This window comes from Oryctolagus cuniculus, chromosome 2, assembly GCF_051225735.1.
Source record: "Oryctolagus cuniculus isolate XC-2025 breed Fujian yellow rabbit chromosome 2, ASM5122573v1, whole genome shotgun sequence".
NCBI classification, from domain to species: Eukaryota; Metazoa; Chordata; class Mammalia; order Lagomorpha; family Leporidae; genus Oryctolagus; species Oryctolagus cuniculus.
This window is the reverse complement of record NC_142868.1, coordinates 186381737-186670094: the sequence shown is the minus strand read 5'-3', so window position 1 is coordinate 186670094 and position 288358 is coordinate 186381737. Positions and strand designations below refer to the sequence as shown.

Below are 288358 nucleotides of genomic sequence, written 5' to 3'. Positions count from 1 at the left end.
TCTCCCAAATACATAAGATAAAAACAGAATAAAATAACCCTTCCAGCTTAAATGCCATGCTTCCTGCCCCTCCTTGGGCTCATATGAACCTTTATTTTCGTTCTGTATGAATTCATCCTTTATAACACAGGCCCATCTCATCTCAGGCATGACTTTCCTGGGAAGTCATGCTCATTCACCCAAGCTGGCTCCCATAAGCCCCCCAGAGCTCTGGATTTGGATATTTTCTTTTGTACCATAACTAGCTGTTTACTTCACTACTCTGGGAGCTTCCTATGGCTTGGTCTGTGCTTTATCTTTCTCTATTTCACCAACATTCACCTGAGGACATACCATATAATATATTACAAGATGAAATTCCTCTGTAATATCAGTTCTCCAATTTTTTGACCTCAGGAGCCTTTTACACACTTAAAAATTGTTGAAGACCCTGAAACATTTTGTTTATGTTGTTCATAGCTTCTAATATTTCTCATAATAGAAACTTACTGAGAAATTTAAAAGTATTTGTCAACTCATTAAAAATACCAACTGCAATCAAATTATATGTTAATAAAAATAACATGCCTCAGTGACAAATAATTCACCTTTCTAGTGAGAAAGTTATCATTGCTTTATATTTTTAAAGTCTCCTCATTTAAAGTAAAATTATGTCTTTGCAAAAACTGATGACAAGAGGGGAAGGTGAGAGGGATATCTGAGGGGGAACAGGGGAAAGAGGGAAGTGTGGTTGTCTTCTTGGAACTGAACTATGGAATGCATGAAATCATTCTCTTTATATTAAAGTATAATTTAATAGAAGATTGCTCATTTGTCCAGTCTTCTACATTACATTGCTAAGATAGGTTATAGTTGGTTGAAGTCAGTGAAGAAAATTCAGCCTTACACAATCCTATAGTTGGAAAAGGGAGTATTTTATTAGTCTTTTCAGATAGCATGGACATTTTTCTGTGATTCTGCATCAAACTCAACCAGTACCCAAAAGTGGGTTAAAATATGGAATTTGAAATCACCTTAATGAACATTTTATACTTTTTTACACCAAAATCAATTGGTCTATCTTGCCCTTTGAATAGAAATTTTACCCATGTTTGATTTTTGTGACATACTACCTCTATCATTTTGAAAATACTGGTTCACTGTGTTATACAGATCTTCCTTATGTTGAGGGGGACATTTCATTAAACAACATAGAACAGAGCCACATTCATCAATATTGCCACTCATCTTTATGGAAAAGTGTGTAAGTATTGGGAAGCCATCAAGGTGATAGTGGTAGATAGAAGTGTCCCAACTTTCTATTTTCCATCTGAAAGTTTGAATTTTACTATTAGCAACAAAAACTGTCACCTTGCATGACAGGCTCCCTTCATTCATTTTCAAGAGCATGTCTGCCAAATGCCTTAGTCTGAATATCTGTAGTCAGTGTTTCTGTCAAGAAAAGAAAAACAGAAGACTTGTAAGCTTACAACTCAAAGGTGCAAGCACTCTTCTTGAGCCAATCATGGTAATGTGGGCATGACAAAAGTGCTGGAGGAATACCTCCTGTCTCAGCACGTGGAATAATGAAAAGATGGTCTTTAGGAACAGGTGTTTGGCACAATGGTTAAGACGTTTCTTAGGATGCAAGAGTTTGAGTGTAGGCTTTCCTCCTGATTCCAGCTTCCTGTTAACATGTACCCTTGGAGGCAGCAGGTACTTACATTCCTGCTACCCACATGGGAGACCCAGATTGAGTTCTGGTCTCCTGGCTTTAGCCTGGCCCCGCCCTGGCTGTTATAGGCATTTGGGAAGTGACCCAGCAGATAAGAGACCTGTCTCTTCTCTCTCTCTGACTATCAAATAAATAAATAAATGGATTTTTTTTTTAAAAGAAAAGATCAGTTTTAACAAAATAAGTGTTATAGGTTGGTCAAGAACATTCTTTTAAAATAATTTATTTAGCTTAGAATATTCAAAATAGGATTCAACATATAATTTATATAAAAATAGTTATTAATGAGATGTCTTACATTAGTTTCTAACATTCACTCTCTGCAATCTAGTGTATACTTAATATTCATAGCACTTGTCAATGCAGGCCAGATACATCGGGCTAGATAACACAGGAATAGTATTTTTCCAGAACATTCTTTTTCAAAATCATTTATTTATTTACCTGAGAGGCAGAGTTACAGAGAGAGAGGGAGAGACACACAGAGAGAGAGATCTTCCATCTGTTGGTTCACTCCCCAAACAGCCCAATGGCCAGAGCTGGGCTGATCCGAAGCCAGGAGCCAGGAGTTTCTTCTGGGTCTCCCAGGTGGATGCAGAGACTCAAGCACTTGGGCCATCCTCCACTGCTCTCCCAGGCCATTAACAGGGAGCTGGATTGGAAGTGGAGCAGCTGGGACTTGGACTGGTGCCCATATGGGATGCCCACGCTGCAAGTGGAGGTTTAACATACTATGTCACAGTACTGCCTCCCACCTGCCCCCAAACATTATTAATCAAAGCTTTCTTTGCTCTTCATTTTTCAGTTTCCTGCAGATGCATGGAGGTGAATAATGCAGTAACATCCCATACATTTTGTCCCCATTGCCTGTACCCATTATGTTTCCATTGCCTGCTGCCATTATTACTGTAGCTCCCGTTACTATTGAACCACTAATTCAAAAGCTAACAGAAAAGGGAAAACAATGTCTTGGTGTTATTATGAAAATAGCCTTGACCTTATGGATTTCCTCATGGGGACTGGCATCCTCAGGCTCCAGACTACACTTTGGAAGCCACTGGACTAGAATTAACTAGGATCACACAATAGTGCCTTGACTTTGGTATTTTGCTGCCTATGTAGAAGACACACAATCAGAAACTGCATTTTTTTCAAGAATAAATATACACATCCATTCATTTTAGACACCTCTAAGTATGAGTTATAGCCATGACCTATAAGGGAAAAAAATGAACTAGGTCACTTCCAGAGAGCAGCCTCTGAGAGTTGATTTCAAAGCCGGTTTTGTTTGATGGTGTACCCTAACTGCACATGTGCCAAAGGGAAACACACAGAGCTGGTTGAGTGGCTCAGGAAATGATTAGGAGCACTTCTGTGGCTTCCACTTCAAAGCAGGAAGAAGCAGAATGTCTGTCAGCACTATTGCCAAGGTGATCAGCCAATAGGGTGTGGGTCATCTGTGGGAAATGTGGGCCTCCTGCGTAGGGCAGAGTGGCTGCAGTAGGCCAAAAGTTGGAGGTGGATCTCTGGCTTTTGTCTGTCAATGCAGAACTGGCATCCTTTTTAGCCACTTAGTCCTTGCCTCCTTTTCTAGGAAAATCCAACACAGGAAAGGTTGTTATTGCTTTCTTTCTTTTTTTTTTTTTTTTTTTTGACAGGCAGAGTGGACAGTGAGAGAGACAGAGAGAAAGGTCTTCCTTTGCCGTTGGTTCACCCTCCAATGGCCGCCGCGGCCGCGCTGCGGCCGGCGCACCGCACTGATCCGATGGCAGGAGCCAGGAGCTAGGTGCTTTTCCTGGTCTCCCATGGGGTGCAGGGCCCAAGCACCTGGGCCATCCTCCACTGCACTCCCTGGCCACAGCAGAGGGCTGGCCTGGAAGAGGGGCAACCGGGACAGAATCCGGCGCCCCGACCGGGACTAGAACCCGGTGTGCCGGCGCCGCAAGGCGGAGGATTAGCCTACTGAGCCACGGCGCCGGCCGTGTTATTGCTTTCTTTACTGCATTTGCCCAGCATTTTGTGTTTCCAGGTTCTTTCTCATCCACTATCCTGCAGTGTTCACCTAATTATGAGAGCCCAGCAATGCAAATGGCATTCTCATTTGCCAGGACTCAGAGGCTCAGGAGAGCAGTGCCTTGGCCAAGGCCACCTAGAGTTCTTATAATGACTTGCTGAAGGGCACAGACAGCTGTGGATGTAGTAGTAGAATTTAGACTTCTTCCAAAGACTCTCTCCATTCTACCAGGTGTGCATGCTCTAGGGTTTCTCTAAGCTTCTGTTATGTTAGAGAGTGTGTGTGTGTGTATGAGAGAGAGAGAGAGAGAGAGAGAGAGAGAGAGAGAGAGAGAAGAGGAAAAATGGAAAAACTCTTTCAGGTCTGTCCAGGAAGATCCTTTGGGGCTTTAGGGGCCTCCAGGCCAGGAAACTCCTTGCCATGTCTGGAAGAGGAAGGGTGGAGACAAGGCCTCTCTCAATAAAGAAGAGGCTTTGATTTGGGGGTACTGGATCTGCAGGTGTAACAGCTGGGATTCGGAGGGCAACGTGACAGCTCCGATGACCCCTAACCCCCAGTGGTGCAGGCTGGGGTGAATTATCTGCAGTTGCTGTTCTCAGCCTTGTCCTTGAAGTTTCTAGTCTTGACGTCTAGGAGCTTCCTGATAACAACCTGCCTCATTATATTTTATTAGGTGCCCAGGTCTTCGTGTCACCCCCTGTGGATGCTGAGAGGTACCTCTACTATTTTTCCAGGGAAAAAGTGTCTGAGTGACAGAGAAAACGATTCTTAACTGTGCTGTAGGCCTCAGGGGACTCTGCTCCAGGCCAGCACCGTCCGCTGTGCTCTCTCACACAGCCCAGCCTGCCTTACCACCCAATCGGCTTAGCTCAGCCATTAAACTCCGTTTGAAGTTTTATTTCCTTCTCTTCTCACTATCTCAACGGGCAATCGCTCCCAGGACATTTTGTAACAAATAGCAGTTTCTGTTCTGCTGAAAACAGACCCTTGGCCTGCAGCCTGGTTGTGTTTGAGAGCCTAGCCCATCCCTTCCCCCAGTGTCAGCCTCATTCTTTCACTCTTTCTTTTGTAAAAAATGTTATGATCCACTTCCGAGGGCCTCTAGGGTACAGAACGGAGGTCCATGTCATACTGACATTAAGACCTGTCCATCTCTATCCAATCTCTTCCTCCATTGGAACCTACTGGTGTTGAGTTCTGACATTTCCACGCGCTGTGCATTGACATTTTCTGCCCCAGAGGCTTAGCTGTGAATCCCTTTGCTGGCAAGGGGAGCTCCCAGCAGGGAAGGCTTCCTACCCCTTAGGAGCTGGACCAGCAGCTCCTTGCCTGCTCCTCAATCTAGCAGGTTTCATCCCCTGCAGCCCATACACTCCCTGTGGGAGACCGAGCCCCCATCCTCCTTTCACTACAGAGCCTGCTCCTGCGGTCCCTTCTGGCTGTCTGCACTCCTGGATGCCAGCCTGGGTGGCCCTTCATAGTATACATAGCATCCTCTCCCAGGATGTGTGGACCTGTGACTAATAAATTGTTGTTTGTGTCTTCTGTCCAATGTCAGGGGACCCCTCCTTCACCATGGGACTGGACAGTAGGTGATCAAAACAGCTCTTCAGTGTGTTAGTGCATGTTCCCATCCATCTTGCATACTTTTATCCTGACATGTGCATAACCTTGAAAATGCAGTGTGGGCTTCTGCTTTGCAGGAGGTATTCTACTGTCAATCTCACTGCTTCTTCCCAGAGCACTGCTGTCAGTGCCTGGTCCCTGTCCCTTTATCACTTACTGTTCCCAGATATGCCAGTGGCTTTTCACTGCGTGCTCCTGGAACATTTAAATATATATATATATATATATATATTTTATATATATATTTGAATATATATACATTTAATTTGAAAAGCAGAATTAGAGGAAGAGAAGAAGGGAGGGAGGGAGGGTGGGAGAGAGAGATCTTCTATCTGCTGGTTCACTCCCCAGTTGGATACTGTTAACAGCCTGATCTGGGCCAGGCTGAAGCCAGGATCCTGGAACTCCATCCAGGTCTCCCACATGGGCTCAGTGGCTCAAACACTTGGGCCACCGTCTGTTGCTTTCCCAGGTGGTTTAGCAGGGAGCTGGGTCAGAAGCAGAGGAGCTGGGTCAAAAGCGGAGCGGCTGGTACTTGAAGTGCCACTCATATGGGATGCTGGCATCACACCAGTGGCTTAACCCACTGTGCCATGTCACTGGCCCCTCCTGGGGCTTTTTGAGGCTTTTCTCAAGAATGGGGCAGCTGGCAGTGCAGGGCACTTACCATCCCCACCCTGGTACCTGCAAGGCGACTGTAACAGCAGCTTCCTCATGACTCTGAGGCCTGCTCTCAGTGGTGCCTTGTGGGCCTGCTGCAGGACAGATCCTGGTTGTTCCCAGAGGCGCCCAGTTCATTGACCACCTCTCACCTTCCCTGCTGGATCTCACTTGCCTGCCTTCCTGAGATCACTGCCTGAGTGCTCACAGCCTTGTCTTGGTGTCTGCTTTAGTCTCCCCTGCAAATTGCACTGGAGAAGTCCACAATGTGCAATCGGTACATTTCGGTCTGTCTGTCCTTTGTGTGGAATCCGATGTGTGCTCACCATTACAAGTTACACATCCACCTGCCTGGGCACAGACAATGAGGCTTCCTGTAACACACCTGCTGCAAGAACCATGCTGGACCCGCTTGCCCGGCTGCCTCTGCCTGTGGGCGAATGCCTTGGGTGAGCCTGGTGCTCAGTGGTACACACCCAGGGGTGGGTTGTTGGGGTTAGGGAGTATGCAACTTTATCTCCCTGAGTGTTGTCTGACTTCTCTCCAAAGTAGCCATACCAGTTTATACTCCCACCAGCAATGGGTGAGAGTTGACTTTCTCTGGGTCCCAGGCTGGGTTCTCCAAAAACAAACACTGATAGGGTGTTTGATGAGCAAAATGGGAGGGACAAGCACCCACAAAGAGAAGGGGAGGAGGGAAGATGGGGTAGAGGAAGAAGGTAAACTGTGATACAGGCTCCATCATGCCTGCCTGGCTGACCTGTAAGTGTTGCCCGTGGTGTCACTGAGTCCTGCAGGGAGGGGCTGGAATTCCCACCTTTCCCAGGATGGATGGGCTGACCTCTGACCAGGTGGTCGCTGACGGGCATTTCTGCACTTCCTTTCTTGGCTGGGCGTGCAGCTCATGTCTCCCTGCCAGTCTGATGCACGAATGTGGGATTTCATTGTTGTTTTCATCTGCATTTCCTCTGTCCCTGGTGAGTATCAATGTCTCTTTATGAGCTCCTTAGCAAACCTGATATTCAGCCAGGAGGCACCAGTTGTTCCAATTGCCACTGCCTGAGCCCTAAATGCTCCTCCCCCCTGGCCTGGCCCACCCAGCCTCTCCACTGGGATCTCCTGGTGCTCTCTATGATCCATGATCTGCAAGGGGTGCCTGGCATCGCAGGGCACTGTCAGCAGCGAGACCCTCCGCAACCATTCAATTCAGCTCTGTTCTGATGGGTCAGTGCCTGCATTATGTCTCGGAACAGCAACGTGAATTTTAGCCATTTGCAGCTTCCTGCTGTGAATTGCCTTTCTATGGAGTTCCTAAACTTCACCCTGAATTCAACCAGGTAGGTGCTGTTTTAGATTTCAAGGCTTTGGTGGTGATGAGTGGGTGGGGGAGGGTCTGCTGGTACCTCTCAAGGCTAGACTCCCAGCAGATTTTCAGGATTGGGGCTGAAAAGCCCCAGGGCCTTGGGAGAGTCAGGCTGAAGCACCTGCAACCTTGGGCACAGCACAGCAGGGCCCTGTGTCTGCGATTTGTGGGAGCCTGGGTGATCAGCACCACACCTGACAGTGCTACTAAAGGCCTCCTGTGTGCTGTCCTGGGTGGGCAGGAAGAGGCTGCCCTGTTTCAGCCCCTGTGCAGGCTCAAACTCCTGCTCACCTGCTCTCCTGCGCCGCTGCCCCCCCACCGTCCCTCTGCCCACTCCCAGCTCTTCTGCAGGCATCTGTTCTTTCCTCTGAATCCCCATGGCCTTCATATTCAAATCTGAACACATACCTCAAATTCTTAACACCTCCCCTGAACTCCTCAGTGCCTATAGCATGAGATCTCTTAGCCCAGGAAGCAGGGTCCTCCCTCATCTGGTCCCAGACTCTCGGTCCTTCTGCCTCTCCCCTACCTCTACCTTGTGTCCCTTCCCTGTCACTGGAATAGCTCTAGACTTCCACAGCCCTGTGGCTTTGCTGCTGCCTTCAGTTCTTCCCTTCCAGGGCAACCTGTGCCACCTCCTGGGTGAGGTTTCCCTGACTCCTAGTGGTCAAAACGAGTGGCTCTCTCCATGGGGCTTTCCTAACAGGTGAGCCCTGAGATCCAAGCTAAGCAATAAACCTGGTGAAGAAAAGGGAGCATCGAGAGTGGTATTGCAGGTGACGGAACGGTACAGGCAAAGCCTGGCGTGGGGGCGAATGAGGAAGACTCACTCCCTGGCAGGCAGTGTACTGTTTAGGAGGGCTGGCATCTGTTAGGGGATCAGGTGGGTCAGCCAGACGTGAAATCGAAGAGCTAGGCAGAAGCCTGGCAGCTGAAGTGTGTCTTGCCTTCTGGCAATGGGGAGCCACCAAGTGAGTTCAGCAGGTGACAACCTCATAGTTGGGTTTATCAGCCTCGTTGTAGGGGCTAGCCATGCTCAGCAGGTCCCGTAACTGGAGCCTTTCTCCAGAATCTTCTGTTGTAGTCAACCCCCACTGACACTGGGCAGAGGTACTGGTCTTTCTCAGCTCCTGGCAACAGGCTGTTTTGCTAACACTTTTTTGTTTTATTTTTATAGATTTCATTTATTTATCTGAGAGGGAGAATTACATACAGAAGGACAGAAAGGTCTTCCATCCACTGGTTCACTTCCTAAATGGCCGGAATGGCCAGAGCTGGGCCAACCCAAAGCCAGGAGCCAGGAGCTTCTTCTGGATCTCCCTTGTGGGTGCAGGGGCCCAAGGACTTGAGCCATCTTCTACTGCTTTCCCAGGCCATAGCAAAGAGCTGGATTGGAAGAGGAGCAGCTGGGACTAGAACCAGCACCTATATGGGATGCTGGTGCCACAGGCAGAGGATTAACCTACTGAGACACAGCACTGGCCCCTTGCTAATACTTTTGCTCCAAGAATCCTGGAGTCTCCCAGGTTGAAGGATAGCTGGACACAGGTAGACCGTGGACTTCCTCCTGCGGCTTTGACCCTCATCACCACTGCCCATCATCAGAGTGGCATGATCTCTGAAGGGCAGGGATGGTCCTGGAAGCCTTTGGCCAGGGTGAGGTCATTGTGAAGTTGAGACCCAGTGGTCTTTTGTGTTTTTACCAAGTGCACCATCAGCCTCTTAGGAGTTTTGAAATTCAGGCTGTAACCTAGAGGCTGTGGGTCCATGGGGGTAGAAGCAAAAGGTAGTGCCCCCACCTGAGCCCAGAGAGCCCTGGGGGGAGGAGCTGGTGCCATGGGGGCCCCGCAGAAGCCTGTGTTTTCATTACTAAGCAACTTTAGGAGAAGTGTGTGTGGGGGGAAAAAATAGACAGAGGGGTAATAAGTCTGTAATAATGGGTGCCATGTGGAGTGAAGGCAATGTTACCCAGCGAAGAAACAGAAAACATGGTTTATATTTTCAACAGTTGGAGAAAGAAATGAAAACTGAATATTTGCTGCACCTGTGAAAACATATTTGATCATGGTGGCAAGTCCAGCATTCTTAGTGAGGGATTCATATTTCATAACTCGTGTTCAAACAAGAAAAATGATTATAATGTTAAGTATTTCCTGAGTTTATTTTGATGGATGACAGAATAAGTACTGTATCTTTCACTCATTAAAATACAGATTGGTGTAATTTAATAAATGAACTTAATACACAGATGTTCCAGGCTGTTTTAGCAGGGTGTATATTAATCAACTTCTTTATATATGATCCTCTTTTATATTTTTTAAAGAAACTTGCAGGAGCCAAGAATTTATTAGATTTGCATGCTATAAGACGGGTATCAGATGTCAGGTACACGCAGGAGCGTATTAAGATGAAACAGAGCCAGAGTCTGCAGCGCGGGCAGGCCCCCACGAGGGTCGTCCCTGGGCTCCTGCCAGGTCTCTGGGTTGACTTGGAGCCCCCATCTTGTGCCAGGTCACAAGTTCCTGCTGAACTTGCTATTGCCACTGCCTCAGGACAGTCAGAGGTGCCCCTGAAGTCCCAGGTGGGAGGTGGCAGTAACCTTGGGCACTTTGTATTTTGTGGCCCAGACAGGACAATGGTCCTGCCTTGGGAAGAGGCCGACAGTTCAGGGGTGGGGTGGGGGGTGGAAGGGGTGCTCAAAGGCCTTTGCCATGTTCCCGCCTCTCCCAAAGGCCTCTCAACCCAAGGCCACTGTCCCCTTCCTCCCTCCCTGTGGGCAGCACATCTGGGACTGGTACTTTGTTCTTAAGCTTGTTTCCTGTGAGCAGGGCTTGTCTGAATAACAAGACCACAAATGTCCCAGGCAGGGGCTGGGCCTTCTCCATCCTCCACCATCCCCCACTCCCTGAATTCACTGGGTCTGCCCCAACCCCTGTGGCAGAGGGGCAGGGCTTGTCTCTCAATGGACCTGTCTGGAAGCAGAGACTGAAGGTCCCATTTGGCTGACCTAGAGGGTGCAGGTTGGGAGGGGTCGACAGCTTGAGGGCATGGTGCCAACTTACCCCCTGACTGAGGATTGGCCCTGTGAAGGAGAGAGCAAGTACGAGTAAGGACTTCACTTCAGCATGCCCTCATCTCTGCTTTGTGAGCCCTAGTGACAGTGATGCGGGTCCAGGGACACCATCTCCGTTGGCAATGGGTGTGGAGAAGACCTGGGAGTGTCCTGAGCCAGGTGTGCAGCTTTGCAGCCTGGTCTGCCCACCCAGAGCACCAGGCGCACTCCTCGTAGTTGCAAAATGGCAGTTAACTACCTGATTGCTGCACTGGACAGTGACACCTGCAGGGTTCACCTCCTCATTTCGGCACCTCTCTCCTCATTGGGTTCCTGCACCCTCCCCCGTCACCCAAGTGGCTAGCTGGTGCAGGTTGGTTGGTAGGGCATTCTTGAGATAAGCTGCTGCCCAGAACATGGGCACTGGGTTCCTCCAGCTCTCACCAAGCATGGGTGCTCACCGGCATCTGCAGCCTGAGCTGGCCTGTTCCTCCTGCAGCCCCCTGCACCCCTCGGGGGCTCATCAATCACATGGGCAGGTCCTGCGGGTGGGTAGTGGCTCTGCTGTCACATGCCTGTTAGCAATAAGCTCTGGCCATAATCATTAATCATTCATTGAGGCTGTGGTTAGCGGCCCTCAGTCAAGTGGATGGTTTCAGGTTTTCCGGGCTAAGTGCCTCTCCAGCAAGCATCGTCCTCGGCCCTTTCATGTCCAGTCATTTAATGTTCTGTGCATGCCGAGCCAGCCACCAGGCCAGGCTTTGTTCTGGACGGCTGCTTGAATGCTCCCCTCGGGGCCAGGGGAAGAGAGGTCTGGGCCCAGGCTCCACATCTGCATGGGAGAAAGAGCGTTTGGAGCAGGAGTCTCCTTGGAGTTCGGCCCCAGTGCTCAATGTTCAGTGCTCTGCCGTGCATTGGGAGCTGCAAAGAGAAGGGACTCCCTCTGTCCCCTGTCCTCTTTATGGGGACAGAGCTCCTGCAAAACAGCTGGCCAGTTAGACAGGTGGAAAAGGGAGAGAAAATGGAGGGGATCGGGTTCACTTGCTTAATCCTCCGCCCGCAGTGGCGGCATCCCATATGGGTGCCGGCTTCCAGTCCTGGTTGCTCCTCTTCCAGTCCAGCTCTCTGCTGTGGCCAGGGAAGGCAGTGGAGGATGGCCCAAGTGCTTGGGCCCTGTACCCGCATGGAAGACCAGGAGGAGGCACCTGGCTTCGGATCGGCATAGCTCTGGCTGTAGTGGCCATTTTGGGGGTGAACCAATGGAAGGAAGACCTTTCTCTCTGTCTTTCTTTCTCATTGTCTAACTCTGTCCAAAAAAAAAAAAGAAAGAAAGAAAGAAAAGAAAATGGAAAATGGAGGGGATCGCTGGAACAGAGGCCACAGGTGAGGGCAGCCTGGGTGTGCGGTGCTGCCCTGTGGCCCTGTGGTGTGGTCTGAGCTGAGCTTTGAATGCAGATGGAAGCCACTGGATAATGGCCTGGAAGTGGATGGCATGAGAATCGTTTTCCCTGAGAGGAATGTAAGAAAACCAACTTTATGCTTAAATGAAGACGGCGGTGTTTTGTGCAAGTTATAACTACAGTCATAGGCAGATGTTCTTAAGTTACTTGGATAGATGAATAATACTTAGGAGTGGGATGGTACTAGGAAAGCTGGGAGCTGGGCTCATTTAGTGAACACACATTTCCCAGGCACATCCTTCATGCTATGACCTCTGCCACTGGGAAAGGAAATATACTCAAAATGCAGAGACAGGAGGGTGGGAGCATGCTACACCCAGGACCCTGCCCGGCTCCAGAGATTAGGGCCAGGACAGAGGTTAGAGTTGGTGTGTTGCTCTTGAAATGCCCACAGGACTGGGAAGTTGGCAAAGAGATGTTACCGAGACTTATGCCCTAGGCTTCGTTTCAGTATCTTTCTCCAAGAATATTTCTTGCAAAGACAGCCTACTCCCTGCATGCTCATCCACTGAGACCCTACGTGGAACCCAGGAAAAGCACTGTGGGTGTCCAGAGGCCAGGGAGGCTGTGTCTGGTTGAGGAGGATCAAGCGTGTGTGGTTGGATGTAGAATGGGGACCTGGAGTTAATATCCACAAAATTTAAAGAACCCAAACAATTGGATGGGCTGGAAGGCCAGCAGATACTTCCTGGGAGAAAGGCAGCCTGGAAGAGCTCTCCAAGGGGACAGGGTAGTGGGCACAAAGGCACAGAGGATAGTCTGAGTCTGAGTCCCTGTCTGTGTACCCACCTTGATGTCCACTTCTGTGGGAGAGGAAAATACTGCTGGCTCCAGGGTCCTTGGGGGAGGGAGATGGGACTTGGGGCAGAGGGATGGCAGATGTGGCTGGGAGGGCAGGATGGAACGCCAGGCTGAGTGTCTGGCACTGGGAACCCCTGCTCCCATTTGAGATTACCACCCTACGAGGTTCGTCTCTGTTTCCCACCCCCACTACTCAGTCTTGCCACACGGATGTTTCTCTGCCTCCTGAACAGCCATTCTCTTCAAACATTTCTCTCTGCTTTTCTCGCATCGTCTCCTCTACCTGGGAAAGTTTTCTCTCCTTATCTCCAGGAGAATTTCTCCTCTTCCTTCGTGATCCTGCTCAGTTGCCAGCTCCTCCCTGCAGCCTTCCCTGGCTGCTGTAGTCTGCACCGACTACCCCTCCCTCTGGACCCTACACTGGAAGGCTGGGCATGCTGCCCTGCCCTGCTACCTGGGAAGAAGGCGAGAACCTGGGACCTGTTTCTGCCCCTCCCTGCCTGTGTACCCACCTTGATGTCCACTTCTGTGGGAGGACAAAAATACCGCAAAGATTTCTGAGCGGCAGTCAATAGAAGAAGTGAACCAGTGTGGCAGAGACTGCCGCAGAGTGTGTGCTCAGACACAGGCACCCTCCGTTGGCTGTCCACTCTCTGCCTGTCACTGTGAGCACGGTGGAGCCCGTGCTTCTGCATCCGGCACAGTAACTGGCGTGGAGCCCAGGCTCATCCCTCCAGGACCACCTTGAAACCTGTCTTGGCAGAAGCCCTTCACCAAGGAGGAGGATCAAAGCTGTCCAGGGCAACGTGTAGATGTAGGAATGAAGTTTGTTTGTTTGTTTTGCTCATGAACGCTCTGATTAAACCAGAAACTTCCTGAAGGCATATGATTCTCCTATCCCTAGAGAAGGATTTGAATATCATGTCCTCTTGCTGGAAGGAAGATTAGAGATAATTAGTTCAGTGGTTTCAAACTTTGTAAAGAACTGGAGCCATTTTTTCAAATGAAATTTTATATGAAACCTTAAGCTAAGAAAGCAGACAAGCATTATTTTGTGAATATGCAAGTCTATGGATTCGTTACTGATTAGTAATAAATTAATTAAATCATGGTGACATGTATTTATTTTATAGTTTCAAGCTTATAACAGACAAATAAAATGAATCCCCTGGACAAATGTTTTTACTTATTGTCTTAAGCTTTTTTATGCATTTGTTTTGTACTCTCAAGCTTGTAAAAATAAAAAAGCACAGTGAGTCTGTTTTGGTCAGCTTCAGAATTAAGAAAAATGGGGATTGCTGTGATTTTCGTCTTGTTTCACTTTCAGAACGAATTCACTTCGTGCTGTAGTTTGTTTTTACTGTCTGGAGAAGACCATGATTTACCCTGTGGAGTGAATGCGCAGGATTGTTGTTTTGTGACAGGTCACCTTGTGATCTAAGTGCCCTTCAATTAATCAGACAGGTGGCAGAAGGAGCTCTCTGTTGAGACATCCCCAAAAAGAGCAGGCCCTGGTCATGTAGGTTGCTGTAAGTCTGCACGGTGTTAGAGAAGGATCCTTTATCTGCTGTGTTTTTAAATCACAGTGTTATCAATAACTTAAAATAGTTTTTAAATATATGCTTTCAAAAACAGAATGTTTCAGAAACTCCTAAAGTAACTTCTTAGGTGTGTCTTCTAGGGTGCAGAACATATGATGTAAAACCACCAGTTGAGGTGCTGGTGTCATGGTGGGGCCAGTAAAGACACCACCTGAGATGCCAGCATCCCATAGGGGAACTGGTTTGAGTCTCAGCTGCTCCACTTTTGATCTAGCTCCCTGGAAAAACAGTGGAAGTGCCTGGGAAAACAGTGGAAGATGGCCCAAGTGCTTGGGTCCTTGCCACCCACAAGGGAGGCCTAGAAGTTCCTGCCTTCTGGCTTTGGATTGGCCCAGTTCTGGCCTTTGCAGCCATTTGGGAAGTGAAACAGAACCTCTCTTTATCTCTCTCTTTCTCTCGCTCTCTCTCTCTCTCTCTCTGTGTAAATTCTGCCTTTCAAATAAATAATTTTTTTTAAAAACTCACCAGTTGAATCCAATCCTGTACATCATAGATGAAAAGTGAGGACTGGAATGTGACAAGAACATATCAAGGTCACACAGAGAACTGGGGAGGGGCTGGAATGAGAACTTTCGGCTTTTGCATGCTATTTCAAGCCTCTTTCAACTGTAATCATCCTTTGGTATTTACAGGGGATTGGTTTCAGGACCCCGTTCAGGTACTGACATCCACAGATACTCAAGTTCCTTTTATTAAATGGCAATGTATTTGCATGTAGCACACCCTCTCATATACTTTAAATCATCTCTAGGTTACTTACAACGTAAATAGTAAATGCAATGTAAATAGTTACTATGCTGTTGCTTGGGGAAATCATGGCAAGAACAAAGTCTTTATCAGTTTAGTACAGAGGCATTTTTCCCCCAAATATTTTCTATTTGTGCTTGGTTAAATCTGCAGACAGGAATGCATGGATATGGAAGGTTGACTGAATTCTTTCTTTTTCCTAATTCCTACTAGGGAAAATGTTTTTATTTTGTTTTAAGTTAAGTTAGACACCCCAAATCTACAGTTTGGTTGATATTTGAGGTCGTCTTATGTTCCAGGGATGAGCTTGAGACAGGCTGTTTACCAGAATGAACAGAACAACCCGGAAATCTTCATCAGTCTCTTCCCATCTCACCAAGAGAATTCTGTCCTGGTGATGGATAATTGAAACGGATTTGGCCAGAAGGGCCTATTTAGCAATGATGATTTTATGTTTGTTCATCTGTCAGGAAAGTCAAAAGCAAAGCCGGTCATTTGTGTTAACTAAGCACCCTCATTATAGGAACTCCAGGGAAAGGGTGGGGAACAGCACAGCTGCCCAGGATCCTGAGGATGATTTGTGTCGTTAAGGAGAAATTCTAATGATGTCGAGCGTATGGAAAAGTTTAAGGCAAAGATGATGGGTCATTTTCCAAGTGTTCGGGTTGAATATCAAGAGCTGTGCGGCTTCCTTTCCCAAACTCCTGCTTTTTCCTGGCTGGGACATCTCATGTAGTACCTGCTGCAGACTGTAGAAGTAACATCCATGAAACTCAAATGTACAGATGGCACCTCCCCTGTGGGCCGCAACTAGGGAGTGAGTGTCACACGAGGAATCAGAATTGCCACACTTCACCCAAGAAGGCCAGGCAAGGTCTTGACCTTGAGAGTGTTAGGTACTCCCAGCTGCTACAGTCTTTTCTTCAACATTTCACTCCTGACTGCATATTCTGGCTGTTAGATGCTCAGCAAACAATTCCAGGCAGTATTTTAAGGGTGACCCCTTGTTTCTTAGGGGCAGCTCTTCCTGGGGGGCGCCTTACCTATAGGAATAACAGGCTAATAGTCCTCATCAGAATCCTTTCTTCTCAAGCATTCTTTCTCCACCTGCTCATCCAGGAAGACTTGAATCCTCTTCTCAAGAGACAGACCTATCTTGTCCCAGCTGGACCAAAGAGGTAGCTAAGGGTCTGCCTGTCATATCTGGGAAAGTGGCTGGCATTTCACCTCCCTGAGATAAACATTTCTACCAGACAGAAACATGAGGGCCTGGGAAGCCAGGCCTGGAGGACGGGACCCCTGAGAGGAGAGAAGAGGAAGCGGCACAGAGGCGTCTGATGGATCCCCAGGCCATCTGACCTATTTTGCCCTAAGAAAAAGGTGAAGAAAGAGCCCAACCCCATGTGGCATTTTGACTCCCCTCGGACAAAGAAAGTCCCTTTTCTGACCATCCTGAACTTGTACAGGTGATGGTAATTCTGCCATGTGCAGCAGAGATCCTCTCTACTACAAAGGGTCAGAGCTGAGCTTTCTTAGAACCAATTTCAAATAGCATTTGACTCACATACTCAAAAAGTGACTTACCCCCACACTTCCAAGAGCTCACCCGTCATGGAGAGCAAAATTCTAATTGTCCCTCAAAGATAATCAAACAAACGCAAAGAGATGATTTTTTTCTCTGTTATAGGCTGATATTCTTGCCATATAAATAATCTGCTGATTCTGAATGATGCTGTATTGGTCTTACAGATACAGGGACCTGTAAAGTAAGTGGGAGAGAGGAACCTGAGTTTGTTGGACTTCAACTCAGAATGCTCCCATGTGGCCTTGAATTTTGGCTGGGCCGGTATGGCAAAAGCATCCCTGCCCATTGATGGACTGGAATCAACTTAAAGGGAAACGTTATCCTTCAAGACCAACATGGGCATCATCACAGCTGCTCCTGACCACAGCTGTAGCTGATGGGCCTCCTCCCTCACCCCCACTCAATTTTCCTGGCTAATCACGAACACCCTCCCAATATGGCCAAGTCTCCCAGGCATTGGAACCTGAGGGTACCACTGAATGCCTCTCCCTTCATTGCATGTAGAACGTCTTTCAAAGGAGGCTACACACAAAGTTAAAGGAAAGCCGGGCAAAATAAACAGAGATAGAAGTGTTTGCCAATGAGTCTTCTCCAGAAATATCCCTCTTTCTCTTGGAGCCTTGATCGACCTTTATTGTGTGAGGGGGTGGAAATCTCAAAAGCCTCAGAAAATGTTGTTGACAAACTTCCAGGAAACTGGTGCTTTGTGCAGTCAGAGAGTAACAGATGTACATTTTCATACTGCAGAAAGATGAGTATAATCTGAAAAAAGCAATTTTCTTACTTTTCGGGGCAACCATTTTTTCAGTGGTGGCATTACAAGACTAGGCTGAGGTGTTACAGGGCACTACAGTAGGGTCCTGGTGTGTTTGCGGTTTTAAAGACATTATAAAGAACAGTCACCCAGAGGCAGGAGCCTTGTTTGTCCAGGCAGATCACCTGGGGTCACACCCATGGTTCTGTCACTTTAAGTCAAGGTCATGAAAAAGCCTGATCTGCATCAACAAGCCCTTGTGAAAACTGGATAGGGCACTGGAGAGTTTAATACACTTTGCAGGCAAATAGAAGACTGCAGTTTCTCAGCACCAGGGTCCCAGGAGGGCAGGTGGGAGGGGGTGCATCAGTTCAAGGCTAGGTCTGAGAGAAGTGAGTACAGGAAAAGTGGAGTTAACTCCAGAGAGAAGGACATTTTCTCTGTCTCCACAGAAGTAGATGTCTTCACTTGGAGATCCATGCTGCCTTTCCATTACAGTGTTAGAAACTTTTGGTCCAGTAGGAATGAACTGTAGCTGCTGAGAGACTAACCCAGCATGTTAATTTCAAGGTTCTGTGAGTATATGAATAGAGGCAAGAATGGGAAAGGCACTGCTGCCTTGTGCATGCAGAGATCAGCTTAGACCTCTGCCTCCCTGAAGTCCACGCTGCTCAGTTCCTCCAGTGGTATGGGGCAGATGAAACTGGAAATTCTACAGCACAGCTGGACTCCACCACACATAGCACAAGTGGCAGGAGTGAGGAAGGGTGGGGTAAATTCCCAAAGTGGCTGAAGTTTTGAAAGCTGATGAACCCTATCAAGTCTAGGCACAGAACACTGGGAGAGCACAAGTCCTCATACTCAAACTGGCTTGGTTGTGACTTGGGCTCATAACCACCAGTCTCTCATGGACCATCCAAGTGGAGGCAATGGAGCCCTTGAAAGAAACGTCTGGACCAACATCAGGGTCATTAGTATTTTTAAAATCCCTGAAGTTTGAAGTTGGGTATCTGGCTAGTGGAGGGGACCTCATCAACCTTTTCTGTTTTACCTCTCCTTGGACTCTCCTAGAAGAATTCAGGGTCTAGTCCAGTTACCTCCCCAACAGAGGTCAGAGATGGAGCTCTCCAAGGTGCTGATGGCCCTAGCCAACTCCCCCAGAGGGCACATTGCACCACAAATGTGCCTTAAAGCCCATCCAGGCCACCTGGGGGACTTTTTGGGGTCTTCATTCTGATGTTAATAGAAGATGCTTATGGGATTGAATAGAAGAGATATAGCTTTGGCTCCCCATGCTGGCATGGGAAGGGTAACCAATGTTTCAAGCAGACCTGAGAATATAAGGATGAGACTTCCCTATGATGTCTTGAGACTCCTGGCTCAAGAAAAGTATTATAAGTAGTGCCATAGAGTCAGATATGTCCATGCCAGTCCTACTATATGCCAGTCCTACTATACTATATGTCCATGAATGTCCTACTTCTTCTAAGAAGTAGGAAAATGATATTTTTAGCAAGAGTGTATACATTGGCCTGGGGTAGGGGTTACATGGATCTCTCTCTCTCTCTCTCTCTCTCTCTCTCTCTCTCTCTCTCTGTCTCTCTCTCTGCCTTTTAATCAGAGTCAACAATTTGAAAAATAAAAAAATAAGAAAGACATTTCACCAGAGAAATGCATACCTGACGCTATGGGAATTCAAAGGAGCCCATGGAGATCATAGAGAGCTTTCTGTAGGAATACAAGCTTTGAAGAAAGGCTCAGTTAGCCAAGCATGCAGGTATGAATGGGGGACATGGAAAAATCAAGACCATGAAGTCCTGGAGGGACTAAGAAGAGGATCAATCAAGACTACTGATATGGGATATCTTTGAAAAGAAGAAATGAGGTCATTTCCATGGAGATTAAAAGGAGGAAGATGAAAATGAGTGTAAATTTGGTATATTTGTATCCATAAGCATAGATGTAAGAAGTTGTTGGTGTGGCTCTATCCTAGAAGCTGGGATTCTGTGAACATGAATATCAGCCCTGAACTCATGTGTCCAGGCATGCCAGGACCAGTTAGGAGAACTAATGTTCTACTGCAATAGAACAAAGAATATCCATGGTAAGAAAATATTAAATAGAAATGGAAAGGACTGTCCCTAGAGGCAGGGAGCACCTCATTTCTTACTGTATCTAAGCATGGCCACTGCTGAGGGCCTGGGCCTTGGAGAGGGCATTCTAGTCCCTTTATTTAGGCCCTTCCTAGCATTGATGTTCCTTCATTCTTCTAATAGGAGAGGTTCAGTACAGTGAGGTTGTCACTGTAAGGTGTGTGTCAGCCAGAGTTCTCCGTAGGAAAAGAACCAGCAAAATAAATAAATATCCAGATGGATGTGGAGACAGAGAGAAAGGGAGAGAGAGATAGACATAGACATGAGAGAGGGAGAGGAGAGTCTCTCTAATGTCTACCTCTGTCTCTTCGTATCTCCCTCCTCTCTCTGTCTCTCTGTCTGCAGTCTATCTAGTGAATGTTTATTTATTTTAAGGAATTGTCGCATGTGATCACAGAGGCTGGCAAGCCCAATATTTGCAGAGTGACTGATGGCTGGAGACCTAGGGAAGGGTAGATTGTGCAGTTGAGCCTGAAGATTACATGAGGCAGAACTTCTGCTTCCTCAAGAGCTGCCAGTAATTTTTTCCCCTTAAAGTTTTTAATTTATTGGATGAGATGACTCACCCACATTTTGGAGGGTCATCTGCTTTACTCAGAGTCGACTGGCCTAAATTTTACTTACACCTAAAACTTACCTTTACTCCACAACCAGTAAAGACTAGTGGATACCATGGCTAGTGAAGTTGAAACATAAAATTAGCCATCACAAAGTGGGATCTGTGTGGGTGCCTGTTTACACCTAGTTCAGCTGTGGCGAGTAATTCTCTTTCCCTTCACTGTGGCTTTAATGGCCCAGATACCTCCCCTTCTCACCTAGCTTACCACAAGCACTCATTCAGGGATGGAAGATCATGGGGTGCTGATGTCCTTCTTAGAAATTTGCCTGCATCCAAGCATATTTGTTCATTCCAACTTGGCCTTCCCAGATTCTCCAACCTAATTCTCACTTCTTGCTCCTTTCCTTTGACATCCAGCTTCAGACATGCCTTGTTCTCTGTCTAGGACTTCTCCCTCATTTGATTCTGGCATTGGGCACATTGCACCTTCTGACAGGTGCTTTGTCCATCCAGCTTCACAGGTATGGGAACGTTGTAAGAGGGAAAAGGTTCTTATTTCCATTTCAAAGTTTTGAAAATGCCAGAAGAGAAGAAATTAAATTACTTGTCCCAAAGATCTTCCAGAAAATGTCTAGTGCTGCCAACAATGGGGTTTTCTGCATAGCCACACCATTTCCCATCTGTGTCAGAATCCTCAGTGCATTTTTCAAGCTTAGTGTCTAAGACATCTCCAGCCTAATAAGAATTAGGTGCCCCGAGTTGTTTCCCAGCCAGAAAGGGAATGAGCAGACACACATTCCTTTGAAACCAGTTTCAGATTTTGGAATGCTTTACTGCAAACCACACAATCTCAAGAGAGATTCATCACCTCCTGAGGCTGCCTTTGGACTAGGTCAGGACAGGGGTCCTGGGCCCCTGAATGAGACAGTGTCTGTGCTGATTAGTGGCTTCCTGTATGGTGGCTATAGGATTTATTCAGAGCTGACCTGGGTATATCTGGCTGAAATTCATAGTGAAATCCTCACCCCATCCCTGTCTTCTACATCCATCCTCTTTCCTCATCCCCATTCTTTTTTTTTTAGAGGTAAATTATACTATTGTTTCTTTTTTTAAGATTTATTTATTTTTACGTGAAAGTCAGAGTTACACAGAAAGAGGCAGAGAGAGAGAGAGAGAGAGAGAGAAAGAGAGAGAGAGAGAAAGAGGTCTTCCATCCGATGGTTCATTCCCCAGTTGGCCACAGTGGCCGGAGCTGTGCCAATACAAAGCCAGAAGCCAGGAGCTTCCTCTGGGTCTCCCACGTGGGTGCAGGGGCCCAAAGACTTTGGCCATCTTCCACTGCTTTCCCAGGCCATAGCAGAGAGCTGGATCGGAAGTGGGGCAGCCTGGACTTGAACCGGTGTCCATATGGGATGCCAGCACTGCAGACAGTGGCTTTACCCGCTATGCCACAGTGCCAGCCCCTTCTCATCCACATTCTTTGAATCTTACATATGCTTGACCAAGATCTGCTTCCAGGACAAAGCTGGGCTCTCAGTCCTTGAATACTGGGACAGAAGCCCTAGAGCCGGAGACACAAGTGGAGAAACTCTTCTGGGTGTGGAGCTAAAGAAATTCTCCCATCCAGTAAATAGAGTTTGACTGCCATATTGTATGTTGTGGCAGAGGTGTTCTGGGCAGGTAGCTGTGCAGGCAGTCACGTGAGCACTGGGGAGTCAGGTACCCTGAGATTATGTCCTGATTCTGCCATTGTTCTCTTCCTGGTAAACTCTTTCTGGTGATGCCAGATGTGCCCCTGGGGATCATCTTTTAATTTCTCCCTCATGAGAATTGGGGAGGCTCCAAGAAATCATTGCATTGACTTACAGTTCCAGAATGAAGTGGTGTCAGAACCAGAACTAGAAATCATGTGTGCTGGCTGAGTCAATTGCTGTCATTGCCTCCATCTGTCTTTGATGTCTCAGGACCTCAGATTTCCTCACTGTCAACTGAGGGTCTGTAAAATCTACTTTTCAGGACCATTGTAAAAACAAAGACAATTGTTTACAGAATAGGCCCTCAAAATGTGCAAGTGTTGGGTTCTCATGGGACTCTTGCATCCTGGGAGTGGTACCTGCTTACATTGTCTTGACCTGGCAGCAGCTGAAGATTTCAGCCCCGTGTTTGATTCAGCCCAGCAAGGATGGAGGTTCTACTTATGGATATGTCCTTATATGTTAAAATACTGAAACTCTTGCTTTTGCTAACTCTCTGAATGCCCATATGTTGCCTTATCCTCTACCCTGGTAATTGCTGGGCCTCTCCATGGTCCAGAAATTAAAAGAGAAATATCAGGCATGGAAGAAGGTCTCCAAGGTCCCTGTTCCAGCCCTACTACAAAATAGCAACCATTCTGATCGATAGTGCCCATACTATGCATTATTTTTTGACTATCACTATTTCGGTTTTCTCTTGATATGCAGCAAAGTACTCTGAAACTATTGTTTTCCAAAAGTCCTGACCAGGCACAGCTGGATGGTTCTACATAGGGATTTCTTGTCTGGGTACAGTCACGTGGTTGGTGGTTGGGGCTGAAGTTATCTCAGGTTCAACAGGGATAGACATCCAAGATGGCTCATTGGCCAGCAGTGGATGCTGGCCATCACCTAGGAGCTCAGTGTAGCTGCCAAATAGAGAACACACAATTGGCCTCTCCTCATAGCTTAGAAGTAGCACGATGGATGGCTGATTTCCCAGCTGTAGCATCACAACAATCAGCAGACCAAAGCAGGAAGCAGATCTGGCCTTGTGCACCTCTACTGTATTCTTATTGTTAAAGATTTATTTATTTATTTGAAAGTCAGAGTCACACAGAGTGAGAAGGAGAGACAGAGAGGTCTTTCATCCACTGGTTCACTCTCCAACTGACTGCAATGGCTGGAGCTACACTGATCCAAAGCCAGGAGTCAGGAGCTTCTTCCTGGTCTCTCACGTGGGTACAGGGGCCCAAGGACCTGGGCCACCCTCCTCCGCCTTCCCAGGCCATAGCAGAGAGCTGGATCAGAAGTGGAACAACCAGGACCCAAACCGGCACCCATATGGGATACCACCACCTCAGGCGGTGGCCCTACCTGCTGTGCACAGTGCCAGCCCCACCTCTAGTGTATTCTACCTATTAAAGAAGACAAGGGCTCGCCTAGATTCAAGGGGGTGGGTGAGAGCCAAGATCACACTGCAAAAGAGAAGATGCAAAGGAAGACATTTATCTTTGGAAAATCCACCTACTCGAATCCACGTGGGAGAAGTTTATAGACAGGCACTCAATCTGTCTGAAGTCCCCTCTGCTCATTGTTTTATAACTCTCTCTCCTTCCCAGGCAGGTCTCCCTCAGCAAGGATGCAAGAATCCTTTCGTCTCCCTGGGAGCTCTCTTTTCTCCATTCTCACCTCTCCATCCAAGGAAATAACTGGCAATTCCTCACACTTTTACCCCAAAGACCTCCTCAGATGCTTTTGACCAGACTTGCATCATCAACAACATAGTGCTCCCTTTCCTAGCCAAATCAGAGAGTGATATTAATGATGGGAGTGTGCAAGAGCCAATGGGCAGTTTCTTCCTCTGTGTGTGCTGGTGAAGATGAGGGGTGGTGGGCAGAAAGCAGTGCTGTCTGTGATCTTTGGGAAAAGTTTGGTCCCAGTCATAGAACTTAATTTTGTGATAATGACTGACTATATTGTGTGTCAGCAATGAGCTGTCTGAAATGGTTTGCTTTCTCTAACCAAGTCAAAGTAGTCAAAGTTTCATGTCTTTGACATTGAATCTCATCCATATATGCAGGCCTCTGGCTACCTAAGTTGCATTGTAAGTGTGTCTGGACAGTTCCTGTTGCTTCTGAGAAAGGCTGTGCCTTCACGTTCCATGGCCAGGGCAGGGCTGGGGCTACCTTCAAACATAATTGATACCCAGAGCTGTTCTATGTGCCTCATTTCCCCTCTCCTGGTGTGAAGTGTGGATTCATGTGCAATCTGTTTCCTTGCCATGTACTTCCCTAGCACCTCTCCCTGTTGAACTCTTGCCAAACTGTCTTAGGAAGAATTTGTATGCTCTTCTGTTCAACTAAGGAAAAAGTAAGTGACTCTTGGTCTCTCTCCCATGTAACCCACCCCCAGTGTTCTTTATAGCTGAGGGGAAAGTCTGTTATTCATAAAGAAAAACAAAGGATGATAAATTATAGGACCTTGTAAAATACATTAACATGAATCCACACTTTCTTCTGGATAATTGAATTTAAAGTGACATCGGCCAGAATCTGCTGCTTATGCAGGAATGCCAGCCTCCCTCAGTTGTTTTTCATTCTTTGAGTGTGATCCCACTTAGCCTGGCTAAGTCCAAGGGCCTCCATTGTCTCCAGGCCAGCCAGTGTTGTAATCTTGTCCATAATTTCATTACTTGGTTCAAGTTAGGAGCTTCATTAAAATGATATGTCTCTTTCTGAGTTGTAAATGACAAGCGACCTTCCAACAAAATGTGGCCTCATTAGATGACAGGAAAGAATTAAATGTCATGGTGTAGGATGGTAAGATTTGATATTTATGAAGGTCAAATCAAGGGTGAGTAATGTGGCAGAGTACTCCACTTAAAGTCAGACCAGTTTCCAGGGACAACAGTAAGAAATGGGTTTTCTGTGGACTTTGCTTGTATCGCAAGGTTGAGGACTCTTTATGAAAGCACTGCCATATTTTAATTATAATTGGATGAATGGTTGGGGAACAAAACTGGAAAATGTCCAGAAATAACTCATTTCTGCCAACTGTCTTAATCTTCCACTCCAACCAATTATTCATCGGTCAACTGGCATGTTGCCAAAGATTGACCTCAGGAGACAGGCGGATTTGCTCATCTGAGAATCCTTGTGATTTAACTCTGTTGGGCTTTCTATCTTTCCAGACCTTGTCTTTATCTCTTCAAATAGCAGAAGAAATTTGGTTTTAAAAGCCAAGCTCAGGGCAATTCACTGGCTTAGTGCTACTCAGTGGAACAAGAAAAACGTCTTGGGTTTATGAGAGTTGGGCATGACACTCATGATCTGGAGGCTGTTGGAACAAAAGGCAAGAAGGAATGGGGGAGTAAAAGATGCAGGGAATGACTGGGGGAAGCCCAAGAAGTTTGTCTCTTTAGGTCCCCAGCATCTGGAGGATTCTTGGCAGGGCTACCATGTAGGATTTTCAGGTCATACACAGGATACTCAGTCCAAGGGATGGGTGGTGGTTAATTTTTCACCTGTGATGTATTTGCTGAGGTCCGGTGCAAGGCTGCATCCATCCAGAGCTGGGGTTGGTAAACCATGGCCCATGAGTACAATTGGATACACCACCTAGTTTTATAAATAAAAATATTTTGAAACACAGCCATGCCCATTTGTTGATGCGTTGCCTATGGCTATTTTTGTGTTACAATAGCACAGTTGAGTAGATGTGAAAGAGACCCAGAGCCTCACATAGTTGCCATTTGACCCTTGCTAGCAAAAGCTTGTGGATAAGTGATCTAGAGGTAGGGGCACCTTTTTCTAATTTGCAGAAGGCTCTGTCCTCCTGCCAAGTTGGAATTGTGTTTTCGAGATAGGGCTGTCTTTTTCTAGTTTGCACAAAGGTGCCTTATGCACTAACAAGGCACTAAGGAGCAGATCCCAGTGGTGACTTTGGGGGTGGAAGCCTAAGGGGATCCTGGGCTCCTGCGACCTCACCCCAGGCCACCACAGGCTGCTGCTGGGCTCCAGAGCCAGTTCCAAGCAGCAGAAGAGCCACAGCCTTGTTGCTCAGGCTGTTCGGGGAGCCAGGGTCTGGTTGTAGCAGCTCCCAGAGGTAAAACAAATGCTTTCCTTGTTCCTTTTCCAAATAACCGTAAAAGAGAAGGTTTGTTTTTGGATCTTTGTCACTGGCCACTCCATAAAGAAATGCAAACTGTCTCATGACTTATCATCAATCACTTGTTTACACAGCAGGGCTGATTGACACGGTTTATTTTTCTGTGGTTTTTCTTCTAATCTAAAGTGAAACATGAACTAGTGAATTCATGGCGTTCCTTTCACCTTTTGCAACCCAGAACCTGCCAGTGAGGTGCTGCTGGTCCTTTTCGTTGCCTGGTGAGTGTTTTCACATCTGTGAATAGTATATGTACTACTTAGATCTGGACGCACCCATTATAAGGTATGGTCAGCTGTACCTGTCAACCTGCAAGAGACTTCATCCTTTCCAGGGAACTGATGCACACAGCAATTTGGAGAGCATGAGGCTGGAAGGGAATAGAGAGTCTCGTCTATTGAAAGCTCTGAGAATCCTTCACAGAGCAGATGGGAATCAGCCCCAGGGAGGTAGAGGGGCTTTCACAATGCCTCAGAGTACTTGAAGCTACCTTCTCTGGTCAACATCCTGAGAATAGTATTTGAAGTCCTGGCAGGAAATAGTGCCCAGTAATGGTCTACATGGCATGGAGTGGGGCCTGGTGGGGACACTCAAGTCAGCAATTGTGGCAAGCCCAGAACTGATCCTGTACAAAGCTACAATTCACTCCTCATTCACAATCCTGCTTGTTCCTTTCCATGTGCTTCTGAGGTGATGGTCTTTCCCCATCTTCCATTAACTGTTGTGTGTCATTTAGAGATTGTCTAAAAAAAATCTGGATGGGCTGCAATGATACGTTTCATGGCTTGTACATTAAGGGACAATCCAATGGTGTTTCCTACTTATTTTTTTTTTTGAAAAAAGGAAACAAACAAACAAACAAAAACCCTCTGGCCTTGATAACCATGCATATATGCAGAGGTGTCATATTTACATTTTGATGATAGCCATTGGTGGATGCACATTTCTTTTGGCTATACATTAAGTAAGTGAATGCAAACATGCCTTCTTGCTAATATTTCTATAATACCAATTTTATCATGAATTCTCTTAGAAACAGTACACTCAGTATGCACCATTGCTGTCTGTGTGTGTTACTTTAAATCAGTCAGTAAGGGAATCCAAGTCTTAATTGTAACTCAGCCAAAACTTGTATTTAGAGACCTGTTGCTATTTTTATCTTTTACAATTTTTTTGTCCCCAGTAAAATCAGAATTGCATTTTTTCCTAACAGACTGATATGGTGTAGTGTATTCTTAGTTATCAAAATACTCATAGCTTTGGGATTTTGAATTTGTAAATATTCATGAAGTATAAAAAGCACAATCCATACATTCTGTATGGTCTCAGTCACTTAAAAGTGGATGATGTGGGTGCACTCATGGTACCTAGAAGGTCATGTTGAACTCAACTGCTTGTGATTGTGGATGATTTTGTTCTTTGCTCCTTGTGTTTATCAAGTTCCTGTAATGCACTTATTAGCTTTGAGAAAATAAAGGTTACTTTTGAATACACAAAGGCAGGACAAGAATGGCCTGGGTAAAGAAAAGATCACAGAGACACCAGTCTCTGTTCCTCCTAGCACTGTCAGGCCAATTCTAGGAGCCACACCACCCTTAGCCCACAAGAAGCCACATTCCTCCCTGATCTTGTGCTGCTAACCTTTTGCTTACATACTTTGGGAGGCTGTCAGCCTCTTGCCTTTTCCCCACAACTTAGCTGGGTGTGCTATGCAGGACACATGCCACTCCAACAGCTGTTTGGAACCTGCTTTCCTCAAGACTTCATACTGTGTTAGAACTCTGTCCCCATATGTCCACCTCCCCCTCCATACACATATGCACATGATATTTCTCAAGGAGACTCTGCATTGGCTACTGGAATCTTTTGTAGAAGGATTGGCTCTTTTTCATTTAGTGTCCTCCTCAGAGGTCAGATACATCAGTTAGCCTGATTCAGCAAGTAGGTTAACTTCTCCCAGGTGAGTTAGGGGAGTCTTGTTCATCTTAGGAAACACTGAGCTGAGTGCTCATGCACACGTGTGTGACTCCTCTCGAGAATCTTGTTGGCTATCTCTTCTTCACTTCGTGGACATGCACGCAGTCAACTGCATGGGACATTTTGGTTGACAGGAAGGAGGTCTGAGGTCCTCAGGGAGTGAGGACGTTGGCACCTCTTGCTGGAAGCAGTCTCTTCTGTGAGTCCCAGCTTTGGCAATGGCCCTCATTTGTCTGGGGAAGCTTGGTTGGGCTCCTTCCCCAGTGGTGGGTGGAGGATGTGACTGTTAATAACAGTTTGTTCCTGCTCAACAGTCTGTGATTTAGGCCCAGATGGAGAAGAACAAAAGTCCCTTACATCCAGGTTGTTCCTGTAATCAGTGATCAGAGGAGACGAAACTGTGTCTACAGCAGTTCTTCTCAGGTCCATACCTCCAATCAGAAGCAATTCTGGAAGGAAGATTTGCTTTGCAAGGCGAGCAATGGATTAGCCTCTTGATCGCCCCTTCACAACATGCCCCTGCCTCTCTTCCTGAGAGTTGAAAATCATCTGATTTGGTGAACACCACTTTAGTCAAGAACCCAAGAGACAAGAGCCATAGTCTCTGGCGTCCACGAGACAGAATGCTTGTTTTGTTCCCTCTTAGAAGAAAGAAACACAGGCTCTGGGCTGTATCTGTTGGAAGAAGGGGCCTCCCTGGATTCATGTCACCTGAAGTTGGAGCCAAGCATTCTGGCAGTGCTGCTGTGTGCTGGAGGGGCCTGATATGAGGTTCAGAATCCAGCCTTTCAGAGCAGGGCATGGGTATTTCCTCCATTGGAAGTTAGCCTCACCTTGGAAGGCATAAATGTTCACAAGTACCAAATCTTTCTGAGTCAAAATTTTATAAACAAACTTGTGCTTTCCTCCTTCTACAACTATACTGCTGACAGAGGAGTAGAGTCTTCTCCCATTCCCATTTCTTAGGCACTGCCTCTTTATCCTGCCTCCTTTCTCAGTCTTCTCTGTACCTTTACAGTTATAATCCTAATCTGTCTGAAAGTCCAATGGGTTGCTGGTCTTTGCCTGGGGTACCTGATTCAAGGATGACCAGCATGAGAAATATCCCAGCTTTGCTTCCAAAATTTTCCTAACAGAAGGTATCCTCTCTCCTAAATAGTTGTAATCTATAAGCTTAGTCAATTTGGGGGAAACAGAGAACTTAACTTCAGGAGTTTATTCAGGTAGGTGGAGGCAGATGCAGGTGGGAGTGTTATAAATTAGAACATCTTCTCAGGACTGCCACACAGACATGACCCACTGACTGGCCAAAAGTGTGGTGTGATCCAGATTCGGATCCTTGGTAGATGAGTCTCTGTTCTTCCCAACTTCCCAGGACCTTGTCTTGCCATGCATATCATGGAAAGCCTTCGATGCCAGGACAACATCACTGCAAAAATCATTAGTATGAGGGCACTTCAAAAAGTTTAGGGAAATAGAATTAAAAGATGTTTGTTTTGTTACAAAAGCATTTTTAAATCCACATATATGAGGGATCTTCAAAAATTCATGAAAGAATTATGCATGTGTTTCATTTGTATGTGTGTGTCAAAATAAGCCTATTGTTTTAAATCTATTTCATGAACTTTTTGAGTTGTCATTGGATTTTAAAGAGATTACTTGTATCAACAACTGATCCTCTCTCCCTTGAGTGATAGCTATAACCATAGTTGCCAATACTCCCGATTCCCTTTGGCCTCTAGGACTGGCTAGGGTTTCTTGAGACCTAGAAAACCTTTGAGCAATGAAGACAAAGCAAAAAGGTGGGGAGGTTATGGAGAATATGGGAGGCAGGGGACAGAGCATGGCATTTGTCTCCAAAATCTACATGAATGGTTTTTCATGTATGAGCCCTGGGTTAAGTCCTGTGTTATTGGGCATCACCAAATAGCTTTAAGAGCAACAGCAAGAGCAAGAACAAGGCAAATGCAGATCTCTTGCTGTCTGGTGAGAAGGTTTCGTCTCTTCTTTCTTTGGTTTTAGTATCTTCTGTTTCCCATAACATCTGTGTGATTGAAAGACATCTGAATGATAAAAAATATTTCTCCCTGGAGCCCAGAGGCAGGAGCTCCAAGATTATCTTTGCCAAGAGCACATAACTGCTTAATGGCTGGCATGTTTGACACGCGCTTTAGTAGTCTTATTGAAGAAAAGCCCATCGGTTCCAGGAAGATGAAAGACGCTTAACTTGGCAAACACTCATTTGGGTTCTCGCTCAGAGCGTGGGAGGGCACCAGGATACATTTTGCCTAGGGCAAGAAGGATTCTGGGACACTAATATTGGCCCTCAAATCTCTCATGGGGATGAGAGGAAATAGACTATGGAGCTCCAGAAGGCAGGGATAGGACTGGTATGAGAGAGCAAGATCTGAGGTCAATAGAAGGCAGAACTTTCTGTCAAAGGCAACGTTGCCTCCAATCCAGGGGGAAGATAACACAGGCTGGGAGGAATTCTCATCCATAATATTACAAAAGAGGTTTCCTATAATGCATGTGACCTAAGTGGCCAAAAAATCCATCTCGTGCCCATGGTAAAACACACACACACACACACACACACACACGTCCTTGATAAAAACCTGGCCTTAAAATTTTAATGGTATTGTTCATCTTTAGTCCAGAAACAGTGAAGCAGGAGGATAGAGGAAAGAATGGTACAAATTTAGAAATTTACAAGGCATTTGATTATCATACATCTTGTAAAACAAGCAGAGATGGTTCTTCCAAATACTGGCAAGCATGGTCAGAATCTGAGCCTCTATTTCAGCTTAAAAGAGAAAAGCTCCTGCTTGAACAACATCAAGCCAGTCCTGAGATGAGATACTGAAGGGAAGGGCCCACAGGACAGGTCCCTTCGGGAGACAAAGGAGGGCTGGTTCAGAACGCCTCTGTACCTGCCATCCACACAAGGCCTGCTCCAAATACAAAGATCACAACTGACAAAAGGGAGCTCCCAAGGGCCCCACTGCAAGGAGAACCTCAAAGGCCACCAGACAGCCCCCACCAGTCCCCACGCCTACCCCCATCATGTGAGATAATGCTGGTGGCTGTCCCACCCTTTCGCTGCTGTACAAAGGGCACACTCCGGCAAACCAACAATAAAAACAACTCGAAGGGAGACCAGCTGTACTTATAAATAAGCATCCCAAGCACATTAATCTGTTGAAGGCTTTTATGAGGGGAAGCATAAAATTTCAAATAAAGGGCTAATGGGAAATATGTCCAAAATGTTGGAATTAGTAGATGCTCTACAGTAGGGAACTGCCCAGCTAGATCCATAAAAACAAAATGTAACTAACAACTGATGCAGTTTTAAGACCTCTGGACCTTTCACTCCCACACCTGAGTTGTATATTTTATCTGAAGGGCTGTTTCATGTCCCAGAATCAGCTCTGTTTGCAAGCGAGTTGTCACGGTTTTATGGCCTCAACTTTAAAGAGCAGGACATTTCTTTCCTGGAGAAGAAGGCTAATAGGAGGTAAAATGCAGGGATTATGGGCTCTCCCACAAATCCAGGCGAGCAGATGCGCCTCTTTCTGTAATCAAAATGAATGTTTTCTTTGGACCCAGCTAGGAAGGCCCCTCTAAAACATCCCCAGGAACAGGAGACATGTGCCAGGCCAGAGAGCAGATGGGAAGCAGACGGTGGGGAAAGCAGGTGTCTAGCTCTTTGGAGTACCTGCTCGGTCCCTGCTTCAGGACAGGTCATGTTAAACAATGCCAGGCTGGTTTTGTTTGGAGAGAAAGATGGAGCTGGCATGTGGTCAGCCTTGCTCCCTGTCCTGCCCTTCACCTCTCTTGACAGTCTGCCTTCTTCCTCCTTCTGGGGCAGGGCTGAGCTCTGTTTCACATTCTTTTCTTCCTCCGCTTTGTACCAGACCAGTCCAGGCTGAAGCAAAGTACATCTTCTTTATCCACGGGCTGCCCCTGCACCCATATAAGAGCTTTGGGGGCAGGGGAAGATTTTGGATTGGGAAATGAGAAGGGGTTCACTTGCTTACTCTCTTTTTCACCAGTTTTGTGTGGTCTCAGCCAAGTCACTTAGTTTCCCTTTTCTCATGAAGAGAAAGGGGAAAAGACACACGCCAACATCTCCTTCTCATGATGGGCATAACACGAAGTGGCCCTGGCGAAAGCAGGGTCACAGTGCAGAATTCATAGCCCTGGGTCTGTCACATAATGGTGGATCCAAAATAAACATGGTCCCCTCTCTGAGCCGCAGTTTCATCATCTGTAAAACAGAGATGGTAGTCCCTCAAAAGGTTATTCAGAAGAGTCAAAGAAATATGCACAGAAGGGTTTAGCAGAGTGCCTGTCACACAGTGGGCACTCAGTGGAGTTTTCCTACTATTTTCATAATTTAAGCAGAGATCAGGCTGTTTTGTAGCCAGTCTGGTTTACCCAAACACCAGCTGGCTAAATTCCAATAAAGCCCAAGCCAGGTACTCCATACCCTTTTTGTTTGCTCATGAAGGTGTCGCTCCCCCTCTTCGTGGAGGAATGACACAGGACCCTGCGCTGTTCTTTCATCTGCTCGGCCCTCCCCGGGTTTGCTGCTGGTTCTTCCCGGATTGGCTACTGTCCCTTCCACCTCCGTGGAAGGGCAGTTCCCCCTGGCCACATTCCCCACTTCCGCAGGGGAGCGGCACTCCGCCGGCCGGCTCTCTCGGGGGCTGCACAGGTGTTCCCTCAGATGTTCCCCTTAGATGTTCCCGGTGCATGCCGTCTCTCTCCTCCTTTATAGTCCTCCTCCGCCAATCCGTGCTCGGCTGCCCACACGCCGAGTACGCTGCTCTCCTCCAATCAGGAGCAGGTCCTACAGTTTATTGGCTGAACTGGGGGCAGCTGTGTAGAAACTGTTTTCTTCTCTCCCAGCGCCATATTGTGGGAGAGCAGATGCATAGAATAAGTCTTAATTCCAGTAACTTAGTCTAGTCCGAATTGCTCCCCACAGAAGGGGCCCTTGTTTAATTCCAGCTCCAACTTTGATTTGTCACTCACCTTCTGACCTACTTACATCTTTGGGCTCATCACATGAGCTTCATTTACCAAGTCCATGCAACTTTCAATACCACTGAAGATTGAGAGAGCATTCTCTCATGGCTGTGTTGGCCTGTGGATGCCTGAGACGGAATCTCCTGTGCTGGCTCTATGCCAGCATCCTGAAAACCAGCTGTAGTCTGCTCAGCCACCCTCAGGTAGGTCGACTTCAACCCATTATGGGGACAATAATTCTTTTTTTTTTTTTTTTTTTTGACAGGCAGAGTTAGACAGTGAGAGAGAGAGACAGAGAGAAAGGTCTTCCTTTCATTGGTTCAACTCCGAAATGGCTGCTATGGCCAGCGTGCTGCACGGATCCAAAGCCAGGAGCCAGGTGCTTCCTCCTGGTCTCCCATGCGGGTGCAGGGCCAAACACTTAGGCCATCCTCCACTGCCTTCCCGGGCCACAGCAGAGAGCTGGACTGGAAGAGGGGCAACTGGGACAGATTCAGCACCTCAACTGGGACTAGAACCCGGAGTGCCAGTGCCGCAGGCGGAGGACTAGCCTAGTGAGCCGCGGCGCCAGCCAGGAACGATAATTCATTCAAGTGGGGAGAGGGGAGTGAGTTCATCCTGGAGCCTTTCCTTCTCTCATTCTGAAGTCTAAACATTTTCATCACCTGCTCCACTCACTCCAGTTTGACATCAAGAAACAAGGCTAATGCACTTGCAACATCAGTGGGAAGAATGACAGTGCCAAAGCAAGTGCCCATGGGGTCAAGTTTATGTCCTACTCCCAGCATGTTGTCCTGGAGGATCACCCCTCCTCCATGCTGAGATCAACCTCATCCTCTTTGCCTCACGCTAATCCTATGGTTCTTCAGTTTTTCTTGATCTGAGGGCACCGCCTCTGGAGAGAGACTGACTAGGTTGAGGGAGGATGCCATTAACCTTCACTTCCTCTTTCCCCTCGTATTTTCCATCACAGAGCAGGACCTTAATAATGACTAAAGGAAGGAGGCTTGCTGGAGGCTCTCAGACCAAGAGCCACAGTGCAGGTCTGCCACTAGACCTGGGAGTGAGGGGGACTTTGGGACATCTGCCCCAGCCACTGCCTGACCAACTGCCTGAGGGACCTGCATGAGCAATTACAGTAAGTGCTCGTTGTGTAGTCCCAGCAGGCTGGGACGCCGGTTGAGAAGAAATAGATACTGGGATCACTAATCACCTAAACAGCTCTTAGGCAATTGCTGCATCATGATAGCCACAAAGTACCAAGGAGGGAGTGTGGCCGCCAGTGGGTGGTGGTGGTGGGAGGTGACTCCAGTCTGCAGCAACACTTGTGCTCTGACCTTGGGCTGCAGGATGTCTTCAGCTGGACCCTTGGCTTGAGACGGGGAGGGACGCTGGCTGCCTGGCCCTTGGGGAGTGGCCCATCCTTCCTTCTCCGGCAGAGCTGGGAAGATGTCCAGGGCCAGCTGTGTGACTTGGAAAGCTGCTTCTCTGGTTCCCCAGCTCTCTCCCTGATGCAGGAGCATAGGATTAACCTCCAGTTTCACACCCTGGAACTCCAAGGACCATGCAGGGTTCAGTGTTTTTCAGGTGCAAGTTCTTTATTTGGCTTTTAGCAAACGAGTACAATAACAAGCTGGAGTACGCAGGTCCTCAGGGGGTGAATCTGGGAACCACAGGAGTAGAGGGGTTTCCAGTTACCCTCTGGCTGGTGCTCAAAGTCCTCACTCTCCCTGAAGAATGGGTGTGAAGGCTCAGGCTACGCAATGGTCTGGGAATGGAGACTTGGAAGACAGGACTAAGGTTCACCGGAATCACAATACATGCCTGTAGCCAGCAAGCAGGTGGTCAGACAGAAAGGGAGGGAGGGGAGTGCTGTGCCGAGGGCCTCTGATAAGCACAGTGTGTGCCTTCAAGATGCGTTGTTTAGCAGCCGCTGGGCTGCACTCTTCTTTCAACCCTGCTGAAGCCTGAGTATTTGTGTCCTCCCCAAATCCACAAGTTGAGGCCCTAACCTCCAGTGTGTTGTTGTTTTCAGGTGGGACCTTTGGGAGGTAATTAGGTTCAGATGTGCTCATGAGGGTGGAGGCCCCATGACCAGATTAGTGTCCTTCCAAGAAGAGACCAGAGTATGTATTCCCTCTCTCTCTCCCTCCCCCCTTCCCTCCCATGTTAGGACACATCAAGAAGGCAGCCACTTGTTAGCCAGGACACCAGATAGGCTGGCACTTTGATCTTGAACTTCCCAGCCTCAGCACTGTGATACATAAATGCTTGCTTTTTAAACTTCTTCAGTGGATGCATTTTGTTCCAACAGCCCAAGTGGACTGAGTCGAACCCCGAGAGTCTGCCTCTACTCTGTGGTGAGAGCCTGGAAGAACACAAGTGATTATCTTCTCCAGCCTGATCCTTTCAGTGGCAACCCTCCTGGCTTGGGAACCCACCCCAGCCACACAGCTGGTAGGGGGCAGAACTCCCTACAATGCATGTGACCCGCCGAGGTAAAACCTTGTTTTCAAATCAGGAAGATATTAGCTCTTACAGGCCGCTATGTACACCTACATAGAGGAGAAAATTACCCAGCAAGTCCACCAAGCCTCAAGGAGGAAAAAAGAATTTCTTGGCAGGGATTTGTTTATTCTTCATAGGGACTGGAGGTCTCTGAATATGTGCTTGGGATTCCAGGCCACTCCGTGGGGGCGGAGGCAGAGACAGGAATAATTGTGCCCCTGTATGGAAGAGCCTGGTTCCCTTGTGGCGTTTGAATCTCCAAGAGGCCCAGTTTTAGCAGCTTTGCAGACAGACTGCTGAAACTCAACTTCTGATTCTGTCCTGCTAGCTGTGTGACTTTGTGCAAGCTACTTAACACCTCTGTGCTTCAGTTTCCTCACCTGTAACATCCCCTGTGGGATTGGTATGAGGATTTTCTTCTCCTAGATAAGAGCCAGGTTATTAATTGCCATGCTGTTGTTTCTATTATTTTCGTGTAGCTTGTGGGAGGTACGCATGATTATTTTGAGAGTGTGATGTTGAAGAACACAAATCCAAATCTGAGTATGTTTGGTGAGGCACACATTCTTCAGTTTGCCATAGCCCCCTGATTCTTACACTTCAGACATTTACACGACAAGCCAGGGCCCTGTAGGCCCCTCTGGTAGGCCCCTTTGTAACTTCTGATCCATTAGAGAGATAAATTGGACCACAGAGGGCATAGTATTCATGGGTGCAAGGATCTCTGATAAGGAAGGTGATGCCTGAAGTCAGTGGAGCCATCTTTGGAGTGCACATGGTAAGGGTGAAGCCACCTCCCTCTTCTTGTACATCCACACCCATGCCCATAGAAGACATGATGGAAGCCAGACTGCCTGTGTGCAGACCCTCACATGTGTGTGCCTACACATGCACATGCATACTCCAATGCCCACATGGATACAGCGCAGTTCAAAGGCAGGCCGCACCAGCTTCATGGCCACTGCCCGCTGTGTGACTTACGTGGTGATGGATGTCCCGGCTCCTGCCAGCAACTCGCATCATGGCACTTGCTCCCCTGGGGCAGTTATCAGCTCCAGGCATGGGGCTCTGGGACTGAAGCCTCCCCCTGATGAGTGGGCACCGTGAGCAACCCCTCTTTGTTGCGGTTTCTGCAGAGGATGATTTTCTCCAGATTTCACTAGGGTGGAAGGACCATTTCAGCACTTGCTGCCATAGCTGGTAAGTGAGCAGTCAGGAGGCTGCCAGTTTAAAGGCCGTTTGCTTTTCTTCCTAGCTTTGAAACATGTGTTCTGAGCAGCAGAGCATACCCTGCCCTTTGCTCAGACATGTCTGTCTCTACTTTTAAGAATTCAGCAGGCCTAGCATTTTAGCTGCCAAGGCTCCTCATGGTCTTGGACGTCTTTTTAGCACTCGTCTTTCTCATGTATTTATGTAGGCCTCTGGCTACTCAGACCCACCACCCTGGTGGCCAAGTCTTGCTCTCTTCCATCAGGTGCCTCAGCTCCAAAAGTAGCCTTCCCAAAGCAGCCTGCACATTCTCCATTCCTTCAGGGCAACAGATCCCAGCTAGGCATCTGGCAAAGAAATTCACACTAAGTGGGTGAGGATGGGAAGCCTACCTCACACCTCCTAAGTAACGGTCCTTGTGATCTTTAGAGATACTGGCAAATAGAATGGATTTCTAACTGGGAGATTTTTGGTGGTAGAAACAAGTAAAAAGAGGAAGTACAGGCAGAGTAGATGGGGAAAGGAGTGGGTGGAGGTCATCATTATGACTTGACTTTCTGTGACACTTTCTAGAACCTTCTAGAACTCAAAGGTCACTCACACGTAATCAAGCTTTGCTCTAATTCTCTCTGCCCTTATGGCTCCTTTGACAAAGCCTGGGCTGTTCGCAGGGGAGAAAACCAGTTGCCCTCACTTTGGCTTGATAGTTTATGTTACTGGAGACACAAGCCATGGGCAAACATCCCTGTTTCATGGGGGCTGCAGGATCTTTCTCCCATCCCCTTCACCTATCCAGGGCAGACAAGGTCCTCTGAAGACAAAGATGTTCTTCATTCAATCTGGGGGCTTTTGGATTTAAGCTAAGAAGGCTGAGGAAGGAAGTTGTGGATGGTCTTGGTCTTACCTGGAATGAAATGTAATCCTGTCTTCAGGATTCTCAATTCTATATGACAAAGTCATCATTAGACATCTTCTACTCATACTTGCATATTTTTGATAACATATATACATGAAATAAAACTCAAACGGCACAAAATGGATGCCCTTTCTCTCACATTCTTTTTCTAAAGGCAACCAGTGTTACAAGTTTCTCATGGGATACAGTCTATTTTTTATATATATATATATATATTTTTTTTTTTTTTTAAATCAAATGGTAGCCTCAAGCTGACTTGCCTCAAATGGTGGAGTTAGAAATGTGCCAGGGGATTCCAGTATAATCCCATCAAGATTGCATGTACCAATGCCATCTCACTAGTCCAAGTGATCAATTTTAGTTCACAATTGATCACACCGATAGGTCTAAGATTCAAAGGGATCACACAAACAAGACTAGTGTCTACTAATACTAACTGATAGAATAAAAAAGGGAGAGAACAATCCAACATGGGAAGCGGGATACTCAGTAGACTCATAGAATGGCAGATGTCCTAAATAGCACTCTGGCCTCAGAATCAGCCCTTAAGGCATTCAGATCTGGCTGAAGAGCCCATGAGAGTATTTTAGGCATGGAAAGCCAAGACACTCTGGAAAAAAACCAAAAAACAAAACACCTAAATGAGAGATCTCTGCTAGTGAGATCCCAGTAGAAAGAATGGGCCATCAAAGAAGGAGGTACCTTTCTCTGAAGGGAGGAGAGAACTTCCACTTTGACTATGACCTTGTCTAAATAAGATCGAAGTCAGCTTACTCAAGAGGCTTCCATAGCCTTGGCAACTCATGACTAGAGCCTAGGGAAATTACTGACGCCATAAACAAAAGTGTCAAATTGTTAAGTCAACAACAGGAGTCACTGTGTACTTACACCTCATGTGGGATCTCTGTCCTTAATGTGTTGTCCAATGTGAAGTAATGCTATAACTAGTACTGAAACAGTATTTTACACTTTGTGTTTCTGTGTGGGTGCAAACTGATGAAATCTTTACTTAATATATACTGAATTGATCTTCTGTATATAAAGATAATTGAATGAATCTTGATGTGAATAGAATGGGAGAGGGAGTGGAAGATGGGAGGGGTGTGAGTGGGAGGGAAGTTATGGGGGGTTATGTAATCCATAAACTGTACTTTGGAAATTTATATTTACTAAATAAAAGTTTAAAAAAAACTAAAAAAAAATCAAATGGTAGCATTCTATAGAAACATTCAGTATCTGCATTTTATGTTAATATTTTGGAGATTATTTCATGTAAGGACATACAATACTCCCTAAATATTGTAATATTTAATTGTATTGATACACTAATTAATTCTGTATTAATTCTGTGTATTTGGGTTGATTGCAATCTTTTGCTTTTATAAGAAAAATGTGGTAATGAATATTACATATCACAAACCTGTGGGATAAATGCCTAGAAGTGGATTGGATGGGTCAAAAGTTACCATGCACTTGGCATTTTGATACCTATTTCTTCATTGTTCTCCATATAAGTCATGCCATCTCCACAGTAACACATGAAAATGCCTATTGCTCATGTGTCAGCACAGTGTAGTGATAGGCTTTCTGAGTTTGTCAATCTGAAAATTATAATGCTATTTAATTGTCCTGAAATGAGTATACTTTTGGATTCTCCTGAGTCCTGTGGGTGCCTGAATTTACTGTTCTTTGCATTGTTTGTATTCCTTTTGTATTCCCTACTGTACTGTTCTTCTTTTTCGACTTATTTTTGGGGTCTTATAGGAACACGCCTCCTATTTCCTATCAGAAGGGCATCAGCAAATGTGACTCTTGCCTTCATTCTGGCCCCTTCCCCGTACTCACTCCAACTCAGAGTAAATTATCTGATGAATAAGCTTGAGAAGAGGGAGTATGTGTGCCTAGCTCCGCCCTTCTCCTATCTCTCCCTGTGCTTTGGGATCTGCCGGGGGAAAATGTGTGCTTTTGATGGCTCTTGGCTCTGTCCTAAGCTTAGCAGCAAAGGCCTCACTCCTGCCAAGTAGCTATGACTTGGTGGGTAGTTCCTCTTCGTTCTGGGATCCACACCTAAGTCACATTCGCCAATGGCTCCATCAGTAATAAGCTGATTTTGGATCCAGATTTGCCTACTTCTTTATTGTTGAGAATTTTTCAAGGAAAAGGGATGCTATTTATTAGACTTCACAAACTCCAAATGAGCTTTCTAAGTATTAGGGAAATGAATCTTTTCATCTGAGATATAAATTCCACATTTTCCCCAGGTTGTCACTTTTTTGGTGTTTTTCTTTTTATACGGAAATCTAGTCAAATTTGCCAATGTCATATTTTATGGATATGGAGGCTTTGTGTCATGCTTAAAGAGATCTTTCCCCATCTCTGACTGAAATCCAAAGTGCCTGTATTCAAAGTCCCAGCTCCACTCTTGACCCTGGCTTTCTGCTAATATAGACCCTGGGAGGTGGTAGTTGGGTCTCTGCCACTCACATGGGAGATCTGGATTAGGTTTGCAGCTCTTGGCCTACAGCCTTGCCTAATCCTAGCCCAGTCCTGGCCATTACAGGCATCTGAGGAGTGAACCATTGGATAAGAGCTCTCTGTCTATCTGTGCTTCCCTGTCTCTCTCTGCCATATAAATAAATAAATGATAAAAATTAAAAACATCTTTCCTATTGATTAGCAGATAAATGAGGGGTCTTCAAAATGAATGTTATTAAAAAAAACTAGGCATGGATTTCAAAACTTTTGCAACAGAATAAACACATTTTTAAATTCTATTTTTCACAAAGCTTTGGAAGCCCCCTAATGTTTCCCTCAAGTAAGTACCTTATTCATTTTTCATTCTTTTTTTTTTAACTTTTATTTAATGAATATAAATTTCCAAAGTACAGCTTATGGATTACAATGGCTTCCCCCCCATAACGTCCCTCCCACCTGCAACCCTCCCCTTTCCCACTCCCTCTCCCCTTCCATTCACATCAAGATTCATTTTCGATTCTCTTTGTATACAGAAGATCAGTTTAGCATACATTAAGTAAAGATTTCAACAGTTTGCTCCCACACAGAAACATAAAGTGAAAAATACTGTTTGCGTACTAGTTATAGCATTAAATCTCAATGTACAGCACACTAAGGACAAAGATCCTACATGAGGAATAAGTGCACAGTGACTCCTGTTGTTGACTTAACAAATTGACACTCTTGTTTATGGCATCAGTAATCACCCTAGGCTCTTGTCATGAGCTGCCAAGGCTATGGAAGCCCCCTGAGTTCACTGACTCTGATCATTTTTAGACAAGGTCATAGTCAAAGTGGAAGTTCTCTCCTCCCTTCAGAGAAAGGTACCTCCTTCTTTGATGGCCCGTTCTTTCCACTGGGATCTCACTCATGGAGATCTTTCATTTTTCATTCTTAAATTATTGTGAGGTCCTTTCTCCCATGGCAGCTCTGTGGAGCCTGGGTTGACCCTTTGGGAATGGGGCTGTGGGAGGTGGTAAAGAAGGAGGGCTGCGGAAACTTGGGGCCACATGTCTGGGACTATGCAGTTACAGGTCCAGGCACAGGCCTCTGGAGTTGGCGGTGTGCTTCCGTGGCCATGGCAGGGCAGGAGGAGGAGCTGGAGGAATCACCTTCCAGGCCCAGAAAGGGAAGGGCTGGCAGCCCAGTCTGTGAGTCAGGTGCAGTAGGAATGGAGCACAGGTCTCCTAGAGGTAAGCCCAGGGCTTGTTTTGGGATTGATGCAGTCCAAGACTCACTTGGTTCCAGCTGACCCAGTGAGTTCAGGAGACAACATGCGCAGCTGTGAAATGGATGGGCACCCACTGTAGGTCCTAGAAGGCCTTGCTGTGTGGCCTGAGCCTGCCTGAGCTGGGACTCCTGCTGTGGATGCCAACTCTGTTGGGATGAACCACAAAACCAAGGCAGGGCTGCAACCACAGCCTCCCAGAGAAAACCAGTGACAAATTGCCCCTCTCTTCTGACTGAAATCAGCAGCAGGCTGGCAGCATGGGATTACTTGGACATCAGCGTCTCCCTGCACCAGGTGCTTGTTACGCTGTAAAGTCCTGTCACATGATATGAAGGAACAGGGGAGTAGGGCGGGCTGTGTGCTTCTCTCCTCCCAACGTTCAGTGGCTCAGCAGGCTGAAGACCAGATCCATGAGCAGCTCAGTTTCCTACCACCTGTCCACTGCAGCCCCGCCTTCTCCCCACAGCCCATCAAATAATACAGCAGCCCCTCACATCCTATATAAAATAAGCATTGTTAGCACTGAGAAATTCTTTGATCCGTCTCTGATTCTTTCTAGAGGAACTAGTGTGGGTCTGGATGAATGTAAGGATGAATTATTACAGGTGTTTGTGTGCTCTGTGTATATTTGAATTTTATGTATTAAATCTATTCTAATTTTCCAAGTACTGTGATCCATTATCTATGATCTTTGGTTGTTGTTTCTTCCCACACCTCTTTCGTGCCTGCTCAGATAGCCATGAACACACTCTACCAAGGCCTCCACATAGTTGCACGGATTGTGCACTGCAAACCCAGGGGGTATCACTGATTTTATAAGCTATAGGCTGAAAGGTACCCCAGGACTATGGCAGCCCTGCCTCCATCCATCTTTGTGGTCACAATTACATTGGCGATTCCAATTTCTTTGAATAATCAATGACTCACATGTTATATCCCAGAGCCACATGGAAATACTTTCCGGGTTACCTGCTGTTCTGTATTATCCATGCTTAACTCTTGCGCTAATGCATGTGATTAAGAGTTACTCCCACTCTCAGTTGAACTGAATCAAGGGGATAAGAAGAAGATGTTGGATTCAACTGATCTAAACTAAGGCATGAGTGACTAATCTACCACCCAAGCCTTGGAGAGAGGGGGAGGGTGCTCTGTTTCAAAAGGGCTCTCATTGGCTGGAAAGAATATTTCCACTGTAGCACTACAACTACGTGGACAGAAGAAGCGGGGGGCCAGTTTTTGTTCTGGTGAGAGAAAGAGTTCATTGTGGGGCTTTTAAGGTCCTCATTTTCTTGTGTCAGCCTATGACCAATCAGCTCTGCAGCCAACAAGTTTGAGTCTTTCTGCAGTGGACCTTTTAAGTATTTTGTCAGTTGTGAAATTCATGCATAGATGAGCCTTCTACCTCCTGCTACAGCAGCAGCAAGGGGCAGGGAATTTTTCTTATGACCCCAGGCTGAAAGTTGCAACACAGGACATGGAGTCAGTCAATCAAATGCATCTCTCAGGGTGGGAGTGAGGGAGGCCAAGAAGCAGGAACACTTAGAATGCTCCATGGCAAAAGGGGACATGCCCAAGGCCCAGAGCCAGTGGCAGTGGGGACTGAGGCGAGTGTCCAGCAGTGTGGCGTGATTGGCAGTGTCCCGCCTCGCTATCCTGGACTCCAGCCTGTTTCCTGGTCCTCATTGTGCAGATCTCCTGTGGATTCTGTAAATAACTCCGCTGATTGTCCTCCTCACAATGCGTTCTACACTGAGGATCATCAGAGTTGCCTTCTGTTTTTTATAGCCAGGAGCTCTGAGAGGACTCCCTTCTGCGCATTAACACCCAAGGCCATGTGCAAGTCAGAGGGATTCTCTGGCAAGCAGTGGTATGCTGAAAACAATCTCTCTAAGGAACAGCAACAAAATGAAAGTCTTAAATTGTGGCATTTGGCATTTGCCAATAACCCTGGTGTAAATACTTCCACCAAGGTCAATTTCAAAACAGTGGTTGACCCTTCATACTGTGGGTCAACCAACTGTGGGTTGAAAATATTTGCAAAAAAAATGCATCTATACTGAACATGTCCAGACTTTTTCCTTGTCACAAGTTCTCTAAATAATAGAAAAGAACACACTATAACAACAAATTATATAGCACTTACATTGTATTTGGTATTATCAGTAACCTAGAGATGATATAAACTATATGGGAGGGTGTGTATGGGTTATATGCCAATACAATACTATTTCATATGAGAGTTGTGAACATCCACTGAGTTTGGTATCCATTGGGTTCCTGGAGCCAATCTTCTATGGATATAGAGGGACAACTGTACCAAATTTTGAATGTTTGCTCAACAAAATTGCTGAATACTCATATTTAATAACTGGCTTCCAGAAGCTACCATAGGCCTACTTCTGCTCAGCGTTGCTAAATCTCAGAACCAGATGGCTGAACAGGGAGCAAGAACGGTGCCTTTAGAATGTGGCTTTGTTGAACTCTCTGCAAGATGTGAGGAAAGCACTGGGGAATAGCGGAGTATTGGTAAACTGGAGTATTAGAGTCTAGGCAAGGCCCAGACTGTTGAGTAACCCCTTAATCCTGGAAGAGCCCCTAACACGATTCTGTGACCTTGGTCTAATGGTTTCTTCCATCTAGGCCTCAGTTTCTCCAGACCAAAGATGGAGTGGCACCAGATCTTTTGTGCTGAGGCCAGGGTGAGCCAGCTCTGCAGGGAGAGCTTAAGACTTCTGGGCTGGGTCCTGGGGGAGCCTGCTGGCTGTGCAAGTTTGTGGCATCTGCATGACGCATGCCTGGTGTGTCTGTGTCTTGTACATGGTGTGGAACCAGGCCCTGGGGATATCCAGCCCTTTGTGGCTCTAGGCATGTGTCTTGGATTACTGGTCCTCAGCGGGTGAGCAGACGACAGAATCCTGTTTTAGAGGACATGGAGAGGATTTGAGTGTTTAATAAGAAAAGGATGGATAAAACATCCTACAAGAAATCCACAAAATGTCACTGGCATCGGCTGGCCTGCTCCCTCGGGCATGTGTTGACAGGGCTTTGTAAATAGTCTGATTAATCCATGTCCTCTTGTGACCTAGAAACTCACAATTAGGTTTCAGGTTTGTTCCTGGGACTTATTGTGGTGCCAGCTGCCGAGAGAAGCAAAAGGGGCACTGGCTGATTTCCTGGCCTCACATCAGAAGAGGCCTGCACAGAGTTCATTGACCTCCAAGAGCCACTGGCCTGCACGCACTAGCAAGATCTGCCCTCCTTGGAGGTCCAATTATGCCCCACGGGAGCCCAGCAACCTTTGTTGAACAGCCCACAATTAGGACAAAGGCCACATGTGATGCTGCCTTCCCCAGGATTCAGAGGTGCTCCTCAAAAGTCTGTCCCCTTCTCTGCTTCTCAGCATCATTCTCTCAACATTAAACCCTAAAACACATGCAGGTCCCCAGAAGCAGCAATTTTTAAGTTTATGAACCACCTTAACCCCACACTCTATTCCCTACCTACTGTTTTCCAAAAATGCTGCAGTGTAGCTCATGTTTGCTGGTGTCACCAGGTAGCTCTGGCTCTCCTGGTTCTGGCATCCTCCTCCACCCTTCACCCCAGCATCTACCAGACCTCAAAGCTGAAAGGGAGTTGCGGTGCTGCCTGAAGGGTTAAACAGTCAGCTGTCACTGTCTCCAGTGAACCCAGAGAGCAGCGGGACACCCAAAGGTGAGGACTCCTCAGTAGCCAAACTTTCCCAGAGCCCCAAGCCGTGATCACCCTAGAGAGATGCCAGCTCTCTGAAACACAGGCCCATTCGCCTCCTGTTTCACCACCTGCTTCTCCCAGCCCTGAGCTTTCTGCTAAGACCGAGGGCCTCTGCATTCTGAGGGGAGCTAAAAGGAGGTCCTCTAACCTATTACCATGGTTTGGGAAGAAATGGGCATGATTCCATTTTAGTTATATAACTGAGAAAGAAGACACACATTCTGAGGGAAGGGAATTTTCCCAAATCATTCATTTTTTTTCTCATAAAAAGCATGCTAAAGCTATACACTTAGCCTTGAGTTAATGTGACATCATACCAAATTACTATTAGTCTGAGATTACAACTTTCAAGGCCTACAAAAATAATCCCCTTTCCCCCAAAATAAACATTACACACACCCAGTGACAACAGTACAGGATTATAGAATTTGGGGACCGGAAGGCATCTTGGAGTTTATTTTACCGATGAGGAAACCAAAGGCCCAGGAGGCTGCTCCTTGGCTGCAGCCAGGATGAAAACTCAGGATCGGGGACCCCCAGGGCGTCGAGTCACTGTTGTTGCCATTTTCCCCCCAAGCCCAGAGAGAAGATGGGGCCCACCAGGAAGGAAAAGCTTTGTAAATCTCCGCTGTTTGGGGCTTCGCAGGGGAACCTCAGCAGATGTCAGTGACCCGCCGAGCAGGCAAGGTGCCTGGGCATGAAGTGTTAGGCAGTTCCTGGGATCTGGGAGTCTGCTCAGGAATGGCCCAAACAGCCAGGCAAGACAGGAAAGCCTGGTAACGGGAGAGGGGAGGGGCCTTCCTCCGCCCAGGCCAGACCAGCCTGAGCAGGCATGCGTGTGTTTGGACAGGGCAAGAAGATTTCCCTTGGCCATGCTGGCCATGTGACATTTTGGTGGGACCATTGTGACACAGAGACATGTTGAAGTGACATAAAAAGCACACCAGGAGAGGCACGGCCTTTTCACTTTCTGTTTACTTTAATGATTAAGTCCTGTGTATAAAAGGGCTCACCTGCACCCGGGATTCACAATCAGCTTTGGGGATCCACTCCTAGAGGCCACAGCTCTGCAACCCTCTTGGCCTTTTACTAATTAATAGCCAGGTGCCAGCTGCCCCAGGACTCTCCCCTCCCCTCCCACACACAGCCCCCACTCAGGCCTCTGTGCCCACCCCCCCAGCCCCTCTTCTGCAGGGCTCCTGCTCTGAGTGGCTTTTTCACTGGGGATGCAAGGGTGGTTGGGACTCTGGACAGGCAGTGGGGGCGGGGGACTTTGGACATCTTGAATGGAAAAGGGCTGGTGACTCCAGCAGAGGGCTGGATTCCAGCCAGCTGTCAGTGCTCATCAGGCTGTCTGCCTCTGGAGGCCATGTCTGCTCCAGCAGTCCATTGGCCTCAAGACTTTGCAACTCCAGGGCAAGAGTTTTAAAGATTGCTCTTCTGTTCAAAAAATTTTGCTGGATGTTCTGTAGGACATTTGTCACATGAGATGTTCCTTAAACGTTGGCTTCAGTGGAGCGGCTCTGCTTCTCTTTTGAGGACGCACATCACGTGGTAGCATGCTTAAGGGCTCTGAGAAGTCTGCAGGTAGAAACTGGCTTCCCAGGCTTAAGCAGGGAATGCCAGTCTCCTATTTTCTATTCACGTGATAGCTGTTAGCTGCTCGCAGAGTAGGGAGCATAGACTGGTAACACTAACCTACAGCATGAGTGTCCAGCACATTAGTTTTTTTTTTATATTTATTTTATTTGATAGGCAGAGTTACAGAGAGAGGTAGAGACAGAGAGAGAGGTCTTCCATCCACTGGTTGGAACAGATGGCCCAGGTGGCCGCAATGGCCGAAGCTGCACCGATCCGAAGCCAGGAGCCAGGAGCTTCCTCCAGGTCTCCTGTGCAGGTGCAGGGGCCCAAGGACTTGGGCCATCTTCTACTGCTATCCCAGGCCATAGCAGAGAGCTGGATTGGAAGAGGCACAGCAGGGACTAGAACTGGCGCCCATATGGGATGCTGGCGCTTCAGGCCAGGGCGTTAACCCACTGTGCCACAGCGCTGGCCCCAAGCACAGTAGTTTTGTACTCAGTAGATTCTCCCTGTCTCACCACCCCTTACTCCTCCTCCTCATATCTGTGGAGTCTGCTTCCTTGGGCAGGTCCTGTGCTAGGGATTGTATCGTGTGCCCTCAGATGTCTCTGTTGCAGTCTCAACCTCCAGGACCTCGGATCCTGACTATATTTGGAGGTAGGGCATTCAAAGAGGAGATTAAGTTAAGATGAGGCTGTTAGGGTGGCTGTAATTTAGCCTGACTGATGTCCTTAGAAGATTAGGACACAGAGACATCAGAGGTCCGTGCACACAGAGGGAAAGCCATCTGCAAGCCAAGGAGGGAGGCCCCAGAAGGAACTTCCAGCACCTTGGTCTTGGACTTCTAGGCTTCAAAACTGTAAAAAACCAAATTTCTGCTGCTTACGCTGCCAGTCTGCACTGCGCCGCAACGGCAGAGCCACTGTAACTCCAAGGCTCCTGACTACTCCCCAGCATGTCCTGGGGCTTACGGTGCTCCCTGCACTCACGCCCCTTCCTCCTGGGATACCAGGTGCTGCTCTATAGTTCTTTCTTCAAAAAAAACAAACAAAATCAACATAAAGTGAAATACAGTTGTGCCTGCCCTTTAAGGTTTTACTCAGAAGTCCCTCTGTCCCATATATCACCCTGATCCATTTGGCTGAAATGAGTCCTTGTCACACCTGGGGCTGTGCGAGAGTCCATTCAGTGTTTCTCTCCCTGCCTTCTCCTGGGCGAGTCACGCAGGTTTATCCCCCACCACACTGTAGGGTCTCTGGGGCAGAAACTTATCCTCTGTCCCACATCTAGCATGGTGCCTGGCACTTAAGGGGTACCCCGTGTTATTTGCTGGCTGGAGTGGAAACTGTCTCTGCATCACCAAATCAACAGGCATATGGAGGACCTGATGATGCCTGCCTGGTATCTGGGACAACCGTCATCGCGACTATAGTTTCTTGTGGTCCTAGGAGGATCCTATGCAGGAGATGGACCTTGCAGGATGTACAGGAGGTGAACTGAGTCATGCCTCAGCGAGGGTGAACAGAGAGCTGCTTTTCCTGAGTCTGCAACTAGTTGTGCATGTGTCTGATTTGAACACACAAGAGCTCTGGGCTGTGCGTGCATAGAAGAATCAGTAACCACATGACAGGGACACTATGGGGTGGGGTGGGGGCAGTGACACTCCAACTCACCTGGCTGTTGGTTCTGCTCCCTGGGGGAAGTCCCTTCCAGTGACTCAGAGGACAGAGCTGATTGGGCAGCTGTCCATGCTGGGACCTCCTCTGGCAGGCCTGGATGGGTTGTTGTGAGTGCTGGACCACCAGCGCCCAAATTGCTGGCCCTCGTGTGTGGTTTGCCAAGTATGACAGAACCGCTCCTGTCCACATGCCCACAGCCTCGGAGAGACGGGCTCCGTGGAAGGAAGGGGAGTTTGACACCCTCCACTCTAATCTGAACACAGGTTTTTAATTTCCCAGTAATTTGCCCCCTCTCCCTCTCCCCGGTTGTCTTCCCTGTCACTTCATTTCCTGCCGCGTTCTCATCTTACAGCGAAGGTGAGGAGCCTTGACCTCTCCTTGCCCCAAAGTGGAGTAAAATACAGAACAGATTTTTTTCTGGATAAAAATAGGCTTGAATACCACCAGCCTGCCACTTTGGGCTCCACTCAGCCCATCTGGCCTAGTGAGCTCGCTCCCACCCCACCAGCCCACAAGGCAGAGCTGCAGAGGGAGGCTGCAGCCCCTGGGGGAGGCAGCAGGCAGGGGCTGATACTCTCATGGCAAAGGCAGGACAGAGCCACGGTGAGGCTGGGCCAGGCAGGGATGAGGGCTTCTGGACACCTCTATCCTCTTACATGGGGGACAGCTGTGAGCATGGGGTCCTCCTCCCACGGAGCAAAGATTGCAACATCAACCCCTAGAGAGAAAGAAATTTCAGGCTGAAACATTTGAGAAAATTCCCCGAGGGATGCAACTAGAGGCCCACACCCTTTCTGTATAGGAGAAGCAACTGTGGTTGTGGAGCCAGACAGACCTTAGGTTTGGTCCTTGCGTTTTTGTGGTTGGCTGTGTTACCTTAGGCAAGGGAGCTCAGTTTCCTCCTCTGTAAATGGAGCTAATGATGTAGTTTCTGTAGGTGGGCTGTGAGGAGCAAACAGGATAATGCATGAAACTTCTTAGTACATGATCTGTCTGCATGTCCTTGTCTTTCAGTATCAGTTTAAACGTCACTGGGACTGTTGGGATCACCCATCAGCAGGTGCTATGTCAATTCTATGCCTATCTGCACTGGAGGGTCTTCTCTTATTTCTTCATTTATGAGTGTGATCTGCTTCCAGCCCCTGGCCTGGTGCTCACACAGTGTCCCAGTGCCTGAACGTGGTCATGGAGCGAGCACTGAGTGACCGTACATCAGAGTGGATGCGGAAGTGATGGCTATTTTTTTTTTTTTATTGTAACTTTTTCACTCATTTACCCCTCCTTGATTTTCCCAGATTTCCATCCACTTTAAAACAGTTAGAAGACGCTGGGCTTCTTTGATGCAAGGGAGATTTGTGGTGAGGCTAAAAGCACAGGTTGCCTCTGACACACATTCCCTCCTGCACGTTAGGTCCATGTTAGAAGCCATTGAGATCATGCTAGATAATGTTTGAAGACAGAGAAACAGAGGGCAGGAGAGAGGGGAGAGAGACACGGATACATAGGTGATAGACAGATAATATTGATCGATTGATTCTAGAGTAGCATGAGTAAAGAGGGCCCCATCAGCTGCTCCCCCATCACTAAAGAGTGATGTCCAGGGAGGGTGTGGGGCAGGAGGGTTCTGTGAACAGCAGTAGTCTTCACACACTTCCTGGGTACCTCCTCCCAAGTCAGCATTTAGTGGAGGTGGCACTAGGGCCCGGGTCCCTGGGGATGGGAATGCCATCAGAGCAGCAGAGTGGACAGGAATAATAGGTGTCCTGGCACAGCCAGCAAGGGCTAGTGACCAAGGGCCACGGGTCCTCCCTGGTGCCCTGATGTTACTTACAAGTCTGGAGAGGGCACAGATCTCAGAAGGACTGAAGTTAAATGGGATGAGGGCTCAGTCAGACCTCAGCTGTTCACCCCTCGTCACATTATTCATTCCCTGAGTCCTTGGATAGGACTGACAGCGCATTCTGGGTTTGCCTTTGGAGAAAGGCCTGGGGTGTGTGTGTGGAGGGTGTGGGCAGTGTCTTTGCACGTCCTGGATCCTAAAGAAGGGCGATGTCCCTGCCTTTGTGTCACTCCTGGTCTCTGCCTGGCTTTTCTCAGCCCAGGGCGGCTCACCTGTGGAGACTGGAGAGTTTCTGTATTAGGTGTGCGTTTTTCCATATGCAATAAAAGTCATAATTCTTTATTTTTCTATACCGTGACTGGTTCTAAGAGAGGGTCCCCTTGCACTGTAGCTGAGTTCAGTGCCCTTGCCGCCTCTCTACGTCCTCCCAGAACCTCAGTGAAGCGAACTTGGTGCCCCTGGATCTTCTCAAGACACCCCTGAAACTCAAAAGCCCCCTCTTTGCTTTGCCTTGCATTCCTAGAAAACTTCCCCACTTATTCTGCAATAGGTTTCAGCCGTAAAAGGCTTTACCAAATCACTATTTCTTTACCAATTTTTATAGCCTTCACCACCTACCAGGTAAAAACCGCTTTCCGACTGCAGACGGAGCAGCTGAGTTGCGCATGCGTAAGAAGGGGGACACGCTGAACTCGCGCGGACTCGCGGAACCAACGTTGCGCACCTACCAAAGATTGGAGGATGAGCGGAGGCAGACGAGCGGGACAGCTTTAGGAAGCAGGAGGCACGGAGATTACGTCGTCCGCTGACTGAGCTTCCTGGGCCCTGCCGTGGCTCCACCCTTCAGAAATTCCCTTCTGCGTGTGGCCACGTACCCGTTTTCCCTAGGTCCCCAGGATGGGGGCCGGAGCGGGAGTCGGATTGGGGTTTTTCTCGCCGCCATGCTGGCTGGCCACATATCGAAAGCCTTTCTTAAGAGACCAGTGCCACAGATTGGGTTCTGCAAGCATCGAGCGTTGAATGTGTCTCGTTGGATAACAAGAACTTCACGATGCAGGCGACTGTGTGGGACAGCCCAGGCCCTTAGACGTGAACGGTGTTGGGCTGTGGCTCCTGACTGGGCCGTGTTGCACCCCGGCTCTGCCAGGCTGCCCCTGGGAGCTGGCGGGTAGGCTCCGGGCCCACAGCTCCATGGGCGCCCACAACAGGCCCTGCTGCTTCCTGGGTCTTATGTAGGGGTGGGGATGGTGGTTGTGCAGGTCAGAGAGAGACCCCTCCCCTCCCCCAACCTCAAGGTTGCACTCCAACTGGGCAGGCACTTCCCTTGTCTTTCAAAGAACCAACTTCTAAAGCCTGCCCCAAATGATTCTCCCTGTGGAACTGACTTTACAAGGGAGGGTCACCTTCGTTTCGCCTACTGATGTTTCCTCTCACTGCTGAAGCAAAGATTCGAGAGGACTTGCCCCCGAGGAAGTGGCCAACATGTGTCTCAGCTTCCCATCACTGCTGTGCTAAATCACCACGACTAGGTGGCTTAGAGCAACACAGATTTATTATCTTACAATTCTGAGGAAGATTGACATGGGCTTCACTGGGCTCAAAGGAAGGTGTTGGCTGTGTTCCTTTCCGGAAGCTCCAGGGATGAATCCATTCCCTGGCTCTTCCCACTTTCTCCAGACTGCTCTCATTCCTTGGCTCCTGGCCCCGTCCTCCGATTTCAAAGCTAGAAGCAGGACAGCATCTCTGCAACCTGCTAACCAGGAAGTGACGTTTTGTTAGAATAGCAGCCAGGTAAGCCAACAAATGCAATCTTAGGTGGCAAGTGAAGGGTGGGCTCAGGGAGGGAGCATGGTTGAAAAAGAATTCAGTGCCCTGGGAGAGGCAGGAACGGCTTCGCCCAGGGATGTTACTCAAGCCAATACTTGTCTTAACTCCTCTGGTAGACTGGAAGAACTAGAAGGCAGGGTCTGGGCATCTCATCTGCTTTTCCTTTAATGCCGAGTTCACTGCTTTGCATCCTGTAGACACCCAATAAATATCATTTGCAAGGAACTGGTTCAGCTCTCTTGTGGAGTCATTTTTCTTTGAGGCTACGATTGCCAATAGGAGATCAGAGACTGGTGCTGAGTTGTGGGGCTGAGCCAGCATCCTTAGGGCAGATCCCTAGCTCAAGGTCTCAGGGCTTGGACATTTTTCCTGTATTGTTACTCCTTTCCCCTCCCTACCCACCACCAGAGACAAATACTAGAATTGAAGTAGAGGCTCTCGGTGCAATTGTGGGACTGTACCAGGAATTCACCCCAGACTTCCGGGAATTAGATTTAGCAACTTGCCCTTAGGTTTAAGCTGGACTGTAAGATCATTTGAGGTTGATCAGTGATAGATGTCTCCTCCTTTGAGTTTCTTCATAAAGTAACATGCTGAGAGAAAGGGGATGAAATTGAGCAAGTGAAATACTTGGCAGTGTCTCAGGAAAGACGTCCTGGGCAGATCTATTAGCTGTGCCCCAGGGGTGGAAGCTGCGGCCGGAGTGGGGAGGTGCCTGGGGTGCCTGCAGGAGGGGGTGGGTCAGGGGGACTCTGCATCTGGGCCCAGGCTCTGAGTTGCTGGCCTGTGGTCAAAAATTCCCCTGAGAAAGCGCCAGAGCTGTGAGGCTTATCTGGCCCTCTGGTCTCAGACTGCTCCCCTTCCTTCTCATCGTTTCCTTCACATAGTGCTTCTGGATCAAGACCCACACTGGTCCTGGGAACCACAGGCTGCTCAGAGAAGGTCTGAAGACAGAGGTTACTTCCTGGTGGGGGCCACCTAAACACAAGGCTCAGTTCTTAGGAGTGAGTTTGTGCTTGCTGAGAGAATGAGTGGAGAAAGGGCACGGACAAGATGAAACCAAATGGTTAAGTAAGGGTTTCTCTGGGTCATTGTCTGTCTTATACTGAAGAAGCTCAGCTTCCTAATACCCTCCCTAAACTCTTCCAAAACCAGGATCTACAGGTATGACAGAGCAGTAGACTGGAGCATTCTACTTTCCTTGGAGGGCCACTCTTCAGGCCACCCTTAAAATAGGACTGGAGACTAATTAGTGGGTTGTGGAATCAAGGTAGTGGATAGAAAAGGAAAAATGGCATATAATTGAGTAACAAGGGTATTGCTTTGTGAAAATGCATTTTAGTTTTGTGTATGATAAAAATTACACTATATGTGGCTGCAGTGCGAAATGTATTTCCTATGCTGGGTTAAGGCCAAAAGGTTAGAGCTCCTGGAATTGCTGGGAGATCCCATGCTCCCTGGGAGTAGATGTTGAGCTCTGACTAGGCAGCTTCTTCAGTTGTAAAATAAAAACAGATAAACCATCGATGATGTCCTTTTCCTGAGTCCTGGAGGCAAGTGGAGGAGCTCTAGCTGGGAGTCCAGGCCAGGGTTCTGAGCCTAGATATATTGTATACTGTGTGAGCCTTGGGCATTGCTAACCCCTCTGCTCACTTCAGTTTTCTGCATCGTGTCCGTGTGCATTGGTGCCCTCTGGTGGTGAACTCGCTAATTTGTTGCAGCCATGCTAGCTTGGGTTTGTTGGTTGCATCTGATTGTCCAGATTCTCTGGTCTGGTTATGAGAAGGAGCATAGGGAGCGTCACTCCTAGATGGAGTGTAGAGCACCACACATGTGTGTTGTGAGTTCTTTGCAAAGTCCCCCTTCTGCTAAAGTCCCATTGAGATATAGAGATATACTTGTATGTGACAAAGCAGAGGAAAGGGCCCTGCTAACAGAGACCTAGTTTGTAGCCAAAGGTTTGATGAGATCTATCTGCCTGTGGTTCTTACCTGAATGCCAGGTACTCTGGATGCAGCTGATGGGTCCGAGCTGCTCAGGGAGTGGGATCAGATGTTTAGAAAATGGAGGTTATCTTGTTACTTTCCTTATCTGCTTCCATTTTTTTTTTTTAATAATAGCATTTATTTGAACCTCCTATTAAGGTTGCAATTGAATTCCTATCAGTCTTTGAAAACCTCTCTCATTAGGAATTTTTTTTAAAAGAATTCTTACTTAAGCATCATGCTCAAGTATCCTGAGGTAAATTTCCAGCAAATTAAAGGGGGACTGAATGTCCCCTGGCATTATCCCTGGACTGAAAAACGTCTGCAGAAGTCTGGACATGAGGTGTCTCCCTGGTGAGGAGTTCATATTCAGGACCAATGCGTCTTCAAATCCCCCGATGCAAATACCTTGTGTTATTGCATTCAATATATGTTTAGTAGTTGTATGTCAAAAAATTGAATGGATGAATGAATGAGTGGGTAGAGTCTCATCAGTGATACTTCAGATGCAATTTCGGAGCTATGCTGTCACAGTGCACAAAGTAGACAGATGGACCCTACTGTTACGTGTCAGGGTAGGTCAGCCCAGAGCCACGTCAGGGTATTTAACTCATGGGCTGAAAGGCCCAAGTAAACGCTTGGCAGAACTAGAGACTAAGCACTTTTCATGAAACTTACCTAGTGGGGGTAAGGGGCTTGAGATGGGAAGTTTTATTTTTAAACGATTAACTTCTTCTCTGACTTAAGGAATCCCCACGGTAGTTTGGTTTTGAGGACAATTTCCAGTCAACCACAGCAAAGAAGTGATTAGCAAAAGCCTGCTCTATAGACATGGGTCTGACTTCTGGCTTGTGTTCAAAGCAGAGTTCTTAAACAGTAATATAGGGTTAGCATTTCTTTAAAGCTTTCTGTGTTGGAACCATTTTGAAAAAATCAGAAATATTCGTGGAAGTTGGGGGCACCATTGAAGAAATGGAGAAAACACTGAGATCATATTTAGTTTCTTTCCCCCATGCTCCCATAATGAGTTGTGAAGGGTTGCCTTGATGGGAAATGGTCATTGGTTCTAACAGGGCAGAACAAAGCCTGAATTTTAATTCCTCCAAGCACCAATCCAGGTGGTATAGTTTATTCCATTGCTTGTGGAACTGTAGAGAAAGAATGTTACAGATTGGCATGCTTTTTAGATTTGGAAGAAACACAAGAGTTTTTAAATGTTAATTTCCATTATATTTGAAAGGGAGATAGAGCGAAACAGAGATGAGGGAGAGAGAGAGAGAGAGAGAGAGAGAGAGAGAGAGAGCGCTGTCTTATCCACTGGTTCATTTATTCCCCCAATGTCTGCAATAATCAGGGCTGGGGCAGGTCAAAGCCAGGAGCACAAAACTCAATCTGGATCTCCCACATGGGTGGATAGGACCCAAGTACTTGAGCTACCACCTGTTGCCTCTCAGGGTACATATTAGCAAGAAGCTGAGTCAAAAGCGGACACGCCAGGGTGTCAACCAGGCACTCCAGTGTAGAATGTGGGCCTCTAACCACTGAGCCACTGCCTCCCCCCACAAAAAACACGACACACTAGAATTCTACAAAATAATTTAGAGCAGTATTTCCTGAAGCTGTGGGCAGGTACTGCTGGTCGCATGTGAGATGATCTTAGCCCCAAAACATGGATATTTAAATGGTTGTATATTTTATTTTAAAAGATTTATTTATTTATTTGAAAGTCAGAGTTACACAGAGAGAGGAGAGGCAGTGAGAGAGAGAGAGGTCTTCCATCTGCTGGTTCACTCCCCAGGAAGCCGCAACAGCCAGAGCTGTGCCGATCCGAAGCCAGGAGCCAGGAGCTTCCACCAGGTCTCCCACTTGGGTATAGGGGCCCAAGGACTTGGGCCATCTTCTACTGCTATCCCAGGCCATAGCAGAGAGCTGGATTGGAAGTGGAGCACCTGGGACTTGAACCGGTGCCCATATAGGATGTCAGCACTTCAGGCCAGGACGTTAGCCTGCTGCGCCACAGCGCCTGCCCCGGTTGTATATTTTAACACATATTAAAAAGGTTTATAATTAACACACCTTACCTGTGATTTCATGAATAGTTTTGCTTAGGGAAAGACTAAAGGACCTTTCTAAGTAAAAACAAAGAAATAAAAGAAAGAAGAGAGAAAGTATGTTAATTTAAATAAAGTTAGTAATGATGCATAGTGAAAATTGTCAGACTCATACAAGGTGATGAAGTTTAGGAGACAGATTCAAGCTGTTAGGGACAATTTTGTAGTGTGATTCTACAGTGCCATTTGAAACCAATACTCGGAAACCAGCGTCTACTTGGGGGAAGGTTCAGGTACTGTGGTCGTGTTTGGAGGAAGCCGTGGGAGCATGGCCACTTCTATTGTGAGGAACTTTATGACTACTCAGGCTTTCTAGGGTCTAGTCTCTGGGGTTCTATCATTGAAGACCTCCAGCACACAATGAGTTCTTTGCTCGGAACCTCAGCTCAGGAAATGTACCTTCCTCCATTCTCAAGTCCAGCAAGCTTTGGAGGGAAGCAGGCAGCTCTAGAGCCTTCCCCTCTGCCCACCATTTGGAGTACTACTTCTCTCACCAGCACCACCAAACGCCACGTGCATCAGAGCAGAGGCCAAGCTAAGAAGCAATTTTCCCATGAACTCAAAACTCTTCTACCACCCAGAGATGGAGCAGGCGCATGAACTCCCACTGCATCTCCTATGAGACAAGGATAAGGAACCCCCAACTCTCCAGCTTCCCTTTCTGTGGATCATCAAGAGCTATCTGGACTAGGATCTACTCCTAAGCCAGGCCTTGTACTGGGCTCGTTGGGGCAAGGAGGGGCCATGGAATGTTGGCACTAGGGGATGCAACTGGACGTCTCACCTTGCTTAGTCTGCTCCCAGAGAAGGGACTCAAAAACTGCCCAGAGCTGGTGCTAGGGATGCCATTTGGTGGTCTGGGAGTTGCTGATTGCTTTCTCTGTCGCAGAGCCTTTGATTTCCACCGACTCATGTGTACACATGTGGGTATTCTTGGTGGCCTGACCATTGAGCATAATTAAAAGAAATGATTGGCTTTCTCTTGATGCAAACATCTGGTTTTACTTGAAACAAGATGACTTAGCTGTTTCAGAAACATTCTTGTAACCCTGGATTCACATTTTCTTCTTAAAATATATATTTTCTCTGTTCGGGCAGCATGTTAATGTAAACACTCCATGTAACTGACAACCGACAGTTTCAGAAGTATGTGGGGCTCCAAGCACCGGAGGAACCGCAAGAATGATTGCGTTTTTGATTTGATCACTGGAAATCTGTTTCAACAGTCACTCTGATTTAAACAATTACTCTGATTTATACTCCAAACGCTGTAATTTGCAGAAAATGTAACCATGTGAGGACATTTTTGGAGAGTATGCCTTGGCAACTTTATTTTGTTGTGATGTCATTCCCTTCAGCTTCAAGGAAGCACAGAGGGAATAGAAAAAGGAAAGCAGGGTCCTTCTTTTTGATGTGCTTTCCTGACTGCCAGAGAAAATGTTCTCAAGTCTTCTTGGCTTACCATTCCTTACTGCTGTCCGCCCCAAGGCCAACTCCACAGGGCTATGGATGACATCCAGGAGAGAAGTGAGACCCCAAATGTCCTGAAGATCAAAGAATTAAGTCTAGGAGTAGGGGTGGGAGTGCCTGGTTTTGTTGTGTGTCTGCCATCTCTGCAGTTAAGGCAGGAAAGGTGGGATGCTTCCACTTGTACCATCTCATTCTTTGAAGGCCAGATGAGCACACTGTATAGTATCTTCACTACCCAGAGGAAGATTCAGCTAGGTTAAAGGACACTGCCAGGTTCCAGAGCAAACTAATGTGAGAGTGAAGGAAAGAACCAGGTATCCACATTTCAGATTCATTGCAAGATTGTAAATGTAGGCATATAATTGAAGATTGGTCCTGTTTTATACCCAGAGAACATAGGAACGGGCTTCAAAAAGTTCATGAAAAATGGAATTAAAACACAGATTTATTTTGGTCCAAAATTTTTTGAAATCCATGCATATTAGAAGTCTTCAAAAACATTCATGGAACATGTGTGCTTGAAAAAACTGCACGGATTAAAATAGTTTTTGTACCAAAATCAGTTTATCTCAATTTCATTTCCCACAAAATTTATGAAGTACACTTGTATCTCATTAAAGTGAGAATACAAAGTCGTAATTCAAAAATTTAGGTGATTTGTGTTTTGTAGGGTGCAGCTTAAGGAAGCATACTAGCTCTGAACCCTTCCTCTTCCAACTTTCCAAGATGGACCACCGCTGCTGGGGGAAGAGCAGGGAGGGCAGAGAACATGTGGAGAGGGTAGCGTGGCCCAAGCTGGCCATGGATGCCTGCCCTCTGAGACCTCATCTCCTGGACCTTCTGTCTCCAACCTCATCCCAGCCCAAGATACCCACAAGATGGTTCTATCTAAGGTTTATTTCCTTGAAGCTGTGTGCTCGGTTATTTTTCAGCAACTCCTTAAAGTCTACTTCTATGCCTCCCACTCCTGAGATCCAGCGCATCATTTTGAGTGTCAGCTCCACCACTGATTTGATTTGTGACTGAGAAGGAGTCCGGTCTCTTTGCTGTGCCTCAGTGCCCTCGTTAGTCAAGTGAGGGATCAAGCCAATGTGCTGAGGTCTCTCCATTTCACCACTCTTTGAATCTGTGACCCTATCATTTTGTTTTTAGCTTCTCTTATTTAAAAATGATAGAGGTTCAGGGTGAATATCTTTGTTTCTTTTTTGTTACTATAACAAAGTAGCTGAGGCCAGGTGCTTTATAAAGAATAGAAGTTTGTTTAGCTCATGGTTCTGGAGGCTGAGTAGTCCAATACCACAGCACTAGCATCTGCTCACATCTGGTGGGGGCCTTTTTGTTGCCTAATAACATGGTGGATGGCATCACGTAATGGGAACAAGCAAGTGTCTTCTGGAGTCCTTCTTCCTCTTTTTAAAAAAATAAGATTATGTATTTTAAAGGCAGAATTTATAGAGAGATAGGGGGAGAGACAAAGACAAAGAATGAAATCTTGGTGGTTCACTCCCCAAATGATTATAACAGCTGGAGTGGGACTGGTCCAAAGCCAGGAGCCAGGAGCTTTTCTGGGTTTCATACATGAGTGGCAAAGGCTTAAGGACTTGGACCATCTTCCGCTGCTTTCCGAGGCATGTGGTATTTGGATGTGTGAGCAGGGAAGAACATGTTCCTAGACCCTTGGGGGCACTGGTGATCCTTTGCTTTCTGAGGCAGAGTCTCTCTGGTCACTTCATGCCCTGCTGGCTTTGGTGGCTGAGTTCAGCAGCTGGCAAAGCATGTGGTTTTTCCTGCTGTGGTCTTGGTTGACCTCCCTGACTCAGTGACTGGTGAATTCCATGTCTATCCCTGATCTAGAGTTTACTCACAGTGTTCACATAGGACTACTATGCCACTTGCCATGGTGGCTCACGTGGAGCCTCTGGCTTCCAATTCAGTGGCCATACAGGTCCCCTAGGAGAGCCTGTGGGAGTGTCTGTGTCCTGAAAACATACTAAGGGAACAGAGTAACTTATTTCTCTCAGCTCCAGCCAGTACAGAATTAGATTCACTTTGGTGTGTTTGCCGCCATGTTGGCTCAAGTGTAGACTGTAGGGACCAAGGCAAAAGTCTCCTTTTCCTAATTTCTCCCTCCAAAATTCTAAAATGATTGAACTCACATTTCTCACTCTTGGGTTTTTTGTCAATTCCTCTTTTCTTCCCTACTCTCTCAGGATAGGGAGAGTGGATTTCTGGGCTTTTCTTTTCTCTAAATATACCTTTCCTGATTGGAGCACCAAGTCTCATGACATGTGTACTATAGACAACATTGCAGGATCTGAATTTCTCCAACTGAATGTGGAACACTCTCAAATTTATATTTATCTCCTCCTTGGACCTCTCCTCCAAACCCCAGATTGGGATATCTAATTGCCTTCTCAGCTTTTCCATTTGGAGACCTAATAGGAATTTCAGCCCTAACAGCAAACCAGACTGTTTCTCTGCCTTCATCTCCAATCTTCCTTCTACTCTAATTATTTTCAACCTAGTCACCATGATCAAAAACTTATCATGGACATTCCTCTTTTTCTTTCACATCTCATCTCCAGTTCATCAGCAAATCCCATTGATTCTGGCTTAAAAATATATATTGGACCCCAAACATTTCTAACCATAGCCTCAGTTACCATCTTATTCTAAGCTAACATCTCTTTTCACTTGGTCTACAGCCACTTACCTGAGGTTCCTACTTCTACTTTTGTCCCAGTAGAACAGGGATTGTCAGCCAGAAGTGTGATTTCAGCCCCTCCCTGGGGACCTTTGGCACTATGTGGAAACACTGTTGTCTGTCACTGCTGGGGGTGAGGGGTGGGATGCATCTAGTGGGCAGAAGCCAGGTATGCTGCTAAAAATTTACTACAGTGCACAGGTTAATGCCTACAAGAGTTGCTGGCCCAAAATGTCAGTAGTGCTGAAGTTGAGAAACCCCATCATGGGATTTATTTCCCCAAAACAGTAGCCAAGGTGATCTTTTAAAGTATAAATTAGATCATGTCACTTCCATGCTTCTACCAAGAAAATTTTCCATTGCAATGGGAGTAAAATATAAATTGTTTACCAGTCTACAAGTCTACCAGTAGGATTCATCTCCTTGAACCTCTTTTGATTCTGCTTCTGTGCTTTGTCCATTTATAGTACTCCAGCAGCATGTATCCTCTGCTTCCTCTCTGATTTTCTAAATGTGTCTTGAGGACTTTGTACTTGCTGTTATTTCTGTTAGGAACACTATTCTATAGGTCTTTGCTTGGCTAATATATTGGAACTCAGATCTCAGGTCAAATATCACCTCCTCAGTGAATCTTTCCTGACCTTCCTATGTTTAAATAGGCTCTTCTGCCCACCCATGAAACACATACACTCTACACTACCCAATTTTATCTTCTTCATAGCACTTTTCAATACCTAAAGGTATCCTTTTTTTCTGGTTTGTCTCCTGTAAGTTTCTAGAGAATAAGACATTTTTTCTGGAATAGATTAAGAAGAGGATCAATAAATATTGCTGACTGCTCAGCTGATTAATTGGTAATATTTTGAATAGAAGCACACCTTTTCTCTCATCAGTGCCTTGCTTGCAAACCTGTTGTGCTATTGTAAAATTTTTTGTTTCAAGAATATGAGCTGAGGCCAGCGCTGCGGCTCAATAGGCTAATCCTCCGCCTGCAGCGCCGGCACACCGGGTTCTGTCCCGGTTGCTCCTCTTTCAGTCCAGCTCTCTGCTGTGGCCCGGAAGTGCAGTGGAGGATGGCCCAAGTGCTTGGGCCCTGCACCCACATGGGAGACCAAGAGAAGCACTTGGCTCCTGGCTTCGGATCAGTGTGGTGCGCCAGCCACAGCGGCCATTGAGGGGTGAGCCAATGGGAAAAGGAAGACCTTTCTCTCTGTCTCTCTCTCTCACTGTCCACTCTGCCTGTTAAAAAAAGAAATAATATGAGCTGAGCTCTCTGCTGTGGTCTGGGAAGGCAGTGTAGGATGGCCCAAGTGCTTGGGCCCCGCAACCACATGGGAGACCAAGAGGAAGCACCTGGCTCCTGGCTTTGGATTGGCACAGCAGCACGCCGACCGTGGCGACCATCTGAACCAACGGAAGGAAGACCTTTCTCTCTGTCTCTCTCACTGTCCACTCTGCCTGTTAAAAAAAAAAAAAGGTTTTGAGCTGAGTATTAACTCTATACATTCCTGCAGTAACAATACAGGACACTCCATGCCTTGGTTTGCTAAGAAACAGGTTAAATACAGGGAAATGCAAAAGAAAAAAATAGGTTTTTCAGATTGTTTTCATTTTTCAAAATAGTATTCTATTACAAATGGAAATGCAATCTTTTTTACCTTTTGTCTATTAAAACTAATGCCTGTCTCTCCCTTCCCTTTGCACTGGGCAAGAGGACTTGCCTTCATTGTTGGCCTGTTTGCTCTGGCTTCAGTGAGGGAACATTGGTCATCTGCGCCTGCAGCACAGCTGTTAACTACAAGTATTTCTACATAGGTGAGAGGATTTGTTTTCTTGAATAATAGCAGAGAAGGCTGTTTCTCAGGATCCATTCCGAGTAGCAGGCTACACATTGCCAGTGTAAAAAGCAGCTTGAGGTTTTACAGTGTAGATGAGGCAGTGTGAGTGTGCTTTGGGTGGATGAGTGTGTATCGTGGTGAGTGTGTGCACAGGTCTGCATGTGTGCATCAGTTGTATATCTGTACCCACGCTTATACCCCATAGGCCAAAGATTGAAAATAGGAAAGGCCGTGTTGTGCATCAACCCAGCGAAGGGTGGTGAGCGAGGCATATTCATTTCACAGGGCTAATGTTGGTCACCTGAACTAGTAGCATTTGTATAGGAGGCAGCCATTTGTAGATTTTTAAAATTTATTTGTGAATTACCTAGCTTCAAATATACTCTTAGCTTGTTTTAGAAAAGTACCTACTTTTTCCGAGCCTCCATTTCCTGATCTGAAAATTATCACAGGTAATTCTTTCATGTTATTCCTCTATGTATCAAAAGTCCAGTATCCAGAACAACAAGACACTTCCCCCTGCCCTCCCTTTGCTGTTGAAGACAAGTCCTTGTCTGGCCTTTTTGGAGTCTTTATTCCCCTGATCAGGGATCATGGGTGAAGGGAAAACATGGAGGCTTAGAGAGGTTCTGTTGCAATGGCAGGGTTTTCTGGCTGAAGAATAGAGCAGAGCCAGAAGGGGAAGAGAGAGGAGATGGACAAGAGCAGGTTTAGTGGTGAGCAGTTGTCTTATCCGTTAAGGATGAGAGAAGAGAGGGGACCTGAGGGTGTCTGCCAAGCATGCATAGGGGGAGGGAAGGTCAGGTGATCAGGTTATTTGTGTGCTTGGATGGCAACGCCACTGCAGCCTTTCCTTGAGGGACGCTGGTGCTAATGGGTCCTGTTCTGTCACTTTGATGGCTGGACCAAGATTTCTTTTCTGAGACAGGCCTCTTAAGAGAGGGAGCAGAAAACTGGATCTTATTCAAGTTAGAACACATTTGTGCTGTTGATGAGAGGTAAACCTTCAGCATAGGATCTGGTAAACATAAACACTAAAAAAAATGTATATATGTATAATACAAAGCTACAATTAGGATGTTGTCACTGTCTTGTCTCTTTTTTTTTTTTTTTTTTTTTTTTTTTTTTTTGACAGGCAGAGTGGACAGTGAGAGAGAGAGACAGAGAGAAAGGTCTTCCTTTGCCGTTGGTTCACCCTCCAATGGCCGCCGCGGCCGGCGCGCTGCGGCCGGCGCACCGCACCGATCCGATGGCAGGAGCCAGGAGCCAGGTGCTTCTCCTGGTCTCCCATGGGGTGCAGGGCCCAAGCACCTGGGCCATCCTCCACTGCACTCCCGGGCCACAGCAGAGGGCTGGCCTGGAAGAGGGGCAACCGGGACAGAATCCGGAGCCCCTACCGGGACTAGAACCCGGTGTGCCGGCGCCGCTAGGCGGAGGATTAGCCTAGTGAGCCGCAGCGCCGGCCTTGTCTTGTCTCTTAAAACACTGACTCGACTTTCAAGGGTTTGCAATCTCATTTACTTAGCTCTTCCTGTGTGCTTTTTACTGATGTGGATCTTCCCTACCCAGTCCTGTTGGCTTAGCTGCTCATGAATCTAAGAGCAGCTTTTCAAGGGAAGTGGACAGGTCAGTTGGGTGTCCATTGTGCAGCCTGGTGGAAGTTCACAAAACGCTCACCCAGCCCTGTTCTCTCTGACCAACCTGCCTGGCTCCTCTCCCATACTGGACTCCCATAAACCCTAAATTTGCTCTGTGTTTCTGGGAGGGGTGATTTAGTTCTTCACATTCTGACAAGCTTGGAGTAACTCTGTCATCACATTCTGCCTGATGTATCAGGACGAGGCATGATCCCAGCATGGAATCTGGGACTTTTAAAGAGAAATCATAACACCCCAAGGTATAGCTAGTGCCTGGCCAGCAGGAAGACTTCCTCCAACCATCTGTTTTGTGTTCACTACAACTATCTCTCTCTGTATTCTCTCCTCTTATTCCTTGTGTCCAGGAGGACCGGAGCTCTGTCTTTTTCTGGGGAGGGGGAGGAGGACACACAGAGACACAATTGCCTGATACCTGGGGTTGAATTTCAGCCATACCACTTAGCAGCTGGTAACTCTGAACCAGTTATTGGAACTTTTGCATACTTCAACATCCTCATCTGTGAAATGCGGATCTTGATAATAATGGTCTTATAGAGTTGCTATGAGATTAAATGAGTTGATATTTACTTCCGCCTGGCACATAGTATCATTCTGCCAGTGTTTGTGGAGATGATGATGATGATGATGACGACGACGACAGTTCTCTTCCCTTGTGTCAAACATAATCCAGCATGGATTTGGAAAGAGTAGCTTGGTCCCACAAAATCTGTTGCTTGTCACAGCCTCGAACCAAGTAGGCTCTGAGATACTTGTGGGAAGAGGCAGCATTCTCTGTGCTGGCTCCTTCTTGCCAATAGTCATGGGTCATCTTTGGGAAGAAAAAGTAGAGAAAGAGTTTATGCTTGTGTCACAGTGAGCAGAACCTGGTGGAATTGACTGGGGCCCGAGGGGCCGCTGAGAGTCCCCACACAGTGTGAACTGGCTCACATAGTAACAATTCCCCATGACACAAAGGACTCTTTTCTTTTGGCCGTGAACTCTCATTCTTTCCTGGGAGGAGGCTGCCTGTGTTATTGTGAGAATAACTAAAATATCTCATAATCCAAATATTTGGAAATTGTTGGCCAGGCAGTCAATGGGCTGGGCAAGAAAGTTACTTCCCTCTGTCAGGCTCTGTGTCCTGAGAATGGTGGCCAGGGGCAGCAAACCAGGTGTTCCCTTAGGGAGAGGGATAAAAAACAAACACACACACACAAACAAGAAAAGCTTCATTTTTCCTGCATCAGGAGGCCAGGGCCTGTTTGGGGTGGCTGGGTGGGACAAAGTGAGCAAGGAGCGCACAGAGGGTTGTTGGCCCACAGGGCTATTCGGGTCCTGTTCTAAGCAAATGTCATGTAAATCCTCATTTGTTTCTTCAGCATACTATTTCTAGATGTTGTGGCTTCTTGGCTCAAGGATTTACTTCATGGACAATGACCTTGCGGGAGAAAAGTGAGCATTTGGAACAGCTAGCGAGGGTCTTGATTAGGACCTGGGCTGGAGGCTAAGAATTGCAGTGTGAGGCTGGGCCTCTTCGCAGGAAGGCACCTGCTGGTTCTCCCACTCCCAGCAGCTTGTTGTAGAGATGGTCTCGCTCCATGAGCAATATGGACAGTGGACTCTCCTAACACATACATTTCTTACTAATGCTGTTCTGATTTGATTAAAAGATTTAAGTTTATTGTGTTGACTTTGGCTCTCTCCAGGGACCCAAAATCCTTTCTATGGTCAGGTGACCCCAGATTTTTTGCTCATAATTGCAAGAGACGTAAACTTCCATGGAAAGAGGAGCTCAGTGTACTGAGGATGGCTGGGTTCGGATACAATCTTAGGCAACATGGGCAGAAAAGGAAATCCCAGTGAGAGGGACGAGGAAAAAAAAGCAGACTCATATCCAGAGGAGAGGCAGGGGCAGAAATGTGGGAGCCCAGAGTGGAGGAGCAGCATGGAGGATTCATTCAAGTAGTGGCTCTAGTGTGTCTGGCTCGAATGCAGCTTTGATCTTGTGAACAGGCAGGAGATGCCCATTGCGTATTAGGTGCAGTGACTCCAATCACCTTGTTCTAAGATCTTGAGTGCTCTTGCTTGAGATTGTAGAGGCTTTGCCTTGGGGAGATCATTGTCAGCCAGGCTCAAGTGTATAAGGGGACTTTGAAAAGTTTTTGGAAAAAAGGAATTAGAGATAAGTTTGGCAAAAAAAAAAAAAAAATCTTAGAACTCATGCATAATTTTTTTACCATATTCATTTTTAATGAAGATTTTTAAGGCTTCTCTTACCATAGCGATAGCTGCTTTCTAGGGATCTGCAGAGCTGTTGGGGGTATGTTTGAGAATAAGTATCATTTTGCAGTCAGCTTGCTTGAGAAGTTTCTTGTGGCGGCAGCTAGATGTGGATACAAAGAGGGGTGGTCACACATTTGCAGGGGAGACATATAGGCAAAAGTGTATCAGAGGTTCCCAAAGTTTTCAGGTGTAAGGACACTTCTTTTTTAATATAACTTGGTACAATAATTATGAAGTCAGCAATTTGGACTGGGAATATCTGGGCAGGGCTTGGCTTGGCTGCTTTTCCATGGGCTCCATCATGTGAGCAGCTGTTGGGTTTGCTGAAGACTGGTTGGCCTAAAGCAGTTCAGTGGGATGGCCCATCTCAGTTCCATGAGATCTCTCATCTTTCATTAGGCAAATTGAGACTTTATTATGTGATGGTGGTGCCAGGGTCCCAAGAGAATGCATAGCAACCTGCAAAGACTCTTGGGCCCAGCCTTGGGTCTTACATAACGTCATGCCCTCTGCATTCTATTACCCAAACCAAACCACAAGGTCAAGAAAAAGATTCTACTTCTTGATGGGAGAAGCTGCAAAGAATTGTGGCAATTTTTGCAATTGACCACAGGTGTCTTCTGTACTTTTGTTAGCTTTAAGGATTTGCTTCCAGCCCTTTGAAGTCCATCAAATCATTCATGAAAGAGAAATTTGAGAAGAACCCCAGCATTTGAGAGATTATAAGAATTCCTTCTTAATGTCAAACAATTTCCAAAACCCACAAAAGAGCTTATGGACTTTCACAATCTAGTGTTTGAAAAATTACTTAATAAGTAAGTTATTATAAATTTGAGAAAGTTTTAAAATAAATTTGTATCATAGCAGATTTGGTATACATTAAACGTAGCTGATCATTGAACTCAGGTACTCTAATGTGGGACATGGATGTCCTTATCAATGTCTTAACTGCTAGGCTAAGCGCCTGCCCCAAACTTATCTTTTAATTCCATTTCCCATAAATGTTCTGACGTGTCCTTATTTATACTTACCCTTTCTTGAGAAACTGTACTAGAAACTGCCCTGGGTTCTTTATATTCACCCCAACCCCCAAACCATCTGTTCCTGAAGCCAATCAGGGAGAGCTGAAATTCCACCAAGGAAACATCACCAAGTTTGTGATTTTCTGCATCAAAATGCAATTCTCCTGGGAGTGGGGATACAGACTGAGGCTCCCATGGGTGGCTTCCTCTGCAGCTCCTGCCAGAGGTGTGGTAGGTGGGAGTGGGCCTGTGAAGCCACTGAAAAATGTGCAAGGACACTGCTAATTCTCTCCTCTCTTCTGGAATTCTGATTTCTTCTCAAAGGAAATCTGCATTGAAGAGACCCTTTAGGAAGGTCAGGACTTAAATGGGTAGCAAGGAGAAGGTGTGTTTTCCAGGGCAGACACCAATAAGCCGTTTCTTAGCTCTTTCTCTCTTATATTTGTGTTTGTTCTCATTGACCTATCCCTCCCTCTGAGATAGAACCTGATCTCCTAGTCAGTTGGAAAGACCTTGGCTTTGAGAGGCAGGGTCTTTACTGGTGGGCACTTTCCTGCTTTATGTTTGTAACTTTGGAAATTGGCTTCCTATACTGGGAACCTGTAGCCATAGTTCAGGGCATCCTCATGATGCCCAAGCATTAGTCACTCTGAGCACACAGCCTCCTCAGGTGTTCAGGGGCAAGTAGAGGCAAAAACCATGAAAAGTGAGTAAGGAGAAGCGCAGAGTCAGGTCTTGGCCTCCGGGTTGTCCTCCTTCCTATTTGGGTTTCTTGGAGGCCTGCCTGTACTTCTTCCCTTGATACCACAAGATACTTTATCACCTTCCAATGCACCTCCCTTTCGACTTTGCAAGGTTAAATGGGACTCTTTTACTTACTTTTTTTTAAAAATTATTTTATATATTTGAAAGGCAGAGTTATGGAGAGAGAGGAAGAGGAGAGATAGAGAGGGATCTTCCATCCACTGGTTCATTCCCTAAATGGCTTCAATGGCCAGGGGTGTGCCAGGCTGAAGCCAGGTCTCACACGTGGATGTTGGAGCCCAAGCACTTGGGCCATCTTACTGCTGATTTCCCAGGTATATTAGCAGGGAGCTGGATTGGAAGTGGAGCAGCCAGGACTCAAACTAGCACCCATAGGAGATGCTGGCATTGCAGGTGGCCACGTAACCTGTTATGCCACAATGTGGCCCTACTCACAATCTTGATAGCATTCACCAAGACACATTCTTTTAACATGTTAAATTTGTCAGATGTTCATTTGACACTTCTCTGCACTGAACTCTAGCAGCTGAGTTTTAAGTCATGAACTCTGCTCTCTTGACATAAAGTCAAGTACAGCAGACAGACACATAAACAGATAATTTTAATGTAGTGGGACAAGTGCCACCTAAAAATATGTGTATGGAAGCACATTAATGTTACTAACATACATTAATGATGAGAAGGGCAAAAGGAGATGCCACTGAAGCTGGGATTTGAATAATTGCTAGCTGTTCAGTGAGAGCAGTAGACCCCTACCTGGAGATGTGAGAGAGGGTGTTATCAGGACTGAAGGATGGGAACTTGGCACTGCTCTTGCGTAGGATGGGGGTACTGTGGGACCAAGGCCAGGCACTCAGATCTAGGCTTTGTGGGGCTGCTTTCAACTTGCTGCATGACTCATGGCTGTCGAATTATGGAAATTTAGACAGGTGTAATGACATTTCCTGTATTTTCTGCAAAGACCTAGAATTGAACAGTGTTGTAATCTACCTGATGAAAGACGATCACCAATTTATAAAACAGAATCATTTAAAACATTGCCATCAAATGTTCTCAACATTGAGCCGGAAGATTTCAGAATCAAGGCTAGGTGGGAAGAGGTTTGTTTAGTAATTAGTTTCCGGCCGGTGCCGCGGCTCAATAGGCTAATCCTCCGCCTTGCAGTGCCGGCACACCGGGTTCTAGTCCCGGTCGGGGCACCGGATTCTGACCCGGTTGCCCCTCTTCCAGGCCAGCTCTCTGCTGTGGCCAGGGAGTGCAGTGGAGGATGGCCCAAGTGCTTGGGCCCTGAACCCCATGGGAGACCAGGATAAGCACCTGGCTCCTGCCATCGGATCAGCGCCGCGTGCCGGCCACAGCAGCCATTGGAGGGTGAACCAACGGCAAAGGAAGACCTTCTCTCTGTCTCTCTCTCTCACTCTCCACTCTGCCTGCCAAAAAAAAAAAAAAAATTAGTTTCCATCCCTACCCTCTCTCCCTCACTAACCACAAATATCTCAGGCTTTATAGATGTTTGAAAACAAGGATGGGAAATGGTGCAGATTCCTGTATTCAGATACCATTATCATCCCACTGTGTGGCTCATCTGCCCTGCTCTCAGGTGTTTAGGGTAGCAGCAGGGTTATGTGCGGGGCTCTGCAAAAGGGATCTCTCCAGACATGAATCACACTTTCAAAGTGCACTAAGCTATGAAGACTCACACAGGGAAAGGGATCTCACCCAGCCCTCCTCAGGGTCCCACTTCTACTGTCACCACTGTTAGCCAAAGTCTTGTGAGCATTGCAGTATCAAATGTGGAGCAGCCTGGAGCTTTCATTTTTTCCCTTTCAACTAGGATATTGAAAGAAGCTTTAACATTTCCGCCAAAAATGTATTTCAGAGTTCACATTTCCTCCCAAGGGTCTGCTTTGGATGTGGACTCCTCGTTTCAAGCCTGATTTAATCCAGGAAGTGCCTGGAAATCAGGCAACGCCAGTAACAACGAGTGAGCCAAAAACCTGCCCTAAATGGTTTGCCTGCTGCTGCCCTTGTGCACTTCAGACAGGAGGTCAGTCTGCAGGTCAGTGACTAAATGTTTACCTCTGCCAGCACCTGTATAACCACTGTTCCTGCCGCTAACACCACCTGTGTCACCATCCCCATCATTGCTCAGTGTCACCATCTTGGTGGGTTTTTACCACCAGACTCGCTGGTCCCCTCTATGGGGCTGGCTTCCTCAAAGGAGGGTTGATTATGTTATGGGCACACTACCTGCAGGTCTGCCATCTCTCTGCAGCCTCTCATCATCCTGCAGAAATGTAAGCATGACAGGTTGGTCTGGTGACTTCCTGTGATATTGGATAGATGAGCTTCCAGAACTTGCCCTCTGGGAAGAGGAGGCAGGTCAGGAAGCAATAGGGTTCATCTACAAATAGGAGAGACTGGCCAGCATGATGAACCCTCGAATTCAGCAGGGACTGGGAGTGTCATGGGCGCAGGAGCCATCTTTCCTGGGTTAAAAATGGAGCAGCACATGTGTGTTGAAGGTGCCAATGGCATATGGCTTTTCAATTTGTTTTCTTGGAAACTCTAGGGTGTCAGGATATCAAAGAGAAGGCCAGGGAGAGTGAGTTCTGCCTCCAAGAAGACCATGTGGCTTCTTCAGCCTTTGGGTCTGGATAGGTAATTGGCAGCAAAATGTTATGGCATGATGTTTGTGCCCTTCCAAAATGCATGTGTTGAACCCTAGTCCCCAAGGTGATGTTATCAGGGGGTGGGCCTTGGGAGGTGAATAGGTTGAAAGGGTGGAGCAATCATGAATGGGATTCATGCCCTTAAAAATGAGACCTGAAGGAGTTTGTTCACACCCACAACCGCATGAGGAGACATGGAAGGCACCATCCATGAGGAAGGGGTCCTTACCGACCCAGAACATGCTAGTGCCTTAGTCTTTGCCTTCCCTGCCCCCAGCAGGGGCATCTCCATTGTTTTGTAAGTGACCTATGCTGAGGTGTCCTGCTTTTGCAGCTCCAGAAACTACCAGAGAAGGCGCCTGGGATGACTCCCTGTGTCCTGTCAGAAATGGAACTGTTCACCCATAGACACTAAGTCCCGTTCAGGGAAGTGGTGAGCTGGTGTCCCTCTGAACAGGAGCTCCCCACCAGCAGGATTTTGCTCTCCAGAAGACATTCGGCAGTATGTGGAGACATTTTTGATCATTACTGCTGGGAGGGAGGTGCTGCTGGCATCAAGTGGGTGGAGACTGGAGATGCTGATACATATGCTAGAATGACTGGACAAATGCCCATAACACCAGTGTTGAAAAACCTTGTCTTAGAGAAAGGTCTAGGCAAACTGCAGTGACCATGACCTGTGCTCAATGAAAAATAACTCCAGAGGAGGGAGGCTAGGGCAGAACGATGCTTCCACAGCTATGGGCCTTTACCACACTCAGCTTTGGAAATTGGAAGGAATTTTCACAGAAATGAGCCTGATGAAGAGGTTATGACAGAAGCTTGATTTGTGTTTGTAAGATCCTGTCTTCCCATGTACTGCCCCAGGGAAGAGAAGCTGCAAGAGATTAGACCTGGTCACGCTAGGGCATCCACAGGGCATGAGTGTAGTCAGCTTCCACTGCCAATTTTGTGACTATGAAAGTTAGCTTCAAGAATAGCTTTCTGCTCATTAGAAAATTGGCTGTAGGAGATGGCCTCTGGCCCTACCCTGCAAGAAGCTGGTTATTTTCAGTACGTGGTGTGGGGTGGAGATTTGGGGATTTGGATCTGCGGGCATGAGTGAGATACTGGTTCTGCAGCCTGTGGTCCCAGAAGATGAACACAGTCCCTGAGGCAGTTACTGGCCTGGACGGTGTAGCTGGTGTCCTCCTTATCCACACATACCAAGTGAGGGATTATAAAGGGCAAATGCCCCTTTGGGCTTGGCCTTCTACCTGAACACTGTCACATGGCTCTGTCCCCACTCTTGCCCTTTCCCCTGCTTCCTGAGAGCCCCTCTGCTAGTCTGGGAAGGGTCAATGTCAGCAACTTCTCCCTTCTCAATTTCTGGCTATGTCTCTTGGGAGAGATTGGGCACATGAACCATGAGGGATGTTGTGTGGGCTCAGATTATGAGCTTCATGGGTACAGGACAGGGACTCAATGCTATTTAGTTCTATATTCCCAATCCTAGTGAGTGAGGAATGGTGTTGTCTCTAGACAGTGTAGGTAGATCCCACAGATAAGTCAGTGGATGGGTGGATTTATGTATCTTTAATGGGAGAATAAACAATTTTTGCAGAGCACTTGCTGACTGTCTGCAGGATATGAGTTTTCACTGATGTGTCTCATCCCAGTAATGTAGGAGTGTGGGTTGGTGTCAGGAAGAAGGTGAAATAAAAACAGAAGGAGTACAGTTAGGGGGCAAAGGACTATCCTGGGCCAATATTCCATTACTGTTGTAGCCATGGATATATCTGAAGAAGTGAAAGTTTTCTTGGAGAATTGTGACACTACTGACAGATGCTTCTTTGGGTGCCCAGGCCTGGCGATGGTTAGAGGAGACTAGGATGAGTGGGACATGGAACCTTCCTTCTGGAAGTTTCAGTCTCATTGTAGAGTCAGGTCGTGAACATGTAAAGAATTCAGTAGTCAGTGCGCTTTTTTCTTCACTGAGGATTATTCAAATACAAGAAAAATCTACTCACATGAGGTAAAGCAAAAATAAGGGAATAACAGTAAGACTAGAGTTGCTAGATGCACTGCCAAGTCCAAGGGGATCTGACAAGTTGTCAGGAGGCACTTGCCAACCCTTTTCTCCCCAGGATGGCATCATCGCTCTCTGCTTCTCTCGGCTCTGGGCTCCTTCGCTGGAGCTTTCTGTACATGGACTTTCTTTTCTTTGCCCTTAGAAGTTCAGCTTTTCCAAGGCTTTGAGTTATCCTGACACCTATTCTGGCTCCAAATCTGCATGATCTTTTTATGTCAGTGCTCCAACTTTTTGTACTATAGTTCATGCATCTCTCTGTTCAAATTCCAGAGAGGTTAGGGAAAAAAAGAGAGAAAAATAACATTGGTTTAGCCTGGAACAAATTTCCTCTCCCCAATCCAAGTCACCCAGACTCACAGCTGGGGCTGTATCTAAACTCATATGGAAGTGGAATGAGCAGTGGGGATATTTCAGCAAAGAGATGCAAGAAACACTGCAAAGGTGTGTTGAGTGGATGAGGCGGTACCCAGGAGTTTTGACTGACTCCTGTCATGTGGGAAGTCATCAGTGTACCAAATTCAGGAGGTGGGGAGTATGGAGAAAGTGGGAAGGTCACTAGCTTGGTGTTTAGAGTTCAGCTGATAAAGGGAAAATCAATTTAGAGTCGCTGAATTTGACACATCCTTGAAATAGGTGGGACAGAGGAATTCATAGGCATGCAGGAGCTGCATGTTTGCACCTCTGGGGGACCCTGGGATATAAGATTACAGGATCCAGGGACAGAGAGGCTGCTGGCTTACAGAGAAGACAGCTCTTCAGGGAAGATGTGAGACCAAGATCACTCCTGGGAGTGAGGAGAAAGCATGCAGGGTTTCCTCTAATCCTGCCCCAGGAAACTTGTTGCCAGTTCCTTAAAATAAGAGACGTCTGAAATAGAAAGAGGCAGTTTGCTTTGGAAGCCCCCAGAAGAGCTCCACTTGTTGAGGTAATCTGAAGTTTGGCTGGAAGCTGAGCTAGCAGTTGGGAAGGCCCTAGCTTCCAGGCCAATTCAGAGGCAAGAAGGTAACCACAGTGAAGAGGACTGTGAAGCAGAGAGAGAGAAAGGGGGGAATGACTGCCGGACAAGAGCTACAGTTGTAAAAGAGAGCATGTCTCCAAGCAAGAGGGCATAATCCTGGGGTCTTGAAGTCCAGTGACTTTCCAGGATGGAAACCCGGGGTGTGGGGTACTGGATTGTTTTCTAAAGTCTGGGTGGTCCAGGAGGAAGTTTGCCCCTCACCCAAGGAATCCAGTTGAACTCAGAAAACGATGTCAGGGCTAACCTGGTACCTGAAAGAGAAGAGGTTCTTCCTTCTACAACTCCACAGTGGCACACAGAGAAGTTGCCTGTCCCCAGGAAGAGCTGTCCTGTTCAGGCGACAGTAGCGAGGAGGACAGGAGGTGGCAGGTGTTCCCTTAGTCCAGCAGTTCTTGGGCATCCAGTTCAGAAGCACCTGCACAGACAAAGGCCCCATTTCCTCCCAGGTTTGGCCCCTGCCTGAGATATAGAGGAAGCTGGAAGGAAATTCTAGCCAGGAATGCCTGTTGGTGGTAATGGATCTATCTGGAGGGTGACAGTGAGTCGTTAACTGAGACCCTTGACAAATTTCTATGTGTTATTATCTTATATTTGTATTTGAGAGCCACCATCTTGAGCTGTGACAACATAGAATGTCTGCTTTGCCTGAAAAACTAGCTGTTGGCTGTAAAAGTGACATATTGTCAATTTTCTGTGTTTTAGCCTTCACCTTGCATTTCCTTCTCTGCTCTGAGGCAGTAACTAGCCACACAGCCCCTCCTCAGCCTGCTCCGTGCTGATCAAACCATCCCTGTTCCTTTACCAGAGCTGTGACAGTTCTGTCGGGCAGAGGCCTGTCAGTCAAACTCTTGTTTTCCTGCTTAGGCAGAGGACTCCACTTGTGGGATGCAATCCCAGAACTTCCTGGGAGAAGGGCAAAAACCAGTTCTGATTTACTGAGCATCTTAGAATTGCTGTGGTCCAGAAAAATACTTATGGTTGTGGCGACAAGCTTAAGCCAGGAGCCTTGGGGCTTGGGATGGACATCAGAGAGGTGGATGGAGCCTGTAGCAATTGAGACTACAGACTGTGGGGTCACACTTGGATTCAAATCCCTGCTTCACCAGTTACGAGCTGTGTGCCTTTGGGCGTTTTGCTTACCCTCATTGACACTTGTTTTTCTCACTTATAAAATGGGCATCACAATACCAAATCCAGAGGGTTGTAGTAAGGATCAAATGGAAAAATACTTCTGTCCATGGCTTTCTTAGGGTCAGCATTTCTAGGGCTATATTGACTCTCTGCCCGATTTCTAATCTGGTGGAGGCAGTGTCTAGGGTCAGGGAAAGTTAGCTGCTTGCTTGAAATAGCATCCTGGAGAAATCTGTCGCGTCTTCAGTCCAGCCTAGCACCATGCTTGCCCAGCTACAGAGCGTAGCTCATTTATCTGAGGCGAAGTCACCCCAGTCTCATTTTTCATCTTTACTTCCCAAGAAGTACAGCCAGAGGAGGAAATTAAGTTGCAGCTTGGTTGTAGCTCAAGATGCAGACCTTCTCCTTTCTGTAGGCACATCCGCCCTCCCAGTGGCCCTGCGAAACGTGCAGGAACTGAGAATCACTTAGGGTCATTGCAGGAATTGATTCCCTTTGAAAGAGGGGTGAGAATAATGCAACTGTCCTGCGATGGCTGCTCTGCACAGATAGGAACAAACCAATTAACTAATGGAATGTGGAGCATCTAGTGGAACTGCAGGGGCGCTGAAAGGCCAAGAAACACAGCAGAGTTATGTGGAGAGGGATCGGCTGCTGGCGCTGCATTTCGCCAGAACTGAAGCGTTGGTGGTTTCAGCTGGCTCTGGATCATTCTTTCAAATTCTCCTTATTTTATTCCTAGTGCCCTAGAGGGCCCACCTCTCTGTGCACAGGTCTCTATACCAGAGACAAGCACCAAGCCCAACTCCTGTCTTTCTGGAATCTCGAGTCCTTACTTGCTGCTGGCTGTGCTTTTATGCTGCCTTCTGGTAAGCCTGGATCTGCTGCCGCACTGAACTCTTTAAGATGAGGATGCCAAGTCTTACCCAGATTTGAGTCCCTGAGACAGGAGTAGATTTTCAGTGACTGCCTGATGCACCACATGAAGGGTCTCTGTGCACATGTGCAGTTAGCAGTTTGCCATGTCTGCTGGTGACAGGGACATACACAACATAGGCCAATCAGGAGCTGGTGTACAGTGAGTGATTTAGAAATGTTTGCAGAGCAGCCACATGAATAATGAATACATGAGACAGGTGAGGTGGCTTGCTGGAATACACACAGGTAGTTTGCTATAGAGTGTGGACTAGAAAGCTGTATTTTGATTGATAGCTCTGAATTCTTCCTTCTTTATATGACTTGCTATTGCCCTTGGCTGGCTGAAAGCATAGGGGCTGTGGGAAATCACCAACAAAAGAGAGAGAGAGACTCTGACAAAGGCCAAAGTTCTTTCTCCAGCTCCTGTTTGACCTGGTCAGAGACAGATGCCTCTGGACCTTAACTTGGGTCAGAAACCTACTAAAAGGAGAGACTAGGCCCAGCTCCTTACCACCCTAACAGGATCTGATGTAAGTTTCAACCTGAGATTGCTGGTCACATATACTCTCCATCTACAAGTCATTTGTTAATCAATGAATGCACTCTTTTTGGTATGCTGATTCACATCTGGAAATGATCTGTCCCCATAAATTGATGCTCAGGAAGATGATTAAAAAATTCTGATTGTGCCCAAATGGAAATGTTTAATAAGGAGCTGGGTCTTGGGATGCCTGTGAGGCACATTCTTGAATCCTCATCCTCGGGGCCTAGACTCTACTTTGGGCAGAAGGGACCACGTGAAGGATAAGGGAGGTACTGTTCAGTCCCTGTTTCCCCTTCTGATGTTGTTGGGGCAAGAGCTTACTGCTCCCCTGCTCACCTCTCTCCCGTCTTTCCAGGGCTTTAGTTTCTATTGCTGCTTCTCCAGGGTGGAAGGAATGTAGGGAGGAGAACCTTGTAGTTTGTCACAGTGTAGGTATCTTGGAAAAACAGCACGAGGATCCTGAGACATGGGGGCTGTGATCCCTCTTGACCCTCAGAGAGGTTAAGGGTGACCTGAAGTCTCATGGCTGTGACATGTACAAGGTCATATAACAAGCCAGGGTCTGATTACTGAACTCCTAGTGCAGTACTGTGCTCCTAGGACTATTTGGTCTCCTGAGTGGGTCTTTGGAGTAGCTCTTACTATTATGGGACAAACTGTAGAAATTTGGAAGAAGAACCTGCACCTATTGTTCCATGACCTGTGGACAGTGGTTGAGGAGGGAACGGTATCTTATCCCATGCTTCCAAACACACAAAAAAATGTCCAGAATGAGGCTATCCTGGAAATTAAGGGTGAATGTCATTTCTTTTTCTAGCCATTGAGTGGGTGGTATCCTTATGCAGGGACTTACTATCTCCCCTTCTCATCAATGACTTGGGAGGACCCAGGGTCTATTCCTCAGGGTCCTAATTGTATTAAGGATGGTCATTGTTTGCTGGCCCAGGCCAAAGCCAGGACCCAGGAGCTTCTTCCAGGTCTCCAGTGTGGCTGGCAGGGTCCCAAGCACTTAGGCCAGACCTTGTCACTTTTGCAGGTGCATTAGCAGAGAGCTGGATCAGAAGTGGAACAGCTGGGACTTGAACCAACACCCATATGGGATGCCAACAGTGTAGGCAGCAGTGTAAGCCACTACACCACCATGTTGGCCCCTGAAGTCCTTCTTTTACAGGTGAATTCACTGAAGCTCAGAGGCTTAGTCAGCTCCTGAAGTAACAAAGGCAGCTGAGGGCTGACACTGGGACACTGATTCCAGAGCCCACAGGTTTGGTAACAGCAGCATCATGTTCTGAGGCCTCTCACAGAAGCCCTTGCCCTGCCCTATCTCAGAAGAGGAACAGATGGAGGGAGCACCCAAGGACATTTCTGCAACTCATTGTTTAAATATTTTCCCAATTGGCCCCACAGTGAACAAGGGATGAATCTCAAATATTCCAGACCTTGGTAGCCTGCCTTGCTGCCCTGTCTCTTCTTGACTTTGAAGAGAAAGACAAATGGAAACTACCTGGGAGAGTTTGAGCTCAGGGCTGCTGTGCTGCTGCACACTTTGTCCCCAGTCAGAGAGGTGAAGTGAGTCTGACCTGTATATCCCCATTATAGGGAGGTCCCGGGACCCTGGGGAAGAAACCTTTTCTTGCAGAGCACCAGGAGGGCATAAGGAATGGGGAGGGTCGAGGACCAGTCCTGGGGATTCCAGGGCCCTGGGGCCTGGGGATTTGATGATCGTCTTCCAGGTACAGGCCTTGAGCTTTGAGGTCTGTTGGAGAGAGTCCTTGATCTGGACAAGGTTTTAAGGGTGGATTTGAGTCCCTCCACATTCGCCTGCTCAAGTCTAATTTCTTGTACCTGTGAATGGGATGCTATTTTGAAGCAGGGTCTTTGCACATGTGATTAGTTAAGGTGAGGTTGCTGTGTGTTGGGGGTTGGTTTCCAATCCAGTATAGTGTCCTTGTAGAAAGGAGGAATTTGGGAAGATAGGGAGAATGTCATGTGAAGATGAAGGCAGAGATGGCCATGCAGTTTCCACACACCAAGGCAGGCCAGAGCTTGTCAGAATCTGGGGGCCAGGCCTGGGTCGTTTCTTCCTTACAGCCCTCAGAAGGAACCAGCCCTTCCCATATCTTGATCTTGGGTGTCTGGCTTTCAGAACCAAGTCAGTAACTTTGTGTTGCTTAAGGCACCCAGTCTGTGGTACTTTGTTGTGGTGTTGGAGGTACACAAGGTGCATCCAAGGAGGCAGTAGGAGAATCTAAGGCCTGCTTAAATGCTCATGAAACAGGCACTGTGTTCTCAAGCTGTGGATCAACATCGTCCATGACCACAGCAAGCCAAACCTCCTCCTCAGGACAGTTTTGCAATTGCTGATTGAGTGAGTGAGTGTGGAGATTATATAGCCTGCGAAGATAAAGGCAAACTTGGGGAATCTGCCTTCATGCCCACTGATCTAAATGACTTAGACCTGCTGCTGTTGGTGGCAGAGGGTGCTGAGGACATTCCCCAGGAGGCCGGAGGTTAGGAGGATGCTGATGCTGATAAGGGTCCCATCCTTGGAAAAGCAAACATGGAAGTCAGGAGGGCAAGAGGAAGCAACGAGGGCCATCTGCATGGCTTTCCTCACATCCAGCCTGAAAAGCAGAAGAGGGCTGCAGTCTGAGGACTGGCCCTGCTCTAAGACTTGGTGTCCTGTGCGGCCAAAGGAGCTATTCAGGTTCCTGCTACACACACACCACCGTCAGGGAAGGTGGCCTTCACCCACGCCTTGTGCCTCAGCAGCTGTCAAAGAGGAGCTACATTGTTGGGTAGAGAGCTCTTAGCCCACCAGGCCTGGTAGATAGACTTGGGGCAGGCACATGTGGGCTAGAGTGATGCTGCTCAGCTACCTCCGGCAGGTGGCTGGACCTCTGCCTGGGAGAGGCCTGTACCAAGTCAACCAGGCCACCTCTACCAAGCCTGTTCACTGAGGTATGACATGTGAGTGGAGAGAGAGAGGACCCGCAGGCAGCTCGAGTGCTGCCCTGGGAACTTTGCTATGTGCAGTGACTTAGGAAGTCTGCATGCACCCCAGAGTTGGGTAAAGAGTGTCTGGTGGGCTCACTTACTTCACACTGGCATATGTCTAAGGAAGCCAAGAAGGAGGGTCCCGGCATCACCCCTTAGCCGGAGCAGTGGCCTCTCACAGGACTCTGCTTCAGCATCTTCCAGGTAGGCAGCTCTAGACCTCGAAGTGTTCTTTGCCCTGGGGCCTCTCTTTGATGAAACAAAGAAAGTGAAGACCAGAGGAGGAGCAGGCTTTCCAGGATTTCATAGGGTGTTGGCTGTAGAACCGGGGCTAGGAAAAGAAATCCTATCTATACCCACTTTTATTATTCCCAGTTCCTGCTGATTTGCTGGATGCTGGGTAGAAATTTTTCTTTCTTTATTTCCTTTTTTAAAAAAATATTTATTTATTTATTTATTTGAGAGGCAGAGTTAGAGAGAGAGGGAGAGACAGAGAGCAAGGTCTTCCATCCACTGGTTCATTTCCCAAATGGCCACAATGAGCAGAGCTGGGCTGATCCAATGCCAGTAGCCTGGAGCTTCTTCCTGGACTCTCACATGGTTGCAGGGCCCCAAGCACTTGGGCCTTCCTCTACTGCTTTGCCAGACCATTATCAGAGAGCTGGATTGGAAGTGGAGCATCTGGGGTTTGAACCAGAGCCCATATGGAATGCTGGCACTGCAGATGGAGGTTTAACCTACCATGCCACAGCACTGGCCCCATGGTTGGGCATTTTTCTTAAGCCACCAAATGTGGTAACTTGGTGATGTGATGACTTTTGCACCTCCCACGAAATTATTGCACAGGCATTGGAGGGCACAGTGGGATGCAAAGCTGGAAACAGGCTTCGCCTGACATATACAGAGCCAAGGCCCAGAAATAGTTGGTGCCACTAGCTTTCTGGAGAGAAGGTGGCAGTGTTCACTGCTGTCAGGAGGCTGTGAGGCACTAGGCATTCAGCTCCATTTCTTCCTGAATAGTTCTTAGGAAGCCTTCATACTTTTTTTTTTTTAAGATTTATTTTTATTTGAAAGTCAGAGTTACAGAGAGAGAGAAGGAGAGACAGAGAAAAAGGGGTCTTCCATCTGTTGGCTCACTTCCCAGATGGCTGCAACAGCTGGGGCTGGGGCAAGTAAAAGCCAGGAGCCAGGAGATTCTTCTGGGTCTCCTACATGGGTAGCAGGGGTCCAAGCACTTGGGCCAACCTCCATTGCTTTATCAGGCCCATTAGCAGGGAGCTGGATCAGAAGTGGAGCGTCTGGGACTCAAACCAGCACCCAAATGGGATGCCAGCATTAGAAGCTGTGGCTTAATCTGTTATGCCACAATGTCTGTCCCAAGCCTACACATTTTCACCAGCTCCATTGATGCATGTCTTTTTGGCTGGACTGGAGGTTTGGAGCTTTCTTTGCATGCTATGAACATAAACAGGATGAAAGCCTTAAGAAGAGAGATGTACAAAACCAAAAGAACAAACCAAAGACAAACCCAAAATAACCCAAACCAACTGGCCCCCTGCCTCTCATCATGGAATGCTAGGATGAGGCTTGCGATTGTCACAGAGGTTGATGATGCTGGCGCACCGTGCTAATCCAAAGTCAGGAGCCAGGTGCTTCTCCTGGTTTCCCATGCGGGTGCAGGGCCCAAGGACTTGGGCCATCCTCCACTGCCTTCCCGGGCCACAGCAGAGAGCTGGACTAGAAGAGGAGCAACCGGGACAGAATCCAGTCCACCCACCTGCCGGCAGCATGAGAAGAGCCCTGTAACCCTGCCTGCGTGTAGGGTTGTGTCTCACAGCATCTACACACCCAGCAGAGCCAGGCAGGGAGGAAAGGATTCCACAAATATACTGATTTGGGTGGTCCCAGAAGAATAAGCTCAGCAAGCAGGGTCTCTGTGTCATACCTTTCCTGATCACCCTCACTAGGTGTCATGAAACACCCCATGGGAGCCAAAGGCCAGATGAGGAACACTCTGATCCTAGCACCAGGGCTGGTGCCAAGCTGGGTTCACCTGGTGCTGCAGAAACCAAGCTTCCTCATCTCCTTTGGGACAAGCGGCTTCCTAGGAGCTCAGCACCCACTAGCAGTTGCATCTGCCTGATTGCCACTGGGCGTTCTCTCTGCCACCTGAAGTAATATCTGCCAAGCAGCGCACCAGAGTGTGGCAGCCCTGAGCAGAGACCCCAGGCCAGGATGACCCTTTCTCTCAGGGACCATCTGACCATTGTCACTGAAGTCCTCTGTTTCCGGGTATCAGATAGCACAGCCCTTGGTTTCACAGGAGCATCTAAGAGGGAGCCAGGGAGCAGGAGAGAGGATTTCAAGAGCAGGGGCTGACAGTGAGTCTGGAATAAGGTGTTTCTGGCAGGGAGGCACCATGAGGTGAAGATGAGCTGGGAGTAGGTATGTGTGTGGATGACCTACTTATTTGTATGTACATTGCATATATATATGCAGATGTGTGCATCTGTGTGTGTGTGTGTGTGTGTGTGTATGTGTTCATGAGCCTGTGTCTGTATGTAGGCATTCCTGGATTCCTGTGTTCCAGGTCTGCCTGTATAGGACCAGATGTCAATGTCATGTGTGCTACTTATCCCTGTATATGCTTAGGTTACCATCAGCAAAGGGCAGTACTCAGAATGTTTAATGCCAGCCTTCCACAGGCAATGACCAATCAAAATGGACATTGTTCATAATTCAGCACTGACTGGAGTCATGGGAGACCCAAAGGGTCCCCTAGAAGAGGCCAAGAGTGACCAGGATGGGAGGGCATTTGGGGAGTTGGGACAGTAGCTATCTACCAAATTCAGTATTTTAATAGTTGGTGTGGTCTTCCTTGTGCTAATGGGAAGAACATCAGTTCTGCTGTCACCAAAGATAAACTTGGGTGAGTAATTGGGAAAATATGTTCTAGTTAAGATGAGTTTTATTTTCAACAAAATGAGTGACAGAATTGGATTTATCTATAAAAGTGCTCTGTTGGCTCGAGACAACTTATTTAATTCCCCCTATAAACTGGGATAACCATACCCACGCTGTGTAAGGTAGATGTAAGATGAAGTCAGGGGACTGGCACTGTGGCTCAGCCAGTTAAGCTGCCACTTGGGACACCCTCATCCCATATTGGAGTACTGGTTTGAGTCCCAGGTCCTCTGTTCCCAGTCCAGCTTCCTGCTAATACACCTGGGAGGCAGTAAATGATGGCCTAAGTACTTGGGTTCCCATCACCCATGTGGGAGTCTTGATGGAGTTCCTAGCTCCTGGCCTTGGCCTGGCTCAACCCTGACAGCTGTGTGCATTTGGGGAGAAACCAGAAGATAGAAGAGTTCTTTCTATCTCTCCTACCCATCCCATCACTTTACCTTTCAAACAAATGAAAAAGTTAATCTTAAAAAAAAAGGTGAAGTGAAGTAATAGCCGTGCACTGTGCCTTGGTGTATGGAAGTTGTTAATAGCACTGATGACATTTTTGTTATGACAATGGTATGGTTTTAGAACTCACACAGAACTGGTTTTTAAACTTACAGTTAACTGGTTTTATGTCATAACTGTGAAGCTACTTAACCTTGCTGAGCCTCAGTTTCCTATGGGTCTGGTGAGTGGCCTCCTTGGGGGCTAAGACCAGAGGGGCCCACTGAGGCATGGGAAGCCTCCATGTAGGCTTGGCTATCCCTGTTTTGCTGAGACCTGGGATCCACAGCTGACATCAGGCCTTTGTGAGACCCTGCTGCTGGCTCCAGCTCTCCTTGCTTCTGGTGAGCTTGTGTATTGTTATTTACCGCCGATAGCTCTCTATGGCTGATGGCCTCCCGTGGAGCCTGGCTCCTAGCACTGTGGGGAGAGAGAAGGAGCAGTGGCTTGGCTGGCTGTGTAGGTGGATCAGCTGTGCTTTCCCCAGCACATGAGAAGTCCCCTTTCCATATCGTGAGGCCAGTGTAGTTGCTGCATTTAAGTTAGTGGCAGAGGCAGAGCCTTGAGACAGAGCACTTCAGGTTCCAAACAGGGCAGACACCTGTTGCTACCTCTGGGAATGGCTAGGAGGTACAGGCCAACTGAGGTGCTTGATTAGTACACAGGCAGTGGTGGGATTCTGGGATTGGATAGTCAGAAAATAAAAATAGCAAGCACTTATGCACATTCCCATTGTGTCAGTTCTATTGCATGCACTTTACACATAGGAACTTTCACAATCTTCACAAGGAGCCTCTGAGGCTGGTACAGCTCCCACTGTGTATGTGTAGAAATGCGACTGCAAAACAGCCCGGGAAGCTGCCCACAGTTACCCCTGTACCCAGGGGAGCTGACATTAGAACTTAGGCTTCAGGGCCCTGATATCTGCTCCTTCTGAATTATTGGTTGGAGGATGGGGCAGAAGGAAAGAGCCTCCTCTTTCTCGTCGTTGAGATTTGGGTTGAGAGCTGAGAAACTGTGGGTCTGGGCATTTCTTCATAGAAGCCCAGGGCTTTAGAAGGGGTTGGTGGGTGCTGCATTCCATGGGGCCACGTGCAGTTGCCAGAGAGCCTTTGGGGACTGCTAGCAGCTTCCTTAGTCATGGAGGGCGGATCTCGAAGGGAATTCACCTCTCCTCTTTCACTTTCTGATTTCTCTCCAAGAAAGGGGCCACTGGAATGGGGCACAGCCTTCCCTGGAAGGGTGGGCACCTGGAACCCTTGAAGGCTTGTGGTTTGGACCAACCCTGCCCCAGAGCTCATGGACAGGGCACTACCTATGGCCATAGTGGGGATGAGACCTGTGAAGCCCAGCCTAGCCAGGCTAGTGTAGGGTCTGTGTGACTGGAGAGAAGGCTGATGACTCATGGAAGACGAGGGCCGTGTGGGTTGGATGGGGTGATAGAAGTTTCTTAGAGGAGGGGGACCCTAGCAGTGGTGGGTGAGGAGGTAGAGTTTCACTGGGGGAGGGGGCAGGACAGGAGCTGCTGGCAAAGCTCCCGGGTTGCCTTTGTGAGCCCTTTCCTCAAGTATCAGGAGGGCTGGGGGCTCCTCCTGGTGCCACCTGCAGAGCCCTCTCATGCAGGTTTGCGTCACCCAGCCCCTCTGTGTGCCCCATGGGAAGGTCCACGGCACATGGTAGGCACTTGAGATAATCTATGCATTAAAGAATCAAAAGGATGACCAGACATTTCCCCACGCTGACCTCAGAGCCTGCCTGGAGCCAAAGGCCAGACAGACTTGTAGCAGTTAGGGGTGGCCTTTCCCCAGCCCTCCCACTTCTCTGGATTCCAGTCTGGGGCGTGGGCCGATCTGTTGGTGGAGCCTACCTGTAGCCCAGGGGTCCACTCTGGGGCCCCGGGAGAGCCCCCAAACACTCTTTGACTTTCTCTTACCAGGTAGGACATGGGGAGTTGCAGAGATGTGTCAGGAGGAATGCTCAGCTCTGACGGGCACTCCTCACTCTCAGTCTCTGGGGATGAATGCCTAGATGGAACAACACAGTGGAGTTTCCAAAGGGCCGCCCATGGACAGACAAAGGGAGGGGCACAGAAAATTCACTGTCACCTCATTCCCTTTCCTCTCCAGAGGCTTTGAGTCTTTGGAGGCTCAACAGGGTTTGTACCCTCAGCTGAAGTTTAAGTTTGGTTTTCTGTGTGTGGGTAGCTGGAAAGCCCATGATGGCTCCCATACTCTTGGGAATGGACTCCTTCCTCCTGCCCTGAGCAGGCCCAGCCCCAGCCAGGATGGTGAGAGTGTGGGGGGGTGGTGGTGGCTGGATTCTCAGAGGTCTCTAGGGCTGGGAACTTAGCCTCTCCTGGGGCTGTCTCACAGTCTTACCTCCTACTTTGTGTTTTGTTCAGAACCACTCACATTGTACTTTAACACTTAACTGCTTTTGCAAATATGCTTTTTTTGTGTGCGTGGTTTTTTTTTTCATCTTTTTGACCTAAGATCATATTGGTGCCAATTTCTCTGAAAATAATTCATTACCTGTGGGCCACTGGCGAGCAATCCCAGCGGTAGCCCCCGCCGACCCTCCCTCTGTAATTCCACGACCTCCCCTCCCTTATACTCCCCTCGGGGATCCTTGGCCTCTGTGTTTATACACTAATGTTTTTTCTCACACATTCATTGTGTGGCTTTCCTTAATTTGGTGTCCCGCCGGGCACCAGCGGGAGGCCACTCAAACATTATGTCAGTGATCTCAAAATTGAACCTCAGGGCTTTCTTCTACCAGCGGCCTGAGCAGATGTGTGGCACACTTTATTAACTCAAGTACTCACGAGTTGAAAATTTCATTAGTTTGAGGGGAGGGCTAAGACCCATCAAGAGACCTGGTCTGGACAGGTTCTTTGTGTCAACCTGACCCCTAGCAAAATGGATTATTGTTCTAAGTGAGACAAGTGACCTAATGTTCTGCCTGTTATGCACACATGGTCTGTAACCTTTTAAAATACGAGTGTGGGAAAACAGCACATTCTGCCATATCCCTGGCCACAGATTCCTGACAGGTGGCAGCCGGCCTCTTAGCAACGCCCCAAGAAGTCTGGAATTAGCCAGGGGCCACAGTGGTCCCCTTAGGCCAGGTATGGGGTGGGGTCAGGAGAATGCTGGCTGGGAAGGAATGAACATGAAGGCAGACTCAGCCCCCAGTGCCACCCTGTGACAGGTGAAGGGATAGCCTCAGTGTGTTGGTCAACTGTGCATCTGCAGCTGGCCTCCTGTGGCCCCTAGCATGGGTCTGGGGCTTTCTAGCAGGCCCTGGAGATTCAAGACAGACACGAATTTACCAAGGCTCCATACTGGGGGTGGGAATACCTTGCATAGACCCCTACCCTGTGTCCCCTCCATCCCCCTCATTCGCAGTGGTTGAGTGTTCACTTGTGAGGCCCACATGGTCAGTGACCTTTTAATATACAAGTGTAGGACAACAGCAGTTTCTGCCCCATCTGCACACCAATTCCTGACAGGTAACAGTGGACTCTGCAAGGAAAAGAAAGGACTTGCTCAGTTGTATGCCACATCTCCCAAGGCCTCCCTAGCAAGGTCCGGAGCTGACCTTTGCAGGAGACAGGTGCCCCAGCTGTGCCCCATGTATACAGAGGTTAGGGGTGAGAAGGTAACGTAGCGAAGGGGCTGGGCATGGAGGTCCAGTCTCCATCAGGGCAGTGGATGGAGGGACTTGCTCCTGGGGTAGGAAGGCTGGAGAAAGGCTTAAACAGGACCGAGGATGGCATGAGGAGGGGCTCTAGGAAGAAGGTATGGGAATCGAGTAAAGTTTCTGCAATTGCTAAGAAGTGGCTGTGGCTGTTAGAGCATATATGTTCTGGACAGTGTGTGGGGCTCAGTCACAGGGTGGTTCCCAGGCTGAAGGACTCCTGCCAGAGAGGAAGGTGCCGGCAACATTTCTGGTGGCCCCCTTCTGTTGCCCTTCTACCATGGTGCCTGTTGGGACCTAGCCTTGGACACACCCAATGCTTGCAAGGTGGACAAGGAGGCCTGGAGAACCAGTGTGGCCATAAGAGCTGGGCCTGGCTCTCCCGTGTCCCAGAGAGTGGAGGGACACTCTCTGGGTTGCATTGGCTCCTACCTCTGACAGACACAAAGCAGAGATGCTGTAAAAACTTCATGAAATGAAATATTTTAACAAGGAATTCCAAGAACGGAATGCCCTGCTCGTAAGCGAGCCAGCAGAGAAATAAAGCTGATGGGAAGCGGGTGTTTTGTCGGGCCAGACCAAGTTTCTGTAAGAAACGAGAAAGTGCTGGGAGCCTGGCCTATGCTGAACATGAGGGCACCAGTCTGGTGCCTGGAGTCAGAGCCCAGCAGGGCAGGGTCCCTGCCCTGGGGCTGCCACTACTCAGTGACAGCATGGACTTGTGACCATAATCTGTGCATTCAAGCCACTTCTGTTTACTTCTAAGCAAAGTGCAAGGCCAGGGTGTAAGATGCCCTTGGAGTGTGCCAGGTGCTCCTGAGGTGGGAAGGGAGCTAATGGTAGGTACTACTTAGGCAGAACTGGGACTAGGCCCTAGGTCACAGATACTGTAGAAGAGGAAGCCCTTGGAGGCTGAACAACATGGACACAGTCAAGCAGACACATTCATTAACACATTCGTTGAGGCTTATATTTCTTCTTTTGCTTTCAAAGATTTCTTTAACAGGCAGGGTGACAGAAAGAGAGGGACACACACACACACACACACACACTGAGAGAGGGAGGGAGGGATGGAAGGAAGGAGGGAGAGAGACGGAGAGGAAAGGAGAGGAGAGGCGAGGCGAGGCGAGGCAAGGCGAGGCGAGGAGAGGCGAGGTGAGAGGGAATGAATCTTCCATGCATTAGCTTACTCCCTAAATGGCTGCAACAACCAGCACTGGGCCAAGCTGATATCCGGAACCCAGAACTCCATCCAGGTCTTCCATTTGGGTGGCAGGGACCCAGTACATGAGCCCTGACCTGCTGCCTCCAGGGTGTGCATTAGCAGGAAGCTGGATTGGAAATGGAGCAGCTGGAACTCAAACTGGCTCTCTGATTTTCTGCACCACAATGCCAGCCCCAAGGCTTATATTTCTGTGTATATTGTATTTGCTTAAAGTAGAGCATGCTGCGTTGAGTCAATCTGCCGGCTGTCAGTGGTGGGAAGACCATAAAGTTAGACACTCAGAGTAGGGGTAGTAACCCCCCAAGCTGAAGTCAGTCACAGCAGCAGCAGAGATGGGCAGAACCCAGTCCTCCTGACTCCTGTGGAGGAGCTCTTCCCAGCAGAGGCCCCATCTGGAAATAGCTGACAGCTCCACTTAGGAGTCCAGATTTCCCCTGGGGCCCAAGAGAGCCTGGAGAGGCTTGCTAGCTCTTGGAAGAGGAGAGGGGAGTTAAAGGTCGGTGACTCCTGTATTCTTGGCCTCTGCTGTTACGGGGAGTTGGTTCTGTGTGTGGATTCTATCATTGCACCATGGCTTTCTCCATACACAGGGCTGGAGGAGGATCCTGTACCCCCAGGTATACCAAGCCAGTTTGTATCTCTGTTATGGACAAAGAGACCACCCGGTGTGTCCCATGGGAATGGGGAGACAAGGTGCTGGGCATGGGGATGGATGGGTAGGATTAACATACTGGATCTGGCATGGGAATCAGGACCAGGGGGCAGGGCAGAAGGAGTGGCAAGGGTTCCAGGCCTTAGTCAGTGAAGAGGGGCTGCTGTTGTCAGTTACCATGGTGTTAAGACCCCTGTTGGAGGTCAAGGGTATAATTGTAATTGCACAGTAGTTATTTTGATTTCTGTGAACCTAACACAACTATTTTACCCATTCTCTGTGTGCCAGGCTTGTTATGTTATCTCATATGTTCTTTATGACAACAGTAAAATGTAAGAGGGAACTACTTTCTATTCCCACTCAGGGTGACTCAGTTCTTTCATTATTTCCATTTTATTTTTATTAAAGTTTATTTATTTATTTTTATTTATTTGAATGAAAGAGTGACCAAGAGGGACAGAGAGAAAAAGAGATGTCCCATCTGCTCGTTCACATCCCAAATGCCAGCACCAGCTGGGACAGGAACTCAGTTAAGGTCTCCCATTTGGGTTGAAGGGACCCAAATACTTAAGCCATCATCTATTACCTTCCAAGGTGTGCATTAGCAGGTAGTTGGATCTGAAGAGGGGCGGGTCTTCAACCCAAGCACTCTTATATAGGATGCAGGTGTCCCAAGCCCTGGCATAATTCACTGTGCCACACCTGCCCCCATGATCTTTATTTTAAAGGTGATATAAAGGTTAGAAAATTAAGTATGTAATCTCTTTTGAGGTTACATAACTCATGAAAAATATATATTGAATTTGGCTCCAGAGCTGGGGCTTTCTTTTGAGAGGATGGGAGTACTGGTCACCTGGTCTTCCCTAACATTGTTTGGTAGAGCTACAGGGTAGTACTCTGCCCTCCCTTGACTGTTTATTTTCTATTATCTTCCAGTGCATTGTGTAATTACAGAATTGTTTGGATGGCCCCAGCTTCAGTCCAGCTAGCCCAGCCCCAGTACAGTGGCCTTTGGTTTCCTGGAATTGTTCTGGGTTTCACTTTTCTATAAGGACCTTGGTATCAGCCTGCATGGGCCCCAGTTAATGGGCGAGAAAAGGGGAGGCTGGGAGGCATGGTGGAGCTGGCTGTTGACTGGGCTGCCTTCTCCTCATGCCATTGTTTAGTGCAGAGTGTAAATCCAGGATTCCTCTGCAGTGTGGCTTGGTGTCCATGATGCACTGCTGACAACCAGAGCCATAGTTGACAAACAACGGTGGGGACATGGGTATGCAGCTCATGGGCCAGGCCATCTCCAAGGCCTGAGTCATCTTGCCCACCCCTCAGCTGGACTTGGGGATGCCAGTCTAAGGGAAAAATTGACACAGAGTTCAGGACTTGGTGCTGAGTACCAGGGGTACCACTACCCTGAGCACTGTTCAGCGCTGTGGGAGGCCTGAGCCAGTCTGTGCAGGAGGAGAAGGCAGGGCCCTCTCTTAGAGGAAGCATGCGTACCTATTCTACCAACTTTTAGGAGGCCCTGGTGACCACCCAACCATCCCACCAACAAATAGAGTACCCTAAAGGGAGTTGTAGCTGACTTCTTAATGCAAAACAGCATACAAGGAGATGAGCTAAGAGGTAGGGTCTGTTTCCACACATTTATCTCTGGTTATTAGACACTTTTAGAGGGAACATCTGTTTGTCCATTCTGGCTCCCATATTGCAGGCCCTATTTGAAGGCCAGCTTGGCCCCTTCTCTGACTGAATGGGGACTAAGCCATAAATTAGAGCCAGAAGGGAGACTTAGAATAGGAAGTCAGAGGGGACTTTGCCCATTTCACCAAAAGGGAGGAGCTGGGCTCTTCAACTGACCAGTCATCAAGTGAGAAGAGGTAAAAAACAGAGGGAGTCCCAAAGTCACCTGATGGTGCCCATGCCAAATGTATGCATTCGTCACAGGGTTTATCCTGTGGACAGCACCACTAGTTTTAGTGGGACCTGAGTGTCAAACCAAAGCCCATAGACTGATCATGCTTCCAAAGATCCAGGGACCTAGGCTAGACTCCATTATTTGTTTTTTCTTTTGTTTTAAACTTTGGGTATTTGTTTTATAGGAGGAATACCTGTGTTTATGAAAGGATTTTCCACATCATCTCACAGTATGTTCTTAGGAGATGCACTGTTGATTCACTCCTCAGAATAGGCTAACTAATTAAGCAAGAGAAAAATCTGTTTTCTTGTTAAGTTTCTAAAGATACTTATGAGGACATAAAATTAGTACAAGAGTAGGTTAAAGTTAAAATTCTCCTTTGTTCTTTTTTTTTTTTTTTTTTTTGACAGGCAGAGTGGACAGTGAGAGAGAGAGACAGAGAGAAAGGTCTTCCTTTTGCTGTTGGTTCACCCTCCAATGGCCGCCGCGGCCAGCGCACCGCGCTGATCCGATGGTAGGAGCCAGGTGCTTCTCCTGGTCTCCCATGGGGTTCAGGGCCCAAGTACTTGGGCCATCCTCCACTGCACTCCCTGGCCACAGCAGAGAGCTGGCCTGGAAGAGGGGCAACCGGGTCAGAATCCGGCGCCCCGACCGGGACTAGAACCTGGTGTGCCGGCGCCGCTAGGCGGAGGATTAGCCTAGTGAGCCGCAGCGCCGGCCTCCTTTGTTCTTATTCCGTTGGATATTGTTTATCTAGCCCATATCTTCAGTTTGCCTATAAGACATTTCTGGTTGGATCCAGTACCATAAATCGAAATCCATGTGATCCCAAGTCCCATTCCAGTGGGAATAGTCTATGAGTCCATGCCTTACCTCACCAATGCCTTTCTAAACACATTCAGATTCTTATTTATCCCTTACAATTCTTTAGGTTACACCAGTTCAAAATGTCAGAATTTTAGAGTCTGCTTTACTCATTGCCCTGGCTTAAATGTGCCACAAAGTTCATGTCATAGAAATCAGTCCACGGTACAACAGCATCAAGAGGCTGTGCCTTTAAGAGGTGATTATTGAGGGGCAGGTGTTGTGGTGCAGCAGGTTAAGCCATGGTTCAGGATGCTGACATCCCATATCAGGTGTAGGTTTGAGTCTTGGTTTCTCTGCTTCTGGTAAACTTCCTGCTAATACACCTGGGAGGCAACAGATGATGGCTCAAGTGTTTGGGCTCCTGCCACCCGTGAGAGGCCAGATGGAGTTCCTAGATCCTGACTTTGGCTTGGCCTAGCCCTAGCTTTTCAGGTTCATTTGGGAGTGAATCAGTGGCTGGAAGATCTGTCTCTTTGATTTCAAGTAAATGAAAATAAGTAAACATTTAAAAAGGTGATTCTATCATTAAGCCCTTTTGAATGATTAAGACTGTTATGTTATGGAGTGGGTTAGCTATTAATAGGGGTAGTTTGGCTCGAGTACCTTTGTCTGTCTTGTCTATTCATTTGTCCTTCTGCCATGTTATGGTGCAATATGAAGGCACTTGCAAGATGGCAGTACCATGCTGTTAGATTTTCCCACCTCAGAACTGTGAAAAGTAAACTTGTTTTCCTTATAAATTATCCCACTGGTGATATTCTGATGTAGCAGCAGCAAATAAAGAATGAACCATTCATCTTCCTTCTTATTCCTGGCTTTCCCACAACCACTCCAGTTGCTGCTGGCTCCAGTGACTTACCAAGGCATCTCCATTTTTAGAAATTTTTGTATCCATCCTTTGTATTATAATTCATAAACTGATTTAACCAATTCTGCCCTCTTGATTCTATGTCTATTCTACCCTTCCTCACCATTCCCAACCTCTATGGCTTGGACCAAGGCAAATCTTATATCCAGGAACATCCCATTAGAATTCATTATGCTTGTTTCCCTATTGGTTTTCTGAAGTCACAACTCATATCACCTTCCTGCTCAAAAACTTTTACCAGATGCTCTTCCTAAGCAAAGAGAACATTACCTTTTCATTTTGATGGTCAAGCCCTCTGCAGTACAGTCCATCCTTTCCAATCCTGTATACCTTTTACTATTCCATCCTTCTTTACTCACGTTTATCCTCTTCCTAGATTGTCCTTTTCCCCTTATTTGCTTATTAAAAATCTATGTATCTTCAAGATTCACCTCTACCCTTTCCCATAAAATCTTCCAGATTCATAACTTTTCCTTTTTAAGGCCTCATAGTACTTGGATTATGCCCATGATGAGGCAATGCATCCCACTCTTGGTAGATGGACACACAGGCCTCCAGGAACCACATCTTACTATGGTCCTCTGTCTCTTCTACAGAGCCATTGCACAGTGCAGCATACAGAGGCATTTCATGACTGCTTATTGAACTGTATTAGTCTCTCTGCCTTCATTATCTCTCCTTGCTGTAAATTCATTTAAATAATTACCTATTAATAATAGCACTTTTTTTTACATGGTATTGGAAGGTACAAAGCTCTTTTACATGTATTATTTCTGATGTCCATGAATAGTCCTGCAAGGCAGGCAGGAGAGATATTATCCCCATTACGTAAGTTAGGGGACTGAGGTTCATAGAAGGGAAAAGAGTTGCCTAAACTGTAAGCACTGAAAGGAACCCAGCTGTTAATTCAACTCAGAGAAGTATCCACGGTAAAAGACCAAAGAAGTGAGCAAGAAAGTCCAAGCCCTCTCAGGGACCCCTTCTTCTGCTTTATTTAGCATGAGAGAAACCTTCAAGTCCAGTCAGGGGCACTTCGTATGAGAATGAGGAGTATTGGCCTGGGATCTGGGCTGGAGCCACTGTGCTATTGCCTGGTCATTTTGAATTTGTGGTGGTTTTTTCCTCCTTTCAGTCTTAGATACAGATACTACCACACCATGAACCTTAAAGTCTTTTTTCCCCTCCAAATTAAGCCATAATTCCAGACCTTCTTCATTTTTAAATACTCACTGGATTCACGTTGCTCTTAGATCACCAGAGAAATTCTTCGAGAATACCTGGAGCAACTCACATGGTACCTAGGGCCTGGGCCTAACTTTTCCTCATCTCTCATCCTCAGAACTGATCTCACATTTTCCTGTTAATCTGTCCATCTGTCCATCCATCCATCCATCCATCCATCATACAGTAGACCACCTGAATACCAAATCCACATACTACCACATCATTTTTTTTTTTTTTTGACAGGCAGAGTAGACAATGAGAGAGAGAGACAGAGAGAAAGGTCTTCCTTTGCCGTTGGTTCACCCTCCAATGGCTGCCGTGGCCGGCGCGCTGCGGCTGGCACACTGCTCTGATCCGATGGCAGGAGCCAGGTGCTTATCCTGGTCTCCCATGGGGTGCAGGGCCCAAGCACTTGGGCCATCCTCCACTGCACTCCCTGGCCACAGCAGAGAGCTGGCCTGGAAGAGGGGCAACCGGGACAGAATCCGGTGCCCCGATCGGGACTAGAACCCGGTGTGCCGGCACCGCTAGGTGGAGGATTAGCCTAGTGAGCCGCGGCGCTGGCCAACTACCACATCTTGCACTTCTCTAGACTCTTTGTGGCTCCTCAGTTTCAGACAGAAGAATCCTCCTGAGGTAACAGCAGGCTGTGTCTCCTTTTCCAGGTAGTGCTTGTACATTTTAACAGTGGGACTCACCATGAAAATGTGAAGGCTTTATGAAACAATGGTGGAGGTTGAAGGTCATTCCAGATAAAAATGTATCTTTCTCAAACATACCTCTGTAGCCCTTGGGGGAGGGTAGTAACATCCAGCTCTTTTTCTCCAGAGGTCACACATGTCCTTTGTAAGAGGAATATGCTGATTAATAGCTGTACTTTCCAATGATACTGGGTAAAATTGTGTTGCACAGCCTCTTTACAGCTTTCCCTTGGAAAGGGAGCTCAGCTTGTAGGCTCTGACTGGATGTTGCCAATGTTTAAAATCAGAGTTTGAAGTAAGTGCATGTGGAAGAAGAAATCCTTGGGTTTTCATTACACTTGGAATTGTCAGATATTACATTTGGGAAAATAAGAAAATTCAGCAGCTTAATTGCATGCATGACTACAGAAATGTTAGGAATTCATGTTCCCATCTCTCTGCTTTGCTTTGAGTGGGTCCTGTTTGAGCTGCAGGGAAACTTCTGGGGTCATTATTGTTGTGAATTTCTTGGGACTAGGACTCCCTAGCCATTCCTTCTCCACTGCTGGCAGACTGAGTGACTTAGAGGACCTGTTGGCTTATCTCAAGTCCTAACAGAGAGCCTTGCCTGGCACAGGCAGATTGATAGGTGAGGAAGATTTTGTGCAACACTTGAAGGCAAATAAGATGCTTCCTGGGATCAAATTACATGAAAGCCTTTATGAATACCTTCTCCTTCTCACTTGGAAAACCCAATCCCGGAGATAATGACCTCTGTGTCTTTTTATGTAGCAAAATATTTCTCTCCAAAATTCTGCCTTTCCCCTTTTATTCTATATCCTAAATCACAATGTGTGTTCTACTAGAGGTTTTGAAATGCCAGAACATTTGAATCTATACCCGAATTTTACTGCCTTTTAATAAAATGAGCCATATTGAGTGGTATGATACACAATAAAGAATCCATTTATTTGTTCTCCTTTCCCCCAAGTTTAACAAAATAATCCAGACCCTTATTTTTGTTAACTTGCACGAAACAGATCTCCCCCCAGAGTTCAGAGGTCTTTGGAGCTTCAGTGCCAACCTCAGTGAGGGTCCTGTCCACATGTGCTTTTGCTTGTAGTCAGCGGCATACTGCAGGACTGGCCCACTGTATGGTTTTATCAATCCTTACAATTTAAATTCCCCCCTACTAAGTGAAAGTTTAATTGGAACAGAAGCATAGATGAGGCTTTCTTTAAACATGGAAGGTGATAGTGAGTTCTCCTGGAGTAAGCTTTATGTGGGGGCTCATGTCATTGACTGCAGCTAATTGCAGCTCCTTCAGTAACTCAGTGACGTATCTCAAAAACATGTGGTAGCTTTGAATGGACAGGTCAATCAATCTTTTTGACTCAGCAACTAATTTTTCAGGATAATCACAGAGTTGGTCTGATAAATCCTGTAGTTTATATCTGAACTGCTGGTGGTAATCAGAAATGATTTCCTTCATTGCAGTGGCCCAGCTTTTAGTTATTTCCTGAGCACTGGTAGCAAGCTCTGCAATCTTCTCTTTCCCTTTCCCGTCTGCATCAGTAAGGATGCTAAGATATTCCTGGATATCTTTGCACACAATTTGCTCAACTTGACTTGAGAGTTGGGAAGCAAAGCCAGCAGCACCGGCAGTAAATTTGGAATACAAGTCCTTAAGGGCAGCTACTAGGTGGTGGATCACGTTGATGATCTTCTCTTCAAGTTCATAAGATTTCACTCTCCAGCCAACTACACTTGGATCAAAATACTCCTTGCGAAGAGCCTTTATGTGCTGTTGGATCTGCTGCAACTCTTGAGAAGCTGCCTTAAGTTTGTTCTGAACAAACTCATTGAACTTACCAAGGTTAAAGTACAGGTTTTCTTTCATGTGTCTAACAATATATGCAATATAGTCTTGGACTGTGTTGATGACATTTTGGATATCATTAATGGCATAAATAAGCTTTATCTCCTTTAAGTGTTTAATTTCTCCTTCTACCCTTAGGAAGAAGCATTCTAAAATTTCCTGAAGATCATTTAGTATCTCTGTTAGCTTGATAGACTGGAGTTTATTAAATGCGTCCTGGATTTCTTGTGATAAAAGTTCCACCATTTTTATACATTCCAGGATTATTTCTGTTGGTTTATAGCTCTTTGATTTGAAGGGATGTTTAATAATTAGGTCCTTCATTAATTCGGATTTCTCCACTAGGTCTTGCATATAGGACAGCGAGATTTCTAACCCATTATGGATACTGGAATGCACCTGGGACAGTGCCTTTCCTACTTCCCTCATGACCATAGTACAGAGTTCATCTCTGCTATACAGCCTGGCTTTCCCTGGGAGCTGGAATCTGGGGAACTTCAGGAAATCAATGAATGAATCAATCAGACGCTTGACTGCCATGTGGTATTCCTGTAAAACCCACACTAAACTGTCAATCACCTTATCCTTGAGCCTCTGGGAAGTGGCTTGGTCTTTCTGAGCCAGGAGTTCCTGGTACAGAGTCTGAGCCTGGTCCTTCCACCCCTGGTAGGTTCTTGTGGTGCCGCTGGCTGCTCTCTGCAGCCTCACATCCATCTCATCAATTTGCCTCATGGCCTCCTGATAGGCCTGCTCAGCGCTGTTCTGAAGACTTCTCTGTAGTTTTGAAGAAGCTGCCTTCAGGTTGAGTCCCGTGTGCTCCCGGTGGTACTTGTTGATGTAGTTGTAAAGGGTCCCCATGGCCTTGGGCATGTTGTCTTTTAGAGAGCTTACCAATCTGGAAGCTGCCTCTTCTTCCCAGTTAACTTCGATCTGTGCTTCCTGCTCAGATTCTTTGTACCTGAACTCAGTTTTTAATATGTTGAGTTTTTTATCTGGAGAAGACTAAAACCAGCAAAGGAAAAAAAGATGAAAAGAAAAGAACATGTTTTCAATTATCCTGATTACATAATATACTACACTAAAACTTCATTAGCAGTTAAAAATAAAGATCAGAGGGTCTTTCATAGTCTGAAGGGGATTTATCTTTCATATGTCAGTTCATGTGTTTATTTCATGGTTAAATAAGTCCACTGCTGTTATTTCCCCTTTATCACATACTGCAAAAAGGATAAAATATGCTTCACATTTACTCAATGACACTTAGCATTAAGACCTTCTTGGGCCTGACAGTCGAAGTGGAGAAAAGGAAAAGGAGAAAGGGAAGAGAGAAATAAAAAAGAAAAGGCAAATTCAGAGAAAGAAGTAGTAAAAAAGGAAAAGACCAAGAGTCTTTTCAGCAGGGAGGTAGAACACCAATATCAGTGCTCATTCTTCAAACCTATGACAAACTTTAGTAATAGAACCAGGTTAGGTCTCCTGTTCTGGTGATGGTATCTTTTGTTTATTCCTGACAGAACTTGTAAACTATGTGAGAAGAGTTTCATGTGTATTTATTGTAAAGAAAAATTTTGGATGCCTCAAGTACTCCAGAAGCCACTATCTGAAAAGTGTACTCTGCATATGGCAGTATTTGTTCATAATTTTGGTGATTGAGGCATAACCCTCATCTTTCTGAATTTGCCCAGGAGTAATACAGTAGTAGTGCTAATATGAGGTCATGTGTGTTTGTGTGTGTGTCTAATAATTCTGTTCAATAAAGGGCTCCTTGTAATACTTTCTAGAGAACAGATCCTCAGAGAAGTTCTTGCTAACAGCGTTTCAGCTGGTCTGCAGAAGTTCTGACTCCGTCATGAGTGAAATGTATCCATCCCAATTCTCTACTTGCTCTTAGCAGTGTGTAACCCATTAGATGGAACTTACCTGAGGGTAGAGGTAGAGGCTCCACATTAAAATGTCTTCTTGGTCTTCCAAGTCCATTCCCACGGTGCCTATGGCTGGAGAGGCTGCCCAGAAGGAGAGCGTTTTCTCGTCTTCTTGGTAGTGCATATGGAAATCAGTGAACACTGGGCTGGTGATGTCAAGGCGAGCCTCTCCTTCCCAGACCCTGGAAACAGAGAAGAAGGTGAGCCATCCAGAAATGGGTATGGAGATGGTAAAAATTAGTGACTTTTCAAAAGAGGTGAAGTCTCAGTAGAAGTGCCATACTGAAGTCCTTTATATTTGCTGTCTTCCTTGTACTCTGCACTGAAGTCACGATGTGCAAATGTTCCTCTGGTCTTACAGATGAACATGCCATCTTCAATTTTGTGCGTTCCCACAACTGTATAGGAGAGATTTTGTATTTTATTAGGTTAATAACCACACGATGCAGACATTTTCATTGTGAAAACTGAGAGAATTCTATCTTAACTAAATGCCTTATGTTTTAAAACATGCAATGTGCAGTCCATATTGTGTCTAATGAACAGAAGACATTATTTGTCATAAAGTCATTGCAAAAATCTCTTCAAACATTTCATGGAAAATATGTATCACAGAAAGAGCTGTTCACAGATTTCATTTTTTGTACCAAAATATACTCATCTTTTAACTCCATTTCCAAGAATGTTTTGATATACTTTTGTATATGTTTTTGTCTCTTATTTTACATATCACTATAGAGAGTAATTTTGCCTCTGGTCATAACTAATTACTCATATATAATTATTTACTCACAACTCATTAGAAACATGTAATATGTAGGAGAGGAAGCAGGGTATTTCCTTACCATTTAGGTCATATTCCAGGAACTGGATAGTTGAGCTGCATGTGGAATCCAGGAATGTTTCAATATGATCTTCTTTGTTTTTCAAACCAGCACTCCAAGTGACATTATACAGGGGAGAGGCCAACCCAAATTGTGCAGTCAGGGTGCCAAAGAAAGGAATGAAAATTCCAGTAGGTACAGAGAACTTAGTGGAAGGAATCTCAATAGTCTGCTCAGGCACAATGGTGGAAGGCAACTCAAAGTCTGCAATCTTGTTGGCAACATCATTTAGATTCAAAACAGTGCTACCAACTGAAATACTTTTTGGAAGGGTGAATTGGGACACAGTTACCTGAGCTTCAGGTATAGTTATCTCAAAAAATGGAACTGAGTAGTCTTGCAATTCAGAATATTTTGTTAGCACATCAACTTTGGGGAATTTTACATTGGGTAGTATTGATAGGTTGAGAGCAAATGGTGAAGTACTAAGCTTCTTATAGATTTTTATCTCACTGAAGTCAAGTTTGTAGGATGGAACCAGAAGATTTACAAATGGGACTTGGAATGTAGGTGTGACAAGAACTAAGTCTAGATCATTTAGTTTCAGCCCAGGGATGATAAATTTATCTGCCAATTCTTGGACGGGAAGAGAGAAAGCATAGCCATTGGGGTTCTTGGTATATACAAGGGCAGTTGAGGCACGAAGATACTGTCTTCTGCTGGTGCTGGTGGTGACATCCAGCTTCAGGAGGTCCCATGCACTCTTGTCATAAACTGGTATGATGATATTTTTGAGGAATGACAGGTGTCCTTCTAAGGATCCTGCAATGTCAAGACGTGTCTCTCTTGGGTCGTTGGAAAGCTGCACGTTGTTCTGAAGAGAGCTCAAATTAAACTGGACCTCACTTTTCCAGATGACCTTCTGGTTCTTAGTATTGGCATTCAGGGCCACTTCCTGGTCAAGGTAAGTGGTATCAAGGAGACAGTTGGGCTGACTTGCATGGATCTGGACAAGAGCTGACATTGTCCATGGGGAGAGTTCCAAGGTGGCTTTGCTTGCTTGTTCTCCATGTGTGTGAAAGAAATGTTCTATCTGTAAGCTGTTTTTTGCATTGTGCTCCCAAATGGCATAGATACGTTGGAGAGTGGCTTCTCCAGCAAAATTCTCTTTTACTTCAAGGTTCCAGATATCATGTAATTTGGAAGCCCCTTGAAGCTTCACTGAAGACCGAGTGCCCTTGGAATTCAAATAAGTGCTGGCCTCACTGGCAATAGCTCCTGAGTATTCTTGTGAAAGGAATGAACCCTTGATGTCTCCTTTGGAAGATGACTCAATGGAAAAGTAAGAAGTGAGGCTTTCTAAGCTAAGTTTGTGTTTAACTTCCCCTTTAGCAGTAGAGCTGAGTTTTGGAAAATTGAAGTCATACTTTAATTCAATGGATGAAGAGATGGTAGGTTTTGACTTGGTATTTCCATTAAATTCTTGCTTGAAATTGGTTCTCAAAATTGGAGTTTGGACGTCTGCAGTTGTTGTCGATGAGGCTTCCATGTTTTTCTTGGTTAAGCTAATGGTACTGTCATGAGTGCCTCCCAGAAATTTGTTATTCAGAGACAGAGTTGTGGCTAACTTCAACCCTCTTTTCCTCGTCAAACTTGAGGTGCCCTCTAATTTGTACTGTAGTGCATCAATGACAGATGAAGAGGAAGAAAGGATATGGGCAACAATGTCTGATTGGTTATAAAGTCCAGCATTGGTATTCAGTGTAATGATCGTTGATTTGAAGGAAAATTCATAGGTAATGTTGCCCATGGCTGGAATAAAAATATTGTTAATGGTTTTCAATTCCTTGAAATCTGGAAGAGAGACCTTGAGTAGATTCCTGGGGACATGGAAGACTGGCAGCTCTAGGGATGGCAGAGCCAATGTATATGAAGGCACATAGAAGCTTGAATCCAGGATGGTGACATTGGGGGTGCTTATTGATTTTGGGATCACATGACTGAATGCTGACGTCTCTATTGTGAGTGGAGATACTTCAATATTGAAAATTGGAATAATGTATCCAGGAGTCTGAAAGGTCCTGGGGAGCCTGTTGAGCGATTTTTCAACTTTGTACTTATCAAACTTAATTTTTGCTTCATTATAAGATTTAGTGAGAAAATCCAATGCGTTGTCTCCGATGTTCTGTAAATGTCCACTGAAGGAGTTGATGTTCTGACTGATAAACTTGTAAAATGCACCCAAAGGAATTGCGATGGAGTGCTTCTCTTTGTTTTTCTTATATTTAGCATTTATGTTTAAGTCAAATGATTGCTTTGTTGTCTTCAAGAATTCCTTCAAGCCTGTTTTTTCCCATAAGGAGAAATCTTTCAGTGGTGGAGTGGTGAGCGTTGTGTAAGGGAGATTTATTTCAGGAATTGTTAAAGGAATGTTTAAGAAATCCAGATTGGCCTCTCCATTTATTCCCATGTGCGCCTCAATGCTGTTCTCATCGTTTCCAACAGAGAAATTTTGATTGTATTTATACTGGTTGAACCTGGCATTTGCCTGCCAGTTTGCTTGCTGGGCACTAGGATTCAGAAACAGTGCATAGTTATTCAGGAAGTTTATCTTACCTGTTAATTTTAATGGAAAACTAACTTTCAAATTCCCTTCATTATTTGTGGATGCAACAATCTCAAATGGCTGTGCTGAAATGGAAAGAGAATTTTTCAAAGTTCCAGTAACTTTTCCATTTAAAAGAGCAACATGGTTGCCAGTCACCTCTGCCTTCCCTTCTCCAAGCAGCGCTGTGCCTTTAGCACTTAGAATGCTGTGGCCCATATGCTGAGATTCAATGTGTGACTGAATTTCAAATTTAGAAAAGTTGAAGAAGTCAGAATGGTAAGCCAAATTTTGGTTTACTCTTAGGTGTTTGCTGTTGATGTTATTGGACAATCCAAAAGAAGTGATGGGTCCTTTTACAGTGAAGCCAATTTGTGACTCATGTGTTCCCTCATCTGAAAATTTGGGGCAGGCCCATTTCCATGTCCCTGTTCCAGAAGAAGTCCAGGTCACATGTCCCGCTTCCAATAGTGTCTTGATCTCATTATGCAGGTCAGCCTGACTGGAAATGTCCAGACTGGGGACGTTCAGTATGTGGGAGTAGTTTGTGGTGCTCTCCAGAGTAAGCTGATTGTTTATCTTGAAAATCACAGAATTATTAAGCTTCACTGTATTTTTTTCTGTGTGTAAACTTGCCACTGTGTCAGACTTTCCCTCAATAGCATTTCTGAAAAATAGAAGTTCACTCTCATGCTCTGTGCTTAGGTACTTGCTGGAGAACTTCATGGATTCCTTGAGAAACGGTGGATTAATCTTAGAGTTTGAGAGTTGTGCATCTGCTTGAAAAGCAAAATTGAGAACTTCTAATTTAGACTGTCCTTTGGCAGCAATGGAAGCTGCAATCTCTACTTTCTCTACTGAAGTAGTTTTATTCTTTATGTCGGCATTTGCATCTAATGTGAAAAGGGGAGACTGGATTTTCAAAACACTATACAGTTTGCCAAGAGTAGGTACTTGGACAGTGTGTGAGATGTGGGGAAGCTGGAATTCTGGTATGTGAAGGTCAGGAACTTGAAGATCTTTAAGGCTGAGATTTGGGAGTATGAATTCTGGAATTGTGATTTCTGGTACACGGAAGTTCGGCAGGGTGATTCTAGCAAGAAGGGTATCCACCTTCAGATCCTTCAGATACACTTCTGGAATTGGCCATTGCAGCTCACTGTTCAGCATTTGGTCAATGGTCCTGATGAACCTCACTTTTATTTCTACTAAGTCAATTGTAAAGGAAGGGATGTGGAAGGTGCCGAGGATTGTAAATTCTGGTGTAGAAAACCTGGATGGGATTTTTATGTCTTTCAACTCTTTGAAATTTATTTGAACTGATGGAATCCTCAAATCTGTGAAGGGGACTGTGAAGTCAGGAGTCTGGAAGGTAGCTTTCCGAAGAGCATGGAGGCTGACTTCAAAGGCAGGCATGGTCCCAATGATGGTCTGGATTTCAGGAACAGTAAATCCTTGTTCTACCAATGCTTTCAGGTTTTCAGCCCAGTCTTGGATGGAATACTGCTCTGCAAAGTCAGTAAGGTTCTTAGCAGCAAGACTCCACCAATCAGAAATGTAGGTGACAAGAGTGCTGTAAACTTGGCCTACCAGAGACAAATATCGTGCCAATTCCCGCTGAATGTCCATTTGATAAACTCTGTCTCGTATATCTTCTAGAGTCTCTAGGAATTTGGCTTTCATGTGAATCAAAGATATGGAATTTAAAGCCTCTTGTAACCCATCGATGAATAAGGTTACTTTAGTGTCCCTTAGTCTTTCCAGACAGTCCAAGACCATGGCCTTGATGTCCTCGACAAACAGTTTTAGTGCTTCAGCTTTCTGTGATATTTCCAGAGCCTGTATTTCACCATTGATCATCTGAGTCAGCTCACGGATTTTGCTGTTGGTTTCATCTACAAACTGGTGGTAATCAAATGATTTTAATTTCCTCACCAACATGTCAATGAATCTGTTTACTTCTTCAATTAATTTTTCAAAAGACAATGCTTTAAGCTGCTTGACAGCATCATCTACAAACCCAACTAACTTCTCAAAGTAATCTTGTATCTCAACTCGTTGCAGGACATTGCTTAATTTCTGAACAGTATCCTTCAGCTTGTATTGTTGGGCCAAGTCTACCAGTCTATCCACTATGTTCTGGATTTGTTGGTCTACTTCATATTTCTTAATTAATTCATGAGCTGTGGCTCTAAAAGTATTGATTTTGTCAATTACTTCAAAATTTTCAATAATATTTATAACAAAGTATTTGAAATGTTCAATAATGTCCTTTATTATACGAAATGGAATTGTAGTTCTCAATTGATCTAAAAGCACTCTGACATCAATAGCCTCAATCTGTTGTTTCAGTTTTTCAGCCAGGTATGGGATGTTTGTATTCTGAATCTGTGTCTTAAACTGTTGCAATATTTCTTGTATCCAGATTCTGACTTGATACTTGGTATCCACATTTTGAATCCAAGATGCAGTACTACTTCCAATTTTGTTAAAATCAATAGCTTCAATAAACAAATATAAATTATGGATTGATTTAATTAAATGTGCACGGATATGATAACGTTCATCAAGAATTTTTAATTTTTCCATGATTTGATCTATAATACTAGCTATAGCTATTTTAAAATCATGTAGATCAAAATTATCTTTAATATACTGATCAAATTGTATCACATATGTCTGAAGTTGAGACAGTTTTTCATTTAAGTTGATTTTGGCATTATCCAATGCAGTTTGTATATCATTCTCTGTAATTTTATAATTTTTTGTGAAAGTAGTTAGTTTCTCCTTGGCACTGGAAACTTGTCTCTCCCAATTGAATGTACTCAGATAATCATTAACTTGCTGTGGGAGTTTTCCCAGGGTTGTTCTGTATCTCCTTAGAAACGGATCAATATTGATGCGTTTCAATTCTCTTTGTATGGTTTCCAGTACAGTTATAATTACCATGCGATTCTTCTCAAAGTATTTTGGCAGGCTATTAAGGAATGGGAGGTTGATAGTATGAACATCTTGGTTCTTATCATACTTTACAAAAGAAACAATTGTGAATTCTTGGGGCTTGTCAATAGCATCTTTCATCTTTAAGGCATCGATGATATTGATGGGCTCACTGAGTAAAAGTGGCACTTTAATCGGGGTGTCTAGCATCGTCAGATCAGCTAGAACTCGTCCACTAAGCTCCACTCCGATTTTGTCTTTAGTGTTGTAGGCATCAAAGTCCTGGCTGTACTCATTGTTGTTGATTTGGGTCTTGAGTTTCCAGGTCCCTCTCTGCTCAGCCGGGGTAAGCAGGGCACTGACTTTGTGATCAAGGGTTGTACTGACACTTCCCCTGGTCAAGAGATGGTGCCTTATAGATCCTTGGTAGTCATGAGAGAAAGTAAAGGCCAAAGGTTCTGCTTTCAACAGGAACTTGCTGTACAGCTTCCCAGTGTGTTCTCCCCAAAGAACCAATTTCCCATTGCCATTTGTAAGTGTATCGATGGTCAGGGTGAATGGGGCCAGTACAGAGTGGAAAACGTTGTTGAAGTGCAGGGAGTCTGAATTGTAATTTGTACTGACATCAACAGATGAAGCCAATCCTGCAATGTCTGTGTTGATCCGATGGTTAAATCTCATATCCTGGACTTTAGCCACTGTTTCTGCTTTATAACTTGCGGATAAGTCAGCATAAGAAATGATGTAGCTGTGTTTTATTTCATCATTTTGGTAGGCTCCTTTTAGGTCACCAGCCATGTTCAGCTTCAGGGGTTCTAGCCGTAATTTCCCACTGCTGGTCAGACCAAAAGTACTGTATTTTAGGTCATTGTTTACGGTAGTTACAAGAGAATAGGGCTGTAGCTGTAAATTGAAATTTTGCTTATAAAACTTGTCTGAACTGTAAATGTTGTCAAGTTTTGAAGATAACTCCAAGGATAAGCCTACGATGTTCAGATTGTTTGTGTAGTCAAATTTCATTCCAGCATAGGCACCCATCATGTCATTTGAAAGCTTTAGTCCCTCTTTGCTGATCTTGAAGTTGAAAATGTTCTTGCTGTCAGCACCCAGAATCATGGCCTGGTAAGCGCTTCCCAGGGATAACTCTGTGAGGGTAGCTTTCCCATCTAGGCTGAATTTTGCATTGTGTTCCTTGAAGCGGCCATTTGTTGCTAATTTCATAGATGCCCCAGAAAGGGCAAGCTCTGCGTTCAGCTCATTCTCCAGCATCAGGGGACTGTACCTCAAGCTGGTTGTTGCACTGGTAGATACTCCATTTTGGCCAATTCTTAGAGTTGCCTTGTGAGCAGCAGTATTCATTTTGTCAGTGCCCAAGATGTCAGCATTTAATTCAAGACCATGGGTATTCAACAACCCAGAAAGCAGGGTGAAGAACCTCAGTGACTTGTAATCAGCCTGATACTCAGCACGTAGCAATGCATTTTGCTTGGAGAAGGTAAGATCCACTTTGTTTGAAGTGGCAAACTCCTCATACTTGCCATTGGTATCCGATTTCAGAGTCAGCTCATAGTTCTCATACTTCAGGGAAGCAGTATTTTTGAAGATGCCTCCCTGGAGATCAGAGGTGGAGGCAAGGGAGAGGGTTCCATCTTGATACCTTCCAGTAATCTGGTTGGTGCCCTGGAAATAGGAGGAGTTGAACTTCAGATTGGACTCTCCACTTAGCCAGCCTGTGGTCAGATCTCTCTGACAAGACAGACCATATGTGCCTTTAGCATAGAACGAAGAGGCTCTGAACTGCCCATCCATCTTGACTTCCTTGACATACAATTGCTGTTTCTTCTTTGAGTCCAATTGGACTGAGGCAGACATTTGTGGTCCCCAGGTACTGGATGCATCAAATGTTAGTAAACCTTTTGAGGCTGGGTTGCTTCCTACTTTCTCTACATGACTGAATTTAATATTGGAATGTAGAAATTTGTGGTGTAGAGCTCCATCACATGATAATGTGAATGTATTCCTGTGGTCATACGTTGTTTCTCCAGATCCTAATAAAAAAAGTCAAAGATACAGTGGTTAACATATGTAAGAAATCCCCAGAACTATCTATATCTTGAAAACATTTCAATAACAAAGTCCTGTTTATCTGCGTCAGTCATGCGACAGACTCCTTTGTCTGTAATGGTAACTGTAAAATTTGATAAAAGGCATTCCTCTAGGAAGACTTCCCTGTCTACAGTGGGTCTTGTTGGGCTCCCTTATCAAATTTTCCCATGTGCCTTACACTTGTATGCTAGATCATAGCATTTTTCATACTGAACCATGATTGATTGTTTATCTGTCTTCCTTCCTTATTTTTTGAAAAAAAATGTACATTTACTTAAAAATGAGCAGATGCACAAAAGTTTTATGTGATGTTTTGATACATGTATACATTGTATTATGTCTAATAGAATAGATATTTCTCCTCAAAAATTTAACATTTCTTTATGGTGAAAACTTTGTTGTTTCTGCCTAGTATTTAATGTATATTGTATACTTAATAAGATGCTCTGTTAGTCGAATGAATCAGAAGATCCCCAAGTACCAGGGACACTACCAGCAAGAAAGCCACGTTTTTTCCTCTCTAGAGGAGGCACTTCCATCAGAGGCTGCAGTGCATCATCCCTGTGCCCCTTTGAGCATGGCTCACCTTGCACACTGTAGGAAAGCAGATCAACCACGGAGTCAGCCTTCACATGGTATCGAGCTCGAAGAATAAATTGGTCTGCGCTGGTGTTGCCACCAGTGTAGGAGGCAGACCAGTTGTACAGATTGCTGTAGATATTTGTGGAGAGGTCTAGAATACCCAGGAGAGGTACTCGCAGTTGATACAACTTGGGAATGGTAAAAGTGGGGACTTGGAACTCTTGAGGTGGAATGTAGAATCCCACAGAATGGAAGTTGAGTGCTGGTGTCCTAATAGTCTTCAACATCTTTAGATCTTTGAAAGATTTGCCACCAAAAGGCAAAGGAATCTCAATTTTCACAGTGTTCTTGTTCAAGGTGTATTTGACCCGGCCATCACTGAAATGAACAACAAAAGACAGTGTCCTCAATCAGACATCAAGAACTCAAAAGTGCTCTGTCATCTGGTTTTATGAGCAGTACTGTGACTAGCCCATTCCAGAAGCCAACCTGCACGCATCCTCTTGGTTCTTAAACCTGGGTCCCTTTGCTTTTACCTCTACTTTCAAGCACTCAAATCCTTTCAAAACCCTTCCCAAAGCCATTCCTTATCATGAACTTCCCACATCAGTCCTGCCAATTTCTCTCATTCTTAGAGTATTGATACAGTCCTTTGCATCTATCTCAAAGAGCATGTCATCATTCTGCTTATGTGATTAGTTATTTGTTCATTTGTTGATGTCTTGGCACAGAGGGGAAGCTTGATACATGTCTGCTAAACTGAAATGAGATCGCATGAAATGTGGAAAGCACACAGGTGTGAGAGTCAGTAAACTTGGTTTATAGTTTTTGCTTCTACTGATTGGTGGTGTTATCTTAGTGAACTGCTCTGCGTCTCACTGATGTTATCTGACATGGTGGTGTTAATAGTGCCCTCTTCCTGAACTCAGAGATGGCCTTGGATATCAAATGGGGGGGAAAAAAAAAACCAAACAGCTCAGAGCATGTTGCAGTCTTCTCAATACTGTGCATAATAGACTATTATGATAACTTCTAAAAATAAAGTTGGTAAGCAGGGTTTAAATGTGATAAGCAAATGAACTGGCCATTGTGTACTCCAAAAGTGGATGACAGCTGCCTACCCAGAATCCTCTTAGTAAGAGGAGGAGGATGGAGAGCCACTATGCTCCCTTCAGTGTTTAGGTTCTAGAGGTCAAGGAAGCATCCTGGGTCCTCTGAAGCTGTCAGCTTTTTCTCTTAGTGTCACTAGACTTTGTCCACACCAGCGTTTAGACATTCATCAGCCTTTGAAATGTTGCTGTCCAGACATTGACTATAGAGAGCCCGTGTGACACAGGCCACTTGTTTCCTTAACCGTGAGGATAACACTGAGAACAGTCAGTCTGGAAAAGGCGATCATCTTTTGAGCTAATGCTTGGGGTTTTTATTTTCATGAAATAAAGCAATCAAAGCATTAGCTGTATTTTTGTAAATATAGAAACGGACCAGGCAGTTTGAAATCTGTCTTCCCTGTAAGGATTCAACTGCATTGCTCAGCTGAAACACCCTCTCAGAATGCTGCCTTTATTCAGCGCTCAGGGGCTGTTGTGATCCTCCATAACTCAACAGCAAGGCACCAGGCAGCAGTCCTCCAGCTCCCCTCAAATCCTTCCCAAACGAGTCTACCCCAGACTGGAAAATGGGGGTGTTTGTTTACAATGGAAGAAGGTTGAACAACTTTCAAACTAAGGTTGTCGTACCCAAATCCCCCAGTTACTTTTGTACAGTCTTCCTGACCTGGTTCTTGTTCACTCTCTGACCTCACATTTAATAATGCAAAAATGCCACAGTGCTTAGGTCATGGCTATTCATCTCCTTAAAGTGCTTAAACTATTTCTCTCAAAAATTTAAATGAAACAAAGTTTAAACACAGGAGGTGAAATCCTCATTTACTTTGCATGGCTCAAGGATCTCTGGTTTCTTCTTTTACCTTTTTAAGAAGAGGTTTTCTGGGATGTGGAAATCTGGCAATCCCATTTTCTGGAGGTTCAACTCTTGGAGGCCACTGAGGTGATCTTGCAGAGTCTGGGCATAAGGAAGACTCCTGGATGCCTTTTGAAGCCACGAGTTTGTTGCCTGCAAAATGATAAAATGTTTTCAGTAACTAGCATAGATTAACCTCAAAGTACAATTAACATTAGGTGTTAATCCAGCTTTGACAAATCAGTCACTTAGTGCATCTTTGAATGCGTCCCTGAACTTGATTCAGAGTTGAGGATGTAATGAGCACTCATAACCATGCATTTATCTTGCTGGCTTATTTATACTTACAACTATTAATTTGGAACCCATGTGCCGGAAGGTCATGTCTGTTTGAGGAACTCTGTAATCCAAAAGATTATTGGCATACGCATGAAAGCTGCGAGGATAATCAGACAGATCTACAGGGAAATTGGAAGCCATTTTTTTGGTATCCACATTGGTGCCTGTGTTCCATTCAAATTCAATCTTCTCATCATCTGAAAATAAACATGTGAAATAGTTGTCAGTGATCCTCGCTCATTTCATGACCATGGCTATCACCGACTCAGAGTGCCCTTGGGACCATTCACGTGGAGGGAGAGGCACATACCATAACGCCATGCCACCCTCTTGGAAAGTGTTGAGCCGTAAGCAGTAGCAGATGAGTCCATTTGGAGGAGCAGTTTTGCAGGGGACCAGTGGGTGAGGATCTCACTTCTGGCCTCCGCTTGTAGACGGGGTATGGAAATAACACCTTTGATTTTCCCTTCTCCCTTCATGTCACAGCTATTGAAAAGAAAATTAAGTGACATCAATGATTTTTTTTTCATCCCAAGGAGATACACATCCCAAGGAGATACACAGATACTAACAACAGTTAGTAGTTCCATTTGTGGTGACAAAAATCAGATGCATTAATGGACCCAAGAAACAACCATAGATAGATCAAACTTATTAGCTTCCACAGCCAACTTTCAGCACAAGTTTATGACTCTGCCGGGAGATATATGGGGAAAGAGATGCTTTTTGATAGTTTTTTGAATGCTGCTCTGCCATTTACTAGCCGTGTGGCCTTGGTCAAATGATTTAACCATTCTGAGCTGTCGTTTCCTTGTACATAAAACAGAGAAATTCATACCTGCCTTGCAGCTTATTGGGAAGACTGAGATAATTTCTTTGAAGCACTCAGCACAGAGCTTGATACATGAATAATAAGTGCCTAATAAATTGTAGAAGATTCAACTGGACATGTGCAGAGGTTCAAGATGTTGACAGCTGCACTCGGGTTGTGGACCAAGGGCATACCTGGCTTGGTCACCTTGAAGGCTGAAGAGGGAGAAGGGACAGTACCACCAGATCCTGCAGCTCAGGAGAGCTCAGGTCACAGCATCCTGTGCCTTCCTTACCTTATGTGGCCCATGAGGGTGACCTCAGTGATTTTCTTGTTCTGAATGTCCAGGGTGAGCTTGTAGGCCTTTTTGTCCTTCTCAGATTCATCATTAAGTCTGAGGATTGTGCCAAAGTCAACGTCAAAATCTGGAATTTGGATGTCACTGGACAAAGTCCTACTCTGCCGATTGTATTTGAACATCATGGTAGCCTCACTCTGCTTCACACCTGAAAGAGTGTACAAGAGAATAAAGGAATATGTGCAGAAGTCACGCTTAGGAGGCACAGAGGGAAAGAGGCTGAACAGCCATAAGTCCTCAATGTGCTCAAACAAGGGCACAGTTCAGGACTTTACCTGACATTTTTAGCTAGTGGTGTTCATATACTCATGCAATCTGCAGGTATTTGTTGATGACCTATAAAGTGCTGGGCACTGTTCCTTGCCCTCATGGACCTTGCCTTCTGGTGGGGGTATATGCACAGTAATCAAATAAACTATTTATGTCTGATGGTGATAGGTGTTCATGAGGATGAAGGATGTTCATGAGGATGACCACCACATGTGGTGGTCAGAGAAGTTCTTGCCACTAAGAGGATTTGTGGGCAGAGACCAGAATACAAAGAAAGGCTAGAGACTGGCATTGTGGCATAGTGGTAAAGCCACTGCTTGTGACACTGGCATCCTAAATGGGCATTGATTCAGGTCCTAGCTGCTCCACTTCCATTCCAGCTCCCCGCTAATGGCTTAAGACAAGCAGTGGAATATGGCCCAAATGTTTGGGCCTTGCTACCCTTATGGGAGACCAGGATGAAGCTCCTGGCTCTGGCTTTGGCCTGGCCTGGCACTGGCTGTTGTAGCTATTTGGAGAAGTGAACCCATACATGGAAGATCTCTCTCTCCCTCTCTTTTCCTGTTCTCTCTGTAACTCTGACTTTCAAAATAAGTAAATATTTTTTTTAAAGAAAGGCTGAGCTATACTGAGTTCTTAGGGGAGAGCATTTCAGACAAAGAATCAGAAATGCAGAGGCCCTGAGGCTAGGAATACTTGGTAAATTTGGGGAACAGTGAGGGCTTCTGGGTCAGGCAGACATGACAACTCTGTTGTCCTACCTCCAAGATGCCTGTTCTGGTTCTTGCCCTACACGGGGCTCCCGCTTCCCCAGCTCATCCTTTCTTTGTAACAAGATACCCAGGCTTCTTGCCCTTCACAGGTTTGCTCCGTTCATACCTTTGCTATATCGCTTTTACACAAGGATGTTTTCCTAGTATGTGCTCTTACCCTCTCGTGCTTATTCCTGTGAGTGTTGCCCTCTAGTTTTATTTTGTGATATAGTATCCCTGCATAAAAAGAAAACTTCCAAAGCCTCCACCCAAATGTACTGCATCCCCTAAAACATGTTTATCCGATAACCCTTTTCCAACCCTAAAAATTCCATTTTTTTTCAGTTGTTCAGAACAAAACTTGTGATGTCCCTTTCCTCTTAAACTCAGCATCACTGCTTCAGCAAATCTCGTGAGCTTAATCTTAACATTTGGCCAGCATCTGACCACTTCTCATCTCTCCTGTGCCACTACTCTAATATGGAGCACTACTACCTCTTGCATGGATTATTGCAATAACCCCCACACTAGTTCCTCTGCCCTTGTCCTTCCACAGTTTTTTCTCAACATAGACATATATCCCATCATGAAAAATCTCTGATGACTTTTCATTTCATTCATAAGAAAAGCCAAAATCCTATAAAACTATCTTCCTACCACCTCCCCTTATTTCTCTGATGCCGTCTTCTGCCACTTTTTCCCTGTTTCTCTTGCTCAGCAATAGTGTCTTCCTGCCTTTTCCTCAAGCATAGCAGCCATGTGCCAGCCACAGGCTCTCTGCACCTGCTGGCTCCTCTGCCTGTAACTCTCTTTCCACATGACTTATCTCCCTCAGATCTATTTTTCATGCTCACTTTACCAGCAAGACTTTTCCTGATTCCTGGTGGCACTGGTACTCCCATCCTCCCTCCTCTGCTTTCCTCCTCATACTCCCTAGACCCATCTGTGCCCTGCTTTTCTCCCCAGCACTCTTCTGACACCTCGAACATTTCCTCCTTTGTTTACTGTAACCTCAATGAGGGCAGAGACTTTATCTGGGTTGTTCCACTGTTCTAACCCAAATTCTTACAATGGGTCTAGCACGTATTGGGCACCCGTTAATATTTGTCAAATATGTTAATTCAGCATGTTCTCTTTGTGAATGTTGAACCCGAGACAGAAGGCTGAGATGGAGCGACCCCTTTTGGATACTTGCCTTCTGCCTGAGTTACAAACTTCAGAGTATCCACCAAAGCTGTGTCCTCTCTCTGGAGTTCATAGGTTGCACTGGCAGAATACTGCTCTACTTCTCCAGTAGGTATCAATTCCAGCTCAAATCTAAAGATGTTACAAGGTGTACAGTGCTGAAGTTAGAGCGTTCAAAGACAATCATGTCTACAAAACATTCAGCCTTAGGTGCAACAAAATCTGGTCATTCTTTTAACACTGTCTCTTGCCTTTGATGAATGATCTTTATGATTCCATTTAGTCACCCCCCCCCACCACCACACACACACACACAAGAACTCAAGGCAAGGGCAGATCCCAGGATTCCCAGGGATTCTGGCTAAGCACAGCAGTAACTGGCTGGTTATATCAGCAAAGCTCAGAACAAGCAGTGGTAGTGGTGGGGGGCTGAACACAAGGAGCCCTTAAGCACTGTCAAGGCTTTGGAGCACATCACTGGGCTCTGCAAAGCTCATATGAATGTGTCTGGAGGCTCAGAAACACAGACAACAAATTAAGAGCAAATCAGGACCCGTGCTGTGATCTCCTCATCCAATGCATAAGAGAGAGGGCATAGACTCCCAAAGTGTTGGTCAGAGCACACTGCTTTCCTGAGCAAATGATGGTGCGAACCCTCCAGGCTGGTGATGTGGGTCTACAACATGTGGCGTCTTCCCTTTGTCCTCCCAGGTGTTCATAATGTGGAAGGTGAGCAGATGCTGGCCAGGCACGGAGATCTCTCACCTGGTGTCTCCTGTCAGTGGATGGTAGGAGGCAGAGTCTGTGGAGTTGGCCTTGGAGTAGGCACCCGTGATGCAGTAGTTCAGGCCAGTGAAGAAAGACCTGCAGGTTGACCAGGACTGCCTGTTCTCAGTTAGAGGTGGGATCACTTCTGTCTTGGTAGTAGAGACCAAGTGCAATGTGTTACTGGAGGAGAAGGAGAAAACTCGAGTTATCTTGAAGGCATAAACTGGAATGTACATCACTGATTTTTGCCACACAATGGCTTCCCATCTGTCCACACCTAACTCAATTGGTTTGATTTACTGGGCAACAATGATAGGAAGAGCACTGATGCAACTAACAATCATAGTACCTCTTCTGTTCCAGATGGCTGCACTGAGTTCTTTACAGTGTTACCTGTAGTTCCCACAACAGGAGGCAGTGGGTTCTTATTTTACAGAGGAAATAGAGGTTGGGATGTTAAGTGACTGATTGCTGACACCTGAACTTAGGTGTATTACTTACTTCAGAAAATGCTGGGAGGAGGGACCCTCTGTCTCTTTCATCTGAACTCTCTTATTCTCTGGCATTTCTAGCAGGATTAAAGACTCTCAAGATCTCCACCCCCCCCCCCCCACATCCTTTCTTTCCCTTCCAGGTCTTTCTTATCTTCCTCAAAACCAACAGAGTTGTTTTCCTTTGCAATCCCTATCTCTTTTTGGCGTGCTTCTCACTGAGCTGTGATGCGACTGCCACCTCCACATGATTTCAGAAATGCTTTAATCAGCATCTCCAATTCCCTCCTCGTTCCTAAATTCTTTTTTTTTTGACAGGCAGGTGCAGGGCCCAAGCACTTGGGCCATCCTCCACTGCCTTCCTGGGCCACAGCAGAGAGCTGGACTGGAAGAGGAGCAACTGGGACAGAACCTGGCACCCTAACTGGGACTAGAACCCGGGGTACTGGTGCCGCAAGCGGAGGATTAGCCAAGTGAGCTGTGGTGCCGGCCATCCTTCTTCCTAGACTCAGACTTCTTCTTTAGACTCAGACTTCCTTTATCTCCCAGAAGCATTCAATAGAGTTGCTCCCTTATGGCCTTCTGGTTCACTTAGGACTTTAGTGTCCCTAACGTCTGAAGGGATTATAGAACTTTCCTCCCATGTATGTAATGAATCAATAAGTAAACAAGAAAGTCCAGTGATGTTCTGATTTCTTCCAAGGATGCTTTCTCTGTATTGGTTCTTCATCTTGGGGGTGCCCTAAGACCAAACGTAGCTGGTAGGCTGGAGCTGTGCCAATGTTAGCCTTCCTACAGAGTGAGCCTCCCTCCATAACAGATCCTCCCTTTATTTCCTCTGTAAGCCACTGCTTGGCTTCCAGGAATGACCCATTATTTCTTGGTTCTTCTGCCTCTGACCACTCATTCTCACTCTTTGCTGATGTTTCTCCCCTCTCTTTACAAGCTTATATTCTCCATGTTTCTGTCCTATTCTCTCACATCTTCATCCTCACCAGTCACCATTTGATGTCAACCTGTATATGCTGATGATTCAAAAAATCCGTATTTGGAATTCAAGCATCTTTACTGGGCTTGGACCCATAGGTCCATTTTCCAGTGAAGTAGTTCTAATTGTCCCCCCTCCATGGGACAGAAAATGCAACCATCCCAAACTGTATTTGTCACCTTCCTCTGAAGCAGCACTCCCCCTCTCCATAGTCCCTATTTCAATGAAGGGCGCTCCCATTTCCTTTTCTTTTTCCTTCTTTGCTCCTATGCCCAGTCAATCACTGAGGGCTCACGATTCCGTCTGGCATTTTCTAGAGCCTGTTCACTCCTTGTGATCACCCAGCTGTCCTCCAGTGCAGGCCAGTGTCCCCCCCCCGCGCCCCCCCCCCCCCAATATGTGACTGTAACAGACCCTAACCAATCTCCTTGTCTTTGTGTCTCATTCCTACTCTGGTGTCAGAGTATTTCTTCTGAAACAAAGCCCTTTCTTACACACACTCCCCTTTCAACTCTGCCTTCAGAAGAGTCCAGACTCCTTAAGGTGACTTCCCAGGCTAGTCATGGTGTGCCCCTGCCACCTCTCCACACCATTTCATGCTCCTTGTGTGCTTTTCCAGACCAAACTTCTCTCAGTTCCTGGAACCATATTCCTTTTCTCTTTGCCTGGGACCTTCATTTTATTCTTTACCAGGAGAATCCTGGCCAAGCCCTTGGATATCAGAGTGTTTACTTGCTTCAGGAAGAGTTCCCTGAATGGCACAGGTTATATGATATGTAATTGCATGGTGCTCTCCTACTCCCAGTAACTGAGCCCTCACTTCATTCTTACTGCTCATATCATTGTGTCTTTCCCACAGATTTCACCTCCAGTAGATCAAGGACCTTGTCCTTCCCACTCAGCATGCTTGATACATATTGGGCAGTTAAGTACTATCTTTGAGTGAAAAAATACATGTGTCCAAAATATGGAAACTAAGGCAAATCTGTGGTTTAGAACATTGGGAATGGAAATCTCAATATGAGGCTGTGTCCCAGGCTCATGGGATTACGAGTTTCATGTTTTACCCATGGAGCCAGCTACTACATTTGCGATGTGTCTCTTGGTACTTTTCCTGGGGCAAAATGTTAATTTACCAAGGACAATTCCTTTAGAGCCAATGTTTCTTCATTCTCAAAACAAAAACAAACAAATAACTAGAAACCACAATCTAATAACTGACTAACCAGTAGGTCTTAAGTCTCAATTCAGGAAGACACAAAGTAGCAGAATGTGAGGAGAGGGAAGGATAATTATTTATTGAGTCTAAAATAGGTTTAAAATTAGGTAACCCAGAACCTTTGCTCCTTACTTTCTCCTTTCTCTGGAGCCTGAATTATCTCAAAACAGCTGTCGAGCCTGGCCAATTCCTGCAGATATTTGTGCATACTCAGTTCTCTCTTTCAAACTGGCTAGGCAGACCTAGTTACAAGAATTACCTGCCACTGAACAGCTTGACTGGCCTCTTTGGAGAAGGCACGATGAACTTCAGCTGCCCAGCCTTTAGGGCAAGACGAGCCTCCAGGCCTGATTCATGGAAGAAGTTGGTGTTCATCTGGATGCTGCTCCTAGCAAAGTCCGGAAGGATGATGCCCATGCTTGTCACAAACTCCACAGCCACAGAAGGCTTCAGCGCCAGTTCAGCCTGCATCTGCAAATCAGGAAGCAGCCTGTCAGCTTTGTGAAATACCTCAGCCTCCTGACGAGCAGCAACCCTTCCCCACCTCTGGGCAGAATCTGAGTGACTCACACCTCAGGAGACAACACCGTGGCTTGTTGGGAGGAAGAAAAGTCAAATTCTCAATTCCCCAGAGCCAGACCTCACTACCCAAGAATTAGCTGAATTAAACCTAAGCATATAATTAAAAATGAATCTAAATGAAGAATGGGATGGGAGAGGGAGTAGGAGATGGGATGGTTTGCAGGTGGGAGGGTGGTTATTGGGGGGGGGGGGGAGAACTGCTATAATCCAAAAGCTGTACTTTTGAAATTTATATTTAGTAGATAAAAGTTTTCTATTAAAAAAGCCTTAAGCATAACCAGTTAAAAGATGACAGGAACACTCATTTATGGAGAAAATAGCTGACTTCTTGTCTTACTGCCATACCCCAACTAGAGCTAGTGAAGTGGTACATTCTGGGGAACCCTAAAGTTTTTCATAAAAATAAACTAGGTTATTACAATGATGATATACTTGGTCTTGAACTGGAGATACATTTTAACAATGTGCACAAGGAATCTGCAGGAAAAGACCCACGTAAGGAAATCCAAGGGTGAACAGAGACTTACATGGCCTACGTCGAGTTTCACTCCAGCCTTGGTTCCAGGGGTGATGACTCCAGAAGAAGACACATGCAGTTGTAACCCAACTCCAGTGGGGAGCACGAAGGCATTGTCCATGAAGATGTAGTGAAGGAACAAGTCTTCCTTTGAACCTTTCCTTATGGCCTCTCCAATCTATGGATCCAACAGGGAAAGGGAACCGGAAGTGAATCTCACTGGGAGCACATTGTTAAATGCAAACTCTCATACACTGACAATAATTCCCCTTTATCTAGAAAGGAAGGGACTAGCATATTTTGATTAGCTGATTAGTTTGATAAATATTAATGATGACTGATTTTAACAACTCAAGATAGAAGATATTTCATGAATAACATGTCATTTTCAACTGGTGATTCAAGAATGTGCTTAAGGATATTGCTAAGGATTTGCTTAGAGCTTTATGAACTTAAGCATCATGGATGACATGGCTTAATTCTGGTTTTTCTGAGACTCTGAATGTAAATGAGAGTTTCCTTGAAGCGTATTATATTGTGGTACAATTTTTTGAATCCAAAGAACTGTTGAGATAATATTAGCATAGATTTTTCAAAAAAATAACATCTCTAAAAATGCCTGAGGTCTGTTTTCTTAAGATTAATGTGACTATCAAATTATAGGGAATGTTTTTATATATTCACTATTAATAAATTGTTAATAATAAAATTACAGCAAATATTTACATAGCAGGGTGCAGTTTACTAAATTATGTTACAATTGTATCATTTATATATTAAAAGGAACCTTCAGTGTAGGGAAAGGAAGGGTACACTGAACAGTGTTTTCTAGGTGATCAAACTAATGCTCTTAAAAGATACAGCTAACATTATGAAAACCGTAATTTTCAAATGCTATCGAATCCAGTGAGCCAATAACCTCCTTCCTTGAAAGTCAAGTCACACCTGCCTCTCTGAAGGAAGCACTGTCACCGTCTCTGGTGTGTGTGCTCCAGCTAGTCTCAGGGACCCTCTGCTGGGGCTGATCCACTTACCAGCCTGGGGATCCCCTGCAGCATGTGAGCACCACTCAGCAGCATCTTTCCTACGAGCTGGAGGTCTCGGAGCCTGACAAAGCCAAGCTCCTCTCCCAGGACGCGCAGGTAGGCTCTGGCTTCTGGGATCTCTTTGGATTTTAAGTCTTTGATCAGCTTGTCAGCACTGAGCATCATTCCATTTACCATGTCCTGTTTAATGACAGAGTGTCCAGTGAGCTGTCAGCATGGTCCAGACCCCTCCATCCTCCTGATGCAGGGCCTGTCTGCTCTAGCCTTGATGGGCCTGAACACAAACACTCAAAGTGGGGACACAGGGCAGACATGGAAATCAGGCACCCAACTTCGACTGACAGAGAATTCCTCTGAACAGACATGAGAAAGAGTGAGGTATTATCAGGGACAGTGGTGCTTCCAAAGTTATTAACATGAAAAACTGCAGCGGAAGTGAGGGGAATCCCATTTCTCCAGGTGCCAGGCTCCCTGGGGCTCTGCAGTGGTAGAAGGCCCCTGAATCCACCCTCTCCCCTACCTAGCTCTTTCCCCTTTGACTAGGGAAAACTACTGCATGTTTTTTGAGAAAATGTGGCTGTTATGTAAACGTGAGCCAAAGCTTGACAAACATCTGATCCTAGATAAGTGTTTCTTATAGACGAGAATTCCCAGACTGATGCCCAGGTGCAGAGAAAGTAAAGACAGACTGACAGGTTCAAAACAGCGTCAGAGAACTTCAGCCTACAGCAGAGGTCAGTAAATTAGAAGAAGGAAGTGAAACCATCGGTGAGCATGGGAGTAAACTACTCTCACTTCTCACGTGAATGTGCACCCCTGTCACTCAAGGTCTCATTGAAATGTAGCTGTGGATTTAGCAGATCCTGAGTGAGGCCTGCATTTCCGATGAGTCCCACATACAGTGCTCATCACCGGACCACACTTTGACTGGCAATGAATTAAAGAATAAGAAACTTCTGAACATACAACCCATGTTCTACTCCTTAAAGGGAGGGGTGTCATTGCTAGCTCTAAAGTGGCTCTTTTGAACCATTTGAACCAGCTAGTACACTGATATGATTAAGAGCCAAAGAAAGCAGGTAACAATATTGAAAATATTAATCTAAAACTTAGATCTGCTTATCAGGCTCAGGTACTATGCTTAGCATTTTTTAATTTTTATTTTTTTAATTTTTGACAGGCAGAGTGGACAGTGAGAGAGAGAGACAGAGAGAAAGGTCTTCCTTTTGCCGTTGGTTCACCCTCCAATGGCTGCTGCAGCCGGTGCACTGTGGCCGGCGCATCGCGCTGATCTGAAGCCAGGAGCCAGGTGCTTCTCCTGGTCTCCCATGCGGGTGCAGGGCCCAAGCACTTGGGCCATCCTCCACTGCACTCCCGGGCCATAGCAAGAGAGCTGGCCTGGTCTAAGAGGGGCAACCGGGACAGAATCCAGCGCCCCGACCGGGACTAGAACCTGGTGTGCCAGCACCGCAAGGCAGAGGATTAGCCTATTGAGCCACAGTGCCGGCCTATGCTTAGCATATTAAATATCTTATTTCACTTAATCTTTAAAAACCTTATGTCCCTTAGTTGTTCAATAGCCCCTTAGTCCCTATGGATTATAAGTAGTTCTCTGGGGATGCAGAAACAGACACACCTAACATCAAGCAGGTGTGCAAGGCTTGAAGATAGTGAGGCTGGAATTCGAACCCATGCTCAGAATTGACAAGCGCGTCACTGTGCTAGAGTGCCTCTGGTGAGTCTGGTGCCTGGGACGCTTTCGAGGGCTCTGAGCTGCAGGGGACACTGGTTTTTACCCCTCACCCACACAGGACTGGTTAGTGAGGATCACTTCCGTCACACAGAACCTGTGTGACTCCCAGGCTTAGAACATAATGTTTTGGCACTGAGACTCAAACATTTTCCTTGGGGGGCTATTCAGCAAATACCTACCTGTTCCCGCTTATCTCCCTTGGTGTAGCCAAAGTGGTCCATCAAGACTTTGGAAACATAATCAGGAACTTGACCATCAACCCAATACAAAGCCTTATTGACACTGTCTGGGAAAAATCCTTGCTTTCCAAAAAGAGCTTCCAGCGTTGGCTCAAATCCTTTTCCTTCTAAGCCAATCTGATAAAAAAAAAAAAAATCAGGCAAGAAAAACCCATTGGGTTTTATTGCTGTTATATGTTGGTCTCCTAGTCCCCTCTATGTCCATTTAATTATACCAGTATTTGATCACTACCATGGGGCAGGAGCTGAGCTTAACACTTCACATCAGGTGTCTTATTTAAATCCCACTAGAATCTTAGGATGCATTCACCTTTTTCTAGAAGAGGTGGCAGAAGTTCAGAGAGGATAAATAACTGAACCAGGGATTCAGAGTTGAGAGTAGATTTGGTGTTTGAACCAGATATGACTACACAGTCCATGGATTTCCATGGATTTTGGATTGCAGGGCTTCTCTGGCACATCTGCATTTCCATTATCACTAAGAATTGCTTCAGAGGACCCCTTGTGAGGGGAGAGGTAGATGAGCCTCAAAGGGGCGGTACAGACTGCCTGATGGTTCCTGCTCCTACCCAGGCTGGATTGTGGCTCCCTTAGCTTTCTTCTTATGGTGTCATTCAGAATGGACTAGAGAACTTATGACTCTGCTTCAGTCTCATGCATACCTCGAAAAGGTCAGCTGGAGCAAATCCAAAGACAGTAAGGGTCGTTTTCAGCATGCTTTCTTTAGGAAGGTAATTATTTGGATCAAAAATCATATTCCCTTCGATTTTGGCTGAGACTGGGTCAAGTGATGGGAGTGAAACAGATTTGGAAAGTTGATAGTTCCGGGAAAATTTTCTGAAGTCCATGACGGTTGGAAGTTGAGATTCTCTTAGAGCTTCTTTCACTACATTTTTCAGACTGTATGGAAAGAAGAAACATATTTTGAGCCCACACACTATGTGACTTACCCACTGTCTCTTATACCACAAGAAAGTATGGATTTCTAGTTGCAATTTTTAAAAAATTTTTAAAAGATTTTATTTATTTATTTGACAGCTAGAGTTACAGACAGTGTGAGAGAGAGACAGAGAGAAAGGTCTTCCTTCCATTGGTTCACTTCCCAAATGGCCGCAATGGCTGGAGCTGCGCTGATCTGAAGCCAGGAGCCAGGTGCTTCTTCCTGGTCTCCCATGTGGGTATAGGGGCCCAAGCATTGGGCCATCTTCTAGTGCTTTCCCAGGCCACAGCAGAGAGCTGGACTGGAAGAGGAGCAACCGGGACTAGAACCGGCGCCCATATGGGATGCTGACGCTGCAGGCAGAGGGTTAACCTAGTGCCCCTCTAGTTGCAATTTTAATATATGGGTAGCATTCTCCTAGATCTTTGGCTTAGGCTCTGCTGCACATTTGCACAAGGGTTTGTTGCAGAAGAAAGCACACTCCATGAAGGGGAGGCAGTAGCTCTACCTGAATTGAGGCCTGGAATTCTAGCCCTGGGCCCTCAGAAGCAGATGGGTATGGGGCGATTACTCTTACTTACTCTTGGATGTACAGTTCTTCTGAGTTCAAGATGTTGGCAAGGTGGGAAGCCACAAAGTTCTTCACCTGCTCATTCCGTTCCCCGGGGAGAAGTTGGGCAATTTGGTTAATAGCTGACTGGGAAGCTCCCCTGATCAGCATGAGATAGGCAGCCAGTCGCTTGTCCACTGGAGACGTATCATTGAGGAAAGTCTGAAGAAGGACACCCTGGACCTGCAGCCCAGAGAGAAGACTGTTATGGGTGTCCTTTGGTTGAGTGTAGACTGTGTATGACCAACACTGGCATGACTTGCTAGCTCTTTCTTCTGTGCAAGTCTAGTGTCTTCCTAATAACTTCACATGCTGGTACTGAATCTTCTCACACTTTCCCCCAGAGCAACCAGCTCAAGATAGGACTCTCAGAAGACTCCCATCAAAAATGTGAATTCAGATGCGTTAGGGCATACTAACTATGACTTGCTATGAGATCTGCCACTGAGTGAAGATAAAGTTGTTTTAACATTGTTCTTTCAATGTGAGGATCAGAGTGGAAAGGGTTAGTGAGAAGTAGGGGCTAATAAATGCGGCAGTCTGCAAAGCTCTGGAGTCCTTGCCGTGTAAGCAGGGGCCTGGTTCACTGTCCTGGTCTGGGGGCACTTGGGACAATTAAGCATGTTTTCCCAAGACGGCCGTGATGAAAGGAGGCCGGCAGGCAGCGCAGTTCTGTGTTCTACTTGCTGCAGGAGCAGCGAGCTCGCATGCCACACGTGCTTGGCACTCAAGTCAATAGACTTGTTGAAATATGCAACTAGAAAAGACTAGAAGAAAGTCACCAGAGTGATGAAGTTTAAAATCTCATTCCCCTTGTGCCGTCCAAATCCCTGTTCATCGGAACAAACATTCACTTTCAGACCTTCTCTGTGGATTTTACCTCGTCTGTAATTTCCATCTTCCTCAGGGCCTGGATGGCGGCTTTCTGAATCAGCAGGGATGGCCTTGTACTTTTGATGCATTTCAGGACAGAATACTTCACTCTTGGTGTTACCTGCTCCATGGTTCTGCCCATATTTCCGATGGCCTGCATTAGGGGAAAGAATTGATCAGGGTGTAGGATAAGTAAGAGGTGTGCGGGAAAAGCATCTGTGACATAGCGCATTTGACACAAAAGCCTGAAAGTACCCTGAGAATCAGGTAGGTGCGGTCTTCATCTCCATTGCACTCTGTGCCAATCTGCTCCACCAGGTAGTCAGCAATGTCCTGCAGGCCCTGGGTCACCCTACGGGTTGTCATGTGATAGCTACAGAATAAGAGAGGAGAATTAGAACTCACTGTGAGGTTTGATTAACCTCCAGACTTGTCTACTGATTTCTTCTTTCAAGTCATTTCAAAATGATCTGTAGAAAACAGAGAGAGCAGCAAGGCTTGAAAGTGGAGGGAGGGGCACACATTCATACAGAGCTGTGGGTTTTTCTCTGCTCCTAGGCAGAGCAATACAGTCTGAAGACTCACCTGTTGACCACATGGCTCAGTGCATAAAAGGTAGCCCGGCTCTGCTGTTCCTTGGTCACACTGAAGATCTCCTGTAGCCTCTGTTCTGAGGGCTCTGGGATCAAGGCCAGCAAGTAGGTGACAACATCTATCAGCAGCGGGTTGGCGTCTACACTTTTCAGCCACTGGAGGATATGAGTGTAACACTGGGGCTGTCCGCACTGAACTAAGGCTTGCAAAGTGATGGGGCTGAGAAGAGAAGTACAGAGTTATGTAGAACCCATGGCGTGTCTCTGCCAGGAGTGCCCTATTCCCCTCATTCTCTATCCAAATCAAGCCATCCTTCAACCTCCAGCTTGGAACCCAGGAACCTTGACTCCTTCCCTAGGGCTACCGCCCACTGTAGGAGCACCGTTGAGGAAAGTCTGCAGAAGGACCCCTGAACCTGTAGCCAAATGAAGAGACTCTTATTACTGTCCTTTGGTTAGGACACAGAACATGCCTGGCAAACGTTGACATGGTCTCATTCCTGGCCTCTGTCCCTTCATAACCTTCATAACCTTCCTAGCACTGTGAGCCAGTGACCTCACATGTAGAGAAATCACGTTTGTTTGCTTGAGTTCTCTCTCCATTGGCCTGTAATCTTCCATAGGGCACAGGTGGCTTATCTTCTCAAACTTTCCAGGGTACACTCAATAGAAACAGGAATTAGATGATGCTCATCAAAATGTGGGAATGATTTACCTTATAACTTAACATCTACACAGTTGCCTAGAATGCAGTGTGCGTGTGCGTTGCCCATGGAATTGCAAGCACTCTATCTAGCAAACAGTAACTGATCAGTTGATTAACTGCATTGATGTTTAGATGGTCTCTGAGATTCTCTGGTTGAGGGTTGAAGGTTTGGCCAGCTGCCATAGGTTGTATGAAAGACTGAGCTGCAGTCATTAAAGACATACCTGGAGACCTCAATCAGCTGGGGCAGGAGGGACGCAACCGCCTCGCTGCTGAGGCCTCTCAGCTCGGTAACCAGCTTATTGAAGAGGTTTGCCCGCTGGGCGTTCTGCTCAGAAACGGACAGCGCTCTCAGTTCCTGGAGAGTCTTCAGCACGGGCTCAGTCTGCTTTGGTGGTGATGTGGACTTGGTGTTCTCGAAGGCCAGACCCACCCTCTGTGTACCTGGAAGAAGGAAGGCATCAAAGGAATGGGGTCACTTATTTCTATCGTCCAAACACATCTTCATCCACCAGAAACTGGGAACTGGGGAGGCGTCAGCAAGGGGGAAAAGAGATTATCCTGGGTGTGTTCAACACCTGCTAGATACCTGGCTTAGTGACAGGTGACTGACTGAACTGTGGTCACTCACTCGTCTACCCCCAAGGGCTCATGTTCTTCCCCAACTTATAGATTAGAGCACTGAGATGCAGAGATGAGCAACTTGGGTTTTCTGAGAACCCTCTGGGTCTAAGAGGCAGAGGTGGACTTGAACCCAGTTTTGTCGGAATCTAATATCAGATTACCCTTTGTTGGAGAACCAGAGGGGAGGTGCTGAGGTGACACAGTGACAGCTGAGGCTCAATTTCTTGGCACTCACCCACCATTTCTTCTAATTGGATCTACCAGCAGCTTGTGGGGTGGGGAGGCCTTGCCAGGGGGAGGGGTACATGGGAGCATGGAAGTGGGGTGTAGCAGAGTGCTGGCTTAGATTAGACCTGGCACTCAGTTTGCACTGCCTCTAATGTTCTGTGACCTTGGGTGCATTACTAATCCTCTCTGTGTCACATCGCCCTCTGTAGGATGGGCATAAAAGCGTATGTCTCACGCTTTCCTGTGGACAAGGAAATCAGTGAGATAGCATATAAGAAAGAGTTTGGTAGATTTAGATACCCTACACTGTGGGGTTACGGTTGGACTAGAGATCTCTAGTACTAAAGATCAAGTCCTGAGACCACTATGTGGCTTGACCCTGAAGATCCTCTCCCACCTGCCCCACCTCCTGCAGACCAGCCCCAGGCCTTCTACAGGGTGGATGAGAAAGTCAGTTCTACCCTAAGTGCAGCCTTACACTTGGGACCGTAAAGGAACCTAGGTAGCTTTGGAAACGTCTTCCTTTTCTTTATCCCACTGCCCTTTGAGCTTCTGAAAGGAATGTGCTTTCTCACTGGAAGTGGTTTCCCAGCCTCAGTGCCAGAGTGCACCTCACTCATGAGTCAGCAGACATTCACCAGGGCCCAGAAAAGAGCAAAGCCGTGGCTGGCACATCTCGAGCAGACTTCCCAGCAACCACGCGGACGGAGTCTCACCTTCAGTAAAGAAGCGGCTGTTGACCTTGGGTGTTTCTTCAAGTTTCAAAGACTGTGTCACGTGAGCCATCATCCCATACTTATTCCTGGTTAAAGGGGGGAAGGACCTTGAGTCATGGACGGCCAGCTCCCCAGAACATTCTCCCGTTCCGTGTGTACTGTTGCCCTCATCCCTGTGCCTATCCATATCCTGTCTACCTTTTGAAGCATTTTTAGATCCAGCTACCCTTGACCCCCGGACAAGTAGCCCCTCCCCCCTCCTGGTCACATTAGTTGTCCCTCCACCACAGTATTTGTACCTTATACCGTCTACCAGTCTGCAGGGCCCAAGGGTAGAGGCTAACTCTGTGCCACAGAATTCTTTGTATCTCCCACAGCACAGCACACAGATATAGCAGTTACTAAGTAAATTCCAGTTGACTGTTGTCTTCCTGATGGATTTGGATATACAAGTCTCCAGTTAAAATCCCAAATCCTTCCTCACGCCTTTCCTAATCTAGGCCCCCTGCAATGACATCCAGCTTTTCTGGACCTACAGCCCTTCAAGTCTGGGTCTGAGATTATCTTTCATTGTTCTTAAGTTGTTTGCATGTCTAAGGCTTTTCTACCTTATTGCCTGTCAGCTTGAAAAGGAGGATAAGGATAGTGTCTGCTTTGTACCTGACCGTAGCTCCCTTCCAGGCACAGCCTAGCCTGAAACAGGGCTGTGGAGAAACCCACATGGACCCGTCAGGTGAGAAATCGGGTGCAGCAGGTGACCTACTTGTGGGAGAAAGGCAGGAACAGGTGCTGCTCCTCACAGGTGGCTTCTGACACATGCTTCCTTTTGGAGTCCAGGAGGTACCGGCAGGACTGGCTGCTGCTAATCAGAGTTGACAAGGGGCGGATCTGTGAATGAGATCGGAGAACAGGATGTTCAGCTCTCGGGCCTTGAACCTGTCTTAGGATCTGCCTTCAAGGCAGAAAGGAATGGGAGTCTTGCCCAGCAGATAAACCCAGTAAACAGAACTGGACAGTTGGCATTTAGATAAGGGGAGGCAAGAAGCTGGCATAGCCAAGGGGAGTTGAGCTGTGGGTTCCTCTTATTCCACCTCAGTGGATCTCTCATCTTGCACAAAGTGTGTGCCTGTGGCCTCCACACACCCATCCTGCCACACACAACAGCTCACACAGTGTGAGACTCCTACACTTCCTTGCCTGCAAGCCTTTCATGTGCAAGTCCTTTATGTTTTTCAAGTCCATGCTTTTCCCAATGAGTCATGTGAATAATACTTTCGCCGTCTCGGTCAGGCCTAGCCCTGCTGTCTGCTCAGTGTACCAGTTTCCTGGGTACCCCACGCACCGTCCTTTATTGGCATGCACATGAATCTTAGCGTTCCTGCAAGGGGAAAGGTGCAGGGTTCGTCTCCCACTGTCCTTTCCTCAGAGCTTGTCAGAGTGCGGTTGAGCAAGCCGCAGGTGCTCAGAAAAGACATCCAGGCCAGAGCACCAGCCTCTTCTGATTCTGGTCCTTACTCTCAGAATGCCTGTTTTTGCTCCCAAGGACAATGACCTGGAATGCTGCCAGGCACAGCGGTGATTGCTCAACTCTTTCGTGTTTACTGAGACAACCTGTGACTCACGGCCCGGAAGATAGTACACAGGGTTAGGCAAGCTCAGGTGATGTGACCCCAGTTAATAGCAGATAAGGTCAGTACTGGGGGTGGGGTGGAGTGAGCCAGAGGCAGAGGGGCCAGGCTTTGGTCAAGGTCGTCCTTGGGACGGAAGGGCAGGAAGCCGGAACAGTTGTGGTCATGCCACTTCATGGGTTGAGGGAGAGGAAAAGGGAGCACAGGTCTTGGGATTTCCTTGGAGGCCGCAGGCTGGGGACAACCAACCGTTGCCCAGGAGGGAACAGTGGGTGGCTGTGCCCTCTCAGGGGTGGACAGCTGTTACTGTTAAGTGATGAAGATGGTTTGGTGCCAAGACACATGAGCAGCAGGAAGCACAGGGCTCTGGGAAGGGAATCGTGATCCTGATTCTAATTCTGGCACAATTAATAACAGGTGTCCCAGCCTTAGCAGCACTTCCTGCGTCTGGCTCTCAGTGTCCTGCCCAACAGTCTGTGTAAAGTGTAGGATGGGCAGGCTCTTCTGAGAGTCTCTCCTAGCTGGAGCATTCCAGAATTTTCTTGATGGTGAGGGTGCCACTCACCACGCCTTTGATGAGGGCCAGGGGGCTGGCGCCTGTGCTCATGGGCTGGAAGCCCTCACACTGCTGTAGGTTCCTCTCAGTGGACAGTTCAGTCGCCACATTTCCTTTCCTTGTCTTCACAGTAACGTGAGTGGAGCAGTTTCCATACACGGTGTCCTGTGGGGGTGGAAGATACAGTTTGGGTGCACTTAGTGTGGGCAAACACCATCAGGTATTCAGGAGGACCTTGGCAAGGATCTTGTGTGTGGTGGTGGTGGGGGGGAGGCAGAAGGAACATGAATGGGGGGGGGGGGACTGACTTTACCCCCAGGCTGAGGGTGGCCTTGACGGTGCTTGGCCAGCCAGAGTTGGGAGAGAGGAAGCCAGTTGAAGGTGGCTTTGACACTGTGGTGCAGCAGGTTGAGCCACTGCTTGGGACACCGGTATTCCAGATAAGAGTACCTGTGTGAGTCCTGGCTACTCTGCTTCTGTCTCAGCTTCCTGCTAATGCGCCTTGCAGCAGGGGATGGCCCAAGTATCTGGGTCCCTGTCATCCATATGGGGATCAGGTTGGAGACCTAGGCTCCTGCTTCTAGCCTGATCCAGCCCGCGCTATTCTAGGCATTTGGGGGAGTGAACCAGCAAGATGAAAACGCTTCCTCTTTCTCTCTCTGTCCCTCCCTCTCTCAGTCACTCTGCCTTTCAAATAAATGAATCAATCTTAAAAAATCCACGCAGGCTTTGTTGTGTTGCACTTGGAGGGAATAAGAGAACAAAATCAAACAAAGGCAGGGCAGGGTGTCAGGAGCCCCCAGGGACTGTTAGACTCCGCCTGGGGGCTCTGCCTGGGATGATGGTGCAGGGAGACCAAGGGGTAGAAGGAACCTCAGGCACTGATACTTCCCCCCAGTGTAGGGCTTCCTGTGTAACTACAGGGTAGCTAGGGCAGCCACCCCCTCTGTAGCAGTGGGGCTGGACTGCAGCATAAGAAAGACCAGGTTAGCGGGCGCTGTCGCTGGTTTTCTAAATTCTCACCAGAAACAACTCTTGCGTGGCTTCTTCTGTCTCCGGCGGAGCCAGGAGAGCTGAGATGATGCCCCTCTTGATGTTCAGGATGTGTTTAGGTTCATCAGTCTCTGGATAAAGGAAAACTTGCTTCCCTTCAGGAATGGCCAGCCTGAGCTCATGCCTGTCCCAGAGAGAGAGAGAGAGAGAGAGGGAGGGAGGGAGAGAGAGAAAGAGGGAGGGAGGGGGAGAGAGAGAAGGAGAGAGGGAGAGAGAGGACACGGTCACGGAAAGAGCCTTCCTCCACTTTGCGGCAGCAAAGTGGGCAGCTAGGAAGACTCCTCTTCGCCCCAGTCTTCTCACGTTAGTATTTCAAAAATGGACAAATCTCTGTGGGTTTTGGCATTCTTTCATTTCCTCTAGCTTTTTGTTTGGTTCATCTATCCTCTGTTTGCTCTCTGTCACACCTGTCTCTCTTCCCACACTCCCCATATGGACAGCCTAGTCAGTGTTTTCTTACCGTCGCCACCCGCATCAACCTTACATAGGTGTGGCACTCGTGCACCTGCATAGAGAGGGGCGCAGGAATCTTTTGTCACTGTTGTACACGAATGGCATTGTATTTTGTGTACCTTTTCCTCTCTCTTGCCTTTCTCACTTTATTAGACTCTACAGAGACCCTGAGTCATTTGGCATAGCTCTATCAGATTGTTTCTTTGAAAGCCGAATAACATGCTGTTCTATGGTTATATATAATTTATTCAACATGGCCCCATTTGATGGCATTCGCTTTCTCTCTCTCTGGACTTCTGCTGCTTTTGCTGCACGAACAATACTAAAATGAACATCCTTACTCATCTGTCTGTATGTATGATTGCTTTTGTTCTCATGGGCTGGAGGCTCGGAGACTGAAATTGCGGTGCCCAAGGGCATATGTATTTTTAACTAGAGTGGATAATGCCTAATGGCTCTCATTTCCACAGGCAGGGGCAGGAGAGATAGGTCCCCTCACTGGCCTGCCAGCCACAGGTGCTGTAGCCATTTCAGTCTTGCAGCCTGATGGGTGTAAGGTGCTAAAGATGCCTGTGTCAGTTTAGTTTGCATTTCCCGACTACCAGTGAATTTCAGCTTCTCTTCATGTATTTGCTGGATAGTCACTCTAACGTGGTCTCAGGCCATGCTGGAAGCTCATGTGGACTCTGGTCCTAGGGTTTCCCTTTGGGGACAGTTTGGATTTCTGAGGGCCTGGCTGTATCTGCTCTAGTTAAACCAGAAGGAGGAGAAGGAACCAGGCTCGTGTTCTGTAGCCTCCCACAGTTCTGCACCTTCAGAAAGCTCCAGGCCGAGAGACATCCGCCTGGGCAAGAGCAGGTCCCCTTTGTTTGGGGAGAGCAGGGATCAAGAGGAGGTGAAGAGGTGCAGCCGCCCCCCCTGCACTCCCCCTCCCTCACGTACGCCTGTCTCAGACGAGATGAGGTGTGTTGATGGAAGACAGAGCATGCATGCCTGTTGCACAGAGAAAAGGCTGACTTCTTGGCAAGTCAAAAGAGGGGCATGGATGGAGGGATGGAGTTTCCTGATGCTACCTGATTAACAGCCCAGGACTGCCTGTATTTGCACACACCTCGGGCCCCACAGACTGCCTGGGGTTGAGGATATTTAGCAACTGGGGTGACACGGTGTGCCCATCAGTCATGAGGGATGCCTGCTGTACACAGCCCTGGCCTAGTCAGCATGCAGTGGCTGGAGGCCAGCCCTGGGTCGGGGAGCCGCTAAGGCCTTGGCTCCCCTTCTCCCTGCAGGGAGCACACCCTGGAGACCACTGGGCACCAGACTGTTTTAACTCTGTAGACAAGAATTCAGTTGTTGAAACAAACCATCTCAGTTTTACTGTCTCGAGCTTAAAGCATGAGACCCTTTGGAAACAAATTTAAAGGATGACTAAGGGCACCTAACCAGGGGAGGGTAGTAGTTGTGAAAGCCCAAAGTTTTCCCGATTCATGGTGGATGCCAAATGCAGATGTTATGCTCACATGCATGCCTTCGATGCACACACACACACACACAAACCTCAGTGGACTTGTATACACACAGGTGCAGGCACACATGTGTACACACACATGCACATGCATACCTGAGGTTAACACACACACACACCCCTCAGTGGGCATGCACCCCACAAGTACACACACGTGTACACACACATTCACATGTATGCTTAAGGTGGACACACACGTGCAAACCTCAATCGAAATCATGCACATGTGCATGCACACACAGGTACGTGTATGCCTAATATGAACACACCCACCCAGCAGACATGTGCACGCCTGTGCATGCCTGAGATGAACACACACTGAAGCCTCATGGAAATGCACCCACATATCCACACACACCTGTATGCCCAGACAAGACACTTGGCAATGCCCAGACAAAGGTCCGAAACTTAAATGCACAGGGCCAGGCCTTACCTGGACATGGCAGCAGCAAACTCATCAGAGTTCTTGGTCTTCCTCAGCAAGGCCTCGCCCTCAGGGTTGAAGCCGTACACCTCTCTCAGGATGCACTGGTTGGTCCTCAGGATGAAGCTGCAGAGGTGGGGAACCTCCAGCTCGACCTGGGAAGGGGGGGGGCGGCACACTGAGTGTCTCCATCAAGAACAGGAGGTGCTCCCATGGCCCAGCGCTTAAGCTCTGGTCAGGACACCAAGGGAAATGCTGGCCCTGACGTCCCAGGTCTTCTCAACAGGTGTCACAGGTTCTCCAGGCAGCAACCCGGATGTGGCCCTGTTTTCCCCCTGTCTCAGGGTAACAAGTTTTTTAAGCTTGCCCCTTTGAATGGGAAGAATGATGACCTTTCATTGGTTCTAAGTTTACTCACATTAATTCTAAGAACTAGTGGTTTTGTCGTTGGTTAAAAACAAAAACACAGAGGAAAAGTGGGAGTTTGGGGAAAAAAAAATAGGAGGAAAAGCAGTAGGGCTATCATTGGTCTTAGTAGCAAATGCTCCTTAATGTCACCAAAATCAACCGTGTCCATATCCAGTCGTGCCCATTTGTTTAATTTTGCATTGTTGTCATTCTTATCTGGGAGGGCCTATTTAGAGCCTCTCTCACAATGCACTGGGGTGTAACGGACTCCTGGCTGTTAACTCGGCTCTGTGCAAAGAACTTGCTGCCATAGCTGAAGTGTCCCACGTCTGCACTGTCCAGTGTGGCAGCGTCCAGCCACGGTGGCAGTGGCCACTTGAAATGTGGCTCCTGTGACTGAGAGACTGAATCTTTAAAGAACCATGTGTGACCGACGCCTACCTTGATGGACAGCTCAGCCCAGAGCCACAGAGCCCCACCGCGAGGAGGGCACCTTCCCAGCCCTTCTCCCCAGCCAGTGGGATCCCTACGTGCATGGATATGAGAACAGTCTTGAGTAGGTGAAGTTTTATCTTAGAACAGACTGCGTGTTTAAATGTTTCGTTTCCGTTTGTTTTGAGTAACAGATTTCTGTTCTGTTATAAAAATCAGATGCCACGGTGCTTTCCAGAGACGCCCACCTCCTGCAGCTCACGCACTGGGCGTCTCTCAGATGCAGAGCCATAGTCCTGCACGGCTGATAACCTGGATCATGAAGTCAAAATTTCCCGTGGCAGAAAACCTCTCAGCAATGTGGCCGGCTTACGAACCACAGGATGGCCCCCACGTTGAGATGACGGCAGCCGGGCTGATGGAGCCTGGCTGGGGGAAAGCGGTGGGCTTCAGGTTCCTCGTCCCCTGCCCCCGACCGCCTACCTTGCAGTTGATCTTGGTGGCACTTCTTGAATCTGTAGTCCCGGGGACCCCGCTGGAGCTCTCTGCCTCGTAGTTGTAGACATACTTGCGGAGGTGCTTGAATCGCGTGGCATCTTCTACAAGGAGGAGGAATGAGTCAGCCACACAGCAGAAGGAACTCTCCCAAGTACAGCAGACCTGGTTGTCACTGTGTTATACTTAATTTCCTGTAGTTGTCTGTTACATGGTACTGAGGCCTGTGTTCAAGTTAGCTGGCATTCCTTGAACGTACCATCTGACGCACAGGGCGGGGAACGCTAAGGATCGAGTATTGGGGCTCAGGAAATCTGAAGACCAGAAACCTTTGGAAAATTAAAGTTGCTGGCAAAGGGCTGGTGCTATCTAGTTCTTTACAGCTTCAGGACGCCACAGTTTTGTGATTCATACACACCAAATACCTGAAGCAGTTTATTAAGTCTTAGGGGCACCTGGTTGACTTCAAGGAACCGTCCTCCACCCTTCCATTCCCCCCAAAAGAAGGAATCTCTAAAGGGTTCCACCTTAAGAGGACTTTGCACAACAATTTGAATGAAAGAACATCTGGGTCGCGAGCCCAGGTGCAGTGATGCTAGATGGCCACCAGGTGGCGGTGCTGCCCTACCAGAGGCTTCGGGAGCGTCCCGGGGAACACAGCGTGCTATGGCCGGGCGAAGCGCCTTTGACCCCTAGGGGCCAGGTAAATAGAGGTGGGGGGTCTGGATTTCTGCGCAAAGGTTAAAGTCAGCATTTCGTCACCGTCACACGCTTTGAATTAATGGTTAGTTCCTGATAAACAGGACAGTGATGTCCCTGAGAAGCGTCCACTGGCCAACAGGGTGACAGCGCCTTCCCCACCCACCCCCGGCCAGGCTTTGGGACCCGCAGGTAGGGAGTCGCGGTGCCGTGGGGGTGCGCAGAGGCGCGCGGCACTAGCTTGCAATGCACTGGGGCGTGCGGGCCCCTCAGTGCCCCGGGTGCAGAAGGGTGGCTGGGGTGGGCGGGGCTGCCCCCGTGCCCGGGGCAGTCCTTACTTGGACAGCTCGGGCCGACGTTTTCCACCACTTCGTCCTCTGTAAGAAAAGGAGAAAGAAAGCTAGGCTTGCCTCAGCCTTCCCAGGGGCCTCCCGCCCGCCTGCCAGGGCCGCTGCCCACTTCCGGTCTTTGCAGAGGGGAGCAGCTTCTGGGGCGCCCGCCCCAGAGCCGGTTCTGCTGCCCCATCCTAACCTGGCGGGCGGAGTTTGTGCGGCCCCAGTGAACCTGGGGCCGCACCCCTACCCCCACCCCCTACCCAACCGCCCCAGGCCCAGCGCCCCTCGTGCACTCACGGGCCCGGGCGCAGGCGGCCGCCAGCAGCACCGCCAGCAGCAGCAGCGGCAGCGCGGGCCTGGGCGCGCCCATGGCTGACGGCGGGCGCGGCTCCCTGGCTGCGCTGGGCCTCCTCGCGCCGCTGCCGGGCTCGCTCCTGCTCCGCCGGGACGCACCGGTGCAGGCCCGGGTGGGAATGCGCGGCCCGCGCCCGCGCGGTCTTTATAGGAGGCTCGGCCTCCGCCGAGTTGCAAAAGGTGCAAAGGGCGCGCCTCCAGGCCTGTTTGCTTTTCCAGCCAGGCCATCGGGGCGCTGAGCGCTGAGGAAGGGCCGGGCAGGGGGCTCCCACCCACCCAGCCTTCTAGGCCTGGCCATTCCCGCCGGGGTCTCAGGTCGAGCCCAGGACCACCTGCTCCTCTCCGGGCTCTGACTGGGGCACCTTTGGAGAGAGCCTGTGCTAAGGGCTTGGCTGAGACACTCGTCGGCTGACCCGCCATGTTGGAGAGCTTTAGGTTTGCCTGGGTTCCCTCTCGGGATGAGTGCCCGTGGTCACGGATCCTCTGCCCCGGGGGGCTCTGCACGTTGAGGGTGTTACGGAGGGGTGACACAGGACCAGCACCTTCCCTAGGGGTGGGCGATGCTGCCCAGGCCTGGTCACTGCTTGGGTCCGGGTGCCCAGGTCTTGGGGAAACCCATAGCCTCCCTGCGCCCACCCCTTGGGCACTGCCTTCTTGGGAAGCTGAGCAGGAGGCTGTGCCCTAGACCTGTGTCCTCCGGGACAGAGTCGAGGGCTGGACACAGCTTGTCCCTCCTAGGCCTCCTGGAGCCTTCCTCCCTCCCTGCGAGGTACCACCCATTCCCCCGGAATGTGGGCAGCTGCACTTCCTCTGCCCGGCCCTGTGCCGCCAGGCGTGGGGGAGATGTTTCAGTGACACTCACTTCTTGGCTGAGGACAATGGCATCTGTTTTGTTCCCTGGCTCCCGCCTTGGCCTTCACACCTCTCCTGATTCTGGGGTCCCTGTCTCAGCTCTGCACCTGCTCTGGGCAGCTGAAGTCACTTCAGCCATCAGTCACTCTGCGTCCATGGCGTATTAGCTGTGAAAAGTGGGCGTTAGAGAGGTCTCAACTCAACACCGGACATACCTGTGATTGCCCTGAGACCCTGCTTCTTTGAGCATCTTATTTGAATTATTTGCTGTGGACTGACTTTCCACGGTCAGCTGCTGTTAGTATTTGAGGAAATGGGCCCACTCCCATACATAGTCGCTGGAGTAAGAATGGCTAAGAATGCTTGGGGACAGAGTCAGCAAAGGAGATGGCCGGCTTTCACACACAAGCATGGTCCAGGCTTTCTCTGTCGGATGCCGGCGAGACAGTGTCCCATAGGCAGCGTCAATGGACAACATAACTTTTACACATTGGAGTGAAAATGGACCTGATAACTTGGGTGCAGGGGGAAATGTGAGTGTTTGGAGGCCTTTGCACGGACTGTTGCCATCTCCAAAGAGGAACCCTGACAGTGCTGGGCTCAGTTGCCCTCTCTTTCCCTGATGGCCTTGGAAAGCCCCCCTGAGCTGGGCCTCGGCCAGCAAACAGCGCAGTGCATAAGCACATTGTTGCACTGACTTGGGTATACACATGGGAGTAGTGTACGGATTGAGGTGTAGATTTTGCTGAAATTACAAAATCCACTGAAGTCCTTTGTCAAAAGTTGTTTGAAAATACATTATTAGTTGCCATCATGGATTGCGCTTCATCCCTTTTCCTTAAGCCCCACTTCTCTCAGTTCAGTCCCCCACACAAGTGCTAAGCATCACAGGACATGGACCAGTTTTCAGAGAGACTTCACATGGAACCAGGAGTCAGGAAGTCTTCTAGGCTAAGCTGGTCCTTGAACAGAGGAAAGCCTGGTCCAGCGAGCTCATCTGATGGAAAGGAAACCAGGGTGGGTGTTTGACCAGGAGAAGCTAGGGCATTGTCTCGTGCCTGGTTTGTAAGCTGGGGTCAGTGACTTCGCCCTCCTGGATCACTGTTTGCCTACCCCTAAAACAGCACGGGTAACATCTACCTGCTGGGGGTTCTGCTGAGGAGTAAATAAAGCCATTACGGAGAGCACCTGGCAAGATGCCGGACAAACAAAGGTGGCTCAGTGAAGGGTGACTGTTGTCAGTCGTTCGCCGGGTGTCCAAGCGCAGATGCACACGGCATCCTCTAAAGGTTCGTGGAAAATGCGTGTTATGACAAAGCCACATGGATCTCAGGATTTATTTGCACCAAAATAAATCCATGGTTTAATTCCACTTGCCACAAGTTTTTGAAGTCCCTCATAAGTGCGGGGACCTATTTGAGTGAGAGTGCTGGAACACACAGAGGAAATCAGGAACAAGGAAAGGGAGCAGGAGAGAAGCAGCTGTGCCTGGGCACCCATCTGGCTCTGAGGATCCCTCAGTTTTCAGGGCGTTTGGAATCCTGTCCTTTCCGCAGGGAGTGAGTCCCTCCCCACGCAGGCCACTAGTGCCTCTAGGCACGTTCTGATGTCATGCGGGTGGATCTCAGCTAGTCACTAGGCCTTATCAGCTCCTGGATGCAAAGTCCTGCTGCCTCAGGCTGAGCAGTCACAGGGCTGGCTCTGCCTACCCATTCGGAATCCACCTGACCAGTGGAATTTCAAGGAATTAGATAATGCTGAGCGCCCCAGTTGCGGTCTCTGGCAGGAAAACAGTCCCTTTGCCTACATGGCTGTGGCTTGCAAGGTCCTAGGCAGATGCAGGGCAGAGTGGAGACTGAGTTCAGTGCAATTCACACACAGAAGTCAGCCCTCAGTATGTAATTTGCCCAATGCGAATGAATGAATCTGTGCTATTCAGTTCTGCCCCGTTGTTTCCAGGATATTCAGGATGCTAAATGCATATTCTCAATGGCATAAAGCAAGGAAATACAATCTGATACAAATTATTCCCGGCCACGTTGTTCAGGAAAACTCATCTGGCAAATAGGGACCAGTATTGACAATGATTAATTAGCCCATCTCTCTTCTGCCTCTGACAGCATTACAATTGCAGATGATGCCCGGATGCTGAAAAGTAACCTTCAAGAATTGCAGACGGAACGTGCCCAGTGTGGTCTGTACCTGTTGAAGACAATGCATGTATCACACATGTAAAAGCACACGGAAGAAATGCCGAGGCAAAAAGGTACATTCAGGTGAATGGCTCGGGAGTGAGACAGTCAGATGGACCAGTGTCAAATGTGGGCATTACAGGTAGATGGTTAATTTCATGTGAGGAAGCAAAAAGAAACTTTCTTACTCCATCATTCTTCTATGCGGGAGATAAGATCAGAGCGTTGAGGCAGTTGTCACCAGGGTGAGAAGTCGGCAGGGTTCAATGTGCAGGGAGGTGCTCTGCGCATGAACCAGTACTCCCTTGACTTGTGCCTCTCGGTATTCCACCCTATCAGTCACTTTGTGTTTAGGACACCCGTCATGAAGGGCCTCCATGCACGCCTTCTGTTGTTGCCCTGGTTGTAGGTGTTTTATGTTTTGTAGCGTTCTTTTTCCTGTGTATACAGAGAGATAAGCTTGGAAGGCAAGAACTGTACGTAGTTCATACCTTTGGACCCCTTTCCTCTCCCTCTCGAACACCTCTGGGAGAGGTAGATCGTTGGTAAGGAGGAAACACCATGATTGCACAGTAATGTGGTCCTTGTGAGACAGGTTTCTTTGGTATATGTGCTTAATTTTATTTTTTGAATTTCTCCATTATATTTTTTGGTTTATTTATTTAACGTAACAGACAGAGGGATAGGGAGAGATAGGCAGAGATCTTGTATCTGCTGATTTATTCCTCAAGTGCCCACTACAGCCAGAGTCGGGCCAAGCTGAAACCAGGAACCAGGAAATCAATCTATGTATGTCATGTAGGTGGCAGGAATTCAACTACCCGAGCCATCATTACCTCTGGCTCCTGGAGGATAGATTAGTAGAAGCTGGAATGGGGAGTGGAGCTGGAACTTGAACTCAGGGACTCTGATATGGGATGTGGGCATTCCAAGCGGTGTCTCAACTGCTACATCAAATGCCTACCCCTCATTTTTAGTTTTGAGTGCTGCTTTATATGTTGATAATCAGAATTTAGAATGCATGGTGAACTTGAAACTGTACGAGAGGGAGGTAGGGTCTGTGAACAAGGGTCTTGGGGCAGTCTCTAGACTGGATTTCAGTCCTTCATCTGTGCGATGGCTCCAAGGACCATGAGCTCCAAGGTCCACTCTGGCTCTGGCCACTGTGACTCTGGAAACTTTGGGACTTACACAAGTAGTGAATGATAGTGGACTCAAATCTCATAGGGAGCCTCAGAATCATGGGACAGGATGGATTTTCTGGGAGTCCCACCCCCTCTACAAATTCATACCGCGCTCATACTACCTGGGAGGTCCAACTCTTCACCCCTTCTGCAAAGATTTCCAAACAAGGAGAGGCCACGCCCTCCTGGGGGCACTGAGGCACAGGGAATCAGGACTCGCAGGAAGTCCTTGTTCACAGCTAGCGTTAGCCTTCCTCCTTGCCTTGACTTCAGGTAGGCTGCCCTAGACACCACTGAGGGTGTCCTTGGGAACCCACTCGTTGGCTTTTTCCTGCTTTTTGAAAAGTTTTCTTTCTGTTCTCATGAGAGTAAGGGCCCAGTGGCTCTGCCCTAAGAAGGTGAGCACGGAGCTGTGGACAGATGGCCGATGGATAACCAAGCCTCACTGTTCGCACCCCACCTCTAATTTGCTTCCAGTCTTGGGGGAGTCCTAAGCGCTGTCCTGGGAGAGCTCACAGAAGAAGAAGGTGTAGTATACACCATGGCTAATGTCCAGTGACAGTAAAACAGTTCCCGGGGTGGGGTGTACGTGCTTAGATTCTACAGTGTGGGTCTCAGGGCTTCTGGAGGAGTGATTTCAACTGGATCTTTGATGCCGCGCAGTATTTCGGTACTTGGCGTGGGTGGTACCACTGAAATAGCAATGGCAGGAAGCTGAGAACATGTTTGATGTGTCTGACAGTCTGTGATGCAGCTACAGTCAGGCAGCTGCAGTCCATGGACAGGACGGGGTGGGGCAGTGAGACAAGAACAGGAGGCAACACAGTGCGCTGGGCCTGGGCCAGGGTGGGGCTTCCAGATTCACTGAACCTGTGACTACTGGGGGTTACTATACAATGTGTTATGTTACTGCACTTAATTTGGCCCAAAACATAGTGCATATGACATTAAAACAAGACTGTACACAAGGCCATGAGGATGGGGCTGGATTTTCCATGAATGGAGATAGAAGTCCAGCAGTTCAGTCTGAGATGTGGAGGATCTCAGAAACTGACTCCGACATTCTCACTTTATGGATAAACTGAGTCCTAGACAACTTCATGATAAGGACAGAAGCAGGGCAAAAACTGGGATCTCATAGATTTGATCTTTAAAAAAGGAGAGAGAGAGAGAGAGAGAGAGAGAGAGGGAGGGAGAGAGGGAGGGAGGGAGGGAGGGAGAGAGGGAGTCAATGAGCTTTCATCTCCTGGTCCATTCTCCAAATGCCTTAAGCAGCTGGGGCTGAGCCAGGCTGAAGCCAGGAGCTAGGAGCTCATCGCGACCTCCCAAATGGGCGCCAGGAAGCCAAGTGCTTGGGCCGTTCTCCTCTGTCTCCCAGATGCGTTTCAGGAAGCTGAATCAGAAGTGCTGAGTAGCCAAGACTGAACTAGGGACCCTGGTATGGGATCTGGGTGTCCCAAGCAGCAGCTTCACCCGCTGTGCCACAACGCCCACCCTGCCTCCTAGTTTTAAAATCTAGAATATTCATTCTACTATAATGTCACTGAATCTATACTGACTTCATAAAATTTCTTGGACATTGCATTATAAAGATGAATCTGATAGTGGCATTTTCCCTTGCTTATTAAAAGTGAAAAATTTGATTCTTATGAGTTCATATTCAAAAAAAATTACTGTATTGCTAATTACATACTCATGGAATCATAGAATTTGAGGGTCTCAAAGGGCCAAGAGGTCATTAAATCCAACTTTTCTCCCAATGCATGTGTTCCATTAGTCTGAAAATATGTGGGCTGCTTAATTGGTGGGATTTGATAGAATTAGCTAATGCTTTAGCTAGCACAGCAGTTAAAGAGTCCCTGCGAAGCAACTCTCCCAGCCTGTCTGTCTGCAGATGGCCAGATCACTCTGCCCACGTGTAGCCCAGCTTTGTGGTCATATTTCAGTTCTCGGATGTTCTATCTTCCATCCCGATAACAGGCCACCCTTTATGGGGAGAGCTGGGAATGGTGACCTTATTAAGGTGGAAGTTTCCCTTTCATTGTCTTTACCTATATTGTGAAGTCTAAAGCAGATAATTCTCAGGTCATCTGACACCATTTTTGTTTGCGCCTTCTTCCCTGTCTGTTGTCTGTTAGCATAAGGGAGGGCTCAGCCATCATCAGACCCTGTCCTAGGAGGCAACATGACTTTAGTATGGAGGGTCTCCGTCTTTCTTAAGGGTAGTACCAGCTTTCAATACTCTTATTTAAAAAACAATGGCCAGCTTTAGCTGTGAGCATCCACCCTAAGAAGGGATTGATTTCTTTTCTTAAAGATTCGTTTTTATTTATTTGAAATGTACAGTCAGAGAGGGAGAGGGAGAGAGAGACAAGTCTTCCTCTGCTGGCGCACTCCCCAAATGGCGCAATGCCTAGGGCTGAGCTAGACTGAAGCCAGGAGCCAGGTGCTTCTTTCGGATCTCCCACATGGGCCGTCTTCTGCTGCTTTCCCAGGCGCATTAACAGGGAGCTGGATCAGAAGTGGAGCAGTGAGGACTCAAACCAAAGCCCATATGGGATGCCATAAAATAATATTTCATGGTATGGATGGAACAAGCTTTGTTTACCCATTTACCCAGTGATAGACGTTTGTGGTATTTCTACTTCATGGCTCTGATGGACAAAGCTCATGTGAACTTTGTGTTCCCGTCTTTACATGGACACACATTTACGTTTTCATTTATTAGGTATAGAACTAGGAGTGAAAATGCTGGGTTATAAGGTAATTCTATGTTTAATCCTTCAGGTGCTGCTAAATTGATTTTCACATTGGCTGCGCCTTTTACTTTTCTACCCGCAGTGCCTAAAGTTTCCTATTTCTCTACAATCTTGTCAAAATCCATTACATGTTTGTTTGTTTATTTATTTATTTATTTATTCACAAGGAAGGGAGAGAGGGGAGGGGAGAGGAAACAAAGGACAGAGAAGAGGAGGAGAGGGGAGAAGCGAGAGGGAGAGGGAAAGGGGAGATTCATTGATTTTATGTCTGCTGGTTTACTCACCAAATAGCCACAATGGTCAGGGCTGGGCCTGGCTGAACCCAGGGTCAAGGAACTCCATCTGAGTCTCCCACATCCCACATGGGTCGCAGGGGCCCAGGCACTGGATCATAACCTGCTGCCTTCCCAGGTGCATTAGCAAGAAGCTGGTTCAGAAGCAGAACAGTAGAGGCTCCAGTGTTGTGTGGAAATGGTGCATTTTAACCCAGTGCGCCACAGCCCCAGTCCCTATTACTTGTCTTTTTTTTTTTTTTTTTTTTTGACAGGCAGAGTGGACAGTGAGAGAGAGAGACAGAGAGAGAAAGGTCTTCCTTTGCCGTTGGATCACCCTCCAATGGCCGCCGCTGCAGCCGGCGCACCGCGCTGATCCGATGGCAGGAGCCAGGATCCAGGTGCTTTTCCTGGTCTCCCATGGGGTGCAGGGCCCAAGCACCTGGGCCATCCTCCACTGCACTCCCTGGCCATAGCAGAGAGCTGGCCTGGAAGAGGGGCAACCGGGACAGAACCCGGCGCCCCGACCGGGACTAGAACCCGGTGTGCCGGCGCCGCATGGTGGAGGATTAGCCTATTGAGCCACGGCGCCGGCCACCTATTACTTGTCTTTTTGATGATTGTTATCCTAATGGGTGAGAAGTGGTATCTTGCTGTGGTTTTGTTGTACATTTCCATGACAACTAATGATATTGAGCATCTTTTCATGTTCTTACTAGTCCTTTGTGTATCTCCTGTGGAGAAATGCCTATTCAAATCCTTTGATTTGAATTTTTATTTAATTTATTTTTAAAGTTATTTGTATGAAAGGCAGAGTGACAGAGCTAGAGGTGGATGGCTGGATGGCTGGATGGATGGCTGGATAGAGCGAGTGGGCCTCTATCTGCTGGTTTACTCCCAAAATGTGCACCACAGTCAGCACTGAGCCAGATCCAAGTTGGGGGACAGGGACCCAAGGGGCTGAGTCATCATCTGTGTCCTCCCAGCTGCTGTCATGAAGCTTGAGAGGCAGCAGGTGGGGCTCAGTCTCAAGGACTCCTGTAAGGAATGCAGGAGTCCAGAGTTGCGGCTCAGCCTGCTGCATCACAGTGCCTGCTCCTTGGTTGAATTTTTAAATTGTGTTGTTTGTGCTTTTTATTATTAAGTTTTTTTTTTTTTTGACAGGCAGAGTGGATAGTGAGAGAGAGAGACAGAGAAGGGTCTTCCTTTTGCCATTGGTTTACCCTCCAATGACCGCTGCGGCTGGCACACTGCGGCTGGCGCACTGCGCAGATCCGAAGGCAGGAGCCAGGTGCTTCTCCTGGTCTCCCATGGGGTGCAGGGCCCAAGCACTTGGGCCATCCTCCACTGCCTTCCTAGGCCACAGCAGAGAGCTGGCCTGGAAGAGGGGCAACCGGGACAGAATCCGGCGCCCCGACCGGGACTAGAACCCGGTGTGCTGGCGCCACAAGGTGGAGGATTAGCCTATTGAGCCGCGGCGCTGGCCTATTATTAAGTTTTAAGTGTTCTTTATATATTTTGAATACAAGTCTTATCACATGTAGGATTTGCATTTCTTTGTTTCACTCTGTGGGCTGTCTTTTCACTTTCTTTTGAAGTATACACATTTGTAATTTTGATGAAGTCCAATTTAATTTTTTTTATTTGTTGCTTGTCCTTTTGGTGTCTTTTAAAAGAAGCCATTTCCTTCGAGATCAGAACATTTAGTGCTGAGTTTTCTTGGAGGTTTATCATCTTAGTCATAGGTGTATGTCTGTGATCCACTTTTCGTTAACTTTTTGGTGTTTGGAGGATTGCTTTTGAGCTTTGCTTTTAGAAATTTCCAGGTCCTGTGAACTTGTGTGGTCCTGAGTTACCTCTTTGGCCTCCTGCCGTGACCTGTTCCCCTGAGGATGACATCAGGCCTGTAGATCAAGGAGCAGGGCTTTGTCTCCTCAGTGTCTGCTCCTTCCTGGTGTTTTCCAAAGCAGTCACTGCAGCTGAGACCCCCAGCCCCCAGCCCTTGCCTTTTCAGAAGGAATGAAGAGGTGTCTTGGTCTCTGAAGCTGAAATCTCAAGCTCCTTTTGGAGCCCACAGTGCCCCTTGTAAAATCATTCTCCTTTGTATCAGAAAGTCTTCAGGGCTCAGAGAAATAAAGTTCTGTCTGCACCCAAAACAGCTCAGCATCTTTTATAAGGAAACAGATGAAACTAGTGACAAATAATGGAAAAGTCCCCACTGACACCGGGCAGTTTAGAATGGTTGCTTTTGGTACGAAGGAGGTGAGTAAGAGTTGGGAGTGGGGATGGAGAGTAAGGACGGGGACCAAGTGAACAGCAGGTGAGACAAGGCCCTTTGCAAAGGGATAACATCCACCAGGTTGAGCTGTCGCCTCTCTGCTCCTGGGCAGCGTCACAAGAATCATCATAGCTTTTTATAAATATTTAAAAAATCTCTGATATTTGCCAAGCACCAAAAAATTAAAACACTCATTGTGATAGTTAACTTTTATTCATTGTCACATTCTGTAGTCCAAACAACAAATCCTACAAAATATTGTAACCACCATTCTTTTTTTTTAAAGATTTATTTATTTATCTGAAAGTCAGTGTTACACAGAGAGAAGGAGAGGCAGAGAGAGAGAGAGAGAGAAAGAGAGAGAGAGAGAGAGGTCTTCCATCTGCTGGTTCACTCTCCAATTGGCCGCAATGGCCAGAGCTGCACTTATCCGAAGCCAGGAGCCAGGAGCTTCTTCTGGGTGTCCCACATGGGTGGAGGGGACACGGACTTGGGCCATCTTCTACTGCTTTCCCAGGCCATAGCAGAGAGCTGGATCGGAAGAGGAGCAGCCGGGATTCGAACTGGCGCCCATATGGGATGCTGGTGCTCCAGGCAGCCCTCCAACCATTCTTGTAAATGAGGGAGCACAGCTAAGTTTTACATGACAGATCAAATTCTTCATTATGAAAGTACTAGAAGGAGCCAATTATGACTGTGTATGGGGATCCACTGAGCAACATATGATTGGGTGGTGCGTGCTCACACACATGTTGCCCTCTATCTAGGGAGACAAACTGGTGTCTTATTAAAATTGCACAATTCTTTATGGTTTGTAAAGCACTTTGGTATTCACGATTTCTTTTAATCCTACAAACCTGGTGAGTTTTATGCTATCCATCACATTGAGGCACCTGAAACTCTCTGGAGCTAAGTGACTTTCCCAGATCACCTGGCACATCAATAGCTGAGCCAGGCCTCAAATTCATGTGCCTGACTTTATATCCCATGCAGTTCCTCCTGCACTATCCTGCATCTCAATGAGAGGATTAGGGAATCACAACTCTTTGTGGCATTGTTAGAGAAATAAGTTAGGGGAGTTCTGAGCCTCATCTGGCTTCCAGGGAGGACGTTTAGAGAGGCGACATGAAAATAGCACAGTGATCTGCTGCTACGAAAGGCAAGGGGCTTAGAGGCATTTCCTGGGGTGTGCCTTTGATAGTATGCAGATTCCCGATGAATCCTGCTGTGGGGAGATGCATCCATGTGCTGCAGCACTTGTGTTTGCTGCTCTTCAAAGGTTCCTAATGTCAACGCTGTTTATTGCAACTTCCCCCTTCTAAATGTATTCATGCGTTTTCCCCAAGAAGGGAAGCAAGAATCTGGGCTCTGACATGTCAGGTATTTTTCCGTACTTATCTTGCACAAGTCTGATAATGGCCTTTGCATGGCTAATCCTCCTGGATTAACAATCTGGAATATAAGACACTGCATCACGCCCAGAAAAGACCCCGAAGACTGAGTCAGTATGAAATGATGTGTTGGGGTGGCCATGGTGCAGCGGGTTAAGCTGCTGCTTGGGATGCCCACATCCCATATCAGAATTCTGTGTTCTGAGTCCCTTGTGCACTACAGATACAACTGCCTGCTGATAATGTGAACTCTGGGAGGCAGCAGGTGATAGATAGCTCAAGTGCTTGGGCTGCTGCCACCCATAAGGGAGACCTGGATGGAGTTCCTGGCTCCTGGCTCCTGGCTTTGGCCTGCCTCAGCCCTGGCTATTGAAAACATTTGGGGCATGAAGCAGTGGATGGGAGATTCTCATTCTCTCTCTCTCTCTCTCTCCATCTCTCCATCTCTCCATCTCTCCCTCACCCTCTCCCTCTCCCTCTCTGCATTTCTAATAAATAGATGATATGTCTGTCCTCTCATTCTGAACTATGCTGTGGAATTCAAGTCCCTTAGAAGATGCAGACTGGCAGCGTCTCTATCACTGGGAGACCCTTAGGCAGAACTGGAGGCCATTTTTATAATGTAATTTGGATAAGTCCAATGTAAAACAGTAAATTGAGGCAAGTAACTCAAATCAGTCTATTTCTGTTGATTCCTACGTCTTTTCCCATCTGGACATTTTAGTTTAGAGTGGTGATGGATACTTGAATTATCCAGATAATTACTTCATTCTTACTTCATTAATAATGGATCTGGGTCTCCTTGTTTGAAGGCAGATGACCTGTCTGCTCCTTTGCAGATTAGAAAAGCTCAAAGCTTCCTGAAAGGAGGGAAGTGGAGGGGTAGGGGAGTCAGAGACCTCAGGTGGCTCCCATACCCATCCTTAGGGCAGGTCATCCGCTGCTTCTCTCTGAGTCCTGATGCTCCAATGGGTGTGATGTCACACTTCTCCCAGTGGCTTCTCACCTCTGTCTTCACAATGGCTCAGGGCTCTGCTCTCCTGCCCATCACCAGATGTCAACCTTACCTTCTACCTACTCAATGAAGACAGCCTGTCATGGTCTTCCTCCTTCACTTCTCTACCATTTGGTACCCCAGTATCTCTGAGTTAATGTTTCCTGAGTGAGTTCTTGTACTGCCATGCTGGCACCTGTGGAATGTGCCACAGTGTCTCCCAGCACAGCCAGTGTTTGGGTTAGCTTGAGCTGCCATATGAAAGTACCAAAGGGATGGGCATTTGATGCAGCAGATATGATGCCATTTGCAATGCCCATAGCCTGATTCTGAACACCCATATTTCCTTATGAGAGTGCCAGAGTCTAATCTCTGCTCCTGATTCCAGCTTTCTGCTGATGAGAACCTTGGAATTCAGCAGGTGATGGATCAAGTGGTTGGATCTCTGCCACCCACACAAGAGACCCAGATTGAGTTCTGGGCTCCTGGTTTCAGCTTAGCCCAGCCAGTTATTGTGAGCATTTGGGGAGTGAGTTGGCAGATGGAAAATCTTATTCATTTATCTTCATTTATCTCTATCTCTCTATCTTCCTTTCAAAAATAAACAGATTGTTTAAAAATTTAAGTATGTGTTGGTTTCCTTTGAGTCCTCTCTGGCCTGAAGATACCACGTTCTCCCTGTGTTTTCACATGGTCTTCTGTTGGTGCGTGCCTGTGTCCTGCACCAGTCTTATAGGACTAGGGTTCACTTTAACAACTTCCAATAACTTAATTATCTCTTTAAAGACCCTTACTCCAAATACAGTTACATTCAGAGTTCCTGGGGACTAAGACTTCAAAATATGTTTAGTCTGCTTGTCCTGACATAAGAAAATACCATAGATTTGTTGCTTATAGAGCAGAAATTTATTTTCACATAGTTATAGAGGCTGGAAACCTCTGAGCAGGGTGAAGACTTTCTTCTTGGCTTGTAGACAGTAGCCTTGTTGCTGTGTCTTCATATGGAGAGGCAAGGAGGACGGAGAGAGCTCTCTGCATTTTTACTTACAGGAATACTCATTCCACCATGAAGTTCCCATGACCTCATTTAATTATCGCCCAGGGCTCATCTCCACATTCCTTCACATTAGAGATTAGAGCCTTAATATTTGAATTGGGTGTGTGTGTGTACACAACTGAACCTATATTAGCATGAAAGAGAATTAAATACAGAAGTGCATGAGCTTATTGTCATACCCAAGAGGGTATGGGTAATGACATTGACCTACCCTTCCCATGTTTCCTGAAAAGAGTTTTAAGTGCATCTAGAAGACCCCATCAGCTTGGAACAGCTTCCTCAAGAGTGGCTTCTCCAGTTCTGAATGCTTCCTGAGGTGGGTTCTGGCCCTGGTAGAAGGACGTTGTTGGAGACTGCCTCCAGCGTATAGCTGGGCAGCATTGCTCTTGCAGTCTGGTGGCTAGCCAGCCAGGAACCCTGTAGCATTCATTCCAGGGGTTGGACAAAGCCGGAAAACCACTGTCCTTAACACTAAGAGAACATGTCAACAACAGCGGAGTGACTCCGGAAGAGGAACGATAGCATTTGTTGACTTTTGCTCTTTAGAGACTATTTTTCTCCTAGCTGAGCAAACTTGTCTCCAGGGGATTAAAGGCAGGATCCAGAGAACCATGGGCCCCCTGCATCCTTGGGCCAGGATTTTCTGTAGCTCAAGAGATAATGCAGCCACTGGCCTTGGCCTAATCAGGAAGGCAGATGGATGCTTTGATACTGTGACTGCTGTGGTTGGGAACCAAGAGAAATAAAGGTGTCCTTTGCAAGAAAAAAAAAGATGCAAAAATCTAAAAGTTAGAGATTTATTTATAGGAGATCCAAGGCTTCCTTAAGGAGGTGCTGAAAGAAACATTCTTAATTATTTATTTAGGAGATATTTTAAATGACACTATTGACATAAACCAGCCTATAAAGAAGTACAGAGTAATAGCATATTTGGTAAAAATGATATTATGACAAAAATACAATTTTGTTACTTGTATGAGTAGTGCAACAACAGTAATTTGGTCAGAGAATTTACTGTGTATGGTTTCAGTTAAGTTTGTTGAGGTTTGTTTATGGCCTGGAATACAAACTATAATGGTAAATGTTTTATGAGCATTTGAAAAAAATGTGTATACTGCTGAGTTTGGTGTAGTTTTCCACGCATATGGGAGGTGGTGTTGTTGAGTTCCTTTATAGCTTTGCTGATGTTGTCTATTGATTCCATGAATTGCTTGGAGTAAGATGTTGAAGTTCTCAGCTATACATGAAGCTGGGACTCAAAAGACAAAAACAGAAAAATAAGATTTCCCAGTATCAGTCAATCAATGGATCAGTAAAGAAGCATTTATTGATTGTGTTAAGCATCCTTAGCCTTATAGATGGGTTCTGGCCCCAGTGGAAGGACATTGTTGGAGACTGCCTCCAGCGCATACCTGGACAGCATTGCTCCTGCAGTCTGGTGGCTGGGCAGCCAGGAACCCTGTAGCTTTCATTCCAGGGGTGGGACAAAGCCGGAAAAGGATAGAGGAGATACAGGCTGTTAAGAAAACTTTGTGTTTACATTATTAATGAAATAGATGTGCATAGCCATGCTGATATGCTGAAATAACATTCTCCTCTAAGGATTTTGAGATGCATCCAAATAATTCAGCTGATCAGCTAGACTTGGTTCTAGATAACTGTATGGAAAATAAGAAGGAAGGCAAGGCTTCCATATGTTGGATGCTCTAGGGGGCACCTTATTCTTGTTGAATAAGCTCATCCTGGGTGGTTCCAGAAGACACCCACCGTTTTCTCAGAGTCTGGTACAAAGGTTGCTTCTGCTCCGGTAGCTCTTCTTTTAAGCATGTGGAGTAACAGAGTGACTGACACCATGTGCTCCAAAGCCAGGGGTGTGCACTGACTCTGCAGCTCTGCTGCTTGCTAGCTTTGTGACTTGGAGCATGTTATTTTATCTCTTCTGCCTCTGTTTCCTTATCTGTCAAAAGGGAGTTCTAATAGATGTTACCTGCCTTGATGGGATTTTGTGATGATTAAATGAGTTAATATAGAAAGGTACTTGGCATGGTGCTGGCACATGGTTAGTCATGTGCATTTGTCATTACCTTTTCACATTCTTTTTCTTCTTCCAGATGTTTGGGAACTTCCAATGTGCACATACCATGTTCAATTCATACTTTTCCTTAATGATATGAAATGAAAAGATTTTTCTTCTAGCTTACCTCTAATGGAAGGAGTAAGGCCTGAGTGAAGAGTGCTACCATGTGAGCAAACATTGCCTTAGGTGACGTATAGTAACTGTGGTAGTCATGGGTAGTGGCTAAGGGTGCTAATCCACTGTGATGAAAGACCCAAACCTTTGAGAGATTTTTCAAATTATTATTTTGTATGTTAGCTGAATGTCCAATTGACTTTTCTGTGATAATTATATTTTACTAAATATGTCCATGATCTGTTTTTATAAGTAGGTGGACTTTGTCCTCTCATTTGAAATAGAAACATCACATTCTCATTTTATAAAAATCTGTTTCAGCTTATTTAGCATCTTATGTTTTCAAAGGAGTTTCTACAAAAATCCAGTTTAATGTTCAGGTAGGTTGTCTGTTCATCTAGTTTAACTTAACATTTATGTTAACTTTCCCATGCAACTTGTAAAAACGTCATCACACCTATCACCATGAAAAGTTGCAATCCAGTACAAAAATACATGGTTGGGCTGATGGTTGAGTGCTTTAGAACTTCCAGAATGGTCTGTGGGAGTCAGTGGGGCTGCCTTGGATCCCCAGTCTTCAGAACTTCAGACCCCATTTTGGGGTGGAAAGTGAATCCTCACAGTGAAGTTGTTTAGAGAGTATTGTCATACTGAAGAATTCAGAATCGAGATTCATGATTTTGTAATTTGTTCTGGTAGTGAAATATCTTGGTTTCATTAAAGATTAACACTAGATGACAAAATGCATGCACACATTCACTAATCTAATCAGTTGTCACAAAGCTTCTTGAAGCTGTGAGTCTTTCAGATACCTCACAAGGAAAAAAAGATGTCCAACTCGTGGGCAAATCTCTTAGTCAATAAGGATTTTCCTCGCTTTACCACCAGAGTGGGATTTTGATTAATTCAAGATTCTATTATTATTTATTCTTTCTCCTCTTACCTTCAGAAATTCTACTTTGATTATTCTTGGGCTATAACTATCCTTTCAGTACCACACTATCATATAATATTGTAATGTCCATTATAGAACCTTGTGTCAACCTAAATATATGCTCTTATATTTACTGAACATCAAGACTCTCATATTCTAAGGAAGTGACTTCCTAGGGATTGGGGCACGATAAATGCTTGGAGGGAGGAAAAAAGGAAGGTTCTTCTTTCTCATTATTTAAATTTTTTTGTTTAAAAAACTTTAAGCTTTACAACTACTGCTCTACTTTATTATTATTATTATTAAAGTCGGTCCTTTCCTGGCCTCTGTTTTTGCTACCATTTATGTCATTTCTCCTGTGGCTTCAACTTCTTTCTACATAATTCACTATCTTTCTCTCTGCCCCTCCCTCCCTCCCGCCCTCCAGCCCATTTGGGTGTCCTTCAGGCATCTCAAACTGAATATAGAATTTCATATCCTTGACTTGTAATAAATCTCTCTGCTGTCCATGTACATGTCTGTGTTAGTAAATGGCACTTTTGTCCATTCTGTGCTCAAACCAGAATCCAGAAGTCACCAGAGCTTCCCTCGTTTAGTCCTGTACTCCATTAATCATGAAACCTAGGTACTCGTCTAGATGTTCCGTCCATGTGTTCCTCTACCCCTTCCCTGCTGCCACTGGTCTGAGCATGCCCCTTGTATTACTATGGTAGCCTCCTTGCTCTCTAGCTACAGCTACAAGAGCTTGTGTTTCAAGCTCTCTTGTGACTGAGTCCTTGCAGATACCTCTCTCTCTGCCTGGAATGCTCCTTTGTTTGACAAACAAACTTAAAGTCCTCCCTGTTGCCTTCCCCGATGTCCTAGAAAATTTAGTTGCTGCTCTGGAAGACTGCTCATGAGCTTTGTGATTCCATTATAGTGATATCTGTTTTACTGTAATTGTTCATTTATCTGTCTGTGTGTCTATTACTCTGAACAATTTAAGAGTGGAAACCATGCCTTTTCATTTTTTATCATCTTACAGTTAGGCATAACAAAATTTATTTCCATTTGGAAGTCCCACCAACATTTCAAACATGCCATGTTTGTTGCATGGCTGAATGTATGAATTTGTTGAATAATTTTTTTCATCTTCTGTATATTTTTAAATATTTGAGAGGAAGAGAGAAAGAGAGATCTCCCATCATTCCCATCAGCTGGTTCACTCTCTAAAAGCCTGCAACAGCATGAGAGCAAAGCAGGGGGCTGGGAACTTAATCCCAGTCTCTCCTGTGGTGTCAGGAACATACCCACTTGAGCCTCTCAGGGTTTGCATTGGCAGGAAGCTGGAGTCAGGATCTGGAGCTGAACATAAAACCCAGTTATTGCAGTGTGTGGGATGCTGATGTCCCAACAGGCATCTTAACCATTAGGCCAAATGCCCATCCCATCTCCTGTGTCTTGAGTGTGAGAAGGAACTATCTTCATCACCTTTAGTGACCAGTATTTAATCATGTCTTGACTGATGGAGGGTCATAACTTAATAGTTCTCCTCTATCATTTATCTCTTGTTCCCTTCCCAAGCCTCAGTTGACTTTAAGAAGTGACAAAAAAAAGCTGTTTTCCTCCAAGGCAATTCCTATTGTTCCATGGAAAAATCATCCTTTGAATTAAAGTACTGTGTTGGTAGCAGTGCTTTCTGAGTTATGCAGTTGGAGTTGAATAGGAAATTTGTATTTCAAGAGTGTAGTTTTCTCATTATCTGGCATGCATTTTATAAGATCTTGATAACAGATTCATTTGAAGTTCACTTTCTAAAAGTTTTCTTTTTTCAAGATTTATTTATTTGAAAGAGAGAGAGAGAGAGTGCTTTTATCCACTGGTTCAGTATCCAAATGGTCATAACAGCCAGGCTAGGCCAGGCCAAAGCCAAGAGTCAGGAGCTTCTTTCAGGTCTCTCATATGGTTGCAGGGGCCCAAGCACTTGGGCCATCCTCTGCTGTTTTTCCCAGCACATTAGCATTCAGCTGGATCAGAAGTGGAGCAGCCAGGACTTGAACTGGAGCCTATAGGCCATGCCAATGTCACAGATGGCTGCTTAACCCTCTGTGCCACAATGCAGCCCCTGGCTTAAAAGTTCTTTGTACATATATTTCATTCACAAATCTCAGAACATTTAATGATCTACGTATGATCTAGCAATTCCACTTCTGGATATTGATCCAAGGAACTGAAATCAGAATCTCAAAGAGATATCTGCATTCCTGTGTTCATTGCAGCATTATTCGCAATAGCCACGATATGGAGAAAAACCAGATGTCTATCAACAGACAAATGGTTAAAGAAAACACAGTACGTACATAGAGTGGAATACTGTTCCGTCTTAAAAAGGAAGGAAATTCTCTGATCCATGACAACATGGATGAACATTGAGCACATTATGCTAAGTGTGAAATATGGCAGTTATGGAAAGACATTAAATGCTGCATAGTTCCAGTTATAATGAGACCCTAAAGTAGTCAGATCCATAGAGTCTGAGTGCAATGGCAGTTGTCAAGAGTTAGGGGAAGAGTGAGTGGGGGATTGCTAATTACCAGGCATAAAAGTTTCAGTCAAGCAAGATGAGTAAGTTCTAGACATCTTCTGCACCACACTGTACCTATCATCAATAATGATGTGTCATACACCTAAAATTCGTTAAGAGGGTCGGTCACAGGCTAAGTGTTCTTACTTTAATAAAATAGAATACATAAAATATTTAGTGACTATTAAAGGGAAAAAGTCACATATCTCAGTGCGGTACACATTTTCTAGCCATTTCTACTCTCTGGTGAGAATTAACAAAGAATATGTTCTTCCTCTGTGTCTTGTTGAAATTCCTTCTAACTCCATATACTTCACAAAAGATTGTTAGACTCTGAGAAAAAGCACAGTGTCCACTTTTTACTTCTTTTTTATGAATCAGTAATGCGATATAATTTTCATTTTAATAAAATCCTTTGGGATTTAAGCGGAATGAAAAAATTGAGAATTGGAAATATAAACTCCCTGGAACATGGACCGCAAGCTCACTTCTTTAGAGAAAGAACCTATCAGTTAACAACAATAAAACACAGTGCTGTGAAGGCTAGAATACATTTCTCACTTCTCAGTCATCTGAAAAATGTCACTTGGCCAACTTTAATTATCTTTCCCATTATCATTCAAATGTATGTTTGAAATACAGCACTATAAATAAAATGGATATTTTTAGATTGTCATGTTAGATTTTCACTGGTCATAAGCTGATATGATTTTCTCTTATTGTAGCTGCCTATCAGGGGGTCTTTCATACAAATCTTAGACAGCTCTCGAAAATCAACATTACATAACTAAAGACATGGGATATGGCTAACTGTTAACTCTCCTCACCCTTTATTACCAGATGAGTAATGACTTAGCAATAATAGTGACGGATTTAAAATGTTAGGAAGAATGAATAAAGCACAACTCGCTTTTTCTAAAGCAGAATTTTTCACTTGTTTTAAGATTGCCACTTTTAGTGAATGAACGAATTCTCTTAATGTTACTTATCTGTAAAAAGCTTATTACTCTGAACGGGAACGAAATAAGTTTATGGTCTGGCTTTGCTTTATAAGTAAGGAATTCTAAGGAGAAAAAAGCGGTTCTGGTTTAGACATGGAATTAAATGATGTTTGGACTTCGGTAATCCATAAACTGTGAAATTAGGCTACAGTTAATCTTCTGATAAAACACCTGGATTTAGGTTACACAATTGTTTAAAGTTTAATGAGTGGGAAGCAGGTATTTGGCCTGGTGGTTGAGGTATGTGCATCCACATGGGACTGCTTGAGTTTGGTTCTTGGTTTGGGCTACTGACTATAGCTTTCTGTCAGTTTAGACCCTGGAAAGCAGGACTGATGACTTGGGTGGTTGGCACCCCTGGATTGAGTTCCCAGGTTTTGGCTTCTGTCTCCAGCCAGGCCTGGCAGTTGTGGGCATTTAGGGGAGTGAAGCAGCAGGTGGGAATTCTCTATTTCAAATAAAAAATAAAAATTAAAAATTAGTAATTTAGAGGACTAGTCCTACAGGTGCACTTTCTCCCCTAGCTCCTTGGCAATAAGTTTATTCTGAATTTAAGAGAAAAAAAATGCCTTCCTCATAACAAAAAAGAAGAAAAATATTCCCAATAATTTCAAAGATTATTAGATTTACTTAGACTGAAGTTTAAAAAAAATCAGATTGTATACACACAATATTATCAAATATACAATTAACTAAAATGGGCCTGTAAATTGCAATAAGTCAGCTGAGAAAGAGGTATCCTGACCTGACTGGATATGGTTTGGTCGATTTTGTCTTTTCTTTCCACAGTTTCAGTAGCAACAGTCACAGTGACAGGACCCAGTATAAGGCAATCTCCCCCTTTCACACTGATAACAGCAAGAGTGGGAATAGCTGTATTGCACAACAGATTGTTGTTTTCAGTGTACCTGTTTTGAGCTGCTGTGGAAGGATGGAGATTGGAAGGCTTGCACAAATGTTTTGAAGAATAGTGACATGACAGTGTTTCTCATGCAAGCACTTGTAACTGGTCTTCCACAGGGTTCAAATTCCCACTCTGATCACTAGGGTCTGCTAACTGACCACTTGTTTAAGTAGATACTGGGACAGTAAAACAGGCAGATGCTTCTGTCACTCTCAAAAGATGTTCCTCATTTTTATCCAGGGTCATAGGATGACTCTTATGCTATGAATATGTAAAAATTACAGTTGAAAAAGCTAATCATTTCTTAAATGTTGTTTGACTACAGATCCCTTTGATAATCTCATATGAGCTTAGCATATTCTTACTAGGAAATTCTATGGATTCTGAGAATATTGTGCACAGAGCTTTGAGAGGTTTTGAAGCCCCTGAAATCAATCCATGGACCCCATGAACTCTTCAGTTAAGCTGTTCATGGTGAGAACTAAAGGATCAGGTTCATGCCGTGCATGCCTCTCTCTCTAACCTTCTTAGTGCGTTGGTTGACCTGCAGCAAGTCTTCAAATACTTTGGGAATCAGTAACTTCCCAAGGCTGGATTGGTGCTCCTATCTGTCAGGGGACTCCTGAGCACTAGTGGGAGACCTCTCAGGCCCTCTCTGCTCTGGCAGCAGCCACCTCTGCAGCTCTACTGCCCTCCCAACACTGTCTCTTATTTGTGTGTTTAGGAAAGAAGGCTTCCAGAACAACTGGGAATGCTGGACACACAGAGCTGGCTTCAGGTAACAATGGGCAGGTCTGTTCATCTCATCCAATGCAAGCAGCAACCTGTCTGACCACACTGGACTATTCGTGCATGGGGTCACTGCTGTCAGGCTGATCCTGTTTTTGGTTCTCTTACCTATAGTACCAGAATATTAAATATTAAAATATTGCTTTCAGACAGGGGGAGGGAGAGACAGAGAGAAAGGCCTTCCATCCACTGGTTCACTCTCCATATGGCCACAACGGCCAGAGCTGAGCCAATCCGAAGCTGGGAGCCAGGAGCTTCTTCTAGGTCTCACATGTGGGTGCAGGGGACCAAGCACTTTGGGCCATATTCCACTGCTTTCCCAGGCCATAAGCAGAGAGCTGGATTGGAAGAGGAGCAGCCGGGACACGAACCGTGCCCACAGGGATGCTGGCACCACAGGCAGAGGCTCAGTCCATTCTACTGAAGCTCCAGCCCCCTAAAATATCACTTTCCTTTAATAAATCATGCAGTTACCTGCTCTGCTGTCACAAGTAGATCTCTGAGCCGTATGGGTCTAGAGCCAGCTGTTTCGACAGGGAACCTGTATTGTGGGGAAAACTCAGGAAATGGCTTCACATCTGTCCATATTCTAGACTTAGAATCAAATTGTCCTCAGGACGAGGAGAGAATCGTTGCTTTGTGTGTTTGTGTGTGTTTCTGGGGGGGGGGGGAGAAGGAGGGAGGGAGGGAGGGAGAGAGAGAGAGAGAGAGAGAGAGAGAGAGAGAAATGAATCAGAGGAGGAGATTGCAAAGCTGTGGGGTCCATGCACACTTAGAAGGATCTTTCTTTCTTCCTTTCTTTCTTTCTTTCTGTCTTTCTGTCTTTCTTTCGCTGGCTTGCCTTCTTGCTACAGAAAGCTGGATTGGGGAAGTTCCCTTAGTTCCAGCAGGCACCAGAGGTTGAGTGGAGGATCGGAGGTTTATTAATGTCTCTTGGTCCAGTGGAATTGCTTCCCCAGGCGGAGCATCGTCAGCATCAAGCCTTAACCATTACAACATTGACGGGTTTGATTACAGCCTGCTTGACTTAGGACCACCCATGAGGAACTTGAGGCTACACTTATGGGGAACTTGAACAGAGGTTTACAGAAACTGAGATTAGGACGCCTGCCCAGACATGTTGACACCTATGAGGAACAGGGATTGGGCCATCTTCCCAGACATGTGGACAGCTATGGGAACTGGATCAAGGATTACAGAAAACAGAGATTAGGAAATCTGCCCTCCCCAGGGGCCTTATTTTTCTCCCTTGTCCCTGTCCCATTCTAATTTCCTCTTCACTGTGACCTGTGGCATGACTCTTACTCCTGCTGTTCGGCCTTTGGCATTGTCCCAGGGGCCCATCTTGCCTTAACAGTGCCTTAATAGTGCAGCCACACCAAATCACGCAGGCGGGATGTGTCACCACTGCTATCTCATTGGTACAGGTAGTGAGATTCTGTGAGAACACACAGTGGCAAAGGTTCACTCCGAGCACAGAGCACCAGGAACGTGAATATGACAGTCTAGGATGACAGATTTTCTACACTGCTCTACTTCCTGCCTCTTGCCCTTTCCTGGTCTGTGGTTACTGTGCGTAGGGACTGGCCATGGTCAGGGCTGAGGGAAGATGATTCAAGGGAGAGAAGGACCAGGTTGTGCCTGTGAGGGCTTGCAGTTGGGATAAATTAGATCTGCAAGGAGATTTGCAAGGTGTCAATCTTGCCTTACTTGCACAGTGCCTCTGTCTGAGTCCCTATCTAGTGGCTCCAAGCTGCTGCTTAGGCAGACAGCTCAGATGGACCATGTTCACTTACACTGGGTTCAGCCTCTGTCCCCTACTCTGGCTTCTTCTCTTTGATTCTCCCATCAGAAAATTCCTATCCTTCCTCTAGGAATCTCTGGATGGGACCCCTGGAAATTGACTTTAATATTCTAGTTTCATCACCCTTTCCATGACTTCCTGTTACCAAAGAGTAATTAATTGTTACTTGGTGTGGCATTTAAATATTCTCAGTCTTCTCTAGTTGTTTTTGTAGCATTCCAGAAATACTGTACTGAGTGAGTTAAGCTGAATAATTAGAGAGGCAGCAAGGCAGAATCAGGTAATTTTATGAAAACTAGATTAGGGATGGCATGTGGTCTCCGCATTTTTAAAGTAACCCATACTCGGAAATCCTTTCCCTGTCAAAGGATGGTACACAAATACATGCAATAGAGACAAGTTACCTGGAACAAAACTTACCCTTATTATGTATGATACACTATCTTCTATTCTGATCAATTACATTAAGAAAAAAGTCAGTTATCACCAAATTGATTTCATGGCCCATTTAATAGGTAGCAACTTGTTTGTGAAATACTGGCTTACTCAATGGGATTATATAAGTCGGATAAGGAATTCTACTTGCTTTGTATTCTCTACAAATCATAAAAATATTTTCTATTTATTAATTTGCATAAAATACACAAGAAATCTTTACAACAGTTCTGACCTTTTTTTTTTTTTGACAGATAGAGTTAGTGAGAGAGAGAGAGATAGAGAGAAAGGTCTTCCTTCCGTTGGTTCACCCCCCAAATGGCCGCTATTGCTGGAACTACACCGATCTGAAGCCAGGAGCCAGGTGCGTCCTCCTGGTCTCCCATGCGGGTGCAGGGCCCAAGCACTTGGGCCATCCTCCACTGCCCTCCTGGGCCACAGCAGAGAGCTGGACTGGAAGAGGAGCAACCAGGACTAGAGCCCGGCGCCCATATGGGATGCCGGTGCCACAGGCAGAGGATTAACCTAGTGAGCCATGGCGCCGGCCCCCTGATTATTATTATTATTATTTTTTTTTTTTAAATAATGCTTCACAGCTAACAAGCGGAGGCACTTAGATCCAGAACCAAGATTCCCAGCTGAGGACTGTTTCACCTTTACCGTGCTGCAGCTATTGTCCGGTTTGTACCTATCTAGTCTTCTTAACTTGGGTGGAAATGAAAAAAGTCTCAGAATGTACGGCTTGCTGGGTGCCCAGGAGGTGCTCAGTGAGTATATGAGAAACAGAATTAAATAACACTCTTTCAAAAGCAATGGTCTGATTTTGATATGGTGCTTTGGGGCATCTTTGTGCCAAAACATTATATCATGATTTATAATCATACTGTTTTCCTACACCATGAGTCACTGGTTTACGGGTTGCTCTGGAAAAGTTTCCCAAGCTTGTAGGGAATTCTTTAGTGAATAATGCAGGAGACACTGAGAGCTGGACACTATTTGGTCCCTGCTTATGGTTGAGATTTTTCCAGAGCTCCAGTAGAGTTTCATAAAGACCAAGCAGGAGAGTTTTTGTTTTTCTAGTTTCCTAAAACATCTGTTTTCCCTAAGGCTGAAATGGATAGGCCTGATTTCTGCTAGACCCTGAACGCATGATCAATGGTATGCTACAAGCATACACTCAACTTATGTTACCTTCAGGCTTTGCAGCCAAATACAGCATCCCTGGAGAAAAGACCACACTACATCTGTCCTAAGGTATATACACTGTGCATGAGGGCAGCCTAAGACTTGGCTCCCAACAGATAATGAATAATGGTCTATAATGGTCTGATGAATGAATATGAATATATGGATAAACAAAATCAAAGTGTGAAGACATGTTATTCATACACAGGCTTTCAGGACTTTGAATATGCATTTATGCGACCAGGAGGAGAAAACAATAACAAGCCTGTAGGACTTGGGAAAGAAAGGACAGGTGGGAAGGGGAATTGGGGGTTAGGAGGGGGAGCAGGAAAGGAGAAGGAAGAAAAAGGACAGGAGGAAGCATCTGGCTGGGTAAGCGAAGGCAGGCCAGCAGCTCTGAATGTTGATTGCAATCACTGTTAGCTCTAGCATCATCTTTATCTTACCTGCTACTCTGTATTCTTTGTTGGATTCAAAGTACATGCTCTGTGTGATGAAAATCCCCCTGTTTACTCACTCTGCCTGGCCCAGTTTTAAAAGGCCTGTTTAACCATCTCAGGATGTTTCTTGTCACCGAGATACTTCTGAGTTTAGCAAAGGGATTGGGGAAGCAGTGCTGTGATGGCTTCCTAAATCCAGTTTGCAGCACGAACTTACAGATAAAGGAAGCCTTCCCTACTATTGAGTCAAACAGAATCCTCTGAGCAGGAGGAAATCAGGTAATGTTGCAATGACAGGGCTCGCCTTTAGAGCTCATGTTTGATGAGGTTTCTGGAAGAGAAAAACATTCTTTCCAAAACTCAGGTCGGAAGGCTCTCCGCACTTTGGTTTCCCAATCCAGTATCTGCAATGTCAGACAGAACTAAGGCCCTGGCCCCACATGCAGTAGTCATCAGCGAATATCTCTTCACTCTCCTGGGGACTGAGCTCTCTCACAACACCTTTGTGAATTACCCCTTCATGTTGAAACAAGAACATGAAGTCTGTGCTAATGGATTGAGCCTGTGGTTCTGAGAAGACTGGACCCATGCAGGTGCCCTGGAGAAGCAGTAAGGTTCCGAGCACTGCCACTGGGGCCAGGCTCGTGGATCTGAAATTGGCTCAGCCACCAGGTATGTAAGTTCCCTACTCTTTCATTGTCTATATGAAAATGAAATAAGATAGTCTCGTCTCATAAGGATAAATGTTAATACAAGCAATGCACTTATAATAGTGCTTGCATGAGCAGGCATACATTGAAGTGTAAGGATGTAATAAAAGAAATATTTGTTTGCCAAACTCAAAATTTATTTTGGTGATTTGCTTCTTTTTTTTATTGTAAAAGACCAAAGGTTTCAAGAATTGTAGAATGTCAGAACTGAAATGAACTTTTATTCCACAGATTTGTAAATGAGACCCAGAGAGTTGAGTTTTCAAAGCTACCGATGCCAGGTGATAAATTTTGCATCTAGAAACCAAGTTTCCTGCTTCTGGACCACGTGCTTTAGCTGCAGGAGGGCGCCCAATGCTGTAAGAACGATGCTAGACACTGAAACCGCAGTAGCCTGACTTTGCCCGGAGCTCCTTTGGCACTGCAAAGGCAATCTTAGACTATTTCATTCATTCATTCGTACACCCACTCCACCACTGATTTGCTGTCCTTAGAAATAGTTCTTGTTTTTAAATGACCTCAACTGCAATTGGAGCAATAAAATATGCAGAGGTAACATTATACAATCACTTGCACAATGTTAAAAGTGTTAGAGGGCTTGGGCATCTGCTATATATCCAATAATAACCCCAAGAGAGTTTATGATAAAGTTAGTTAATTTATGAATGACTGAAATGAATGAAGCCAAGCAAGGAAAAAGATGCATGGAACACTTTGGATATTCAAATAAACAAAGCATAATACCTGGCTAGAAATCAGGAGAGTGTTCATAGAACATGGAGTTAATAGTATTAGATGTGGACCCTGAAACATGATGGTAAGAGAATTAGAATAAAACTCTTCCTCTCCCACCCATGAAGAATTGATTTTATTTTTTTGAAGTTTAATTTTATTTGAAAGGCAGAGAGATGGGGAAGCGGAGAGGAGAGAGGACGGGGGCGGGGGGGGGGCGGAGAGCGAGCTTGTATTTGCTGAATCACTCCCAAATGGGTGCAACAACTGGGGCTGCCAGGCCAGGAATCTAGATCTACATCTGAGTGGGTCCAATCTTCCTGGGCTATCATCCATTTCTTTCTCAGGTACGTCAGCATGGAGCTGGATTGGAAGTGGAACAACTGGACTCTTGGGACTTGAAAGGGCACTCTGATAAGGGATGCTGGCATTACAATGGCTTAATTCACTATGCTAGCCCTGAAAAATTACTTTTTAAAATATAAACATAACCATATTTGAGGGGTCTTCAAAAAGCTCATGTAAAAACATTATTATAAAAAACTATGCACAGATTTAGGCCAGCGCTGTGGCTCACTAGGCTAATCCTCTACCTGTGGCGCCGGCACCCCAGGTTCTGGTCCAGGTTGGGGTGCAGGATTCTGTCCCGGTTGCTCCTCTTCCAGTCCAGCTCTCTGCTGTGGCCCGGGAGGGCAGTGGAGGATGGCCCAAGTGCTTGGGCCCCTGCACCTGCGTGGGAGACCAGGAGGAATCACCTGGCCTTTGGCTTTGGATCGGCGCAGGGCGCCAGCCGTAGCAGCCATTTGGGAGGTGAACCAACGGAAGGAAGACCTTTCTCTCTGTCTCTCTCACTGTGTAATTCTGCCTGTAAAAAAAAAAAAAAAAACTATGCACAGATTTCAAAATATTTTTGAACTAAAATATACTTGTCTTTAAAAATTTATTAAAATGAGAACAAATTTGATATATTTCATAGGTGCAATTCTAAGAAGACAACCAATCATATTTCCTTCCTTCTTTCCTTCCTTCCTTCCTCCCTTCCCTACCCTTCCCTTCCCTTCCCTTCCCTTCCCTTCCCTTCCCTTCCCTTCCCTTTCTGCCTTTCTGCCTTTCTGCCTTTCTGCCTTTCTTCTTTTTCTTTCTTTAATTTTTGAAAAATATAATTTCAATCCACTCTATATAGAACCACTGGCTTAATTCAACACTAAGCACAATATTCAACAAGTATAAAGACCACAGTTCCACAGACGTATAAACAAGAGCTAAAAACAATTAAATCACAAAAGTCTGTTTTGTTAATTTACAGTTTTTTTTTGTATTCTGTATTAACTACTTCAGATAGGAGAAAACATGATATTTGTCTTTTGAGGCTGTCTGATTTCATTAAGCATGATGATTTCCAGTTGCATCCATTTTGATGCAGAAGACAGGATTTCATTCCTTTTCATGGCTGAGTAGTATTCCATAGTGTATATATACCACTTTTTGTTTCTCTGGTTGACAGCTGATGGACATCTGGATTAACTTCCATATCTTAGCTAGGGTGAATTAAGCTGAAATAAACATGGGGGGACAGAAAACTGTTTCATATGCTGATTTCAATTCCTTTGGGTAAATTCCCAAAATGGGATGGCTATGTTGTGTTGCAGAACTCTTTTCAGATTTTTGAGGAACTTCCATACTGTCTTCCATAATGGTTGTACCAGTTTATATTACCACCAATTGTGTATTAGTGTACCTTGTGTCCCACATCCTTGTCAGCATTTATTGTTTTTTGATTTTTGGATGATAGCCATTCCAACTTGGGTGAGGTGAAATTTCATTGTGGATTTTATTTGCATTTCCCTAATGGCTAGTGAAGCTGAGCATTTTTTTCATGTCTGTGGCCATTTGAATTTCATCCTTTGAAATATGCTTGTTAAAGTCCTTTGCCCATTTCTTTTTTTAATTTTTTATTTGACAGGTAGAGTCACAGACAGAGAGAGAGAGACAGAGAGAAAGGTCTTCTTTCCATTGATTCACCCCCTAAATGGCCACCACAGCTGGAGCTTCTCCGATTCGAAGCCAGGAGCCAGGTGATTCTTCCTGGTCTCCCATGCAGATGCAGCGGCCCAAGCACTTTGGCCATCCTCCACTGCCTTCCTGAGCCACAGCAGAGAGCTGGACTGGAAGAGGAGCGACTGGGACTAGAACCCGGCACCCATATGGGATGCTGGCGCTGCAAGCGGAGGATTAACCAAGTGAGCCAAGGTGCTGGCCCCAGTCGTTTGCCCATTTCTTAACTGGATTGTTTGTTTTGTTGTTTAGATTCTTGAGCTCTTTATAGATCCAGAATATTAGTCTTTTATCAGTTTGATAGTTTTTAAATATTTTCTCCCATTCTGTCAGTTGCCTCTTCACTGTGTTGAGTGCTTCCTTTGCAGTGCAGAAGCTTCTCAGCTTTATGTAATCCCATTTGTAAATTTTTATGTTTATTGCCTGCACTTCTGGGATGTTTTCCAAGAAGTCTTTGCCTATACCTATGTCTTGCAGAATTTCGCCAGTGTTTCCCTTTAGTAATTTCATGGTCTCAGGTTGTATATTTAGATCTTTGATTCACTGTGAGTTGATTTTCACATAAGGTCTAGTAGAGGACAGATTTTGTTTCATACTTCTGCTTGTGTAGAAGCTAGCACCATTTATTGCAGATATTGTCCTTTCTATAGAGATTGATTTTAGCTCTTTTGTCAGAGGTTAGTTGGTTGTTTTGGATTTCTCTTCTGTTCTATTTGTCTACGTTTCTATTTTTTGTGCCAGTACCAGGCTCTTTTGATTATAACTGATCTGTAGTATATTTTGAAATTTGGTATTGTGATGTCTCCAGCTATGTTTTTGTTGTATAAGATTGCTTTAGCTATTCATGGTCTCTTTTGTTGTCATATTCATTTTAACATTGTTTCTTCTGAATCTGAGAACAATGCCCTTCATATTTTGATTGGAATCACTCTGAATGTGTAACTTGCTTTTGGTAGTATGCATATTTTGATATTGGCATTGATTTTAAATCTGTGGACATTGAAGATTCTTCCAAGTATGTGTCTTTTGTATTTCTTTAATGTTTTGTCATTTTGATTGTAGAGATCTTCCACAGTGCTTGTTAAATTATTTCCAAAGTATTTAAATTTTTTTGTAGCTACTGTGAATGGTACTGATCTTACAAGTTCTTTCTCAGCCATGGCATTGTTTGTGTATACAAATGCTATTAATTTTTGTGTGTAGATTTTATGTCCTGGAACTTTACCATACTCTCTTATGAGCTCCTATAATCTCTTAGTGGAGTCTTTTGGTTCCCCATACATATGATCATATCATCAGCAAACAGGGATAATTTGACTTCTTCCTTTCCAATTTGTATCCCTTTGATTTCTTTTTCTTGCCTAATAATTCTGGCTAAAACTTCCAAAACAATATTGAATAGCTATGGTGAAGGCTGGCATCCTTGCCTCATTCTAGATCTTAGTGCAAATGCTTTCAACTTTTCTCCATTCAATAAGATGCTGGCTGTGGGTTTGTTACATATTGCCTCGATCATGTTGAGGAATGTTCTCTCCATACCAATTTGCTTAAGGTTATCATCATGGAAGGATATTGTGTTTTATCAAATTCTTTCTCTGCATCTATTGCAATAATTATATGGCTTGTATGCTTCAAGTTGTTAATGTGATGTATCACATTTATTGATTTGCTAATGTAGAACCGTTTGTACATACCAGGGATAAATCCCGTTTAGTCCTGTTGAATGATGTTTGTGATGTGTTGTTGGATTCGATTAGCTAGTATTTTGCTTGAGGATATTTGTATCTATGTTCATCAGTGATATTGGTCTGTACTTCTCTTTCTTTGTTGTATTTTTTTCTGGTTTTGGAATTAAGGTGATACTGGCCTCATAAAAGGAGTTTGGAAGGATTCCCTCCCTTTTGATTGTTTTGAATAGCTTGAGAAGAATTAGAGTTAGTTGTTTGAAAGACTTTTCTTTAAAAGTCTGGTAGAATTCAGCAGTGAAGCCATCCAGTTCTAGGCTTTTATTTGTTGGGAGGGTCTTTATTACAGATTCAATTTCCCTTTGGTTTTTGGTCTGTTTAGGTTTTCTATGTCTTCATGACTAAATTTTGGTAAAGTTTTTGTGTTCAGGAATCTGTGCATTTCTTATAGATATTCAAATTTGTTGGCATATAACTATTTGTAGTAATTCTTGATGGTTCTTTTTACTCCAGTGGTATTCATTATTACATCTCCTTTTTCCTCTCTAGTTTCATTAACTTGGGTCTTCTCTCTCCCCATTTTTTTTGGCTAGCTGGGCCAGTGGTGTTTATGTCTTATTTTTTCAAAAAACACAAGCTTATTTCACTGATCTTTTTTATTTTTGTTTCAATTTTGTTTATTTCTTCTCTAATTTTGATTATTTCTTTTTTCCTACTAATTTGGGGGTTGGTTTGTTGTTTTTCTAGGTTATTGAGATATATTGGCAGCTCATTTATATGTTGACTATCCAATTTCTGATGTAGGTAGGCCACCAATTGATATAAACTTACCTCTTAACACTGCTTTTGCTATTTTGCTATTTTGTCTGTTGTACTGTCATCTTATTCATTTTCAGGGATTTTTTTTATTTCCCCTATGACCCACTGGTCATTCAGGAGCATGTTGTTCAGTCTCCACATGTTTGCATATTTCTAGAGATTCTTAATTTGTTTATTTCCAGCTTTGTTCCATTGTGATCAGAAAAGATGCATATTGTGATTTCAGTTTTTTTTTTTTTTTAATTTTGCTGAGACTTGCTTTATGGCCTACTATCTGGTCTATCCTAGAGAAACTTCCATGCATTGATGAGAAGAATGAGTATTCTTCAACTGTGGGATGAAAGGTTCTATGGGGGTGCCCAGCTCCCTGTCAACCCTCCCAGGTAGACTCAAAGTCAGTGGGGCATGCAGGTTTTGCCCTCTGATAAAATCTGGTTACACATGCACACAGAGCTGCCACAGTTCTACTGGTGTCAGAATCGCCCCTTTTCCCTGCTGTTGCTGGGCACCCTTTTGGGGGACGGGGAGAAAGAAATGTACTTTTCTTGCACTGGATTAGGCAGGTGCCCCACCCCTGCTGGGGCTCCAGGCTGGACTTAAAGGCAGTAAGATCTGCGAAGTTCCCCTTGAGCGATATCACCAGTGGCATGGACAGCTGCAGTGTGTTCTCACCTTGTTCTCTTCCAGTTCCTGGCTGTGGGGGTTGTGTGTGGTTCTCCACTCCTTGTTGTGCATCCAGACCTTGCATGGTGCACCCCCCCAGGTGTCCCTCTTCCTTCAGTAGAATTCACACTGCGATGTTTGCTCCAGCTCTCCCCTGGGAATGCATCTCCTCCACTTTTCCTCTGCTGTTCCCCTCATCTAGAGCAGCACATCTTCTCCCTAGTCCGCCATCTTGGAACCCCCCCCAAATTCTATATTGAGTATTTAGATACAGTTCTGACACCTCAATAATCTATTTTTTGAATTTCATTTTTCATTAGCACATACTAATACATTTTATGGATATTGTTAAGTATTTTACATGTATATAGCATAAACTGATCAAGTGAAGTACATAGCATTTATATTTCCTAATATTTTCTTTATATTTGGAGCCCACTAGCTCCTCTCTCCTAGTTCTTCATACAAGTATGTAAGACATTATTTTGAACTATAAACATATTAATAATACCTTGTTTTAAAATCAATGATCTCAGGCACTGTGGCTCACTAGGCTAATCCTCTGCCTGCGGTGCCGGCACCCCAGGTTCTAGTCCCGGTTGGGGTGCTGGATTCTGTCCCGGTTGCTCGTCATCCAGTCCAGCTCTCTGCTGTGGCCTGGGAGTGCAGTGGAGGATGGCCCAGGTTCTTGGGCCCTGCACCCCATGGGAGACCAGGGGAAGCACCTGGCTCCTGGCTTCGGATTGGCACAGTGCGCCGGCTGTAGTGCACTGGCCGTGGTGGCAACTTGCGGGGTGAGCCAACAGAAAAAGGAAGACCTTTCTCTCTCTCTCTCTCTCTCTCTCTGTCTCACTAACTCTGCCTGTAAAAAAAAAAAAAAAAAAAAAAAAAAAGAAGGAAAGAAAAAGAAAGAACCAATGATCATGGAATATCTTTCCATTCATATAGATCTTTGGTTTCTTTCATCTGAATGTCTAATTTTCTGCTTCATGATCCTGTACTTACTTTGTTAGATTCATTTCATTTTTGGATGCTATTTCAGATAAAATTATTTAAAAATATTTTAATTCCACTTGTTCATTGCTGGTTAATAGGAAAGCACTTGACTTTTGTATGTTAGGATATTAGTCATGTATCCTGAAAACTTGCTCTAATTGCTTTTAAGTTCCAGGAGATATTTTTGTGGATTACTCAGTAGTTTCTACATAGACAATCATGTCATGGAGAGATGAAACCTGCTGTCTGCTTGAGTGGGTGACCCTGATTCTACTCCAGGTCTTACAAAGAAATCCCTGGGATATTTTATCTTAATTAAAAATGGACTATCAGCTTGAAAATGAGATTCTGGGGTCACATGTTTGACCTAATGGTGCTAGTGGTTAAGACACTCGTATAAGAGTACCTGGATTTGAGTCCCAGCTCTGCTCTTGATTCTAGCTTCCTATTAATGTGGGAGACAACAGGAGATGGCTTCAATGGTTGGATCCCTGTCACCTATACAGGAGACCCTGGTTAAGTTTCCAAACCCCAGCTTTGGCCTAGCCCAATCCTAGTCATTGTAGGCATTTATTGAGTGAACCAGCAGAGGGGAGACCTCTGTCTCCCTCTTGGTCTCTGTCTCTGAGATAAACAAATAAATTAAATTCTAAAATAGGTTGTTTAACATCTGTTCAGTCAGAAACAAAAAACTGGGCAGGCAATTTTCCCTTCTACAAAACTGTGCTTATGCATGCAGAGGTGACGTGAAGTGGGTATTTGCATCCCCAATTCCACTGCTCCAATTCAACTGTTGAAGCCTTAACCCACAAAATGGTAGTATCTGTAGATGTGACCTTTGGTGGATAATTAGGGTTAAATGAAGTCATGCGGGGGGGCCCTCAAGATGGGAGTGGTGTCCTTACAGAGAAGGACATCATAGAGTTTATTCTCTCCCCATGCTTCCGTAAGAGGTCAGGTAAACACAATGGGAAGGGACCATCTGCAAGCCAGGATGACAGCTTTCACCAGGCTTGACCATGCTGGCACCCTGGTCTTACCTTCCAGCCTCCAGACCTGTCAGGAGGTAAATTTCTGTTGTTTAAGCCAGCCAGTCTATGCTATTTTGTTAAGATAGCCCAAGGAGATTAAGACAAATTAAGATACGTCCATGGCACCATTGTATGTTGGAAATACATAATATGTCTGTCTTCACAGGTTCATAATTAGAGAGTAATTATATTTATTTATTTATTTGACAGATAGTTAGAAAGTGAGAGAGAGAGACAGAGAGAAAGGTCTTCCTTCCGTTGGTTCACCCCCCAAATGGCCGCTACGGCTGGAGCTATGTTGATCCGAAGCCAGTAACCAGGTGCTTCCTCCTGGTCTCCCATGTGGGTTCAGGGGTCCAAGCACTTGGGCCATCCTCCACTACCCTCCTGGGCCACAGCAGAGAGCTGGACTGGAAGAGGAGCAACTGGGACTAGAACCCAGCACCCAAATGGGATGCTGGTGCCACAGGCGGAGGATTAATCAGGTGAGCCACGGCGCCAGCCCCTAGAGAGTAATTTCATCTCAGGATGAATCCTTTGGTCTTACCTACATTTGATATAGATATGACTTTGGACTTTAGAATCAATGCTGCAATGAATTAAGACTTCTGGGGTTGGAATGGAATGAGTATGCATTTTGCATCTGAGAAGCACATGAATTTCGGGGGGCAGGGTGTGGAATGTTAGGGACTGAGTGTTTTGTCCTCTCCCCTCCTGTCAATCATACATTAAAGCTGTGACTTTCAGTGTGATGGATTTTGGTGATAGCACCTTTGGAAGATAATTAAGGTCAGATGATGTCACAAGGGTGGGAACATTTTCAGAAGTGACACCGGATAGCTTTCTCTTCTCTCCCTCTCCTTTCTTCCCTTCCTTCCTGCACACATGCACACAAAGAAGTCAAGTGAGCACACAATGAGATGGCAGCTGCTTAAAAGCCAAGCAAAGAGGCCTCAGAACGAGGTCTGCCAGCACCTTCATCCTGGACTTCCCAGTCTCCACAGTTATGAGAAATAAACTTGTTTCTTTTTATAATCATAGAGTCTACGGTATTTTGTTATGACATGCCAAGCTCATGAGAAAGGAGGTAATATTTATTAAGTGCCAACTATATGTTAAGTACTGGGCCTCATTTAAACTTCGGAAAAAAAGCAGGAGGTAAATTATCAGTATTTCCAGTTTTCCAATGAGGAAGGAAAAGCTCAGCATCACAGTTAGTAAGTTAGGGCAGATAGTATATTGTCTTCTGCCCAAAGGACTGTGCCAATCTAGTCTCTCACCAACAGCCCCCATCCATTACCCACTTCCATGACTAGCCTCCGATCTTCTAAAAACTCCATGATAGGCCCATCTCACTGTAAGCTCTTGATCTCATTCCTTCCTTTTCTAAGCTAATGGCTAAAACTGGTGACAGCTTCTGAATTTGATATAAAATATTGGCTTTGAGTCTTCAATGCCAGCATGTACATAGCAACATGACTTTTTTTGATGGCTGTAGTTTATATTATCACATGTGCATCCCTCTTATAAGCACCATGTTTATTAAGCTAACCCCTATGCTCCATGAAGCATGTTTAGGTTGGAGCAAAACCTTCGCTATTGAAAAACAAAACAGGGAGTGGATGCTTGGCTTAGCAGATAAGATACCACTTGGGGTACCTGCATACTGTATTGGAGTCCCTGGGTTTGAGTTCTGCCTAGACATCTGATTCCAGCTTCCTGCCTACATATGCCCTGGGAGGTAACAGTTGATGGTTCAAGTACTTGGATCCCTGCCACCTATGTGGGAGATCTGGATTGAGTTCTAGCCTCTGGTTTCAGTGTGGCTCAGACCAAACTGTTATAGCCATTTGGGAAATTAACTGGTAGATGGGAGATTTCTCTCTCTCTCTCCTTCTCCCTCTCCCTCTTACACTCTCTCTGTTTCTCTTACTTTCAAATAAATTAAAAATATGTAAAATTTTAAAAGCACCAACAAGAATATTTAAATGTGGGGAGCAACTGGGAGCAACTCGGACTAGACTAAGTTACTGGAATTAAGACTTATTCTATGCATCTGCTTTCCCACAATATGGCGCTGAGAAGGGAAACAGCTTCTACACAGCTGCCTCCAGTTCAACCAATAAACTGTGGGACCTGCTCCTGATTGGAGGAGAGCAGCGTACTCGGCGTGTGGGTAGCAGAGTTGGGATTGGTGGAAGAGGACTATAAAGGAGGAGAGAGACGGCATGCACCAGGAACATCTAAGAGGAACACCTGTGCAGCCCCCGAGAGAGCCGGCTGGCGGTGTGCTGCTCCCCTGCGGAAGTGGGGAATGTGGCAGGGGGAACCGCCCTTCCACGGAGGTGGAAGGGATGGTAGCCAATCCGGGAAGGACCAGCAGCCAACCCGGGAAGGGTCAGTAGCCAACCCGGGAAGAACCAGCAGCAAACCCGGGGAGGGCCGAGCAGACGAAAGAACAGCTCAGGGTCCTGTGTCGTTCCTCCACGAAGACGGGGAGCGACATTTAAATAATGTTATACCCAGTATATTTGTCTTTGTGGCCCTGTGCGAACCAATTGGTAGAATACATTACCAGGAGAACTGATAGCTCAGAAGCCATATCAATTTTCTATATTTCTTGTAAGTCTTCCCTATTTAAAAATTTTCCATGTTTTCTTCTATTGTTTCTAAGATGTAAGATTTTTTTTTTTTCATTTACTTTTTGGTTCCACCAGAAGTTTATTTTGGCATAAAGACTAGTGAAATGTCCTACCTTTTTTTTTTTTTTTTTTGCTAACAGCTTTTATTGAAATGTCAATTTTTTTCTTCATTGATTTAAAATACTGCTTCTATTGTATGTAAAATCTTTGTGTATACTGGTCTCCTCTGGACTGTTCATACTAATTTCAAACTGTTAAATGTTCACATAGCAGAGTGCTAAGGTGCAAGGTGCTGGAATCAGAGTGCCTGAAGTCAAATCCTAACTCCGTGATCTACAAAGTAGATGAGTTGGGGCTAGCTACAAAAAATGGCTTTGCTGTTTAGCTTTCTTATCTCTGAAAAGATAAGATGTCAAACTACTATTGGCTATTGGCTTCCTTACCTAAATCCAGACTTTGAGGGTGGGTAGAAAAGAGAATGTAGATGAAGAATCTTAATTATACTCAGAAAGTAACCAAAATCCATGAGGAATCTTGGGAAACAGATGCCAGGTAACAGTGACTTGGAGAGGTGCAAAATCAAGTGCAATCTTTTTTATCTTTTTTAAAATGTTTATTTTTATTTCATTTTATTTCTTGCTTTTATGGATTTTTCAAAAATTTTATTTAAGTTATACAATTTCATGTATTTCATATATACAGATTTTGGAACATAGTGACATTTGCCCCCACACCCCCTCCTACTATGCTTCTGTCCATCTTCCTCCCTCTCACATTCCCACACTTACTTTTTTTTTTTATGTTTTGACAGTCAGAGTGGACAGTGAGAGAGACAGAGAGAAAGGTCTTCCTTTTGCCGTTGGTTCACCCTCCAATGGCCGCCACGGCTGGCACTCTGCGGCCGGCGCACCGCGCTGATCCAATGGCAGGAGCCAGGTGCTTCTCCTGGTCTCCCATGGGGTGCAGGGCCCAAGGACTTGGGCCATCCTCCACTGCACTCCCTGGCCACAGCAGAGAGCTGGCCTGGAAGAGGGACAACCGGGACAGAATCTGGCGCCCTGACCGGGACTAGAACCTGGTGTGCCAGCGCTGCAGGCGGAGGATTAGCCTATTGAGCCGAGGCGCCAGCCTCCCACTCTTACTTTTTACAAAGATCTGTTTTTAGTTTACTTAATGATCATATTGTTAACCACACACTAAGTAAAAGATTTCAACAGATAGTATGAATAAGAAGGAAAATAAGAGAAAAAAATTCCCACTCTTCCTCAATGGAAGAGATAAGGGCTTTAAACAATCTCGAATCTCAAAGGCAGAGTTATGAGGTGGGGGAGACAGAGAAAGAGGTCTTGCATCTGCTGGTTCACTCCCCAAATGGCTACAAAGGCCAGGTAGGAGCCAGGAGCCAGAAACTTCATCTGGGTCTCCCATGTGGGTGCAGGGGCCCAAACATTTGGACAATCTTCCGAGGCTTTCTCAGGCACATTAGCAGGGAGCTCAATTGGAAGTGTGGCAGCAAGGACTCCAACCTGAGCCCAAATGGGATGCGGGTGCTGCAGGTGGCAGCGTAACCTGCTATTCCACATTGCAGGCCCCAAGATGAACACTTAGGAGGAAGCCTGGGGTGGAGAGGGAGGCAGGGTTCTAGTTTTACCCTGTTTTATTGCTCATGTTGATCTAGGTGGAGCCTGATCTGAGAGGTGAGATTAGGAGACTGAAATTGGTTTGGAATGGAATTACGTATCCCTAATTCAAATTTGTAAGTATGGTCTGAATTTTTCGTTCTGCATGAGGAATATAGGGTGTTCAGAGCCTCACAAAATATGGGCATCAAAACACAAAGCAAATAATAGTATAGCTGAAGTAGTATGAGGGTACTTAAAAATATTCAAAACTAGAATTGAACTATAAGTTAATTTTAGTGCAAAAATTTGAAATCCTTGGATATAATGAGCCTTCAAATGGTTCACAGACAAAGCATATTAGGAAAAAACTATGTATGGTTTTCAAAATTTTTTTGCACTAAAATGAACTTATCTTTTAATTCCTTATTCCCACAAACCTTGTTGACATGTCCTCATGTACGATGACGCTGGGACCGCCAGGATCACTCTGTCCTTGTTGTTTTCCCAAGGAAGAACAAGGCAGCATTAGCTGGAGGCAGCAGGATCTTGCTGAAGGCTCATGGATGGGTGATTGCCACTAAGGTAAGTGAAATATTCAGGTTCCACGGCTGGCAGGTGGCCAACTCACTATTGGAATGTGATTTTTTTTTTCACTATAAAAACTGGGTTCTTTCTGCTATATAAGCTTTTCTATTAGTAATGTCAACAATACCAGCTTTCCCATTACATTCTAATACAGAACACATTTGTACCTTAAAGTAGTTCTTTTGAGTAATAATCAATGCAATAAAAATCTAAAAATGTTTGATCAAAGGTACAGAATGTTGAGAGAGGGAGATATTTAGTTGCTTGATATTTTCACATTTCTGGATAAATGTGCTTTGTGGACAAGTAAGTTGAAAGCTTGGTAAACTAATTAGAGACTTTATGGAGAGAATGTGAGAGAGAAACAGCGAATGAGCGAGAGCGAGCAACTCTGATGGAAAACATTACTGAAATACAGCCAGAAAATTTCCATTGTCTAGTCCACTGAGCATTGTTTAGTCAAAATCTTTTTATTGAAAGCATAAGAAATCAAATTAGTATTCTATAGTGTATATAGACCACATTTTCTTTATCCAGTCATCAGTTGATGGACATCTGGGTTGATTCCATATCTTAGCTATTGTGAATTGATTTGCAATAAACATGGGGATACAAATAACTCTTTCATATGGTAATTTCATTTCCTTTGGGTAAATTTCCAGGAGTGGGATGGCTGACTCATATGGTAGATGTATTTTCAAATTTCAGAGGAATCTCTGTACTGTCTTCCATAATGGCTGGATGAGTTTACATTGCCACCAATAGTGTACTACTCAGCCATAAAAAAGAATGAAATCCTGTACTTTGCAGCAAAATGGATGCAACTAGAAACCATTAAACTTAGTGCAATAAGCCAGTACCAAAAAGACAAATATCATATGTTTTCTCTGATATGTGGAAGTTAATATAGAGTACAAAAATGCATAGGAATGAAATGGACATCTTGTGATTTGATTGTTGTTCTTAGCTCTTGTATGTATTTCTGTGGAACTGTGGTCTTTCCATTTTTTACTTGTTGAATGTTATGGTTAGTGGTGTTTTAAACCTGTGGTTATAGACTGGACTTAAATTATGTTTATGCAACAGATAAAAAGGAAGGAAGGGAGGGAGGGAGGAAGGAAGGAAGGAAGAAATTGAGGGAGGTAGAGTGGGAAAGAGGGAAATATGTTATCTCCTTAGAATTGTACTTATGAAATACTTGAAATCTGTTCTCTTTAGATTAATAAAAATTTAAAAATCAAATTAGGCTAGATTATCAAAAAATTAATTTTCTAGAAGAAAACTGAGTATTCTGTGGGCTCCAGGAAATATTTCAACAGTTGGTTCAAAGAAGCTTCCCAACTCAATAGCAAGAGTGCACAGATCTTTCATTTTGAGTCCCACCACTAACATGAGGGCTCTTCAAAAAGTTCATGGAAAATGTGTATTATGAAACAATTATTCTGGAATTTTTTGCACCATAATAAATTTCTCTTTTAATTCCATTTTATGCCATCTTTTTAAAGTAGCCTTGTGCAAGTTAACTACAAATCCTTAATCTTTGTATTTGTCCCAAGAGAGAATATAAGGTGATGCTAGCTTAGGTCAGACATCCACCACTGACCTCTACAGAAGGGAAGAGGCACACGGTGTGCAATAGTACCTATGGCTGACTTTCTGCTCCCAGATGGTCACTGCAGTCTCAGGTGCCACAGAGGTTAGAGATACTATGGGTCAGCTGCCTTTTCCAGATGATGGCATTTGAGGGAATTTAAGCAACTCAATCAATAGTCCGTGCAAGGCTTTGAATCGAGGTATGAATCAAGACTCCAAGAGGTGTCTGCTTTGGTCCTTCTTTCCCTTATTTCCTTGGGTATCACCTTTTTCTCGATTCTTACTTAGATCTGACACATTGTAGGGGACTTCTTTTTTTTTTTAAGATTTATTTATTTATTTGAAAGGCAGAGTTACACACAGAGAGAAGGAGAGGCTAAGAGAGAGAAAGAGAGAGAGAGAGAGTCTTTCATCTGTGGGTTCACTCCCCAATTGGCCGCAATGGCCAGGGCCACACTGATCCGAAACCAGGAGTCAGGAGCTTCTTCCGGGTCTCCCACATGGGTGCAGGGCCATCTTCCACTGCTCTCCCAGGCCAGAGCAGAGAGCTGGATCAGATGTGGAGCAGCCGGGGACTCACACCCATATGGGATGTAGGCACTGTAGGCAGCAGCTTTACACAGAACACCACAGTGCCGGCCCCATGCAGGACTTCTAATTGGCTCGATTGATCCTGAACTCACCACAAGAGATCTCCCCTAAACAGTTATGACTGTGCCATTCTTGTAATTCAATTCACAATTTCAAATGGTTTCCCACTGTTTATAGGCGAGATTCCTCATGATAAATACTAACTTGTGCTGATTATCCAGGAAGTATCCATAAGAAATCAGAATTATTGGGGCCTGTTTTCTGTTAGGGTAAAATTGAGGGATTAACTGAGCACCAGATAATCTCTTGAACTCCTATGCACACCAAAGTTTTCAAGGCCCTATAGCATTTGGCTTCAAGTTATCTTGCGAGCCTCATTTCTTGCACTCCATGATATAAACCTACCTTTACGTTTCCATATAGTCATACAGTTTTGCCATTAGAAGTATATTTTCATATCATTTCAGAAAGCATCTAGTTCACTATACAGGACCAAAGAGCTCTTTTATTCTCCTCAAATGAATTTGTCAATGCAGCTCTTAATATTCCATAAGGTATCATTGATTTGGTAATTTAATGAAAATATTTATATACAAATATTCCACTAAAATATGAATGCTAGACACCAACAATTTTATTCAGCCATAGATGTAATCTTAGAATAAAATATGGTGAAAACACACAAATGAGTAGAACATAAGAATATACTAGACAAGCATGTACAATGGAGGAATTTGATTATGTATGTCTCTAGAGATAAAATTTCATTGGAATTATCTTCTCCCCATCTTGTTTTATTTCAAAGGCCTTTCATATAGTTCCATGCTTTTTTATGTTGGAAGTTTATCACTAAATATAACTCTTATAATCTTAATTACTCACATTTTTTAAAAATAAGATTTGAAATAATGGAATACAACCAATCATTGCAAAATGTCACAAAATTCTAAACTCTACTGGATGCTTATGAGCTCAGTCATCCTAGATAGTTGCTTTCTGTATAGCTATTCTTGTTAACAGCAGCATTTTTATTTACTTGTCATTTCAAAGGAAATTAATTATTCAATAATGAGTATGTTTTTATCAGAGAATAATGAAAATTATCAATATTCTTTTATGGTTGAAGATCTTCATTAACCTGTTCTCTTTATTCCATAATCATTTACTGAACAGGTATTAAACAAAGTCAACTACATAGGCTCTATATAGGACTGAAATTCTTTCATTTTTGTTTCTAGGTAATTTAAAACTTCAATATTGATACTCCCTTTAACCAATGAATTATTTAAAAGTGGCTTAAAATATGCTTGACTTATGTTTAAAATAAATTAAAGCAATTTTTTTTTTTATTACTTGCGAGAAGGAGAGAGGAAGAGAGAGGATGAGAGAGAGAGTGAGTGAGCACGTTCCGTCCTGCATTGCAGTCCCCAGATGCTGCAGCCCTCCATGGTTGGCAAAGACCTAACTACTTGCATCATCACCTGATGTAAGAAGCTGGAATCAAAAGCCAAGCTAGAACAAAAACCCAGGTACCCTGATACGGGACATGGGGATCCCAACCAACAGGCATTCACCATGAGGCCAAATGCCACCCCAAACAAATTTTTACAAATATTTCAGAATGTTATGTAACTTTCTAAAGAATTATTTAACAATATAATATGCATTTTTGATACTTTTTAGTGTCTTTCGCTTCAAATTCTGTTTTGCCTAATATTGATGGTGCTGTCACAACTCTCTGTTAGTGCTTGCTAGGTATAGATTTTCAATAAAGATGTAGATTTGAATCATTACAGTTTTACCTCTCTTCAGTAAGCTGTACTTGGCTAGCATCTTAAAAACCCAATCTCATGGTTTACCTTTCATGAAACAAATTTATCCAATTCATATTTGCTGTTTGTTTAAATTGTATTTAGACCTATTCCTGCCATAATCTTTGGTGCTGTCCATTTAGCCCCCTTTCTCTCATTTCCCCATCTCAGGATCTTCATGTGTTCATGTGAGGTTCTTTTTCTTTGCATTTATTGGTTGGATAGCAGACTTCCTGACCGTGCTCCACCAGTGGTCCCATCAACTCTTTGTTTTAAGTGGCTAAATTTATATTGTTGACACTATCTGAAGTTAGTCACTATTTTCTTTCAGCTATCTTTTTTTAATAACAAATCTCAATTGTAATTTTTGACTTGCTTGTTTAAAACAGAAATGAGAACTGGGAAAAGCAGAGGAGGGTTAGAGGAAATGAAGTTATATTTGGAACTTCAAAGGTATAAAAACTAAAACCACAAAGACAAGATTCATTTATAGTCATTACATATTTATAGTCAATTGTCATATATGTTAGGAAAATGCTATAGGATAATGATTTCAAGGAATTGACTTCTTAAACTCAGATTCCCTCACATCTCAATAATGCAAAATTTTAGCTCACTGCCAAAGAAAAGAAAATCCTCCACATTCGTCATGCACTTTATAAAAAAGCACCAAACATAAAATAAAATAAAATAAAATAAAATAAAATAAAATAAAATAAAATAAAATAAAATAATCGAAACAACTTCTAGCTCTTTGCTCTGTCTGTTGTGGGCCCTGGCACCCCTCTTAAGCCATGAGACCTTTCAATTATCTTGACAATGCTTTCATTTTCCTCAATTCTTCATCAGCACCTGCACCTCCACCTTTCACGTTCTGAACTGACACAATCTGGGATTTTGGTACCAGTGTTTTCTAAAAATAATCTTGGAATCATATCTCACAGAAAAAAATTATTTTATGATTTTCTTTGCTAACCATGGCAGCTCCTCGTGAGATCTTGGACTCCTCGTCTTTGCATGTGTTCTTTAACATTCACAGAGGATCTATTAGGTTAATAAAAAACTGAATCCATGGATATTTGAAAGAATTATTTCAGCCTCACATTTCAATGACATATTGGCTGAATATAGACTTTTTCTTTCAGCCAACTGAAGACATTGCACCAATGTCTTTTTTTCATCTAGTCTTGTTGATGATGTAAAGCTAATGCCAAATCTGCTTAGAATTACTTTGAACAGTCTTTTTCTCACCTTCTCTTGAAGCTTCAATAGTTTCTCTGCATACTTGTGGCTTTTAGCATATTGAGCATATCCTTAACATTCGGAACTTTCATTACACTTTCACACGTATGGGGCCTTTTAATTTTGTGTGTGTATTTGTTCATTTGTATACTGCTCTTTAACTGGTAGAACATTTCAATCTGAAGACTTAATATGTTTCTTCAATTACAATAAATTCTATTGTATTATTTCTTTGTATTTCACCTTCTATTCTTATTGTTATCTTTTAGATAAAGATTATTACTTACAGAACTTTCTTCTATGTCTTTTAAATTGTTACCTCTTTATCACCTTGGGCTGTATGTCTAGGTTCTGTTGTCTAATTTCATATCAGGTTATCTAATTTCCTTATCAGTTGTACCCATTCTTCTGTTTGTGTCTACTGCATTTTTACTTTATTTGTTACATTTTTAGTTCCAAGGTTTGACTTTGATTGTTTCATGACAGATAGATCCCAACTCATTATTATGATTGCCAAACCTATATCTAAAACACTAATTAAACTTGTTAAGAAGTCTTTTTCTTACCATCTATTGATTTTTCATAGTTGTAGTTCTGTTGGGTTGTTATGTATTTTTCTTGGTGGCATCCAGCCAAATGTTGATTCTTGACAGTGGGCTCACGGTTGTGGTTTGAATTCCCTGCTGTACACTTTATTCTTCCATTCTCACAGCCAACCTTAGGGAGGCAGAGAAACGGATATTGATTGAAAACAGGACTTCCACTGTTTTCAGAGAGAGTGAAAAAAAAGCAGGATGTATTTTGGGTGGAGTATTTTGTAGGCCAGTCTTCTGAGCACAGTCATTTCATCTGGGCATTACCATGCCCTGCCTCTCTTTAAACTTGTCTCCTGTGTGCAGACAGATCTGAATGGGTGGAACAGAAGGGAGTGGGATTCAGCTGGTATGACCAGCATAGGCACCTCGACTCATTTCCCTGTCATTTCAATGCTCCTACCTCCTTGTACCCCAGGCTTCTACTACCTTTAGGCATGGGATGCCCTTGATGACGCTCCCATCTTTTGTAGAGTTCTTTCCAAAAGGCCCCAGCACGAGTTCCAGGTGGCAATTATCTACTTTTAGATTCTCAGAGGTTTCTCCTAATTTTTAATTAGCCAAAAATATCTCTGAATTTTGAAAACAAGCTATGTATTCACATACTTAAAAAAATCTAAGGCTCAGAGAGGAAGGCTACAGGGGATTGAGGGAGGAAAGAACTTCACTGCAATTTGTTTCTCATCTTGAAAGTGAAAGACTTTGTATTTTGGATAGCTTTCCTTTTTATTATTGATACTAGGGATAATAACTGTTATTCATGTTATAAATATTTACTACCCATGTCTTTTAGTTTTGTTTCAGGTATCTTCAGAGATAAAGAAATTTACATTAAAATATTTGTTTGAAAGGTAGCAAAAGAGAGACAGAGTGAGGGAAAGAGGGAGGGGAGGAGGGAGAGAGAGAGACAGAGAGGAGAGAGGAAAGAGGAGAGGAGAGACCTCCTATCTACTAGTTTACTCTCCAAATGACTGCAATAGCTAGAGCTGGGGCACATGTAGCCAGGAGCAATGGAACTCAATCCAGGTTTCCCACATGGGCAGTGTTGGGCCATCACCTACTCACTCCCAGGGTGCATATTGGCAGGAAGCTGGAATGGAGAGTAGAGCTGTGACTCAAACCCAGGCATTCTAACATAGGTTGCAGGCATTCCATATGTCTTAACCTCTATACCAAACAAACATCATCATACATTGTTATGAAACAAATCTGTCCGCTTTCTACTTAAACATTTCCAGTAGTGTGTCATGCTTAGAAGGCCTTCCTATTCCATGATTAGAAAGCAATTTTCAGCCGGTGCTGTGGCTCATTAGGCTAATCCTCCGCCTGTGGCGCTGGCACACCGGGTTCTAGTCCCCGTTGGGGTGCCGGATTCTGTCCCGGTTGCTTCTCTTCCAGTCCAGCTCTCTGCTGTGGCCCGGGAGTGCAGTGGAGGATGGCCCAGGTGCTTGCGCCCTGCACCCACATGGGAGACCATGTTCATTGGCATTTCGTGGGAAAAACCTGAGCAAACAGGAACACTGGCCCGGTAGGTGGCACGGCATGGCAGACTGTGTCCCATTCCTTTGCCACCAAATAACTCTTGTGAAAGTAGAATTCATTCTGAATGGCTTGAAGTTGCATACTTTAAGGCCTACATAATTCTGCTGAATTTAGAGACGTATTTAAATGAATTAATGTTAACCTTAAGGTACTTTTCTATTTTCTGTCACTCTGTAATAAATGACAAAATCAGGCACAGACTATTTCAAGGGACGTAGAAGGTACTATGAAGGAGTGAGGCACAAACACAGTAGCTTCAGGTTAACATGTTACACATTCTAAGAAGAGACTCAGATTTGAAAGGAGGAGATCCCTAGGCCAGCGCCCGCTGCTCACTAGGCTAATCCTCTGCTTGCGGCGCTGGCACACCAGGTTCTAGTCCTGGTTGGGGCACCGGATTCTGTCCCGGTTGCTCCTCTTCCAGTCCAGCTCTCTGCTGTGGCCCGGGAGTGCAGTGGAGGATGGTCCAGGTCCTTGGGCCCTGCACCCGCATGGGAGACCAGGAGAAGCACCTGGCTTCTGGCTTCGGATCAGCGCGGTGCACCGGCTGCAGCACGCCGCTCAGCAGCCATTGCGGGGTGAACCAATGGAAAAGGAAGACCTTTCTCTCTGTCTCTCTCTCTCTCACTGTCCACTCTGCCTGTCAAAAAAAAAAAAAAAAGCAATTTTTTACACAACCCCCTAACATTTCTTGGTTCAGCCTTTCATGTCTGGATAGAGAATCACTGAGGCTTTAATTTTTTATTTGGCATGAGGTTTGGTGTGCTTTCCACCCTCCCTTTTCCAAGTGTAAGTTTTTGTTGCAATTGTTCTTCTTCTCTGCATTAACTTATTTAGGGTGGGGGGATGGGATAAGCAGTTACGCCTTTTTTGGTTCATAGGTCATCAAACAATAAAGAACCATGGAGAAGGAAGTGGAGAGGGAGAAGAGGAAAGGGAGTACACTCAACTAGAGGCAGGAGTTGGAGGTGGGATATTGAATCCAGGCATCCAATATGGGATGTGGGCCTCCTAACTTCCCCGTTGAATACCTGCCCCTGGAGTTATTAACCTTGACATGAATGTAGCAATTGCACAGGATTTTTGGTCATCTGCCTTGGGAGGGAGATGAGTATGAAGAAGGGTATAAGTGGATGTAAGGTAGCCAGGGAATCAGATGGTGGTAGAGAATACTAATTGTTCACTAAAACGATTTTCCACACTCTTTCTGAGCATATAGCAAGAGTGCATCTTGAACCTACCTCACAGCTAGGCATAGGCATGCAACTCAGCTCTTCTAGCACAGTGTAGGCAGACAGGCATTCATGCCAGGCTCCCTTGTATGTCCTCATCTTTTCCTTTGAAGGCCAGATCTACTGAAGATATTTCAGCAGATACGGCTGTGGGTTATGAGGATTCTGGGTACTTGGAAGACTGCAGGAAGGAGGGCTTCCTGTTGACCAGAACAATTGCCTGGGACCAACTCTTTAGTGAGAAATCAGTTTCTTCGGTATTAAGATAGAAGAAAAGTGTGCGTTTGCTTTAGGTTTCTGGTAGACCCACTGCACTGAGGTAATGAGGTTTCTTTCCTCTCCTAATTTACCAAGGGGCTTGGAGTTGCTTTAATAAAGAATGGGCATTACATTTTATTAAAAAAATTATACCTGGCCAGCTCCGCAGCTCACTAGGCTAATCCTCCACCTAGCGGCGCTGGCACACCGGATTCTAGTCCCGGTCGGGGTGCCGGATTCTGTCCCGGTTGCCCCTCTTCCAGGCCAGCTCTCTGCTGTGGCCCGGGAGTGCAGTGGAGGATGGCCCAAGTCCTTGGGCTCTGCACCCCATGGGAGACCAGGAAAAGTACCTGGCTCCTGCCATCGGATCAGCGTGGTGCGCTGGCCGCAGCACGCCAGCCGTGGCGGCCATTGGAGGGTGAACCAATGGCAAAAGGAAGACCTTTCTCTCTGTCTCTCTCTCTCTCACTATCCACTCTGCCTGTCAAAAAAAAAAAAATTATACCTTAAAATATATCATATAGACCTTCCCTTTAAATATCCCAACATAATAAGTTATAATTATTACATCAATGGAGTACTTGTTGTAGAACTATATATAAACAAGATCATGATAGGGTATTCTTTTAATATAATGATAGACTTTTTTATAATTTTTTTCAAATATATTCAAATGTATTTTAGTTTGCAGGTTTTTTTTATCCCATCTTTGTCCATTTTGAAAAAAGAATACATGCCAGATACAAATTAAATTTTGCAGCATTTCATTGGTCTTTAAGAGTTCATTGTTAGTCACCAAAGCCTGGTGCCTTTATGAAGGATCCATATTTTTACTTTGTTTCAATTTCCTCTGTTGTTATTGATCTACTTGTGTTCTTTACATCTTCTTAAATCAATTTTTGTGTTTCCATTTTCTTAGTAATTCATCCTGTAAATTTGGATTGTAATGTTTGTACTTTGTCCTCTACTTTAATTTAAAGTGTTGCTCATGTAATTGGTTTTATCCCACTGTAAAATCTTGCTGTGCATAACTCTTCCTGATTACAGTTTCTAAGGGTCAGTGTATTGTCAGAGTGTGAGTTATGATGGACAAATTTTACCATTTTCTAATTTATTTGTATTTGCTTTTTTGGTATGAATTCCATCCTCCTGCTTTCCCTGACTTTATTTTTTTGTCTTTTTCTAATATCTTCAGTGCTATTCATTTAAAAAATTTTTTCATTTGTTAATTAGAAAGCATTTGTAGGTCATGAGATTTGCTGTGTCCCATGAATATTAACTCAGAATATTCTTTTTCTAATACGTGTGAATTCATAAAACTCTTCATGGAAAGTCTCCTACTATAATAACTGTGAAGAGTGCCTCCTGGCAACCACTTACAAGAGATCTTCTCATTTCTTCATGGATTTTGGAGGTATTCTAGGTCATCTCTCACTTTTTACAACTCCTATCAGGTGAATCAGTCAGGAACAAAGCCAACTGCACATCCTGCATGACCTGTTTGGTAGATACATTTTTATACATGGTGAATTCATTTCTTAGGAGCCTGTTAAATTTCATCTCTGCTGTACCATATTGCTGTTTATAAAATGGGTTCCAGCAATAACAGTTACTAGCTTTGTGGCATTTGGCAAGTATCTTCACTGCTCTGTGCTTCAGTTCCCTCAAATGTAAAGTCAGGTTACAAATGTAACACGGTATGGTTAACCTCACCATTGGATCGCTCATAGGATTTTTCCAAGAGTTAAGCATTCATAATGAACAGTGCTTATTATAGTTCTGAGGATAATGTTGGTGCCATATAAGTCAGCTATTTTTTTAACTACAATTTAGATGCAGGTTCCAATACTTACATTGAAAGTTTTATTGCTAATTTTCTTCTCATTACATTTTATAGATTGTAGTCATCTTTTTCCAAAGCCTCTGAAGTAGGTATAATATCTCTTCACATGAGAATCATAGAAATAACTGTTCAACGTCACAGTGTAGTAAGTGCTAGAACCTGGATTTGAATCCATATTTGTCAGCTTTTTAAATACAGGCCTTTTTCCTTATGTACCTCAGCATAGTGACCGCACTCTACAAAGTATGCCCCCAATAACATCCTTCTGCCATCACCAAAGCAGAACTTCGTTTTCCTTGGTACACTGCAAGACTGCACTTAGAGTTAACAGCATAGCACCACTGTCCTGGGTGTCTAATGGCATTAATGATTTGTGGCAACTTGGCTTACCCCAGATAATTTGTTAATCAATACCCAGCCTTTTGATTTTCTCCATGCAATCCCTGCAGTTCTCAGTTTGAAACAGATGTTTAAGATGGCATGTGTCTAGTTCGCTCAGAGAGCTTCCTGGCAACCTCTTGGCTTGAAGGTGCCAATAAGTAAATTTTATATATATATATACATACATATATATTTATAAAAATATAAAAAGCCAACTATTCAATATTGCAGAGGATCCCTGGAGTTAAGTTGTAACAGGAGGCTATGAATACTTTCTAAGGTAGTGACTAGAGAGGTAGTTGCTGGAAAAATTCTGTCCGGGTCCCATGAGAAACTTAGCCTCCACCTAGGTATCCACATCCACCAAGTGAGCCTTCCCAAGTCTCTGCAAGACAGCACACTCACTGTCCCTCCTCTCACCTCCTGCAGCAGGCTTGCATCACTCCGGAGGTGTCCTTTAGGGTTGGGTGTTTCATGTACTTGTTTACTCTCCCCAACAAAATGGTAACTCCCATATCTTTGCTTTTGCATCTGTGTCCTCCATATCCTCTCCCAAGTGGGGACTCTGTGGTCTATTTTGTTTGTAAATTGTGACTAAAAGATATATAACATCAAATTTATCATTTGAACCATTTTTAAGTTGCAGCTCAGTGGTATTGAGCACATCCACACTATTGTGCAACCATTACCACCACCACCACTTCGGGAACTCTTACACCATCCCAAACTGAAACTCCATGCACATGGAACAATAACACCCCATTCTCATCTGCCACCAGTTCCGAGCAACCACCATTTTACTCTCTATGAGTTTGACTTCTATAGGCACCCATGGAGGTAGAATCATACAATCTTTGTCCTTCTGTGTCTGACTTACTTCATTTAGCTAATGTCCTCAAGGGTATACATGCTTTAGCATGTGTCAGAATTTCATTCATTTTTAAGGCTGAATAATTTTGGATATATAACCAGAAGTAGAATTTCTGGATGATCCAGTAATTCTTTATTTTTAAAAAAATATTGATTTATTTATTTGAAAGAGTTACACAGAGAGAGGAGAGAGAGAGAGAGAGAGTGTGATCCGAAGCCAGGAGCTTTTTCCAGGTCTCCCACATGGGTGCAGGGGCCCAAGGACTTGGGCCATCTTTCTTTTACTGCTTTCCCAGGCTATAGCAGAGAGCTGGATTGGAAGTGGAACAGCCGAGTCTCGAACTGGTGCCCATATGGGATGCCGGCGCTTCAGGCCAGGGAGTTAAGCAACTGCGCCACAGCGGTGGCCCAGTAATTCTGTATTTATTTCTTAAAGATTATATTACTTTTTAAAAGTTTATTTATTTTTGCTTATTTGAAAGGCAGAGAGAGGAAAAAAGAGAAAGAAAGAAATACCAAGAACTTCCATGCACTGGTTCACTCCCCAAATGTATTCAACAGCTGGAGCTGGGCCAGGCTGTAGCCAGGAGCCAGGAATTCCATTTGAGTCGCCCATGTGGGTGGCAGGGACCTGAGTACCTAGGCCACCATATTCTGCCTCCCAGGTTGGGCATTAGAAGGAAACTGGATCAGAAGTGGAGCTAGGATTTAAACCCAAGCACTTGGATATGGGATGCAGATGCCGAGGCAGCTGCTTAACAAACTATGCCATAACGTATGCTCTTACTCTTTTTTGAGAAACTATGATACTTTTTCCCTCGTTTCTGTGCCATCTTACGTTCCTACCAGCATGCACAAGAACTCTAATATTGCTAAACTGTCCCAACACTTGTAATTTTATAAGCATTCTTCTGACTTATGAGAATAAATATTAGGATATTTAGAATTGAATTGCACTTGACAATCTTTTGTATACCTTAACAACTTTTGTAACAATCTTTGGTTTAAGTACTGTATCTCTATCACAAAAGAAGAAATTAAAGAAATTAAAGTTTGGAGATAGTTCATCACTTGTTCAATATTTCAGAGCTAATATATGGAAAAAACAAAACCATATAACCATATCTCAACCCCTGATTCCATCTATTGGTTGAATTAAGCAATGTATGTCTCTATGTATCTATGTATCTGTGTTCTTGGAGATTGTTACCTGCATTCTCTGTTCACTCTGAGTCATAGCGAAGGGCAGCTCCCTCATTGAGAAAGGACTTCAGGAAAGGAGATCTATTAATCTCCCCTGTCTTCCAAGGTACTAAATAAAGTAATTGGCTAAGTTAGTAGCAGGGAGCATTTAGGTTAAATATTAACTTGGTGGCTGATGCCCATGAGACATAAGAAAGGATTATCAAGGGATACTTTGAAATAATTCAAATCCTGAAAATATTTTATATTGGATTCCATCCCAGTGCATGACTGAAGGCACCCTTGTTCATTATTTGAAAGCAGGGGTTAGACTGGATGACTTTATATACATTTTCCCAGTTCTCTGATCCTACCCCAGAGTCTACCAAACAGAACTGTACTGTTCAGGACAGTCATTCTTTGGGGTTTAAAGATGGATCTTGTTACCTCAGCCCCTTCATTCTTAATCTCGAGTATGTAGACTCCATACTGAATTCCATTTAATACCCTAGGATTTCACCAAGGACTTGTGGAGAGGTCAGAGGTGACCAAACTCACTGGCAATTAGCTCTTTATATTAGTGTTGATCTGGTTTCACTCTGTGGTCCTGGAAAATTTGAAGATGTTGCAGTTTTGGCTTGAGATTAAAGGACACAGTGTGAGGGTCCAAACTTTATGAGTTATCATTGCTAGACTGGGGCATGGTAACTGTTCTAAGACAATGCTTAGAAGAAAGACACGGCCGGCGCCTCGGCTCAACAGGCTAATCCTCCGCCTAGCGGCGCCGGCACACTGGGTTCTAGTCCCGGTCGGGTCGCCGGATTCTGTCCCGGTTGCCCCTCTTCCAGGCCAGCTGTCTGCTGTGGCCAGGGAGTGCAGTGGAGGATGGCCCAGGTGCTTGGGCCCTGCACCCCATGGGAGGCCAGGAGAAGCACCTGGCTCCTGCCATCGGATCAGGGCGGTGCACCGGCCACAGCAGCCATTGGAGGGTGAACCAACGGCAAAGGAAGACCTTTCTCTCTGTCTCTCTCTCTCACTGTCCACTCTGCCTGTCCAAAAAAAAAAAAAAAAAAAAAAAAAAAAAAAAAAAAGAAGAAGAAAGATACCCAGTGGGGGACTAAATTACTACGGTACTTATTTAGACGCTGCCACCAGCAAACCATCTGCCTTGGAGCAATCTTCAGGGCACGCAGAAACCTGTGTGGTGTCACTGATGCTGGGCAGTCCCTCCACTTTTCTGCAGAACAACTGTACTTGTGCTCTGTTTAGGGGCCCTGGAAGCAAGACCAAGTCTTCTGCCTTCAGTTGGCACATGTGTTCAATATCCACTATTTCTCAGTATTTTAAAGGAACAATCAGAGCTCCCCATCTCACACTTGTTAGAGAGATGAATAATAAACCTTTTTGAAAAGTCGTGTGCATTTCCTGGCACTTTAACAACCTTTTCAGGAGAATGTTGCAATTTAGGGGAAACTGTTTTAGGAAACATTTATGAAAATGCTTGCTGGGAAATTAAGGCAATATGCTATACAAACAGAAGTGTAGTCACTCAGTAAGTAATGTATATCGGAGACTAAAAAAGATAAAAAGAAGCAAATTATTGAGAAAATAAAGTACTGCCTCTCATTCATGTCCTCTTGCCTTTTCTGTTCCGTGAAGCTCTGTTGTTGGGATCCTAATCCCTTGACACCATAACGAGCGAATGAGCAACTGAGTTTAATGGGGTGGTCACTGAAGTATGGCTTTCGTCAATACCCTCACTTTTCCAGGAGGCCAGCACTGTTGACCTGGAGTGGTGAGCGCACCGCTCCTGCCTGACACAGGACAGTCAGCCTGTAGAACCGCACAGCACGGAATGCGGAGCCGGGAGAGTTCTCGGTGATGATCCTGTGCAACATGGCCATTGCTTAGATGAAAAACTGAAGCCACCAGAGGTGCCATTTCCTTTTGCTTTTAAATTTCAGGGTTGGAAATTGTAGAAAGTAATAGGAAACAAGTTGAAAGGGCGATGGCGCATGTATCAATCCCAGACGCAGGGAGTAATCATTTTAGAGTAGCTGTGCCTTCAGAAGGTGTATGGGGTCCTGCAGAGATGACCAGAACCACTCGGCTCACTCCCAATCAGATATTGTTCCAATAATACACAGAGCCAAGGCCAGCAGGACCTTGCTTAGCACTTAGCTGATCCTCATTCTTATCGGAACTCCCTTTCAATCCCAGATAACTTTACACTGTTTTGGAAACCACCCTTCAAAGATCTGCCTCTTTCCTTCCGCAAGGCAGCTGGACATTTCTGTTGGCAGCTATGATTAGTGCTGGATCACTGAAAATCCACACACTTAAATCATTCTTATTTTTACCCACTCGATTGCTCTCTCCTAATTTTAATTGTCTGAATTTGAGTGTGTGCGATAAGAACTCAGGGTCATATCACATACGTCTGAATCCCTTCCCTGACTGTGGGCTCTGCCTTGCAAGTGATGGTAGCAGGAATTGGCCAATTAGAACTGTAGGATTTTGCCGGCACTGCCCAGACTTCACAGAGAATGTCTAGCTGTGTACACTCCCATGGATCTGAGTTAATTTCACAATTTTTCACATCCTATTGTAATATACGGCCCATCTCAAGTAAGGGCCCTGTCCAAGAATGCTTTGATGTTTTATTTAATTATTTTCAAAATTTGAGATTAAAAATTCAAAGTAGAAATCCATATTTTTCTTTTTTCTTCTATGAGGTTTAATGTTTTGATTTCGTCTTTAATCACAAAAGAGCATGGTGAACAAAATGTGTTATGGTGGGATTATGGAAAATTTTTTAATCCTTTTATACATTAAAAACATCCTACAACGAAACTAGTATAAGTATGAATCAGAAAAAAATGTTTTGAAGAATCTCCCCGGGTGTAGTGGGAATCACTGGGCGTTGTGACATCGAATATTTGAATCTCTCACGTCAGCTGACTCAGCTGAACAATGAGGTGTAAACCACTGCTCGTATGACTTCTGAGTGACTGGCTGCTTTGAGACCTTATCTCTCCCTGAAAAATCATAACTCATCATCATCAGAAGTGGACTTACAGGGCCTGGGGGATGATTTAGACACTAATTTTACTGTTTACAGCTTCCGATTTGAAGCCAGAACTCTCTGAGAAACCACGCCTTACAGAGTTGAGAGAGAAGCCAGGATCCTTCCAGACATACGTGGATGACGTCAACACTCGGCTTTCTGCATCTTCAGGTTTTTCCGTGTGACAAAAATGCTCTTTGTTCTCTGTTCCAGAGTCAGACCCATCCTTGCCACGTGGCATGCAGATTTATAACTGGGGTCAAAGGTTTCAGCAAGTACAGATTTCTTTAAGCCAAAGTCCATTTGCGTGCATTCCCAGAAATTCAGAGCAGTGCATTTCTATCCACTGCCTTCTCACCCCTCTCAGGAGGCTGGGGAGAAGGCAGGGAGGAGTTTCCAAAGGACTCTTGCTCTGCTAATAATGACTGGCTCCAACGGCTGACGCAGGATACTCTGGGGGCTTTATCGACCCTGTCTTTGTTCAAACTGAGATAGTGTTCACACTGTCAAAGGCAGTCCACAAAAAAGACTGTGCCTGTGACCTCGATTTCTCAGTTGGTGTAAATGGAAACACCACAAACCAAACGTTTGTTGAAAATGTGCTTCTTGCCCAAACAATCCATTTTCATGTTGCAATTGAAAAGTTCTCAGCGGAAAAAGAATGGGTTAAAAACAAATGGATACACACATACAATCAGAACCGGTTCTGGGATTAGATCTGGGCATGTAGAACAACACAAGGGACATCAAAATATTTCTGATTCTATACCTGGGGTGTGGGTACGTGATCCAAGACACAAGCCAAAATCTTTGATGGCTGAATTACCCTGCCCACTCCCCGCACCTCTCTTGAAGATAGGCAATGCGGAACGTTGATGAATTCTTTCAGGCCCTATGGTATCACTCAGCAATTTTCCCAGCTTGGGGAGTGTGGAAGTCTGAGGTCCTTGTGTCAATGCCATCTAAAAAATATTTCACCTGAAGCCAATTTTGTAATGATGCTAACAAAACCCATTCCAGCAAGCAATTTTGTACAAGGCATCCATTTTTGGATCCCAACCCAAATACTTGTAAAAACAGCATCCTATAGAGTCTGATTTACCACAAGGACTGGCGGCAGACTCCAGGTATGCTGTTGATCCTTGAATTCCTTAGCCTGGGAAGGAGCCAACTCACCTATGGAACACCTGCCAGACAAAGGAAACTATGCCTGCCTAGAAACTATGCTTAGAAGACTTTGGTAATTGCAAACCACGTAAATGATAACCACACGTCTCAGTTCCTCAGAATTCTAGTGGGGAAAGCTGATTAAAAAAAAACAACAACAACATGAAGAGTAATAATTTAACTCCTTTCTCAAGGTATGTTCAGGATGCTGTCAGAACACTGGAAAGTGTACACTCAATCCAGTCAGATGGGAGCGGACAGTCAAACCACTGTATCTGTGGTAAGAATTCCAGAACTCTGCTGGTGCACCTTGTCTAGAAAAAAACACTTACCTTCCAAATGAATCACACTCGTCCTAGAACCAGGTCACATGGCTTAGCTCTTCTCACAAAGACTCTGTGTATCCATCTGCATCATCATGGAATGGAAGAAAGGTAAAAGTTAATGCTTAGACACAGGCCCATTTTTTTTTCCAATGTATGGTTGAATGCTGTTGCAGCCATGTGGGAAGTGAACCAATGGATGGAAGATTTCTGTCTTGCTGTTTCTGAAACTCTGTGTTTCAAATAAATAATAAATTATTGTGCAATATTATTTCACATGATATTTCCAGATTTCTCCCATATTTCAAGGGAACAATTAAAGCTTAAGCAGCATCAGCTTGACTGTCAATTCAATAGATAATATCAAGTATAACAAAAAAACAAGAAATGCCTTCATTTCCTGTAATGATACTTCAATAGAGTGAGCTTAAAATTGGAGAATGGGCTCTCTCTGAGGCTGTGTGGAGGGCTCCTGGCCCTGAAAATGAATGCCGTCTTTCTAACACCCCATGAAGCTGGACCAGCCTGATTCATGACAACATGAGGATGCTTACTGCAATATTGATGTGTCCATTAATCCTGTGGACTGGAGCGACGAAAGGACTCAGGAGACACAAGGATGGAGTCTTAGTTGCAGGGTGGGATTGTTCCGAGGGCACCTACTGAACGCATACACTGTCCAGTGGGTATCATACAGTGGGGAAATTGTTGTGTGGTAAGGGCCACACTCCAGGACTTTCAGTCCAAGTTTGGACACAGCACAGGTTCATTTCAATGATCCTGGATGTGTGGCAGCCAGTCAAGAACTATTTTGGCATAACATTTTCCAGTTCAAAAATAGATATTTATTCCCCAATTGATAGGTTCTTGCAGATTTGTCTTATTGGGTTTGTTAGTATGAGGGATTATACTGACAAGTTTTTTAAAAGCTTTCTTGAGATGTAATTCATTTTCTGTACAATTGATCCGATGAAAGCATAGAATAGATAAGAATGGATAAGAATGTTTTCATCAGTTCCAAAAGAAACTCCTTTAATGAAATAGCCATGCCTCATCTCCTTGCTAGTCCCAGCTCTAAGCAATCACTAATCTAGTTTTTGTTTCTATAGATTTTCCTATTCTGGACATTTTCATGTGAATGGAATCACTTAACAAATGGTGTTTTGCAACTGGCTTCTTTCACTTAGCATAGTGTTTTAAAGGTTTGTGTGTGCTGTAGCATGTGGTTTATTCCTTTTTATTGCCAGATAATTTCCCATGAGGTATATATATATATATCTTATATGTATATGTGTGTATATGTATATATATGTGTGTATGTATCCACATATATAACTTTTTGCTTATCCATGCATCAGTTGATAGGCTTTTGGATTATTTCCAGTTTTTGGTTGTTACGAATAATGCTGCTGTCAACTGTTTTTTTTTTTACTAGTGTTTATGTGGACATATGTTTTCATTTCTCTTGAGTATGTGCCTTAGAGTGAGATGGTTGGATCATAATGGTAATACTGCATGTTCAATCTGTGAAGAATTGAGAAAAAAACAGACAACAGCGAGAATGTTCCCTAAGAACATGTTCAGGAGTGACAGAAAATGGAGGTCATGGCTGGGACTAGAGGGGCCATCCTCAGCCGGGCCACTTTACTTCTCATCATCAGGATATTGAGAGTGGTCACAAAGCACATTTCCTCAGCGGTCTTTAGAAACCAGAACTGCGACTTTTCCTCTTAGTCCTGTGGAGTCCCGGATGCAGGGAGCTGCTTCCTCTGGCCCACAGGCTTGTTGTTCAACATAGAAACAAAGAGAAAAGACTGGGGGAGCATGCAAGAGTGAAAGCAAGTGTATTTGCCATAAGTGGAGGGGCCCGGACCTGGAGTCTGTCGCCCTGTACGGCTGGTCTCTTTCTCTCTTTTTAAACTTTTATTTAATAAATATAAATTTCAAAGTACAATTTTTGGATTATAGTGGCTTCCCCCCCCCCCCATAACCTCCCTCCCACCCACAACCATTCCATCTCCCACTCCCTCTCCCATCCCATTCTTTATCAAGATTCATTTTCAATTTTCTTTATATACAGAAAATCAACTTGGTATATACTAAGTAAAGATTTCAACAGTTTGCACCCACACAGATACACAAAGTATAAAGTACTGTTTGAGCAGTAGTTTTACTGTTGATTCTCTTTTTATGTTATTTCCTTCTCCCTCCCCCTTATCTGTGAGGTACTGGCCCTTCACCTTAGTGTGCACTAGGGGTCGTATTTGGTATTTGGATTGGCTCACCGCCTCTGTCCACAAGCTCGGAAGAGATTGGTAATTGGTTAATATTTTCCATACTCTTATCCTAAGTGCCATCTTGCCCAACTTCTTCTCTTTTTGGTCTGTTTTAATTGTCTATTTTCTTAAACTTTGTGTTTTTTCTCTGGAGTAGAATTTTCCGGAATTCACCCAAGTTCCACTCTTTGTTTTCTAACCCTGCCTCAGGAGCCCACTTGCCCTACAGTCACTTAATCCTGATACCTTTTCTGATCCAGCTAGAAGAGCAGGTGGATTTTTCTGTTCTTGTCATTACTTTTAGAAGCACTAAGGAAGTATTCCACTGCCTGCAGTCAGATCTGGATTTTGTGAATCTTTGCTGCCCAATATGATGGTTACCAGTCATCCACGCTTTACAAGTTAATTAATTAGGGGCACTGTGGTACAGTGGGTTAAGCTGCTGCTTGGGATGCCTGCACCCAGATCACAGTGCCTGTGGCGAAGTCGCCTCCTTTTCTGATCTAGCTTCCTGCTGTTGCCCATACTGGGAGGCAGTGAATGACACCTCAAGTAGGTGAGCTCTTTCCACCCACATGGGTGACCCAGATGGAGTTACTGGCTCCTGGTTTTGGTCTAGTCCAACTCTGGCTTTTTTTTGGGGGGGGGGCAAGGCATTTAAGAGGCAACCAATGGATGGGGAAGAGCTCTCCTATTTCTTTCTCTCTGTGTCACTCAACCTGTCAAATAATAAATAAACTTTAAAAATTAAGTTCAAATAAAATTTAAAACTCAGTTCTCAGTTGTGCTAGCCACATGGCAAGTGATCACAGCTACATGTGCTTATGGTTACAGTGTTAGTGCGGGTGGGAACTTTTCCCTCACTGTAGGAAGCAGAGCAGTTAGCACATTCTTCCAGAACCCTACCTGGAGGAGCTCAGCTCGGGGGATTTTATCCCCTGCAGGAGCGTGGCACGGTCTGGAGTCTTTGGTTGCTTGTACTGGGAGGAGGAAGGTCTGATGGCATCTTTAGCAGCAAAGCTGCTGACATCCTACAATGCACAGGACCATCTGCAGGTGCCCACAGTGCCAAGGCGGAGAAACCGTGTTCTGGAGACCCTGTTCTAAAGCCGTGATGTCCGAGGCTGGGCAGACTTTTATCAAAAGATCAAAAGAGTCAACTGACTACTCTTAAAAATCCATGTACCTGGGTCCCACCCCAAAGGCCCTGACTAAGAAGTATAAAGAGAAGCCAGGGATCTGTGTTCAGAAACTTTCCCAGTGATTCAAGAACTAGTGTGTCAAAGCAGCCCGACTCTAAGCTCTCCATTCAGAGGAAAAGCACCTGGTAAACATTAGCAGTGCTCCCAGAATAGGTTAATGACTCCAAGGCCATTACCTCTTCTGTTTAATTTCTCCAATTACCTAGCTCTCAATTAATGAGGTCATTAAGCACTGGAGACTGGCATTAATTTCCCTCCCCTCTCTTTCACTTCTTTCATTCTGCATAAATCTAGCTTACAAATGATTACATCTTGTTAAATATTGTACACTTTCTGTTTACAAACAGAACAAATGACCTAGAAAATGTCTGGCAGCTGTCTTTGTTCATTGGCATTTCGTGGGAAAAAGCTGAGCAAACAGGAACACTGGCCCGGTAGGTGGCATGGCATGGCATGGCAGACTGTGTCCCATTCCTTTGCCACCAAATAACTCTTGTGAAAGTGGAATTCATTCTGAATGGCTTGAAGTTGCATACTTTAAGACCTACATAATTCTGCTGAATTTAGAGACGTATTTAAATGAATTAATTTTAACCTTAAGGTACTTTTCTATTTTCTGTCACTCTGTAATAAATGACAAAATCAGGCACAGACTATTTCAAGAGACGTAGAAGGTACTATGAAGGAGTGAGGCACAAACACAGTAGCTTCAGGTTAACATGTTACACATTCTAAGAAGAGACTCAGATTTGAAAGGAGGAGATCCCTAGGCCAGCGCCCGCCGCTCACTAGGCTAATCCTCTGCTTGCGGCACTGGCACACCAGGTTCTAGTCCTGGTTGGGGCACCGGATTCTGTCCCGGTTGCTCGTCTTCCAGTCTAGCTCTCTGCTGTGGCCCGGGAGTGCAGTGGAGGATAGCCCAGGTCCTTGGGCCCTGCACCCGCATGGAAGACCAGGAGAAGCACCTGGCTTCTGGCTTTGGATCAGCGTGGTGCACCAGCCGCAGCGGCCACTGGGGCGTGAACCAACGGAAAAGGAAGACCTGTCTTTCTCTCTGTCTTTCTCTCTCACTGTCCACTCTGACTGTTAAAAAAAAAAAAAGAAGAAGAAGAAAGGAGGAGATCCCTTTGGTTGGAGAACTGGGAAATTTTATGGCCGATTGTTCAATCATTACTAAATGCTTGCTGGTGCCTACTATACTAGGTCCACTACATTAGGAGCTGAGTCTACGTGGACCCAATGCCTCTACTGACAGAAATTCATTTCCTGGAGGTTAGTCAGTTAACAAGTTATTTATTGTGTGCCTACTCCATGCCAAATATACAGACAGACAGGTAATTATGATTCAGAGTTAAAATAGGGGAAGGACATGGTACAGTTAATTCCTAGCTCTCCTCTTCCCCCATCTCCTGCTCCTCTCTCTCCTTTTTCTTTTCTTTTTTTTTTTTTTTAATCACACTGACTCTTTTCTAAGACCAGATATTGCTCTGACCTCATTAACAAAGTCAGGATCACAGGGCACTTGCTCACCCTTAGCAATAATTAATCATGATATGCAGCTTAACAGCAGGGCTTCAGTGACATGTTGCAATTCAGTGGACACAGTGTTAAGGCTGGGCTCCTCAAAGAATCAGTAAAGAATTCTAGCTACAGATCTACTGACATCAGCCCCAGTTCTTGTTAATACTCTGAGAAAGTTTCCTGGTAGAACTAACACACACTGACTCTTTTCCATAATTCTACTCAGTGTCAACTGTGAGCTCATTCAGGAACAAGATCACTATACAATGTTGTTTGTGGTATGAAGTTTATTGTATTGACTGACTTTGATCAATCCTCAAATTATTTTAAATTATGAAATATTTAAAGCATAATAGAAGCACAGAAATAATATAACAGCTACTCACCATGATGTCTGAAAGATACATTGATTTTTTGCCCTTATCTATGTTTTTTTTTCCTGTAACAATGAATGAAGTGAAACATTAAAGATACAGCTAAAGTTCTGTTTTGTACTCCATGTCCCATTCTTATCCAGAAGTTGGTAAATTGGCAAATTCACATTCTCCCCAGCACTTCATTTCCCCACAAAACTTAGGTGATTTGACTTGGTCACTCCCTAAACAGTGATAACTCTGTCATCAGTTCTGGGATAAAGTTCAAATTCATAAAGCATCACACTCAGTCTTCTGTAATCTGGTCCCTGCTGCTGGTTGGCCAGATTTCTGAACAGGTCTCTCACTTTATCTTTGTGTTCAACTGTCCCTGCCTTGGTTTATGGTATCTTGTCGTGCCTCTAAGTTCTCTGTCTCTCCTGGCCAGCTCCACCGTACCCTTAGCAGACGTGGGGAACATCCAGCCCCCAGGCTGTCTGAGAACCGCAAAATCATTTGGCCTGGCTCTGCCAAGACAACTGCAGGAGGGACTTAAATTCGATAAATCCACAGAAAGCTAATTTTTAGGTTGGTAATTTTATGTGGCCCATGGATGATGTTATGAATATCCAAATGGCCCTTAGCAGAAAAAAAGATTCCCCACCTCTGGGGACTTAATTCAATAGTACCTCCTCCAGAAAGCCTCTCAAAACATCCTGGTTCCCGACCTCTGTGCCTTTACGCTTAATAATTACATTTTGTTCCAAAAACCTGCTTGAGGGACTGGTGTTGTGTCAAAGTGGGAAAAGCCACGGCCTGTGATGCTGGCATCCCATATGGATGCCTGTTCGTGTCCTAGCTGCTCCACTTTGACCCAGCTCCCTGCTAATGTGCCAGGGAAAGCAGCAGGAGATGGCCCAAGTACTTAGGCCCCTGCCACCCACGTAGGAGAACTGGAAAAAGCTCCTGGCTCCTGACTTAGGGCTGGGCCATCTGGGGAGTGAACCAGTAGATGCCCCTCCCTCTCTCTGTGTAACTCTGACTTGAAATAAACAAATAAATCTTTAAAAAGTTTACTTTTGAGTGTCTGCATTCCTCACCAGACAGAACTTGAAGGAGGGTCATCTTATATTCCTCTAGGACCTTACCTATGTGTAACTAATGCATGTTTGCTAAAAGTATAAATGAAACAACATATTGGAAGGTAGATTTCAAGAACTGGGAAGGGCACAAGATTTTTGCCCTATTGTGAGCTAACAAGTCAGCTTGCCGTAACGCCTCGGATACTGATAGAAGACACAAGACTTCCCAAGTCAGAGTTTAGAACTGTTTTTCATAGCAGAAGCAGTAGCCACAGTGTCAGCGTGGTTGGGTTGGGTCCTAGAGCTCCCCTTCGACAAGGTGACATGGGCAGTCCTAGGTGCATGCTTGTATTTGCATGGGTTGTTATAGGACAGGGACACTGAGCCTAAGAAACACACTTCCTGGGAGGAAAGGTTACTGCATCTCTCCTGGTTGCTCACTGCAAACACAACCTTGCGAAATGTTCCAGATAAACAGTGTTTAGCGCCTTGTGTTCTTGACACAACCAGCAAGACATCCGAGATCTGGAGGGATCCAGCAGTAGAGAGGGTAGCCTGCTGCGGACACAGTGTTTCTACTGTTAAGACAGCAAAACAGGAAAAAGGATACACAGAATGCAACATTTTAACTCACTCTGACCATTTAGTATGGGGGCAAACAGTCCCTTTTTGGCCTCCACTGTACCATGATGAAAACCTACAATGAAGACTGAAATTTCATGTAAACTCTATAATATTCATGAAGACAGATATTGTATAGAAACATTTTATAGCAATTCTAGATTAAAAGGCTTAAAATGAAGATTTGTTTTTTTTTTTCCAAGATTTATTTATTTTGAAAGAGGTACACACAGAGAGAAGGAGAGACAGAGAGAGAAGGAGAGATCTTCCATTCATTGGTTCACTCCCCAAATGGCCACAAAGACCAGGGCTGGGCCAGGCTGAAGCTAGGAGCCAAGAGCTTCTTCTAGAACTCCCACATGGGTACAGGGGCCTAAGCACTTGGGCCATCTCCTGCTGCTTTCTCAGGTGCATTAGCAAAGAGCTGGATTGGAAGTGGAGCAGCCAGGACTCAAACCAGCACGTATGTGGGATGTAGTGCTGCAGTGGTGGCTTAACCTGCCATGCCACAGAGCAGGCTCTGAGATTTGGTTTTTTAAGAAATAAAGTTCAGAAAACTAGAAAGCTATAAGATAGAATTACTCCATTTGGTAGCGGTGGATAAAAACAGGTCACCAAAAGTACATCTGTACTAGTAGAAACTTTATTTTTCACATGCTTTGCAGATATTTATGCCTATCTTATTGGCTGCTTATTTCTGTACTTCAGATAAATTTTACATTTTATCCAATTTATATTGACATTTTTAGAAGATGCTGAGAACACTTAAGGAAACTGCTCTTCTATATCACCAACCAGTAATGCTATCCAGTCTCATAACATGAGTCCTGTATTAATGACTGTTTTAAACTTTAAGACACACAGCTCTAACACAACGTGCCAATGTATTATTTTTATTGTTCAATTTCTTACTTCTAAACAAACTCCTCTCCACAAAGATAACGATGAATTTTAAGTGAGACTTTAGGTTCCTATTTAAATTCATTTTAATAATGCTTTCTTGACTTTTGTCTTACTTCTCTTCTGCTTACCCAGTACTCTCTAAATTATAGAACTCACAGGAACCATTAACTATCTTTTAATTTCCACTTGAGAACTACATTAATATCTATGAATTTACTCATCTCACTTCCTAAACACGTGTAGCAAGGAACTGGCCTGCCCCATTGTGTCTACCATTATGAAAACATGTGGCTGTATCTAGATGGCATTTATGATGGTTTCCTAAACATAAGTCCCGTCTGGAAAACAAGGCGAATGATACAGAAATTTCAGTCAGAAGGGAGGAGGACAGGAAGAATAGAGAGATAAAGAAGGGCTGGCCATACAACAGCCAGTGTGAAATAAAGGAAGGGAGGCGCAGAGAACACCTGTCTGCTGGGGAAGCAAACGCTGCAGCTCAGGGACTGGGAGTGGGGCCGGGGGAGGGGCAACGGGGACTTCCGGACAAAAAGGAGCCTGGCGCTGGGGGCGAGGTTAGTCTGGGTTGGAAACAATTAGGCAAGACTTTGTCTAGGGGATGTGTGCCAGTGAAGGCAGGCAGGAGTTTAGGAGAAGGGGTGGAGTTAGGGGATTTGGGGAAGTATGATGAAAGAGGGCTTGGAGGTGGTAAGAATGGAGCTGGCTGGCCTGCGCTGTGGCTCACTAGGCTAATCCTCCACCTTGCGGTGCCAGCACACCGGGTTCTAGTCCCGGTCGGGGCGCCGGATTCTGTCCCGGTTGCCCCTCTTCCAGGCCAGCTCTCTGCTGTGGCCCAGGAGTGCAGTGGAGGATGGCCCAAGTGCTTGGGCCCTGCACCCCATGGGAGACCAGAAGGAAGCACCTGGCTCCTGCCATCGGATCAGCGTGGTGCACCAGCCGTGGCGGCCATTGGAGGGTGAACCAATGGCAAAGGAAGACCTTTTTCTCTGTCTCTCTCTCACTGTCCACTCTGCCTGTCAAAAAAAAAAAAAAAAAAAAAAATGAATGGAGCTGGCTGCCAGTCTGAAGGAGGGCGATCCGTGGAGATGAGCTGTGTGCAGAGCAAAGGGAGCCGGAGCGAGGCTGCTGGCATGGAACCTGGGCTTTGGAGGTCCCCGAGGAGCGAGGGAGGAGAGTCTGGGTGTGCACGGGAAATCTGAGCCTCCGGCTGTCCAGAAGGAGGCTGTGCTGAGCCAGGACAGCGCTTCCGGGACCAGAGAAGAGACATAGAAATGGAAACAAATGCTGCTCTTCCGTGTGCCTCTGAAAGGTGGCCTTGGACGCCTTCTGTTTTAAGTGTCATCTGTAACAGCCACAGCGTGGGCCGTTTTATGATCCGAATTTCCTTCGGTTAGACTGTCAGAGTGTTTCTTGTTTATGTTCTGAGCGTGCGGTACTGAAAGCCCTGTGGTTAAATCTTTGCTCACAAGAATTTCCCTAAGAGAAATTATGGGGGAAAACAGAATAGGTACGGGGAGGGAAATGCCAGCAGAAAGACTATAAACAATGATAGCCTTTCAGGTATTCATTTTTCAGTGTCCCTTTTAACCTCTTCTTGCAAATTTATGATGGTGTCAGCTTCCCCATGTCTTAATTAACACTGGGAATTATGGACAGGTTTAATTAATTGCATCTTAAAGAGAAAAGACATCTCCCTTTAAGAGGTGACAGGAAGACTACAGGTGCATGGAAATCCAGTGGGATTATGGCTAACTAAGTTCATGCTGCCTCCTGGTGGTACCCAAATAGCCAACAAGAAAACACCAAGGCCAACTAAAAAGAGATGACTTGAACAAGTCATCCATATTAATTTTTTTAGAGTTAAAATTGTAGAAAGTGGGTAGAAAAAACATAGAAAAAGTGGATTTGACTTTAGGGTACTGGAAGCCCTGAGAACTAGAGGGAAAATATTTCTGCGCACAGGGAGCATGTGGTGTGATGTGCACAGTGCACCCAGGAGAGAATTAAACTGAGTGATACCAAGAGAACATAAGCATTTCACGGGCCGGCTCTGCCGAGAGCCCACGCCTAGCTTTCCTGAAGTGGCTACGGGATGACTATACCTTACGTATTTAAAATCTGTTTCTCCTACAAGACCGTGGGGGCACAGAGAGGCTAAGTGGGTTTGCCAGTGTCACCCCATGGTCGTATGGGGCCATGGCTTTGCTGAAATAACACCTGCAATGGGGGTATGTGGCAAAGCAGTTTGTGTGTGTGTATGTGCGCGTGGGCTGTTTCTGTGTGCAAAACACGTTGCCCCTAAAAATAAAGCAGGAAAGGGAAGGGCAGAGCTGAAGAGACAGTCTGTCTTACAGGAGCTGCTCATCTCACACTTTTTTCAGCATTGTAGCTCCTGCTTTGTTGACCTGTTCCTGGATAATCTCGTCCATTCCCACAATTGCAAAATGTCACCTGCACAGGAATTCATGTGCTCATCTGATCTTTCACTTAAATTCACAGTGGATGTACTCAGGATTGTTTTTTCTGAGGCTTGATATTGGAGAAACAGATGTCAGGTAATCCCATCAGCAAATATGTTTACAGATTATGATGGGAAAATAGCTCAGGGTATTAGCAGAACGTATGCTGACCCAGAAGCTGTTTTGCTCTCATTCTCCTAATGCCCTCATATCTCTGACTGGTTGATAAATTGAAGATTTACTAGATTCCTTATGTTAAAATTAGAGATTACCTGGCTTGAAAAATGATTTCCTGCCAGGCTACTGTAATTATTTTCTTAAATTCTGGTAAGTTTAACAAAAAGCCTTCATAAAAAATTATCTATGGGGCCCGCGCCATGGCGCAGTGGGTTAAAGCCCTGGCCTGAGGCACTGACAATCCCATATGGGCGCTGGTTCTAGTCCCGGTTGCTCCTCTTCTGATCCAGCTCTCTGCTGTGGCCTGTGGCGGTTGTGGCCTTCTGGGGAGTGAACCAGCAGATGGAAGACCTCTCTCTGTCTCTGTCTCTACCTTTCTCTCTAAGTCTGTCTTTCAAATAAATAAAATAAATCTTTAAAAAAAATTACCTATGGGTTGGGCATTGTGGCTCAGCAGGTAAAGTCACCTCTTGGGATGCCTGCATCCCCTGTCAGACTGCCTGGGGTGGAGTCCTCCTCCACTTCTGACCCAGCTTGTTGCTAATGTGAACCCTGGGAGTCACAGGCGATGGTGCAAGTACTTGTGTTCCAGACAATCATGTGAGGGACCTGGGCGAGTTCCAGGCTCCTGGCTTCAGGCCTGCCTTGCCCCAGCTGTTTCAGTCATTTGGGAAGTGAACTAGAGGATAGAGAATCTCTCCCTCTCTGTCACTGTGCCTTTCAAATATATAAACAAATAAATCACTTACAATTACCAAAATATATGTGTTATTCTTTCACTTAGATGTGCCTGACTTAAATACACTCAGAAAGTGAACTGTTATTTTCAATGTAACTTTTTAAAGCCTTTTTTTCATTTTTCATCGAGGTATAATATGCATACATTAAACTGCACTTGTCTTTGTTGTACACATAAATTAACTTCTAGATACTGGTGGCATTTAGATTTTTACTTTATGAGGTGTTTGTTTCTAAAAAACCACTGGAGTTTGTAGTCTAGATGACATAAACACTTCAGCTTTAAACTTCCTGCCTGAATTTTTGAGTTTGTTCTAGCAGAACTTTCCCATGGGTTACTGTATTCGTTAACACATCAAAGAGGGGCAGGCATTAGCCTAGTCACTAAGACATCAGCCAAGGCACCCACATCCTAGGGTTGGAGACTCGGCTCTGGCTCCCAACTCCAGCTTCCTGCCAGTGCAGGCACTAGGAGGCAGGGGTATTGGCTCAATGGATTGGATTCTTAACCACTCCCATGGGAGATCCGAATTGAGTTCCTAGTGTAGAGTCCGAATTTCCCAATCAATGCACAAGGCACAGTCAGAGGTTTATTTGTTACCAGCCGGCTGGGAACCCCTACCCGCACACAGCCCTTTAGCAGTGCACAGGCAAAAGGCCCTCTGGTTTGCATAAGAGAGGTTTTATAGCCTCATACTTACAAGGGTGCACGTCATCTCGTGCTTAGGTTACCTTCTTACTCTCTATATGGCAAAGTATTAGGTCCTGACATGTCCATTGGTTCATTTAAACGTAAAGACTATATACGTTATGTGGTGGGAAGGCTACACAAAGGAGATGGCGTGGGGAGGCACTGGCAGGAAGCATTGGGCCATGAATTTCAGGGGAGCTGGTGGGGAGCAGGAGGTCATAAATCCCAGGGGAGCACACTTTCGTTGTTCTCAAGGACCCGGCCTGCCTTCCTGGCTGGTCTAGGATGAGGCCTATCATAACCCTACAGCAGGCAAGCAAGCAAAACCGGCATTTAGCAAGTTAGGGACTCCAACTCCTACACTAGCTCCTGGCTTCATCCTGTCCTAGCCCTAGCCCTGGTCATAGGCATCTGGGGTGTGAACCAACAGAGGGAACTCTGTGCCTGGCTCTCTCTTCTTCTCAAAATAAATCAATAAATGAACTTGTCAAATAGATGAAAGAATGCCTTTATTAAAGGTTGCTGATAAAAACAGAATTCCTCGTTAAATTTGAATTTTAGAAACAAATAATGTTTTAATATTTTATTATATTTGTGGTTTACTTATACTAAAAACTTGTTGTTTATCTAAAATTAAAATTTAACTTGGTTCCTGTATTTTACTTGCCAAATTTGGCAATCCTTGTTCAAATCCCCAGTGTGTCTAATTATTAACAGTCCACTATGCACCAAACACTGCACTTCTAAAGCTGTGCCTTGCTGCTCACAGAACGTGAGTGCTGTGACACAAGGGGGCCACAAAAGGAAGCTTCACTCGTGCTGATATTTTGAGCTGCTGCCTATTTTTCTGGGGTTCAAAGGGAATTTATACTCCAGGAGAATGAATAGCCATAAATAAATGTAATGCAGACACAATGTTTATTTTATAAATTAGAAATAATGCCACAGGGAAAGGAAAGGAGAAAAGAACCAACCAGTTGCATGGGGCTTTTGGTGGCTTGGTTTGTATGCAGATCTATAGTGGAAAGAGTAAACACAAAAGGTGAGGATTTGGAGACTGTGTGCCCATGTACCACCCGAGGAAGTCGCTGGGCGTTTCCAAATGTAGAGCTCCAGTCTGTACTGCTCACCCAGGGCTCGGGAGGCCTCTCGGAGGAAACGACATTGAAGTTAGGCCTGCAGAATGGGCTTGAGTCATGTGACCTCTAGTGGCGCGGAGCTCATCTCCCCCAAGGGCATCTCAAGTAAACATTGGAAAACATTTTCCTAAGTTTGGGGAAAGGAAAAAGCAAGTTCTAAAGGATCTTTGCCCTTTCTGTACCCTAAAGATTAAGATTAAAAAAGGCATGGAGTTTGGAATACAGGGAAACCATATAAAACTAGTAGAATGCATTATAAAAGATTCTGTGGCTAAGATACTTATAGAAAAACTTAAAAATTACATAAAATTTCTATAAAGCAAAGTTGGACTGGCTGACCCTAAAGACTATCTCTCCATGCTTAGATAACTTTTCGCTAATGAACATAAAGATAACTTTTTAAATTTTTTTTTTATTTTTTGACAGGCAGAGTGGACAGTGAGAGAGAGAGACAGAGAGAAAGGTCTTCCTTTTGCTGTTGGTTCACCCTCTAATGGCCGCTGCGGCCGGTGTGCTGCGGCCGATGCACCGCGCTGATCCAATGGCAGGAGCCAGGTGCTTTTCCTGGTCTCCCATGGGGTGCAGGGCTCAAGCACTTGGGCCATCCTTCACTGCACTCCCTGGCCACAGCAGAGAGCTGGCCTGGAAGAGGGGCAACCGGGACGGAATCCGGCGCCCCGACCGGGACTAGAACCCGGTGTGCTGGCGCCGCAAGGCAGAGGATTAGCCTAGTAAGCCATGGCGCCGGCCCATAAAGATAACATTTAATTGAAAATAGAGATTGATAGGGCTATTATAATATTCCAGTAAATATTTAGTCTCACTATTGGTATAACAAAGCATATTCAGTTAATCATTTTTATGTTTTTAAATGTAAATAGTATATTATAAAAATAAGTATTTTAGGGGCTGGCACCATGGTGCAGTAGGTTAATCCTGGCACCAGCATCTCAAATGGGCGCTGGTTCTAGTCCCGGCTGCTCCTCTTCCAATCCAGCTCTCTGCTATGGCATGGGAGGGCAGTGGAAGATGGCCCAAGTCCTTGGGCTCCTGCACCCGCACGGGAGACTGGGGAGAAGCTCCTGGCTCCTGGCTTCAGATCGGTGCTGCTCCTACTGTTGCAGCCATCTGGGGAGTGAACCAACAGATGGAAGACCTCTCTGTCTCTCCCTCTCACTGTCTGTAACTCTACCTTTCAAATAAATAAATAAAATCTCTAAAAAAATAAAAATAAAAAATAAGTATTTTATGAATTGGGAAGCCCCCTTTATCCTCTTTATACTGTATTGCTGGTTAATATATGTTCTTAGATTATTATTGTAAGAAAAAAGGAATAGGGACAATTACTTGTAATCAGCCAATCTATTATTTGTAGCTTGTTGAACAAGGTTTTTGTTTTTAAGGGGCAATCAGCATTTTCAAGTAATTTACATTCCTCAAAACAGAATCTGAAGAACCTGAAAAAATAAGCAAACAAAACAGGCATGCTAATCCTGCAGGCTGTTGGCTGATCGAAAAGACCACTGTTCATCACGTGGCAGTTAGAAGAAAGAACATGATATTTGGGAGGAAATGACTACACTTGAAAGAACAGATTTTTTTCAGAGAGGTAATGTTGTATAATGAGTTCTAAGTTTGTGGATTTATAGCAGATCAGGTTGAATTCAAGACTGTGTCTCCTAGATTTATGATACATGGCAAATCATTTGACTTACTCAAATGTTAGTGCTTCATTTAATTGAGGGTAATAAAAATATATGCCAAACATGATGACTTCAGAATAAATGACATGCAGGCAAAGTGTTTCACTAAGAACAAATACTCAGTAACAAATGCTATAATATAAATTATTATTATCTTAAAAATAAATAATGTTCTTAGGGACTAGCAACAAAAAAGCATGTAAATTTGTGTGTGTCTGTGCTTGTATGTGTGATAGAAATGAAATTAAAATTTCCCAAAGTATTGTATAAGCAGAGGCCAAGAATACTGATTAATTTTAGAATTTTTTTCAGTTACATAAGTATCAACAACTACAGGGTGACAACCAAAAGATAGTATCAGAGTGAATAACCTCTCAAGTGATAAAGAAGAAAACGGCATTTTGATAGGGAATGCAGGGAGGGAACTGGAGGTAAAAAAATTCAGTCATTCCAGGAGAAAGCATTAATCGAGAAACCTGGGAAAAGCAGCACAAACTTAGCATATAAAACAAGCTGATGGAAATGAATCACAAAATATCAGAAATCATAATCAACATCAATGAAGCAAAGGTAAATAGAATCTTCTGAAACTGTGTAAAAAATGAATAGAGAAACAGCATTGTGTCACATGCTGTTTACAAGATACTCAAACAGGAACACAGAGAAGATAAATAGAAAACGATATGCCAAGCAAATAGAAACTGGTATGATTAAATCAGTATCAGGTAAAATACTTTAATCAACAATTTTCTGGACATGAATAAGGTTATTACAAATTGAAAATGATAAATTCAGCAGGAAGAAGTGTTAAATCTTTATGTATGTTAGAAAATAGATTCCAAATACAGAAAAAGAAAAATTGGCAGGCTTACAAGAAGTTGGAAAAATAATTTTCTGTAACTGATAAGGCTGACAAAAACATCAATAAGGATATAGAACATTTGGACACAATTTAAAGAAATGACCTAATGGAAATATATTTAAAAATGACTAGGTACTAAGCCATGAAGCCAGTATCAAGAATTTTTAAGTAATTGACCTCATAAAATAGACTACAATGCAATTAAACCAAGTAAGTTACAAATGAATATCAAAAGGCTGACAGTACACCCTCATATAGTTGAAGTCAGCAAAAATTCTGCTTGTCACATAGATCCCAAAAGAAATCTCAACAGGAATTAGGGAGATTTTAAACTAAATGATAAAGACATTATGCCACAAAAAAAGAGGAATATAATGAAAGCAGTATCCAAAAGGAAATTCATAGCTTAAGTATGTATTTATATATATTTTAACAATTTATTTAATTATTTGAAAGGCAGAGTTAAAGAGAGGCAGAGGCAGAGAGAGAGAGATCGATCCATCTTCCATCCACTTTTCACTCCCCAAATGGCTGCAATGGCTGGAGCTGGGCTGATCAAAGCCAGGAGTTTCTTCTGGGTCTGCCACGCGGGTGCAGGGGCCCAAGGACTTGGACCATCTTCTACTGCTTTCCCAGGCCACAGCAGAGAGCTGGATCAGAAGGGGAGCAGCTGGGACTTAAACCAGTGTCCATGTGGGATGCCGGCACTGCAGGCGGTAGGTAGCTTTACCCGCTAAGCCACAGCGCCGGCCCCAAGTATATTTTCAAAAAAAAGAAGAAAGGCTAAAAATCAAGACACTTGACATCCAACCAAAGACGATGAAAATAAGTAATCGAGTAAACTCAATGAAACAAAGATAGGGAATACAGATAAGGGAAGAAAGGTGACATGGATAATAATAACAATTAAAAAAGTTGTAGAAACAACGAAGAAGACGTCAAAAATAAAAAAGATAAAACAGATAAGAGAAGGAAAGGCCAAAATACAGATTTAAAAATAACATGATTATATTATAGAACTACACATTTAAGAAGTTAAAAAACAGGGAAAATAGGATAAACTGATAGAAAAACACAAAATGACACCACTTGTGCAAGAAAAATTGGCTACGCCTGTGAGCATGCACGAACACAGCAGGCAGAATCCTGCATCCAGATGACTTGAGGCTAGAGACGGCAGTTTTTCAGTGGCCTGTTAATTCCTGTGTTATACAGATTACTACGGAATACAGGAAAAAGCTGTGAGAATTGTACCGGAAAAAATTGTGAGAATTGTGCAGAGGCTCTTGTCATTTTCAAAACAACTTCTTCCTCTGTAATTAATTTCGGGTTGAAAGGAAAGTGCAAGAGTGAAGAGCAGGTTGTTCTGCCTCCCCTTGATTTGAGTGAACTGCTGATGCCGGGCCCAATTACCTCGCCACGTCCTGGTCCCTTTCCTGCGGATGGGGACTTTTCCCTGCATACGAAACGCCTCTGGGGTGGAGGAATGATGACCACGCAGCAGCATCATCTCATGCAAGCCCCAGTTAGAGAAGCTCCAAATCAGAGAGGCAGGATGGAACGCAGTAACGGACAAGCGCACAAACCCCTGATTAGCGTTCTGCACACAGCTGTTCCTGTCTTTCACTCGTTTCCGCGGGGCAGCCGGGTTTCTTGCCAGGGCAGACACTCGGCGGGACTGTCTGGGCGTCTGCAGCGCTTGCTCAGCCACCGAAGTGGGGCGACCCTGCCCCACCGTGTCCCACCCCGTGGCAGGCTCCGCAGGCCCTGCGGTCCCGAGAGACAGGGCCTCCTGCAGCTCGGCCCACCTGCAGCTCGGCCTTTCCCCAGCCCTGGGCCCTGCAGGGCGCCGCGGGCCTCGGGCAGGCAGGGCGCGTGCGGCCCCACAGCTGCGGCCTCGTGCCCCGCACGCGGCGGCCCGCGCTGTGCACGCGCCTGGCGGGCGCGCCGAGGGCTCACAAAGGCGGCGCGCAGCCGCTGCCTCTCCGCCGTCGCCATCTTGGGCTCCTTGCCGCTGGAGGAAGGAACTGGGCGCTGAAGGTGAGCGCAGCTCTCCGCGGTCCTGGTCAGCTCGCCCCGGGCGCTGAGGGTTTCCTTGGTGCCCGCACCCCCTTTTCCACCTGCGCCCGCAGCAGCTTTGCCTGCCGTCCGGCGGGATCCTCTGCTCCCCTCAGCCCCGGTGGGGCCCTACCTCTAATGGCGGCCGCAGTGGCCGGACCTCGGCGTGGGGGCCGCCGGCTCTGCCTGTCCCGGGCCCCTGGAGACCTGCAGTCGGCGTGTGGGGGGTGCTCTCCGGGAGTTTATTTCTGATAAGTCACTTCATTGTGGACCACGCTATTACGTATTTGTCGTTCACGTATTTGCAGACACACCCGTATATGTATCCCTTTTGGGATTAAAAGGTATCCTTTTGCAGCACATCTGCTAACGCAGGTCAGTGAATCTCTCTTTTTCCAGTCCCGCCTTCCCGATCTATTTGTTAAACGCGCGCCCTTCACACCCTCTGCCTCTGTGTGCGTGCACACACACGTTCTTGTACAGATACGGAATGCCATTTTATTTTTTCATTAACATCATTCCGTAGGTCCCCTACCCAACTAACAGGAGTCTTGGGTCCTATTCCTCAGAGCCAATACAAATACATTCACACTATTTTTTTTATTAGTGATTTCAAATAGTAAAATAGATGCCCTATAAAACTTACTCTACTATCCCACAATTAAAAAATTCTCGAGTTGTGTGTTTTCCAGTGTTGCTATGTACAAAGAAGGTTTAAGTTGCACCTATTTAAGTGTGTAACTGACGCTTCACAACCATGAAACCACTGTAATGAAAATAATAAAACATATCAATGCCTCGCTCCCCCTCCCATTGTTCCTTTTGATGCCATTGTCTCCCCCTCCCTTTCTCCACACAGGAAACCCAGTCTGCTTTCTGAAACTGTAGATTAGTTTGCGTTTTCTAGAATTTTTATGTGTGGAACCATTCAGTGCTTGTTTGTGTATTCTCTTTCATTCAGCATGATTATTTTGAAAATCACCTGTGTTGTGCATATGACTATTATTCCTATTTAATGATTAAATAGTTTGCATTTAATGCTCTACAACTGTTGTATGTTTCCATTGTTGTTGTGTTGAAGGACATTTGGTTGCTCGTTTTTTGGCTGTTACCTGTATGAATAAAGCTGCTACAAGTAGGCTCCTGCAAGTGTTTTGCATGGACATCTGCTTTCTCTTCTGGGTAAATACCTAGGAGTGGATTGGCTAGGTCATCTGGAAGGTATATTTGTGTATTTAACCTTTTTATTTTCCCCCTAAAGATTTATTTGAAAGGCAGGGTGTGAGAGATGTCTGTCCATCTAATGATTCACTCCTCAAATATCCACAAAAGCTGGTGCTAGGTCAAGCCAAAGCCAAAAGCCGGGAACTCTGTTCTGGGTCCCTCGTGTGGGTGGCAGGGGCACGGGTGCTTGGGCCATCATCTGATGCTCTGTATTTATTGTTTTAAAAAGCCACCAGATCGTTTTCTAAAGTGGTTGTACCATTTTATAGTTCCATCTGCAGTCTGTCATTTACATAACTTCACAATGCTTGTTATGGCTACCCTTTCTAGTCATTCTAGTGTTACCTTGATGTGAATAAATTTGTATTTCCCTAAGGATGTGGTGAGGAGCATCCTTTTCATGCACCAACTTCCCATCCGTGTATCTTTGTTGAAATGACTGCTGAATCTTTTGCCCATTTTAAAATTTGTCTTGTTGAATTTCAGAAATTCTTTATGCATTTTAGAGATGGAATTTAGGTTAACTACATGTTTTGCAAGTATTTTCTCACTGTCTGGTGGCTGGCCTTTTAACTTTTAAAAACCTATCTTTTGAAGAGCAGAGGCTTTTAATTTGATGACCTTCAATATATTAATTTTTTGAGAGCCTGAATTTTTGTCTTAAGAAATCTTAACAATAACTGATACTTTCTCTTTTTTCCTAGAAGCTTGATATAGTTAAGTCTTAAATACAGGTCTGTTATCTACTTAAAATTAATTTTTGTCTGTAATTTGTAATCATTTTGTTTTGCTTTATGCATATGGCAATCCAACTGTTATGGCATCATTTGTTAAATTGAATGGCTGTTTGGTTGAAGATCACTTAATCTTTTATTGATCTTAATATATGTAGATCTTCTTTCTGGATTCTAGTGAATTGTTTCCATGACAGAACCACAGAGTCTTCAGTTATGTAACTTTATAATTATATAGTCTTAAGGTAATGTAAATCCTCTTTGTAATTTTGTTTTATCTAGACTGTTCATTTGGATTTTTTTCTGTTTAAAGATTGATTTATTTCTTTGAAAGGCAGAGTGATCGGGAGAAACAGACGGAGAGTTTCTATCTGGCTTATCCCCCAAATGGCTGCAACAAGTCAGGGCTGGGCCAGGGTTACTGCAGGTCGACGGCAGAGGCAGAAACTCCATCCTGGTCTCCCATATGGGTCACAAAGGCCCACGTAATTGGGGCACCTTCTGCTGCCTTCCCAGATGCATTAGCAGAAAACTGGGTGAGAAGCAGAGCGCTGAGCAGCAGGGACTGGGCTGGTAAAGGCAGTGGCTTAACCCGCTGTGCTGCAATGGCAGCCACTATTTGCATTTTTATATTGTATTCAGAATAAATGTTTCTACCAAAAGGTGTTACAGAATTTTGATTGTGATTGTGTCAGTTTATAGATGAATTTTGGGAAAACTGAAACCTTAAATACTGAGTGACATGGAATCAACCTAAATACCCATCAACAGAAGACTGGGTAAAGAAATTATGGGACATGTACTCTATAGAATACTATACAGCAGTAAAAAAAAAAAAAGAAATGCGATCATTTGCAACAAAATGGAGGAATCTGGAAAACATGCTGAGTGAAATAAGCCAGTTCCAAAGGGACAAATATCATATGTTCTCCCTGATCGGTGACAACTAACTGAGCACCTAAAAGGAAACCTGTTGAAGGGAAATGGACACTAGGAGAAACAATGACTTGATCAGCCCTTGTCCTGACTGTTGATGAACAACTAAATACTTTATCCCTTTTAGTATTTTTTGTTCTACTTAATACCATTGGTTAAACTCTTAAATTAACACACAGTTATTCCTAGGTGTTGAAATTTAACTGAAAAGTGATCCCCGTTATATATGAGTGGGAATAAGAGGGAGGAGATGTACAGTTCAGCACATGCTCACTCAGACTTACCCCTAATGGTAGAGTTAGAAATGTGCCAGGGGATTCCGATTCAATCCCATCAAGGTGGCATGTACCAATGCTATCTTAGCAGTCAAAGTGATCAGTTTAAGTTCATAATTGATCATAATGATAGGATTAAGTGTCAAAGGGATCACATAAAAAAGACTGGTGTCTGCTAATACTGATAGAATTAAAAAGGAGAGAATGATCCAACATGGGAAGTGGGATACACAGCAGACTCATGGAATGGCAGATGTCCTAAACAGCACTCTGGCCGCAGAATCAGCCCTTGGGGCATTCAGATCTGGCTAAAAAGCCCATGAGAGTATTTTAGGCATGGAAAGCCAAGACACTGTAGCCAAAAAACAAACAAACAAAAATGACCTATATGAAAGATCTCTGTGAGATACTAGCGGAAAGAACAGGCTATCAAAGAAGGAGGTGCCTTTTTCTGAAGGGAGGAGAGAACTTCCACTTTGACTATGGCCTTGTCTAAATAAGATCGGAGCTGGCAAACTCAAGAGGCTTCCATAGCCTTGGCAGCTCATGACAAGAGCCTCAGGTGATTACTGACCTCATAAATAAGGGTGTCAATTGTTAACAGGAGTCACTGTGCACTTACTCCCCATGTAGGATCTCTGTCCTTAATGTGTTGTACTATGTGAATTAATAGTATAACTAGTGCTCAGACAGCACTTTGTGTGTCTGTGGGTGCAAACTGTTGAAATCTTAGTATATACTAAATTGATCTTCTATATATAATTGAAAATGAATCTTGATGTGAATGGGATGGGAGAGGGAGTGGGAAATGGGATGGTTGTGGGTGGGAGGGAGGTTATGGGGGGAAAAAGCCGCTATAATCCAAAAGTTGTACTTTGGAAATTTATTAAAAGTTAAAAAAAATACTGGGTTTCTATTCATTTAGGACATCTGTTTTTTTGGAGGTGGCAGTTTATTCTATAAACAGTATTGGAATAAGCATATTATAGCATATATCCATATATTCATAAAACAGATTAACAAAATGAGATTGCTATATTAAAAGTTGAGAGGATTTTTTTTTTTAAAGATTTTATTTGAGAGGTAGAGTTAGAGACGGAAAATGGGGTAGAGACAGGTCTCTTATCCACTGGTTCACTCCCCAAATGGCCACAATAGCCAAAGCTGGGCCACTCTGAAGCTAGGAGCCAGAATCTTCTTCCTGCTCTTCCATGTGGGTGCAGGGGCCCAAGCACTTGGGCCATCTTCCACTGCATTTCCCAGGCCACAAGCAGAGAGCTGGATCAGAAGAGCAACTAGGACAAGAACCAGAGCTTACATGGGAGGCCTGCACTGCAGGTGGAGGCTTAACCTACTGCGCCACTGCCCCGGCCCCAGTTGTGAGGATTTTAACATTTAATGGATTTTGTAAGTTTATACAGCAAAAATACCATGTTTATTCTGATAGTTAAAAAGAGTTTAAAACTCAGGCCGGCGCCGTGGCTCAATAGGCTAATCCTCCACCTTGCGGTGCCAGCACACCGGGTTCTAGTCCCGGTCGGGGCGCCGGATTCTGTCCCGGTTGCCCCTCTTCCAGGCCAGCTCTCTGCTATGGCCAGGGAGTGCAGTGGAGGATGGCCCAGGTGCTTGGGCCCTGCAGCCCATGGGAGACCAGGAAAAGCACCTGGATCCTGGCTCCTGCCATCGGATCAGCGCGGTGCGCCGGCTGCAGCGGCGGCCATTGGAGGGTGAACCAACGGCGCAGGAAGACCTTTCTCTCTCTGTCTCTCTCTCTCACTGTCCACTCTGCCTGTCAAAAAAAAAAAAAAAAAAAAAGAGTTTAAAACTCATTCTCCAGGGGCTGGTGCTGTGGCATACTAGGCTAAGCCTCTGCCTGTAGCACCGACATCTCACGTGGGTGCTGGTTTGCATTCTGGCTGCTTCTCTTCAGATCCAGCTCTCTGCTTGTGGCCTGGGAAAGCAGTGGAAGATGGCCCACATGCCTCGGATTGGCCCTGCTCTGGCCACCGTGACCATTTGGGGAGTGAACAAAGGATGGAAGGAAGACTCCTCTTTCTGTAACTTTGCTCTCAAATAAAGTCTTGAAAACCCTCACTCTCCAGATCCTTATTTTGTTCTGGACGTAATCATTCTACTGTATTTCTGACTAATGCAGTAACTGAAAGAGCGGTTAGCATTATTTTTGTTTTTCTTGTCTGTGATAGTGATAGAACTTTTTCTTGTATTAAGGATACTTTTTGTCTCTATTGCATGTTATAGCTTTTTAAAAATTAGTCTTCATGTGCTATTTATACCTAGAAATTTTAATATGCATGGGTTTCTGTTTGCATCAGATCATCTACCTTACTTCTGAAACATTGCCAATGTTTTTCTCTATTTCCCCTTAATTTTATGGCATTTTGAAAACAATTTAGTTCAGCTTCTTATTTCACAGAGGAAAAAAATATGAAAACTTCAAAATAGAAAAATCAGAAAGCAGGTAGAAAATCACTTTTAGTGGCAGTCTTCACTAGAATACTGGCAAGAGTTTCTCAGAGCGATTTTAAGAGTGTGGTTCTGAAATCCTGTCACAAAGTTAAAATTTTGTATACCAGATTTTAGTCAAAAATTTTAAAGCAGGTAAAATAATAGCCCTTTGTATTAATAGCTCTGTCATAATTGTAATGCTTTACATTTTTAGAAGATTTTCAGTACATTAGTTTAACTGAACTTTATAATAACTTTATAATTTTTCCAAATCACAAAACTGAAAATCAGAAAGATTCGGCAAGCTGAACTCAGATTTTCTAATTATCAGGTCTTTTTTTTTTTGACAGGCAGAGTGAATAGAGAGAAAAGTCTTCCTTTTGCCGTTGGTTCACCCTCCAATGGCTGCTGCAGCAGGCGCACCATGCTGATCCGATGGCAGGAGCCAGGTGTTTCTCCTGGTCTCCCATGGGGTGCAGGGCCCAGGCACTTGGGCCATCCTCCACTGCACTCCCTGGCCACAGCAGAGAGCTGGCCTGGAAGAGGGGCAATGGGGACAGAATCTGGCGCCCCGACCGGGACTAAATCCTGGTGTGCCGGCGCCGCTAGGTGGAGGATTAGCCTATTGAGCCTTAGCACCAGCCGATTATCAGGTCTTAAAACTATTGCTATTATTTCATAGTGTTCTTTCAGCGAAACTAATCATGGACAGGAACTATGTTAAGAATGAAAGATACAAAACAAAAACCAGCCAAATGGACTGATAATTGGGAAAATCTGAGCTAAGGCTCCCAGGTCTCTTTGATCTTCAGTTTTGTGATCTAGTAAATGAAAATCTTGTGACTTGAAGTTAAACTAACGTACTGAAAATCTAAACGTTTAAGACATAATTATGGAGCTGTTAATACAAGGGACTATTTTACCTGCTTTAAAGTTTTTGTCTAAATCTGCTAATAAAATTATAGTATAGCATGGTTTTAGATTTGTATTCTTCAATACTATAGCTGCCAACCACACATATCTATTGAGAACTTGAAATGTGGCCTTGATCAGTGTATACTTAGGAAATGCAAAAGTAGGAAAGACTTTATTTGATGTCTTAAGAATTGCGATTCAGGAAACATAGATTCAGATAACTCCATCAGTGTTCCAAAGAAGACAAGAAAGCTGGGATCTTGTATAAGGAAACTATGTTCTTTTATTACAAAACAATAAAAATTGCTTTATGGGAAAATTTATATTGGAGTTGAAAATAGTGGCTATGAAATAGTGGCAGTATGATAGAAGATAAAGATAAGAATGCATATAATTTGGAGAATTTTCCCTAATCCATAGTCTAATAATTTCTTGCTATGCATCTTGGGTCACTGAGCACTGTATAATTATCGATTAGAGATGCCTACAGTCTCAGGGAGAAAGTGAACAAAGCTCACCTTCCTCAGGCAGCAGCTTGAATGGCGTCTAAGTCCTGCTTCCTTTAATGGCCTCCTGACTCCATTTTGAAAACCTCTTTGAATGTTGCTTTCATTATGATTTTTCCCTTTATTTTCACAGTGGTTGGTCTGAATTGAGATGACTGAAAGTGTAAAAATGACATAATTTGAGGACTTGATATTAGAATCAAATATATGAACTTATATTGATTACTTGTTGAAAAGATGCATTTTTTTTTGACAGGCAGAGTGGACAGTGAGAGACAGAAAGGTCTTCCTTTAACATTGATTCACTCTACAACAGCTGCTGCGGCCGGCACACTGCACTGATCCGAAGCCAGGAGCCAGGTGCTTCTCCTGGTCTCTGAAAAGATGCATTTTGATATATTGTGTTAAAATAGAATGTCCAAAGTAATTTCATTTTTTTAACTTTTTAATGTTTTTACCAGAGAATTTAAATTTACATATAGACTGCACTAGTCTAGATTTATGAGATACTCATGGAAGACAATAAGCAATGAGTGACATTGTATATACTATATATATTATAAAGAATCAGAGGGCCAGCGCCCTGGCTCACTTGATTAATCCTCCACCTGCGGCACCGGCATCGCATGTAGGCACCGGGTTCTAGTCCCGGTTGCTCCTTTTCCAGTCCAGCTCTCTGCTATGGCCTGGGAAGGTAGTGGAGGATGGCCCAAGTGCTTGGACCCTTGCACCCACGTGGGAGAGGAGGAAGCACTTGGCTCCTGGCTTCGGATCGTGTAGTTCCGGCCATGGCGGCCATTTGGGAGGTGAACCAACCGAAGGAAAACCTTTGTCTCTGTCTCTCTCTCACTATCTAACTCTGCCTGTCAAAAAAAAAAAAAAAAAAAAAAAAAAAAAAAAATCAGACTTGGCCAGTGCTGTGGCGTGGAAGGTTAAGCCTCCACTTGTGGTGCTACCATCTCCTGTGGGTGCCGGTTTGTGTCCTGTCTACTCCTCTTCTGATCCAGGTCTCTGCTTACGGTCTGGGAAAGCAGTAGAAGATGGCCCAAGTGCTTGCTTCCCTGCACTCACGTGGGAGACCCTGAAGAACTTCTTGCCTCCTGGCTTCAGATTAGCCCAGATTCAGCTTTTGCAGCCATCTGGGGAGTAAAACACTGAATGGAAGACCTTTCTGTCTTTGTTTCTCTCCCTCTCTGTGTAATTTTGCCTCTCAAATAAATAAATAAAAGTTTTTGCCTAGGCCAGTGTCTTGCACTGTTTTCTGAAGTAGTTTGATGGTTTCTGGATTTAGTTTAGATTCTTGATTTTGAATTTTTTTTCTTCTAAAGGGTCAAAGGTAAGGGTTTTGCTTCAAACTTCTGATGGAGGATCTCTGTTTCTTCCCCCTCTCTCTCCAACTTTGCCTTTAAAATAGATGAATAAATCTTTTTTTAAAAAAGTACTTACAAGGGCCACCACTTCCTATTTGGAAGTGGATAGAAGACTTTTCTCTCTGTCTCCTTCTCTCATGGTAACTCTACCTCTCAAGTAAATAAAATCTTTTTTTTTTTTTTTTTTTTTGACAGGCAGAGTGGATAGTGAGAGAGAGAGATAGAGAGAAAGGTCTTCCTTTGCCATTGGTTCACCCTCCAATGGCCGCCACGGCTGGTGCACTGTGGCCAGCGCACCGCGCTGATCCGAAGGCAGGAGCCAGGTGCTTCTCCTGGTCTCCCATGGGGTGCAGGGCCCAAGCACTTGGGCCATCCTCCACTGCACTCCCTGGCCACAGCAGAGAGCTGGCCTGGAAGAGGGACAACCGGGACAGAATCTGGCGCCCTGACCGGGACTAGAACCCGGTGTGCCGGCGCCGCTAGGTGGAGGATTAGCCTAGTGAGCTGTGGCGCCGGCCTTAAAATCTTTTTTAAAAAAAGAATCGGGGACTTTTAGTACAGGAACCACTTTTTGTATAAATTTTAATACTTTTTGCAGATTTGTGTTTTCCTCAGATCCTTGGAGAATTGTGATAACGTGAAGTTTTTATTTAAATTCAGGAGTTTGTGAACTTTGGATTTAGATTTTTAAAAAATACATGTTTTGGGAAAAATGTTAAATAGTATACTACTTTTAAAGGCTGTGAAGAATGTTAATTAGTGCCTAGTTCATTCACTGATTTTTTTTTAAGTTGTGGCTCTCCCATATTTGAGTTTAAATTTGTGTCGCGTCATATGTAATTGTGGAAGCCAGTGGAATATTCTCTGTGAGCCTAATTTTTTCCAATATTGTGCTACCCATAAATGTAAATTACATAATAAAGTCACTATAGATTTGTATTCATTAGAATGACTATTATTTTACTATGAATCTGTGGAGTTGCTAGAATACCAGTTAATCCCTTTTATATATGTTTTCTGTTTACTTTCTGTATCTTAACAGTAGCTTAAGGAAGATTTCTGTAAAATAAAAATGTTTTGAAAATTTAATTTCTCTTTTTGCAGATTTAAAAATCTAAAGAAAAATCAACATTTTCCCACATTTCACACAGTTGAGTCTCAAGTAAATCTCATTTCCTGATGTCGGAATTCTGCGTCCGTGCAGTAAGTACTTTGTATGATACAATAATATTCCAGGGGATGTGATGCTAGGTGACTGTTGGGTCTATAAAATCTTGATTTAAATTATGTCTTTAAAATTACATAGCTGTTCATTGTATAAAATAGTTTAGATATGGGCATTTATCTCTAATCCTGTGAATTTTCTTCGTGATCTGAGTGAGCAAGCAGGGGAGAGGCAGGTGAAGAGGCTGACTGACATCCACATAATAGGCTATTCTGTCTGCTTGATTAAGAATTTTTCTATAATGGAGCACCTTGGTGAGCATCATCATATGAGGCTTAAACTTTTCCTTTTTATGTGCCATCTCTTATAGGCTCAAGAATATTCCAGTTCTCCATAATTCTTTGTAATAAATGTTATTTCTCCTTCAGGGATTCCTAATAATCTGCAGAAACCATTAGCCATTGCTCATGAGTCTGGACATTTTCTTAATTCCAACAGTGTCATTTTGGGCAAAATGGGTGTCATGGCGGCTCTGTCTACTGGAAGATTTTCTTTTGTTTCTCAGGTGGGATGGGGGGAGGTGCCTCTACTGGGTTAGACTGTAGGCCTCATGTTTCTGGATGTTACTGAAATAAGGTAAGGGCTGTGTGTAAACTAGGCCCAGTTATTTTTCCAGGTGTGGTGTGAAACTCCCCATTAGGGCATTGGTTTTGTTTTAGACAGGATAATGGTGTGGAAGAGTAAGCCTCTGATACTTTGAGGACTTGTTCCTGCAACTTTCTCGTGCCTTTGGGCTTTTCTGGCTTGTACCGTATATTCTTCCTACATTTAATGAAGGACTTTTCCTTTTATTTTCCCTTTATTCATTTAATGAAGGAGTCCTGCTGGCTACATCTTTTTATTCCTGACATAAGATGGCATGGTTCCTGGGAAATTTGTTCACTTTTCCTTTTCAGTTTACCCAGTTGAATGGTCACAGGAGTCTTTAGGAGAAAGCAAGGAAAATGTTTTTGATATCCAGTGGAAGATACTGGTCTGCCCTTTCTATGAGGAATTACAGGTCGATAAACAAACTGGCCTGGGAATTGGGTGAAAGCCTGTGACTTTAAATAAAGAAGACTTAAGAAGGGCCTTCAGCACTGAAGTCTTCGCTGTATTCTAGTGAAAGTATTTAGTATTGTCCATTGATTTTATTCCATGAGGTCAGGTAAGCATACTGAGAATCTGTTGATTCGACCATGCTGATTACCGCACAAGTTAATTACCTAGGAGAAAGTAAAAACCATAGGCGGTACCCAGATGCCCCCAACTCTCATTTCTTCCTACAAGTTTCTAGTATCCTGTTTCAGTTTGTGGACTTGGGTTTTCAGTGCTAGAAAGGGCTTCTTTTCTGATCTTTCATCTCATTTTGAGATAACATTTATACCTTGATCAGATTTATGTTCCTGTTCCACATACTCCTTTAATCTTTCTATTATTTCCTTATGAGTTTTGTGTGTTATGTCAAAAATATCTAATATTTATTTTAGATTCACTTTCCCATTGTAGTGTTGAATTTCTTATGTGTGTGTAGTTCTTCCTAATTTCAGATGTTGTATCGTCATGACTACTTAATCCTGTAAAAGTGCATATTCCTTTTTGGGAACAGGAATCAAATTTTTGAAATATAATTCCTTGCTGTTTTCTTTCTTTTCTTTTTTTTTTTTGACAGGCAGAGTGGACAGTGAGAGAGAGAGACAGAGAGAAAGGTCTTCCTTTGCCGTTGGTTCACCCTCCAATGGCCGCCGGGGCCGGCGTGCTGTGGCCCGCGCACTGCGCTGATCCGATGGCAGGAGCCAGGTACTTCTCCTGGTCTCCCATGGGGTGCAGGGCCCAAGCACTTGGGCCATCCTCCACTGCACTCCCGGGCCACAGCAGAGAGCTGGCCTGGAAGAGGGGCAACCGGGACAGAATCCGGCACCCCGACCTGGACTAGAACCCGGTGTGCTGGCGCCGCAAGGCGGAGGATTAGCCTATTGAGCTGCGGTGCCGGCCCGCTGTTTTCTTTCAATACATTTATTCCTAGAGGGAGCAAGTCCTCAATTTTTTTTTAAAGTGGGTTCTCTTTTTCTTTTCAATGTTCAGTATTTTTCTTTATTATTCTCATAGAAACATGTTGATCAACTGTTAACTTAGAGTCAAGGAAAAGTTTAGCTGTGTTCCGTCACAGTGGATACTGACTGTTGCTGGGACTCTTCGTGAATATTTGCCTTTCCAGTTTTAGAATCCCCCAAGTGTGGAGATTAGCCGTGTAGAGGACTTTGCCCATATGCTGCTTCTTCCTCTTTTCCATTTTTGTTTTATGCTCTCGACAAGTCCTAGATGTATATAACCTACTTTAGCATGCTTTCACTTAGTGGTGTCCAGGATTCAGCCTATTGCCCTCAATGAAGGAGAATCTAGGCAAAATGGATGTGATGGCAGGTCTGTGTACTATCGAAGATTCACTTTTGTTTCTCAGGCAGTGGGCCTCCCCTGGGTTAGCATGCATTGCCTCAGCAATGTATTTTTGGTTGTTACTGGCATTAGGTGAGGCTGTGTGTAAAACAGACTCAGATATTTTCCGCTTTGGTGTGAAACTTCCTGTGAGTTCATTTGTATTGCTTGAAAAAGGGATAAAAGTGTGGAAGAGTGGGCTTCTGATAGTTAAAGTAAATCATTCCTACAACTTCCTTGTGTTTTGGGGATTTCTTGGCTTGTACTGCATATACTACTTGTATTTAATGAAAGAGTAGTGCTGGCTACAATGATGCTGATTCTTTGCAAAGTCAAAGAAAATAGGGAATGCAAACATGGTGCTGCCTTGTCTCACCATCTGCCCTTCTAGTATTCATTGCATATCACTTTGAATTATGAATTGTTAGGAGTAATCTGCATGTGAGAAAGTGGTGTTCTCTCGAGAGAGGAGAAGGTGCCCAGTGTGCCTTATTTGCCCCCTTCCATGATGCAACATCTGTCCAGTATCAAATAGAAATTTGTTGAACTTTCTAGAAAAGGTTGTTCTTCTGCACTTTCTAGTAATACTGCATATTCACTCTGCCTTTACAAAATGTTTCCTTATTTCAGTGGGAATTTAAAAAAAATGTAGAGGCAGTGAACAGATTTTACTGATCTCACCAACATCTCCATTATGTATAATTTTTATCAGTGTTTAATTAGATGAAAATACAGGTATAGAACTATTTTAAAAAGGCTTATGTTCACTTATCAAATTCAAATAAAGCTAGTTAAATTTAATTTTGACAGCTGTCTGTCCAGAAGCTAATTAGTACTTATTTTCTTTTTAGAAAATGGAGTCTACATCTCAATTACCAACAGCTTTAGATATGGATCTGACAATATCACATATTGAATGCCTTCCCAAAGATGTTCTCGTGAAATTTCAAGGCAGAAATAATAGTGAATGTGAGTTTGACTACCACATATTGCAGAGGGAGATACAGCATAGTCCAAAAGTAAAAAATAATGTGGCTGTTGATGAACTTTGTCTGGTGGAAGAAAGAGTATCTGGAGAATGGCAGAGGGGAAGAGTTGTGGAAAAGAAAAATGAACTCTACACAGTGCTCCTCATAGATCGTGGAGAAGAACTAAGAGTAGATAGTACACAGATTTCTTCAGCATGTGCCAGTTTATTTGAGTTGCCACCACGAGTGGTATTTGGTATTTTTGCCAACATACTACCAAGTGGGGAAAAATGGTCTCCTAAGGCTTTAAATTATTTCAAGTCATTAGTGGGAATGCAAGTGCAAGGTTACGTTCAAGCTATTTTGCCTCTGCAAATGATTCTTCTTGAAGTGCCAAAAATTATATCCCAGGCTCTTGAATTACAATTTGGAAGATTTATTGATGAAGATTCATTTCATCTTGTTGTGGAAATGTTGAAAGAATTCCCTCAACAAAGGCCAGATTTGATACAACATAAAAGGCCTGAATTGTCCTTAAGTAATAATGATAGTTTACTTGATATTCAGCACGTTCTGGGTAATTTGCAGCCATCTTTGTCAGTAGGAAGTACTGAAAGTGTGAAGGTATCATCTGCGTTAAGTCCGAGTAAATTTTATTGTCAGTTAATTAGATGGATACCAGAGCTGGAAAACTTGACAGTGTGTATGACTTTGCATTATGATATAATCAGTCAAGAAACCAGCCCCACTTGTGATAATTTTGGACTACTTTGTGTTGCCAAAAGGAGAAATGGGCAGTGGCATAGGGGGATTCTCCAGCAGCTCTTGCCCAGGAACCAAGTGAAAATTTGGTTTATGGATTATGGCAGTAGTGAAGCTATACCTTCAATCCATGTAAAGAAACTTAAACAGGATTTTATTTCAGTACCACTATTTTCTTTCCCATGTTCTCTGACATGTTTACACAGTCCAGATAGAGAAGAAAGAAAATTTCAACTGAGTGTATTTAAACAAGCCCTATTAGGACAGGTAGTGTATGCACATATTGATTGGTTCAATAAGGATGAGCATATGTATTATGTGACATTACAAACTCAAGAGTCTACAATTAATTCTCAGTGTCAGCTGAAGACTGGCACACAAGTAATTTGTCCAGTCTCTGATTCAAATTCCTCCAGTATCTTGCATAAGACAAGTGTATCTGATGTGGACAGCTTTGCAGTTGAGAGTCATTTTGGAAATTGTGAACAGTTGATAGACTCTCTAAACAACAAAGACATTTTTAAAGTAGGCTTTTCTATTAAAACTGTAGAAATGGAGATAGAGGCTACTTACATAGCTTTTGTTGCATATGTATTAAACCCATCAAATTTCTGGGTACGTACTAATGACCATCAGACTGAATTTCAAGATATAATGAAAAATATAAACAAATTTTATGATTTATGTGAAAATGATGAACTGATTCTAAGAAATCCTGAGCCTGGCTTATTTTGTTGTGCTAGATACAGTAAGGACAGACATTTTTACAGAGCTGTCATCACTGAAATTAGTGGTTATAAGATTAATGTTTATTTTTTAGATTATGGAAATACTGATTCCATACCATTTTTTGATGTAAAAATTTTGCTTCCAGAATTTTGTGAGTTGCCTGCCTTAGCCATGTGCTGTTCACTTGCACATGTGTTTCCTATTGAGGATTTATGGGTGAAAGCAGCAATAGATTATTTTAAAAAAATTGTTTTGAATAAAGCTATTTTGCTTCAAGTCATAGCCAAAAAAGATGACAAGTACACTGTAAAGATTCAGAGTATCGAAGCCTCAGAAAATATTGATGTTGTTTCTCTTATGCTACAAGCTGGATATGCAGAATATTGGGAAGTAACACCAGAGTGTTTTCCAAAATCTGTAAGTGAATATTCAATGTTAAGTTTAAAATCTAAAAACCAAGTTAATATTAAAAAAGTTGTATCTGCTCTTCTTGAGGTACCTACATCTAAAATATACCCTTCAGATAAGCTAGAAAAAAATAACTTGTCTTTGTCAAAGTACCCAACTGTTCATGACTCAGATTTAAAAAATTCTTTCACCACCTCTCAGGGCCCTGAATCGTCATGGCCTTATAAAGAATATATGTTTAAACCAGGGACAAGCCTTGAAGTTAAATGTTCTTACTACTGTGGCCCAGATGATTTTTCATGCCAGCTCCAGTGTAAATTAGAAGACCTAAAGTTACTAATGGAACAAATTCAGAATTATTATAGCATCCATTCTGATCCTTATCAAATTGGGCAGATTGCTTGTGTTGCTAAGTATTCCAAAGATGGGAAGTGGTATAGAGCTGCTATTTTGACTCAGGTGTCAAAAAATGAAGTTGATATAATATTTGTTGACTATGGTTACCAAGAAAGAGTTTTAATCAAAGACCTTTGTGCTATTAACCCACGCTTTCTTTTATTAGAAGGCCAAGCCATTAGGTGTTGTCTTAACCATTTAGTTGAGCCCGTTAGTTGTAAATTGTTCCTTTGGACAAGAGAAGCATCCAAAGACTTTGAAAATTTTATTTTTTCATCTGGAGGATTATTGACTTGCATTATCTATGCCTTAGTTTTTATACACCCAAACTGTTTGTGTAATTTAGTGGATTTACAATCACAATCCTCCTTCACTAGTGCAAAAGAATTTCTTATTAGTCGTGGCTCTGCACACTATAGCACATCACCAAAGCCTCTTCCACCTTCAGTTAGTCTTTATAGTTACTATTATTCTTCCTTTAATTTAAAAATTGGAAGTGAAGAAGAAGTATATATATCTCATGTATATAGTCCCAAAAAGTTTTATTGTCAACTTAGTAGAAATAATAAAGATCTAGAGATGTTAGAAACAAAAATCTCAGAAATTATTAACCTCAAAAAATGTCCAAAATATGATTCTAGTAAAATGAGATTGTGCATATCTAAGTATGTAGAGGATGGTCTTTCATATAGAGCACTAGCAATGCCAACAGATTCATCATCTGACTTTCTAGTCTATTTTGTGGACTTTGGAAATAAGCAATTAGTAGAAGAAAATATGCTGAGTGCCATTTCAGATCAGTTTCCAGAGCTGCTGTTTACACCTATGCAAGCCATTAAGTGCTTTCTGTCAGATCTTGGAGATGTGGATATTCCATCAGAAATCAGTGGCTGGTTTGAAGATAGTTTCTTGGGAAAACCATTGAAGGCAGTCATCTTGTCTAGGGAGACAGATGGGCAGCTTGGTATAGAATTGTATGATGGGTGTCAACAGATAAATCAGAAAATTAAAATGTGGCTTCATACTTACAGAAAAAAACAATCTGTCCAAGCACATGGTATGGAGAAGGCTCATAAAATGAGTGAGAATAAGGCACTTGCTGCTTCATTGAAAGATAAAATAGAAAGCAACTATCACCATCATATGATAAATAAAACTAGTCTAGTAACATATTCTGATAACAAAATAGATCAGGTAATGCAGCCAAATAGTGTGCATGCTAGGTTTTTGAAACCGCCCGTTTGCTATAAAATTGAAACTATGTCCAGAAACAAAATGAAGAAATCTTTGAATGATGGACTTAAAAATAAAGGTATAAAAATTGTCCCTGGATCTGCACATATTATTGATGAAACTGATGTGGGACAAAAATCGGTAAAGGTTGTGTCATCATCTTTTATCAGAGAGTTGAATCAGGCAGCCTCACAAAACTTATGTAGCCTTGTTAGACCACAGATCAAAGACCTTCCTCAGCCTCACATTTACGTAAATTCCAAAGTTAAGGGATATGTGTCTAATATCAGTAATCCAGCAAGTTTCCATGTTCAGCTTGCTCAAAATGAAAGCTTGATCATCAGACTTGCAGATGCTCTAAATGAAAGAAGAACAAATAGAGGGAAGAAGAGAAAATCGGTCAAACCTTTGGTGGGAGATCTGGTGGTTGCAGAATACTCTGGTGACAATGCTATTTATAGAGCAGTTATTAAAAAAATCTTGCCAGCTAATTCTTTTGAAGTGGAATTTATTGACTATGGTAATACTTCAGTAGTACACATATCTAAAATTTATGAACTTAAGAGAGAATTCTTAGCTATTCCTCCCCTAGGAATCCATTCCTTTCTTAGTGGAGTAAAATGGAATGAGCCTGATGAAATTTGGGACAGCAAAACTGTGGACTATTTCGCCTCAAGAGTGAATAACAGAATCATTTCTTGTGAATTTTTGAAAAAATGTGAGCAGAAATGGGAAGTAAATATAATTTGTGATGAAAAATGCGTCATCAATGAACTACTGAAATGGACAGCGTGTTCAAAACTACAGAAGACAGTTTTGCCTGTGCCTCAGATTGTCTCTCAGAAGGTGAACCCTGGGGATAATAATGAAACGAAGAAAGGAAGATCAAATGAATGTGCAGGTTCTGTGATCCCTCAACCATCCTGCCAACAGCCGGTTCAAATTCCCTTTGAAGAGTTAAAACCTGGGCAACTTGAAAAAGCTGAAATACTTTATGTCTCAAAAAGTGGAAGATTTTATGTGAAGTTATCCAAAAATAAAAAAATATTTTCAGATTTAACTGTGTTAATTACAAAAGAAGAAAATAACCCTTTTTTATCAATACAAAATATTGAAAAAGGCTTGGAATGCTTGGCAAAATCTAAGAAATCCTTGAAGTGGTACCGATCAAAAGTAGAAGAAAAGTATGTTGATGAAAAGGTGCTTGTTTTCTTAGTAGACAGTGGTAGGTATGAAATAGTGCCTTCATACAATACCAAGGCGCTCAGTGATGAAATCAGAAATATTCCAAGACAAGCTGTGCCTTGTAAGTGGATTTGGTTTGAAAATTCTAAGAACATACAGTTTGAGTCCACTATGTTTTTATTTGCTCATTTGGAAATAAAAATTCTTTTTCTGAAATATTCGGACTCTGCTTGGGAAGTAGAAATTTTGATAGATGGCATTTTGCTTTTGGAATATGTAAACCTGAATACTGCTCAGGTTGAAGAAAACAAACATCGCACTTCAGGAATTGTGTTCAACACAGAATCGCAAACTTCTGAGTCATCATGTGCGATAAGATCATTTACCTGGGCACAACTTCAGAATGGTAGACAATATTCTGGTATTGCTACTGCTGTTACTGATCCAACAGACTTCTGTGTTCAGCTAGAAGATTTTTTTGACACAATGAAATGTATCTTTATGTTGCTTTCTGATCTACCAGAAACATTACCAAGCTTGCCTCCAGAGCACATAATTCCTGGTTGTACTTGTTTGTTCAAATATGAATTGGAAGATCAGTGGACTAGAGTCGAAATCTGTGCTGTGTCTGATAGGTCTTTACATCTTATGTTGATTGACTATGGGCTTTCTGTTTATATACCTTATTCAGATACAATACATCTTAAAGTTGTTCCTGAGGAACTTTTGAATTTGCCAAGGCTAAGTTATCCATGTATCTTACATGGCATCTTACCTGCTAAAAGCAGACACTGGGATGATGAAGCCCGAAGGTTTTGTCAAGATTACCTAAGTAAACCAGGCCTAGTTTTTCAGCTAAGAGAATATAGTTTTCAAACAAAACTGAAAGTAGATGTCATTCATGAGGAAAACAGTTTGGCAGATCTATTAGTTGCATCTGGTCTCGCAGTGTATTCTAAAGATTCAGCTAATATTGATGCAGTTACTGCTACTGAATCTACTGAAATCCAATATAAATTCCAGACTGATGTTATTTGCCCATCGTTAGATAAAAATCATTTTGAAGGAGAAAATATAAATTGTATATGCACTGAGAAACAAAAACTGAGAAAACAGAAACTGACAAAGAGGAAAGACACGTATAATAGCCTTTTAAGGAAAAGTCATGTTAGTAAAAGATTACATTTTCGGAATTTTACCGTGAGAAAAGAAGGTGGTTGTGAGAACTATAATCCCCAAAGTGCCATCCCGTTTGATGCATGTGCAGCTGCTGCATTTTGGATGCTGCCGGATAGCTCGAAGCCTAACACCAGTTGCTTTGAAAACACCTTTGCAAAACTACCAAGTGAAGGAATGCAGGAAGATAGTAGCGCAGTGGACTTGAGGACAACAGTAGAAGTGTTGCATGTTAAAGAAAAAATTACGTCAGAAGAACATTTAAAAGGTAAGTGGCTGTTTTTTTAAAGTTGATTTTTTTTCCTGTTGATTCTTTAAAGTTTTTCATGTAGTGAACTTCTCCAAACTGAAAATATACTAAAGCTTACTATAAAATCTGAACAAATTAATAAACTGGGAAAGATCACTTGGATCATAAAATGTTTATCATTACCCTTTCAGAATATAGCAAAATAGAGAGATTTAACCACACATGCATAGGAACATTTTAAAAATAACTTCCAAGGTTTCACCAGACTGTTGAGGTTTATAGATTTCAGATTAATAAATCTTATTAGTGAGCTTCCTGGGCTCATTTGAAGGATCCATTTTCTGTTATATCAATTTCATAATTCATGTTGCAGATGAAATATATCTTAATTCATTTTGTTTGTATTTCTAGCTAAATTTATAAAATACGATGTATTTTCTCCTAAACTTGTTACATGTCAAGGTTATCTTAAATATTGTTAAATTTTAATATTTTATGCACTGTAGGATTGTCTGATTTTGCTTTGTACATTATATTCATTTTGTGTGGCTTAGTTGAGGATTTTGTAGGCTACAAATTATGACTAAAATATGTTCTGACTTTATAAATATAACTAGTATTCCATATTATCACAAGCATCATAGCTAATTACAGTCCTTTTAGTAAATGAATGTCTTTTCTTTAGTACTTGTTCAAAAGTATTTCATATGTATTCATATTTAGATGTTTTATAGTAAACTGATAAATGCTTTAAATTTGGCCTCTTTTTTTCCCTAACTTTTGCATCTTTCATTATTTTAACAGCAGTTCTGGTAGTAATGGAAGCAGCTATTAAGTTTTGAGTGCTTACTGTTTTTCAGGAACTGTGCTAAGAGTTTTATATTTATTACATAGTGCTTACCAAACTCTATGATGTGGGTTGATATTGAAGTTTAAATGGAGCTCAATAACTAGTACCCTACTTTGCCTGAGTTCTAAGTCACGTTAGAGGGAGCAAGTATAAAGAAAGTTGTTGAGCAAAGTGTCACATTTCTAAAATAGAGCAAAAATAATAAGAATGTGGCTTATGTTCATGGGCAAATGGGCTTACCAGTACTGAATTAGGAATTATTTAGACTTACATAAATGCAGGTGTGTATTCATATTGGGGCTTACCCATGTAAAACTTATAGCTTGAGTTCTACTATCCAAAAAAGAAATAGATGAGAATGAGGCTAATCTAACATACTTTTCTCCTTCCAAATGGTCCTATTAGATTGCAGCTATTCCTGGAAGCACGAGTAAGGGAGAAAAGAGACCAAATGTGTTATGCTAGGAGAGGAATGTGCTAGCCACGAGGAATGGGGAAGAAGCATCTCCCTGACAGTTGCTATCATGTTAGGGATGAAGCTCAGGGACATATCTTACTCATGGATATAAATCTCGTAATGGGGCTAAGGTTTTAAAAACCAGTTGTCTCTTTCTTATTATGTAAACTGCCTTTTGAAAAGTACTTGGAATGCTAGAGGAAGAGTTTTCCATAAACTTTTGACCACCAAACCATACATTGTGCACCTCGTATAATTTCTTTATTGTTCCTCTATTTGTGTGTATTTCTACTTTCTTTGTCTTTAAAGAGAAAATTTATGAATTTTATGAAATTGTGAAATTTTATGACATGTCTAAGAACTCACTTTTGGTCCCAATCTCCATATTCTAGCGCTCCTAGCACCAAATAAATCATAAATGAATTAAAGTGAAAGTAGCTATTAGAAAAGCAGTTAGAGGGGATGGCGCTGTGGCATAGCACGTAAAGCCGCCTCCTGCAGTGCTGACATCCCATATAGGTGCCAGTGTGAGTCCCAGCTGCTCTACTTCTGATCCAGCTCTCTGCTATGGCCTGGGAAAGCAGTAGAAGATGGCCCAAGTCCTTGGGCCCCTGCACCTGCGTGGGAGACCCGGCGGAATCTCCTGGCTTCGGATCAGCACAGCTCTGGCCATTGTGGCCAATTGGGTAGTGAAACAGCAGATGGAAGACCTCTCTCTCTCTTTGTGCCTCTCTTTCTTTCTCTGTGTAACTGACTTTCAAATAAAATAAATCTTAAAAGCAGTTAGAGAATCAAACATTAAATTTGCTTCCAAAAATACTGAATTTCCCATTTACAGAAAAATCTGATTGATATATTTTTTAAATTTTTATTTATTTTTTTGACAGAGTGGATAGTGAGAGAGAGAGACAGAGAGAAAGGTCTTCCTTTTGCCGTTGGTTCACCCTCCAATGGCCACTGTGGCCAGCGCGCTGCGGCTGGCGTACTGCGCTGATCCGATGGCAGGAGCCAGGTACTTATCCTGGTCTCCCATGGGGTGCAGGGCCCAAGCACTTGGGCCATCCTCCACTGCACTCCCGGACCACAGCAGAGAGCTGGACTGGAAGAGGGGCAACCGGGACAGAATCCGGCGCCCCAACCGGGACTAGAACCCAGTGTGCCGGCGCCGCTAGGCGGAGGATTAGCCTAGTGAGCTGCAGTGCCGGCTGATTTTGATATATTTTAAGAACATGATTTCATAGATTGTTTATATACTTGCTGTAACAATAATTTTAAAACAAAATAAGAAAACACAAAAGTTATATAGCTCCTACCATCTTTATTGTTCCTTCAAGGACTGTAGTGGTTCTTGCTGTTGCTACTATTACTCTATGCAGGTTTTCAGAGTCTAGCGAAATTTACTGTAGCCATTTCTTTAGATTGAAGACCTCAGTATTTGAAGCTCTCCTGCTTAGTTAAAAATATAGAAAAGAGTCTTTAATATAGTGCTTTCCAACCTGAGTTTTGCATTGGAATTAACAAAGGAAGCTTTATATAATTTGGGGCAGACATTATATTTTGTGGTTAAGATGCTCATGTTCCATATCAGAGTACTTTTGGTACCATACCGAACTCTGGTTCCTGACTCCAGCTTCCTGCTAATGCAGACCCGAGGTTATAGCTCAAGTAACTGGATTCCTGCCACCCTGTGAGAAAGACTTGAGTTCCCAGCTTTGGCATCTGGGACGTGAATTAGCCAGTGGGGGAGCATGGTTGATGTCTGTCTTCCTCTCTTTCTTTGACAAATAATTTAAAATATTCTGATTATTGGATACCTCTTTCAGATATTAAATTTTAATTTATCAAGGGCATGGTTTTGCCATTTTTTAAATTAAATAATTTATAACTTATTTTTTAAGAGGTAGAAAGAATACGCTCTCAGGGTTAGCAGGAAGCTGGAGTCAAGAGCCAGAGCCAGACACTTAACCAAGGTACTCTGATGTGGGATGCACACATCTTTCTCTTTTCCTTCCTCTTCCCTCTCTTCCCTCTTTCCTCTTCCTAATTGAAAGGCAGAGTTACCGGGAGGCAGAGGGGGGGAGAGAGGTCTTTCGTCTGTTGGTTCACTCCCCAAATGGGCCAATCTGAACCCAAGAGCTGACAACTTCAGGTCTCCCACACAGGTGCCGGGGCCCAAGGACTTGGTCCACACAGGTGCCGGGGCCCAAGGACTTGGTCCATCTTTTACCGCTTTCCCAGGCCATAGCGGAGAAGCTGGATCAGGAGTGGAGCAGCTAGGACTCAAACTGGTACCCATATGAGATGCTGGCACTCCAGACTAAGGCTTTCCACACTGTGCCACAGTGCCAGCCCCGGGATGCACACGTCTTAACTTCTAGACCAATGCTTGCCCAACCATTAGAATATTGGTCATTGAGTGATTTGTTTTTAAAGATTTATTTTTATTTATTTGAAAGACAGAGAGGTAGAGACAGAGGTCTTCCATCTGCTGGTTCACTCCTCAGATGGCCTCAACAGCTGTAGCTGCGCCTATTGGGAGCCAGGAGCCAGGAGCTTTTTCCGGGTCTCCCATGTGAGTGCAGGGGCCCAAGGACTTGGGCCATCTTCTACTGCTTTCCCAGGCCACAGCAGAGAGCTGGATCAGAAGAGGAGCAGCTGAGACTAGAACCGGCACCCATATGGGGTGCTTGCGCTTCAGGCTGGGGCATTAACCTGCTACACCACAGCACTGGCCCAAGTGATTTTAATGTATAGGCAATTTTGAGAATCACTGATCTAGACACTATTGTGCATAACTTCCTGAATTATTTTATGAGAGAAAAATAATTATTTTGGACTTCCTTTGTGAAAGGTTTTAAATCTATTCTATATTCAGAGTGTAGATTTTACTAATAGTGTGTTGTACTTCTGGGCCAAAATTTATTCAGAATAAATGTAATAGTAAGCATATCATCATTCTAGAAATGTCCTAGATTTATTATGTATTTCTTTTGTCCATGTATTCCTGTAATTATAGAAATTGCTTCCTTTTCATTGAAAAAATTGGCTTAACTTTCCCATAGGTTTTCTTTTTTTTTTTTTAAAGATTCATTTTATTTATTTGAAAGATAGAGTTAGAGAGGTAGAGACAGAGAGAGGTCTTCCATCTGCTGGTTCACTCCCTAGATGGCTGCAATGGACAGAGCTGCACCGATCCGAAGCCAGGAGCCAGGAGCTTCTTCCGGGTCTCCCATGTGGGTGCAAGGGCCTATGGACTTGTGCCATCTTCTACTGCTTTCCCAGGCCATAGCAGAGAGCTGGATCGGAAGAGGAGCAGCTGGGACTAGAACTGGCATCCATATGGGATGCTGGTGCTTCAGGCCAGGGCTTTAACCTGCTGCACCACCGCACCAGCCCCCCATAGTTTTATAACATTTCAGTAATTAAATATTTAAGGTAATAATTTTATTCAAAGACTATTTTTTGAATAAAACTTGCCTCTAGTCTTTTTTTTTTTCAGATTTTCTTCTTTTTAATTGCTTGTTTGTGTGTATTTATGTGATTGTTCTTGACCTGACGTTTTAATAGAGGTAGTTAGAACTAGAAGAATGTAGCCATTAAAAAGGACAAACTTATCTGGTCACTTTTTAAAAATTTAAACTTACCTTAAAATTTTTTAGGTAATATTTTCAGTTTACATTATATTCAAAGGTTTAATGCTCCACTAAATAAATAAATCAAACAAAAAGCAAAAAGACCATAGTTCAGTAGGAACACAGGCAAGAGCCAAAAACAACAATCAAATGAAAAGATGTCAACATCATTTCTATAGTGAATGTCAAGATAGCCACAGAGCCTCATGTAACTTCTAACAATTTGCCTGGCAAAGATTCTAAGTGGCAAAACACTGCAACAAAACTGATACACACAGGCATTTTTTCTTTTTTTTTTTTATAGTTTTTAATAGCTCCCATATATAAAGGAGAACCTGTAGAATTTGTTTCTGTGTCCGGCTTATTTCATTCAAAATGATGTCCTCCAGCTGTAGCCATTTGATGCATGTGAAAGAATTCCATTATTTAAAGATTTCAGAGTAATATTCCATTGTGTGTGTGTGTGTGTGTGTATGTACCACATTGTTTTTATCCATCTGACGCTGGGCACTCTGGTTGGTTCCATATTTTGGCTACTGTGAACAGTGCTGCTGTAAATGTGGTGGTGCAGGTATCTCTTTGATAATTTGTTCATGTCTTTTGGGTATATACCCTAGTAGCGGGATTGCTGGATTAAATGGCAAGTTTCTCCATAGTTTTAAAGAAATCTCCATACTGTTCTCCACACTGACTGAAATAATTTACATTCCTATCAACAGTGTGAAGAGTTCTCCTTTTTCCACATCCTTGCCAGCATCTGTTACTCTGTCTTTTGGATAACAGCCATTCCAGCAGGGGTTTGGTGTACCTTGTTGTGGTTTTGATTTACATTTCCCTGATGGCTAGTGATGTTGAGCATTTTTTCATGTATTTGTTGGTCACTTTTTTGGTAATAAGGCAGAGCCCGATGGAGGTGTGTGTCTACCCTCCTGCAGTTTGTTTAACTGGGGATGCTTTTGAAGATGTGTAATGGCAGCCTAATTTTAGAGAAAAGTTTTGACGGTGTAAATTTGATGTTTGATATCTAGGCATACAAAGGGAAATGGCTGATAGACATGCAAAACGTTGGAGTAAACATTGAGAATAAGACTACTGTGTAATACGCCTGTGAGTCACTCACGTGGGATGGCAGTCAAGTATGGGAATTGAAGCCCCGCTTCCTGAGTTTGACTACTTACTGCATCTGTTAATTGTAAAATTGTGGGCACACTTTTTTTTTAACTTCTCTGTGCCTCATTTTCTTCATCTGTGAAATGGAGACCATCACAGTAACCATACCATTGGCTACTTGTAAGGATTAAATACGTTAAAGTACAAAACAGATACACAAGACACATAAGACGTTTTCATTGGTACCTGGTACATAATAAATGCTCACTAACTTAGAAAATCATCGTAACCAAGCTATTCTGTTTTGGAGGTGTTTTGTAAAATACTAAACTAATACAATTTCTTCTGCTATGCAAGAAACTGAAATATTTAGAATGAGATTCACGCATATATCTTTAGTTGTAGTGGTTACTTTCATGGTTAAATTTCTATTCTGAAGATAGGATTTATGATTGACAATTATAATTCTAGAAAAAACAGGTTGTATATTTCAAATGTTACATATTGGTAAATGATTAAGAACAGATGCTTTTAATTGTTGCATATACTTATATAATTAAATGTGTAACTTGTTTATGCCTTATTTTGTTCTTTACCTTTTATGTTGTGACTTAATTTTTAAGTAAAAAAAATTCTGTTCATAGTAGGGATTTTTTTTTTTTGACAGGCAGAGTGGATAGTGAGAGAGAGAGACAGAGAGAAAGGTCTTCCTTTGCCATTGGTTCACCCTCCAATGGCCGCACCGCGCTGATCCGAAACCAGGAGCCAGGCGCTTCTCCTGATCTCCATGCGGGTGCAGGACCCAAGGACTTGGGCCATCCTCCACTGCACTCCCGGGCCACAGCAGTGAGCTGGCCTTGAAGAGGGGCAGCTGGGACAGAGTTTGGCGCCCTGACGACCAGGATTAGAACCAGGATTAGAACCCGGTGTGCTGGCGCCTCAGGTGGAGGATTAGCCTAGTGAGCCGCGGTGCTGGCCCATAGTAGGGATTTTAAAACTTAAGTCCTGGGTAACTTTCAGTGAGACCCGTAATACTTAGAAAAATATATTACTGAAAATTAATTTTTTTATTTTTTCAAAAGAGAAATAAAACCTCAGATTATGTATGCATGAGTTTGGCACCACTTGATACCTAAGCTACCCAGTAATTATCAATTTTAGGTGCTTCAAATCTAGAATAGAATATTCAAATCATAGAATCTAGAATTTAGAATCAAATCTAGGGTATCAAATCTAGAATCAAATCTAGAATAGAAAGATTCAAATCATAGAATAGAAGTGGTCAGCATGGATTGGCTGCTTGTAATAAGAACATGACAGAAGTCTGGATTGTTCAGCCCTTCCTCAGCAGATAGTGGATGCTGGAGACATTTCTAGGACATGCACTGCTCTGATTTCCATGGGATTATGTAGGCAATGCAGTTGAACAACACAAGTATGTTGAAAATATTTTACTTGATGCACTGTTCTTTGTCATTTCAAAGACCAACAGATAGCATTTTACCACTGCCCTCTGACGTTTTTCAGGAATCTTTCCCAAGATCTTTGTTACTTCTTTGTAGACTTAACTACAAAATTGTGTTCACCAGAAAATACAGGTGATTCTAAGACTGATGTTTTTAAAATAGTGAGAAAGAGGTGTTACAAAATCTCATTTTCTGTGTCTTTAGCTCATACTGTGGTATTCTTCATGGTATTTTGTTCATTTTATTTTGTATACTTATATATATCTTTAGGTTGATTTTGTATCTTTGGTGATTTACTAATTGTGATATTTGTGACATTAAAGAACGCTATTATCCAGTGAGTGGGGAAATCAGTATTTTTCATAGCATTGACTTCTGAATTGGAATTTATCTTGGAAGTAAACAGTAATTATGCAAGTTCAAAGTTAGATCCATAAAATTACAGAAGTGCTCTTAATGGTCAATATAAGCCAAGTAGTTAGGAATAACTAGATAAAGTTTTGTAACTTAAAGTATATTTGGGAAAACTTTGAAAATTCCTAATCAAACTGGGTACACTTGAGTATATCATTATCTGCATATTTATATTAAACATGTTGATGTAGTCTTTTTTTTTTTTTTTTTTGCTATGTGTGGTTGGTAATTTCCAGAAATAGTTTTTCATTAATACACATTAAGACTGGGAAAATTTATGTGTTTTTAAATAAATGGTTAATCTAAAGTTTGTAAATATTTTCGAGCATTTAACATTGGCTCTTTCTGAATCTCTGTTTCTTTCCCACTCTGACTCGGCCAGACTCTGCTAGATTGCGAAGGTGGCTGTCTGTGATTATGAAGACTGTTTCCTTTGGAAAGGCAGTTTATTTTACAGACTTTTATTGTGCTGTGTCACTGGGTGTTTTTACTCTTTTATTTTGTTACTATAAGTATGGCAAATTTAATGATGTGGGTTAAATAAATTTGAATGGTAAAGTAAGATTACATACAATTTATTTTGGAAGCATACCAGTTCAGTGAAGGTCCTCATTCTCCTTTAGTTTTTCTGAGTTGTTTCAACTTCAGTTGCAAGTATTGATGCTTCACATTTTAGGTTTGGCAATGGCCAAAAATGGAAAAAATGAAAAATTTATTTAGAGCATTTAAATAGTTAGGTACTATATAAAATTATATTCTTAGAAGCTGACATTTCAGTTGATGCCTAATTGATTTGAATTATTAAAATGTCTCAAAGTTTGATTGTTAAATTGTGCCTTTTAAATGTATTTTCTTTTTAATTTTTCTGTCCATAAAAGTATATTTTCAAAGCTGTATAAAATGGCTTATCATATGTTGAAGGGTATGATTTATTGAAAACAGTTAAAAACATTTATGTTTAAAAGTTTTCACATCATTATATTTTTCCAGGCTTTCTTTTGATATGAAATTTGACATTCAAATCCAAATTGTTAAAGACAAATTACTTAACCATTTATATTTTCTTAGCATAACCACTTTGATTCTTTATTCTATGTAAGAAGCAGGGTTAGTTAAATTTCAGTGTTTCTGATATTTAACTTTTCAAAGTGTGTAACTAGACTTAATATAAAATTTTCTGATTTTCTAGAAGAATATTGCATTTTAATATTTAAAAAAGCTTGTAATACTGTATATACTTATGTATATTCAAAACATGATTTTGTTTCATGTATTGAATATTTTGAGATAAAATTTGTTTGCAATAAAATATTTCAAATATACTTCCCTAAAGAAAGTCTGCAGTTGTTTTAAAAAGCTAATATGTCATACATTGGAAAAAAATCATAGTACGAGCTTATTGTGATGAAACATTTAATTCAGTTTGAAATTCCCCTGACCAAAGACTTAAATACTCATCCCATGTTTTCTCTTAATTTAAAATTCCTTTTATAATTCCTCCAGGACAGAGTTCTTTTTTTGTTTTGTTTTGTTTTTTCTTTTTTTTTTTTTATCTTTTATTTAATGAATATAAATTTCCAAAGTACGACTCATGGATTACAATGGCTTCCCCCCAATACCGTCCCTCCCACCCACAGCCCTCCCCTTTCCCACTCCCTCTCCCCTTCCATTCACACCAAGATTCATTTTCGATTATCTTAATATACAGAAGATCAGCTTAGTATACCTTAAGTAAGGATTTCAACAGTTTGCTCCCACACAGAAACATAAAGTGAAAAATAATAGATGATTTTTTTTTAAATTATGATGAAATCAGATCAGACCTATTGTCATGTTTAATCCCAGTGAGAGTCAAGTTGGGAATTGATAATTTTTTTTTTTTTTTACAGAAGATCAGTTTAGTGTACATTAAGTAAAGATTTCAATCGTTTGCACCCCCATAGAAACACAAAGTGAAATATACTGTTTGAGTACTCGTTATAGCATTAAGCCTCAATGTACAGCACATTAAGGACAGAGATCCTACATGAGGAGTAAGTGCACAGTGACTCCTGTTGTTGACTTTACAAATTGACACTCCTGTTTATGGCATCAGTAATCTCCCTATGCACCAGTCATGAGTTTCCAAGGCTATGGAAGCCCCTTGAGTTCTCCGACTCTTATCTTGTTTAGACACGGTCATAGTCAAAGTGGAGGTTCTCTCCTCCCTTCAGAGAAAGGCACCTCCCTCTTTGAAGACCTGTTCTTTCCACTGGGATCTCACTCACAGAGATCTTTTTGCCAGAGTGTCTTGGCTTTCCATGCCTGAAATACTCTCATGGGCTTTTCAGCCAGATCCGAGTGCCTTTAGGGCTGATTCTGAGGCCAGAGTGCTATTTAGGACATCCGCCATTCTATGAGTCTGCTGAGTATCTCACTTCCCATGTTGGATCACTCTCCCCTTTATTTATTCTATTGGTTAGTGTTAGCAGGTACTAGACTTGTTTATGTGCTCCCTTTGACTCTTAGTCCTTTCATTATGATCAATTGTGAACTGAAATTGATCACTTGGAATAGTGAGATGGCATTGGCACATGCCACCTTGATGGGATTGAACTGGAATCCCCTGGTATGTTTCCAACTCTACCAATTGGGGCAAGTCAGCCCAAGCATGCCCCGAATTATACATCTCTTCCCTCTCTTATTCCCACTCTTATGTTTAACAGGGATCACATTTCAGTTAATTTTCAACACTTAAGAATAACTGTGTGATAATTACAGAATTAAACCAGTCATATTAAGTAGAAGAGACAAAAAAATACTAAGAGGGATAATGTATTAAGTTGTCCATTAACAGTCAGGGCTATGCTGATCAAGTCACCATTTCTCATAGTGTCCATTTCACTTCAGGAGGTTTCCTTTTTGGTGTTCAGTCAGTTGTCACCGATCAGGGAGAACATATGGTATTTGTCCCTTTGGGACTGGCTTACTTCACTCAGCATGATGTGTTCCAGATTCCTCCATTTTGTTGCAAATGACTGGATTTCGTTGTTTCTTACTGCAGTATAGTATTCTAAAGAGTACATATCCCATAATTTCTTTATCCAGTCTACTGTTGATGGGCATTTAGGTTGGTTCCAGGTCTTGGCTATTGTGAATTGTGCTGCAATAAACATTAGGCTGCAGACCGCTTTTTTGTTTGTCAATTTAAACTCCTTTGGGTAAACTCCAAGGAGTGGGATGGCTGGGTCGAACGGTAGGGTTATATTCAGGTTTCTGAGGAATCTCCAGACTGATTTCCATAGTGGCTTGACCAGTTTGCATTCCCACCAACAGTGGGTTAGTGTCCCTTTTTCCCCACATCCTCGCCAGCATCTGTTGTTGGTAGATTTCTGTATGTGAGCCATTCTAACCGGGGTGAGGTGAAACCTCATTGTGGTTTTGATTTGCATTTCCCTGATTGCTAGTGACCTTGAACATTTTTTCATGTGCCTGTTGGCCATTTGGATTTCCTCTTTTGAAAAATGTCTATTGAGGTCCTTGGCCCATCTCTTAAGTGGGTTGTTGGTTTTGTTTTTGTGGAGTTTCTTGATCTCTTTGTAGATTCTGGTTATTAACCCTTTATCTGTTGCATAGTTTGCAAATATTTTTTCCCATTCTGTCGGTTGTCTCTTCACTCTCCTGACTGTTTCTTTTGCAGTACAGAAACTTCTCAATTTGATGCAATCCCAATAGTTAATTTTGGCTTTGACTGCCTGTGCCTCCCGGGTCTTTTCCAGAAATTCTTTGCCTGTGCCAATATCTTGAAGGGTTTCTCCAATGTTCTCTAATAACTTAATGGTGTCAGGACGTAGATTTAGGTCTTTAATCCACGTTGAGTGAATTTTTGTGTAAGGTGTAAGGTAGGGGTCTTGCTTCATGCTTCTGCACGTGGAAATCCAGTTTTCCCAGCACCATTTATTGAATAGACTGTCCTTGCTCCAGGAATTAGTTTTAGATCCTTGATCAAATATAAGTTGGCTGTAGATGTTTGGATTGATTTCTGGTGTTTCAATTCTGTTCCACTGGTCTATCCATCTGTTTCTGTACCAGTACCATGCTGTTTTGATTACAACTGCCCTGTAGTATGTCCTGAAATCTGGTATTGTGATGCCTCCGGCTTTGTTTTTGTTGTACAAGATTGCTTTAGCTATTCGAGGTCTCTTGTGCCTCCATATGAATTTCAGCATCATTTTTTCTAGATCTGAGAAGAAGGTCTTTGGTATCTTGATTGGGATTGCATTGAATCTATAAATTGCTTTTGGGAGAATGGACATTTTGATGTTGATTCTTCCAATCCATGAGCATGGAAGATTTTTCCATTTCTTGGTATCCTCTTCTATTTCTTTCTTTAAGATTTTGTAATTTTCATCGTAGAGATCTTTAACGTCCTTGGTTAAGTTTATTCCAAGGTATTTGATTGTTTTTGTAGCTATTGTGAATGGGATTGATCTTAGCAGTTCTTTCTCAGTCATGGCATTGCTTGTGTATACAAAGGCTGTTGATTTTTGTGCATTGATTTTATATCCTGCCACTTTGCCAAACTCCTCTAAGAGTTCCAATAGTCTCTTAGTAGAGTTCTTTGGATCCTCTAAGTACAGAATCATATCGTCTGCAAAGAGGGATAGTTTGACTTCTTCCTTCTTGATTTGTATTCCTTTGATTTCTTTTTCTTGTCTGATGGCTCTGGCTAAAACTTCCAGAACTATGTTAAATAGCAGTGGTGAGAGTGGGCATCCCTGCCTGGTGCCAGATTTCAGTGGAAATGTTTCCAACTTTTCTCCATTCGATAGGATGTTGGCTGTGGGTTTTTTATAAATTGCTTTGATTATATTGAGGAATGTTCCTTCTATACCCAATTTGCTTAGAGTTTTCATCATGAAAGGGTGTTGAATTTTATCAAATGCTTTCTCTGCATCAATTGAGATAATCATATGGTTTTTCTTCTGCAGTCTGTTAATGTGGTGAATCACGTTGATTGATTTGCGAATGTTGAACCATCCCTGCATACCAGGGATGAATCCCACTTGGTCTGAGTGGCTGATTTTCCTGATGTGTTGTTGTACTCTATTGGCCAGAATTTTATTGAGGATTTTTGCGTCTATGTTCATCAGGGATATTGGTCTGTAATTTTCTTTCAGTGCTGCATCTTTCTCTGGCTTAGGGATTAAGGTGATGCTGGCTTCATAGAAAGAATTTGGGAGGATTCCCTCTTTTTCGATTGTTCTGAATAGTTTGAGAAGAATTGGAGTTAGTTCTTCTGTAAATGTCTGGTAGAATTCAGCAGTGAATCCATCTGGTCCTGGGCTTTTCTTTGTTGGGAGGGCCTTTATTACTGTTTCAATTTCTGTTTCAGTTATGGGTCTATTTAGGTTTTCGATGTCTTCATGGTTCAATTTTGGTAGATTGCATGTGTCCAGGAATCTATCCATTTCTGATAGGTTTTCCTGTTTGCTGGCATACAGGTCCTTGTAGTAATTTCTGATGATTCTTTTTATTTCTGTGGTGTCTGTTGTTACGTTTCCTTTTTCATCTCTGATTTTATTGATTTGGGTCTTTTCTCTTCTTTTTTTAGTTAGCTGGGCCAATGGGGTGTCAATTTTGTTTATTTTTTTCAAAAAACCAGCTTCTCGCTTGGCTGATTTTTTGTAATGTTTTTTTGGATTCAATCCTGTTAATTTCTTCTCTGGTTTTTTTTTTTTTTTTTTTTTTTTTTTTGACAGGCAGAGTGGACAGTGAGAGAGAGAGACAGAGAGACAGGTCTTCCTTTGCCGTTGGTTCACCCTCCAATGGCCGCCGCGGCCGGCGCGCCGCGGCCGGCGCACCGCACCGATCCGATGGTAGGAGCCAGGAGCCAGGTGCTGTTCCTGGTCTCCCATGGGGTGCAGGGCCCAAGCACTTGGGCCATCCTCCACTGCACTCCCGGGCCACAGCAGAGGGCTGGCCTGGAAGAGGGGCAACCGGGACAGAATCCGGCGCCCCGACCGGGACTAGAACCCGGTGTGCCGGCGCCGCTAGGCGGAGGATTAGCCTAGTGAGCCGCGGCGCCGGCCTATTCTCTGGTTTTAATTATTTCTCTTCTCCTACTAGATTTGGGTTTGGCTTGCTGCAGTTTTTCTAGGTCCTTGAGGTGCGCTGAAAGCTCATTTATTTGGTGCCTTTCCAATTTCTTGATATAGGCACCTATTGCTATAAATTTGCCTCTCAATACTGCTTTTGCTGTATCCCATAAGTTTTGATATGTTGTGTTGTTGTCTTCATTTACTTCCAGAAAGTTTTTGATTTCTCTTTTGATTTCTTGAATGACCCAGTGTTCATTCAGGAGCATGTTGTTCAGTCTCCATGTGTTTGCATACTTTCTGGGGTTTCCTGAGTTGCTAATTTCCAGCTTCATTCCGCTGTGGTCTGAGAAGCTGCATGGTATGATTCTAATTCTTTTAAATTTGCTGAGACTTGCTTTATGGCCTAGTATGTGATCAATCCTAGAGAAGGTTCCATGCACTGCTGAGAAGAATGTGAAGTCTGTAGATGTAGGGTTGAAAGTTCTGTAGATATCTGTTAGATCCATTTGGGCAATAGTGTCAATTAAATCTGCTGTTTCCTTGTTGATCTTCTGTCCGGATGATCTGTCTATTTCTGAGAGTGGAGTATTGAAGTCCCCCAGTACTATTGTATTGGAATCTAAATCTCCATTTAAGTCCCTTAACATATCTTTTAAATAGACCGGTGCCCTGTAATTAGGTGCATATACATTTATAATAGTTACATCTTCCTGTTGAATTGAACCCTTAATCATTACATAGTGTCCCTCTTTGTCTCTCTTAACAGTTTTTGTATTAAAGTTTATTTTGTCTGATATTAATATGGCTACACCTGCTTTTTTTTGGTTTCTGTTGTCATGGAATATCTTTTTCCAACCTTTCACTTTCAGTCTGCATGCCTCTTTGTTAGAGAGATGTGTTTCTTGTAGGCAACAAATAGTTGGGTTGTGTTCTGTGAGCCAGTCAGCCAAACGGTGTCTTTTAACTGAAGAATTCAGACCATTAATGTTCAATGTGACTATTGATACGTAGTGACTTTGCCCTGCCATTTTCCCGGAAATATTTTCTAGTATATGCTTTGAGCTTCCCATGCTCTTTTACTGGTAGGTGTTCTTTCTTTCCCTTCTTTCATATTGATGGCCGTGTTTCTGTGTTTCTGAGGGTAGCACATCTTTAAGTATCTTTCGCAGGGCTGGACGAGTGGCCACAAAGTCTTTCAATTTTTGTTTGCTATGAAAGGTCTTTATTTCACCTTCATTCACAAATGAGAGCTTAGCAGGATATAATATTCTGGGCTGGCAATTTTTCTCTCTTAGCACCTGTGCTATATCTCGCCATTCCCTCCTAGCCTGTAGTGTTTCTGATGAGAAGTCTGCTGTGAGTCTGATTGGAGATCCTCTGAGAGTAATCAATCTGACGTTTCTCTCTTGCACATTTTAGGATCTTTTCTTTATGTTTCACTGTGATAAGTTTAATTACCACGTGTCGTGGTGAGGATCTCTTTTGGTCATGTTTATTGGGGGTTCTATGAGCTTCCTGTACTAGGATATCTCTGTCCTTCTCCAAACCTGGAAAGTTCTCTGCTAGTATCTCACTAAAAAGGCCTTCCAATCCTTTCTCTTTCTCCATGCCTTCAGGAACTCCTAGAACTCGAATGTTGGTTTTTTTAATAGTATCCTGTAGGTTCCCAACAATATTTTTTAGATTTATAATTTCCTCTTCTTTTCTTTGGTTTGACTGTATGTTTTCCTGTGCTCTATCTTCTAAGTCCGATATTCTCTCTTCTGCTTCACCCATTCTGTTTTTAAGTCTTTCTAATGTGTTTGTCATTTGATCTATTGAGCTCTTCATTTCATTTTGATTTCTCTTCACTATAACACTTTCCTGTTCTACTAGTTTCTGAGTTTCATTTTGACTCTTCCTTAAAATTTCATTTTCACGAGAGAGATTTTCAATCTTGTCCATTAAGGATTTCTGTAGTTCAAGGATTTGCTTTTGAAAACTTCTAAATGTTCTTATCATAAATTTTTTGAAATCCGTATCTTGCATTTCTTCTATCTCATCATCTTCATACTCTTGGCTTGGGGTGTTTTGCTTATTTGGAGGCATCATAGTGTCATCGTTGATCTTGCTCCCTCTATTTCTGTGTTTGTTACTCGGCATAGTTAATTCTTCTTGCGTCACTGTGCGTTTTTTTTTTTTTTTTTTTAATACTGTGTCCATGTTAAGTGGACTGCCTGCTGTTGGAGGAGCCTTGGAGGCTTGAGATGGGTGCGGCCTGAGAGCTCTGCCTGGTTCTTCCTGGTTAAGGGTGTGTAAAGGTGACACCCTCAGGTTATGCGTGGTAAATCTCTCTCTATTTATTTATGTATTTTATTTATTCAGGGGGTAAGTAACACCGCATGGCATAGCCGTGCAGAATTGATTGCTTCCAGTCTTTGGCTCCTCTGGACTCCCACTGGGTTGCCTAGGCTACTGAATTGTAGTGACTCAGTTCCTTAGCTCTCCCCCATTGATATGTAAATCCAGAGAGCAGGCCTGCTCTTTGTCTCTTGGGAATTCTTCAAGCCTTGCAGCCTTGTAACCTTTGCAAGGTTAGGGGGAAGAGAAACCCTGAAGCTTTTTTTTTCCTTCTTTCCGGTAGTGAGTTTGCTGCACTTTCCGGCCCCCCTCTAGATTCTGACCCCCGTTTCCCCACCAATGTCTCGGGTTATTGAGCTCACCTCCCCTTCCAGCGCCGATGTATGGACTCGGTGCCCTGAGCGTCCCAAGTCTCCCCGCTGTTGTCTGTGTCCATACGTTTTGATATGTTGTGTTGTAATATCCATTAATTTTCATGATTTTTAATTTCTTCCATAACCTACTGTTCATTCAGGACATGTTCAGTCTCCACATGAGTGCATGTTCTCAGGATTCTTAAATTGTTAATTTCCAGCTTCATTCCATTGTGGTCAGATTAGACATGTAGTATGATTACATTCTCTTGAATTTGTTGAGACTTGCTGTATGGCTTAGCACATGGTCTGTCCTAGAGAAAGTTCATACACTATTGTAAATGTGTATTCTTCAACTATTTGATGAAATGTTCTGTGTATATCAGTTAGGTCCATTTGATCCATAGCATAGATTACCTTTCTTTCTTGTTGATTTTCTGTTTCATCTGTTCATATATGAAATTGGCATATTGCAGTCCCTCATTATCGTGTTGGAACCTGTGTCTCATTTTTTATTCATTAACATTGATTTTTAATAGCCCAGAGCCCTGGTATTGGGTGCAGATTTATTTACCATAGTCACATTTTCCTGTTGAATTCATCCCTTAATCATAACATAATGCCCTCCTTAGTCTCTTTTAACAGCTTTTGTGTTAAAGTCTATTTTGTCTGATAGCAGAATGGCTACTCCTGCTCTTTTTTGTTTTCCATTAGCATGGAATATCTTTTTCCATCCTTTCACTTACAGTCTGCGTGTATCTTTGTCAGTGAGGTGTGTTTCTTGTTGGCAGCACATAGATAGAACTTATTTTTAATCCATTCAGCCAGTCTATCTTTTTTTTTTTTTTTTAAAGATTTATTTACTTGAAAGAGTTACAGAGAAAGGTAGAGACACAGAGAGAGTGAGTTCTTCCATCTGCTGGTTCCCTCCCCAAATGGCTGCAATGGCTGGAGCTGTGTCGATCTGAAGCCAGGAGCCACGAGCTTCTGGCCCAAAGATTTGGGGCATCCACTGCTGCTTTCCCAGGCACATTAGCAGGGAGCTGGATAGGAAGTGGAGCAGCCAGGACTTGAATCAGCATCTGTAAGGGATGCCGGTGCTTTAATGTACTGCGCCACAGCACCAGCCCCACAGTCTGTATCTTTAATTGGAGAATTCAGGCCATTTAAATTCAAGTTTATTATTGATAAGTAATGAACTGACCTTGATATTTTCCCATGAATATTTCTATTGATTGCTTTGGATTTTTTTGTAGTTTTACTAGGAGATTTTCTGCCTTCGCAGTCTTTCATAGTTATGACTATTTATTTCTGTGTGTAGCACACCCTTAAGCATCATTTGTAAGGCTGGCTGAGTGGTGACAAATTCTTTCAATTTCTATTTGTAATGGAAGTTCTTTATTTCACCTTCATTCATAAATGAGAGCTTTGCAGGTTACAGTATTCTGTGTTGACATTTTTTTTTTTCTTTTAAGACTTGGACTATGTCTCTGCATTCTGTCCTTGCTTGTACAGTTTCTGGTGAGAAATCAGCTGTCTAATTGGAGATACTTGAATGTCACTATCTTTCTCCAGATTAGGAATGTTTTCTGTTTTTTTTTTCACTGAATAGGCCTGCTTCTGGAACTCCTAAGACCCATTTGTTGGGTTGTTTTATAGTATCCCATAATTCTTGAACAATTTTAATTTTTTTTAACTGTTAAATTTATTTTTGGCTTGACTATTGCCAAAAATTTGTCTTCTAGTTTGGATATTCATTTTTCTACCTTACCAAGTCTGTTGTTAAGGTTTCCACTGTATGTTTATTTTACATACTGAAGTGATCAGTTATAATATTTCAGTTTGACTTCTCATCAATTTCCTTATCTTACAGAAAAAAAAATTTTTCATTCATGTCATTTGTGGATTGCTTTAACTCTTAATATTGCTTCTCGGCCGGCGCCGCGGCTCACTAGGCTAATCCTCCGCCTAGCGGCGCCGGCACACCAGGTTCTAGTCCCGGTAGGGGCGCCGGATTCTGTCCCGGTTGCCCCTCTTCCAGGCCAGCTCTCTGCTGTGGCCAGGGAGTGCAGTGGAGGATGGCCCAGGTGCTTGGGCCCTGCACCCCATGGGAGACCAGGAGAAGCACCTGGCTCCTGCCATCGGATCAGTGCGGTGCGCTGGCAGCAGCGCGCCAGCCGCGCCGGCCATTGGAGGGTGAACCAACGGCAAAGGAAGACCTTTCTCTCTGTCTCTCTCTCTCACTGTCCACTCTGCCTGTGAAAAATAAAAATAAATAAATTAATTAAAAAAAAATTGCTTCTCAGCCTTCGAGTAATCCTGCGGTCATTTTGAATTCTTCAGATAGTTCTTCAGTCTCTTCGTCTTCACATTCTGATATTGAAGTGTTGTTGTGTTCCTTTGGAGGAGTCATATTGTCTTCGTTGTTCATGTTTCTTGTGTTTCAAAGTTTATTTTTAGGCCTTTGTGGAACTACTTGTTGAATTTCTCCTCTGATGGCTTTTGTCTTTGAAATATGCCTCTGTTTCTTAGTGGAATGTCTGCTCTTCCATTGGATTCTCAGAGATGTGTGCTTGGTGGGATGAGAGAGCTCTGGTAAGTACTTGGGTATGGTATAGAGTCCAGAGTGACACGCATGTTGGGCACTGTGGATCTCCTCTATTGCCAGCAGGGGGAGGGTGTGATCTTGTTTGCTGGTTTGATGGCTGCCTCATCTCCTTCCTGCCATGGTGATCACTGCCTAAGGCAAGCCCCCAGTCACAATACATCCTACCCACAAATTCCCAAGAACCGCACAAACTATCTCTGTAGTCCTCTGTGAGAGCAGAACCCTCTGCAGTGACCCACCGTGGTACTTGGGGAAATCTGAACCTCTGAATCCAGACAAGTGATTATCCAGAGACCCAGCTACATTCCACACCCTATCATGCAGTCACAAAATTCTCAGTCATAGAGCCCATGGCTCTCACAGTCACAGGGAGCAGAAGATCCATGCTCAGCCCCGTGAACCTGCTCCATTTTCAGAGAGCCAGGGCATTCCCAGAGCTGACTGACTGCCTTTCAGTGTTCCACCTTGGCAGTTGTGAGTACAGGCACTGGTGATACGGAGGGGATGGGAGGTCCTCACAGGCTTTAGTGGGTATCCTGCCCACTGCCAGACTTCCATGGCAGACTCAAGGACCAGTGGGGGCCCCAGATTTATCCCTCAGATAAAATCTGCTAGACACTGGTGCCCAAGCTATGGCCTTCTGTGCTCACTTTTTAAGAAGGCATTTCTCTGCTGTTTGATGGGATCTCTTGTGGGGTGGATGGAAAAATAGGCAATGTGCTCTTGGTTCATGGGTGTAGGTAGGGACCTTGCTCCCTGTTAGCGTTCCAGGAGGACTCAAAGTCCTGTGGTGTGTAAGGTTCTCCATCATGCAATATCACCAGTGACACTGGTTGCTGCTGTCTCCTCATTTCTCTTTACAAAGATGGTATCTCCTGATGTTTCCGCTACTGGTGTGAGTGGAATAGAGGAGCACTTCCCGACTTGAGATGTGTTGTTAAGTCATTTATTGGACACTTTTCCACTTTCTTGATGTAGGTACTTACTGATATAAAGTTTCCTCTAAGTACTGTTTTTGCTGTATCCTGTAAGTTATGATATGTTGCTATTTTCATTCATTTCAAGCAGTCTTTATATTTCCTTTTGATTTCTTCTATGCTCCGCTGTTCATTTAGGAGCATGTTATTTAGATTTTGTATTTTCTCAATTTTTTTTAACTTCCAATTTCATTCTATTGTCACAAAAGATAGATGACATGATTTCTATTTTTAAAAAATTTGTTGAGACTTCTTTTATGGCCTAGTCTATGATCTATCCTAGAGAATATTCCATGCAGTGATGAAAAGAAAGTGTATTCTTCAGCTGTGGGATAAAATGTTCTATACAAATCAGTTGTATCCATTTGGTCCATTGTATAGATTAGCTCTGTTCATTGATTTTTTTTCTCTGGTTGTCCAATGATTAAAGTTTTACTTTTGAAAAGTTTGTAATTTTTATCTATTGTTGAATAGATTGTCTAAGCCATTCTTTTTTCCCATACTGTCAGGAGCTCCTAAGACTTGCATGTTTGGGCATTTGATGGTATCCGATAGATTCTGGTTGTGGTCTTTCTAATTATTTCTTCTCCTTCTCCTCATTCTCCTCTTCTTTCCTGCCTTTTCTCTCCTTCCTCCTCCTCTTTCCCTACTGTCTGTCTGAGATATTTCAGAAAGATCTGCCTTCTCGATTTGAAATTATTTGTCTCACCAAGACTATCATTAGGCTTTCCACTGTATTTTTTATTTATTGAATACTTCATTTCTAATATTTCAGTTTGATTTTTTTCAGTATTTTTGTCTCTTTGCTGAATTTTTTGTTCATGTCATGAACTGACTTCCTCATTTCATTTAACTGTTACTCTGTATTTTTGAGTAACTTTACAATCATTCTTTGGAAATCTTTTTTCTTTTTTGTCAGTACCCTCCTCTTCAAAGTCCAACATTAATATATTTTCTTTTGGAGGCTCGTATTGCCTGCCTTGTTCATGCTTTTTTTTTTTTTTTAATGTTTCTTCATTGAGTTTTGTCCATCTGTGGTATATCTTGTTCCTGTTTCTTCTGTGGGATGATTTTTCTTTTCTGATTGAAGGTCCAAAAAAGGCCTTTTTTGGAGTTGTGCTTCTGGTGCTCAATGGAGTCCCTAAGGCTTAAATGAGTTCCTGGAGTGTGTGCTCTGTGGGCCCAGCTCTGCCTCTGTGGATGGGGCAAGAGTCCAAAATGGCACCCAGGATGGGCATGGTGGAGTACCTCTGGCTAAAGTAAGTGGGGAGATTGAGTACTGGAACCAACTTGTTTGTTTGTAGTCCTAGCTTTTCTCAGTGTCAGGGTGAACCAGCTGTTCTACTACCCAGAGCTTATAGTGCCTACAAACTTTACCCACCCAGGCGTGTACACTGTCCTCATTTTGTTTTGCTCATATGAGTTTTAGTATTTTAGATTGCACATGTAAGTCAGATCATGATTTTTTTTTCTGTTACTGGCTTGTTTCATTTAGGACAATGTCCTCTAGGTTCATCTGTGTTAACAAATGTCAGGTTTCACTGTTTTTAAAAAAAGTTCTGTGTAGATAATATGATCATACACTTCCATCTGCTACTTTTGGATTTTTTTGTTAGTCCATTTGTTTCTTTTTTATACGTCTTAGAGTTGTGAAGTTTGGTTGGTATTTGAGATATTTATTTGGAAAAAAAAATCGTCTATCACCACATGATTTCTTTTTAGAACTACGTTTGGTTCTCAAGTTTTGGTAGTTTGTTTTCTTTCATTTGTCTTGAATACGTATTTCTTATAAGACAGGTCTGATAGTGATGAAGTATCTACACTTTTATTTGGGTAAGATTTTGTTTCCTTTGTTTACAAGGGGTTATATTGCTGATACAGTGTTCCTTGTTGGGAGTTATTTTCTTTCAGTACTTTGTCTAGAACATCACATTCTTTACTGGCTTGCAGGATTTCTGCTGAGAAATCCAATTATATAGTCCTGTGGGGATTTTCTTTTACGGTGAATTGCTTTTCCCTTATTGCTCTCAAAATTTTTTTGTCCTTGAAATGTTATAGTTTGATTATGTGTTTTGTGTCTTGATGTAGTTATCATTTGATCCTTTTTGTATTCTTTGAAAATTTTGACTCTAGGTGTTCATTTGCTTCATGTGACTTGGGAACTTTTCAGCCATTTCTTCATTAAGTAGTCATCCTGATTCTGTTTTTTTTTTTTTTTTTTTCTCTCTATTGTGCCTTTGAGTTGTCCCTAATGTATAGATTATATGCTAGATAACACCTCAAATCTAATAATTTTTTTCAGTTTTTTTATTCTTTTCTAACAGGATAATGTTCAATATGTCTTCAGGTTCATGGATGTTTTTCTTTATGAAATCTGCTCATCTTTATTTCTTTTTCTTTCATTATATTCTTCAGCTCTAGAACTTTCTCTTATTTTTGATTTTTATGTCTTTTTTGAAACTTTTCTTTGGTTCATTTGGTGTTTTTCTGATTTCAGCGCATTATCTGTTTCCCATACCTTGCTCAGCTTATTTAAAATGGTTATTTGATTGTGAATATCTGTGGCATCAGTGAGGGGTGCTGTGATCCTCAGTTCTATAGGCTGCTGAGAAGTAAAATAATTTCTCCTTTTCTCCTGTGGGGAGAAGTTGTAGTCAAGTAAATTCTCTTTGTGCTAAAATGGGCTGCACTGGGGCATAAAATAATACAGATAATAAGTTTCTGACAATTATCTCTGTGGCTGCCTCAGTTTTGTGTTACATGGTATTACTGCACAGATTCTTAGTTGTCCCCCTGAGTGTTCATAGTATTCTCTTTGTTGTTGGCTAGTTGTTTGATTTTGGTTTTACAGATTCTTTTATTTATTTCAAAATTTTAGAGAGGAGAGAAAATAAGAAAATGTCTTCCACTCTCTGGCTCACTCTCCAGATGGTGGAACCAGTAAGAATTGAGCCAGGCTGAAGCCAGAAGCTTTATCTGGGTATCCCATGTGGGTGTCTGGGTAGCCATCCTCTGCTGCTTTTCCCAGGCCATTATCAGAGAGCTAGATTAGAAATGAAGCAGCCAGGATTTGAAGTGCCCATTTAGGATGCCGACATGACAGGAACAAGGTTAACTTGTTAAGCCACAGCACTGGTCCCTTAATTATTTATTGTTTTTGTTAGTGGATAATTGCTTGGACCTTCTAATCTGACATCTTACTGGTATTACTTCCTGTTTGATTTATTTTAAAGATTTACTTATTTATTTGAAAGAGTTACACAGAGAGGGAGAGGCAGAGAGAGAGAGGTCTTCATCCATTGGTTCACTCCCCAGATGGCCGCAACAGCCAGAGCTGCTCCGATCTGAAGCCGGAAGCCAGGAGCTTCTTCTGGGTCTCCCACAAGGGAGCAGAGGCCCAAGGACTTTGGCCCTCTTCTACTGCTTTCCCAGAACATAGCAGAAAGCTGGATTGGAAGTAGAACAGTCTGGTCTTGAACTGGCGCCCATATGGGATGCCAGCGCTGCAGGCAGCGGCCTTACCTGCTGTGCCACAGCGCCAGCCTCATTTAACTGATTTTTGACAAAGGTGTCCAGACAGTTCAGTGGGAGGACAAAATCCCTTTACAGTAAATGTTATTGGGACAAACTGGTATATCAAAGAATCAAGTGGATCGTGTATCTTGTGCTATACACTAAGAGACCCAAACTAAACAAAAACTCTAAAACATTTAGAGAAAATGTAGGTATAGATTTTTGTGAACTTAAATTAGGCAGTGGGCATTTAGACATGACCAAAATCACAGTTTACAAATTGGACGTCTAAATTATCAATTTTATGTCTCAAAGGGCATCATCTAGAAAGTGAAAAAACTGACCATGGAATAGGAGAAAATATTTGTTTTATATACAAGTATCAGCTATTTGGTTAGCATACAATTATATACAAGTATGTGATAATTGGCTGGTATCTACAACTTACAATGAATATTTATAGGCCAGAAATAAAAAAAAGTCACAGATTTTACATAAACATTTCTAAAAAGAATATACACAATAAACTTGTGAATAGATACTTACCATCCTTAGCAACTACTGAAATGCAAATCAAACATAAAATACCATTTTGTATCCAACAAAGTGCCTAAAACAAAAGTTACAGGTAATAATGAGTTTTGGCAAGGTTATAAAAAAGTTAAAACTAGAATTAGGTGCTTAGAGCTATTGTAAAATTTTGTGGCTACTTTTGAATATAGTTTGGCAGTTCCTCAAAATCTTAACAAAGTTGTGATATGAACTGTGGGGAGCAACTCGGACTAGACTGTTACTCGAATTAAGACTTATTCTATGCATCTGCTCTCCCACAATATGGCGCTGGGAGAGGAGGAAACAGCTGCTTCTCAGCTGCCTCCAGTTCAACCAATAAACAGCAGGACCTGCTCCTGATTGGAGGAGAGCAGCATGCTCGGCGTGTGGGTAGCAGAGTTGGGATTGGTGGAAGAGGACTATAAAGGAGGAGAGAGACAACATGCACCGGGAACATCTATCTGAAGGAACACCTGAGCAGCCCCCGAGAGAGCCGGCCGGCGGTGTGCCGCTCCCCCGCGGAAGTGGGGAAAGTGGCAGCGGGAACCGCCCTTCCATAGAGGTGGAAGGGTCGGTAGCCAACCCGGAAAGAACCAGCAGCAAAAACGGGGAGGGCCGAGCAGACGAAAGAACAACGCAGGGTCCTGTGTCATTCCTCCACGAAGAGGGGGAGCGACAATGAACCAGCAGTTCTACTCTTGGGTGTTATACTCCAAGAGAATTAAAAATAGTATCTCTACACAAAGTTGCACACAAAATTTATAGTAGCATTTTCTATAATAACCCAAAAGTAGAATTAACACAAATGTCTATTAACTAAAGAATTCATAAACAAAATTAATGTATTCCCCGAAATGGGTAAGATTTGAACAATAGAATTGAATGAAATATTAATATATGGTGTGGCAATGAACAAGTACCTAGAAAGATACTATGTGATTAGTCACAAAAGATTGCGTTGATTAAATTTATATGAAATGTCCAAACCGGCCAGATCCATACCCAGAAAGTGGATCAGTGGTTGCCAAGGTGTGGAGGGAAGCAGAGATGGGCAGTAACCACCAATGGTTTGGCAGTGTGAATGTTCTCAAAGTGTTGTGGATGTTTTGAACCTTTCTGAATTTTTAAAGATTTATTTTATTCATTTGAAAGAGTTGCAGAGAGAGGTAAAGACAGGTCTTCCATCCACTGGTTCACTCCCCAGATGGCCACAACAGCCAGAGCTGTGCCAATCCAAAGTCAGGAGCCAGGAGCTTCTTCCGGGTCTCTTTCATGGGCGGAGGGGCCCAAGGGCTAGGGCCATCTTCCACGGCTTTCCCAGGCCATAGCAGAGAGCTGGATTGGAAGAGGAATAGCCAGGACTAGAACTGGCACCCATATGGGATGCCGGCGCCTCAGGCCAGGGTTTAACCCACTGCACCACAGTGCCAGCTCCCTTGAATATTTTAAAAGTCACTGACTTGTATAATTTTATAAGTTATTTTTTTATATTTTTTTTAAAGATTTACTTGGAAGAGTTACACATAAAAGGAAAGGCAGAGAGAGAGGGAGGGGGCACTCCCCAATTGGCCACAATGGGTGGAGCTGTGCCAATCCAAAGCCAGGAGCCTCCTCTGGGTTTCCCACGCAGGTGCAGGGGCCCAAGGACTTGGGCCATCTTCTGCTTTCCCAGGCCATAGCAGAGAGCAGTATTGGAAGTGGAGCAGCTGGGATGACAACTGGCACCCATATGGGATGCCAGCACTGCAGGTGGTGGCTTTACCTGCTATGCCACAACACTGGCCCCTAAAAGTTGAATTTTATGACAAGTGAATGATATCTTTTAGTAAAGAAGTTACTGAAGTGTGTACATCATACTATGATTTCATTAATATGATTTCAGTTGATACTAAAGAAAAGGAAGAATGTGATTTCTCATACTAGTGCTGAGATTTCAAAATTAAAGGTAATAAAATCTGCAGCCTCAAAGTTAAAAACAGGAAAGGGCTAGGAAAGGAAAGTTGCCATTGCCATTGATTTGGCAGCAGCCCTAGCCCAGAACTATGTTCATAATGTCATTATTTGGTGAGCAACACATTTTTAAATCTTTATTATTTAAAAGTGTAAAATATGTAAATGTTAGTAAACCAAGTTACACATTTTGAAGGTCTTTTTCTGATTACACACCCATGGGCTGCCACAAGATTCATGAAGTGGCCGGCGCCATGGCTCACTAGGCTAATCCTCTGCCTGCGGCGCCGGCACAGCAGGTTCTAGTCCCAGTTGGGGCGCCAGATTCTGTCACAGTTGCCCCTCTTCCAGGTCAGCTCTCTACTGTGGCCCAGGAGTGCAGTGGAGGATGGCCTAAGTGCTTGGGCCCTGCACCCCATGGGAGACCAGGAGGAAGCTCCTGGCTCCTGGCTTCAGATTGGTGCAGCACGCTGGCCGTAGCAGCCACTTGGGGGGTGAACCAACGGAAAAAGGAAGACCTTCCTCTCTGTCTCTCTCACTAACTCTGCCTGTCAAAAAAAAAAAAAAAAAAAAAATTAAGATTCACGAAGTGAGTGAGTGTTGTAGCATTTTTCAAGCTCTTTTCCTGTTCCCTTAAATGAACTGCTCTCTTGACTTTGTTAGTAAATTCTTTTTTGAAAAAGACTTTCCACTTGATTTTGTCAACAATAAAAAATACTGGTTTTCTTTGCAGTGTCTATTTATGGGATTGGTGATATGCTTTTATATCTGACTCTTTTGTACATTACTTTTAAAATATGCTGTCATCCCTCAGCAGTAGTATCTGTGGGAAATTAGTTCCAGAACTCTTATGCATACAACAATCTGTGGATTCTTGAGGCCCTTATATAAAATGACATAATATTTGCATATAACCTATGCATATTTTCTGTGTGCAGTTGGCCATCTGTATCTGTGGGTTTTGTAACTGTGGAGTAAACCAACTGTGGATCAAAAATGTAGTTAGTCCCAGGATGGTTGCTTCTGTACTAAACATTTATAGACACTTTTTCTTGGCATTGTTCCCTAAACAATGCAGTATAATGAATGTTTTCATAACATAAGGTATTACAAGTAATCTAGATGTGATTTGAAGTATATGGAAGAATGTGTGTGTAGGTTATATGCAAATACTATGCCATTTTATGTGAGGGACTCAAGCATCCTCAGATTTTGGTACCCACAGGGAGTCTGGAACCAATTCCCTACAGCTTACCGGGGCAACACTATATATATTTTTTCCAGGTTTGTGCTGTGTCCTCTTACTGGAGTTGCTTAGTCATTGATTACACAAGTCTTGTGCTCTTTATCTCAGTGTATGTTTCTCAGAATACTATTGAGGTCACTGAAGTTCAGAGGGAGTTCCGTTTCTCGGAAGCTGACAGAATGTGTAGCAGAGTTGCCAGTCTAAGGTTAGGAGACTGGAGCAGTTTCTGTGGTTATTAGAGGACATCCTCGGACAGAAAGTGGACAGATGCACTGCTTGTGCTTGAGATACAGTGCCATTACCTGCTGGGAGCTGAGACTGTAGGACATCACTGTATGGTGAAATTAGAGTTAGGCTGAGGGCATTTATTTTTTATTTTTTATTTTTGACAGGCAGAGTGGACAGTGAGAGAGAAAGGTCTTCCTTTTTGCCGTTGGTTCACCCTCCAATGGCCGCAGTGCACTGCGCTGATCCGAAGGCAGGAGCCAGGTGCTTATCCAGGTCTCCCATGAGGTGCAGGGCCCCAGCACTTGGGCCATCCTCCATTGTACTCCCTGGCCACAGCAGAGAGCTGGCCTGGAAGAGGGGCAACCGAGACAGAATCCGGTGCCCTGACCGGGACTAGAACCCAGTGTGCCGGCGCCGCAAGGCGGAGGATTAGCCTAGTGAGCCACGGCCCCAGCCAGAGGGCATTTCTTATACTAGTGGAAACTACTTCACCTGTCCCTTGAGCTACTCACACTTGCTGTGCCACACATTCTTTTCTGTTTTTAAGTTGATGACTGATTGCTGTCTCCATTAAGAAGTTATTAGAAAAGGATTAGTAGATAATTTCCTCCATTCTTGTAGCTGTTTCTAAGGTTATAATTTATATTCATCATGTCCCCATCTTCTGCACTTATCTTGGTTTCCTGGTCTAGGTTGCTTGCTTGCTTATAGGGTGACCATTATTCCTGAGACAGTTGACCCCTTAGGTTTCTGCCTGTTCACTATTTTCAGTAGGCATGGAAGTATAAAAAGGTATCTAGCGAATGCCCTGAACTCCAGGCATAGCTGGTCCTCATCATTTAGTAGCAACCCTATTCTTGGATTAATTTCCTTCTGCCAGTGTTGTGAATAGCTCAGTTATCTGCTGGTTAGGCAGAGGAATTAGGCACTGATCATAGCTTCAGGCTTGGGGAAATCTTATGTCTGGTGGTAGAATCATCACACCCTCGCCACCCAAAAAACCATTTTCTCTGTTCCTGTAGACTCAAGTTTGTAGGGATGGAAAGAAAAATTTCAGAGTGGGTCTCTGGCTAGATGTTAGAGAAGCTACTTAACGTCCTTTGGCTCAGGACCTGTGTGTTCCAGCAACTGGATGTGAGACAGAATTCATTGACCGTTGTTTTAGTGCATGAGGACTGGAGTGCTGTTCTCTTATTGGATGATGCATTGAACCTTTAATTGGCCATTCTGCCTTTGTGTTCAACAGAAGGGCAATTAATGTGATGCACAATATAACCTGTAGATCCGCTGCTTATATACTTTCCTTCCTTTACCATAATATCATTCTCGTGATCTGAGGTAACTCACTGTGGTTTTTATTTGCATTTCTCTGGTGGCTAGTGATCCTGAGCACTTTTTCCATGTACTTACTGGCCGTTTGTGTTCCTCTTACTTTTGTCACTGTTGTGGACTGTTTCCATGCAGGCTTGTACCTCAGCCTGGGGTATAAACTTAAGGTCTTTTCAATGATTTTTTCTGAGCTTGAAACTTTCCTGCTATGTATTGTGATCTTTGAATCTTGCTGATATACACAATTGTTCTAAAATGTCCTTGTCTTTAAATTTCTGGTGCCCAAATAAAAAAGAAAAATGAAATCAAATCAGTTGGGGTAGAGAGAGAGTGCAACTCTTAAAATCTTGTGGAAGTTACTTTACTTGGCAGAGACTTGGAGTAATAGCAGTGGTGGGCTGCAATAATGGGTGCCTGCCCGTGCCTGCACATTCATGATCAGAGGCAGCAATCAGCAAGGCGCAGATCTCTGATATTTGAAGGAGGGAAGAGTCCTTGTTGCTGCTCTAGGTGCTATAAGTTATGGGCAAACTCCAGCAATTGTGCATAGCTGCCTATCGCAGGGCTGATGGAGGAGGAGAAGTTGGTAGTTGCTACCATGCCAGGCGCTGAAATGGACTAAAATTAACTGCAATTTACTGTCCAAGCCTTCTACTTGAAGTTGCAAGCCATTAGTAGGTATTAGAGATCAAAAATAGTTAACTCAGCCAGATTGAGTCTGTTGTCCGAGTGGAAAGTCAGATTCCTGGTGCTTCCTAGTCCACCATCTTCTGAGAATCCTAATTTCATCTTTTTTTTTTTTATCATAACCAAAAGGTTTATCAATTACTGACTTTTTCATAGAAACTTCTTTAGTTCTATTTTTAGCTTTTCTATCTTACTAATGTTTTGATCTTTATAATCTTCCTCTTATTTTGTGTTGATTTCTTTTACTTGCTCCTTGAGGTGGAGACTTACATTTTAGACTTTTTTTTTGCAGCATAAGTATTTAATGAACTTCTTATTAATCACTATTCAACTGTGTCCCACAAATTTAGAGGTTTGAGTTTGGTTTAATCATCTTTGAGTTATGTTCCAATATCCTTTTATTGTTTCTATCAATTTGGATCTGATTAAAATTGGATTTTTCCAGTTTTTGTTTTCTCTGGTGTATTTTACCTTAATTTCTAAAAAGCCCAGCTTTGCTCAGGCATATTTAATATCATGTGTCCTTTTCTAGTATGCAATTCAATGGTCTTTGATAGTTTTTCTAGGTCATAGATAATTTTACAACATTTTGTATCATTCAACTATTGGTCCTATTTCACATTTATTGTGAATCCCCATGTTGTGCTTTGCCTACAATCTGTTGCAAGCAAATACTGATTTCTGGTCTGATTTTCCCCTTTCTGGATGCATTATGTAAACAGAATCATACAATATGTAATCTTTTCTGTCTGGATCCTTTCAGTGAGCAAAATGTTTTTGAGATTCTTCCATGTCACAGCATTGCTTAGTAGTTTTTCTTCTTCCTTGATGAGCAGTGCTGCATTCTGAAAATATACTGGAGCCGGCGCTGTAGCGCAGGAGGTTAATTTTCCACTTGTGGTGCCAGCATCCCATATAGGCACTGGTTCTAGTCCCAGCTGCTCCTCTTCCAATCCAGCTCTCTCCTGATGGCCTGGGAAGGCAGTAGAAGATGGCTCAAGTGCTTGGTCCCCTGCACCCTTATAGGAGACCTGGAGGAAGCTCCTGGCTCCTGGCTTTGGATCAGCTCAGCTCCCACCATTGCCACTGTTTGGGGAGTGCCTGGAGGAAGCTCCTGGCTCCTGGCTTTGAATCAGCTCAGCTCCCACCATTGCCACTGTTTGGGGAGTGAACCAGTAGATGGAAGAACTCTGTCTCTCCCTCTCACTGTCTGTAACTCTACCTGTCAAATAAATAAAATATTAAAAAGAAAACTACATTTCAGTTGTTTCTGTGCTTCTCTGATTCGTACTGTTAAGAACATATGTATACTGTATACTTTCACATGCATGTATGTCTTCATTTCTCTTTGGTGTGTACCTAAGAGTGAATTACTGGGATGTATGATGCGTTCATGTTGTGCTTTTAAAGAATTGTCAAACTGTTCATATCCCCAGCTGTTAATATATGTGTTCTTGTTTCTCTGTATACTTGTTAATATTGTCATCTGTTATTTTTAATGTTTTAAATGCTGTTTTTAATGTTCTAAGTGGGCCGGCACCACGGCTCAATAAGCTAATCCTCCACCCGCGGTGCTGGCACCACGGGTTCTAGTCCCGGCCAGGGTGCCAGATTCTGTCCTGGTCGCTCCTCTTCCAGGCCAGCTCTCTGCTGTGGCCAGGGAGTGCAGTGGAGGATGGCCCAAGTCCTTGGGTCCTGCACCCGCATGGGAGACCAGGAGAAGCACCTAGCTCCTGGTTTCGGATCAGCGCAGTGTGCCGGCTGTAGCATGCTGGTCGCAGCGGCCATTAAGGGGTGAACCAACGGAAAAGGAAGACCTTTCTCTCTGTCTCTCTCTCTCACTGTCCACTCTGCCTGTAAAAAAAAAAAAGTTATAAGTGATGTGAAATTGTACCTCTGGTTTTAATTTGCATCCTTCATGTGCTTACTAGCCATCTTTGAATAGATATTTTCACCATAGAAAAATTTGAGAGGCAGAGAAACAAAGAAACACAGACAGATAAATGGAGATAGGAGGAAGCTGGAATCAGTAGGCAGGGCTTGATTCCAGATAATTGAAATTATCCATCCGCTTTTCACCATTTTAAATTGGTTTATTTGTCCCTGTTGATGAAGTGTAACAAAGTTGTGTATCTTCTTTGTACAGCCCCGCTAGCATATACTCATATGTGTTTTACATATATTTTGTCCTCTTCTGTGGGTTGTCTAGCCATTGCTTGGTGATGTCTAATTTTTGAAATACATGTGTTTTTAATTTTGATAGAGTCCAATATATGAACTGACATTTTTTCTTTTGGTGTCACATATAAGAAAGCATTGCCTAACCAAAACCATGAAAATTTAAACTTGTTTTACTGTAAGAATTTTGTAATTTTAGCTGTAATATTTAGCTCTTTCATACCTTCTGAGTTACCGTTTTTGTAAATTTTGTGATGTAAGTCTCTTTTTGCATTTTTAGTTTGTTTGCAGTTACAGTTGTTATAACACAACTTGTTTAAAAGACACTCCTTTGACCATCAAGGTCTTGGAACTTTGGTCAAAATCAGTTGAACAAAAATACATTGATTTTTTTTTTTTGTGGACTCTTCTTTCTGTTCCATTGATTTCTATGTTGGATTCCATGTCAGTATCTCACTATTGGGTACTTTAACATAGGTCTCAAAATCAAAAAGTATGAGTTCTCATTTTTCTTTTTCAAATTGTTTTGATTCTTTGAATCCATTGACTTTCCATATGTATTTCAGGATTGTCTTGTAAGTGTCTGCAAAAAGACAGTTACAATTTTTTTTTTTTTTTTGACAGAGTGGTTAGTGAGAGAGAGAGAGAGAAAGGTCTTCCTTTTGCCGTTGGTTCACCCTCCAATGGCCACTGTGGCCGGCGCGCTGCGCTGATCCGAAGGCAGGAGCCAGGTGCTTCTCCTGGTCTCCCATCAGGTACAGGGCCCAAGCACTTGGGCCATCCTCCACTGCCTTCCCTGGCCACAGCAGAGAGCTGGCCTGGAAGAGGGGCAACCGTGACAGAATCCGGCGCCCCAACCGGGACTAGAACCCGGTGTGCTGGCGCCGCTAGGTGGAGGATTAGCCTATTGAACCGCAGCGCCGGCCGACAGTTACAATTTTGATAGCAGTGAATTGAATCTGAAGGCCACTTTGAGGAGAATTCTTGTCTTGGCGATATTTAGTCTTTCAGTAAGTGGACAGAGAATCTGTCTCCACTGGTTAGATCTTTTTAGTTTCCCTCAACAATGTTTCCAGTTTTTAGTGTTCAAATCTTATACTTCCTTTGTTATATTCCTGTACTTTTTTCTTGTGATTGCTATGGTGAAAAAGTTTTCTTAATTTCATTTTGTAAATGCTCATCTTTAGGAATATAATTCCTTTAAAATTTTTATATTGTTCCCTGTGACCTTGCTGTACTTGTTTTCTCTCTCTCTCTCTCCCCCCCCCTCTCTCTTTCTCTCTCTCTCTCTCTTGGATTTTATACATATAGAATCATGTTATATGCAAATAAGTAAAGTCTCGCAATCTGATGTTTCCATTCTTTTTGTTTTTCCCGCCCTTCCTTATTTCCTTTAGTTTAATACTGGCTTCTGTCATGGCTCAAATAAGAATTCCCTAATTTTTTATTCTTTCATTGGACATGCAAACATATGGAGGTAATACTGGCAATCACTTTGATTTGGGGCATATTCGTCTCTGGGGCGTTGTTTAATGTCTGCTTTGTTTCTCCAGCACAAGTTGGATCAAGCACCCTAGACCACATAGTAGCTCTCTGCCTCTTCCATGTAGAACCTAAAATGACCACATGATAGTATTAGCTTTTAGTTCAATAGAGGTTTTGTGTGTTTACATGGTGGAAATATTCTTCATTTGATAATCAAGAGCCTTAAATCAACAGAACCTAGAGGTGTAGGAATGGGAAGCATGCAAAAAAAATTTTTTTTTCAATGATAGTGAGGGTTTTCCTAACTGCTAATAGTATATTCCAGAGTTAAGATGTAGTACTACAACCATCCATTGGGTCATTTTAGTGTATCTTGTTAAGTTGTTCCTAAATCAGTCTTGAAGTTTCTCTTCCTCAATCATGGGTATTTGGGTATCCTCACCAGACCAAATATGTGTTGTGAGATGGAAAGCAATATCGCAGCATTAGATACCCTGCTGCCGACCCTTGCTATACATTGGGCATGCCTGCAGGACCTATGTGATCGAATGCTTTTGTACTTGTACAACAATGGATTCATGAGTCACACACTCATTTTGTAATGGGTGGCTCAGGTTGCATGTTAATCCTAGTCCACAGTGAAGTGGTTTTAGTATTTTCCTTCTGCAGTACACAGATATCCAGATAAATGAAAACATGTTTTTAAACCTCTTAATGGAAGGCTAGGGGAAGTGCCCTCTATTAAAACTTTGGGTGGCAAAGCAGTTTCCCTTTTCAAACGTACCCAGTATCACCATAATTTAGAATGTTTTTAGTTTGTGAGCTTATTCAGTTCTGGACTGCACAAAAGGCAGTGGCTCTATTGTAGTGATTAAGTCACATTTTTATTCACTAGATTTAGAGGCTTATGTCTTAAGCAGATCAAATAAAACATGAGTGGACTGCCTTCTATTTCAGTTTTAGGAATATTGTGATTGATGAACCACTGTCAAAGATTTGTGTGGGTTAAGCCATTTTAATTGTTATTCTCCTCTTACTTCCTGTTATGGTTAGTCATATATGTCTTGTCACTGGTGGTTAAAACCTCCTCTTGGTTTCTGTCAGTTTTGAGATTCCATCATTTTTAATGATTAGAGTGAGCCCGTTTCAAGGGCATTGTTTTTCACAATCGCTGCTGGCATGCAGGTAGTAGTCACTACAGAGCATTTACCAATATATTTCTCCATTCATTGGTGAAGGGAGTATTTTCTGGGTCTACCTTGGGGACAGAAAGAATGGGTGAACAGGTCACATGTGATGAATAAACTTGTACTCCTATCTCTCATGGCTTTGAATATTTCTTCTATATATAACGGGTTCTCAAACTTTGACATGCATCAGATCTACTGAAGCCCTGTTAAAACAGACTTCTGGACCCTGCTGCCAGAGATTTTGAGTTAGTAGCCCTGTGGTAATCCTGAAAACTTTAATTTTTAATAATTTTCATATAATGCTGATAGTCCCTATCTGAGGACCATGCTCTGAGAACTGTTCTGTATTATGCCATGTAAATTGTGGGCATCTTGACATTCCTAGAAGATGCCATTATGTCAATATTTTATTCAGCCATTTGAGCAAGCATTTAGAACCATTCTCTATGTATATACTTTATACCAATTACACAGGATAATTGACAAAATATTTGTAGTATTATTAGTAAAGGTGAAGGGTACGGAATGTCTGGATAAAGAAAGCACAGGCAAACAGGAGAGACTTTTAGTCTCCAGGACATGGTTCATATTTAGATTGTGAACCATGAAAATATATGTGCGATTGATCCCTTCAACTCAAGAGATGGCGCATACTCATTTGAGGAAGGGTCTTTTTACACCCTTCTGGATATTTTTTATATTTTGTGTTTTATTTCAATGGTCCCGGCATTTTTTTCCCTTAAGTTTTAGTTTGCACTGTTGATTTTGTTCTCTTTAATGTTAGAGAATTTCTTGCAGTATCTTTAGTCTACTAATACTGATTTTTTAATTTTTTAAGGAGTACAAACTTCATAAGTACTACTTTAGGAATATAGTTATTCTTCCCACCATACCTACCTTCACACCTATACTACTATCGCTCCCCCTCCTCCCTTTCCCCTTCTGAGTCCCATTGTCTGGTAAGATTCATTTTCAGTTGACTCTACATATAAGACCAACTCTATAAGTAAAATTTTCAACAATTTGCACACACACACACACAGAGAACTAGTTTGTTAATTCTCTTAATACAACTCATTGAGGACAGAGGTCCTGCATGGGGAGTTAGTGCACAGTTACTCCTGTTAATTTAACAATTAACACTCTTAAGTATGCCATCAGTGACCACACTGAGGCTCTTGACATAAGCTGCCTAGGCTTGGAAGTCCTTTGAGTCCACAAAATCCATCAGTGTTTAGACAAGGCGGTAAGCAAAGTGGAAGTTCTCTCCTCCCTTTAGAGAAAAGTACATCTTTCTTTGATGGCCACTTCTTTCAGCTGGGTCCCACTCAAATATCCTTCATGTAGAGCACTTTTGCCTCAGTATCTTGGATTTCCATGCCTGAAATGCTTTCATGGGCTTTTCGGCCAGACTAGGAAGCCTTAAGGGCCAATTCTGAGGTCAGAGTGTTACTGAAAACGATAGTTATTCTGTGAGTCTGCTGTGTGGACTGCTTCCCACGTTGGAACATTCACTCCTTTTTAATTCTGTTATTAATACCAGACAGTTGATCCTATTTATATGATAACTATATGTTAACTTTAACACTTAATATGATCACTTTAACATTCAAGATGGCATTTTTACCACCAGCTTAATGGGATTTGGTGTCTCATGACAAGTTTTTAAACTGTACCCTTAGAAGTAAGTCTGTAGGGATGTATGCTTTATATTTAAAACCTTCCTCTTCCTCTCTTATTCCTAATTTTATTTTTTACTGAGATCCATCCTAAATTGATTTTATACACACATGATTAACTGTATGTTAAGTAGAGTTCAACAAATAATATGAAGAAAAAGAAATGGGAAACAACAACAAAACTGAAACTGTTCCTTGACAGTTGTGACAAGGGCAGCTCAAGTCATCCCTTCTTGAAGCGTCCATTTCATTTTTACAGCTTTCCTTTTAGGTGCTCTGTTAGTTACTACAGATCAGGGAGAACATATGGTATTTGTCCCATTGGGACTGGCTTATTTCACTAAGTATGATGTTTTCCAGATTTGTCCATTTTGTTGCATATGACAGATTTCATTTTTTTTTTACTGCTCTGTGATATTCCATAGTGTACATATCCCATTATTTCTTTATCCAGTCTTTGGCTGTTGGGCATTTAGGTTGATTCCATGTCTTAGTATTTGTGAATTGAGTTTCAATAAATGCAGGGGTGCAGATAACTCTTTTGTTTACTGATTTCATTTCCACTTTCTCTACATCTATTGAGATAATCATATGGTTTTTGTTTATCTGTGTGATGTATCACATTGATTAATTTGTGAATATTAAACCATTCCCACATACCTGGGATTAATCCTGCTTGGACTGGATGGATGATCTTTCTGATGTGTTGTTGGATTCAATTGGTTAGAATGTTGTTGAGGATTTTGCATCTATGTTCTAATCAGGGAAATTGGTCTGTAATTCTTGTTCTCTCTTGATTCTTTTTTAGGTTTTGGAATTAAGGTGTTGCTGGCTTCATAGAATTTGGGAGGATTCCCTCTCTTTCAATTGTTTTAAATAACCTGAGAAGCATTGGAGTTAGTTCTTTAAATGTCCACTAGAATTCAGTAGTGAAGCCTTCCAGTCCAGGGCTTTTCTTTGTTGGGAGGGCCTTTATCACTGATTTGATTTCCATCTTGGTAATGGATCTATTTAGGTTTTCTGTGTCTTCATAGCTGAATTTTTGTAGGTTGTATGTGTCTAACAATCTGTCCATTTCTTCTAAGGTTCCCAGTTTGTTGGCATGTAGCTCTTTGTAGTAGTTTCTGATGATTCTTTTTATTTCTGTGATGTCTGTTAGATTTCCTTTTTCATATCTAATTTTATTGATATAGGTCTTCTCTCCTTTTTTTTTTTTTTTTTTTTTGGTTAGTTTGGGCCAATGGTGTGTCAGTTTTGTTTATTTTTTCAAAAAACCAGCTCTTTTTGCTGATCTTTGTATTGCTTTTTTTTTATTCAATCTTATTGATTTCTTCTCTAATTTTAATTACTTGTTTTCTCCTACCAGTTTTGACTTTAGTTTCCTGTTTTTTACATCCTTGAGATGCATTGATAGCTCATTTATTTGCTGTCTTTCCAATTTCTTGATGCAGGCACCAATTGCTCTAAACTTCCCTCTTTTTTTTTATTTCACAGGTAGAGTTATAGACAGTGAGAGAGACAGAAAGGTCTTCCTTCCATTGGTTCACTCCCCAAATGGCTGCTACGGCCAGGTGCTTCTTCCCGGTCTCCCATGCGGGTGCAGGGGCCCAAGCACTTGAGCCATCCCTCCACTGCCTTCCCAGGCCACAGCAGAGAGCTGGACTGGAAGAGGAGCAGCCGGGACTAGAACCCAGCACCCATATGGGATGCCAGCACCACAGGTGGAGAATTAAAGTGAGCCACAGTGCCGGCCTCTAAACTTCCCTCTTAATACTGCTTTTGCTGTATCCCAAAAGTTTTGATATGTTGTGTTTCATTTTCCTTTGTTTCCATAAATTTTTTGATTTCTTTTTTGATTACTTTTGTGACCCAGTGTTCATTCAAGAGCATGTTGTTCAGTCTCTGTGTATGCATATGTTCTAGAGATTCCTGAGTTGCTGATTTTCAGCTTCACTTCATTGTGGTTTCAGAAGATGCATGGTATGATTTCAGTTCTTTTGAATTTGCTGAGACTTGCTTTCTGGCCTAGTGTGTGGTCTATCATAGAGAACTTTCCATGCACTGGTGAGAAAAATGTGTATCCTGCAACTGTAGGATGAGAAGTCCTGTGGATATGTTAGGTCCATTTTTTCTATAGTGTGGATTAACTCTGTTTCTGAGCTGATTGTCTGATCTGTCCATTGCTGAAACTGGTGTATTGAATTCCCCATTACTGTTGTATTGGAGTCTATGTCTCCCTTTAGATCTCTTAACATTTCTTTTAAATAGCCAGGTACCCTGTAATTAGGTACATTTACGTTTATAATAGTTACATCTTCCTGTTGAACTGATCCCTTAATCATTACATAGTTCCCTTCTTTGTCTCTTTTAACAGGTCTTGTGTTAATGTCTATTTCGTCTGTTATTAGGATGGCTACACCAGCACTTTCGTGGTTTCTGACGGCCCGGAATATCTTTTTCCATCCTTTTCTTTCAAGTCTGCATGTATTTTTGTTGGTGAGATGTGTTTCTTATAGGCAGAAAATAGATGGGTTTTGTATCTTAATCCATTCAGCCAGTCTGTGCCTTTTAACTGGAGAGTTGACACCATTTACATTCAAGCTGACTATTGATAAGTAATGATTTTGCCCTGGCGTTTTTCCAATATTCCTATTTTTACATTGAGGTTCCTTTGAGTAGTGATAACCATGTTTCTTTGTGTAGCACGTCCTTAATCATCTTTTATAGGGCTCGATGGATTGTGACAAATTCTTTCAATTTCTGTTTGTCTTTATGAAGGTCTTTATTTCGCCTTCATTCATAAATGAGGGCTTTGCAGAGTTTAATATTCTGGGTTGACAGTTTTTTCTCTAAAGGCTTGGAATATATCTTGCCATTCTCTCCTAGCCTGTAGGGTTTCTGATGAGAAGTCCACTGTGAGTATCATTGGAGATCCTCTGAAAGTAATCTGGCATTTCTCATCCACCTTTTAGAATCTTTTCTTTGTTTTATACTGTTGTAAGTTTGATTACAATGTGTTGTGGTGAAGATATTTGGGGTGAACCGGTGGAGAAGGAGGACCTTTCTCTCTGTCTCTCTCACTGTCCACTCTGCCTGTCAAAAAAAAAAAAAAAAAAAAGATATTTTCTGATCATGTCTATTAGGAGTTCTATGTGCTTCCTGTACTTTGGATGTCCCTTTCTTTCTCCAAATTAGGGAAGTTTTCTGTTATTATTTCACTATAAAGGCCTTCTAATCCTTGCTCTTTTTCCATGCCTTCAAGAACTCCTAGAACCCATATGTTGGGTTGTTTTGATAGTTTCCTGTAGATTCCCAACAGTGTTTTTTAGATTTATAATTTCCTCCTCTTGTTGTTGGTTTGACTCTATAATTTCTTGTGCTTTGTCTTCTAAGTTGGATATTCTTTCTTCTGCTTCACTTAATCTGTTGTTAAGGCTTGCTCTTGCATTTTTTATTCTATTGAATTCTTCATTTTGATTTCTCTTTAAGATCTTAAATTCATGGAAGAAATTTTCCTTCATAGTACGGAATTCAGTAGTTCGTGCAATTGCTTCTGATTACTTCTATGTAATATTATGATCGATTTTTTGAATTCCATTTCTGGCAATTCTTCAGTTTCATCTGAAAAATCTTATACTGAAGTGTTGTGTTCTTTGGTCGTGTCATGTTGTCTTCCTTATTCTTGTTTCTTTAATTGGTTTGTTATTTGGCATTTTCTTTAATTGGTTTGTTATTTGGCATTTGTGGAGATACTTGTTTCTTTTTTCTTTCTTTTTTTTTTTTTTTTTCCTGTGGTGACTTTTATCATTGTGTTATGCCTCTGTCAATAAAGTGGAGTGTGTCTTCAGTGAATATATAGAGGCATGTGGTGGGTGTGATCAGGGATTTCTATTCAGTTACCTATGGTGAAGGGTGTGTCTAAGGTGCCACACCAGGTTTGCCTCTCTCTCTTTCTCTTTTTAATCAGAAGGGAAATTTATTCTGCTCAGCTGAGCTCCTTTCCTCAAAGGAGCCCAGTGCCTGAGCACTAGCCCCAGTGGGTGATATTTGTCCACTCTGCCCTAAGGACCACACAAAGGATATGTGTAGTCCTCAGTGTAAGCTCAGATTTTCTTTTTTTATTATTATTATTTTTTGACAGGCAGAGTGGACAGTGAGAGAGAGAGAGAGAGACAGAGAAAAAGGTCTTCCTTTGCCATTGGTTCACCCTCCAATGGCCGCTGCGGCCGGCGCACCACGCTGATCCAATGGCAGGAGCCAGGTACTTAGCCTGGTCTCCCATGGGGTGCAGGGCCCAAGGACCTGGGCCATCCTCCACTGCAATCCCTGGCCACAGCAGAGAGCTGGCCTGGAAGAGGGGCAACCGGGACAGAATCCGGCACCCCGACCAGGACTAGAACCTGGTGTGCCGGTGCCGCAAGGCAGAGGATTAGTCTAGTGAGCCATGGCACCAGCTAAGCTCAGATTTTCTAGCAATGCCCCTCACCAGGTATCCAGGAAGCCCTGTGCATGTGGATTCTCCCACAGCGGCTGCCCAAAGTCCCTACCACACTGAGTGCTCTCATATAGCCTGTGCAGTCCCAGCACAGAAGCCTCCCCAGTCATGATCACCCAGGCCCCTGTTAGTTCCCCCACGAGTCAGGAGTCTCCACTCAGCTGGTTGCTGGGTAAGGACACGATATGTCCAAAGTGGTGCCCGCTCTATCAGTTTGTTACAGGATGCCATTGTAAAGTGATGGGAGAGAGAGAAACATGTCCCTACTTTTTTTTCTTCTCCTCTGGTTTGGCAGGTGCACTATCCCCCATGGGGTTCCAATCTGGGTTTCCCTTAGGGTCTTCCTGCACCTTTATTGCCAGTGACTTGAGCTGCTGTGCTCTGGTCTCAGCTCACTCTCCAGCACTGATGTGGAGGCTCTTGACTAATGAGTCCTGAGCTGTGGGCATCCACACCCTCCATGTTGGTCCACTGTGTCCCTCTAATTTCCATACTGTTTTCTCTGCCCTTATCTCCCTAACTCTTCCTGTACTCTCTCCACTTTCTTTTAAACTAGCTTCTCCTAGACTGGAGCAGTAAGCTCCCTCCTGCTACCCCATTTTGGAAGCCAATACTGATTATTGAAGGGACTATAAAGATCATTTGAACTTCTATGTTTATAGGCTGAAGCATGTTCTAACAGGGACAGAACATTTCTTAGACTGTGCTTCTTTGACTACTTTGTTTCTCCAGCTCCCAACCCTCTCATTTCCTGCTTGTTGGATACAAATCAGACTGCCAGTCAGCTGAATTAGGAAACAAGTTGAAACTGACTGTTCAGTGTATGTAGAATAGCATTTTGTTTTCAGTCTTGTGCAATGCATTGCCCTATCCTTATTTGTGGTTGTCATCACTAAATTAGAAGCCTGTCATATTGTGTAGTGTCTCTAGGGCAGTGGACTCCAAATTTTTGGTCTCACATTCCCTTTAAATCTCAAAATTCATTGTAGATCCCAAAGAGCTTTTATTTATGTGGGTTACATCTATCAAAAATTACTGTTAGAAGAATAAACTAGGGGCTTAAAGTACTTATTAATATATTGTAAAATAACAGTCATGACCTGGCTATATTTTAACATGATTAACAGAAAGCAAAGCTATAAAAAGCAATTATATAACAAAACTAGTGAGAAGAATGTGATTGTTTTACATTTTATAAAGCCCTTAATGTCTGGCTTGTTGAAAGATATCTAGGTTGCCATATATGCTTCTGCAGCTTTGGTCTTTTCTTACATCTTAATCTTGTAGCTCCTGAAAACTGCACTACACTCTTGAAAGAGTGACAGAGGAAGAGGCAATAACATCATTATTATGAAAATACCTTTTACTTCCCAGAGCTCCTAGAGGAGTCAGGGACCCATAACCAGACCACAGTGTGAAAACTGCTAATCTAGAGAATCGGCCTCCTATCTTATACCAAGTAGTGGGGAGGTGATTGCCTAGACAGTTTGGGGTTGGGCCGGGGTCATTGGTTTTATTTCTGTTCTCAGAATATCAATGAATCCTGGATTTGTTTTAAAGTTCATACATGTACCTTTTACTTCATAAAGATAAAATTGTATTATTTGGTATGCCCTTGAAAGTGCTATTTAAGATTCAGATGACCATATCTCATCCTGTGTGAAGATTCAATGTTCAAAGCAGTGGAACTAACATCCTTACCTTCCTAGGAGAGGAAGAAGGAAGAGATAGAGGAAGGGAAATTTGGTAGGGGTACAGACCAACCTCCAATTATGAATAAGAGCAAGTACATTCATATTCCAGCAAAATTGTTTATCAGATCATTGGAATAGGCATTAACTAATCTGCTGTCTTTTCCATTGCCATTCTTCTTTGCCTTTTTGGATTTTATCTTTTATAATGGCTTTAAAAATGGTATTCTTACAAAGTTTGAGAGGTAGTGAAGATAAAATATAAATGTTCCAGTTATTAGTTCTTTCTGTTATTTATGTTTACAATAGCACTTCAATAGCAGTTTGGCTTCCACCAGTTTATTTGTTGTTACAAGGGTGTGTGGCTTCTGAGGGAGGAGCAGACAAGGCTGTGCACCTCTGGCTTACTCACTGGAGAACTTGGCTTAGTTCTGAACTCCTATGTCGGAAGGAAACCCAAGCTGCTTGGAAAGACTATGTTTAGACAATTTCCCATTAATCCAGGCTGTGAGCACTGGAGTCTCCCTAAGTAAGGCTCAGACATTGTAGTTGAGAAAAATCTACCCTGCTGTATCCTATCAGAGATTCTGCCTCACATAATTTATGTGCATTACAGTACTAGTTTCTAAATAGGTTGCTGTGTCGAAATAACTGGAACAGAGTTGGATACTAAAATGAGAATTATAGATTTTAGATGGCACTGGAAGGGCTTTAAAATGAGGAAACCTGTCGGGTATTAAGAAGGCTATCAGTGAGAGCTTCAGAAAAGTTGAGGAAATTGTTGGAAGCTGGAGGAAAATAATTGCCAGTGCCATAATAATGTAAAATTAAAGATGTATCTAGTGAACTGAGGAATAAGATTAAAGAAATTTCCAAGCAACATGGTGATAGATTGACTGCTTTTTAAAAGATATGACTAGAGATAATGAAACAAAATTTTGCATTGTTTAGATTATAAGAAAAAAAATCACAGAATATGTAGGAGCCAGAACTTGGTGGATTCAGAAATAAAATTGTTTCTCATTCTTTTGTTTCTACATATTGCAAAATGTCATCATTTTAAAGGGCCCCAAGGCAAGGTTAATTCCATGTTGTTTGCAGGAAAAATCTAGAGGTAAAAATAAAATCAGGGTTTAACTGTGAAACCCTTTGTTTTGAAAACAAAAGCAACAAATCCTTCCATGATTGTTCAGGCTTTTAAATAAATAAGGATCCTGGGCTTGCATTTGGTGCAGTAGTTAAGACATCACTTGGGACACCAGCATCCCATACTGAAGTGCCTGGGTTTGAGTGCTAGACTCACATTGTATTCCAGTATTTCTACCAAGGTGACCAGTGAGAGGCAGCAGGTGATGGCTCAAGTGGTTGTATCCCTGCCACCCCCTTGGGAGACACGGATTGACTTCCTGGCTTCAGGTTGGCCCAGCTCAGCTATTGTAGGAGTTTGGGCAGTGATCCAGGGGATGGTAAATCTCTGACTCTTAAATAAAACAGAAAATAATTTAGAAGTTTTCTAAAAATATTTAGAGCATGGTTGCAACTCTTAAGGATGAGACTGTCATGAAGGAGGACTGTTTCAGAGGTCTGTGTCTGAGAGAGCTTTATCTCATTGTGTGGATTGTAAATTGGTTTACAGGAAGCCCACAGAACTTTTTAAGGGAATTGTATTTTTTTCATTAAAAATAAATAGTAACAAAGAAGAGAGACATTTAGATCTGTGGAGGACTAATGCTAAAAGGGTCTGAACCTATTACTTCTGTGCAAATGTGTTAAGTGGAGGATAGTTTGGAAAATGAAATCAAAAGCTTAGAGCAGTGTAGCCAAGAGCCAAGAAGAACAGTTTCCAGGATGTGACACAGGGAATAGATTGCTCCGGGCCTGTGATTTCCTCCTGTATATGCTGCTCTTCTTAAATGAGAGTGTCTATGGACGTTAGGCTGTGTCCCAGAGTTGCATGTTGGATGTGTGTGGGCTAACTTGCACTTTTCTTCATAGGTCTTCAGATCAAGAGGAGATACACTTGAGGAGCCAGTTCTGGGGACTCTGATCTACACCGGGTCTTTATTTAGATGATTGGATGCAAGACCTGGCCCTGATGTCATGATGGAATGGGACTTTTGAAGTCTTGACAAAGCATATAGTACATTCTACATATGAGAAGGATGTGAACTGTGATCAGAGTGCTGTTAGATCGTGTTCTCCAAAGATTGTCACAATAATAATTCCCATCTCACATGTTCTTATCCAATGTGATGTTGTCACTTCCCATCAAATGGTATAGAATGATTTTTCTTCCCTTGGATGTGGAAAGACTTGTGACTACTTTACCAGTAGCGTATGGTAAAGGAGATGACATGTGACCTTATAAGGGTGGTTCATAAAAAGGAGGTGCATCTTTTACCTTATTTTCTAAACACTTGCACCTAGTACTTTATAGACAATTGTTTGAGAAATTCAGGTATCTGATACAGGCCAGCTGTGAGAAACCCAGGTTTTCTGGGGGAGGCTTGAGTATAAAGTCCACTGTCAGCAGTTTCGGACACCTGTGAGTTGAGTCATTCTTACTGAGAGGGTCCATGAGCATTGTGCAGAGACAAGCCAAGTCCAAATTCCCAGGTTCCAGGATCCATAGATTTCCTTAAATAGTAGTTTTATGTACTAAACTTTGAAGTAGTAACTGGAACAACTGAATAGCATGAAACTATTAATTATAGCAAGGCAATATATGTGTTGGTACAGTAAGAATAAAGAACAAACCATGATAATGTGTAAAAGTAAATTGCAGTAAAAAAGTTTGTGATGCAAATTTTAGCTGCCTGGTGACTTGCTTGCATTTTTGTTCTGGAGCACTGATTGTTGGCTCAATTTGAGTTCTAGATGTGCCAGTACATATTAATTAGAACTGGTTTGTTGTAGCATTTCATTTGAGTTGAACTTTGTTCTCCTGATTAAGAATTCAATAAACATTATGATTCTTATAATTTGCCTCTGTATTTTACACACAGTAGATACAAAATAAGTATTGATTACCTGAATATTACACTCATATTTTAGATTACATGCTTATGAGTTTAAGACATGTTAAAATGCTGTAATATTAGTAAATCAGGAATATGTACCAATATTAACCTATTAATTAGATTGTTGTCTTTTGAGGAACTTTATTCAAACTCTCTCAGTAACTTATAGCTCCAATTTGAATTTCATACAAGTCAGTAAATCAGGAGGTAAAAGAGCATATTCGCCCAGCAGTTAATAAAAATATTACTATAATTTTGGGGAGTTTTACTGACATCTAGTGGCATCCAGTCCTGTGTTAAAAATTCTTTTTAATTTTATTTCATTTTTTCTTTCCAAGACTGTTTTCTCTAGAATTTTTAAAGCATTTTAAGTAAAAAGACATTTCAGGAATCTAAGGGAAGAGTAGCATTGTTTTTGAGGATTTGTGTTAGTATACATATACATTACATATAATTTAACATAGTAAATTTGATGATGCCGATCATTCTTAAATGTGGCTTTCATCTTCTACTTTCTTTTCCTCTTTTCTTAGATCCTCTTTCCTCTTCCTTTTTTTGTTCATATAATTCTGCCATTCCTGCCCTAAGACAGTTTGTAATTAGATCATAGATTTTCTCCATGTGCATGAAATTCATTGCATGAGTGAATATACTTCTATAAACTTGAATATAATTGTTTTAGAAAATAAGATCATATGATTTCTAATTTTGCTTTTATAATTCAGCATGCCACTTGAAAATCTAAGATAAATAATGTAATTCTATTTCTTCCTTTAAATGCATGCTTCCTATTTAAAACTGTGGGTGTATTTTCATTTTGGTTCATGATTATTCTGATAGATCTTCCTCTTTTTTTTTTAATTTCCTTGAATATTGCCTCAATACACATCTATGCATGTATATCCATATGTGGGGTAACTTTCTCCAGAATAGCTTTATTTATTTATTTATTTATTTATTTTAGTTGACCAGTAGAGTTATAGACAGGGAGAAAGACAGAAAGGTCTTCCTTCCATTGGTTCACTTCCCAAATGGCCACTACGGCTGGTGCTGCACTGATCTGAAGCCATGAGCCAGGTGCTTCTTCCTGGTCTCCCATGGGGGTGTAGGAGAGGGGCCCAGGCACTTGGGCCATCCTCCACTGCCTTTCCGGGCCACAGCAGAGACTGGACTGGAAGAAGAGCAACTGGGACTAGAACTCGGCGCCTGTATGGAATGCTGGAGCTGCAGGCGGAGGATTAACCTAGTGAGCCACAGCGTCGGCCCCCCAGCATAGCTTTTGATCAGTGAAATTTCTGGCTAAAAGAATGCATTTTAAATTTTAATAGCTGTTGCAATATTGCTTTCAAAAATAACTGAAATGTTTAGAGCAATTTATGTTAATACATTTTTCATATAACACCATTGGTAGGTTTTACAAAATTTTAAATATGCTTTCCTGTATAATGGGTTTTAGATGATTTGTTTTTTTGAGTTTTCTGATTACTTGAGAATTTGAGCAACTTTTTGTGTTTATTGAATCTGAATCTTTTCTATCAATTTGTTATTTCTAACTTCTACATATTGCATCTTGTGAGATGTTAATCCCCCGTTTCTCACCCAGTTTATGGGTATTTTTATGGCAAAAGTCCTGGCGTGGCTTTACCCCTGCATGTAAGTAATCATGTCTGTGTTCTTTCTGTGACTCTGGGTTTACAGGAGTGATAAATTTCCCTCACACATGGATTTTATTCCCCCCATCCCCTCTTTGAACAATGTTTTTCAAGATTTTACTGTTGCATTTTGCATCAGTCTTAATTCAGCTGAAATTTAATTATTGAAAGTTTTAAAAATTATAGCATACACTGAGAAGTACAGTCAGTGAGTGAGTGAGTGTGAACACACCCTAATAATCACCAAACCAGTCCCTCAGAATAATTTCTTCTAAGGATTCAACTCTTACATTCCTCAAAATTAACCATTGTGCTTTTTTTTTTTTTTTTTTTTTTTTTTTTTTTTTTTTTTTTTGACAGGCAGTTAGAAAAGTCTTCCTTTTTCTGTTGGTTCACCCCACAAGTGGCCGCTACAGCCAGCATGTTGTGGCCGGCGCAGTACACCGATCCGAAGCCAGGAGTCAGGTGCTTCCTCCTGGTCTCCCATGTTGTGCAGGGCCCAAGGACCTGGGCCATCCTCCACTGCACTCCTGGGCCACAGCAGAGAGCTGGACTGGAAGGGGAGCAACCGGGACAGAATCCAGTGCCCCAACTGGGACTAGAACCCGGGGTGTCGGCACCGCAGGTGGAGGATTAGCCTAGTGAGCCACGGCGCCGGCCCCATTGTGCTTTCCATGACAATTACTTCCCCTTTTCTCTTCATGTTTTTATCTTCTGAACGGTGTTACCATTATAGTTCAGTTTTTGGTTGTCATTGACCTTACCTTACAATGAGTACATTTCTGTACATTTTAAAATCTTTATTACCTTTCACTTTATGTCTGAGTTTTCTCTACATGGTGAAAGGCTGCAGCTTGTTAATTCTCTTGCTGTATCGCATTTTGTGGTGTGAATATGTGACTCCTTTTCTGTTTTCTCATTGAGGGGTATTTGGGTTGTTTTTGCTTTATGGCTTTATAGAGTACTGTTCTTTGGAACATTGACATATATTACTCTAGATGCTTATATGCAATTTAGAATATAATTCAGAAATTGGCACATAGGGCATGTATGTATCCAGTTTCAATAGATCCATAATTATTTCCAATAGTTTTCTAAAGTGGTTAGACCCAGTTTATATTTACAGTAATTATGTAAGAATTCTAGTACACCTTTACCAACACTTGGTTTTATGTCACTTTTTGTCTTATTCTGATCAATAGTTATTTGTATATCAATTTGGTTTTAGTTTGCATTTGTCTAATAACTAATGAAGTTGAATAACTTTCCATACATTGTATTTTGATTGGGATCACATTGGATCTGTAAATTGCTTTCAGTAGTATGGATGTTTCGATGATAATGATTCTTTGAATCCATGAAGATGGAAGATTTTTCCCCATTTTTTGTGTCATCTTTTTTTCTTTAATGTTTTGTAATTTTCATTGTAGAGACCTTTGTCCTTGGTTAAATTTATTATGAAGTATTCGTTTATTTTTTGTAGCTATTGAAATGGGATTGATCTTAGAAGTTATTTCTCTGCCACAGCATTGTCTGTGTATACAAAGGCTATTGATTTTTTGTGTTGATCTTATATTCTGCCACTTTACCAAACTCTTTTATGAGTTCAATAGTTTCTTAGTGGAGTCTTTTGGCTCTCCTATGTATAGAATCATGCATCTTCAAATAGGGACAGCTTGACTTCCTCCTTCCCAATCTGTATCCCTTTGATTTTTTTCCTTGCCTAATGGCTCTGGCTAAAACTTCCAGAACTATGTTGAGTAGCGATGGTGAGAGTGGGCATACTTGTCTAGTTCTGAATCTTACTGGGAATGCTTCCAACTTTTCCCAATTCAATAAGATGCTGGCTGTGGGTTTGCCATAAATTGCTTTGATTGTACTTAGGAATGTTCCTTCTATACCCCATTTGCTTAAGGTCTTCATCATGAAAATATATTGTATTTTATCAAATGCTTTCTCTGCACTATTGAGATAATGATGTTTTTGTTTTGCAGCTTGTTAATGTGATGTATCACATTTATTCATTTTTGAATGTTGATCCATCCCTGTATACTAGGGATAAATCCTACTTTGTTCAGGTGAATCATCTTCCTGATGTGTTGTTGGATTTGATTAGTTAGTATTTTATTGAGGATTTTTGCATCTGTTCATCAGAAATTGATCTATTATTCTCTTTCTCTTTTATTTTTTCTGCTTTAGGAATTAAGATGATTGAGACTTCATTGAAGGAATTTGGGAGGATTCCCTCGTTTCAATTGTTTTGAATACCTTGAGAAGAATTGGAGTTACTTCTTCTTTAAATGTATGGTAGAATTCATCAGTGAAGCCATCTGGCCCTGGACTTTTTTTTTTTTTTTTTTAAAGATTATTTATTTATTTATTTGAAAGAGTTGCACAGAGAGGAGAGAAGAGGCAGAGAGAGGGGTCTTCTATCTGTTGGTTCACTCCCCAGTTGGCTGCAAGCAGCCAAGGCTGTGCCTATCTGAAGCCAGGAGCCAGGAGCTTCTTCCAGGTCTCCCACATAGGTGCGGGGGCCCAAGCATTTGGGCCATCTTCCACTACTTTCCTAGGACATAGCAGAGAGCTGGATTGGAAGTAGAGCAGCCAGGACTCGAACCAGCACCCATGTGGGATGCCAGCACTGCAGGCGGTGGCTTTACCTGCTGTGCCACGGCGCCAGCCCCTCCTTTTACTTTCAGGATGCAGATATCTTTGTTGCTGAGATATGTTTTTTGTAAGCAGCAAATAATAGATGGGTCTTGTTTTTTAAATCATTCAGCCAGTCTGTATCTTTAACTGGAGAGTTGAGTCCATTTCATTCAGCGTTGATGGATAGGTAATGACTCAGCCCTACCATTTTCCTATAAAATTCCCATTGCTTACTTTGGATTTCCTTTGTATTTTTTACTGGTAGATTTTAAGGCTTCGCGTCTTTCATAGAGATGACTGTTTCTTAGTGTAGCACATCCTTAAGCATCTTTTTTAGGCTGGACAGGTGGTGACAAATTCTTTCAATTTCTGTTACGGAAGTTCTTTGTATCACCTTTATTCATAATCAGCTTTGCAGGGTACAGTATTCGGTGTTGTCAGTCTTTATTCTCTTAACACTCGGACTATGTCTTGCCCTTCTCTCTTAGCCTGTAGGGTTTCTGATGAGATGTCTACCATGAGTCTATTTGGAGATCCTCTGAAAGTAACCTGGTGTTTCTCTTGTGTACATTTTAGAATCTTTTCCTTATGGTTTTCTGTGGAAAATTTGAATACAATGTGTTGTGGTGAAGATCTTTTTCAGTAAGGTCTGTTATGAGTTATAAATTGAGGAAGTTTTCTGTAATTATTTCATTAAAAGGCATTCTAATCCATTGTCTTTTTCTATGCCTTCAGGAACCCCTTAGACCCATATGTTGGGTCATTTGATAGTATTCCATAAATCTCCAACACTGTTTTTAATTTTTCTAATTTCTTCTTTTTTTTTTGTTGGCCTGACTGTAAAATTTCCAGATATTTTTCTTCTAAGTTAGATCTTCTTTCTTCTGCCTTGCCAAATCTGTTGTTAAGGCTTTCTAGCATATTTTTAAATTTGATCTATTAAATTCTTCATTTCTAATATTTCATTTTGATTTCTCTTTAAAATCTCAATTTTGTGGGAAAAATTTTCATTCCTGTCATGTATGAATTTCCTTAATTCATGGATTTGCTGCTTATTCTGAGTAATTCTGTGATTCATTTTTTAAATTTCATTTCTGGCATTTCATCGTTCTCTTCATCTTTACGTTCTAGTATTGAAGTGTTGTTGTGATGTTCCTTTGAGGGCATGATGCTGTCTTCCTTGTTCTTTGAATTTTTCTGTTTGTTTTTACTTTTGTTGCTGTTTTCTCTGATGGCTTTTATCTTTGGACTGTTCCTCTGTTGCTTAGTGGAGTGTCTTCTCTTTGAGTGAATACCCAGAGGTATACTTGGTGTGGCCAGGGAGCTCTGTTCAGGGTGAGGAGAGTATCCACAGTGACAGCCAATTTGGGTGTGGTAGAATTCCTCTTATTTTTAGCAGAGGGGAGGGTTTGATCAGTTTTCTTGCCATATTCTCATCCTCTCCTCCCCTCCCCCCCACCAAGATGACCAGTGCCCAGGGGCTAGCCCCAGTGGGTGCAATGTTCTTTCACACTGCCACAAGGACCACACAAAGGATCCATGCAGTTCTCAGTGTGAGTACAGATCCCACAGCAGTGACCTACCCCAGGAAATCAGTGAGCACTACACATGTGGAGCTGCCCACAGCGAATGCTCAGAGACAAAGCCATACCTTGTTAACTCCCATGCAGCCAGTGTTTCCACAGTCCCAGCACATAAGGCTCCCACAATCAAGGGGCACCAAGGGTCCAATCTGCCCTGCCAGTCCATCCCATCCACAGAGAAGATGCAATGTGTAGGAGAGAAATTGACATTTTGAGATGTGATGATTGTTCACAGACCTTGTCTCTGCTGTTGAAGAATAGTGTTTTTTTTTTTTCCTTCATATAATTTGTTGAACTGTTTACTTACTATAAGGTTAATCTTATGAGTATAAAGCATATTGAAAATAGATCATTGTACAAATTAAGAGTGGGAATGGGTGAGAGGAGGAAGGGTGGGAGCATTGGCTGGAGAGAGGGTATCATGGGAAACATCACTATGTATAAAATGCATGAAATTCATATTTCTTAAATTTAATAAAAATAAAATGAGGGTCTGGTGTGAGTGGCCACAGGTCCCCCCCCCACCCCCCGACACACAAAAAAGATTTATTTGAAAGAGTTACACAGAGGGAGGGAGAGACAGCATGAGAGCAAACTTTCATCCACTGGTTCATTCCCTAGAAGACCTTAAAGGCCAGGTCAAACCCACCAGCCAAGAGTTTCTTCCAGGTCTCCCACTTGGGTGGCAGAGTCTTCATTGCTTTTCCCAGGCCATTAGCAGGGAGCTGGATCAGAAGTGGAACAGCTGGGACTTGAACAGGTACCTATATGGGTTGATGGAACAGCAGGTGTTAGCTTACCCTCCTATGCCACTACACTGGCCCCTTTTACCTATATATTTTTTGAGTTTTCAAGGTTTTATAACACAAAATGTGTACCTGAGCTATCCATTTTCTGTGCTGTGCAACCTTGCATTGAGGTTAGTGACCCTCACGGCCAGTTGGACTGCTCTTTCCACGATGGCTTTTTGGAGGAAACATTGTGTGCAGTCCCCACATAGTAGGATTTGTTGTACATCAGAAATACCTCAAACTCCTTGACATTGTGGACTGTGAACTTCCGGAGGCCACTGAGCAGCATGTGCTTTGTTTTCTCGTTCCTGTAACCAATGTTGGACATCAACATTACACCCTTGAATCATTTCCTCACTATGTTTTCAATACCTCTGGGTTTCTGCTAGTTATGCGTAATCTTGGCATATCAGACTGGCGCAGGTCCTTTTTTTTTTTTTTTTTTTTTTTTTTTTTTTTAAGTCTTGGGCTCACCAGCGTTCTGAGGGAAGCCATATACTGACTGTAAGGTTGCCACCTCCATAAGTAGTGCCAAGGAAGAAACGGGCTTTTGCCAACTTCTTGACAGGTTGTTTTTTTGATTGTTGAATTTTATGAGTTACTGATACATTCTGGATATTAATCCTTTTTCAGATACATACCTTTCAACTAACTTTCCACATTTGGTTGGATGTTTAATTACTCTAATGTGCAGAAACTTCTGATTTTGATATAACCCCGTTTTGCTAGTTTTGCTCTTGTTTCATCACCCACACCAGTGTCTTGAAGTGTTTCCTCTACATTTTATTCCAGCAACTTCATAGTTTCAGGTCTTTATTTGAGTTGATTTTTGTAAATGGTGAGAGGGAGGGATCTAATTTCATTTTTCTATGTGTATATCTCTAATTTTGCCTTCGTCATTTATTGGAGACTATTCTTTCTTCAATGTATAGTCTAGGCACTTTTGTCAAAAATCAGTTGGATGGGCTGGCGCCGCGGCTCACTAGGCTAATCCTCCGCCTTGCGGCGCCCCCACACCGGGTTCTAGTCCCGGTCGGGGTGCCAGATTCTGTCCCAGTTGCCCCTCTTCCAGGCCAGCTCTCTGCTGTGGCCCGGGAGTGCAGTGGAGGATGGCCCAAGTCCTTGGGCCCTGCACCCCATGGGAGACCAGGAGAAGCACCTGGCTCCTGGCTCCCGCCTTCGGATCAGCGCGGTGCGCCGGCCGCGGTGGCCATTGGAGGGTGAACCAACGGCAAAAAGGAAGACCTTTCTCTCTCTCTCTCTCTCTCACTGTTCACTCTGCCTGTCAAAAAAAAAAATCGGTTGGATGTATGTAAATGGATTAATTTCTTGGCTCTGTATTCTGTTCCATTAATCTGTATGCCAGTAATATCAGCGTCATGCTGTTTTAATTACTATTTCTTGGTAGTCTTCTTTGAAGTCAGGTATTGTAATGCCTCAAACTTGATTGTCTTTTTTCTAAGGATCACTTTGACTGTTCTGGGTCTTTTGTGATTCCATATTAATCTTAAGATTCATTTTTCTAATTCTGTAAAGAATGTCATTGGTATTGATAGATTGCATTGTATCTGTAGACTGATTTATATAAGAGGGACATTTTCATATTCTTCCAATCTATGAGCAAGGACTATTCTATTTTTTTCTTTGTCCTTGGTGATTACATTCATGAATGTGGTTATAATTTTCATTATAGAGGTCTTTCACTACTTTTGTAAACTTTATTCCTATACACTTGATTTTTTTTGTGTGTGTGGCTATTGTAAATGGGATTTATATCTTGATTTCTCTTTCAGCAAATACATTATTAGTATATAGAAAGCTACTTTTTTTGTACTGCAACCTGAAAAATTACTGAATTGGTTTATTGTGACAGCTTTTTGATGAGATATTTAGAATTTTCCTTGTATAACATCATGTCATCTGGGAACATGAATATTTTGACTTCTTTCTTACCAGTTTTGATTTACTTTATCTCTCCTTCCTAATTGTTCTTGTCAATACTTCCAGTACTATATTGAAGAAGTGTTAAGTGGACATCCTTGTCTTGTTCCAGATGTGAGGGACAATTCTTTCAGCTTTTCCCTGTTCAGTATGATATTAGCTGTTGATGTCATATACAGCCATTTTGTTTTGAAATATGTTCCTTCTGTACCTAATTTGTGGTTTTTATCATGAAGAGATATTGAATCTTACCAAATGCTTTCTCTGAATCTATTGAAATGACCATATAGATTTTGTTTTATGATGTTGAATTATGACATTTATTTATTTGTGAATCTTGAACCATGCTTGCATCTTTGGGATAAATTCCACTCTTTCATGATGTATGACCTTTTTGATATAGTTTTGGATTTGGTTTGCTAGATTTTGTTGAACTGTATCCACTTTCCATCAGGGACTTGGATCTGTAGTTTCATTTCATGTTGTGTCTTTGGTATCGATATCAGTGATATTGACTTGATAAAAAGAATTTGGCAAAGTTCCATCCTGTTAAATATTTTGAAATAATTGAGATGTGTTGGAGTTAGTTCCTCTTTAAATGCTTTGCAGAACTGAGTAGTAATGCTATGAGGTCCTGGACTCTTCCTTGATGGAAGACTTTTAATTACTGCTTCAATATTGTTGTTCAGATTGTTTATATCTTCTTGGTTTGATTTTGGTAGGTTATATGTATCTCGGACCTTGTCCATTTCTTTGAGTTTGTCCACTTTATTGACATGTAATTTTCCATATTTCTTATAATCCTTTGCATTTCATTGGTGTCATTTGTAATATTTCCTTTTAATTTTATCTGAATTTTCTCTTTTTCAGTATGGCTGAATATTTGTCCATTTTGTTAGTCTTCTCAAAATGTTTTTGATTTTTTTTTAGTTTCAATTTCATTTTATTTCTGCTCTGATCTTTATTATTTCTTGCCTCTTTATAACTTTGGGTTTGTTTTGTTTTTGTTTTTCTAAGTCTTCAAGATGCATCATTAGATCATTTGAGACTTTTTTTTAATGTAAGCACTTAATGCTACAAACCTCCTTCTATCACAGCTTTTGCTGTATTCCACTGGTTTTGATATGTTGTGTTTTTGTTTTCACTTATTTCAAAATGTTTTTGATTTATTTTATGTTTCAAGTATTTATTTGAAAGAGTTACAGAGGGAGGGAGGGATAGAAAGAAAAATCTTCCATCTGCTGGTTCACTCCCTAAATGGCTGCAACAGTTGGGGTTGGGCTGGGCCAAAGCAAGGAGAGAGAGCTTGTTTCAGGTCTCCTGAGTTAAGGGGCCCAAGCACTTGGGCAATCCTGTGCTGCTTTCCAGGCACATTAGCAGAGAGCTGGATTGGAAGTGGAACGGTGCTCATATGGGATGCCAGCATTGTAGGTGGCAGCTTAACCCTCTATTCCACAATGCCAGCCTCTTGATTTACTTTTTCATTTCTTCAGTGACCCATTGATCATTCAGTAGCATGTTTAATTTCTGTGTAGTTAGGAGTGTTTTCTTGTTCTTGTTGATTACTAGTTTTATACCTTTGTGGTCTAAGAATAAAAATGGTGTGATTTCAGTCTTTTAAAATTTAGTAAGAGTCAATTTGTGGCCTAATATATGGTATATCCTAGAGAATGGTACATGTGCTGATGAGAAGAATGTGTTTTCTGTAACTGTTGGGTGGAATGTCCTCTGACAGGTCCCTAGTCACCCATTATTATTGTTTTGGAGTGTATCTCCCCCTTTAGGTCTAACAGTATTTGCTGTATTTTTCTTCGTGGTCCTATATTGATGTCCTTTGTTTCTTTCTATATTTTTAAATGTGAAGTCTTTTTATCCGAGTGTTGCTGCTCCTGTTCACGTTTGGTTTCCGTTTGCCTGATAACCGTTTTTGAGTCCTTCACTTTTCTGTTCATGTCTTTGTTTCTGAGGTGAGTTTCTTGTAGATAGAATATAGTTGGTTCCCCTTTAAAAATCCATTCATCCAAGCTAAATCTTTTGGTTGAGGACTTAATCTATTTTGACTCTAGGTTAGTATTGATGGAAAGAATTAACACCTGCCATTTTGTTGACTGGTTTCTAATTTTACCAGTTCCATTAGTAATTTTAGTAGTGTTGTGTTTTCATGTTTATTTCTAACATAAGGCTCCATAATTTCTTTTTCTTTTTTTAACATAGAAACCTTTTATTTAAAGGACACAAATTTTGTGCATTTCATAAATATAAATTTAGGAACACTTACTCTTTCCACCCTTCTTGCATTCCCATCCTTCCTCTTCCCTCTCATATTCCTATTGTTATTTTGACCAAGTTCTAATTTTTAAAGATTTATTTATTTATTTGAAAGTCAGAGTTACACAGAGAAGGAGAGTCAGAGAGAGGGATCTTCCAGCTGCTGGTTCACTCCCCAGTTGGCCACAACGGCTGAAGCTGCACCGATCCGAAGCCAGGAGCCAGGAGCTTCTTCCAGGTTTCCCACGAGGGTGCAGGGCCCTGAGGACTTGGGCCATCTTCTGCTTTCCCAGGCCATAGCAGTGAGCTAGATTGGAAGTGGAGCAGCCAGGACTCAAACTAGTGCCTGTATGGGATGCTGGTGCTGCAGGTGGCAGCTTTACCTGCTATGCCACAGCGCTGGCCCCACTAAGATCTATTTTCAATTAATTTTATACGCAAAAAGATTAACCCCATACTAAGTAGAGAGTTCAACAAACAGTATGAAAAAACATTTTTTTTTCCTCAACAGTTAAGACAATGGCTGTTCAAAGTCATTGCATATCATAAGGCTAGTCTGGTGGTGGTGAGTTCTCTGTTTTTGTTCTTTTAAGACCTTGAATGTATCATCCCAATTCTCTTCTGGCCTGTAGGTTTTCTGCTGAGAAGTTTGCTGTTAGGCTAGTTGGTTTTTCCTTATATGTAACTTGATTTTTTTTTGAGGGACACTTTTGATAAATCCTCAGTCACTGTATCTTCCAATATTCTGCTCATTATCTCTCCTTTTCTGCTGAGATTTCAACAATAATCATACTACAGGTTTTCTGTATATCAAATGTTTTATGTTATTTTCATTATTTCCATCCTTTTCATTCTGTTTTAGTCTAGATTTTCTACTGAAATCTTCTATATATTAATCCTATCTTTAGCTACATCTATTCCAATTTTATAACCACTGTATTGAGTTTGTAATATTATGAATGCATTTTTAGTTTTATAATTTTTTGAGGTTTTTCATTGTTGTCTATCTCTGCAAACATGTGTTGTTTTTAAATCTCATTAACATGTATATCAGTTACTTTATAATCTATTTCATAACTCCATTATTAGACTTTCTTCTGAGTCTGTTTCTATTGTTTTTTTCTTCCATGCATTTCTGTAAATGTTGTCTTGTTTACTTTGATGAAGTAGAAGACGTTGGACTGTGTAGGGAAACCACAGATGTTATCCTTCTTCTTATGATCTACTTTTGCTTCTATTAGTGAAACCAGTGGCAGATCATGTTAATTGAAGCATGAACTGGCATGTTTGGGAGTTAGGCTTCACTTCTATTTGAGGGTTCATTCTTATTTGCTGAGTGTAACTTTTTGGGTTCCAACTAAAACCTTTGGATATTTTCCAGGGCCATTCCCTCTTGGAAGGCAGTGAGAATCAGTATGTCCTCAGCGCTATGAGATTGTCAAAATGATTGCTCAGCACTTGAGACTCTCACAACCTTTTGCAGTTGACTGTTCCTCCTGGGTGCAGCTGTACAAACTGTGAGGCTCTTCTGTTCCTGTCTACTTTTCTTAGATTCTGACTCCACATTTTTCTGCCTTGGTTGCTCTCAAACAGATGTATTTTATATTTTTCTTCAACTTTTCTAAATTTTGTTAACATAAGAACTGATCCAAATTAACCTGGCATACTCTTTCCAGCTGAAATTTATTTTTGCATGTGGTATAAATAAAGAATAAAAATTTTTATTTTTGTCAATCTGTCAGATTTTGCCAGGAGTATTTATTAAGTCATCCTTCCTTTTCTTTTGGAATTCAACAACAAACATCTCACATATTCTGAAATTGATTTCTGGATTTGAACCACCAATTTACCTATTTATTTCTATTGAAATACAATTTTATGGTCTTAGGCCTCCCCAACATCATCCTTGCATTTTTGTTGGATATTCTTTTATTTAATACTTTAATATATATTTTCATTTGTCCATTGTAAGATAAAATATAGTCTTGTGTTTTAATAAAAGCTATATTGAGTAGAAATTCTATTTTGGAGGGGCTGGTGCCATGGTGCAGTGGATGAAGCTGTGGCCTGCAGTGCCAGCATCCCATAAGGGTGCCAGTTCAACTCCTGGCTGTTCCAGTTCTGCTCCAGCTAATGGAAAAGCAGCAGATGACGACTTAAGTCCCTGGGCCCCTGCACCCAAGTGGGATATCCAGAAGAAGCTCCTGGCTCCTGGCTTTGGCCTGGCACAGCCCTAGCTAGCTTTTGTGGCCATTTGGGGAGTGAACATGTGGATAGAAGATTCTCTGTAACTCTACCTTTCAAATAAATCAATCTTTAATAATATATATATGTATAAATGAAATGCTGTTTTAGGGAATAATATTTTGATAATACTCATAATAAGCTATATTTTCCATGAGCATGGAAGTTTTTTAGATTTCTTATCAGTGGATTTGGTTAAAGCAAATTTGACTATTTTCATTTAATCAGATCTTGCAATTATGTGTTTCTTTTTCTTCTAATTTCTATTTGTAAGGGAGGCAGGGAGGGAGGGAGGGAGAGATTGAGATTGAGATTGAGATTGAGATTCATTGATTGATTCCCTAGATGCCTGCAACAGCTGGGGCTGGGTCAGGCCAAAGGTATGAGTCCCAAAAATAGTCTGGATCTCCTACGTGGGTGAGAGGAACCCATGTACTTGAGCTCTCATCTGTTACTTTCTAAGGTGTGTATTATGAGGTAGCTGGAATCAGAAGTGGAGCTGGAGCTCTTAAACACTACATTATGGGATGTGCATGTCCCACGTGGAATCTTAACTACTTTGCCAAATGTCTGTCCTTGTGTTTTGTCTTTAAGATTTCAGCCTTAAGGTTATGTAGGTCCTAAATTTTCTCTTTCACGCCCACAAGAAACCACGGTGAGACTAGGACAAGAGCCAGGAGCTGGGAACTTAATCCTGATCAGCTTACATGGATGGACAGAACCCGATGACCTGAGCCATCACTGCTGCCTCCCAGGGTCTATGTTAGTGGGAAGCTGCATCAGGAGGTGAGCCAGGAATTGAACCTAGGCACTTGGATGTGGAACACCCACCCCTCAAATTATTTCTTTTTCAAGATTTATTTATTTATTTGAAAGGAGGAGCTGCAGAGAGAGTGAAGTCTTCCATCTGATGGTTCACTTCCCAAATGGCTGCAAAGGCCAGAGCTGCACTGATCTGGAGCCAGGAGCCATTAGCTTCCTCCAGGTCTTCCATGTGGGTGCATAGGCCCAAGGACTTGGGGCATCTTCTTCTGCTTTCCTAGGCCATAGCAGCGAGCTGGATTTGAAGTGGAGTAGCCAGGACTTTAATTGGTGCCCACATGAGATGCCAGCACTGCAGGCAGCGGCTTTACCTGCTACAGCACAGCGCCGCCCCTCAAATTATTTCTAATGTTTTGTTTCCTAGTTTTAAATAATGCCATTATTAAAAGAAACATTTAACTATATTCTTTACATTTATTTCATTTTGTTTTCTTATAATCTGTATTAAAATTTCCAGGAAAATGATGAATAACTGATTGTTAATAGCACTTTAGTTACTAATTTAAATACTAAAGGATTTAATTTTAACTTATAGAATATTTGCAGTTGGATTTTAATACATAGTTTTTATTTTATTTCTATTTTAATTATGAAGGGCTTCCAAATAGCATTGATTACATCTTCAATATCTGTTGATAAAATCATCCCATTTCCCCTTTCATATGTTAAAATAATTATGTTGGTAGATTCCTAGGTTTGAAACATCTTTACATTCCTGGAGTAAATTTTAATTGATTAGATGAAAAATCAGCTGTGAGCCCATATTTTCCATCCCTTTAGTAAATTGTTAAATATACATAAATAAGAGTATTCTACAGCATTTATAAATAACTGACATATGATAAAATCAGTATCTTCCAAAGGCCAAAAACCAGAACATTATTATATCACAGAGTTCCTTTACTTGACCTACCATCTAAAACATAACCGTTCTGAATGTTGTATTTATTTTTGACTTTTAAAAACAATTATTTTGATTTTTACCACACACACATGATTATGTACCTAAAAATTATTTTAACATTTTATCTTGTTAATATTAGGAAACCATAATTTATTCTCCTGACTTCTAAATTCTTTATTAGGTTTTGAGTTTCATCCACTTTTATGCATGTGGTCATGGCTCATTTATCTTCATTGTTGTGTGTTATGTCTATAACACCGCTTAACCATTTGTGTTTGGGCACTTGTGTTATTTCTAATTTTGGTGTTCTACAGTGATGCCTATGTCTGTAGTACATGGACAAGTTATAGTTTGTGGGGCATGTACAAGTTTGTTATTGGAGACTTACAGATTTTTGAAATTGTCAGTTATCCTCAGCATTATTTAATATTGCTTGATGTTTAAACATTTACTAACTTGGTTATGAATTGAATCTCATTTTTTAAACTTTATTTAAAAGTAATTTTAAAATTACAGAAATATTGCAAGAATAAAATGATTCCTTTTAACTTTTTAAAAACAAGGCCGGAGGCATCACAATTCCAGACTTCAAGACATACTACAGGGCAGTTATAATCAAAACAGCCTGGTACTGGTACAAAAACAGATGGATAGACCACTGGAACAGAACCGGCGCCAATATGGGATGCCAGCGCCGCAGGTGGAGGATTAACCAAGTGAGCCGTGGCGCCAGCCCCGAGAACCCCTTTGAACTTAACCCTTGGTTAGTTTGAACTGCCCTACTGTTTGGGTACCCTCCCCTTGGAATCTGCCATTTCTCCAAGGCGCTCTGGCTTCTTATAATGAAGAACAACAGTTATAAACAGATATAAGACTTGGTGAGCCCATTTATAATGGTTATCTTCTACATCCTTTCATTGGACAGAGTTCAAAATCATTTTAGGAAT

General features: G+C 43.6%; 2 protein-coding genes and 2 long non-coding RNA genes across 6 annotated transcripts; 2 read left to right on the top strand and 2 right to left on the bottom strand.

Moving 5' to 3' along the window:
- Positions 1-94744: 94744 nt before the first annotated feature.
- Positions 94745-133715, bottom strand: APOB (apolipoprotein B). The gene is made up of 29 exons (XM_008254783.5): positions 133535-133715; positions 133241-133279; positions 132192-132307; positions 130878-131023; positions 128437-128590; positions 127423-127578; positions 125993-126117; positions 125230-125315; positions 123886-124105; positions 122948-123175; positions 122618-122735; positions 122370-122516; positions 121461-121672; positions 120602-120839; positions 119880-120056; positions 117936-118127; positions 116912-117079; positions 116062-116273; positions 113102-113284; positions 112347-112468; positions 110067-110277; positions 109271-109446; positions 108970-109157; positions 108629-108774; positions 106664-107037; positions 98448-106019; positions 97886-98000; positions 97601-97784; positions 94745-96682 (listed from the first exon to the last, which is right to left on the bottom strand). Exons 1-29 carry the CDS (start codon positions 133605-133607, stop codon positions 95039-95041), a joined length of 13722 nt encoding a protein of 4573 aa, XP_008253005.4. The 5' UTR covers positions 133608-133715; the 3' UTR covers positions 94745-95038.
- LOC149128178 (uncharacterized) lies at positions 132972-154955 on the top strand. The gene is made up of 3 exons (XR_016230536.1): positions 132972-133094; positions 136564-136709; positions 154888-154955. It is a non-coding gene; the product is annotated as an uncharacterized LOC149128178 (long non-coding RNA).
- A 4775-nt stretch (positions 154956-159730) lies between these two features.
- LOC103347837 (uncharacterized) lies at positions 159731-185626 on the bottom strand. 2 transcript variants are annotated; one of them, XR_011386767.2, is made up of 4 exons: positions 185523-185626; positions 182599-182715; positions 178160-178310; positions 159731-161123 (listed from the first exon to the last, which is right to left on the bottom strand). It is a non-coding gene; the product is annotated as an uncharacterized LOC103347837 (long non-coding RNA). The 2 variants fall into 2 exon arrangements; XR_016230535.1 differs by lacking the exon at positions 182599-182715 and having other exon boundaries at positions 160374-161123.
- Positions 172228-271702, top strand: TDRD15 (tudor domain containing 15). 2 transcript variants are annotated; one of them, XM_089327788.1, is made up of 4 exons: positions 172228-172353; positions 217385-217483; positions 220772-227045; positions 271533-271702. In XM_089327788.1, the coding sequence occupies exons 2-4, from the start codon at positions 217460-217462 to the stop codon at positions 271559-271561; spliced, it is 6327 nt and encodes a 2108-aa protein (XP_089183914.1). In that variant the 5' UTR covers positions 172228-172353; positions 217385-217459; the 3' UTR covers positions 271562-271702. The 2 variants fall into 2 exon arrangements, with proteins under 2 accessions (XP_089183914.1, XP_069925494.1); XM_070069393.2 differs by lacking the exon at positions 172228-172353 and adding an exon at positions 207734-207836.
- The last annotated feature ends 16656 nt before the right edge of the window (positions 271703-288358 follow it).

Bases quoted from the DNA above. Each gene is read 5' to 3' on its own strand.
- TDRD15 (XM_089327788.1), top strand. From the start codon at position 217,460: ATGTCGGAATTCTGCGTCCGTGCA. The intron at 217,484-220,771 runs GTAAGTACTTTG...TTTTCTTTTTAG, and splicing joins CGGAATTCTGCGTCCGTGCA to AAAATGGAGTCTACATCTCA. The intron at 227,046-271,532 runs GTAAGTGGCTGT...TTTTCTTCATAG, and splicing joins GTCAGAAGAACATTTAAAAG to GTCTTCAGATCAAGAGGAGA.
- APOB (XM_008254783.5), bottom strand. From the start codon at position 133,607: ATGGGCGCGCCCAGGCCCGCGCTGCCGCTGCTGCTGCTGGCGGTGCTG. The intron at 133,280-133,534 runs GTGAGTGCACGA...CTTTTCTTACAG, and splicing joins GGCCGCCTGCGCCCGGGCCC to AGGACGAAGTGGTGGAAAAC. The intron at 131,024-132,191 runs GTAGGCGGTCGG...CCCCCTTCCCAG, and splicing joins CCACCAAGATCAACTGCAAG to GTCGAGCTGGAGGTTCCCCA.